Source organism: Chiloscyllium punctatum, chromosome 1, assembly GCF_047496795.1.
Source record: "Chiloscyllium punctatum isolate Juve2018m chromosome 1, sChiPun1.3, whole genome shotgun sequence".
Classification (NCBI taxonomy): domain Eukaryota; kingdom Metazoa; phylum Chordata; class Chondrichthyes; order Orectolobiformes; family Hemiscylliidae; genus Chiloscyllium; species Chiloscyllium punctatum.
This window is the reverse complement of record NC_092739.1, coordinates 58,704,497-58,992,854: the sequence shown is the minus strand read 5'-3', so window position 1 is coordinate 58,992,854 and position 288,358 is coordinate 58,704,497. Positions and strand designations below refer to the sequence as shown.

The following is a 288,358-nucleotide window of genomic DNA, read 5'->3' as shown; positions in this document are numbered from 1 at the left end:
TGATTCACTGCAGCAGCTGATATTCATGTGGAGCAAGAGCTGGATGCCATCCAGGTTTGTGTTGGTAAATATCAAGTAATATTCACACCATGCAAGTGCCGATTTCACTGTCTGTGTGAGCTCCTATGGTGGCATAGGGTCACAAACACTCCACAGTCAGCCCTATTGATAATGACAGGGAGAACGCAGGTTGCATTTTTTTTGACAAACTAAAATATTTACTATCAAATAAAGATTAAAGCCATGTTGAACATAGTCAGACAGCACATGCTCCATTCAAATGCTGCCCCAGAAAATGTTGATGCATTTCCTAGGATTTTGCTCCCATGGAGAACTTTAAACCAAGAGGAATAATGTATTTGGCTATTGCCAAACTCTTTGATGTCACAGTGAATCTAAAAAAGCAAAATAACCAAAAGAGTGAATTTTCACCTTGTGCATTTGTTGGAAAGTAGTGAGTAAAGGGGTTAAATCACATCAGTGATGTCCCCTGTCATTTCCCACAAAATTTCCCCACTCGTCTTTACCAGAGTCTCTGTTGGCTGTCCTAGGCAGACAAGGTCCCAGTTAAAAATTTGAGCTTAGGTGCCTCAGAAGTCATTTCAAACTTCATTATAACTCTCTGCCAATTTTTGGACCTGTCAGCAAAATCTGCTGGGGTTGGGATCTGACAGCTGGAGAAACAAAAAGAAGCTTTATGCTTGAGCTCACTCGAACAAAAGATATTTCATCATCAGCTTTTCTAGGAAAGCTTCCAGTTTCAAGAATGGAAGAAGTGTTTTGCTTTCCAGTCAATTAGTCAGGTTTCTTGGATTATGAAGGGAAAACTCCAGTACCTTTCTTCAGAAAGAGATTGGTCAATAAGAAGAAAGTGGAGCAGCAGCAGCCTTAGAACCAGTCTAGCCGGGTCCATCAACAGTGGATGGGTATGTATAGGGGTTCCAAGGTAAGACTTGCTTTCTTCAACCTATCTGAGGAGGGGTGGAGGGTGAGGCAGTGTTTTGCAGGAAAGTTATATGAACCTCTGCTGCCTCTTGCAACAGGATCTGCTCCCTTTAAGCCAGAGAAGCATACATTCCAGTTGCCCATAAAGATGCCATAGTCCTTACACGTGTACCAGTGTCTGTTGTGAGTCTTTCGCTACCACTTGTTCTATACATACAGTCAGTTAAGCTTAGAGCAGTAATACACCACTCAGCCCCTCAAACTTGTTCAGGTATTCAATGAGACGATGGCTGATCTGATGTTCCTTCTTCCTCCCTAACACTGATAACCTTTCACTCCCTTGGCTTACCAAGTATTGATCCACCATTGTCTTAAAAATATCCAAGGACTCTAAGACCGCCTTTTCAGAAGGAGAGTTTCAAAACCTCATGTACTTTTTTAAGAAAAGAATTCTGTTTGTCTCTGTCATAGGTGGGGGCCCCTTACTTTTTTAACAGTGAGCCCTAGTTCAACATTCTTCCACAAGGGGAAACATCCTTTCCACGTCCATCTGTCAAGATCCCACAGGATCATAAATGTTTAAGTCGTCACCTCTTACTTTTGTAAACTGCAGCAGATACAAGCCGAGCCTGTCCAACCTTTTGTGATAATATAATCCACCCATTCCAGGTATTAGTCCAGGAAGCTAGACTTGTTGTCTGAATTGTCTCCAAGCATTTACATCCTTCATTAATTATGAAGACCAGTGCTGTGTGCATACTGCAAATATATTTTCATAAACACTCTCAATAAATGAATTATAACATCAATGCTTCTGTATTTGATTTTCCCTACTATAAATAGTTGCATTTTATTAGCTTTCCTGATTACCTGCACACTAACTTTTGTGATGTGTGCACTTAGGACACCTGTAGACTACTACATCTCAAAGCTCTGAAATCTGCATGATGAATCTTCAGCATTGCTCATCATAATAAGTGCAAGGTGCAGCATTTTGGAAAGGCAAATCAGAGCAGGACTTATATACTTAACGGTAAGGTCCTGAGGAGTGTTGCTGAACAAAGAAACCTTGGAGTGCAAGTTCATAGTTCCTTGAAAGTAGAGTTGCAGGTGGATAGGATAATGATGAAGACATTTGGTATGCTTTCCTTTATTGGTCAGATCATTGAGTATAGGAGTTGGGAGATCATGTTGCAGCTGTACAGGACATTGGTAAGGCCACTTTTGGAGTACTGCATGCAATTCTGGTCTCCCTGCTATAGGAAGGGTGTTGTGAAACTTGAAAGGGTTCAGAAAAGACTTACAAGGATGTTGCCAGGGTTGGAGGGTGTTGCGCAATGGGGAGAGGCTGAATAGGCTGGGGCTGTTTTCCTTAGCGTGTCAGTGTCTGAGGGGTGACCTTATAGAGATTTTTAAAATCATGAGGGGCATGTATAGGGTAAACTAGACAAGGTATTTTCCCCAGGGTGGGGGAATCCAAAACTAGAGGGTGTAGGTTTAAGTTGAGAGGGGAAAGATATAAAAGGGACTTAAGGGGCAACGTCTTCACACAGGGAGTGGTGCGTGTGTGGAATGAGCTGCCAGAGGAAGTGGTGGAAGCTATTATAATTACAACATTTAAAAGGCATGTGGATGGGTACATGAATAGGAATGGTTTGGAGGGATATGGGTCAAGTGCTAGCAAATGGGACTGGATTAGGCTGGGATATCTGGTCGGCATGGACAAGTTGGACTGAAGGATGTGTTTCCATGCTCTATGACTCTATAATTCCATGTTGTGTGATCTAGCTGGATTCAAGATCACCATGACATAGATTTGCTGCTACCATCCTCCCCTCAGTCTTAACAGGAGCTGCTTTGTCTTGTGTGATAGAGGAAAACCACCAGGCACTCAAACAGGAAGGGACTCTTGTCTCAAAAAAGGTGCAGTTTATTGCATGGTAACAGTTAAATATCTGTTATGTAGGAATGGTAGACATTGTCAGTAAGATCATGAGGGGAAATACAGTTCTCCCACCCATCTTTATGACACCACCATATTGGGAGCTTAATGTACTCTCAGCAGTAATCCCTTCAGAAACAAACTCCTTATATGGTACTGTTCTTGTATCTGTGTCAGGAATTCTGGGCCCAAGCTCCACTCCAGCACTTCATTGGAAAAAGGCAAACTGGCAATCCAGTGCTGTACTGTGGGAATACTTCTCTGCCTTTCAGATGACTCACTAAATTGAGTCATTACTTTGATGGAGATAAAAGGACACATGGCACAATTTTGAATAACAACAAGTGAGTTCTCCCTGTCATCCTGGTTAATCTTTATTCAATCAAAGTCACAGAAGATAGATTATCTGGTCACTTTTGCGTTGCTCTTTGTGTGGATTTGATGAGTGCATATTGACTGCCATATTTCTTATATTACAGTAGAGAGTGCACTTCATTGGCCATAAAGCACTGTGAGATATCCAGTGGGCAGGAAAGAACCATATAAGTGCAAGTTTTTATTTTCTTCTTTTTATTATTTGTTTAGATCAATGTGGTGCAGTGAACATAAATTGTCCTTCAGCATTCAGCGTCAGCAATGTTTGTCAACAGTAAAAGGATTAAATGTCTGATCTCAGAAACAACGCAGGTCTGTGCAAGGTTCACAGAACTGCCATGTTGTTTTTATATTCAATCTACCATGTTCCACTCCTTCAGCCTGGGAGGTATGTGATAGCATGACTTTTAAGAGACAAGAGCTGCCCGTATTGACATTCAGCAAGACCTGGACAACAGTTATGCTTTGATTGATAAATAGCAAGTGCTATTTGTGCCAAACATTGATTATCTTTAAGAAGTGAGAAACTTTACCTCTTGATATTCAATAGGAATACCATGGCTGAACATCCCAATATCAACACTCTCGGTGTTACTATTGACCAGACTTGGAACAAGGCCTTTCACATAAGAACAGTGTCCTATTAGAGTAGGACAGAGGCTAAGAATTCTGCAGCAAAGAGCAAAACTGAACCTACTCTTAGGAAATAGGGCAGAGCAGGTGACTGAGGTGTCAATGGGGGAGCACTATGGGGCCAGCGACCATAATTCGAATTGTTTTAAAATGGTGATGGAAAAGGATAGATCAGATCTAAAAGTTGAAGTTCTAAATTGGCAGAGAGCTGGTTTTGACAGTATTAGGCAAGAACCTTCAAACATTGATTAGGTGAGGGTATTTGCAGGTCTTGACCTTCCAGGATGGCTGGAAAATGGCTTCAAAACTGATATAATGTGAGCTCAGAGACAGTATATTCCTGTTATGGTGAAAGGCAAGGCTGGTAGGTATGGAATGCTAGATGACAAGGGAGATTGAGGTTTTGGTCAAGAAAAAGAAGGAAGCATATATGAGTTATAAACAGCAGAGATCAACTGAATTCTCAGAAGAGTATAAAGGCAGTCAGAATATACTTAAGTAGAAAATCAGGAGGGCAAAAGGGGATATGAGATAGATTTGGCAAATAGTGTTAATGAGAATCCAAAGGCATTTTGGAAATACATTAAGGACAAAAAGTTAACTAGGGAGAGAATAGGATTCTTCCAAGATCAACAGGCAGTGTATGTGTGGAACCGCAGAAGACTAAACGAGTATTTTGCATCAGTGTTTACTGTGGAGAAGGACATGGTAGATACAGAATGAGGGGAAATAGATGGTGACATCTTGAAAAATGTCCATATTACAGAGGAAAAGGTGCTGGATGTGTTAAAATGGATAAGTTCACAGGGCCTGATCAGGTGTAGCCTAGAACTCTGTGGGAAGTTATCAAAGTAATTTCTGGACCCATGCTGAGATATTTGGATTATTGATAGTTACAGGTGAGATATAGGAAAACTTGAGGTTGGCTAACATGGTGTCACTATTTAAGAAAGGTGGTAAAGAAATCCTAGAAAACTATAGACTGGTGAGCCTGAGATTGGTGGTGGGCAAGTTGTTGGAGGGAATCCTGAGGGAGAGGATGTACATGTATTTGGAAAGGCAGAGACTGATTAGGCATAGTCAACATGGCTTTGCACATGGGAAATCATGTCTCACTAACTTGATCAAGATTTTGAAGAAGTAACAAAGAAAATTGATAAGGCAGAGCGGTGGACGTGAACTATATGGACTTCAGTAAGGCGTATAACAAGGTCCCTCATGGAAGACTGGTGAGCAATGTTAGACCTCATGGAATAGAAGGATAACTAGCCATTTGGATACAGAACTGACTCGAAGGCAGAAGGCAAAGAGTGATGGTGGAGGGTTGTTTTCAGACTGGAGGCCTGTGACCAGTGGAGTGCCACAAGGATCAGTGGTGGGTCCACTGCTTTTCGTCATTTATATAAATGATTTGGATGTGAACAAAGGAAGTGCAGTTAGTAAGTTTGTAGATAACACTAAAATTGGAAGTATAGTGGACGGCGAAGAAGGTTACCTCAGATTACAACAGGGTCTTGATCAGATGGGCCAATGGGCTGAGGAATGGCAGATGGAGTTTAATTTAGATAAATGTGAAGTGCAGCATTTTGGAAAGGCAAATCAGGGCATAAGTTGCACACTTAATGGTAAGGCCCTGGGGAGTGTTGCTGAGCAAAGAAACCTTGGACTTCAGGTTCATAGTTCCTTGAAAGTGGAGTCCCAGGTAGATGGGATATTGAAGAAGACATTTAATATGCTTTCCTTTATTGGTCAGAGTTTTGAGTATAGGGGTTAGGAGATCATGTTCTGGCTGTAAAGGACATCGGATAGGCTCCTTTTGGAATATTGCGTGCAATTCTGGTCTCCTTCCTACTGGAAGGATGTTGTGAAACTTGAAAGGGTTCAGAAAAGATTTACAAGGATGTTGCCAGGGTTGGAGGATTTGATCGATAGGGAGATGCTGAATAGGCAGGGGCTGTTTTCCTTGGAGCGTTGGAGGCTGAGGGGTGACCTCATAGAGATTTATATAATCGTGAGAGGCATGGCTAGTTTAAAACAGCAAGGTTTTTCCCCTGCATTCGATGAACAAGAGGGCTTAGGTTTTGGGTGAGAGGGGAGAGGCTTAAAACGGACTTAAGAGGCAACTTTTTCATGCAAAGAGTGTTGTGTGTATGGAATGAGCAGCTAAAGGCAGTGGTGGAGGCTGGTACAATTACAGCATTTAAAAGGCATCTGGATAGGTTTATGAATAGGAAGGGTTTAGAGGGATATGGGCTAAATCCTGGCAAATCAGTCCAAATTAATTTAGGATATCTGGTTGGCATGGACGAGTTGGACGGAAGGGTATGTTTCCATGCTGTACATCTCTATGACTCTTTGACTCGAAGTAACTCACCTCTTGACATACCAAACCCTGTCCACCATCAACAAGGCAGACGTCAGAAATGTGATTGAAAGACTTCTACTTCTCTAGAAGAGTACAGCTCCAAGACAACTCAAGAAGATTGACACTAATGAGGGCAAAGAAGCCAGCTTAATTAGCATCTTTGACGCTAAATATTCACTCTTTCCATTGGTGGTCTATTGTTGCAGAAGTATGTATCATTTACAAGAGGCATTATCGGAATTCTCTTAGGCCCTTTCAACAGAACTTCCCTAATCCACAACCGTCACCATCTAGAAGGACAAGGACAACAAATGCATGGGAACACAACCACTTGCATGTTATTTTTTCCAAAGGACATAGTACCACTGTCACTAGGTCAAAATCCTGGAACTTCCTCCCAAACAACATTGTGGGTGTACCTCTAATCAGATGGACTCCAACTGTACAAGAAGACAACTCAACACCATTGTATCATGATCAGTTAGGATCAGGCAATAAATGCTGGCCTAGCTAGCGATCCCCAGGTCTCTTGCACAAATTAGTAAACAAAGTTGCTCTTCTACTGTTGTTCAGCAATCTAGCCCCCAGATGGGTTTGTAAAATGGTTTGATGCTTGATGTGCATACTGGAGAGGATTGTCCTTGTGCCTGCTGAGGAGGAAGAGGGCATGAACAAGAGTTATTAAAAGAGATGGAAGATGAATATTTATATTTGATAGTCTCGAAAATGTAATTAATGAGCTGCGGTTTACCACTTTCTGACTGATGTCCAGGAAGGGTTGTAAATAACATGCAGCCATCCTACTCAGCCAAGCCAACAGTTGTAGAAGGCTTTGAGTGAACCAGTTCTTTGGATATGGTCTCTGCATGGGCCATTGAACTCAAGAGCAGCCTTCTCTGTCCTAAATTTTCCTGAATTATGATCAGGAATTAAAAGAATCAAATATAAGTGAGGAATACTTACTTTGGTCGCCACATTACCAAAAGGATGTGGACATTTTGGAGAGGGTGCAGAGAAGGCTTACGAAGATGTTGCCTGGTATGGAAGATGCTAGCTATGAAGCAAGGTTGAGTAGGTTAGGATTGTTTTCATGAGAAAAAAAAGAAGATTGAGGGGGGACCTGATTGAGGTTTACAAAATCATGAAGGGTATAGACAGGGTAGATAGAGATAAGCTTTTTCCCAGGGTGAAGGATTCAATACTGAGAGGCCACGCTTTCAAGGTGAGGGGTGAAAAGTTTAAGTGGAATACACGCGGTAAGTACTTTACACAGAGGGTGGTAGGTGTCTGGAATACATTGCCAGCAGAGGTGGTAGAGGCAGGCACGGTAGATTCATTTAAGATGCATCTGGACAGGTGCATAAGTAGGTGGGGAGCAGAGGCATACAGATGCTTAGGAATTGAGCAACAGGTTTAGACAGGAGATTTGGATTGGCTCAGGCTTGGAGGGCCGAAGGGCCTGTTCCTGGGTTGTAAATTTTCTTTGTTTATAACTTTAATGATTGGTTCTTAGCATAAACTTGTTGCCTAGTTCTCAAGACAGATATTTTTTCGGTCCCTGGTTTAACTAAACATCATAACAAATGTTCACAGCAGCCTGCATGATATAAGCAAAATGTATTTCAGTTGAGACAATTATTTTTAATATTGCTGTCTTTGCATCATCAATACCAACCCTTTTATCTGGATTAAAATTATTCTGGTCTATCATTGCTATGTTCCCTCAAAAGTTATGATTGTTCGTCCTGTTGATTTGCAAGATATTGTTCACCAAAATTCAATCACAAAGAATGGTTGCTGAGATGACAGAGGAGTTCTATAGATAAACTACACTGGAACGTGCATTCAGAGAAACAAGTTATCTGCTCCAGCCGAGCAAATATGTCAGAGATAAACTATCCAGAGTACTACTGCAGCTAACTCAACAAGGCATAGGTCAAAGGAATAGCAAACTGGAAATGTGCCAAACAATCCATTTGCCTGTTAGCATTCATAAGGAAGACTTGTACCAAAACACCTCCTCAGCAATTGCCAACAATAAACAGTTGAACCCATGATCAGGTTATTAATGTATCAGTGACAGCTTAGAAAAGTTCTGTTGGAAAATGTCCAAGTTCAAGCCTGTGGATTCACTGTAAGATGTCTGATGATATTGCCATTTTTGTTTTGTGGAGTATGAATTGCTGTACTCTGTCAAAATGATAAGTTATAGTTAATAGACATGCTGTTGAAATCATTTATTCTATGACAATTCCAACCCAGTTCAAATGCATCAGTAATTGAGTTTTCCTGGGAATGTTTATCCATTTCTTTATTTTATAACTCTAGTGAATATTCTAAGCTCACCATCATAACATTTATTAGTAGAAAGCAAGAAAGATGAAAAAATAAATCTAGGGCAAAATATAATCATTATTTTATTTAGTAATTGATCGATAAAATGAAAAACATGATAATTGGCAAACTGCTCCATTTTGGCAATGCGTCTGGCATTTTAAGGACTTTGATTGGAAATTAATAAGCACTTATTTATAATGAGGACTCTACATAATAATCTATGACATCATAATAAGGCATGTGTGAAATGAATTCCTATCCAATAAATAGTTATAATCAACATCAATACATGGATGTACCAAAAAAGCCCTAATATATAAGTTTCAATGTCTTGTGATATTTTGTTGCATTGGTGACCTGATGTTGAATGATTTACAACAATACATTGAATCATCTGGCAGCCACCAAAATTAAAACTATAGGCAAACAGTTTGTGCCTCATTTCTTTTATTTAGCTCACTAGTTACACCAATATAACATTAATTCCAACTCCATACACCATCCAACAAACCCATACTCCCCAACTTCGACAATACTCCTGCTGTTAATGTACAATTATTGGTTAGAAAACAAGTGGGCCCGGAATTAAGCTTGTATGTTTGTGATTTGAAAACAAATATACAATAGACCAAAAAATGCTGTTAAAATGGTGTCAAGGAAAATGGCAAAAAATTAGAATTTGCTGTCTGAGATGTGCAGTATTAGCAATAACCTTCTGAAAGCAGCTTCATTCTGATTTTTCTTTCTTGTTCCTTATTTCTCTTTCTGTCCCTATTTTGTATTTGTTTTCACCAACTCTACCTAACGCTTTATTAGCCAGTATAGTAGCTGTTAACTTCACAGTAATGTTAAATATGTTTTTTTTTATTCCTTCAATGGATGTGGGCATTGCTAACTCGGTCAGGGTTTTCTCATCTATCCATAATTGGTCTGGAGAAGGTGTTGGTGTGCTGCTTTCTTTAAATACCGCAATCTGTTTGGTGTTGGTACACCCACAGGTCTTGTGGTTATAGTCTCTAGATGATGAGTCCAGTTTAGTTCCTGTTCAATGGTTCTGAACCTGAGATGACTAACTTCCCACAACAACAAACATCAATCTTTGTTGAAGATGTGACTTCAGCTCATGAAGACTTCTCCCCCTCAGCAAAACATGAGGCTCCTTGATACCAAACTCAGTCAAGGTGGCCTCGTTATTAAAAGAAGTCACTCTCACCTCATAGCCTGTTGCAAATTTCCTTCTCACATGTCTGGATATTAAAAGGACATAATATTATGAAGATTAAATCAATAAGATTAATTTTAACAAGTAATGTTTGTTGTCCTCATGATGTAATATACCTCATTATATTTGGGGATTCCAATTTTCCCAACATTAATTGGGGTAGTCATAGTGTGAAGGGTTTTGAAGGGACAGGATATGGAGAGCTTTTACATCAATATGTAGAAGGTCCAATGCGGGATGGGGCAGTGCTAGACCGTATTCTAGGGAATTAAGCCAATTGGGTGATTCAGGTGGAAGTGGGAGAGCATTTTTAATGATAGCGACCGCAGCATTACGTAATTTATGTTTGTATGGAAAAGAAAAGGTCTCCAAAAAGCATTTTGGATTAGGGAAAGGCAGATTTTAATAAAATAAGGCAGGATCTGGTCAAAGTAGACTGGGAATATCTACTTGTGGGCAAATCTACAACAGCACAGTGAGGGGAGATCAAAAAGGGACATATTAAAGCAACAAACCCAGAGAGCTCTGAATGTCGAAGAATACTCAGGTCTGGATAAGAAGAAATAAAGAAATTACAAAGGAAATTTGTAACAAATGCAAAAGAAAACAAATCAACAGAGGCCCCAGTGAAGTATAGAAAGAACAGGGAAAACTTCAGAAAGCAATTAGAAGTGCAAAGAGGGAGCATGAAAAACATTAGTGAGTACAATAAGATAGAAACCCAAGATATTCTATTAGTAAATTCAGGGGAAATGAATAACTAGGGAAAGAGTAACGCCCATTAGAGACCAAGGGGCCAATCTGCACATGAAGCGGGAGCATATTGGTAGGGTGTTAACTGCATATCTCACCATTCTCATGATTTGGAGATGTCGGTGTTAGACTGGGGTGTACAACGTTAAAAATCACACAATACCAGGTTATAGTCCAACAGGTTTAATTGGAAACACACTAGCTTTCGGAGCGCTGCTCCTTCAGAGCGCTGCTCTGTACTCAATTCTCATTCATTTGGAGAAGGAGGATGTAGGGAGAGAATTCAGGAAGAGGGATTGTGAGGGTCTTCAAAAGATTAGCATAGGGAGTGACAAGGTACTGGAGGTCTTTGTGGGCTTATAAGTGGACAAATCCCCAGGTCTGAATGAGTTGTATCCCAAGCTGCTGTTGGAATTGAAGAAGGAAATTACAGGGGCTCAGAATCTATTTTTAATTCCTTTCTGTCCACAGGGGAGGTGTCATAGGATTGGAGGACAGCTGATATAGTTCCATATTTGGTAGAATTAAACCAAGGAGTTACAGATCAGTGAGTCTCACATTCGTGATAGGGAAAGCTCATAATTATTAAAACGTTCTTAGATAAGCACATGAAATGTCATAACTTTCCAGGCTATGGACCAAATGCTGGAAATTGGGATTTGTGTGGATTTTGATTAGTCTTGTCAGTGCAGATATGATGGACCAAAGGGCCTCTTTGGTACTTTCTGATTCTCTGATTCTCTGATTCTATGATTCCATGATGTAAGATTAAAGATTATGTTCTACATTTCTTGGGCTCAGGAAAGAGTACCTGAGGCACAGGAACAGCAAATGGTCACAGTTTGGACATGGATCTGGAGCTGATGCATTTCCAACTCATTTGCCCTTTGTGGGAAATCAAAGTTTTGTGAACATTATATACCTTTGTGGTGAGAAAGATTTTTTTCTACTTTTAATGGTAATGATACTGGTTCTCATTTCTCACTCTCAAAAGAAATAAACTGGGTAGATATTGCATGATAAACCTTCACAATTGCTCAGGCTGTGGTATGAACTGTCTAGACTACTGTTAGATGGGGAGATTTTCTGCCAGCATTCTCTTTAGTTTCAGGGTGCTCCTATATATCCTTGCTCCTGAATGTTTTGGTATTACAGGTTCGGTCAATGCTGTTCAAAGTGTGAGAGTGAAAGCGAGATCTTCAAGTGCTTCCTGCAGAAGTTACACACTGCTCCCATTCCTGGTTGTTTGTTGATCACCTATTCTACCAAGGAATGCATTTCGCTTTGATTTTATTATGACCTATTCTATCTCATTAACATATTTATGTGACAAGTTGTTTGACCGGTTCTTCCTGCTCTTTAACTGTGTTCAACATCTCTACATCTCCTGGCAATGATCTATTATTTATGCATTTAAAAATTCCTTTTTAATAACAAAATGCTATTTTGTGCCTGAGGTTTCTTTTCTCCACAGCACTGACACTGCCTCTTAATACTGTTATGAAGTTGAACGCATGAACTGCATCATTAAGGGAAAGAGAATGCTATTTTGAACTGAGAGAGTACAAGCACCTGTGTATATGACTAGGTGACAGTCAAAGAGTGATAACTGATTTTTGGTTGCTGTTTTGACAACCACTCAAATTTAACAAATCAGTTTAAATTATGCCCCAGGATACTAAAAACCAATCGAGTTTGAATTTATTATTTTGCCAACATTGAACCAATGAGACAATCTGATGGGGGGGGGGGAATAAAATGCGCACATTTTGAAAATTGCTCTAAGAGAACAATGACCGCAAAGATACCGCTGGAGAGCTAATTGCCTATCTAACCTCCAGCTCTCAAATAAATTAGAAAACACTCTCTATCAAAGGCACCTTTTTGTGAAAAACATACTCACAGTAAAAAACAGGAAGATGACTCAGGGAGATCAGCAGAAGGAAAATTGAAGACAGTGGAGAAGACACAGACTGTGTGATTTTGCGATTAAGCTAATGTAATTTTACTAAGTGCCTTATTGGAATAGCATATTGTTATATAGTTAGAGTCAGACAGTAAGCAGTTAAGAGAAAGGGGGGCTTAGATTTGTGAATAGTTTTCTTTTAATTTGTTGTGGTTCTGTTCGCCGAGCTGGGAATTTGTCTTGCAAACGTTTCGTCCCCTGTCTAGGTGACATCCTCAGTGCTTGGGAGCCTCCTGTGAAGCGCTTCTGTGCTGTTTCCTCCGGCATTTATAGTGGCCTGTCTCTGCCACTTCCGGTTGTCAGTTCGAGCTGTCCGCTGTAGTGGCCGGTATATTGGGTCCAGGTCGATGTGTTTGTTGATAGAGTTTGTGGATGAGTGCCATGCCTCTAGGAATTCCCTGGCTGTTCTCTGTTTGGCTTGCCCTATAATGGTAGTGTTGTCCCAGTCGAATTCATGTTGCTTGTCGTTAGCAAGGTTATGAGTCCTAGTGGTCGCAGTAGTCTGGCTGTCAGTTCAGAAATGCTCCTGGTAGTGTGGAAATGTATGGTAGTGTGGCTAGTCCTTTGGTTTGCGGCATGTCCTCGTTCCGTTGTCTCTCCCTTAGGCATCTGTTGATGAAATTGCGAGGGTATCCATTTTTGGCGAATACTTTGTATAGGTGTTCCTCTTTCTCTTTTTGTAGTTCTGGTGTGCTGTAGTGTGTTGTGGCCCTTTTGAATAGTGTCCTGATGCAACTTCGTTTGTGTGTGTTGGGTTGGTTGCTTTCATAGTTTAGGACTTGGTCTGTGTGTGTGGCTTTCCTGTAAATTTTTTTATAAATTGTAAATTAAATTTTTTAAATTTACAATTTTGTAAATAGTGGAATTTAGGAGTTCCCTGTCACACATATTTTAACAGATTCCGGGTGTTTGGTTTAGTAAACATAAAAGCTTTGCCTCCACGTCCTATCAGTATCTATTATTTTGTTTGAAGAAAGTATAACAGTACTTGATGTAATTAAGCCAGTGCAACAAGTTAATGTTCAGTCACTTATGTATCAGATGCACTTGTGTTTACATCCATTAGCCTGCAAAAAAGAAAAACTGTACCTTGAGGTTCAAAGAGGATTGATGAGGGCAGAGCGGTGGACGTGATCTGTATGGACTTCAGTCAGGCATTCAACAAGGTTCCTCATGGAAGACTGGTTAGCAAGGTTAGATCTCATGGAATACAGGGAGAACTAGCCATTTGGATACAGAACTGGCTCGAAGGTAGAAGACAGAAGGTGGTGATGGAGGGTTGTTTTTCAGACTGGAGGCCTGTGACCAGTGGAGTGCCGCAAGGATTGGTGCTGGGTGCACTACTTCTTATCATTTATATAAATGATTTGAATGTGAACATAGGATGTATAATTAGAAAGTTTGGAAATGACACCAAAATTGGAAGTGTAGTGGACAGGGAAGAAGGTTACCTTGGATTACAACGGGCTGTTGATGAGATGGGCCAATGGGCTGAGAAGTGGCTGATGGAGTTTAATTCAGATAAATGCAAGGTGCTGCATTTTGGGAAAGCAAATCTTAGCAGGACTTACACACTTAATGGTAAGGTCCTAGGGAATGTTGCTGAACAAAGAGACCTTGGAGTGCAGGTTCATAGCTCCTTGAAAGTGGAGTCGCAGGTAGATAGAATAGTGAAGAAGGCATTTGGTTTGCTTTCTTTTATTGGCCAGAATATTGAGTACAGGAGTTGGGAGGTCATGTTGTGGCTGTACAGGACATTGGTTAGGCCACTGTTGGAATATTGCGTGCAATTCTGGTCTCCTTCCTATCGGAGAGATGTTGTGAAACTTGAAAGGGTTCAGAAAAGATTTACAAGGATGTTGCCAGGGTTAGAGGATTTAAGCTATACGGAGATGTTGAATTAGCTAGGGCTGTTTTCCCTGGAGTGTTGGAGGCTGAGGGGTAACCTTATAGAGGTTTATAAAATCATGAAGGACATAGATAGGATAAATAGACAAAGTCTCTTCGCTGGAGTGGGGGAACCCAGAACTAGACGGCATAGGTTTAGGGTGAGAAGGGTAAGATATAAAAGAGACCTAACAAGCAACCTTTTCATGCAGAAGGTAGTACGTGTATGTAATGAGCTGCCAGAGGAAGTGGTGGAGGCTGGTACAATTTCAATATTTAAAAGGCATATGGATTGGTGTATGAATAGGAAGTGTTTGGAGGGATATGGACCGGGTGCTGACAGGTGGGACTAGATTGGGTTGGGATATCTGGTCGGCATGGATGGGTTGGACTGAAAGGTCTGTTTCCTAATTAGACTCTATGACTTTAATTAGGTGGTAGACTGTGATAGCTTGTTTAAGCAGGTTTAGCAATGGGAAATACATCAGTGTCAAACAAGTGATTGCTCCAGTTTTTAGGAAATGACAGAATGTGACAATAATAGAACTTGTTATAAATTTAAATTACTAACCAAACATAATTTACAAAGTGTGAGCAAGTATATAAATCCATTCATCTCTTAAATTCACCAGTACAACTTAAATCTGTCTGCAATACAAACATCCCTGAAAACATTCAGTTGGTCTTTGTAACTCAAAATGACTCCCCACCCAAATCCAAGGAGGAACAGTCATTCAAATACAAATTTAATCAATGAACTAATAAGTTGAAGATTTCTGTAAAAATAACAATGTTAATAATAGACATTGTTGTTCATGTGTGCATCAGCCAATAATTGAAAGGAGTAGGAAATAGGTTGTAAATTTGAAATTCCAGAATTTACTACTTGATTTATGTCACTCACTCAAATTGTATCTCATCCTTAGACCCCATGTTACTTTATATTACTTAGCGGATTTACACATAAATTCCTCAGTAAGTTCTCTGCAGAAAGTTAGAGTTACAGTTTAACAATCCAAGTATATTTTTAACAACATAATGACCATTAATACTTTACTAATCAACATCGGTGCCTGGAAGTGAACAAAGTAAACTGCAATTTCAATTTTGCATGTACCCAATAGTTATAAATTTTAAAAAAGCTAAATTATTTTCTTTCTTTTCCATCTTTTTCTTCTATCTTCGTCTAATTTTTTTTTTATTTCTCACTGAATCTAATTTGACTCTAATTCACCCATTGTCATTCTCTGCATTTCTTTTATTTCTTATTTAATCCATAAATCTCTTTGGTGCAGCCGATATTATACCTCCTTTATCATTCATTCGGATCCCTGTATCACATTCATTGTAGCAGCTTATAACTTTTTAAAAATTGGTTTCAAGCTTCCATTCCATTGCTAAAAATAATGCCATGACAAGACATCATGTTTTAAAATTTTTATTGTAATATATGGCTAAAAGCAGTAGAACGTTATTTTGTACAAAGCTTATAATTTCACCTGCAAAGTGGGCCATTGCCTGTTCTATTTAACATTCTTTGGACTCTTTTTGGAATGACAGATCTTACAGCTAACAGTTCACTGGTTATCGCAACATACCAACAGTTGCTGTTAGTTTTCTATCGAGACCTGCATCCCAATTTTGCCAGGTTGTAACTTTAAGTGACCAACACTGCTTTCAGTTCTTTTAGAGATTTCTTGAATTGTTTAACAGTAGTAAAGCCTCTTCAAATAATTGGTTATCCACCAGCTGTACCAAGATAAATCTCCTGGAATCCTGAAATGATTACAGGATGTGTCTTGTTGATTAGAAACCATCGCCTTCCTGTATTTAACTGCAGTAAGTCACAAAGCCAATACTGCATCTTCTCTCTACTGAACATATAGAACTGCTGTCTATATTGCTCATTGATTTGTAGGGAGGCCTGTAACCTGATCTCAAAAATGGCTTCCTTCCTCCTCTTTTCCATGACCTGCAAAATACATCGATGTTACTTCCAAATAGAAATGCAGATCCAACTCCCTCTCATCCTAAAAGTAAGGGACTAAGAGGCAAGCATCCACAGTTCTTTGTTTTGGATTAATTTAGAACATTGATTGTCATGTGAGTATGTGATATTGTTGCAATCACTGAAATGTGTTTGAAGGGCAGGCCTGGCAGCTTAACATTCCAGATTACAGAACATTTCAGGCATAATACTTTTAGATTTTAGATTTAGACTTTATTGTCAAGTGTACTCATGACAGTGAAAGGTTTTCAATGTCATCATATAGGGCACCATCTAATGTAGACGTACATAGAAAACTTAAGAACAAGGTAGAAAGAAATAAGGAACAAAGTTAAAAGTTTGTTAGAAATTAAAGGTACTCCTTCTGCGTATCAAGTCAAAAATAAAGAAATAAAGCTAAAAGATCAGCTTTGCAGTCCTTCTTAAGTACTTAGCTGTGGTGGCTTCGCACTTTTGAGCAGGGCTCGATCTCTTCTGCTTTGGCACGCTTTCCCCACTCTGGCTCACTCTCCCCTGCACTCGTCATCACTGCAGATGTCGGAAAAACATCCATCACCACGTTGGGCATGTTTAGAAGAGGAAGTAAAAGAGGTCAAAGAATTGTATTATTAATAAAGGAAACTATCACTGCAACAATGAGGGAGGATGGCCCAGAAGGATCTCCAAATGATGACATCTGGTTAGAGCTTAGAAATAAACAATAGGATGGTTATGTTGCTGGTATTATACAACAGTCCACCCAACATTCAGAGAGAGGTAGAGGAGCAAATATTTAGGAAAAACTCAGAATGGTGTGGGAAATACAGGGATATTGATGGGATTTTAATTTTGCTAAAATTAACTGGGATTGCCTTAGTGTGGAAGGATTAGCTTGTTTGGAATTTTTAAAGTGCATCCAGGAGAGTTTTTTGTGCCAGTACATACATAGCCCTACTCCAGAAGGAGCAAAGTTCGACCTAATAGTAGGGAATGAAGCCATTAAAGTGGTGAAATTTTAAGTGGTCGAGTATTTTGGGAATAGTTATCATAATTCTGTAAGTTTCAAAATCATTATGGAGAAAGATAAGCGTAACACAGAAGTCAAGTGTTTAAACTGGGTGATGGCCAATTTCAATTCTGATAGACAGGATCTGGCAAATACAGACTGGGAAAACCTACTTGCAGGTAAGTCTACTTTGGAAAGTGGGAATCTTTTAAAAGTAGCATAGTGACAATTCAGGACCAGTGTGTTCCTCTAAGGGTGAGGGGTAAGGGCAGCAAATCCAGGGAACCCTGGCTGTCAAGGGATATGAAGTGTTTGATAAAGTAGAAGGAAACATATGCCCAGTACAAAGTAATAAAAAAGCTCTTCAAAAGGTATAGAGAGTGTCAGGGATTGACTAAAAGGGAAAATAGGACGGCATAGAGGGAGTCCTTCACCTCCATCCTGGGCCATAAACACTCCTTCCAGGTGAGACAGAGGTTCACCTGCCTCTCCTCCAACCTAGTTTACTGCATCAGGTGCTCCCAATGTGGTCTTCTCTATATCAGGGAGACCAAACGGAAACTTAGTGAACAGCTCACTAAGCATCTCAGCTGGGCCCACAAGGCCTGACAGGGCCTCCCAATCACTGCCCGTTTCAATTCCCCTTCCCACTCCCTTTCTGATATGACCATCCCTGGCCTCCTTCATTGTCACAACGAAACACACTGCACATTAGAGGAACAACACCTCATCTTCCACCTGGGCAGCCTACGGCCCACAAGGCTCAATAATGAGTTCTCAAATTTCACGTAACCTTCCTTCCCATCCCCGACTCCATTCCCAGTCCCTCCCCATCCTTTCCATTGCTCCCAGCCAGCAACCAGATTCATTCCTCCCATTCATCAACTAGGTCGTATCCTCTACCTGTCTTCACTAATCCCCACTTCATCACCCAGCCCCCACCTCCCCCTTTATCTGCAGCTTCCCCCACACCCACCCCCAAATCCTGAAGAAGGGTTACACCCAAAACTTCTCCATCTCCTGATACTGCCTGACTTGCTGTGTTCTTCCAACATCCTGCCTGCCTATTTTGGATTCTAGCATCTCGAGCTTTTTTTTTGTCTCATGAAATATCTTTGGCACCTAGTATCAGGAAAACTCCAAGGCTTTTTAGCAGTATATTAAGAGTAAGAGGATTAATAGGGAAAGAGTGTGGCCTATTCGAGTTTAAAGGGGCAATCTGTGCATGGAATCATTAGGTATGGGCGATGTTTTAAATGAATACTTCTCATTTGGATTCACAGAGAAAAAAACATATTGTCGCTGAGGAGTTTAGTTGGGGTGGTGAGGTTCTGAAACATATTAAGATTAATAAGGACGAAGTATTACATGTTTGAGCAGGCATTGATATGCACAATTCCCCAGGGCCTGTTGAGATGTATCCTAAACTGCTATGGGAGCCAAGGGAAGAGATTGCTGGGCCCCTAGCGGGGATAATTTGATACTTCACTAGCCACAGGTGAAATGCTAGCTGACTAGAGGATAACTAATGTGGTTCCTTTGTTCCAGAAGGGCAGCAGGGATGGGTCAGCTAATTACAGACCAGCTAGTCTGATGACAGTGGAAGGGAAATATCAGAAAAAATTCTGAGGGACAGGATTAATCAACACTTGGAAAGACAGGTAAAAATCAGGGGCAGTCAGCATGGATTTGTTGGAAAAAGAACCTGTCTGACTAATTTAGAGCCATAGAATCATAGAGCTGTACAGCAAGGGAATAGACTCTTCAGTTCAACTCATCCATGCTGGCCAGATATCCTAAAAAAAATCTCATCCCATTTGCCAGCATTTGGCCCATATCCTGCAAAACCCTTCTTATTCATTTATCCATCCAGATTCCTTTTAAATACTGTAATTGTACCAGCTTCCCACCACTTCCTCTGGCAGCTCATTCCATACACACACCAAATGGGTTTTTGAAAAAGTGACAAAATATATTGATGTGGATAGTGTAGTTGATGTGGTTTACATGGACTTCTGTAAGGTCTTTGACAAGATCCCACATGGAAGACTACAAGAACATAAGAACTAGGAGCAGGATTAGGCCATCTGGCTCTTTGAGGCTGTCCTGCCAGTCAATAAGATCATGGCTGATCTTTTCATGGAGTCAGCTCCACTTACCCACCCTCTCACAGTATTCCTTGATTCCTTTACTGTTCAAAAAAAATGTATCTTAGCTTTAAAAACATCTACTGGAGTAGTGTCAACCACTTCCCTGGGCAGGGAATGTTAAAGATTTATAACCCTTTACATGAAGAAGTTTCTCCTCAATTCAGTCTGAAATCTGCTCCCTCTTGTCCTAGTTTCACCTGCTAGTGGAAACATCCTCTCAATTCCTTTCATAGTTTTGTTTGTTTCCATAAGATGCCCCCTCATTCTTCTAAATTCTAATGAGTATAATCCCAGTCTATTCAGTCTCTCCTAAAAGCCAACCCCCTCAACTCCAGAATTAACCCAATGAACCTCCTCCAGTGCCAGTGAATCCTTTCTCAAGTAAGAAGACTAAAGCTGCACGCAGTACTCCAGATGTAGCCTCACCAACACCCGATACAGCTGCAACACAAGCTCCCTACTTTTCAACTCAATTCCTTTAGCAATGAAGGATAAAATTCCATTTGTCTTCCTAATTTCTTGTTGTACCTGCAGACCAACCCTCTGTGGTTCATACACAAGGACACCCAGGTGCACGCTGCAACTTTTTACCCAAGTAATAATCCTCTTTAGTGTTACTCCAACCAAAATGGATGACTTCACATTTATTAACATTGTATTCCATCTGCCAGACCTTTGCCCACTCAATTATGTATCTAGGTTCCTCTGTGAATTTTCATAGTCCTCTGCATATATTGCTCTGCCACTCCTCTCAGTGTCATCTGCAAACTTTGACAGACTACACATAGTCCCCAACTCCAAATCATTTATACCATCTATGGTTCAAAATGTAAGAGCCCATGGGATCCAAGGTAAGTTGGCAAACTGGATCTAAAATTGGCTGGCAAATAGGAGACAAAGGCTGATGGTGGTGCCATGTATTTGTCATTGGAAGCTTGTTACCAGCAATGCCCCAAGCATTATGTTTTTAATGACTTGGATGGGAATGTAAGAGATATAATTATTAAGTCTGCACATGTCACGAAAATTGGTGGTGTTGATAGCAAGGAGGAAGGTCTCAGGTGATAGTCTGATATTGATTGTTTTGGGCAGAACATTGGCAATGGAATTTAAACTTGATAATTATGAGGTGATGCATTTTGGGAAGCCTATTAAGGGAAGGACATACATAATGAGTGGTTGATCCCTTGGGCATACTGTGGAACAAAGGGTCCTTGATGTACAAGCCCATAGATCTCTGGTAGCGTCAGTACAGGAAGATACTTTGGTGAAGAAAGCATATGGATGCTTGCTTTTGTCAGCCAAAGTACAGAACATGCAGGTACGGAAGTCTTTTTACACCTTTACAAAACATTGTTTAGGCTACAGGTGGAATACTGTATGTAATTCTGGGTGTTACACTATCAGAAGGAAATGATTCCACTGAAGACAGTGCAGAGAAGATTCACCCAGAATGATGTTTGGGATAAGACTCGGTTGTGAGGCAAGACTGGATAGGTTGGGTTTATTTTGCTTTGAACAGAGAAGGCTCAGGGGGATCTGACTGAGGGATACACAATTATGAGAGGCATAGACAGAGTAGATCTGTCTGAGACCAGAAGATCTATGTTTAAGGTAGGGAGTAAATGGTTTAGAGGAGATCTGAGAATATTTTTTCACCCAGAGGGTGGCAGAAGTATGAAATGTTCTGCCTGAAGGATGGTGGAAGCAGGTGACTTTTAAGAAGTATCTGGATGCGAACTTAAAGCGCAAGGGCACAGTAGGTTGTGGAGCAAGTGCAGGGAAATAGGATCTCTGTAGTTTGGTGCTTGTTGGTCAGCAGAGACATAGTGAGCTGAAGGGCCTGTTTCTATGCTGTATGAGTCTTTGATTCTAAGTAAGTGAATAGTTTACAGCCCAGTTGTCTGCATTCCATTACCACAAACATCATTTTGCAACTTTGGGAAATTCAGAGGCCACCCATTGTGAACGCAAAGACTACTGCCATTGTCTCAAATGTAAATATTTTTAACCTTCTTCCAAGTAAAACAATCAAAGCTTCCCTTTATTCTTGTGCAATCAAACCACCTACGCTTGCTGCAACACAGACTTCTGAACAGGTCACTTGATCCTTTTTATTTTACCTTAAATTTGAAGGCATAATCAAAAGCATATTTATCTGATAAGCCTCAAAATTATAACAACTAGATATTTTCAATCTTAAAATGTACCACCACTATTTTATTAAGAGTAATTAGTGAGGGGGGATAAATGTTTACCTTGCTAACAATATTCATACGCTGTGAGTTAAGCTACAAAGCCTGTTGTTCATAATCACATCACTGCTGGCTCACACTTTAAGCAAGATGCCTATAAATAAACCACCTTAGGCGATTGTCTGTGTGGAGTTTGCACATTCTTCCTGTGTCTGCGTGGGTTTCCTCTGAGTACTCCAGTCTCCTCCCACAATCCAAAGATGTGCAGGCCAGGTGAATTGGCCATGCTAAATTGCCCATGCTGTTAGGTGCATTAGTCAGGGGTAAATATAGGGTAGGGGAATGGGTCTGAGTGGGTTACTCTTTGGAAGGTTGTGTGGATTGGTTGGGCCGCAGGGCCTGTTTCCATACTGTTGGTTATCTAATCTAAATGTGTATTGAATGTGCAGAATATATGTAATCAATTGTGTACATGATAAATAACCCTGCCCCAATACTGCCATAAATTATCACCACAATAGACAATTAATTAAAATATTTGATTTTTGTCATTGAATTAAAATGATGAGAAATATTAGTAGGATTGACAGCCACTGTTTCTTGAACAGCCACTCGAACTTTGATGGAATCCTACCTCCATACCAATCTGGGTTTTTGTGGATTTTTCATCAAAATTATAATTAGAGATTATCCCCTCACTTCCAATAAATTCTTAAAGAGATGAAAAAGGATTGATTCTGAACTGGTGACCAGAGGGTACAAATTAACCTACATTAGAAGAATTTTCTTTACATCAGGATATTGAATGCCTTGTCTGAAATAAAAGCAAAATAGGATTCATTGCTACTTTTGCAAGAGAATTAGATATAGTTGAAGAAAAATAATTAAAAGTTTAGGAAGGGGCAACTGAATAGAAATAAGTAGATATCTGTTTATTTTTGTCAGAATTGAAATAAACAAAATAGACTGAATGTTGTAAAATTCCATGATTTCATGAACCTTTCCTTGGCTATTCAAGTTTATAAGTTCACACATAAATCACTTAACTGCCCTTCAGCACTGAAGTGTTATGTCTAGGCAGAAATCAATTTCAGCAGGATATATAATCACAACACTGCAGCAGCTCTTCACAAGCAATGAATCCAATATCTGCACCAACTTCAAGTCCTGAACCTATTTCTCAGGTAAGGTATTAAAACAAATCTCTAATTTTTGCGAGATGCCCCAATCTTTTGAATCCATATTATTCTTCCATACTCATATTTAAACTGTTATGAATGGTAAACCTGTCCCAGTAAACTAGAAAACTCTTCTTCCTTCAATATAATGCAATGCCCTGCATTAGTGAGAGATTTTGATCATGAGTTTCTTCTTGAAGTTTATTAAGTTAATGTTATAGGCATTATTCTTTGAACTTATGATCAATTATACACATTAGCTGCATATGTCCTGCAGAAAGTTGATTTATTTTCATTTATTGCAGGGATGGTGAATATTTCAAAGCTTTAGATCTGAAAATAAAAGAGTCTACCTGACAAGGAGCTACAAGGATTGGAGCCTTTTTCACAATACATTTTCAAACGTGATGAGTAAAACCAAAAAAAGTATCTCTATGACTATCCATTGTTCAGAAATTGTTGTTTATGTTCAGAAGGATCACCAGTGAGTGAGAATCTGCACATCTGTGGTCTAAAGCATTTCATTCTGGCAAGAAATTCTTCAGTATAAATCACTTTTTAAAAATTAGTACACAACTAGGCATTTATAGCTTTCTAGTTAGCCTATTTAGTCTACCAACATCCATTCAACACACTTCTTTACAACAAAAATGAAATGAATACTTTCTTGCAATGGCAGTACTCTCCACAATTAGCAATAATAATAAAGAGAAAGAGAAAAAAACAATTCCTGACACTAAATAACAAGCCATCACCACCATCAATTGTAGCCATTGTTTTTGATAATATTCTCACTTGTAACAATTACAGACTCAGTCACATTTACACCACAGAATAAAACAATTCAGTTTATCCTGTCAGTGCTGATCAACCAAGATCTGACACACTAACCTCATTTTCACCTCTTGGCCCATAGCCTGAACAGTGATGGCACTGGAAGTAAATAGATCTAAATACTGCTTAAATTTACCAGAGTTTCTGAGTCAACCACCCTTTCAAGCAGCGAGTTCCAGACTCCTACGACACTCGAGGTGAAATAAACTCTCCTCAACTCCTACCTCTCAAATCTATGCCGCTTGCTTATTTTCCCCTCTACTAGTGGGAAAAGTGTCTTCCTATTCATCCTAGCTACACCTCTCATAGCTTTAGATACTTCTGTCAGAACCCTCCTCAACTGTCACTCCGCCAAGGACCCTCCAACCCAGGTTTGAACCTGGTAGCTCTCACACAACTTCTCCCATACTCTCACATCCTCTCAATAATGTGCTGACCAGAACTGCACACAATACACTGGTTGTGACCAAACCATATTTTATACAGTTCCTGCTTTTGTTTTCTATGCCTTGGCTATTAAGGTTTTCCATATGCCTTCTTAACCACCTTAACTACTTGCCCTGCTACCTTCAGGGATCTCGGATATGCACACCACGGGTCCCTCTGACATTTAGTACTTTCAAGGGTCCTACCATTCATGGTGTAATCCCTTGGAGAAAGTGAGGACTCTAGATGCTGGAGAGTCAGAGTCAAGAAGGGTGACACTGGAAAAGCACAGCAGGTCAAGCAGTATCCAAGGAGCAGGAGAGTCAAGATGTTGGGCATAAGACCTTCATCAGGAATGTGTGTAATCCCTTGCTTATCAGCCCTTCAGAAATGCAATACCTTACAATTTTCCAGGTTGAATTCCATTTACCACCAATGTGCCTACCTGACTAATTCTTTAATATCCTCCTGTTAATTGTTTTGATCCTCCCCATTAAATACCATCTTGCCAATTTTTATATCATCTGTGTACCCCTTGACCATCATTATGAAGTAACACTGATGTTACTTGACATCTTGGTTTATATTTTAGGTTCGAAATAAAAGTGACAACTTTGAAAAGTGAATGGCTCACTCATGTCTTTTAAGGAAGGAAATCTGCCACCCTTATCAGCTCTGGATGACATGTGATCCTAGCCCATAGCAATGTGGTGATTCTTACCTACTCTCTAAAGTAACTGAGCAAGTCACTCCCTTCAAGGACAATTGCAGATGGGCAACAAATGCTGGTCTTGTCAACAATGTCTAAATAAATAAAGAAATAAATAGAATTTAGAGCAGGAGAACATTTTGATCTTATATTCAAGCAGTTACAAAGTTCGTTTTTTCAGACAAGCTCTGCTTTAAAACTAAGTTACTTCTTACAAAACACGTGTCATTCTGAAATTCCGTTCAGGTAGCCTGTTAAGTGTAAATATTGAAATACACCTTACATTTTCCATTCAGAGAACATTACTGTTCTTTCTTGTACCATCATGAGATTTGAATGATTCCAGAATTTTAATCTCTTCGATTCTAACAAAAGTTCACTCTATATATTAAATACATGTTGTGTGAGAAACAAAAGATGAATATTAATATTAAATTGGTTTCTTTTTATTTGTATCTTTGCTTTCCTGTCCCATTCTGAATCAATGTAGTGGATCAACATACTTTTAAATTGATTAGTGTTTTGAAAACCACTCTTAGCTGATACTTTTTGAATTTCTGGATTTTGTCTTCATGGTATTTTCAACTAGTTCAATCTCCTACATGTTGCCAAGACCTCCTCTGGAGTTTGAAGATATTAATTGTATTTTCGTGACTAAAAAAAAGACGTGTTCTGTGGAATTATTTCACAGGTTGGTATCCCATCAACAAGTCACCACTTATTTATATGTGGAGAGCCCTTGACACTGATCCAGCTCCCACAGAGCCAGCTCCCAGAGTTAACAGAACCCCTGACTCTCCTGTTCTTACCTGCCAGCCAGGGCTCCCTGATTGGACCAGATTAACAGCCCCAATCAGGGAACGCATATTGTCTGAGGTCCACCTGGCTGACCTCATTACAATCACAACACACTGATCAGAGGTCTGTATAATCTGAGCATGGTTTCTCTGATATTTATATAAGAGGATACCAATTTCAGCATTCCATTTTTAATTTTAATCTACAGTGACTGGTATATTGGGTATGCAGTCAACTAAAAATACCAAGTTTATCCTGTTATACCAACATGGAGGTGAAAATTTTATTGAAAATTTTACCATGTGCAGTTTTTGCTCTCTCATTTTTCATTGCTGAAGTTCATTTGCTATTATTCATTTATTCATCATTTCACTTTGATCGTCCCCAAAGGCTGCTTTGTCTGAACCAACATTTACTGTCTTGATCTTATCTACAAATGGCTAATTTGCATCAACCTTCTGAACTCATCAACTTCAATTAGAGACAGTCAGGATCTTATAAAGTTCAATCAAACCAGCCTTTGTTCTTTTAAACTCCAGTGAAAGCAAAAGAGACATGCTCATGATATCATCACTGGATCATAGAATGTTGATCTGATCTCATAATTTTTCTGATGCCAACTTAACTCAGGCCATTGAAGCAGGACATGCTGTTCAAAATATAGCACACTTTGTAACTGAATAACTTAGATCATAAGACCATCAGACATAGGAGCAGATAAATGCTTTGAAGATAAAACCAGTGAAAATTTTCCAAACTCCAGTCTTTTCAATGTTTCCTCATAAAACAATCCACTAATTGAAGGTAGCAATCTTATTAGGCATCTCTTGAACTGTCTTCAACATATTACCATCCTTCTTTAAAGGAGATCAAAACTGCACACAGCATTTGTGTAGCAATGTCCTGAACAACTGAAGCATAACATCCCTACTTTTACGTTCAGTTTGATTCATATTAAAGGGCAGCATTATATAAGCTTTCTTAGCACTTGCTGTACCTGCAAGATCATATTTAGTAACTTATGAGCGAGAGCACCTAGATTGCTTTGGAACTCTGAATTCTGCAGTTGTTAACTATTTATTTTTGTTTCTCTTTATAATTTTTCCTGCCAAAGTGAACAAATACAAATTTTGCCACATTATTACCCAATCTGTCAGATTCTTGACCATTCACTAAACTATCCAAGTCAGTCTGCAACATTGTTGTCATCTTCGCTACATACTTTCCTACCCATCTTCGTGTCATCTGTAAATTTATTCAGAATTGCTTCGATCCCCTCTTCTAAGTCATTGCTAAATTGTAACATGTTTAGACCTGGAACAGATTGCTACAGGAGCCAACTGATCATTTCCTGTCAATCTGAAAAAGACACATTTATGCAAATAATCTGCTTCCAATTAGCCAACTTTATATCTGTGTTACCTTTTCACCACCAGTACTTAGATTGCATATTAATCTTTTAAGTGGGGCTTTTTCAATCCCTTATGGAAATCTATGTTTCAGCTTCTAACACATGCTCAGTGACACCCAGTTGGGTTCCACCAGGGCTGCTCAGCTCCTGATCTCATTACAGCCTTGGTTCAAACATGGACAAAAGAGATGAATTCCAGAGGTGAGGTAAAAGTGACAGCTCTTGACATTGAGGCTGCATTTGATTAAGGAGCCTTAGCAAAATTGGAATCAATGGGAATCAGGGTAAAAAGCTCTCTGTCGTTGGATTCAAAGCTGACACATAGAAAGTTGGTTGCGGAATGATTTGGATGCGAGCATAAGAGGTACAGTTAGTAAGTTTGCAGAGGACACCAGAATTGGAGGTGTAGTGGACAGCGAAGACCATTACCCCAGATTACAATAGGATCTTGACCAGATGGGCCAATGGGCTGAGAAGTGACAGATAGAGATTTAATTCAGATAAATGCAAGGTGCTGCATTTTGGAAAAGCAAATCTTAGCAGGACTTATACACTTAATGGTAAGGTCTTAGGGACTGTTGCTAAACAAAGAGACCTTGGAGAGCAGATTCATAACTCCTTGAAAGTGGAGTCGCAGGTAGATAGGGTAGCTTTCTTTTATTGGTCAGAGTACTGAGTACAGGAGTTGGGAGGTCATGTTGCGGCTGTACAGAACATTGGCTAGGCCACTGTTGGAATATTGCGTGCAATTCTGGTCTCCTTCCTATAGGAAAGATGTTGTGTAACTTGAAAGGGTTCAGAAAAGATTTACAAGGATGTTGCCAGGGTTGGAGGATTTGAGCTAGAGGGAGAGGCTGAATAGGCTGAGGCTGTTTTCCCCGGAGCGTCGGAGGCTGAGGGGTGACCTTATAGAGGTTTACAAAATTATGAGGGGCATGGATAGGGTAAATAGACAAAGTATTTTCCTTGGGGTCAGGGAGTCCAGAACTAGAGGGCATAGGTTTAGGATGAGAGGAAAAAGATATAAAAGAGACCGTAGAGGCAACTTTTTCACACAGAGGGTGGTACGTGAGCTGTCAGGGGAAATGATGGAAGCTGGTACAATTGCAACATTTAAGAGACATTTGGATGGGTATATGAATAGGAAGGGTTTGGAGGGATATGGGCCGGGTGCTGACAGGTGGGACTAGATTGGATTGGGAAATCTGGTCGGCATGGATGGGTTAGACTGAAGGGTATGTTTCCATGCTGTATATCTCTATGACTCTATGGCTGTTGAAGGTCAGTCATCTCAGTTCCAAGACATCTCTGCAGGAGTTCCTCAGGATAGTGCCCTTGGCTCGACAATCTTCAGCTGCTTCATCATTGAATTTGCCTATGTTTTAAGGTCAGAAGTGGGGATAGTCACTGGTGATTGCATAATGTTCAGAACCATTTGCGATTCCTCAGTTACTAAATGTTGCAAGATTTGGTCAATATCCAGGCTTGGCTGAAAAATGACAAGTAATATTTGTGCCACACAAATGCCAGGCAATGAACATGTCTAATAAGATGCAATCTAACCATTACCCTTTGACATTCAATGCAAGTACCATCACTGAATCCTCCACTATCAACATTTTGGCAGGTATCATTGACCAGATATTTAACTGGACTTATCACAGAAACATAGTGGCTACAACAGCATTTCAGAAGGAAGGAATACTGCAGTGAATAACTCACCAATATCTACAGAGCACGAGTCAGGAGTGTATTGGAATACTCCCTATTTGCTTGTAAGGATGAAGTTCCAACAACACTCAAGAAGATTAACACCATCCAGGACAAAGCAACCTGTTTGATTGGCCCTACATCCACAAACATCAATTCTTTATTTACTATTTACTAAGGGTACTATTTACAAAATGCACTATAAGAATTCACCAAAGATCCTTAGACAGCATCTGATAAATCCATGATCACTACCATCTCAGAGGACAAAGGAAGCAGGTACGTAGGATCACCACTACCTACAGGTACCCCTCCAAGCCCCTTACTGTCCTGACTTGGAAATATATTTCCGTTCATTTTCCTTTGCTGGGTGAAAATTCTGGAATTCCCACCCTATGACATTGTGGACTGCAGCAATTCAAGAAGGCAGCTCACCACTACCTTCTCAAAGACAACTAAAGATGGTCAATAAATGCTGACCCAGCATGCAATATCCACATCCTATGAGTGTTTCAAATTAAAGAGTGTTTCTAAATAGCTGCCTCTGATTTTGTGGATGTATTTTAATGGACAGCCACACTGCTGATTATGGTGGCCACTTTGACTCAGCAGGATACTGTTTTTCCCTAAAATTCCATTATTTCTCTTGACCTTATAAATTACAATGAGGTAATGTGGTATTTCAGGATCTCAGAGCCGTTTATTAGAGTTGACTAATATATTCAATGATTATACTCACAGGCACACCTATGTTTGAGTAAATATTAAGCGTTTCTGTTATGATTACTAGCATACTTTAATCAGCATGTCATGCTTCAAATATCTAAAATTTTAAGATGGATTCTGAGACCTCTATATCGTCAAGTCACATGCTATGGCACAATGGTCATATCATGAGCATGTCACTGATATTCCATCCATAAAACATCACACAATGTGGACCATATTTACGATTGGGCTGATTCATGGCAAAGAACATTCAGCTTACAAATGCTATCAGTGGTCATCTGCAAATGAGAGAACCGTTTTTCTCTCTTTTCCCACATCATGTCTGCAATATTTAATTACCATTGCTGAATCTATCATCATCAACATGCTGAGAGTTACTATTTTCAATTCACTTGTGAGGAGACCACCAACATCGTCAAAACACACAATCTCTATCACATAGAAGGACAAGAGCAGAAGACACATGGAGGCACCACTACCTGAAACTTTTGCTTCAAGAAACACATGATCCTGACTTGGAGCTGCATCTTCTCTGTCATTAGGTGGAACATTGGAATTTCCTTCACATACCTTATAGGCTATAGCCATTTAAGATGACAGCTTCTCACTGCATTCTCAAGGGCAATTGAGGATGGATATGAAATATATCCCTGCTAGCAATACTCAATATAGAATTAATTGGTGGGGTGTTTTAAAAGATAGGATATATGGATATTTAGAAAGGTAAAAATTGATTAGGGATAGTTAACTTAGTTTTGTGCAAGGAATGTCATGTCTCAAAAACTTGATTGAGCTTTTTTGAGGAAATTAGCAAAAAGATTGATGAGAGCAGAATAGTAGACATTACTTGGACTTCAGTAAAGTCTTCGACAAGATTCTGTGTGGGAGACTAAGTAGTAAAGTTTGATCACGTAGGATTCAAGGTGACTTACCAATTGGATACATAACTGGCTTAACAGCAGGAGACAGAGTGGGGGTGGAGGGTTGCTTTTCAGACATGTCACCAGTGCTGTTCCACAGGTATTGGTTCTGGGTCGTCTTTTGTTTGTCAATTATATAAATGATTTGGATGAGAATATAGAAAGCACGGTTAATAAGTTTGTGGAAGACACCAAAATTGGTGGCATTATAGACAGTGAAGTAGGCTTTATTAGATTAGATTCCCTACAGTATGGAAACAGGCCCTTCGGCTCAACAAGTCCACAGAGACCCTCTGAAGAATAACTCACCCAGACCCATTTCCCTCTGACTAATGCATCTAACACTATGGGCAATTTAGCATGGCCAACTCACCTGACCTGCACATCTTTGGACTGTGGGAGGAAACTGGAGCACCCGAAGGAAACCCATGCAGACACAGGGAGAATGTGCAAACTCCACACAGACAGTTGCCCGAGGGTGGAATTGAACCCAGGTCCCTGGCACTATGAGGCAGCAGTGCTAATCACTGAGCCACCGTGCCATGCCAAAAATTACAAAGGATGTTGATCAAATGGATCAATGGGCTGAAAAATAGCAGATGGAGTTCAGTCTGGATAAATACGAGGTATTGCATTTCGGCACAACCAATAAAGAGTAGGACTTATGCAATTAATGGTAGGGCCTCGGGTAGTATTGTAGAACAGAGAAATCTAGAGGTGCAGGGACATATTTCTTTGAAGTTTGCATCACAAGTAGACAGGGTGGTTAAAAAGGCAGTTAACACACTTGCCTTCATTGTTCAGTCCTTTGAGTATCGGAGTTGGAAAGTAATGTTGAGGTTGTACATTGGACATTGGTGAGGCCTCTTCTCGATTATGGTGTCCAGTTCTGGTCATCCAGTTATAGGAAGGATATTAGTAAACTGGAGATGCTTCAAAAGATATTTACTAGGATGTTGCTGAGTATGAAAGGTTTTATTATAAAGAAAGGCTGGATAGGCTGGGAATTGTTTCACTGGAGCAGTGAAGGTTAAGAGGCAACTTTATGGAAGTTCATAAAATAATGAGAGGTATAGATAGAGTTAATGGTAGTCGTCTTTTCTCAAGGATGGTGATTTCCAAGACTAGAGGGCACATTTTTAAGATGAGAGGAGAGAGATTTTAAAAAGGCATGAGAGGCAAATATTTTACACAGAGGGTGGTTTTTGTGTGGAATGAACCTCCTGACGAAATGGTAATGTGGGTCCAATTACAATGTTTAAAAGTCATTTGGGTAAGTATGTGAATGGGAAATGTTTGGAGGGATATAGGTCAGGAGCAAGCAGATAAGACTAGCTTAGTTTGCGATTACGTTCGGCATGGACTGGTCAGCACTAAGGATCTTTTTCCATGCTGTATGACTCTATAACTCTATGCCTGTATAAAGGTTAATATAAATCAGTTTGTGATGGAACTTAGGATGTAATTATGACATGATCAGGACAGTCTGAAATGTGACTGAAAGATAAAAGAGTAATCTGTACTTAGAGAAACAAGTTTCTAATTAAGACTACTCTATACATATATAGTGTGAAAATAGATTTGGAATTGCCTACATCCAGGTTATTGGTACAGTAGAGCGCATGAATGTTTACAAACTGAAACTGCACTACAGAAACTGCAACAAATAGACCTAGGCATAAACGACAGACTGGTCTATGGCAAAAGAAGACTTCCATGATTACTCCAAATCCAAAGCACACACATCCCATGAATGAATAACAAAAAAACATAAGACTGTTTAGGTCAGAAAACAGGTTACAATATTACAACCTAACTTTTACCTTGTAGCTTCTTCTGAGTACTAGAGAGCTTGCAATTCTCAAAGCCATCCTTTTGACACTGCCACTGACACTGCTTACAAGTTTGTGAACTTTCTTGTGAAAATCATTATATTTGTAATCTTTGGGGTTCATTGCTTTTTTTTTCTGGATTATTTAATTCCAGTAAAACTCATTTTACATTTACTTTTCCATCACCACGTTCCTTACTGATATCTTAAAAAATCATTGATTTTGACTGCTGACCTTTTGTGCTTCCTTCTGTTCCTCATTGCATTTTGGCTCCTATTCCTGCTTGACATATCCATGTAGCAAATTATCTGAAGGTTGCTGTGTGACTACAACTATATTTGAAATTCGTTGTGGCAAAGTATTAAATATACACTGTAACATGTTATCAACAATTGATGTTGTTAAATTCCTAATATATTCTTTTTACCAATTATTAACTGCAGCAATTTCAGGACATTTTCTTACACATAAATATAAAGGACACCTAAATTCTCCGTGTCATCAAAGTTATTTCAATTTGAGAATTAACACTTCATTGCCATTGAAAACTGTACATTACCTAACTGTTTTTAAATCAATAAGACTGTGATATCTAATTTTGTAATTTGACAAAGTACTGCAAACTTAATTTATAAAAAGTCCTCTAAAGGGGAAATGTAAAACTAATGACAATTTCCATCATTTTTACCTGAAAATGACTTACTTCTGTTGAAACATCCTCCAGTGATGAGATGCGTTGGTTTGAATCTTTTTTGAAAGTAACAAGTCCAACCCTGTCAATTGATGCCTCCAATAGTCGAGACTGTGGTGCTGGAAAAGCACAGCAGGTCAGGCAGCATCCGAGGAGCAGGAGAATCGATATTTTGGGCACAAGCCCTTCATCAGGAAGCCTCATTCCTGATGAAGGGCTTATACCTGAAACATCGATTCTCCTGCTCCTCGGATGCTGCCTGACCTACTGTGCTTTTCAACTCTGATCTCCAGCATCTGCAGTCCCCACTTTCTCCTGATGCCTCCAACATGCCTCCAACCAATAAACTGAAGGTTTAAATCAACTCTTTCAAGAGCTCACTAAATGCATTTCCATTCCAAATTGGATTCGTTTCTAATTATAATCACATTCACAACATACTCTTAGGATCTAAGTATTCATGAGTTTCATGATATCCAGTAATAAATGCCAAATCTCTTCTAATGGATGATACTTAGCAAACAAAAAGCTCATTTAACAGAATGGCAGGCACTGAGCAGAAGATTCTGCATTTCAATTATGGTATATGGCTTTTCTAAGGCTTCATCCTTCTGAGGTGAATAAAACAATTAATGCTTTTAATGCACAAAAAGAAACAAAGTTGGAGGATATATTAGATTAGATTACTTACAGCGTGGGAACAGGCCCTTCGGCCCAACAGGTGCACACCGACGCGCAACCCACCCAGACCCATTCCCCTACATTTTACCCCTGCCCCTTACACTACGGGCAATTTAGCATGGTTAATTCACCAAAACTGCACATTTTTGGACTGTGGGAGGAAACCAGCGCACTTGGATGAAACCCACACAGACACAGGGAGAATGTGCAAACTCCACACAGTCAGTTGCCTGAGTCGGGAATTGAACCTAGGTCTCTGGCGCTGTGAGGTAGTAGTGCTAACCACTGTGCCACCGTGCCACCCGTATAGTGTCATCATAACTTTGGACATCCCTATCTGTTTAATTTGTCCCAATAGATATGTATCGATAAAAGACTATTTTATGCGCATTGTCTATGCCTATTCATCTCTATGCCTATCACAGTTTCACTCGGCAGGACTTAATCAGCTTGATTGAGAACTCAGTAATTGGTGAGAGAAGCAGGAGGGAACCTCTGTCAGCTCCTTTCTAGAGTCAAAACAGAATTAAGTGCCCTTCAGGCATTTAAATTGCAACCATTGGCCTTTCCCCATGGCAGATATCCTAAGCACCAAGAGCTGTCTGCCAAATGGAGGACAGTCGATGTGAGTTAGAGGCTGCCAGCTTTCCATTGCTCACCAGTTCACAGTGCCATATGTCAAGAGTCCCAGAAACAACATGGAAACCCAGGCCAAAGATGAACAAGGGAATAATAATGATTATGGAAGGGGCCTCACTGGGTATTGAGATCAGTTGGTGAAGTAAGAGCTGGCGGCATGCGCAGAAATAGCTTTCAGAAGTTCAGTGGCTTCCCCACGCTTGGGTCCCTAGATTAGGCAAAGGTAATGAAGTTCCCTGACAGGTTTTGTTGGGTGGCTGTTGGGAGGTATGGAAAGGTCATGCCGTTTGCATCAGTCCCTGAGCCACCACTGAACTGCAATGGGTTCAGACAGAATGGGAATCAATTTGTTCAATTAATGAGACTAATTAATATCTTGTAGCCAACTGGAGATTCCTTATCAGCTTCTTTTTTTGGGGAGGTTTTGCTGACACCAGGACACTGATGTTGGGTTTTTCCTTAAATGAATTGGCATCAGGTTCCAATCATAATGGGCTGCTTCAAATCAAACTAATTCATTCAATTTCACAAAGCATTCTTGTTCAATTGAGTAAAAGCTAATCTCAGTCTCATCACAGTTTAGGGCATCACTCTTGATCTGTCAATGCACTGTAACAATTCTGACTATATAGTGAGAATGACATTTTCATTATAATTTTAGTAGCACATGATCCAAGAACACGAGCTGTATGACGGATCATTAACAGTGCATTAGCATCAATTGTGCAGTATTGCCTCACTCTATGAACGTCTGCTGCCAATGCTCAGTTTATTTTAGAACATACCTCACAACTCAGAATATTAGCATTTCTACGAGCTCAAGTTTATATATAGCTTTCAGCAAAATGCATCCCGAAGGAATTAACCTATATTTTAGATAACTTTATACTTCGGTTATTAAAAATTTAATCTCTCATTGGTGTGCCATTGAGAACATGCCAACACATTGTCCACATGGAGAGACTTCAAAATGAATATTAGAAAAATCCCACAATAATTGCTGAATAAAATCTTTCGGAGCTAAACTTGTAACAGTTTTTACTGAATTTTGGTTTTTGACTTAATTGAAATTATTTAGCAAATGAGCTAATGTTAGAATAGTCCCCATTTAAAGCATTTGGAACCGAGAATAAGAACTATCAGCAAGAAGTTATATGTAGGGCAGAACTTATTACACTTTCATCAAGAAGTAGGGAAGAATTTGATGTTCCATTCTTGATAAGTTTAGGGATAAGGGAACTTCAAATCAGAAGAGAAGTTGCAGGACAGATATGCTGGAAACTTACCTGGGTGGGATGGACAGTGTTTTCAACCACTGCCAATTAAGGACCTTACACAGACAAATATTGCTCATTTATGGGCCACTTCTCATGGTCATGGTTGGCTGGGACAGCCTGTGGGAAGTAATGGGGGAGCTGAGATACACATTCCCCTGAACCAACAAATATACAAGTTGGCTGGGAAAAGCAGGTTGATTGTGGAGTGCAAGAAAAGGAATTTGTGGAATGTCTACCTCATGGCTTCTTGGAGCAGCGTGTGCTGGAGCCCACTAGGGAACAGGTAATACTGGATTTAGTGTTGTGCAATGAGACAGACTTGATAGGGGAGCTTAAGTTAAAGGAACTCTTAGGAGTCAGTGATCATAATAGAGGCATGAGGGAAGAGCTGGGTAGAATTGACTGGGAGAAGAGCCAAGCAGGAAAGACAGTGGATCCAGCAATGGCAGGAATTTCTGGGAATAATTCAGGAGACTCATCCCAACGAAAAAAGCAGCATGGTACAGGGAGGATGAGGCAACCATGGTTGACATGGGAAGTCAGGGACAGCATTAAAGCAAAAGCGGAAGCATATGAAATAGTGAAGGACAGTGGGAAACCAGAGGACTGGGAAGCTTACAAAGACTGACAGAGTGCAACAAAAAATAAAACAAGGACGGAGAAGATTAAATATGAGAGTACGGTAGCCAGTAATATAAAGGTAGACTGTAAGAGTTTCTTTTGATTTATAAAGGGCAACGGAGAGGCAAAAGTGGTCTTTGGGCCACTGGAAAGTGATGCAGGAGAAGTAGTAGTGGGGAACAAGGAAATGCCTGAAGAACTGAATAATTACTTTGTGTCAGTGACAGACTCGAATAATATCCCAAGAACTCAAAAGAGCGAATGGCGGAGCTGAGTATGGTGACTATCACCAAGGAGAAGGTGCTAGAAAAACTGAATAGCCTGAAGGTGGAGAAATCACCTGGACCAGATGGGCTACATCCCAGAATTCTAAGGGAGACAGCTGAAGAAATAGTGAAGGTGTTAGTGGTGATCTTTCAGGAATCGCTAGGAGTCGAGGACTGGAAAATCACCAACGTGACATCCCTGTTTAAAAAGGGAGTAAGGCAAAAGATAGAAAATCACTGACTGATTACCAAACCTAGGTCATGGGTAATATCCTGGAATCCATTGTGAAGGGTGAGATTTCGGAATAGTTGGAAGCATTTGGTAAAATAGGGCAAAGTCAGCATGGTTTCAACAAGGGGGGGGGGGTCATGCCTGACAAATTTGCTAGTTTCTTTGAGGAAATAATGAGCAGGTCAGACTAAAGAGAGTCAATGGATGTTATCTACCTGGACTTCAAGAAGGCCTTTGACAAGGTGCCGCACAAGAGGCTACTGAGTAAGATATGAAATGGGCGGCACAGTGGCACAGTGGTTAGCACTGCTGCCTCACAGCGCCAGAGACCCGGGTTCAATTCCTGCCTCAGGCGACTGACTGTGTGGAGCTTGACCATTCTCCCTGCGTCTGCATGGGCTTCCTCCGGGTGCTCTAGTTTCCTCCCACAGTCCAAAGATGTGCAGGTCAGGTGAACTGGCCATGCTAAATTGCCCATTGTGTTAGGTAAAAGGGGTAAATGTAGGGGTATGGGTGGGTTGCGCTTCAGTATGTCGGTGTGGACTTGTTGGGCTGAAGGGCCTGTTTCCACACTGTAATGTAATCTAATCTAGTAAGGGCCCATGGTGTCAGCGGCAAGGTGCTAGCATGAATAGAAATTGGTTATCTAGCAGAAAACAGAGAGTGGGGATAAAAGGGACTTTCTGAGGAGAGCAGCCGGTGACAAGTAGTGTTCTGTAAGGCTCAATGTTGGGACCACACTTTTCACTTTATACATTAACAATCTAGATTAAGGAACTGAGAGAATTCTGGCTAAGTGTGCAGATGATACAAAAACAGGTAGAGGGACTGGTAGCATTGAAGAGGGGGAGGCTGCAGAAGGATTTGGGCAGGTTAGGAGAGTGGGCAAAGAAGTGGCAGATGGAGTACAATGTGGGAAAGTGTGAGGCCATGCAGTTTGGTAGGCAGAATAGAGGCATGGACTATTTTCTAAATGGGAGAAAAGTTCAGAAGTTTGAAGTGCAAGCAGACTTGAGAATTCTCATCCAGGATTCACTCAAGGTAAACTTGCAGGTTGAGTCAATAGTTAGGAAGGCAAATGCAATGATGGCATTTACAGAACTTGAATATAAAAGCAGGGATGTACTTCTGAGGCTCTATCAGGTCTGGTCAGACCACATTTGGAGTATTGTGTGCAATTTTGAGCCCCATATCTCAGGAAAGATATACTGGCTCTGGAGCAGGTTCAGAGGAGGTTCGTGAGAATGGTCCCAGGAATGAAAAGCCGAACATATGAGAACAGATTGAGGGTTCTGGGTTTATACTTGATGGAGTTTAGAAAGATAAGGGGGGATCTAACTGAAACATACAGAACGCTGAATGGCCTGACAGAGTGGATGTTGGGAAGATGTTTTCATCGGCAGGAGAGACTGGGAGCGTAGAGTAAAGAGAAAACCTTTTAGAACTGCAATAAGGAGAAGCATCTTCAGCCAGGGAGTGGTGAATCTATGGAATTCTTTGCCGCAGAAGGCTGTGGAGGCCGGGACATTCAGTATATTTAATATTGAGATAGATAGGTTCTTAACTATCAAGAGGATCAAGGGTTACGGGGAGAAAATGGGAGAATGGCACTGAGAAACATATCACCCATGATTGAATGGCAGAGCAGACTCAATGAGCTGAATGGCCTAATTTCTGCTCTGATATTAGATTAGATTAGATTAGATTAGATTACTTACAGTGTGGAAACAGGCCCTTCGGCCCAACAAGTCCACACCGCCCCGCCGAAGCGTAACCCACCCATACCCTTACATCTACCCCTTACCTAACACTATGGGCAATTTAGCATGGCCAATTCACCTAGCCTGCACATCTTTTTGGACTGTGGGAGGAAACCGGAGCACCCGGAGGAAACCCACGCAGACACGGGGAGAACGTGCAAACTCCACACAGTCAGTCGCCTGAGGCGGGAATTGAACCCGGGTCTCAGGCGCTGTGAGGCAGCAGTGCTAACCACCGTGCCACCGTGCCGCCCACTTATGGTCCTATTGTCTAAACCCTCCCTGTTATCCTTACATTGGCCTCACTTCCATATGTCTGAGTTCCCAATTGATTCTTGGCTCTTGTGGGTATTTTAAAAGAAGCCACTTCTCTAGGTTTCTCAGAAGTTGGAAATGGGATATTAAGTTCTGGGAGTTCCTAACACTGAACACTTTGTGTTGGTCATCCTCATGAAGGCCAGTTCTCCAGCCAACGAGCAAGACCAACTGTACATTGCATTCAGTGTACATTTGGTAAAGTCCTCAAAAATGTAATGCTGCTTTTTAAAATTCATTTATGAGATATGGGCACTGTCCCCATTCAACACAGATAAATATGAAGTATTGCTATTTAGTAGGCAGAACGTTGCTTGGAAGCTGCAGGTCTGGATAAATAACAAATCATTGTCAGATTGCAAACATATTAGTCACTAAAAGTTATGCTACAGATTAACAAGACTAATAAAAAAAGTTTTATTTGTAACGGGATGGAATTGAAAATATTATTCCTGATGAGACTGCTCTTTCAGCACTACATGCCATTACGGTTGCTGTAATGTCAAGTAGGTACAGAAACACTGGAGAGGATGGAAAAGATTTAAAGTTGGAGACAAGAAATGGATGTGTAAAAATATCAAGAAAGTATTGACAGTCTGCATCCCTCTTCTCTTGAAAAAAGGCCGAAGGGTGACTTAATAAAGATTTTTAAAATTATCAAAAATTTTGATGGCATCGGTCCAGAGGGAATGGTTTCTGGTGCGCAGAAGAGCATAACTAGAGATCTTCAATATAAAATAGTCACCAAGGAATCTCACATGGAATTCAGAAAGAAACCTTCACCACCCAAAGGAAGATAACAGTGTTGAACTCACATCTATAGTGAGTGAGCAAAGTGAGTAATACAGACACATTTCAGGGAAAACTGGAACTGCATATTAGGAGAAGGGAATAGAAGGTTAGGATGGTTGATTTAGTTGAGGAATAATGCGCATGAAGATGGTTTCCATTACATCTGTTTATGATTTTTCTGTTTAATTGTATGGGCAGAAAGAATGGGGAGGGAAATCTGTTGACACATGAGCTCTTTAGTAGCCACAAACTGGGAATAACCTGGATAAGTTTAAGACCCATGCTATAAGGTCTCCTGTTGGACCTTGGGCTTTATTATCATCAAACAAGCAACTTGCCAGAAAAAATCACCTCAAAGTTTGGGCTGAAACATTGCTAGCAGCAATCTTCAAATAAGCCCATAAAAGGGAAGAGTGAGAGGAGTGGCTTTGAAGGTGGTAATTGGAAGGGGAATAGCAGTGGCTGGGATTGAGGAGGGTATGATTAGTTGTGGTTTGGGAAGGAGAGATGGTAGGGTTGTTGGAAAGTGCTTGTCTGTACATAATTTAATTGTGGAACTGGAGGAAACACTTCTACCCTTTCCTGCTTTATACTGAGGTAACTTTTAAAACATTTTCCTCTTTAGATACAGCCTGGAATGGTTGTTTTGGGCAATACACGCAAACAGAGGTTTCCTAATAGTGTAAAACTGGCCTCAAACAGGCTTTTACCCCTTACTTGAATACAGAAAGGACCTAAAACTTCTTTCAGGTGCAGATTTTGGTGGCTGTTTTTCATTTTGCTGAAAGCATTATAGTAGCTGATGTATTGCTAGCTCCTAAACTGCACACATTTTCCACCTTGTGGTGGTTTAGGTGATCATTTAGCATTTTGATAAATGGACACAGAGTCTTTAAACTTCAAGGGCAATTGCTGGTGAATCATATCAGTTAGACAAAAAGAAAGTGACTATCAAATGTACAGCCTTCCTCAAGTTTCCTACCATGACTTAATTGAACTACTCTTCTTGGCTCTTAATACAAACAGGAAATGAGGTGCTGTTCAAGAAGGAGTTTACTTTCCCACAAAGGGCTGACTTGAAATCCACATGATCATAAACTTCTAGCTCTTTCTGAGATATGTTCTGAGCTACATAGAAAACACTCAACAGAGCTCTCATAAGGCAGCAGTGCCAACAAAGTAAAATTGGAGGTTCTCACAGGCATGAAATTGAAAGCTATTAAAGAGTGAAAGTGCACAGTGGCTGGTGAAGTCAGACTGCAGAGCTCAAGACTGAAAATGTGATAGAAATCATTCTTCTGCCCTCATGAGGTCTGCTTACTGTCCTGAAGGAAGCATTCCTTCCCTTCAAGCCCAACTGAGAAAAGAAAAGAGGAGTTATTTTACAGAAAATGCCAAAAAAAATACAATCTTTGAGTAACTAGCAGGCAGAGTCCCAAGCATTCCAATGGACTGACAGTAGGGAAAGTGTTTAATGCGAAGGATCAGCCAATAAAAGGAAACTAAAGCAGAAATAATGGTTTTGTGTTGCTAATAAGTGCAAGAGTAGAAAAAGAAATGTGGTAGAAAGTTAGCTCAGTTTTAAAGATTATACAAGAAACTATTTTGTTTTTACACTAGTCCTGATCAATAGGCATCAATTTCATGCGCTGACTGTAAAGCATGTTCTGACATTTTATTGAATAAATATCATGTAACACACCTGGCAGCCCATATTGTCCAATCGTGCCAGGAAAGTAAGTGAAGAAAGAGATTAAATTGTTCTTAGAATTACAAGACCACTGAACTGAACTTTCTGAAAAACATTGGTGCAACTTTCTATGAAGCGGCGTGATCTTTTAATTCAGCTTTGACATCAAACACAGATGGCAGTCGAAGTGACATTACAAGGTAAACAGGTAATGGAAGAAAAAGGAAAAAAATCATCATCTCACAAAACATTCTGCTTCTTCTATAACTAATTGATGGAACATGTGAATAAATGTGGCACCCCATGTGTATGGCAATCATTTATTAATTTTCTTGTTATAAGATCTCACTAGGTATCCTTGATTTCACTGTACATCTATCATTTCTTATTCTCAATGGAACTTTAATATGCTGTTGAAGAACAGAATTAATCACATTGTCTTCAAATAGAACAGTAACTTGCTGTTCTTTTCTTTATCAAAGTGAAGGCATCAATTTTTAAATTAACAAGTAATACACTGGAAATAACTAAATATGGAATATTAATATACAAATTAGATGTGACATTTCTGTCACATTGTAGCTGCAGTGGGCTGTGAGGGTCTGTCGTGCTAATGTTTCCTGGAAAATAGAGGGACTGCAAGCATCCCAAACCAAACAGACTTGAATGGAAGTGGCTGAGGAAGTGAGCAAGGGGTTCAAGTACCTCATGGGAACAGAACAAAACAGTGCTTTCAGATGTCACTCCCCCCATCCACACTGTCCAGCACAGGTCTCCACAGATCAGGCTTCTTGCAGCTCTCCTTATTCCTCTCTCTTAAAGCACTTCTCTCATCCCCATGTGAATAGCACAATACTCAAAGGGATTCTCAATTTTTTTGTCTTCCCATACACATCTGTAGCAATCACTCAACATTATTTCTTTCTCTCCAGGCAATCCATTTCTTATAGTCATAATTCTCTGCTTTATCTTTATGCAGGTGACGAGAGAGTAAACACACAGGAAGGAATCTTACAGGGTTCAGAGGAATGTGTGCCATGGAGAGATTTCTAGACACTATCCCTCCTGGGGTACCACCTTCAGGAACTGAATGACTGCTGATCACACCAATTCAGGCCGGAAGAGGCAGGCCTTGGTGCTCAGCTGCCCTGAAGTAAAAGAGACAGTTAGAGACAGAATGCCCAAGAAAGTATCCAATGCTTTACTCTAGTCCAGAGACGGAGCCAAGCCCTTTATAAAGGTGGCCAATCCGAGACTTCTACTGAGATGTGGTGATATAGCAAGCCCTCAACAGTCAGCGCCTCCATTCTAGGGAGGGGGCCCGATATATAATACACACACACATGCATGCATGCACGCTCATGCTCAAACAAAGATGCATGTGCATGCATGCACACACACATTCTCAAGCGCATACATGCACACATGCTCAAACACATACACGCATACATGCTCAAACACATAAACACACATGTGCATGCATGCACACATGCTCAAACACGTACACGCACACGTGTGTGCATACACATGTACAAATGCATAGACACTTACAGACACACACACATGCATACACGTGCATGCGCATACACACACACACACACATGTTGTCTCATTCAAACACTGAGATTTTATATTTTGGCTATTTTTTCATCTCATCTTCTAAATTTTAATCATCCTGACCTCTGACGATGCCAACACATTAATCCACTTCCAACCCCCTACACTCCATTTCAGATTATCAAATGTCAGGTCTGAGATGAGACCTAACACACAGACAGTTGACTGACAAAAAGGAAATTGGGAGAATTCCATTAAAGTGAATGATCCAACGGTTGAGGGAGAATCTCGAACAGGCCAAACAAGAAAGAGTCTCATTATGAGTCAGTGATGGGTTGACACAGCACTTGTTCCACAAGAAGAGACATATCAATATTTCAAATAGTTAGTTCGAGCAACTGACCAAAGTCATTTGAAAATGATTATAAGGAGACCTCTGAAAAATTGTGGGGATAGTACTGTGGTTGCCGATCATAACATCAAATCAAACAGGTTCCAAGTCTTCGAGCTGGAAAATGTCAACATCATCCAAGAGGGAGTATGATTAGAATATGACAGTACCCTTCTTTATATATGCTGCTGAGAAAGAAGGAAAGCTTGTAGTTACCATTCTGGACAAATGACAGCAGATAATGGTAATAATTATGTGCCCCTATCCCATAGATTCAAGTGAGCATGTCTTGCATTGGTTTTGGACAAATGCCATTCTAAATTGTCCTGTAGAGATCCAGAGCTTTAACACAGACATCACCAGGTTAGCTTGTAGGGGGAAGGGAGAATACTGCATCACAACCTCCCTAAAGCACTGCCAGTACAGAATGGCTGCAATAATATTCTCTACCTAAACAGTCTGGTATTTTTATCCTTAAACTTTCCCAAAAACTTTAATAGGTTATGATCAGTATATATAATCGTCTCAGGCACATTACTGACAATATAAATGTTGAAATGTTGCAATGCCAAATTAAGCTAAAGATCGCTTCTCAAATGTGGAACATAAGCCCCCATGGTAGGCTTATGCGGAAAGTCAGGAGGCATGGGATAGAGGGAAATTTGGCCAATTGGATAGAAAACTGGCTAACCGGTAGAAGTCAGAGAGTGGTGGTAGATGGTAAATATTCAGCATGGAGTCCAGTTACAAGTGGAGTTCCGCAGGGATCAGTTCTGGGTCCTCTGCTGTTTGTAATTTTTATTAATGACTTAGAGGAGGGAGTCGAAGGGTGGGTCAGTAAATTTGCAGATGATACAAAGATAGGTGGAGTTGTGGACAGTGAGGAGGGCTGTTGTCGGCTGCAGAGGGACTTAGATAGGATGCAGAGCTGGGCTGAGGAGTGGCAGATGGAGTTCAACCCTGCCAAGTGTGAGGTTGTCCATTTTGGAAGAACAAATAAGAATGCGGAATACAGGGTTAATGGTAGGGTTCTTGGTCAGGTGGAGGAACAGAGGGATCTTGGGGTCTATGTACATAGATCTTTGAAGGTTGCCACTCAGGTGGATAGAGTTTGTAAGAAGGCCTATGGAGTATTATCGTTCATTAGCAGAGGGATTGAATTCAAGAGTCGTGAGGTGATGTTGCAGCTGTACAGGACTTTGGTTAGGCCACATTTGGAGTACTGTGTGCAGTTCTGGTCGCCTCACTTTAGGAAAGATGTGGAAGCTTTGGAGAGGGTGCAGAGAAGATTTACCAGGATGTTGCCTGGAATGGAGAGTAGGTCGTACGAGGATAGGTTGAGAGTTCTCGGCCTTTTCTCATTGGAACGGCGAAGGATGAGGGGTGACTTGATAGAGGTTTATAAGATGATCAGCGGAATAGATAGAGTAGACAGTCAGAAACTTTTTCCCCGGGTACAACAGAGTGTTACAAGGGGACATAAATTTAAGGTGAAGGGTGGAAGGTATAGGGGAGATGTCAGGGGTGGGTTCTTTACCCAGAGAGTGGTGGGGGCATGGAATGCGCTGCCCGAGGGAGTGGTAGAGTCAGATTCATTGGCGACCTTTAAGCGGCATTTGGATAGGTACATGGATGGGTGCTTAATCTAGGATAGAAGTTCGGCACAACATCGTGGGCCGAAGGGCCTGTTCTGTGCTGTATTGTTCTATGTTCTATGTTCTATGTTCTATGTTCTATTTCTGTTAATGATCATTCACTTTGCTGGAAATATACCCAATGTGTCTTTCTATCTGCTCATTGTCTTCTTGTAAGAGTCCAGCACCAATATCCACATCACTAGCATTGACAGCCATTTTGAATGGCTTTGCATAATTAGGTGTGGCAAATACTGAGGCAGTGGATAACACAGCTTTCAGGCTGTCAAATGCCTTCTGACATTCCTCTATCCACTGAAATTTCCTGCACTTCTTCAACAAGTCAGTCAGTGAGCAACCACACAGCTAATATTCGGTAGGAACTTCAGTCTCAGGAATCGTAGTACTGCCCTCTTCATCAACGGTATGTGAAACTCCCAAATTCACTCTTAGCCAGGTTTTTCTGCAAACCTGCCTCCCAAATTTGATTGAAAATAATTCCAATAAATGCTGCAGATGTTCCTTCCATGTGTAACTAAAAATTACCAGAATGTTGATGAATATCACTATTGGGTAATCCTAAAATGACCTTATTGCCTCATCTTTGAAATGTAGTCGACACATTTTTCATACCAAATGGCATAGCTTTAAACTGGTGCAGTCCATTCAGCATCAGGAAAGCTGAACCTTCTTTCGCTCTTTCAGATAAAGGTCCTTGCTAGCATCCCTTAAGTAAGTTCAACTTTGAAATATAAATTGCGTATCCCACTTTTGCAATACAATCTTCCAAATGTGGAAAAGGATATGAATCAGATTTTGTAACTGGATTGACTATGCGACAGTCCACACATAATCATTGGTACCATCTGGTTTAGACACCATTACCATGTGTGAGCTCCATTCACTGCAACTCACTTTGATTATAATGTATTTGAGCATACGTTCAATCTCTTCTTGAACCTCTGCCAACTTTAGAGGGTTAAGTCTGTAAGGATGTTGTTTAATTGAAACAGCATTTTCTATGTTGATATCATGTGTAATTAGGTTAGTACTTCCCAGCTTATTTTCACATATCTCCCCATTTGATTATAATAACACTTTTAGGTGATTTCAATTTTCCTCTGGGAGGTAACTCAATAATTTATCCAAATTTATGAGAACTTTCTCATTGTCCAATTAAATTAGAAGAATGTCCAATTTCAAGTGATCTGAACTTGGTTCTTCCCTCTTATCATTGCCACATTCTCCTTTTGCATTTCTTCCCTGTCAAAATATGTTTTAAGCATATTCACATGACGTACTCTATGAGATTTCTTTCTATGTGAAATCCTTATCAAATAATTCACTTCACTCAATCTCCTTTTGATTTGATAAGGCCCCCTATAACTTATTTTTATAGGTTCCCCTATCACTGGGTAGCACTAACATTTTATCTCTATTAGCAAAATTGCAAATTTTTGATTTCTTGTCTGCTTCCTGTTTCATCATGTGCTGTGATACCTTTACATACTGTCTAGCCAACTCACCCACTCTAATTAATTGTTCCCTAAAATTTGACACATGGTCCCAATATGTGGTCTCTGAATTCTGACTCACAAATTTCCCCTTAATTAATTTTAGTGGTCCTCTCACCTCATGCCCAAAAACAAAAATAAAACTGACTAAATTTGGTTGATTCATTTGATGCATCCCCAATTGCAAAAAGTAGGAATGGAATTCCTTTATCCCAATCATCTGGATAGTTTTGACTATAAGCCCTGATTTTGGTCTTTAAAATGTAATGCCACCATTCCAATGTTCCCTGCAATTCTAATTGGCAGAAAGTGCATTTGAATTGTTTTATACATAAGCTATCCATAACTTCCTTGAATAATTTTGATTTAAAATTTGACCCTTGATCTGATTGTAATTCTGTGAGTAGTCCATATCTAGTAAATAAAATTTGAGTAACTCTGCCACAATCCTTTAGCCATGATATTGCATAATGGAATGGTTTCTGAAAATCCAGTAGATACATTCTTTGTGGTCAACCAATACTGATTAGCAGGTTTTTTTTTGTTTAAGGTAGGTGTCCTACACAATCAATTAAGACTCTTGTAAAAGGTTCCTCAAATGCTGGAATGGGTATTATGGGGACTAGATTTATCAAGACCTGAGGTTTTCCAATTACCTGACATTTATGACATGTCCAGTAAATATTAACCACATCTTTATGTAGTCCAGGTCAATAAAATATTTTTATATTTTGGCTTGAGTTTTCCTTACTCCCAAATCATCTCATACTGACCTCATGTGCTACCCACAACACTTCCTGTCTATGACCAACCAATAATACAACTCGATGAATTTCTGCCCATTTATCAGCCACCTGAATATGTTGTGCCTTCCATTTCCTCAACAAGACATCATGTTTAAGATAGTAACATTCTAGAATACACTCAGATTCTTTGTCTGTGCACACTTTGGATATAACTGCATCTGTTTTTCACCTTTCTGTTGTAATTCAGCCAATTTCTCTGAACGAAAAATATCAACTTTTTCCTCCACCTGTTCTTGTTTTTTTTCTCAACTATTTGATCAAACATGGTTTGTGATACTTGAACTTCAACTTTCTTCTCATTATTCTTAGATTTCTCCTCCTGTTCCAACTGTAGCTGCTCCTCTTTTTTATTTTACTGAGATGTAGTACAATGTCAGGTCCCTGATGAGTGTGTTTACTTAAAATACAAGAATAACTGAACAAATTGCAACTTTTTCAGAAAGAATAAGCTGCTTCCTATGAACCTTGGAAATGATGAACAATGGAGGTGTAAGTTGCTGTCACACTAAAGCTCTCCATCATCCTTTAGGAGCGCTTGTAATTCAGACATTTTAAACACAGTGCTGCAGCTATGCAATTACAGACTAGGTTCTCCCTGAGGGACATAGGTGACACGATTTGAACTCTTTTTGTTATTTAATCATGGGATCTGTGCATCGCTGACTGGACTAGCATTTATTGCCCATCCATAGTTGCCCTTGAGAAAGTGATGGCGAGCTACCTTCTTGAATTGCTGCAGTCAATGTGTTGTAGCTAGATCAACAATGTCACTAGGAAGCCATTTCCAAATTTTACCAAAGTGACTCTGAAGGAACAGCGATGTATTTCAAAATCAGGAATGGTGAGTGCCTGAATGGGGAACTCCCATGTCTGAGGAAGGGAACTTCTGATATCTGTGAGACAGAGACTGAACCTAAAGAACAGTCAAGAGATTGATAATGTTCCAAGCTATATCTACCCACAAATTGAAATACTCAACTAGCACAAACAACAGCTAATTGTCTGAAGTACCACTGTGTTATGGTGCTATTGTCTCACATAGATTAACTACACATTTAATTTGTTGTTTTTTTGGGGACAATTTCATGTCTTTTCTGTAAATCTTATAACTTGCTATGTTCTGAGGAATAGTCACTCAACCTGAAGCACTAACTCTGATTTCTGTCCCCAGATACTGGAAGCTCTTTTCCAGCAATTTCTATTTTTGCATCTTATAACTTGTTATTTTTGGTTGCCAGTCCTCATCCACTTACGATTATGTCTCATAGAGATATACAGCATGGAAACAGACCCTCTGGTCCAACACGTCTATGCTGACCATATATCCTAAATAAATCTAATCCTATTTGCCGGCATTTGGTCCACATCTCTTTAAACCCTTCCAATTCATGTACCCATCCAGATACCTTTCAAATGCTGTAATTGTATCAGACTTCACCACTTCCTCTGGCAGCTTATTCCATACACACACCACCTTCTATGTGAAAAAGTTGCCCCTTAGGTCCCTTTGAAATCTTTCCCCTCTAACCCTAAACCTATTTCCTCTAATTTTGGACTACCCCACCCTAGAGAAACGATCTTGTCTATTTAGCCTTTCCATGCCCTTCATGATCTTATAAACCTCTATAAGGTCACCCCTCAGCCTCCAATAGTCCATGGAAAATAGTCCCAGCCTATTCAGCCTCTTCCTATAGCTCAACCCGTCCAAACCTGGTACCATTCTTGTAAATCTTTTCTGAATCCTTCTAAGTTTCAGAATATCCTTCACGTAGCAGGGAGACCAGAATTGCAGACAATATTCTAACAGTGGTCTAACCAATGTCCTGTACAGCCACAACATGACCTTCCAATTCCTATGTTCAATGCACTAACCAATAAACACCAAAAATACCAAATGCCTTCTTCACTATCCTATCTAATTGCGACTCTACTTTCAAGGAGCTATGACCCTGCACCCCAAGGTCTCTTTGTTCAGAAACACTCCCCAGGACCCTACCATTAACTGTATAAATCCTGCCTTGATTTGCCTTTCCAAAACGCGGCACCTCACATTTATCTAAATTAAACTCCATTTGCCACTTGTCGGCCCATCTGATCCAGATCCCATTGTACTCTGTCATAACCTTCTTCGCTCTCCACTTCATCCCCAATTTTGGTGTAATCTGCAAACTTACTAACTCTACGTCGTATGTCTCAATAGAGGTTATCATGTCATTCCTTGAATTTGTGTCTGTAATTCATTTTTACCTTTTATTGTCCATCCCTAGTTGCCCTTGAGAAAGTGGTGGTGAGCTATGTTCTTGAACTGCTGCAGTCCATCTGTTGTAGGTGCATCATTGATGTCATAAGGAAGCTAATTTCCAAATTTTACCAAAGTGACAATGTTCTTGTTTAAAAAAAATGCACTTACCTGGGGCCCTTACAGCCCCTTCTACTCAAATTCCCATTTTAATTTTGGCTGGTTTGTTCATGTTTACATGTTTTGACAAATTCCTCACTCTTAGCTTACTTTCTTCCTTTATGTTAATCTTTATACTTGCAAGCCACCTTTATACTTGCATAACAGTTTGAGGACAGTCAGAAAGTCAGTCACCTTCCTCCAGCCATATTGTGTCAGCTGAGTAGGGGCAATTGGAAAGACTATGGCACTCACAAGGGAAAAACAAAAGGAATGAACAAGAGTAATTGTGTGGACTATTGAAAATATTATTGGATAAAATCAGTACGTGATGCTTTTTTATGGTATATTTTGTTTCAAAACTTAGACAAAAGCCTACTGTGCTGGCCTGAGGGAAAGTAGGGTAGTGTCAATCAGTGGTAACATGGGACTACTTTCTTGGGGAACTGAGTCTGATGAAATGGAGCCATGAAATTATAAATGGTTCATCTGGTCTCATTTCTCCTCCTTGTGAGGTGATCATTGAAGGTCTGCTGGCAATGATTATATCTTCAAGATTGCCAGATAATGGAGGTAACAGCAGACAGCAATCAATGATGAGACATGCTACAGTGAGTGTTGAGGAACTTATGAGCAGCCCAGAAAGTCCAATTGCTGTTTAACAACATTGGTGTCTACTTGAAAATGTTCTTGCACACTGGACAGTTGGAGTGGGAAGTGGAAAAATAGTAAGCAGGGCATCAAGTGGCATGCCTTGTCTTCCCACCACTATTCTATTTTGCTAGCAACAGGAAAGGTGCACAGTAGCCTACTCAACTGAAGTTAAAGGCTCTTTCCACACTCAAGTGACTTCTACTAGGAGTTAGGTGGCTCATCTTATGTGGTGATAGTGTCAGACAGAGTCATAGAGTCATACAACAGAGAAATAGATCCTTCAGTCCAATCAATCCATGGTGATCATAATCCCAAACAAAATTAGCCCCACTTGCTTGCATTTTGTCCATAATGCAACAAACCTCTCCTGTATATGTACTTAACCAAATGTCTTTTAAATGTTGTGACTGAACCTGCATCTATCACTTCCTCTGGCAGTTCATTCCACACATGAGCCACACTTTGTGTAAAACACGTTGACCCTCATGTCCTTTTTAAATCTTTCACCTGTTAAAAATATGCCCTAGTTTTCAACTCCCCTACCCTAGGGAAAATACTTTGACTATTCACTCATCCATACCCCTCATGACTTTTTAAAGTCCATCAGGTCACCCCTCAATCTCCAATGCCCCAGTGAAGTAAGTCCCAGCCTATCCAGCCGATATTTATAACTTAGACCTTCCTTTCCCAGCAACATCCTGATAAATCTTTTCTGAACCATCTCTAATTTAATAATATCTTTCCCATAACAGGGTGACCAGAACTCTACATAAGAAGTCAGAGGAGACCTCACCAACATCCTGTACAACCTCAACATGATATCCTCAACTCCTACACTCAGTGGTCCAAACAATGAAGGCAAGCATGCTAAATACCTTCTTAACCACCCTGTGTATGTGTGGTGCAAATTTCAAAGAATTATGTACCTAAACCCTGAGATCTCTGTCCTACAATATTACTTATTAATTGTATAAGTCCGGCCCTTGTTTGTTTTATCAAAGTGCAATTCTTTCCATTTATCAAAATTAAACTCCATCTGTCACATTGAGCTCATTGACCCAAATAATAAGATCTCTTTGTAATCTTAGGTAACCTTCTTCACTGTCCAATACACCACCTACCAATCTTCCTATGTTCTCATCCAAATTATGTATGTAAATGACAAAGAAAAGTGAATCCAGTACCGACCTCTGTGGAACACCGCTGGTCACAGGCATCTAGTCCAAAAAACTACCACCATCTTCTGTCTCCTCCCATCAAGCCAATTTTGTATCCAATTGCCAAGCTTTCCCTGAACTCCATATGAGGTAATTTTATTTATTAGTTTACCATGTCAAAGGCTTCACTAAAGTCTCATGGAAACAGCATTTACTGCTCTGCCCTCATCAATCTTTTTGATTACTTCTAGATACTCCCTGCCAGCCTCCCAGTGGGCTGCAGGTTGTGGGGAACAGAAAGCTCGATTCTGTAGGTTAGCAAGGAGCCTGCCTGAAGCAATGGGTGAACGTGGCCCCAGTGTGGGTCATCAGAAGTGTCCAATGATCTGCTAGCTCTCGAGGTGAAGGCAGCTGTCAAAAGAGAGGCAGGAGCAGCATCTGGCACATAAATCATCACAGCTGAGAAATGGTGCCCCTAAGTTCACTGCCCATCACAGCTGGACTGAGCCTCATCATTGTCCCAAGCAGTGAAACTGTTGCCATTTGCTCAATATCCATTTTTTTTGAGGTAGAGAGAAAATAATCTCATTGAAGAAACTGAGAGGGTGAGTTGTGTTTAGTGAAAACCATTCTCCTCCACTGCCTGCACACAGCATCTCCTTTCTGCTGCATTTACTCCATCTCCCTATTATACCGGAACCCAAGAGGAAATGTAATAATAACCTCTGTTGTTGGATATACATTTTCTGCACAGAAACCTTTAAAGTATATAAAGCTCCTTCCAAAGGTATGGCAGTACCATGTTCAGACTGAAAGAACTCCTCTAACAAATCCAACAGAAAGTCAAGAACACTTCATCAGCAAGTTATAGAATCGTAGAATGCTTATAGCACAGAAGAAGGCCAATGGCCAGTGTCCAGTGGTCAGGACACTTCCATACTTCGGCTGCGTCATTAGTGTCCAGATTCATCAAAGGCAAATTTTCGTAAGGCTGAGTGGGTACTTTCACATCATCATTTCAAACTCTCCTGCCTGCCCCCTCATCCAATGCTAACCCAATTCTTCGACTCATCGTCGCTGGAAATATTTGCCACTGCCACCATAACCTGATGTCTCTGGAGTCAGTGTTGTCTTTAAAATGTCATTGTGTACCCAGGCAAGTGCCCTGGAGCTGCTCTGCATTGTATGTAACATTTGCCACAGACATAGCAGGTAAGGGGAAATCATCACATTGCATTACAGGCTGGGAGCTGGGGGCGGCACGGTGACACAGTGGTTAGCACTGCTGCCTCACAGCGTCAGAGACATGGGTTCAATTCCTGCCTCAGGCAACTGTCTGTGTGGAGTTTGCACATTCTCCCTGTATCTGTGTGGGTTTCCTCTGGGTGCTTTGGTTTCCTCTCACAGTCCAGAAAAATGTGCAGGTTAAGTGAATTGGCAATGCTTAGGTGAAGGGGTAAATAGAGGGGAATGGGTCTGAATGGATTGCTCTTCAGAGTGTCGGTGTGGACTTGTTGGGCCAAAGGGCCTGTTTCCACACTGTAAGTAATCTAATCTAATCTAATCTCTCCCAGTCTGCTTCAAGGTTACCAACCCAAGTCGTTGGCAGTCTCAACCTTTCAGTGCCCAGCAGTGTTGTGCAAATGCTAGTGACTTTCTCTGTTCTACCACAGTAAGTACTACAAGCTTTTCTTTGCTATGTCACACTTTATCTCTGGCACTGAACCCACCTCTTGACAAGGCTCCTACTCCATGATGGTGTTCAAAATCCTCCCTCAATCACTGTTATCAATTCCAATCTCCTTGAAACCCCTGATTGAAGGCTGCCTCCATTAACTTGATCGGCAACTACTCCCTTCAGACTTTGAGACATAGTGTTTGCTTACAGCACAGTTTATTTATTGCAGACACAGCTGGCATATTGTGCAGCTGGGAGACTGACATTGTGCTGTGCTCCACAGCAAATGTTCACCCTCTTGACTACTGAATGCAGGCGTACATGTCTGTCTTTGTGGCTGTGCTAAACTTCAAGGCAACACAGAAATACTGTGAGCCTTTAAAATGCAAATGAAGGGAAAAACACTGAAGTTCATGGCAGTATATTGGTGGGCATGAAGTGAGATTTGGAAAGTAACCAATGTGATAGCATGTGCTCATTCTGAGTTGCAATATTCTCTACAGTATAGTTAAGACAGCAGGTAAACAGCTCTGAGAGGCAGCCTGCTTCTGGCCATGAGCTGAATACCTATTCCTGCAGGCAACGTGTCCTTGGTACACTAATTGCAGCTTTAAACAGCAGAAATGTACGCTAAATAAGAGCATAGCCAAAGATATTTGTAAAAGCTGTCCAAGATGGAGGTCCAAAGGAGCAAGTGGTGAGCTGGACGCACCACGCACCTGATCAGATTCTCATAATTTTTAAGTTAGAGTCGTACAGATGCACAGCATTGAAACAGACCCTGCGGTCCACCTTGTCCATGCCGACCAGATATCCTAACCTGATCTAGTCCCATTTGCTAGCACTTGGCCTCTAAACCCTTCTTATTCATATACCCATCCGAATGCCTTTTAAATGTTACAATTGTACCAGCCTCCACCACTTCCTCTGGCAGCTCAGCCCATACACGTACCAGCCTCTGTGTGAAACCGTTGCCCCTTAGATTCCTTTTAAATCTTGCCCCTCTAAACCTAAACCCATGCCCACTACCTCTGGACTCCCCCACCCCAGGGAAAAAGCTTTGTCTATTTATCCTATCCATGCCCCTCATGATTTTATAAACCTCTATAATGTCACCCCTCAGCTTCCGACGCTCCAGGGAAAACAGCCCCAGCCTGTTCAGCCTCTCCCTGTAGCTCAAATCCTCCAACCCTGGCAACATCCTTGTAAATATTTTCTGATCCCTTTCAAGTTTCACAACATCTTTCTGATAGGAAGGAGACCAGAATTGCGCACAATATTCTAAAAGTGACCTAGCCAATGCCCTCCCAACTCCTGTAATCTGACCAATAAATGAAAGCATACCAATCACCTTCTTCACTATGCTATCTACCTGCAACTCTACTTTCAAGGAGCAATGAACCTTCACTCCAAGGTCTCTTTGTTCAGCAACACTCCCGAGGACCTTACCATTAAGTGTATAAGTACTGCTCTGATCTGCCTTTCTAAAATGCAGCACCTTGCATTTATCTAAATTCACCTCCATCTGCACTCCTCAGCCCATTGGCTCATCTGGTCAAGATCCCATTGTACTCTGAAGTAACCTTCTTCGCTGTCCATTACATCTCCAATTTTGGTGTCACCTGCAAACTTAACTATACCTCCTATGTTCACATCCAAATCAACTTTATAAATGACAAAAAGTAGTGGACCCAGCACCGATCCTTGTGGCACACCACTGATCAGAGGCCTCCAGTCTGAAAAACAACCCTCCACCACCACCATCTGTCTTCTACCTTTGAGCCAGTTCTGTATCCAAATGGCTAGTTCACCCTGTATTCCATTAGATCAATCCTTGCTCACCAGTCTCCCATGGGGAACTTTGTCAAATGCCTTACTGAAGTCCATACAGGTCACGTCCACCATTCAGCCCTCAACAATCCTCCTCGTTACTTCTTCAAAAAAACTCAATCATGTTTGTGAGACATGATTTCCCTCGCACAAAGCCATGTTAACTATCCCTAATCAGTCCTTGTCTTTCCAAATACATGTAAATCCTGTCCCTCAGGATTCCCTCAACAACTTGCCCACCACCGAGTTCTTGACATTCAGTTTTGATCTGGCAGGTTGAAGCATGTTAATAAAGTCAGATTAGGTCGGAATTAGATTGATAGGTCTAATTAATCCTCATTAATAGGTCTCTTGCCAGTCACCAGTGAGAATCTCATCTCAAAATCCTAGATTCTCTGTGTTTTATTTCAGATTTTCAGCATCTGCAGTATTTTGTCTTTACGTCCTGAAATATTATATTTCCAAGGATATTAATTGGTGTGATCCTCACACTAAAAGACATCAAGACTGAATTTCCAACCATTTACTTCATTCTGACTTCCACAACACCATAATCAGAGGATCTCCAGAGTCATGTAATGCATCCCTTCTGTATGCCTGAGATAACTGTATTTTCCAATCTGTGACAGAGAGAATGCAGATTAATCTTTCAGTGTCTACATTAGATAAAAAGAAATATGCAACTTAATCCAGCTTTCAGCTGTTACTAGTATGTACAGCATTTTGAATACATATCCATGTCTTTTTTACACAATCAGACTATCATTATCATATCCTTTATTAGCAATATGGCAGACTGTGCACTCCTATCTCAGAATCAACATATTCAAATTGCTGTCACATTGGACATTTTCCCTATAAAATCAATGCAGCATCGTGGATTCCGAGATCTAAATTACATTTTTTCAAACTGCTACTCTTTTCTTTTCCTTAAAAAAAAATGCTGTGACTTTGTAATAGTCTCTTTCCCCTTGAGATGTCTCTGATAATGCAAACAGTTTAAATCCTGGCTTTCACAGATGGGCCACAGTACAAACAACACAGTGTAGTTCTTCAGGTTTTTACACCACTCAGCATCATTTCATTTCATTGTTCCCTCAGGGTAAGAGATATACATAATACTGCCAGCTTTACTGATTCCACATTGCTGGTTTGGCTGACTTCATGGGCTCATGTTGACTTACGCTGTGGCTGCATTTTTATGCTTTTTTTAAAACTTGGTTTTGGCATGCATTGGCAGGTGTTTATTTATTGTCCATCCCAATATCCTGAGTAGTTCAGAGTAGTCTTGAAACAAGGCAGTGCACTTTATAATGGAGTTTGGTGAAGAATTCTCATGACTGTTGTCCGTGATTGCAACTTAGTCAGTTGTGTAGCTAGAGGACATTCGAGTTAACCATGTCAAGTAAGGCAGGAGCTACATGTAGACCTTTATTAATGAAGGATTTGCATTTTTATCAATAATCTGTAATTTTTCAGAATTATTTCATCTGGTACTAGGCCCCAGAGGGATTTATGCAGGCTGAGAAATTTGATCATAATGGCTTCCAAAGTGCACGTGAACATTAGGAAATTTGTTCGGTACCATTTTGCTCAAGGAATTGATGCAACTGCTCTTAAGATCCTAAGCAGCATGAATTCCAGAGAGGTTATGGTGTGAGTCATGTGCAATGTTGATTTTTCAGCTTTTTCCCTTTCTAATGGATCTGTGAGTGTCCCAACACCCCAATGAGTGCAGTAGTTCAAGAAAGCAGCTGACCATCACATACGCGAGGACCGTTAAGGATGGGCAATATGTGTTGAGCTGGACCGCAATACTCATATCCCAAAAATAAAGAAACCAACAACTCAGATATATCTGAAAGCCATCAGACCTTGCCAGCTATAATTCAATGCATAAGGAAAAACAAAATAACCTTGAGCAGAGCCAAATGGAGAAGTTTCTATCATAGACTGATTTGACATTTGAGAGGAACAAACCTGTATTTTCAGGATGAAATGTGTAGTATAAAGTCAATGCCTCCATCCATCACTGACTTCATAGCAGTATTCACAGCTGGTTGTACAAATCAGGACCATAAGACCATAAGACCATAAGACATAGGAGTGGAAGTAAGGCCATTCGGCCCATCGAGTCCACTCCGCCATTCAATCATGGCTGATGCGCATTTCAGCTCCACTTGCCAGCATTCTCCCCGTAGCCCTTAATTCCTCTAGACAACAAGAACCTATCAATCTCGGCCTTGAAGACATTTAGCGTCCCGGCTTCCACTGCACTCCGTGGCAATGAATTCCACAGGCCCACCACTCTCTGGCTGAAGAAATGTCTCCGCATTTCCGTTCTGAAATGACCCCCTCTAATTCTAAGGCTGTGTCCACGGGTCCTAGTCTCCTCGCCTAACAGAAACAATTTTCTAGCATCCACCTTTTCAAAGCCATGTATTATTTTGTACGTCTCTATTAGATCTCCCCTTAATCTTCTAAACTCCAACGAATACAATCCCAGTATCCTCAGCCGTTCCTCATATGCTAGACCTGTCATTCCAGGGATCATCCGTGTGAATCATCCGGACTTAGCCTAACAGCTCAAATGAGACAATAGCAAGCTGGACTGTTACCTTTTTCTTGGTCTTTTTAAATACTTATCAGTTGAAGTCATTCTGAAAGAATTAATGTTGAAGCAGCATTCAACTTCTCTGAAGCTATTGGTGCCAGTCTGTTTTTTATGGGCGGATAAGAGGCCGTCCATAACAAGGTTTAAATGGAGACTGACCAGACAACAAGGCCCAATATCCCCAGAGTTATCAAAGGTGTGAAAAATCTGATTTAACGAGCAAATTGCACAACTTTGCTGAACCATCAAATTCAATTTATAGTAATCAAGCTGTTTTCAACCAACGGCAGGAAAGAAGCATAAATTTAATTCCTTTTTTTATTAATTCTCATATATGTACAAACAGACTCACAAGCAAACAAAACATAAGCATTTTGGCTGGCAAAGAGAAAATAATGTCTGATAATTGCTGGCACCAGACCTGATCGCAGATGTTAATGAGTTCCTTTCTTCCCAATTTGTTTTGACTTCTTCTGAGTATTTTCTACTGATGCAAGATTTTGGATGCAATGATTTTCAATTTTTCATTCACTGTTTGAGGATTTATCCTTTCTGCACCTTGGAAAGTGTTTTTTTTCCTTTCAATAAGGGAATTTCAAAAGGAAATGGTGAGTGAGAAAAGCCACAGGGAAATGTTTCTGTTATTTCTACACACTGGAGTGAGGCTGAGAGTCAATGAGTCATTGAGATGCACGGCACGAAAACAAACCCATCAGTCCAACTCCTCCATGCCGACCAGATATCCCAATCTAACCTAATCCCATTTGCCAGCACTTGGTTCATACTTCTCTTAACCCTATCTATTCATACACCTGTCCAGCTGCCTTTTAAATGTGGCAATTGTATCAGCCTCCACCACTTCCTCTGGTAGCTCATTCTATATACGCACCACTCTGCATGAAAAAGTTATCCCTTAGGACCCTTGTAAATTTTCCCCTCTCATCCTAAAGCTATGCCCTTAAATGAATTGTCTTTCAGGATAGAATCTACTATTTGTGGTTACTTGCCCAGGAACCAAGCTACTATGATGAGTCTTCCTGAGCCCACAATAACTGGGCACAAGGTGTTCCGGTAACTGATTTTAATGTTAAACTGCAAACACCTTCTTACACAGCTTTCTTCATTTAAAGCTTTTTTTTTCCTTTTATTTTAGCCCCCAGTTTAATAAAAATGTGCAGTGGACAGTCCCCACGTTGTAAATGGGTCCCCTTCTTTAATTCATTCGCAAATCGATTTGTACTCAAGTTGGAACATAATCAGGACAGCACAACGTGATCATTCATAAGTATGAGGAAATGCTTGCATGCTGGATCTTTAAAATTAATATTAATACACTCCTGTAGGGGATCTCATCTGTAAGTACAAGTTTTCATAATTTGGACTTGCATAAATCAACAAACATCAGTATTCACAAGACATGAAGCCTCTGGTTCCTGATAATCTTTGTCAATTGTGCCTAACTCATCAGTATAAGTTGTACCTGTTGTAATCATGTAATAAACTACATTTCATTCTGTAAGTCGAGTATCTAATTTTCTTAGTAGTAGCTCCAAAAGGTTGGCACTTCAGCACTAGTGGTGCACTACCAATATTAGGGCCTTTGTGGTATAAGTGTTGTCCTTAGCTCTAGGCCAGAAGGTTTGTGTACAAGTGGTAGCTGACCCAGGGGTTTGTCTGAACATGTACAAACAGTTGATAAAAATAACAACAAAGATGGTAACCAGGCCTCTTACCCAAGGGATAAGTGGGATCAGTTGTGATTTTATTGAATGGTGAAGCAACATCAATGAGTCAAGTGACATACTCTTGGTACTAATTCCCATATTGACATGTTTACATGTAAGAATGTTAATATAAATTGCTCTGTAAGTGAATATTTTGAGATTATCGATTAAGGAAACCTGTCTTAGATTTTTAAATCATTCATAAGTTGTATGACCATAAAATCCTTCCCAATCCAGCATGGAAATGGTCATTTTGTGTTAAGAAACGACACAAGAATTTAACAGACATTAGAAAGAACCCTCAGTTATTACAATATACTACATAGCAAAAGTCAGAAACCAGATTGATAGCTATAGAGAAGGAATTAATGTTGACATCAACTAATTTTCAGCACTCTCGGAGATGATTCCATTCCCACAGTGATCTTTGATACTTGGTAACGTTAGAAGCTTGGAATCCACTGGCTTCATTGGCTTCACTGCCTTCTGTAACAGTTACAAAGCAAGATTGTGTTCATTGCAAGAGACAGCAAACTGATCAATAAGCTATAGTCAAGCAATCTCAGGTGGAGAATAATCTTGGAGCAATGGCATTTAAAAATAGTTTTGACATAATAGCATTAGAAATCTTGCAATCATTTCAAATGAGGTATATGCAGCATTTCCTGACAAACTCAGTGCTACCTTACTATAATTATGCGAGAAGCGTGCAAAGTAAATGGTTTACAGCATCAAACATTTTCTAACACTAAATGATGAACAATGTGCCATTTTGGTCTCTGCAGATCTAGTTAAAGTGACCATCACATGATCATGTTCAGTTGCACAGGGGACCCCAATAAATGCCATTTAAAGAACAAATAATCTGACTTCCAGGTGATGACTTTGTGATTTATTTCATCTGGTGCAGTGTTAGTGCAGTAATGCGTGAGATAATCACAGTCCTTCTTGGACTCTATCACAGCCTGGAAATGGAACAGCAGCAGAAGGGGGAAGCAATGCTCAGTGGGAGGAAGAGACGAACTGTCTTTTAAAAGCACATACACCACAAAGTCTTTAGGGATAACATCTCCTACCACTATCTCAGAGAGCAGCAGTGTTCTCTCAGAGAGCAGCAGTGAGAGAGAGGAGACTGCATTTCACTGAAGAAGTGGTTAATGAACACACCAACCTGCGATCTCAGGGTAGAGTGAGGATCACATTGACAGCAGCCATTAAGAATACTGTGACCCTAAATTTCTATGTTCCAACGGAGAACAGGCTACAGAAGCAGCATCTCCCTGCTCACCATCCATCACTACATCAGAGAAGTCACAGATCCAATAGAAGGAAAGGGTTTACATTATCAAAAACTAGGGAGACAACAGTGTCATGGTACCATCATTGCATGAATAATCAGAGGCTAGTGCTTTGGGACTTGAGTTCAAATCTCACCATTTTAAATCAATTAAAGGCTGGTGTCAGCAATACTGACCATGAAACTGTTAGCAATTATCATTAAAATGAATCTGGTTTACTAACATCCTTCAAAGAAGGAATTCTGTCGGCTTTATTCAGGCCGGCCTACATATGACTCTGGACCCACAGAATGTGGTTGACTCTTAACTAGTCTCCAAATTGACTCAGCCAGTCAATCGGTTTGAGGGCAATTAGGGGCAAGTAACAGTAATTGACCTTGGCAATGATGCCCACATCCAAGGAAGAATAAAGAGAGAAAGAGTCTTTCTTTGAGCAAGTCTCAAATTTTGTGGAGCCTGCTTTACCGTCTAGAATCCTGTTGCTGTCCCTTTCCTTGGGACTTTCTGACCTATCTCACAAAAAGGAAAAAGGAGAGATGGAAAACAGAAGGATCTCAAACCCCATAATTTGAAATGGGTTATTCAGCAACAGACACTCAGATTCTATTCCAACTGAGATCTTGTCCCGGCCTCACAGCTGCTCCACACCTTACAATCCGATTTGCGTATAATTTGGTAATGGATGATTGGACCTTTCAATGTGTGCGATCTTTCTCACTCTAAGATAATGAAGTGTCTCAGTGTGTGTTTTTTTATCTTAAAAATAACAAACTATTATTCATAAGCTTCAGTGCCAAGGAGAGTGCTGCTGATATGAGCCCTGCAGGTGCTTTTCTCAATCTATTCCCACAGCCTGTTCTTAAAATACATTGGGAAAAAAGACAGTTCCTGAGACTGATGAGTAAAATTAATAAAAACATAGCTTTCATTCTTTAATGATGATTAATTACTTGTTCTTCAATTAAAGTATAATTAAAATGCTTCCTCTAATACTGTTGTTGGGTGGTACTGATAGTTCAGTTTGTCAGTGTTCTGGGAACATAAATGTATCAATGCAAAAGAGAAAAGCCTCATTCCAGTGGCACACTAGCAAAGCATGTAACTTTGTAAGATGTCTCTAAGAACACTAGATTAAACAAATCTTAAACTAAAATTCAAAACCCAAAATTACCAAGGTCCTCAGATCTTTGTTGATCTGAACAGGCATAATAGTCACAATGGCCTCTCTCTGAGCTGTCAATATCAATGAGGCTGGGAGCTAAAAGTTGTCCTTATTTTGTGTATTTCTAACTCCAGCTCTGTCCAGTGCTGAATTTTGATATTGTTTAACTGTTTGTCTGTCATTTACCCCTTTCATTCTTTTCTATCTTTGAATAAGAATGTCCTTAGTTTTGGAGAGATTAGAGAGTTGGTTGCTTGGTAAATCTGTTGACACAGGCCTTCTGAGGATAAATTATGCTAGGGATGATAATCGTTTCTCCATTGATGTTGCACGAACATGTAGCAATGCAATGTAAAATTTTATGTTGTTGCTCAGTACTTTGTGGCACACCGCTGGTCACAATCTGAAAAACAATCCTCCACCTCCACTCTCTGCCTTCTACCTTCCAGCTGGTTCTATATCCAAATAGCAAGTCCTCCCTCAATTCTGTGTGATCTAACCTTGCTAACCAGTCTACCATGAGGAACCTTGTCGAACACCTTACTGAAATCCAATTAGATCACATCCATCATTCTGCCCTCATCAATCCTCTTTGTTATTTCTTCAACAAATCCAATCAAGTCGGGAGCTATGATTTCCGACACACAAAGCCATGTTGACTATCCTTGATCAGTTCTTGCCTTTCCAAATGCCGGTTCATCAGGATTCATTCCAATTACTTGCCCACCACAAATATCAGGCTCACTGATCTATAGATCCCTGGTTTTTCCTTACCACCTTTCTCAAATCGTGGCACTATGTTAGCTAACCTCCAGGTTTCCGGTACCTCACTTGTGGCTATTGATGATACAAATATCTCAGCATGAGGCCCAGCAATCACTTCCCTAGCTTCCCATGGAGTTCAAGGACACACCTGATTAAGTCCTGGGGATTTATCCACATTTATGCATTTTAAGATGCCCTACACCTCCTCAGTATTATGGACATTTTTCAAGATATCACTATTTATTTCCCAAAGGTCTATATCTTCCATATGCAAAGGTCAGAGGGTGGTGGTGGAGGCCTGTGACAGTGGTGTGCCACAAGGATCGGTGCTTGGTTCACTGGTTTTTGACATTTATGTAAATAATTTGGATGTGATTGTAAGAGGTATAGTTAGCAAATTTGCGGATGACACCAAAATTGGAGGTATAGTGAACAGCAAAGAAGGTTACCTCAGAGTACAATAGAATCTTGATCAGATGGGCCAATGGGCCAAGGAATGGCAGGTGCAGTTTAACTTAGATAAATACAAGGTGCTGCGTTTTTGAAAAGTAAACTATGGCAGGTACATTTAATACACTTATACACCTAATGGTAAGGTCTTGGGCAATGTTGCTGAACAAAAAGACCTTTGTTCATAGTTCCTTGAAAATAGGGTCACAGGTAGATAGAATAGTGAAGAAGGCATTTGGTATGCTCATCTTTATTGGTCAGTGCACTGAGTAAAGAGTCGGGAGGTCATGTTGTGGCTGTACAGAACGTTGGTTAGGCTACTTTTGGAATACTGTGTGCAATGCTGGTCTCTCTGCTATAGGAAAGATGTTACGAAACTTGAAAGGGTTCAGAAAAATTTAGAAGGATGTTGCAACAGTTGGACAAGTTGAGCTATAGGGAGAGGCTCAATAGGCTGGAGCTACTTTCTCTGGAGCGTCAGATGCTGAGGGTGACCTTATAGGCGTTTATAAAATTGTGAGGACATGGTTAGGATAAATAAAGTCTTTTCCTGAGGTGGGGGAGTCCAGAACTAGAGGACATAGGTTTAATGTGAGGAGGGAACAGATATAAAAGGGTCCTAAGGGGCAACTTTTTCATGCAGAGGGTGGTGTATGTGTGGAATGAGCTGCCAGAGGAAGTGGTGGAGACTGGTACAATTACAACGTTTAAAAGGAACCTGGATGAGTATATAAAGAGGAAGGGTTTAGAGGATATGGACCACATGCTAGCAAATCGGAATAAATTAGGTTAGGTTATCTGATCAACATGGCTAAGTTAGGCCGAAGAGTCTGTTTCCTTACTGCATCTCTATGACTCTATGACTGTACTTGCTGATCATTGATTTGATGTAATATACTTTATGCTCTGCACAACATTTGAATGTGGATTGCAGAGTGACAATGTGCTAGGGATCCCTTCTCATTTAATATGTATCTTGAACAGTTTGGCAGTGAATTGTAATCAGATCCAAGGTAGCGAATAAACTGAAGAGATCAGTCATCGTGACAGTGATGGTGCAGTTTTGGCATGGTTATTTCATCCAGTGCTAGAAATGTGTAGCAACAAGAACCTGTATTCATCCAGGAATAACATTGCAAGATGCAAGCAAAATTAATGGCAAACCAAAAATGAAGGAATTTGTCATTAGAAATTTGATTAGAAAGCTTGGCTTTATGGATTATGCCCTTGTTCATTTTCAAGAATGATACACAGGATTTTTTTTTCAATTTTTTTATTCTGTCATGGGATTTGGCATCACTAGCAACATCAGAATTTGTTATTCATCCCAATTTGTCCTTGAATTGATTGGCATGCTATCTCAGAGCAAAGCTAAACATTTTCCACATTGCTGTGAGTTTGGAGTCTCATCTGAGCAAACATAGTAAGGATGACAGATTTACTTTCCTAAAGCACAGGAATCAAATGGATTTTTGTGACAATCACTGAAAGCTGTCAAGGTCACTATGACTGAGACTAGTCTTAAAAGATGTAAAGGTGGTGATTAGTTGGAAGTGGACTTACTCTTCAGCCCTCTGATTACAGAGCCTCTTCTGCATCCATCTATTTATGTTTTCATTATTGACTGTACGTCCGACAATCTGGGCCCACTCTTTGGAATTCCCTGACAAAACAAAATTTAGCTCATGCTTCATTATTAATGCCTTCCACATAGAGTCATACAGCACAGAAACAGAACATTTGGTCCAACTAGTTCATGCTGAACATAGTCCCAAACAAAGTAGTCCCACCTGCCTCTCCTGGCCCTTTTCTCTACAAACCTTTCATATTCATATACCTACGGGAGAAAGTGAGGACTGCAGATGCTGGAGATCAGAGCTGAAAATGTGTTGCTTGAAAAGTGCAGCAGGTCAGGCAGCATCCAAGGAGCAGGAGAATCGACGTTTCGGGCATCAGCACTTCTTCAGGAATGAGGAAAGTGTGTCCAGCAGGCTAAGATAAAAGGTAGGGAGTTTCCTCATTTCCCCTCCCCCCATCTTGTCTCAGTCAGATCCCTCGAACTCAGCACCGCCTTCCTAACCTGCAATCTTCTTCCTCTCCGCCCCCACCCCACTCCAGCCTATCACCCTCACCTTGACCTCCTTCCACCTATCGCATTTCCAACACCCCTCCCCAAGTCCCTCCTCCCTGCCTTTTATCTTAGCCTGCTTGGCACACTTTCCTCATTCCTGAAGAAGGGCTTATGCCCGAAACGTCGATTCTCCTGCTCCTTTGACGCTGCCTGACCTGCTGCGCTTTTCCAGCAACACATTTTCGGCACTTTCATATACCTATCCAAATGTCTTTTAAACGTTGTAATTGTACCCACATTCACCACCTCCTCAGGAAGTTCATTCCATGCGTGAACCACCTTCTGTGTAAAAACATTGCCTCTCATGTTTTTTTAGCACCTCTCTCCTCTCATTTTAAAATGTGCCCTCAGTCTTGAAATTCACCATCCTAGGGAAAAGATAACTACCATTAACTCTACCTATACTGTAACTATTTTATAAACTGCTAGAAATTCTTTCTTCAACCTCTTACACTCTATTGAAAAATGTCCCTACCTTTCTTTATAACTCAAGCTTTCCATACAGCAACATCCTGGTAAATATCTTCTGAATCCTCTCTAGATTAATAATATCCTTCCTATAACTGGGCAACCAAAACTGGACACAGTATTCCAGAAGAAGCCTCACCAATTTCCTATACAACCTCAACATGACTTCCAAACTTCTATACTCAAAAGACTGAACAATGAAGGAAAGCATGCTAAATGCCTTTTTAAGCATCCTGTCTATATATGGTGCAAACCTCAAAGAAATATGTCCCTGCACCACAAATCTCTGATCTCTAACACTTCCCAAGGCCCTAACATTAATTGCCTAAGCTCTAGCCTTTGTTTGTTGCACCAAAATGAAAAACCTCATATTTAACCAGATTGAACTCTATCTGCTATTTTCAGCCCATTGACCCATTTGATCAAATCCCTTTTGTAGTTTTAGAAAACCTTCTTCACTGTCGACTAACTACTAATTTTGGTGTCATCCGCAAACTTACTAACCATGCCTTCTATATTCTCATCCAAATCATTTATATAATTGACAAACAAAAAAGGACCCAGAACCGATCCCCGTGGAACACTGCTGCTGACATGTCTCCAGTCCGAAAAGCAACCTTCACCACCACTCTGTCTCCTGCCGTTAAACGAACTGAAATCACAAACTGAAGTTAATGATCTGGCCCCATTTCTTTATGTCAAAGAATTGCACATGCACATTATTACATGAAATCTGCTCTTTAAACCATATGGTTCACTTCCTCTGTAGGCTGATGTCCAAATGTGCAGTGAGAATACAGGGAGGTCAATCAACAATTCCTGGAGGGTTGTTGTTCAGAATTAAAGATGAAATGCACATTTTCGAGTTGAAATGTGCTTCTTCTGATGTGAATAAGGTGACACGGGGAAAGAAAAGTAGGGCTGTTTCGTTCAGGATTCTGCTTTGAAATCATGGAGATGTTTCAAAGGATTCCACTTGACCAAAGATCACTTCTAACATACCTGGGTAGAAATATCATCACATTAGATACATTGATATGGAAACCCTGTATTGAATTTATTTCCAATCTTGTGACCCATTTTAGAGCTTTGCTAGTTTTCCTGCATGTAGACTACAGGTGCAGAGAGAATGTGCTATACATTAACTTCATCCTGGTGTAATGGTTGTCAAGGAAGTAGGAAGTCCTCAGGTTCAATCTGTTGGATGATATACCGTGTTCGTTATGTAGGACAATAACAGCACTGCAATTCCTTGTCACACCTTTAGGCTGGAAAGCACATAGGTGTGACAGAACTGAGTTCACCTGCAATCCACAAAATGCCAAACACCCTAAAATATTCATGGCTGTGCTCACAGAACACAAATTACAATTTAGGAACTGCATCAACCATATTCCAAAGCTGTTACTGTATTAGAATCAAAAGCAACTATAATACAAAATCTGAAGTGAGGAAATATAATTCATGCATTTGTTTTTTGTAGTCTTTGATGAATTTTTGGTAATGTATATTCTTAATGCATATAATTTTAGAATTCATTTTAAGTATTAGACATGTAAATAATATTTAACTACTTGCTCAAAAAGATATTTATTTCAAGTTCATTTTCATCTATTTTTAATGGTAAAGGCAATTACCTCATGCTGAATAATTATTGTAATCAAAAGTGCAATCAAGAAACACAAATTAATAACTCTGAAAATGACTGTAAGCACAATTCTATAAGTAATGATCAATTGTAAATATTGTAATTGTTATGATGTGTGTTTACCACAGTAATCATTGCTCGCCATCTCCAAAAGAAGTTGTGTAGAATTTGATGGAGTCAACAGGAACAAGGAAGTATAAACCTTTCTCCCTTTTATAATGTTTGCATGTTATGAAGCAATAAGAAATCAAGTTATTAGAGCGATATGGGGAAAGAGAGACCTTTTTAATTTATACATGGGATCTGGACCAGTCTTTATTGACTATCACTTGTTACTCTTGACAAAGTGGTTGTGAGCTACTTTCTTTAACTGCTGCAGTTCATGTACTTTGTGTAGACCCACAAAGCCATTAGAGAGGGAGATCCAGGATTTGAATCCAGCAACACGAAAAGGACAATGCTATATTTCCAAGTCAGAATGGTCAATGGCTTAGAGGGGAACTTGCAACTATTAGCTGCCCTTGTCATTCTTTACAGAAGTGATTGGGGATTTGGAAGGTGCTGTCTAAGGAGCCCTGGTGAATTTCTGTAGCGTATCTTCCAGAAGGGATATGCTGCTCCTGAACATCAATGATAGATGGAGTGATTGTTTTTGTCCAATCACTCAGATTGCCTTATTTAGGATGGTGTCACACTAATTGGGTTTTGCACGAACTTCACCAGTCCAGGAGTAGAGGTTATACCATCAGACTCCTGACTTGTGCCTTGTCGATGATGGTCAAGATTTGGAGAATTACTAAGTGAGGTATGTACTACAAGATTCTTTGGTTTTGATATTCTCCTACAACCACAGCATTTATTTGGCTAGTCTTGTTCGCTTTCTGATTAATGATGACCTCCAGAGTGTTAGTAGTTGGGAATTTACCATTGAATGCCAAAGGCAATGGTTAGATTTTCTCTTGTTGGAGATTGCCTTTGCCAGACACTTATGTGGTGCATCGTTACCTGCTATTTGCCAGCTCAAGTCTAGGTTTGTCCAGATCTTGCTGCATTTGAACATGGACTGCTTTAGTATCTGAGGAGTCATGAATGGTGCTCAACACTGCAATCATTCATTGTGCTATGAAATGTTAATACAATAATTATGGTTATGATTGCATTATTTATGTGTACCACCAGGCCTGTTTCACAAAGTCCACTCCATATAAAATATAGCAAAGTGGGTCTTTGTTGTGTTTTAAAATCACTCATTTATTATTGGCTATCCCTCAATTCGATGATGATATTTAGTGAGAGTGATGAGTTTCTACTCATGGGTTTAGACATGAGTAGAACAGGCTAACTCTCAACTGATATATCGTTGGACACATGGGGTAGGATGTCCCACAAGGTAGTGGATTTGGAATACAAGAGTTGGTTCTTTTTGCCACAGCACTAACTTATCAGAAAGATGCTGTGACTCAAAGCATGATGCAACTTGAAATGTTGTTGCCAGTTAGAATGATTCCTCCAAGGCAATAATGTTAAAGCTGCTGCAAAGAGTAATAGCTTTGCCCTCCCATGGAACATTGACTGGTTGAGAGATGAGAGTTCAGGAGCTGGTCTGGGGGATGCTTGATGATCATCCCAACTTGGTGTCCTGTCTATTCAAGTGATTTTGCAGCAGCTTTGCCTGAGATCCTGCGGACCTGACTTCAAAAAAGACCATCAATGGTTGATGGTCCTCCCATTGAATCCAGAAAAGGAAGTGGGAAAGGTTTGCTAAGGAATTCAATTCCTCGGGTCAGACCCCAAGGATATGGCTGCAGTTCTTGCAAAGCTATAGTGACGTCACATGGAGAGTCATAGTGAACATACCTTCACGTGATTCCACCAATTGGTCATGCTGTCAGTTTATCACATACATCCCCACCTTCTACCCAGCAGCAAAAGGACACCTACCTAATATTCAGATTATCCTTGCATCTCACACTTACCTCTTATATCTTGCTTTGTAAGGTCAGATCCTAGAATATACACAAGTAATGAAAAAAAACAGTATAATACCATAATTCTGGCAGTAGAAAGTATAAGGCAACCTGAAACTTTTACTACAAATAATACTATATGTCTTGAAAAGAGAGGATGACAATCTTAACAATTAAAGTCAACGCAAGCGCTAATACAAGAGCTAAACAAGCCTCTATCAAAAGTGCCCAGATGTCTTGAGTTTCTGGGATTTTCTAAGGTCAAATTGAATTGTGATCAGCCAAAATGAACATCAGCTCATGTTCCCAATAACACTTCAGGAGGCTTGCAATCACTTGTCCTCTGACACATACTGAATAAGATCACTGTTCCAGAGGGTCTCCCTGATCTTGTTTTGTTTTCTTTTAACCCCTTCACAAAAGTAACCAAAATACATCCCACTGAAATCCAAACTCAAAACATGGTATTTACATAAATGTCATACAAACAGGTTTTCTTGAAGGTGTATAATTACTAAGTTATGTTGTCACATGTGCCTACGTACAACTGTCCATATTTGTTTGGGATTTATGTTATCTTTAGAGAAAGAGGACATGGTGCTTTGCCTGATTATCCATATACCACCATACCTGAGAAGCCACTATATGCCTGCAGACCTTGAGGAGATATGCTCATGATATCATTGCTGTATCATAGCATGTGATCTGTTGGTAGAAATACCTTCTAGAATCTTAACACAGGTCATATGAAGAATGACATGTTGATGGAAGCATGCTATTCCTTGAATGGAATCTTCCCAGCTCTTGAATAACGTGGCTATGGTGAGATATTTTGGTAAATTACGTGAGAACTTAAGCAATGCCTATCTTGACATTGAGATCAAAATTCTGCACTTTCCAACCACGTCCTAGATACCTAGACAATATGTTTGCTCATAAGTGGCGAGAGGCTTATTTACATGGACGATAGTGCTTTATCATCTTTGTTATTATTTAACCCCACATCATTAATATTATAGGGTGGTAGCATGACTGTGAGTGAAGGAAGGTGTTGCATGCAATATTGAAAGTGGTGGAGCATGAGCCTGATTGGAAGGTGGGGTGGAGGGCCTTATTTCCCTCTCCAATGCCATCATACTTTAGTTTCTCTCATTTCTCCCCACCTTTCCATCACTGTTGTGGTTATTGCACTGTCCCAAAGAGCTATGGTTATAAATTGTTCTTTTAATTAGAAAGGCCTGATAGGTAAGGCAGATATACTTAGGACATGGTTGAAAACATGGGGCTGGGATATCATAATTAATCTAGAAATGTGGCTGAGGGATGGACAGAACTGGCAGCTTAATGTTCCAAGTTATAGATGCTACAGGAAGGATAAAAGAGGAGGAAAAGAGGAGGGGCAGTGGCGGTTTTGGTTGGAGATAATATTACAGCTGTTTTTCGGGAGGACATTCCTGGGAGATTGTGCATTGAAGTTATATGGGTGAAACTGAGAAATAAGAAAGGGATGATTATCTTGTTGGGATTGTACTATAGGTGCCTCAATAATCAGTGAGAACTGGAGAATCAAACATGTAAGGAGATCTCAGATATCCATAAAAATAATATGGTTGTAATGGTAGGAGATTTCAACTTTCCAAACATAGACTGGAACCATCATAGTGTTAAGGGCTTGGATGTGGAGAATTTGTTAAGTCTATACAAGGAAACCTTCTTATTCATTAGGATGTAATTATGAGAGAAGGAGCAATACTTGGCCTCCTCTTGGGAAATAAGGCAAGGCAAGTGACTGGGGTGTCAGTGGGGGAGCACTTTGGGGCAAGTGAATATAATTCTATTGGTTTTAAAATAGTTATGAAAAAGGATAGAACTGATCAAAAATTAAATGTTCTAAATTGAATTAAGGCCAATTTTAATGATATTAGACAGGAGCTTTCAAAAGTTGACTGCGAGAGGCTATTCTCAAGTGAGGGAAAGTTGAGAGGCCTTTAAAAATTAGATAATGGGAGTTCAGAGACAGTGAAGTTAGAGTGAAGGGCAGGCTAGTAAATGTAGGGAATTCTGGACAACTATACAAATTGAGACTCTGGCCAAGAAAAGGAAAGAGGCATATTGTCAGATACAGACATCTGAGATGGAATCAATCCTGAGCGGTGTACAAGGGCAGTAAAGTCATAGAGTTATACCAAAGATGATATCATATCATATCAAAGTTGAGAGGGTGCAGAGAAGATTTGCAAGGACGTTGACAGAACCAGAGGGTTTGATAAAAAGGGAGAGGTTGAATTGGTTGGGGTAAATGTCCCTTCGAGTGTCAGTCATGGATGCGGGTACAATTACAGCATTTAAGAGGTATCTGGATGGGTATATGAATAGGAAGGGTTTAGAGGGATATGGGCCACGTGCTGGCAATTGGAACTATATGAGATTGGGATGTCTGGTTGGCATGGAAGAGTTGGACTGATGGGTCTATTTCCATGCTGTATATCTCAATGAGTCTATGACAAGTGATTTGGTGGTGATTAAAAAATAGAAGTAGAACTGAAAATAATTGGGGGATGGAAACCGGTAAGCACTTTGGGCACTGTGGTCCAGTTGACATTTTCTCCAAGTCTGCTCCACACAATTAGGTGGCTTTGCTTATAGATCGCATGAGATCTTAAAATAGGAAACAATGAGTCGGAGCTGTAAAAATGAACAGTGAAAAATGACTCAATACCTAATTCTTGCCACCTTGATCTCCACTAATATATTGCAAAGCAGTCTTTTGGAGAGGAGCATTTCAGTATAGAAAACCGCCCACTTAATCAGAATTGCCAACTCAAAGCTCAGGTAAAAAGCTTATAACCTGCAAGATTGAAGTAAAGAGTTGATACAGTCTGCATAAGGCAAAATGTGGAGAACCCACCAGCAATTTTCAAATTCTCTACTAAAAAGTACACATTTCTTTTAGATTAATTTCTCTGACCTTTAAGTAGAAAAAAGTCATGACTGAATTAAAAATTTCACATGGAGTCACACAAAGAGGTTCAGAGCTGGGGGCGGAAGTGTTATATTAACATGCTCACCTCATAAAGCAATGATTAAAACAAAACTAGGTCATGGTTCCCCCAGTGACTGGATGCATTTATCTGGAATGCAACTATGTCTTTTACACCAGGAATGTCTTTAAAAAAACTCTGTTCTGATTTTAAAAAAACGCGAGTGCTTCTGAAATGAGTTCCTTTGAACTCAACTGAGAATTCCCATCAACCAGGATTGCTCGGGCCCTTCAAAATATTTAATCCATCTCAACCCTTTCATCTCAGCTTTCTCCTTCCTTCAGAATGAGGATAGGATTCCCCTTGTCTACACATTAAACTTATTAATGTCTGTAGTCTTTGTGACTCCATCCACAAACACATTTACAGTGTTTCAAAGTAACTGTTACCTCTGTGACATCTTAATCTCCTCAATCATCATTCCCAATCCCAATCCACCTTTCCACACAAAAGCAAGAGATGTGGCTTGTCCATTCATCCTTATTGCCATCCAAAGCGTCAAATTCTCTTTCCAAATGTGAGTTTCTTATCCACCTTTCCGTTTAGTATACTGTGACTGCTGTTCACAGTGTGATCTCCTCGACATCGGAGAGTGTAAACACCTACTGAGCAACCACTTTGCAAACCATATCTGTTCAGCATGCAGGGATAACCCTGAGCTTCCAGTTGCTTATTATTTTGATCCTTTATCTTCCTTCTATACTGATGGTTCTGTCTGTGGACTGCTGTAGCCATCCTGGTGAGGCCTGACACAAGCCTGAGGAATAACACCACTTTCAGGAGACCACCAACAACCCAATATCAAAGGAAAGTCATGCAGCATGCCCAGTGGCACTGACCTCCACAATTATTATTTGAATCGAATGATTTATTGTCACAGGCTTATAAAAAAATAGAGTGAAAAGTGTTCATTGTCACCATGTTGCGGCGCCATTTTGGATTACTGAATAGATTTAAAGGTATTACTAAAGTAGAGTTCATCTTTCTCTCCCCTTCTTGTTTTTCCTTCACTGTTCTCCTTAGCATCAGCCAGGGTCTCTGTAAAGGGCTCTAGATATCGGTTACAGGCTTCCGCTGCGGTCCCTCCCACAGCTGCCACGTACCAGCTGAAGCCAATGGCCAATTATCATATGGCTGGAGCGCCAAATGATGCGCGTTAGAACAATACCACCGTACCTCAGTTGCAATGCTGCTCCACTGTACCCTCCACTGACACTGCTGCTCATTCAGGCGCTAGGCCTAACTGTGGACCAGATGCCTCAGCTCAGCTGGAGAGTCCAAGCTACGGGCTTCAGCCTGGAGCCTGCTCCTCACTCGCCGGCAGATGCCAGACTGGGGTGGAGCCATGATTGCCTTATCTTGACATCTGTGCCACTGCCACTGCCACCAGATGCTTCCTCCTTTACCATTCACTCAGCCTCAGCTGTTGCCACTCTTCGGGCCCATGTGCCATCTTAGTCCAAATGTTACCTTGAAGCCAACTTCACACTCTGCATAATTTCTCACAGACCTTATCTTTTCTCTCTTGCTTCTTTATTTCATCTCTGTGTTTCGTCTTGACTTGTTCCCCGGGTGACATTTCCACCTCAGAAACATCAACTCCCCCTGATTCTGGCTTTTCTGTGTTTTCACTGCAGCAGAGTGAAAACATGGAGATCATTTTACGCAGCAAGTTCTGAGGATCTGGAACAATCTGAATGGCAGCTGGGTACAGATTCAGCAGTTATTCTCAAGAGAGATTTGGAATTCAATTTTTTAAGGAAGGATTTGGAGGTCTCTGGGGAAATGGTAGGGGATTTGGGACAGAATTGCAGCATTTCCAGAGGGAGAGAGCATACTCCAATGGACTAAAAGGCCACCAGCCTCGATGCTCTGTGATACTGCACACTACAATATTCATTGTGAATGATGAAGCTTATGCCAGGGCAGTAGAGAGTAAAGTGCTTGAGAGGTGAGTCATGGCTCACGTCAACTCTACCCAATCAAACTGCCTTAATGCTTTGTAATCCGCCTACTGCTGCAACAGGCCCACTGCAGATGCAAGCTCCCAGGCCCTACAGTCATCCCTGGAAGGTCTGGATAACAAGGATACCTTGATCAGGCTCCAACTTATTTACTACAGTACCGCCTTCACCATCATAATTCCAAACAAACTCATCTCTAGGCCCTAAGAGCTACATCTTGGCTCCCCCTTTCATAACTGGACCCTCAACTTCCTGACCCATGGACCACAGTGGTAAGAATAGAGTTTAATACCTCCTCCGCCATAATCCTCAACACCGGTGACTTGCAAGGCTCCATACTCAGCCTCCTGCCGTACTCCTTATACACACATGATTGTGTGTCCAAATTCCACCAGACCTTCATTTACAAGTTTGCTGATGACACCACTGTTGTAAGTCAGATCTGAAATAATGATGAGACAGAATACGGGAAGGAGATTGAGTGCTTAGTGGCATGCTGTAAAGTCAACAATCTCTCCATCAACATCAGTAAAATGAAGGAGCTGGTCATTGACTTCAGGAAGTGGAGTGGAGAGGACCACCCCTGTCTGCATCAATGGTGCTGAGGTGGAGATGGTCAAGTGTGTCAAGTTCCTGGAAGTGACAATCACCAACAATCTGTCCTTATCTACCCGCGTCAACGCAATAGTCAACAAAGCACAATAATGTATGCTTCTCAGGAGGCTAAGGAAATTCTGCATGTCCACAATGGCTCTTATCAATTTCTATAGATGCTCTATAGAAAACATCCGATCTGGATGCATCACAACTTGGTACGGCAACTGCTCTTCCCAAAACCACAAGAAACTACAGAGAGTCATGAACAGAGCCCAGTTCATCACACACACCAGCCTTCCATCCATTACTGACTCAAAAAAGCAACCAACATAATCAAAGACTCCCCCACCCCCACTTCTGTAGGGCAGAAGACATAAAAATTGAAAAGTGTGGCACTGGAAATATATAATAAAAGTTTGAATATACGGATTGACAGATTCAAGTACAGCTTTGTTCCTGCTATCAGACTTTTGAACGGACCTGTCAAATGTTAATTCTGATCTCCCTCTCTCTGTAACTTCTCTGTGGTTATAACATTGTATTCTGAACTCTGTTCTGCTACCCTGATGTACTTTCTATAGTATGATCTGCCTGTGTCACACGCAAAACCACACATTTCACTGTAACTCAATCAATCAACACCTTAACTTCTAACTCTTTATTCTGTAACCTTCTGGACCTATCATTGTGTTCAGCAGCTTTAGTTGATTACCTCTGCTTTTGTCTTGTTTCCTGTGAGATTTTTTTTCTTTTTTTTTGCTTTGTTAGGTTGAACTTGCCTTGTTCCTTTAACTCTTTATCTTGTTAATGTTAAATGTAGATGCCTGCTCTGCAGCCATTCTTACCTCACATGGCATAACTTTCATTTCTTCCCTGTACCCTTTATTTCTCTCTTTGCCTTTTGCATCATGAAATATTTTGATATTTTATCTGCCCAGCCTCCACCTCATTGCTGATTTTATTTGCTTTCTTCTCACACCACCCACAATCCCCTTTGATAGCATACAAACTCTTACAGATCTGTCTTCCTTTGCTACTGATGAGAGGCCGCTTGACCTGAAGCACCTTTCTACCTGTCTGCAGAAACTGTCTGACCTGCTGAGATTTTTCAGCATTTTTGTTTTTATTTCAGATTTCCAGAATCTGCAGCGTTATACTTTTATATTGGGAGCATTCCAGACCTGTGATGAGCTCACTCAATCCAGACAGGACAGCATTGGGGTAGGGGTGAGGGTGAGGTTTTTATAATTTATCTCCCTGAGTGTGAGCTGGACAATGGAAAATCAACCATATCCAATGCTCCAATCTGCTTTCAGTTGCCTGTTGTGCAAGTAATAATACACAGATGCCAGGTTAAGGCAAAATAATATTTTTCAGTGAGCTTCCCATAGCTGGATAGCTATTGAAGTTCACTGTCACAGTTGAAGATTACCAACTTGCCAATCAATGCTCATGGGACTGGACACAAGAGTAGGCCATTATTTCAGTTCTGAGGTCTCATATTGATCTGGGGCTTTGCAACATGCTGTCAACTATCATAAAAAAGGAATTAAAGTGTGCGATGCATAATATTTCTATCTTAGACATCAAAGACTTTATTATAAACTTTGCTGCATTGCTTGCTGTTACTACAATGCATATTTTACTGTTAACATGAACAGTGAAAATGCAGATTTCTGTCTAATAAATACCAAAATGAGTCGACTAGCAAAGAAGTGGAGCATTCTGGCTTGTGGTCAGCATGTTTCAGGCATTTAACAAAATAAGTTTGAAACTTCATTTCAGGCATTCTGCAAATTTGTGAAGTTAAATGTAATCACATACATGTTTCTAAGAACTACCAAATGGCCTATAAATCTCAGTCTAGGGCACCTGTCTAATTTCAGAGTAATTCTCCCACCTTGCTAAAATGTTAGGTTACAAACAAGATGAAATCAGAAGTTTGATTCAATTCATCTTTCCTCCAGTCAAGTGATTTAAATATCCACCATTCAGTGAGTGGTCAAGAAAACCAACTTCAATTCCTGGCATGTTCTCAACCAACAAAATATATAAGTTAAAGGGAACAATTGGCAGATACTACATTGGACAGTAAGTAAATTAATTTTGCTGGTACAGTGGCAGTACCCCTACTCTGGACCAGGAGACTTGGGTTCAAGTCACACTTGCGCCAAACGTGTATCTGTGCATAAGGTAATTAGGAAAATAGCTACACACTTCTCCTGAGACCTTTATGTATAGCTAAATAAAACTTGGATGAAACAGATTAACTAGCATTAACATATATAAACAAAGACCATTACATAATCAATGTGGGGTCTTCTACATGTTTGCCTTAACTTAAGACCATAAGACCATAAGACATAGGAGTGGAAGTAAGGCCATTCGGCCCATCGAGTCCACTCCGCCATTCAATCATGGCTGATGCGCATTTCAGCTCCACTTGCCAGCATTCTCCCCGTAGCCCTTAATTCCTCTAGACAACAAGAACCTATCAATCTCGGCCTTGAAGACATTTAGCGTCCCGGCTTCCACTGCACTCCGTGGCAATGAATTCCACAGGCCCACCACTCTCTGGCTGAAGAAATGTCTCCGCATTTCCGTTCTGAAATGACCCCCTCTAATTCTAAGGCTGTGTCCACGGGTCCTAGTCTCCTCGCCTAACAGAAACAATTTTCTAGCATCCACCTTTTCAAAGCCATGTATTATTTTGTACGTCTCTATTAGATCTCCCCTTAATCTTCTAAACTCCAACGAATACAATCCCAGTATCCTCAGCCGTTCCTCATATGCTAGACCTGTCATTCCAGGGATCATCCGTGTGAATCTCCGCTGGACACGTTCCAGTGCCAGTATGTCCTTCCTGAGGTGTGGGGACCAAAACTGGACACAGTACTCCAAATGGGGCCTAACCAGAGCTTTATAAAGTCTTAGTAGTACATCTCTGCTTTTATATTCCAACCCTCTTGAGATAAGAGACAACATTGCATTCGCTTTCTTAATCACAGACTCAACCTGCATGTTTACCTTTAGAGAATCCTCGACTAGCACTCCCAGATCCCTTTGTGCTTTGGCTTTATTAAGTTTCTCACCATTTAGAAAGTAGTCCATTCCTATATTCTTTTTGCCAAAGTGCAAGACCTCGCACTTGCTCACGTTAAATTCCATCAGCCATTTCCTGGACCACTCTCCCAACCTGTCTAGATCCTTCTGTAGCCTCCCCACTTCCTCAGTACTACCTGCCTGTCTACCTAACTTTGTATCATCGGCAAACTTCGCTAGAATGCCCCCGGTTCCCTCATCCAAATCATTAATATATAATGCGAACAGCTGTGGCCCCAGCACCGAACCCTGCGGGACACCGCTCGTCACCGGCTGCCATTCTGAAAAAGAACCTTTTATCCCAACTCTCTGCCTTCTGTTAGATAGCCAATCCTCAATCCATCCCAGCAGCTCACCTCGAACACCATGGGCCCTCACCTTGCTCAGCAGTCTCCCGTGTGGCACCTTATCAAAGGCCTTTTGAAAGTCCAGATAGACCACATCCACTGGGTTCCCCTGGTCTAACCTACTTGTTACCTCTTCAAAAAATTCCAACAGGTTTGTCAGGCATGACCTCCCTTTACTAAATCCATGTTGACTTGTTCTAATCAGACTCTGCTCTTCCAAGAATTTAGAAACCTCATCCTTAATGATGGATTCTAGAATTTTACCAACAACCGAGGTTAAGCTGATTGGCCTATAATTTTCCATCTTTTGCCTTGATCCTTTCTTGAACAAGGGGGTTACTACAGCCATCTTCCAATCGTCCGGGACCTTTCCTGACTCCAGTGACTCTTGAAAGATCTCAACCAATGCCTCTGCTATTTCCTCAGCAACCTCTCTCAGAACTCTAGGGTGTATCCCATCGGGGCCAGGAGATTTATCAATTTTAAGACTTTTTAACTTTTCTAGCACTATCTCTTTCGTAATGGCAACCATACTCAACTCAGCCCCGTGACACCCTTTAATTTTTGGGATATTACTCCTGTCTTCCACTGTGAAAACTGACGCAAAATACTTGTTAAGTTCTCCTGCTATTTCCTTATCTCCCATCACTAGGCTCCCTGCATCAGTTTGAAGTGGCCCAATGTCTACTTTTGCCTGTCGTTTGTTTCTTATGTACTGAAAGAAACTTTTACTATTATTTCTAATATTACTGGCTAGCCTACCTTCATATTTGATCCTCTCATTTCTTATTACACTCTTTGTTATCCTCTGTTGGCTTTTGTATCCTTCCCAATCTTCTGATTTCCCACTGTTCTTAGCCACTTTATAGGATCTCTCTTTTTCTTTAATACATTTCCTGACTTCCTTTGTCAGCCAAGGTTGTCTAATCCCTCCCCGGTTAATCTTTCTTTTCTTGGGAATGAACCTCTGTACAGTGTCCTCAATTATACCTACAAACTCCTGCCATTTTTGCTCTAGTGTCTTCCCGGTTAGCCTCTGCTTCCAGTCTATTTTAGTCAGTTCCTCTCTCATGCCCTCATAATTACCTTTATTCAACTGTAACACCATTACATCAGATTTCGCCTTCTCCCTTTCAAACTCCAGACTGAACTCTACCATATTATGGTCGCTACTTCCTAAGGGTTCCCTTACTTTAAGATCTTTTATAGAGTCTGGTTCATTGCAAAGCACTAGGTCCAGAATAGCCTGCTCTCTTGTGGGCTCCATGACTAGCTGTTCCAAAAAGCCATCCTGTAAGCATTCCATGAATTCCCTTTCTTTAGATCCACTAGCAACATTATTTACCCAGTCCACCTGCATATTGAAGTCACCCATGATCAATGTAACCTTGCCTTTCTGACATGGTAAACTTGGTAAAACTTGGTAAACACAGCTTATGTTATGGTTATTCCTCTAAGGGGACATGATTTGGTAATACAAAGAAACGTAAAGAAAGATGATGGAATTCTTTCAGTATCTATTTGCATTACAAGGATATTAATCTTGTTTTCTCAATCACATTCTTTTATAATTTCTAGATTTATTACTCTGGATCAACATTAACGGGTTCTATAACAAGAATGTTGCATGTCAATGCTAATGATCTTGTATTAATTGGTCATATTATTGTAACTGTAATTTAGTAGCATGTTTCAGTTACATTTATTTTCAGTCTTTTTCAAGTCATAATGATATTTCTTATCAAATTTACTCTGGGTGTTCTGATGATTGCATGCAGTTACCCATTCTTTGGTCCAACTTTGTAAGAAATTCTGTCACAGGAGGTACTATTCAACCATTTCTTATACAAGATAGCAAATTTCTCAGCTTCCTTTTCAAGACGCTTCTCTTCATTGCCTTTCTGAAATACAGGTGAGGTTATAATCAGAGGCTGTATAAATTGTTATTGTTCAAACGGAAGACGGAAGAAGTGATCGACCTTAAAAAGATTATACGTTTGTGAAGTTTTGTAAATAAAGGAAACTTAATGTTTCATATTCAAATTCTAGTCTTGAGTAGACTGCAACTCAGTTGCCACCTCAGGGTGTCCTCCATAGTTTTGATCATAGTTGGCCTCCATAGTTTTGATCAAAAGATAGTCTAAACACACATTAAAAAGTGGGAAACCTACTGGTACAATAACAAGGAAGGAAGTTCTGTAAGACCTGCTCTCAGTTTTGAGTTTCTGACGCATACATTTAGCTAATGTAATGAATACAGAAGGAGGTTTACCTGTATTTTTAAATTATATTTTCCTCAGACTTACCCCCCCTCTGGGAGGGTATTAAGTCTTTTCGCAGTGAACCCCCCCACCCCCGCTTTTATTATTTCCAGAAAGGAGAGACAAAACTTAGAGAAGTCTGTCAGAACTCATGCGTGCAAATCATGACAAGGCCCAGAAAGTTGTATATGTACAAGTTGATAACAGGAGATCAAGAGTAGCAGCGAACAATGCAACCAAATCAAAAATGCCTTCTTAACAAATTTTATTAATGGCTTGAAAAATAAGCATCAAAGAGCTAAGAAGGAAGAAAAATTGCAATATGACAAAGAAACCTGTGACAGAAATGAAACTGAAATGTAAAGCTCAACACTTTAAAAATCTCCACTAGTATTACATAACCCAAAAGACTCAGGCATCACATTTATAATTGGTCACTCTGGACTGGAAAGCTTGATTGACAGTTAATAACAGTCATCACATCATTAAAGAAGTACTTACATTATTAGGTATTAGAATGTATATTCGGTGGTGAGGTAATGGGAAATTAATGTGCAAATGCAGCAACTTCATGGAGATTGCAGACAGTTATGGGTGATTTGTTATTTTCATGGAGCTAAAGGCAGAGTGACACAAATTGACGAGCAATTCACAAGGAATCCCTTCCTGACCACAAGTTGCTGGGATATTTGCTTTACTATCTGTAGCAAGATTTTCAGTAAATTCTGCTTGAATCAAAACAGTTCAATAAAACTTTTCATCAAAAGGATGGTGCCTTCACCAGCGCAGCATGCCCTGAGTAATACCAACTTAGACTCAGTGAATCAGAGACAAGGGTGCCACCAACTCCATGGTCCAACAATATTCAAAGTTCTTACCTCTCAAATGCTTCATTTTAGGTCTGACATTTAACAGCACACACCTTGGGGTTCAACCTTTACACATCCTTTTCTATATCCAAATTGTCAATCCCTTTCAGTTTTTCATATACCTCAAATAGACCTCATCTCATTCTTCTAAACTCCAGAGAGAATAGAACTAAACCATTCAATCTCTCCCCATAAGGCAAACTCCCCCCAGTCTGGAATTATTCAGGTGACCCTCCTCTGAACTGCCTCTAATGCAACTTCATCCTTCCTCAAGTAAGGTGACTAAAACTGTACAAATACTCCAGCTGCGGTCTCACTAATGCCATATACAGTTGCAGCAACAATTCCCTACTTCTTTAGTCTATTCTTTTAGCAATAAATGCCAAAATTCCTTTGCATTCTTTATTAGCTGCTGTACTAGATTTCTGCATTCATGTACAAGGACACCCAAATCCCTTTGCACTGAAGCAGTCTGAAAAAGAATCTGAGTCAAATTGCATTTTTGTCTCTAGTCACTTGGTTGTGCAAAAATTGAGAATTGCTGAAAAGTGAGATAAATTGAAACTTTTCATAATCCAGTAATCAGGGCAGAATTGCGAGAATATCAATGTTGAAAGGAAGAATAAGTTTTACCACGTGTGAAAAAGATATCAATTATCTGGCAAGTAAATTCAAAGTAAATGAGTCACTTCTTATTGGTCAAGGGTCAACACCTTGCCCCTCAGCAATTTATTTACTTACTTCAGAAAGGAACCATTCAATGAGATGGTGTACAGAAAGAAGACTTCACAGAGAAAGGGATAGGCAGGTGTTACAGTCTTGGTCAAGTAACATTTAGAGAAATCCAAACACAGTCAATAATAGGAAGAGCAAAGCCATAAAATTGCAGAGTTTAACAAAACACAACTTTGATTGTCTTTGTTTAAAAAAAGCAAGAAGTCCCTTGGCAATGAGGATGACTTCCTTATACTTAGGAGTTGCAAGCTCTGATGTTACTACTTATTGCAAAACAAAATCTGCATACTTGACTACAGGTCGAGCAGTGGTGCTTCATGAGGAATGTGAGTGAGATGCTCAGGTTATTGCATGCTCCTTCAACTGTTAGTGTCTGGCCTCTACCGTTGCCAATTGGAAAAGCTTGAAATGGTTAAGAGCTTAAATGCTTCTCTTCCAATTTGTATGGTCTTAGGCAACAAATTTCCTTGAATTGCTGGGATATTGCACTCTGTCAGATAGGCTTTGAAAACCTCCTTATAAGCATTTCCTCTGCCCTCCTATTAACCAGCTGCCATGATGAAACGTGGAGTAAAGGGCTCATTTTGGGAGACCATGGCCCACCTAATACAGCCATTTGGCCATCAGCATCACCTCGATGTAGTGGACTTGAGCCTGAGAGGACATTAATACTGCATTCACCTATCCTGTTGGTGGATTTGAGGAATTTTGTTGAGGCATTGCTGGTTGTATTTCTCTAAGAATTTGAGGATTGTGCTGTACATTGTTCATATCTCTGATTCACATCAAGAAGTATAGGCATATCATGAATATTTGGGGCCCAAGTAATAATAATTTTGTTATCCCTTGCAATATTGCCTATCATCCAGAAAAAGACACATTTATCCCTGTTCTGTTTTCTGCCTGTCAACCAATTCCCAAACCAAGCTAATGTACTATATCCAATTCCCATGTGATTTAGTTTTGCCCAACTCTTATTTGAGACCCTATCCTAGACCTTGGAGTGCAGGTTCATAGTTCCTTGAAAGTAGAGTCAGAGATAGATAGGATAATGAAGAAGGCATTTCTCAGTCTGTTCTTTTTTTTAATTCTGCAATTAAATTATCAGATGCTGGTGACTTAGAGTCATAGAGATGTACAGCGCGGAAACAGACCCTTCGGTCCAACTTGTCCATGCCGACCAGAAATACCAACCCAACCGTCCCACCTGCCAGCACACGGCCCATATCCCTCCAAACCCTTCCTACTCATATACCCTTCCAGATACCTTTTCAATGTTGCAATTGTATTGGCCACCACCACTTCCTCTGGCAGCTCATTCCATACACCCTCTGCTTGAACAAGTTGCCCTTTAGATCCCTTTTAGGAGAAGGGAAATATTTTAAAAAGACCTGAGGGGCAACCCTTTCATGCAGAGGATGGTGTGCTTGTGGAATGAACTGCCTGAAGAAGTGATGGAGGCTCATACATTTACAATATTTAAAACCCATCTGGATGAGTATATAATGAGGAAGAGTTTAAAAGGATATGGGCCAAATGCTAGCAAATAGGATTAGATTAATTTAGGATATTTGGTCAACATGGACACGTTGGACCGAAAGATCTGTTTCTTGCGCTGTACATCGCTATGACTCTAAAAGCCTTCTGAAAATCAAAATACACCATATCACTTCTTTATCTATTCTACCTGTTACATATCAAAAAACTTTAGTCGACTTGTTGAGCATGATTTGCCTTTGAGAAACACATGTTGGCATGGTTCAGTTGAATTCATGTGTTACAAGAGTTCTGTTATCACAAATTTTATAACACACACAAGCGTTTTCTTGATGTTAGGCTAAATGGTTCATAATTATATGTTTTTTCTCTCCCCCACCTTTCTAAGCAATTGTGTTATATTTGTCACCCTCCAATTTGTATGAACTGCTCTAATGTCTGAAGACTTTTGAAAGATGACAACAAACATCCAATATACCCTGGCCATTTCATTTTTTATCTCTGAGATTAGATTATCAGATGCTGGCGACTTGTTAGGCCTTAACTCTATCAATGACCCAAGTACTATTTTCTTCCTTCAATTTATTCCTATTACTAGACTTTTGGTTCCCGAACATTTCTGGGACAATATTTGTGATGTTGTTTGTAAAGACGGAAACAACTTATGTTTTCAATCCTTCTAGCCTTTCCTTACAATTAGGGTTACAATTTTCCCATCTTCTGTCTAGAAGGGATTTACAGTCATTTTCATTAATCCTATTCTCCTCACATATACATAGAAGTACTCCAAAATCTACATCAATACTGAGATAATTAAATGGCAGAGCTGACTAAAACATAAATGTTTAGAAAAATCATCAGATCAAGATTGACCAGAAGGAGTGTTTATTGAAGGACAGGAAACAGGATGAGAAGGTGGCCTGTGCCTATTAACAAGTCACCACCATTGGTTTCCATCGATCCCAAACTTGCTGAATCCGATTCAACCAGACATGAACTCCAATTCACTGAAAATTGATGATAATTTTGCACATTGAATGCTTATTGTCAGCTTCCATGCTCCACTTTACACCAAACATCAGCTTCAATGACAGCCATCTGCAGAAATAAACTGTAGTACATTGTGAGCAGGGAATAAAAGAAGGAAATATTAATGAAAGACAAGTCCAGCAGCATTATTCTTTTCATGTAAAAACAGAGGCCTTAAATTTAATCATGAAGTAAGGAAAAGTAAAAAAAGAGACTGTAAAATATAGAACAATAAACAAAAATAATTCACATTTCAACAAGAAACACAGGAATGTGTTGAATTACTTTCCTGCACTCCAGCGACATTAGGATCAAATGTCATTTCCCAATTGCTTTCTGTCTTCTTGAGTCTTCTTTGTCATTCAACATGATCATGGTTGATCCTATTACTCCACATTCCTGCCTGCCCCTCTTATCTCTCACTCCTAATCATATTATTATATGTTCCTTGAAATGGTTAAGAGCTTAAATGCGTCTCTTCCAATTTGTGTGGTCTTAGGCAACAAATTTCCTTGAATTGCTGGGATATTGCACTCTGTCAGATAGTCTTTGAAAACCTCCTTATAAGCATTTCCTCTGCCCTCCTATTAACCAGCTGCCATGATAAAACATGGAGTAAAGGGCTCATTTTGGAACTGTCATTCAAGGAACATAAGGGATTGAATGGCCTCCTTCTGTTCCACAAACACCTTTGGTTTGATAGGTTATCCTGAGTACCTGCTGATGTTCAGAAACTATTTGATTTTCAGTCTGCAAGAGACACTGACAACAGAATGATACTGTTAAATTGCACACTGCTTGCCATCTGTTTATTCTATGACAGGACATTATAATTGTCTGATTTAGTCAAGTCATAATTCACACCAATGAAACAAAAAGCAATAAATTTATATTTTGCAAGTCACTCGCTGTTGAAGCAATTAAAACTAATCCCACTGACCCATACTCCCATCCTTATTGACAATTACTTTCAATTAGCACATAAGTTGTAATTAATAGTCCACTTATTTTATGTAATTAAGCAGAGATGTATGTGATAGCATGATAGAAATCAAATAATAATACAACTGGTGATGATGTTCTGGCAGATACCAGTAAATGTAATTGAACAAAATACACCATGCTGACAACATAGGCTTACACCGCAGATGGAAAGAGTTTGCATTTATAAAGTTTTGTTCACATCTTTACATCTGAGGACATCACAAACACCTTGCAGGTATGTTTGAAGCATTGCTACTGGAATAACATAGGTGAACCTGGTAACTGCTTTGCACTCAATGAGGTGAAACAGGTTTACAAGAGAGAGAGGCTGTCTTTTCTTCTGAACATTAGTGGGTGACAAGCTAGCTGTTACGAGAAGTTGCAAATCACGTGAATTTGAACAGCATTTTCTTCAGGATCTGGATGCAGTACGCACACAAAAGAAACACTCACATCCCCAGACAAAAACAGTCAAAGCTGTGAATAATGCAAGATCAGAATTTGTTGGTGAAGCTCAGCAGGTTTGGCAGCATCTGTGGGAAGAAAGCAGTGTCAACAATTTAAGGACAGTTCTGAAGAAAAGTCAGTGGATTTGAAACATTACCTTTGCTTTGTCTCCACAGATGCTGGCAGAGCAGCTGAATTCTTGAGCAATTTTTTAAAAATTTTGTTTCAGATCTCCAGTATGCGCAGTTCTTTGTTTTACTTTTGTGGCTAATACATTCTAGTCTGACTCATCTTTATAGATACTTCAAAATGGAGCTAGATCACAACAGTAAGTTGTGTTACTATTATACTATTTTTCAGTATAACTTTAATTTTCACCATTTTTCCCCTAGGTCTTTTTACACATGTCAGCTTTTTCTGTGCAGCCCATCAGGGACCTTATTTTTACCCTCTGGACAATCAATGTTTCCTTTTCCACTTTTATTATCATATTTAAATCTAAAATAGAGTTTACCACACATTATTTTCTGCTTCTACCCAAATGTTCAAAAGCTGCTTCTTCTCTCAAAGTTGCTTCTAAGTCTCGATCGTACACTAATCCTCGTCCCACCTTCCTCTTTCATGTTCCAGGAAACAGCTTCACACAAGGCAAGGGATCAAAGCATTTGGCCACAACAGATTTTTACCCAATAAGCAATAAGCACAGGGGCAAGTGTCGCCACTTAGGGACCTTCATACCACTGCCATAACAGGAAGACACATATCATCCAGCATGAAGCAAGCAGCCTGGTGTCTCAGGAGGATTTGTTGGCACTTTCCCTCCCTCAGCTCTTTGCCTGCCAACTCTTTCAGTCCCATATACACTAACCTCCTGGGATTGACAACCTGGTGTGGCACTACACTAATAGGGAGCTGGAAAACACTTTCAATAAATACTACATCCTAACCCATTGATCCTCTAGAACATAGAACACAAAACAGGACAGTCCCTTCGGCCCTCAATGTCATGCCAGCCTTTTATCCTATTCTAAGATCAGACTAACCTACAATACCCTTCATTGCACTACATTCCAGATGCATATCCAAGAGTCGCTTAAATATACCTCATGTATCTGACCCTACTACCAGTGCTGGCAGTGCATTCCACACACCCACCACGCTCTGTGCAAAGAACTTACCACTGACATCTCCCCTATACCTTCCTCCAATCACTTTAAGATTATATCCCCTCATAATAGACATTTCCACCATGGCTATCCACTCCATCTATGGATACACCTCTCTGAAGTTACCTCTTATCGCTCTGATTATAAAAGCCCTAGCTCCCGCAACCTTAGACATACCCTCCAGTCCAGGCAGCATCCTGGTAAATCTCTTTTGCACTGTCTCTAAAGCTCCACATTCTTCTTATAATGAGGTGACCAGAACAGAACACAATGTTCCAAGTGTGATCTAAACAGGGTTCTATAGAGCTGCAGCATAACCTCACATCTCAAACTCAATCCCCCTGCTAATGAAAGTTAACACACCGTACGCCTTCTTAAAAAGACTTGGGTAAAAAAGGAGGATGTGAGGACTGCAGATACTGGAGATCAGAGTCAAAAAGTATGGTGCTGGAAAAACACAGCTGGTCAAGCAGCATCCAAGGAGCAGGAGAATTGACATTTTGAGCATGAGCTCTTCATCAGGAATGAGGTGGTGGCCCAAGGAGTCTGGAAGTTAAATAGATCGGGGGAGGGTGTGCTGGTGGGAAGGTAGCTTGGAATGCGATAGGTAGATGAAGGTTGGGTAAAGGTGCTTTGTTGGAGAGGAGAGTGAAACATCTCAGTGGGAAGGAAGTTGGGCAGAGTTCAAGAAGATGGTGTTGAAGCTGGAAGGTTGAATCTGGGATATGGTGGGGGCAGACGAAATGAGAAAAATGGTGAAATCGATATTGATCCCATGTGGTTGAAGGGTCCAAAGGCGGAAGATGAGGCATTCATCCTCCAGGTGTCGGGTGGCTAGAGTTTGGCAGTGGATGAGACCCAGGACTTGCATGTCCTTGGCGGAGTGGGAGGGGGAGTTAAAGTGGTCAGCCACAGAGTGGTTGGGTTGTTAAATGCGTGTGTCCCAGAGATGTTCTCTGAAATGTTCTGCATGTCAGCATCCTGTCTCCCCAATGTAGAGGAGACCACATCAAGAGTAATGGATGCAGATGATGGCGTGTCTGGAAGTTAAGGTAAATCTCTGTTGGATGTGGAAGGATCCTTTAGGGCCTTGGACGGAGGTGAGGGGGGTGGCATTGGCATAGGTTTTGTAATTCCTGCAGTAGCAGGGGCAGGTTTTGGGAGTGGAGGATGGGTTGAACAGTTCATCAACTTCACTAACACCTTCCATCCTGGTCTCAGCTTCACCTGGACCATCTTGGACACAACCTTCAATTCCTGGACATCTTAATCTCCATTTCCAGTGACCAATTCAATATGAACATCTAAATCAAATGCAGTGACTTCCACAGCTACCTGGACTATACCTCCTCCTGCAAAAATGCTATCCCTTATTCCCAATTCATCCACCTCCACCACATCTGCTCCCAGGAGGACAAATTCCACCATAGAAAATCCCAGAAGGCCTCCTTCTTCAAAGACCACAATTTCCCCTCCCACGTGGTCAACAATGCCCTCCAGTGCATCTCCTCCACTTCCCGCACCTCTTCGCTTGAACCTTACCTCTCCAATTGCAACAAGGACAGAACCTCCCTTGTCCTCACCTTCCACCTCACCATCCTCCACATACATCACATCATCCTCCGCCATTTCCCCCACCTGCAACCAGAACCCACCACCAAGGATTTATTTTCCTCCCCACCCCTATTTGCATTCCAGAGGGACCACTCCCTCCGTAATTCTCTGGTTATGAGGAAAGATACCAGTTCAATGAGAATTCCTAGAAGTATGGCATTCCAACCGGAACTCTATCAACAAACACATTGACTTGGATCCCATTTACCACCCCCTGAGAAAATGAACAGGAAATGACATCACCAGAGAAAACGACATTACAAACTCAAGGAAACCTAAACACATAAATAAAAAGTGGGCCATACCACCAGTGCTTCACCGGAGGCTCATTGATGATGTTACCTAGTATGGCGCCGAAACGTCTGAAAACAAACCTTCCAGCTCAGCGAGCTAACTTGCATGCACAAACTATGGTTTTCCAAATAATCATAAATCCTCTCTCTCAGAATCCTCTCCAATACTTTGCCCACCACTGATAAAAGACTGACTGGTCTATAAATCCCAGGATTATCCCAATTCCCTTTCTTGAAAAAGAGAATAACATTTGCCACCACTCCACCCCCCACCCCCACCCCCACCCCCAATCATCTGGCACTACTCCAGTGGCAGTGAGGACACAAAGATCATCACCAAAGGTGCAGCAATCTCTTCCCTCACTTCCCGTCGAAACCTTGGGTATATCCCGATTGGTCCAGGGGATTTATCTCCCCTTATATTTTTCAAAGTTTTCAGCATATCCTTCTTCCTAACATCAGCCTGTTCTAGCATATCAATCTGTTTCATGTTATCTTCAGAAATGGCAAGGTCCCTCTCAGTAGTGAACACTGAAGGAAAGTATTCATTAAGGACCTCTCTTATTTCCTCCGATTCCAGGCGCAAGTTCCCTTTATTTTTGAGCTATATGAGAAGAATTAGATGCCAATGCTTGGCAAAGTGAAAACTATTATTGTAATGATCGTGTTCTGGTACTCATTCATTCTGCCAATCAGTAGCAAAGGAATACAGACAATGGCTCACAAGTTAACATCCGCCTTATAGGGAACATTCATCAAAGGATAGGTCAGAGATGATCCAGGGGTTAAGCTTCAAACCTTATTCATTTGGGAATGGTGTTTAGCAAGGAAACTAAAAAAGGTGAGTGGAGAAGGTGTGGGAACACTGTTGGTGCTGCGTAAGCCCACAGCCCTGGTGGTCTTCGAGAGAGTGTGGAGGGAGGTGGGCCATTCAAACATCATGAACAGAGAAGTGAGGGATATTTGCATCTTGTGGGTACTTTCAGGAGTTGGGAGCATCTTGAAACAGGTAAATCCCCAGGACCTGATCAAGTGTACCTTAGAACTCTGTGGGAAGCTAGAGAAGTGATTGTTGGGCCTCTTGCTGAGATATTTGTATCATCGATAGTCACAGGTGAGGTGCCGGAAGACTGGAGGTTGGCTAATGTGGTGCCACTGTTTAAGAAGGGTGGTAAGGACAAACCAGAGAAGTATAGACCAGTGAGCCTGACATTGATGGTGTGCAAGTTGTTGGAGAGAATCCTGAGGAATAGGATGTACATGTATTTGGAAAGGCAAGGACTGATTATGGATAGTCAACATGGCTTTGTGCGTGGGAAATCATGTCTCACAAACTTGATTGAGTTTTTTGAGGAAGTAACAAAGATGATTGATAAGGGTAGAGTGGTAGATGTGATCTATATGGACTCAGTAAGGCATTCAACAAGGTTCCCCATGGGAGACTGATTGGCAAGGTTAGGTCTCACGGAATACAGAGAGAACTAGCCATTTGGATACAGAACTGGCTCAAAGGTAGGAGACAGAGGGTGCTGGTGGAGGGTTGTTTCTCAGACTGGAGGCCTGTGACCAGTGGAGTGCCACAAGGATCGGTGCTGGGTCCTCTACTTTTTGTCATTTACATAAATGATTTGGATGCGAGCATAAGAGCTACAGTTAGTAAGTTTGCAAACGACACCAAAATTGGAGGTGAAGTGGACAGCGAAGATGGTTACCTCAGATTACAACAGGATCTTGATCAGGTGGGCCAATGGGCTGAGAAGTGGCAGATAGAGTTTAATTCAGATAAATGCGAGGTGCTACATTTTGGGAAAGCAAATCTTAGCAGGACTTATACATTTAATGTTAAGGTCCTAGGGAGTGTTGCTGAACAAAAAAGACCTTGGCGTGCGGGTTCATAGTTCCTTGAAAGTGGAGTCGCAGGTAGATAGGATAGCGAAGAAGGCATTTGGTATGCTCTCCTTTATTGGTCAGAGTATTGAGTACATGAGTTGGGAGGTCATGTTGCGGCTGCACAGGAAATTGTTTCGGCCACTGTTGGAATATTGCATGCAATTCTGGTCTCCTTCCTGTTGGAAAGACGTTGTGAAACTTGAAAAGGTTCAGTAAAGATTTACAAGGATTTTGCCAGGGTTGGAGATGTTGAGCCATAGGGAGAGGCTGAACAGGTGGGGGCTGTTTTCCCTGCAACATTGGAGGCTGAGGGGCGACCTTATAGAGGTTTACAAAATTATGAGGGGCATGGATAGGATAAATAGGCAAAGTCATTTCCCTGGGTTCGGGGAGTCCAGAACTAGAGGGCATAGTTTAGGGTGAGAAGGGAAAGATATAAAAGAGACCTAAGGGGCAAAGTTTTCATGCAGAGGGTGGCACGTGTATGGAATGAGCTGCCAGAAGAAATGGTGGAGGCTGCAAAATTTAAGAGGCATTTGGATGGGTAAATGAATAGGAAGGATTTGGAGGGATATGGGCCGGGGCTGGCAGGTGGGACTAGATTGGGTTGGGATGTTTGTTGGCATGGATGGGTTGGACCGAAGGGTCTGTTTCCATGCTGTACATCTCTATGACTCTATGACTCTATAACAGTTGGCCACAGAAATAAGTATAGGGCAGTAATCAGTGTCCAGGCTCTCAGAAGCTCTGTGCGGTGGTAACAACAGTCAGCAATGGCCAGTGAGATCAGGAATGGATCTCCTGTCCCTCCCTTCTCTGGGCAGTCATCAGAACTAGTCACCTGGAAGGACCAATGATTAGGGAGCTGGGTGAATCCAGGATCTCCCACTTCACATTCTTTCTTATCTTTATCTTTGCAAGAATTGTTTAGATTGATTTCCCAAGTGCATCATAGTAGTGAATATGCATAAATAACTGGTGAAGATCCAATTGGAGTTCTGGGTTCTATTGTAGCATCACACTTGAGGATCACCAAGTGCTGAGGGTGTAGGGTCAGCAAAAAATAATTAGAATGATACCAGGTATGAACAACGTACTTACTCAGAGTAACTAAAAAAAACTGAAATTGTTCTCCTTCAAGCAGAAAATGTTCAGGAGAAATTTAATAGAGGCTTGGAGTAAATTTAAAAATAAAATTTCACTGGCAGCAGAGCCAAGATCACAGATTTAAAGTAATTAATCAAAGAACCAATGGTTGGAGGAGAGAAATATTTTAATGGATGGGATAAACAATGTCTAGAAGGATGATGGAAGGTGATTCAATAGTAATTTTCAAAATGGATTGGAATATCTGTTGAAATTTCAGAGCTTTCATTAAAGAACTTGTAAAGGAAAGAAGCTCAATATCCTTCTCTTTGTTTGGAGAGCTGTTTCAAAGAGTCACAACATTCAGGATGAGTTGAATGGTATTTGTATGTTCTGTACAATTCTTATTGCTAGGGAAAATCAGTCTTGAGAGTGTGTCTCAAGTAGGTGTAAAGTCTTTTTGTTGCATATGTAATAGACCTTCTGATTATCCTTTCCCAAAGTTAACAACTTCAAGTTCCTATGTTGAAGCAAAAGGAATATGGGAACAGGAGTAGGCCATTCAGCCCATTGAGCCTGCCTTGCCAATCAATGCGATCATGACTGATCGAACAAACAATTACTTTTACTCATCCTATCCCCATAAGCTTACATGCTACTGATAATAAGAAACCTATCAATCTCTTGTTTAAACATATTCAAAGACTGAGTTTCCACAGTTCTCTGTAGTAGAGACTCCCAACGATATGCAACCCACTGAGTAAAGTAATTTCTCCTCATCTCCGACCTAAGTTGTGTATCACAGAGCATGGAAACAGACCATTCAGAGCTGAAAATGTGTTGTTGGAAAAGTGCAGCAGGTCAGGCAGCATCCAAGGAACAGGAGAATCGACGTTTCAGGCATCAGCCCTTCTTCAGGAACAGACCATTCAGGCCAACTTATGCATGGTAACCAGATATTCTACATTAATCTAGTCCCATTTGCCAGCATTTGGCCCATATACTTCTAAACCCTTCCTATTCATATACCCATCCAGATGCCTTTTAACTGTTGCATTTATACCAGCCTCCACCACTTCCTCTGACAATTCATTCCATACACGCACCACCCTCTGTGTGAAAATGTTGCCCCTTAGGTCCCTTTTAAGTCTTTCTCCTCTCACTTCTAGTTTTGGACTGCCCTACCCAGGAAAAGACCTTAGCTAGTCACCCTATCAATGTCCCTGATGATCTTATAAACCTCTATGAGGTCACCCCCTCAGCCTCCAATGCTCCAGGGAAAATAGTCCCAGCCTCTCCTTATAGGTCAAACGCTGCAACCCTGGCAACATCAGTGCAAATTTTTCTGAACCCTTTCAAGTTTTCCAATATCTTTCCTAAAGTAGGGCGAGAATGCAATATTCCAAAAGTGGCCTAACCAATGTCCTGTACAGCCACAAGGTGACCACCAAAATCCTAAACTCAATGTACTGACCAATAAAGGCAGGCTTACCAAATACTTTCTTCACTATCCTCAACCTGTAACTCCGCTTTCAAGGGACTATCAACCTGCACTCCAACAGCTTAATAATATCCTTCCTTTAACTGGGCGATCAGAACTGGACACAGTATTCCAGATGAGGTCTCACCAATGTCCTGACTTCCCAACTCCTATACTCAAAGGACTGAGCAATGAAGGGAGTGTGCCCAACGCCTTTTTAACCACCCTGTTTATATGTGATGCAAACTTCAAAGAATTATTTACCTATATCCCTAGGTCCCTCTGTTCTACAACGTTACCCAAGGCCCTACCATTAATTTTATAAACCCTACCCTTTGTTTGTAGTACCAAAATGCAACACTTCACATTTATCCAGATTGAACTCCATCGGCCAATTTTCAGCCCATTGACCCGTTTGATCAAGATCCATTTGTAATCTTAGAAAACCTTTAGATTAGATTAGATTAGATTACTTACAGTGTGGAAACAGGCCCTTTGGCCCAACAAGTCCACACCAACACGCAACCCACCCAGACCCATTCCCCTACATTTACCTCTTCACCTAACACTACAGACAATTTAGCATGGCCAATTCACCTAACCAGCACATTTTTGGATTGTGGGAGGAAACCGGAGCACCCAGAGGAAACCCACGCGGACACAGGGAGAACGTGCAAACTCTACACAGACAGTGGCCCGAGGCAGAAATTGAACCCAGGTCTCTGGCGCTGTGAGGCAGCAGTGCTAACCACTGTGCCACCGTGCCACCCTTCTTCACTGACTACAATGCCACCAAATTTGGTGTCATCCGCAAACTTACAAATGATGTTTTCCAAATTCTCATCCAAATCACTTATAAAAATGACAAACAAAAGAGGAACCTGAACTGATTCCTGTGGAACACTGCTGGTCACAGGCCTCCAGTCCAAAAAGTAACCCTCCACCATTACTCTCTCTCTCGCTCCTGCCATTAAGCCAGTATATATCCAATTGACAAGCGCACCCTGAATCCCATGTGACCTAACTTCACTAATTAGTCTATCATGCTGAACCTTGTCAAAGGCTTTACTAAATCCAAATAAACAATGTCTTTTGCTCTGCCATCTTCAATCTTTTTGATAACTTACTCAAAAACCTCAATCAAGTTTTTAATACACAATTTTCCTGACACAAAACCATGCTGACTATCTTTAATCAATTTTTGCCTCTATAAATATCCATAAATCCTATCTTTTATAATCACCTCAACAATTTACTCACAACTGAAGTGAGACTCACAGGTCTATAGTTCCTTGGTTCCTCCTTACAGCCTTTCTTAAACACAGGTGCAACATTAACTACCCTCAAGTTGTCAGGCTCCTCACCCATAGTTATAAATTATGCAAATATTTCTGCAAGGAATTTTCATCAGGCTCATTTCTGGGTGGGGAACATGGCAGAGCAAACAGCATTATGGAGTCAAGACTCCAAACTATGTGTGACATCTGGCTTTTGTGACAAAAACACAGTCCTGCCCCCTTCCTGTCAACAGATGCAGCTCCTCACAGTCAACATTTACCCAAACATTCCTGATATGCACTTCCAGCTATTGCAACAGCAAAGACCATAAGAATTTGGATCAGAATTGGCCTTTCAGCCTAACAAGTCTGCTCTGCCATTCGAACATTGCTGATATATTTCACAGGCCCACTCTTCTGCCTTCTCCCAGTAACCTTTGATCATTTACTAATCATGAACATATCTATCTCTGTCTTAAATACACTAATTGAACTGGCCTCAACAGCATACTGCAGCATTGTGTTCCACAGAGTCACCACTCTCTGGCTGAAGAATCTCCTCCTCACCTCAAAGTTAAAAATCATACAATGCAAGGTTATGGTCGAACAGGTTTATTTGGAAGCACTAGTTTTTGGAGCTCTGCTCCTTCATCAGGTGGTTGTCACCTGATGAAGGAACATTGCTCTGAAAGCTTGTGCTTCCAAATAAACCTGTTGGACTATAACCTGGTATTGTGTGATTTTTAACTTTGTACATCCTAGTCCAACACTGGCACCTCCAAATCATAACCTCCTCAGTTCAGTTCAAAAGGCTGGACTCTCGGATCCTAATCTGATGAAAACATCTACTCGCATGTTCACTGTATCCATGCCTGTCAGTATTCTGTATGTTTCCATGAGATTTTCCCCTCATTCTTCTAAACTCCATTGATAATTGACCTCAATCCTCAACCATTCCTCATATGTCAAGCCCTTCATCCCTGGGATCATTCTCGTTAACCTTCTTTGTGCTTTCTCCAACATAAGCACATCCTTCCTTAAATAGGGTTCCAAACTGTTCTCAAATTTCTAAATGTGGTCTGATTAGAGCCTCATGCAGTCTCAGCAGTACATTCCTACTCTTCTATTCTAGCTCTCTTGAAATGAGAGTTTCCTAAATAGACTAAATAGACTAGATTGGGTTGGGATATCTGGTCGGCATGGATGGGTTGGACCGAAGGGCCTGTTTCCATGCTGTACATCTCTACGACTCTATGACTCTATCTCTTTATTCAGCAACACCCCCTCGGACTTTACCATTAAGTGTATAAATCCTGCCCTGATTTGCCGTACTGAAATGCAACACCTCACTCCCTGGGTCTAGACTCCCCACCCATCTTAATTGCATCTGCCCGATCTATCTCTTTAAATACTTAGTAAGTTTCAGTGAGATCACTTTGCATTTCTTGAAGCTCTCAAGAATAGAGGTGCAGGTCCCAGTCTTTCTTCACAGGACAGGCCTGCCATCCCTTGAACAAGTCTGGTGAAGCTTTGTTGTGCTCCCTGTATCCTCATTGTATTTTGCCTGAGGTAAGACCCCAAAATGACACATAATACTCTCTGTCCTTTTTAACCACTACTGCAGTACTCCTATCCTCTTGAAATAAAGGCTAACATTCTATGAGCCTTCCTAACAGCTTATTTTACCCACGAATTTGCCTTTAGCGATTTATTGGTAAGGGCACATCAATCTCTTTGTAAATCTATACTCACCAACACTTTACTATTTAAGATGTACTCTGCAAATCTGGTTCTGCTACCAAAGTGGATAATCTCACATTTTTCTGCATTATATTCCATCTGCCATGTTCCCACCTGTTCATTAAGCTTGCCTGAAACTGATATCTATCTTTCTCATAACATACAATCCTACTCAACTTTGTATTGTCCACAAATTTGGAAATTCACATTCGGTCTCAATCTCCTATTGATATACATTGTTAACAGCAGGCATTCAGGTACTGATCCTTATGGTATTCCACCAATCACAATCTGTCAATGTGTGAATGACTCATTTATTCCCAATCTTTGTTCTCTGTCTGTTAGCCAATCATGAATCCATTCCAGTGCATTTTCTCATATCTTGTGCGCTTTAATTTTTTTAACCAGTGAAAATAAAAGTTTAATAAAACTTAGGTTAGATCATATTCCATGCAAGTAATGTAGTTTAGGATTAATGTTGCATGAGATCAGACATCTTAGCGGAACAAGCAGAGCACAGAGGAGAAGGGGTTAAAATAAATGATGTGGAGGTAGATTGGAGTGGACGAAGTTAAAAAGCACATGACACCAGGTTATAATCCAACAGATTTATTTGGAAGCACTAGCTTTTGGAGCGCTGCTCCTTCATCAGGTGGTTGTGGAGAGTAAGACAATAAGACAAAGTTTATAGCAAAAGATTACAGTGTCATGCAACTGAAATGATAAATTGAACAAACCTGGATTAGTGTTAAGTCTTCCATCTTTTAAAATGGGTTGTAGGTTTCAGTTCATTAATATGTAATTCCTGGAACTTCTTTTAAGTCACCTTCTCAAGATAACTTAAGGTTTTGTAACAAAAGGTGACATCTCAGCTCAGACAATGCATTAAAGGTGTGAGGTTAGAGTCTGTCTGTATCCCAATCTTGAGTCAGACTGGTTCTATTTACAAAGTGGAAATTGGAAAATATTACATGTATTGGTTGACTGCATTGACTGCCTGCAGATTGTGCATTTTTTGAGCAAAATAGATTGTATCTGCCAATATAATGCTGCAAGTACAAATCATCCCATTGACTTATATGTGTGTGTGTGTGCATGAGAGAGAGAGAGATCCAGAGTGAATGTGTGCATGTGAGTGTGTGCATGTGAGTGTGAGTGCATATGAGAGTGTGTTTATGTATGAAAGCTTGGTAAAGTATGTGTGTGAGTGTGACGGAGTATAAGCCTGTGAAAAGATGTGTGTGTGGGTGTGAGTGTGGGAGGTGTATGCGTGTGGGTATGAGAGAGATGGACTGTATGAGAAAGGGCCTGCATGAGTGTGCGTCTGTGTGTGCGTGTTTGTGTGTGAGATAGAGAGAGACAGTGAATAGTGCAGTAGGGTCGCCTGTAGTTTGATATGAGCCCAAGGTCCCGGTTGAGGCCATCCTCATGGGTACCAAACTTGGTTATCAGCTTCTGCTCGACCACTCTACGTCGTTGCATATCCTGAAGTCTGCCTTGGAAGATCGGAGGCTGAATGTCCCGAACCGCTGAAGTGTTCCCCAACTGGGAGGGACACGTGCAACAATCACCAGACGGGGGGATCCAATTGAAACTTGCAGAATACTGAATGGCCTGGACAGGTTGGTGTTGGGAAGATGTTTTCATTAGCAGGAGAGACTAGGACCCGAGGGCACAGCGTTAGAGTAACGGGAAAACGTTTAGAACGGAGATAAGGAAAAACTTCTTCAGCCAGACAGTGGTGAATCTATGGAATTCATTGCTGCAGAAGGCTGTGGAGGCTGGGAGATTCAATATACTTAAGACTGAGATAGATAGGTTCTTGAGTATCAAGGGGTTCAAGGGTTACGGGGAGAAAGTGGGAGATTAGGGTTGAGAAATCAGATTCTGGATTAGTGGTGCTAGAAGAGCACAGCAGTTCAAGCAGCATCCAAGGAGCAGCGAAACTGACGTTTCGGGCAAAAGCTCTTCATCAGGAATAAAGGCAGTGAGCCTGAAGCGTGGAGAGATAAGCTAGAGGAGGGTGGGGGTCGGGAGAAAGTAGCATAGAGTACAATGGGTGAGTGGGGGAGGGGATGAAGGTGTTAGGTCTGGGAGGAGAAGGTGAAGTGGATAGGTGGAAAAGGAGATAGGCAGATAGGATAAGCCCGGACAAGTCATGGGGACAGTGCTGAGCTGGAAGTTTGGAACTAGGGTGAGGTGGGGGAAGGGGAAATGAGGAAACTGTTGAAGTCCACATTGATGCCCTGGGGTTGAAGTGTTCCGCGGCGGAAGATGAGGCGTTCTTCCTCCAGGCGTCTGGTGGTGAGGGAGCGGTGGTAAAGGAGGCCCAGGACCTCCATGTCCTCGGCAGAGTGGGAGGGGGAGTTGAAATGTTGGGCCATGGGGCGGTGTGGTTGATTGGTGTGGGTGTCCCGGAGATGTTCCCTAAAGCGCTCTGCTAGGAGGCGCCCAGTCCCCCCAATGTAGAGGAGACCACATCGGGAGCAACGGATACAATAAATGATATTAGTGGATGTGTAAGTAAAACTTTGATGGATTTGGAAGGCTCCTTTAGGGCCTTGGATAGAGTTGAGGGAGGAGGTGTGGGTGCAGGTTTTACAGTTCCTGCGGTGGCAGGGGAAAGTGCCACCAACAGGGATATATTTCCCTCCCCACCCCTTTCCGCCACCCCACCACCAGGGATACATTTCCCTCCCCACCCCTTTCCGCCACCCCACCACGACGGATATATTTCCCTCCCCACCCCTTTCCGCCTTCCGCAAAGACCATTCCCTCCGTGACTACCTGGTCAGGTCCACGCCCCCCAAAAACCCACCCTCCCATCCTGGCACTTTCCCCTGCCACCGCAGGAACTGTAAAACCTGTGCCCACACTTCCTTCCTCACCTCCATCCAAGGCCCTAAAGGAGCCTTCCACATCGATCAAAGTTTTACTTGCACATCCACTCATATCATTTATTGTATCCGTTGCTCCCGATGTGGTCTCCTCTAAATTGGGGAGACTGGGCGCCTCCTAGCAGAGCGCTTTAGGGAACATCTCCGGGACACCCGCACCAATCAACCACACCGCCCCGTGGCCCAACATTTCAATTCCCCCTCCCACTCTGCCGAGGACATGGAGGTCCTGGGCCTCCTTCACCGCCGCTCCCTCACCACCAGACGCCTGGAGGAAAAACGCCTCATCTTCCGCCTCGGAACACTTCAACCCCAGGGCATCAATGTGGACTTCAACAGTTTCCTCATTTCCCCTTCCCCCACCTCACCCTAGTTCCAAACTTCCAGCTCAGCACTGTCTCCTTGACTTGTCCGGACTTGTCCTTTCTGCCTATCTCCTTTTCCACCTATCCACTCCACCTTCTCCTCCCAGACCTATCACCTTCATCCCCTCCCCCACTCACCCATTGTACTCTATGCTACTTTCTCCCCACCCCCACCCTCCTTTAGCTTATCTCTCCACGCTTCAGGCTCACTGCCTTTATTCCTGATGAAGAGCTTTTGCCCAAAACATCGATTTTGCTGCTCCTTGGCTGCTGCCTGAACTGCTGTGCTCTTCCAGCACCACTAATCCAGAATCTGGTTTCCAGCATCTGCAGTCATTGTTTTTACCTTGAGAAACTTATCAGCCATGATTGAATGGTGGAGCAGACTTGATGGGCTGAATGGCCTAATTCCTGCTTCTATGTCTGATGGTCTTATGTTCCAAATTCGAGTTAATTGTAAAGTAATTCAAGTCAGATACACTTCCAAATGTGGTCAGACTTGGATAATCTTACGGTAGTCACTGATCACTGCACACAAATTCACCAAATCCAGCCCAGGCAGTACACAGAACTAAATGAATATAGGAGTACAAGGTAACTATAGTTGCAAAAATGAGAATGTCTGGTTGTAACGATTCCTTCAGCAAAGTGTTGAAATAATAGGACAGGGGCACATTTGACTAGTTAGTTTAGGAAAGCAAGGACAAGTTGCGCCACAGGGTCTGTTTCCATGCTGCATGACTCTCTGACTCAATGACTCTGAAAGCAATCACTCTGAATGAAACACAAGCCTGAGTAACTGCACAGTGAATGGCAGCATTACTGTGAGCCATGCCCCTCAGGCACAGAGTTGGACATGGAGGACATCAGATAAATATTCACAAAATTCTTTAGTCTCAATTACTTTCTGCATGCAGTCAAAATTAAAGGATATGCATTCAATGTTTAGATTTAGGTTCTAAGCCCCTTTGGGGTGATTTTCAAATAAATCTTAATTACAATGCATGTGAACAACAAAACTGTTCCATTCGAGATAACAAACAATTCACATTAAAATAATTGTGAGTTTATGTGATACAGTAGACGGATTGAGCATTTTGAAGATTATTTTGTCATTCCACTACCCCAGCATAGTGGGGAACACTCATCATCAGTACAAACGTAAGGCAACGTGCATATTTCTGATGCATATTTATGAGCTAGTCAGGCTTTATTCCAATTCCCATCCTCTGAGAGAGACGTTGAAACGGAGCTCTCAGCCTCTCTGATGAAGTAAATCTCACCTTATACTAAGAAGGACAGAGGATTTCTTCCCCATTTTCTTCCAATAAAATCCCTTAACCAGCGTCACCAGAATAAATTATCTAAACTTTATCACATTGCTGTTTGTGGAAACTTGATATCTGCAGATTGGTTACCACACAACGTATATTGCAGCAATGATGACACTTAAAAAGAACTGTCACAACGGCAAAGAGCTTTGGGATGCCCTGATGTCATGAAAGGTGCTACAGCAATTTAAAACTTCCTTTCTTTGATAATATTTTCCCTAAAAAAGTTGCCCTTGATAAAATATTACTTTAGGTTGATTTGTGATATCTCATTGAGAACCTTTCATGCATTTTCTCACCAATGTCAGCGTAAAGAGAAAAGATAAATTTACGAACAAAACTCAAATAACTGCAGGAGCTGAAACCACTCTGCAGTTTCAGCAGGACCCATATAGTAAGCAGGTAAGGTAAAGTTCTGAATGAAATCTGTTTTTCAAAACTGAGCTGATCTGATGAGCATTTCTAAATATATAATCATGTCTAACACAACAATGAAATTCATTTCAGTAGTTTTAGTGCCAAGAACAATGACAGGTTTTGAATTGTATTTTATTGACAGGTCTCTTCCAATTAATATCTACTTTTGTACTTGGTTTGTAGGAGGATAATTAAATGTATGTTACTCTAGAAAACTCTTTACAGAGAAATGCTTTGAATTCTTTCTTTGAAGGAATATAATTAATATTGTTTCACTTATGTTAAAAACAAAGCTACAGATTGCTCATTTCTTTCTGAGAGTTTTCAGTATTCTTTCATGGAATACGCATGTCACTAGCTAGGCGAGCATCTCTTGTCCATTTCTCATAGGCCTTGAATGGAAGAGCTTGCTGTGCCATTTCAGGGATGAATTATGAGTGAACCACACTGCCATGAGTCTGCAATCACATGTAGACTGGACAAGAAGAGGCTGGCACCTCCTTTCCTTACAGAACATTAGTAAATCCATTTTTTAAAAATGACCAATTATTTCAAGATTACCATTAGACCAGCTTTTCTTTCAAGATTTATTAATTGATTTAAAATTCCATCAATTCCATTCCTACAGAATGTGCTGGGGATGTGAGTTCAAATTCTATTATGTGATAACTATGAATCAATTGTTGGAAAAAACCCCACTGGTTCACAAATGCACTTAATGAAAGGAAATGTGCTATCATAACAGTCCCTGCACGCTTGTGACTCCAGACCCACAGCAATGTGATTGACACACGACTGCATTCTGAAATGGATGAATGAACCATTCAGCTTTTACCAACTGCTTCAAAGGAGTGAAACTGGACAGACCACCTGGTATCAGATTTGGTACGGGAAATCTAGCACTGTCAACCTTGCAAAATACACCTTCCCGATAGCTGGGGCTAGTGCCAAAATTAGGAGACAGATGGGGCAAGCAACAGTCTGATATAACCTACTCATAGGTTTATACTTAATAGACGTTGTCAGAGACAACATCATGATCATCCCTTGGTATGTCCTTATCACCCAAGTCCTGTCACACTGTCAGGACAGTTCCAACAGTAAAGGTGCTTTACAGTCAGGATAGAGTGGCCAAGGAGTTCTCAACATTGACTCCAGACCCCATGAAGTCTCATGGCATCAAGGTAAACATGGGTAAGGAAAGCTGCTCTGTGTACCATCCTCCATATTGAACAGCTCTTGAAGGAAGCACTGAGGGTGGCAAGGGCACAGAATGCACTCTGGGTGGTGTGGAAGGAAATGACCAACCAGCTGATAGTACATTTTTTTATTCATCTTGTTTATTACTTACAATGCAAGGGAGTTTCAGCTGGGCTGGGTCAGAGGTTGCCCTTGCCTGGAGAGACTGCCTTTTGGTGGTGGCTGTCATATTCTTATACACAAACTGCATCAGTCATATATCAGCTCCTTCTTATTGACCATTTTCATATTGATTTTCAAGCCTCAGCACACAATTGACCAATCACATTCCACATTGGTTACACCTTGCTTAAGATGAGGACACTTGCCTTAGAAAACTGCCATAGAAGTTAAATGTGGTTTACAGCGTCCTCTTTGCTTAAACTAGGATGAGTTGTGGTTTGTCTACATTATCAGTTTAACTACACACATCTTTACTGGAACAAGGTGTGGTCAGTGCTGCATCACACATATCCTGCTTTGTACTGGTTTAATTGCCTTTGTTATTAATTAAACCCCTTCCAAAGTGGGAGACCTCAATGTTCACCACCAAGAGTGGCTCAGCATCAACCTTACTGCTGCAGATGCATCTATCCATGACAGAACTGGTAACCTTGACCACCACACAGTGTTTGTAGAGGCATCTTCACATTGAGAATACCATTCAGTGTGTTGTGTAGGACTATCACCATAATATATAGGATAGAGTTCAAATGGATCTACCAACTCAATGGAGAAGCAGGCCCCACAAATAACCCTATCTTTAATGGCAGGGAAGCCAAGTACCTCAGTGCCAAACAAAAGGACTGTAGCATTTATAAGTATTTCCAGCCATGCCCCAACATGACAGGTGTCAGTCATCAGCCAATTCAATTCATTTCATCTGTTATCAAGAAAAAGCTGGAGGAAGAGGATACTGAAAACCTATGGGCCCTGATGCCATTCCAGCAACAGTACTGAAGCTTTATGCTCCAGTTCCTGCTGCACCCCTAACCAAGCTGTTCCAGTACAGACAATGTAGAAAATTAGACATGTACATCCTGTACTTAAAAAGCAGGGCAAATCCAATACAGCCAGTTAGCACTTCATCAGCTATTGTTGATCATCAGTAAAGTGCTGGAAGGTATCATCAATAATGCTTTCAAGCAGCTTTTCCTCAGCAATAACCTACTCAGTGACTCCCAGTTTGAGTTCTGCCAGGGTCACTCAGCTCCTCGCCTCATTACAGCCTTGGTTCAAACATGGACAAAAAAGCTGATTTCCAGAGGGGAGGTGAGATTGATTGCCTTTGACATCAAGGCTACATTCGACCAAATGTGGAATTAAAGAGCTCTACCAAAATTTAGAACCAACATGATTCCAAGGGCAAACGCTCCGCTGCTTCGAGTCATACCTGGCACACAGGAAGATGACTGTTGCAGGCTGTTGGAGGTTGATCATATTAGCTCCACCACAGGACTTCCTCAATATAATGTCCTCGGCCCAACTATCTTTAACTGCTTCCCTTCGTCATAATGTCAAATGTGGGGGTGTTTGTCAATGATTGCACAATTTTAGCACCATTTGTGACTTCTGAGATACTGAAGTCGTCATGTCCAGATGCAGCAAGACCTGGATATTATCCAGATTTGGACTGAAACCTGGCAAATATCACAGTTGACAGACAATAACCATTTCCAGCAAGACAGAATCTAACGTTGGTTCCTTGATGTTCAACTGCATTAACATCATCGAATCCTCCACCATCAACATCCTGTGGATTAATATTGACCAGAAACTCAACTGGACCAATCACATAAATACTCTGTCTAAGAATGTAGGGCAGAGGTTAGGAATCCTTCAATGAATAAATTACTTCTTGACTCTCCAAAGCCTGTCCACCATGTATAACACACAAATCAGGAGTGTAATGGAATAATCTCCACTTAACTGGATGATTACAGCTCCAACAACACTCAAGGAGCTTGACACCATCCAGGATAGCTAGAGAAGCATCAAATATATGGGAACATAACCAACTGAAAGTTTTGATGCAAGCTACCCACCATCCTGACTTGGAAATACATCGCTGTTCTTTCAGTGTCATTTGGTCAAAACCCTGGAACTTTCCCAAAATGCTTTGTTGGTGTTCCTGCTCTGAATGGACTGCAGCAGTTCAGAAAAATAGCTCACCACCATTTTCTCAGAGCAACTAGAGACAGGTATTATATGCTGGCCCAGCCAGAGATGCCCATATGTTGGAATTTTTAAAAATTGCAAATGCTGGAAATCTGAGGTGAAAATATTGGAAGTAATCAAAAGATTAGGCCACATCTCTGGGAAGACAAAATGTCCAAAGAGGTGCAAGTTAGATGGATTAGCCATGTTAAATTGTCCATAGCATCCAGCGATGTACAAGCTAGGTGGTTTAGCCATTGTAGGCGTAGCGTTACAGGGAGAGGATAGGGGTGTGATTCTGGAGAGAAAGCATTTTGTAGGCACAGCTCGCACTTAACGGGCTGAATGCCCTTTTCTGCACTGTAGGCACTTGATGTTTCTATGAGATAAACAAAATTAATGTTTTCTCAATCCAGTGGAGATGATGGTAAAGGTTTATGAAACATGACGTGCACATACCAAAGGATCTGATTTGTTTTATTATTGTTGCACATACCCAGGTACAATGAAAAGCTTTGTTTTGCATGCAGTACAGCAGATCATAGCATAAAAAGCGCATAAGGTTAATAGAACAACGCAAGGAATATAATGTTACAGCTGCAGAGAAGGTTCACAAAGAGTGAATCCCATATTAGATTTCAAATTCGCCTTGTCGATTCAGAAGTCTAATAACAGTGCGAAAGAAACTGTTCTTGGATCTGTTAGTCTGTGTGTTTAAGCTTTTGTATCTTCTGCCTGATGGGATAGGTTGGAAGTGAATATAACTGGGATGGGAGGGGTCTTTGATTATGTTGGCTGACTTTCTGATGCAACTAGAAGTGTAAATGGAGTCCATGGATGGGAGATTGGATTGCATGATGGACTAGGCTGTGTTCATCACTCTCTGTAGTCAGTTGGACTAGGATACTGCCCTGAGGAACTCCTTACTACATTATTAAATATATTTTCAGAATATGGTGCAATGATTTATTAGACAGTCCAAACTGGCAGTGGTGGATGTCAAATATATTATACTTCATTCTCATCGAACATTATCAGTAAATAGTCATATATCAAAAACATATTATTGTCTCATCAATCTTTGTATGAGATTGGTACAGTTATGTAAAAGAAAAGAATAACATAATCTTGCATCAGGGTGGCAGCACAGTTTTAGAAAACATGATTAAATCGATTAAACATCCAAAAGAAAAAAAAGAAATCTATCAAGACTCAAAAGGTACAAGTCTGTCTGAATTCTGCACACCATATCTTTGTTCTGGTAGCACTTAAAGTCCCAGGAACATTGCTCAAATCTAGGAACACTTCATTAGTAGCAGTCCATCTGCTGCAAGATTTAAGCAGGATTAGAGATGAGAAAGTATATTGCAGGTAGTCTCACTTTGAGCAGAATGTCTACTGACAGGAGAATTCATTACTGCTGATGCTGAATATTGTAGATGGGCTGAGAAGTAACAGCCTGTAACAGTTACTAAAAGTGTGCAAAATGGTTTCTTTCCTTTACTTTCATTTTTCTGCAATCTGTCACCAGGTTCTTGCCCACCCTAACTATTTTGTGAAGAGAACTGAGAGTTAGAAACCTGGGTGTCGGGGACAAGTGAGCACTAAATAAAATGAGGAGGGTTTTTAGCAAGTCCAAAGTGAGCAATTCAGCTGCAGCCCTAGAGGCTTACAGGAAGTGCAGGAGGGAACTTAAGAAAGCAATCAGAAGAGTGAAAAGGGGCATGAGAAAAGACATGAGAACAGCATTAGGGAGAATCCATAGATATTTTATAAATAAATAGAAGGGAAGACGTTAACCAGAGGAAGAGTAGGGCCTGTTAGTGACCAAGGGAACACTGTGTGGGAGGCTGCAGGATACTGGAAGGGTGTTGAATGAATACTACGCTTTGGTCTTCACTCTGGATTCCAGGCTGTTGTGGGAGGCGAGGCATAAATTTGCAGGGGCGCTGGCACACATTTTTTAATTCCTCTCAGGCCACGGAGCAAGTGCCAGAGGATTGGAGGACAAAACAAATATGGTTCCACTTTTTAAGAAGGATGAAAGAGATGAACCAGGAAATTACAAACTGACCAGTGGTGGGGAATCTATTGGAGAACATTCTGAAGGAGCAAACCAATACCCACTTGGAAAGGCATGGGCTAATTAGGGATGATCAGCATATTTGTTAAAATGTTTTGAATATGTGATTAAATGTATGAATCAGGGAAGTTCAGTTAATGTAATTTATATGGATTTTAGCAAAGCTTTTGACAGGGTCCCACATGGGAGACAGATTGAGAAGGTTAAAGCACATGGAACTGAGTGAAACTTGGTGAGGTGAATCAGGAACTAGCTTAGTTAGAGGGCACAAAGGGTAGTGGTAGAAGACCATTTGAATGACTGCAGGATCATATCTGCGATTGTTATTATTTCGTATAAACATGAAGAAAAAAGATAAAATTATAGGAAGAATGTTACGCAAATTTGCAGGTGGCATTAAGAATGGTAGAGTGTTTCATAGCAAAGAAGATGGTTGTAGGTTACAGGGAGATATAGATGGGTTGGTAAGATGGGCAGACAAATGGCAGATGGTATTTAACCCTGACAAGTGCGAGGTGATGCACTTTGGAAGAAGAAACAAGATGAGGGAGTATTTAATGAATGGCAGGACACTGGGTCACTGAGAGGAACAGAGAGATCTTGGGGTAATTATTCATAGATCCCTGAAGCAGACAGAGCATGCAAATAGGATAATTAAGAAGGCTTTTGGGACATTCGTTTTCATCGATCATGGCATAAAGTGTAAGGGCAGGGAGATCATGTTGGAGTTGTACAGAGCATTGTTTGGCCACAGTTGGAGTACTGTGTGCAGTTCTGGTCACCTCACCACAGGAAGGGTGTGATAGCACTAAGAGGGCATACAGAGGAAGTTCACCAGAATGTTGTCTTGGATAGAGTAATTGAGCTATAAGGATAGAATATACAGACCTGGTTTGTTTTCTTTGGAGCAGAGAAAACTGAGGAGGGGGGGAACACCCTTGCACTCACGCAGTAACCTATGACAAGTTAAGGGAGTACTTATTGTACTGTAATTCAGAGCCAATAATGCTCATTAACCTTGGGGGGAATAAAACATAGCTGGCAAAAGCTCTAGGTAACATTAACAATTCTGCAAAATTCCGAAAAAATGACAACATTCAATTAATCCTGATCAACATCCTTACCTTTCTCCTTGGAAAGTCCTTATCATCCTTACTTCCCCTTTTCATTTACCCCAATTGCTCTATGGCATTCAAGGATTATGCAGCACTCTCTAACTAGACTGTACTCCAATGAACCCTAGACCTTTACAAGCACAAGGCCCTACTCTTGAAAAATCATTTTAAGGACTTTGATGGGCCCAGTGGAAAGTGGTGCTGCATTGTACATATGCTCAGTCACAGTTAGGGGATTGTGTATTGGAGTTATCAATCATGGTTACAAATGAAAACCACTCTCTCCCTGCAGCCATTCTTGTAAGGAATACAACCTTTTGAATGAAGCAGGAACATGAGAGTTGTGAAAGGATATAGGAATCATGGAAGCTTTCAGGGTACCTGCTGCAGCCTCCTAAGATGTTGTCATGGTAACCAAAGGTGAGTTGGATGTTGACAGAATGGAAAGTTTCCTCCTAGTGAAAAGTGCCTTCATTATGACTAGGCTCTCACATTTAATACAAAGCTACTGGCATTCTCCAGCAATGGCACCATTCTATCAGGAAGTGCTGGGACATCTTCATTTAGCAACAGCACTGTGCCTTTCACAACTGAAGGATATTCCTTCAAAGAAGAATGACTGAGCCAGCTCTTAACATTCTCTGCATCATAAGTGGACTTTTATTTTCTTGAAACTCTGCATTCAGGGATTGTTCAATATCTGCTGGAGATTTCTGGTGGTCCTGGGTTTCCTTATGATGTCCTGTAGCAGCCCACTGTTCTATGTTCACAGAGATAGGAACGGTTGCTGAGCCTGGATCCATTGGATCGTTCCAATGAGCCAATGGCAGGAATGTCAGAAACACAGTAACTCCCTTGCAATGTGATCAGTCAGCAGTCACAGCACACACATACACACATCAATTTGTCATCATCCCTCATACGCTGGGACAAGGAAATATCTGACAAGGAAGCAAAGGGATGCCTCAACATAAACCTTTAACATAGTAGAGATAATCAAGGTGGACACTTATCCTTCTCCCCTACCACTACCCCTCATATTACAAAGAAAGGCAGCATTGTATTTAAGAGTGTGTGGTGAAGTACTCACAGTTCAATGTGAGAGGAAAGAAGCTCCAACATCTTATGCAGCTTCTGAGATCTTGGAATGTGTTTGAGAGTTATGGAAAGAAGGTGATGATATATATCCTGTGATCGCTGCTGCTTTACAGAGATTACTAAGTTTAATTTGTAATGATCAATGCCATAGTCAAATTTGCTTGTGTTCAGGATTTATATTCAATGCAGTTGATTACTGTGTGTGGATTCCATGTAGAATTCTATGATTACCAATATTATAACCTGTATTGTGTAAGTACCTCATGAACACAATTGTTCATTGAAAGTCCTCATATCACTCCCAAGTGGAAGATAAATACTGACTTTACCTATTCCATTTACTCCAAATATGGCAGTAGCCACTGTTCACTTCCATTGTTTATTTGTGATTCTGACAACAACAGAAGGAACACAGGAAGCACTTCACAGAGTGAGTTGTAGGTACTGCCTATCAATCATAGTGACCCCGTGAACCTTTATATTTTTTTCTGCCTTGCACTGCATGTCAATCCCATTAGGATGGAGGCTACTCATATTCCCACCCAACTCTTTGATTTAACTTTTCAGCTTCTCACTTTATCCCTGAGTCCCTGATCTGCAGTTCAGTGAAAACAAACATTGTTGTGCACTGTCCCCTCATCAATGTCAGTGTAGTAGTGACTGTTGATAGCTACCCTTCCCATAGTACCTCCAGGACTGATTGTAACCCACCACCAGAATGACTTAAAGTGACAACCCAGACCAATGACTGACCAGTCCTCTATATGTGCTGCTTTTGACTAAATGCGCAGAACCCCCCCAACTAACTGGAGTCCCACTTGACTGAACTAAGGATTTTTCCACTAAGTCTTTGAGACATGATACATTTGATTGAAGCACAAGCAGTGTGTTTGCAGTGTAAGCTACAGATATAGTTGTGACATTGATGCAGCACAATGCTGCCCAGCAACATGTCCGCCCCCTAGATTGATCATTGCTCGTGCCTAGTTGATTGCTAATAAACAAGACGAGCTGCCTGGAGTTTTCTCTGAATGAAAGGATAATTCTGTACAAAGCTACTGTTTGCCTTAAAGTCTACATGAGTCTCATGCACAAAAAGGCATAGCAATGTAGACGTGCTGTGAGTCTCCAAGTAGGTGCCAAGTGAGTAAGCTTAAGAAAGTAAGCCAAGGGCATTGAAATGTCTCATGCTGAGAAGTCCAATGGTTGTCCCTGTGTGCAAAGTGCCCTTGCAGCAGCATTGTAATGTAAGGTACCACTGCACTCTAAAGTGCAGCATAGAAGTGCTAAACTGTATTACACATGAGTCAAAGACATGATAACACTGTCTACCATGCAGAATCTTATCATTGGCTTTACGAAAGGCAAAGTTATCAACATCTATTGTTCCATCCTCATCAATCTTCTTGGTTACTTCCTCAAAAGACTCAATCAAATTTGTGAGACACGATTCACTTCGCAAAAAAAGAAATGTGCTGACGATCCCTATTCTTTCCTCACTTCTCCAAATGAATATAAATGCTGTCATTCAGAATCACCTCCAACAGCTTACCTACCACCAAAGTTAGACTCAGTGAAAAATATGATATTCTTGAAATCAAGAAAAATATGATATTCTTGAAATCAAGAAAAAAAGGTGCAATTTTCTGCATACTATTTCAATGGTTCAGTTACAAAGTACGTAAGCTTTGCCAATGTTCGTGTACAGAGGTGCAGGTGGTTGCTGCCAATGGAGTGTACCCTGAGGTACAGGAGAATATTGGCCAACATGGCATGCTGCAGAAGACACTGGCAAACTTTAGCCTCCAGATAATTGCTCCAATTTTTATGTTAGGAATGGTGGCATTTAGTTTCTCTCTGCCAACGGGGGATATAACTACCTGCAGATGCGTGAGATTAGGTGAGTTTGAAATCCAAACAGAAATTGCTGGAGGAAATAAAGCAGTTCTGAAAATGGGTTACTGGATCCAGAATGTTTATTCTGCTTTCTCTCCACAGATGCTGCCAGACCATTGAATTTCACCAATAATTTGTTTCAGATTTCCAGCGTCTGCAGTTCTTTGATTTTTTTTAGGTGGCAATAAGACATTAATGCATCCCAATAAGCCCTTTGTCAATGACGAGTGAAACATTCACTGAGCCATTGAAATAGTAAGCAGAAAATTGTACGTTTTTCTTGATATCAAGAGTGTCATATTCTTCATTGCGTCTAACTTCGGTGGTGGGTAAGTTGTTGAAGGTGATTCTGAATGATAGGATTTATGTGCATTTGGAGAGGTAAAGAAAGAATAGGAATCATCAGCATGGTTTTGTTCAAAGAAAATCATGTCTCACAAACTTGATTTAGTTTTTGGGGAAAGTAACTAAGAAGATTGATGAGGGTGGAGCAGTAGACATTGGTTACTTCGATTTTAGTAAAGCCATTGATACGATTCTGCAAATACGACTAATTAGCAAAGTTAGATAACATGGCATTCAGAGTGAGCTTACCAATTTGATACAAAATTGGCTTAACAGCACAAGAGAGAGAATGGTGATAGAAGGTTGTTTTTTGGACTGGAGGCCTGTGACCAGTGGTGTTCCACAGGGACTGTGGAACACAGTCTTTTTGTCATTTATATAAATGCTTTAAGTGAGAATATAGAAGGCATGAGTAGTAAGTTTGCGGATGACACCAAAATTAATAGTATAGTGGACAGTGAAGAAGGTTATATAAGATTACAAAGAGATCTTAATGCATTTGCTCAATGGGCTGAGAAGTGACAGATGAAGTTTAATTTGGATAAATGCAAGGCATTGCACTTTGCTAACACAGATAGGGTGGGACTTATACAATTAATGGAAAGACCCTTTGTAGTATTGTAGAAGAGAGATGGAGCGGTTCAAGGAATTTCATTCTTTGAAATTTGCATCCCATGCAGACTGGGTGGCTAATAAGGCATTTAGCATGCTTGCCTTTTTTCCTCAGACCTTTGAGTATAGGAGTTGGAATGTCATTTTGTGGTTGTACATGATGTTGATGAGGCCTCCTCTGGAATGTTGTGTCCAGTTCTGGTTACCCTGTTATAGGAAGGATATTTTTAAGCTGGAGATGATTCAGAAAAGTTACCAGGATGTTGCCAGGAATGGAGGGTTTGAGTTGTAAGGAGAGGCTGGATAGGCTGGGACCCTTTTTCACTCCAGTTTAGGAGATTGAGGAATGACCTTACAAAGGTTTATAAAATCATGAGTGAGATAGTAAGGTGAATGGCAGGTGTCTTTTCTGCAGAGTGATGGATTTCAAGAGTCTGTGGCATATTTTTTTAGGATAAGAGGAAAAAGATTTAAAAAGGACATGAGGAGTAATTTGTTTTAACATAGAGAGTGGTTCATGTGCGGAATGAATGTCTAGAGGAAGTGGTGAATGTGAGTATAGTTACAACATTTAAACGTACATGCATAGGAAAGGTTTGGAGGGATATGTGCCAAGTGCAGGCGAGGTGGAACTAGTTTAGTTTGGGATTAGTTTGGCATGGACTGGCATGGAAGGGTCTGTTTCCGTGCTGTATGGCTCAATGACTCATCCTGTATTTTCCCAACTGCATTGCCAATGTCCATTTCATTCAGTGGCAATGAGAAAATTCCACCAAGTATTAGTTCTGCATTTTTGCCATGTAAAATAACTTGCTTCTTCAAAGGTAAAACTTTAGTTGCAAAAAAATGGGAACTTTCATGATGCTATGTCCATGTACCTTTAAAGAGGCATATCTTAAATTTCTGTCATCATTTCACCACTTGAAATTATGTAACACATTAGTTCGATGACTTGCTAGCAGACTGATAAAACAGTGATAGAGATCAGAAATACTGTAATTAGCTGCCAATGGAGCCAGAGATTCCACACCCCAAAATAGTTGCTGAAAGACAACTGCTCAGCCAATATGAACCTTGAATAGAGATATCTCTTCAATACATAGAAAATATTCTGACCCACTTGCCTAGCTACCTTAGTAGGGTCCATCTCTTCCAGTTGGACGTCCACTCAGAATCTCTGTCAGTATCTGATATGATCTCAATTCCTTGGGACAGATGCAAATGGACAGGATTCCCAGAGAAATCTTTTCTTTGGCCACCTCCAGGTCAATTGAAGCTGATGTCCCTCAACAGTCAGATCTAGAGTCACAACTTAAATTGAGGTCAATTTTAAAGGTGCAATCCAGTTGGGAAAATTCAGTTCCACATTTCAAGCATATGTCTTTTTATCAATTGGACATGGTTATAACTGTCGCAGATTTTAATTGAAAAAAACATAGGCAGACCAGAAAAGAACAAACAAATGCAGGAAAGCATGATGGTGAATTCAGCGGCTAAAATCCGATACCAGACTGTGAAATACCCATGGAGCCTCTGATAAACAAATATAGCAATGCTCTGAGGATAGAGTATGGATGCACTAGATCAGGAGTTGCTGCTTTTAGGTTGTCAGAAACTAATGTACGACCAGCACAGAATGAGGTTCAACCTGCCCAATCCCATCGCAGCTGGTTCAGAAGCCAAAATAGTTAGTGGAAGTGTCGGTAGCTGCCCACTTTCTCAGAGGATTATGGAAATATCCAACTGCTCTGGAGGGGCTAGCTAACTCCAACAATTCCAGGTGCTCAGCAGCATAGCATGCACTGGCAGATATGTCTGATTCCTGAAGAATTAACCGTTGTGCACCTAGCGACATTCATAGATTCAGGTGCAAAGCTTTGCTAGATGCGCAAGCCTGTTTTGTTCATTCAAACAGCATTCCCATTGAATGTCGAAATCTATACTGAAAACAACAAATGTTGGAGATCACAGCTGATCAGACAGCATCCATGGAAAGAACAAGCTAATGTTTCGAGTTGAGATGACTCTTTATCAGAGCTATGGAGGGGACGGCATTTATGCTATAGTTTGAGGGAGGGGTGGGGGTAGTCGGTGTAGGGGGCTGGTAGAGAAAAGATGTTGATAGTTCAGATTAAGTGATTGGAATATGAGAATAGCAGAACAATGGTGTATCTCCTACCAATGTTTAAATCTGACTGTGCATGTTTCGCAGATAAGTTGCACACTTTTTATGCCTTTGGTGAATTGACCTGTACACTTTACTAATGCTTATCCATGAACAGGTTTAAATGAATAGAACTTAAGGATGCTTGTGATCTTTATTTTACTCAGAGAGCAGTGAGAGTTTTTCAAATTAGTTTGTGACCGACATTGTGCAGCCAAAAAATAGCCTTAGTACTTTCCTTGAGGAGCTTTAAGCTGTTCAAACATTTCTTCTTTGTATTGCTTCGGCAACTTTCTCTGCTTCTGTTGTTTTGCATTGGGAGGTGTATAAAATTTCTCCTTTGCATTTTCTACTCTATGCTATCCCTTTGAATCTGCACATCCTATCCATTCATGGCAACAAAGATGAGCTTGATTCACACTTAGAAATACACATTTAATTCCTTTGGACTAATTTTCCACCAAGTGACATGTTGCAAGTTGGACAGTGTAACTCCTGCACTGTCAATTTTCACAACTGAAAGCTTCAAAAATAATTTCCACCATTCACTTTCTTCAGCTAATGAAGGATATGTTGCCTATATATGTGTGTGGCTGAAAATGTGTTGCTGGAAAAGCGCAGAACGTCAGGCAGCATCCAAGGAACAGGAGAATCGACGTTTCGAGCATGAGCCCTTCTCCAGCATCTGCAGTCCTCACTTTCTCCTATTAGATCAGCCATGAGTTTGCTTGCAGGCTTGAGGGGCCAAATGTCCTCTCCCACTGCAACTCCCAGGTCATTTCCTCTGCCCTGAAGCTCTTCAACCATGTCCTGAAACAGACTCGCTACTACAGCACATTTGCTTCCTCAGTGCCTGCCTTCATAACCAACTCATCTCACACAGACTCCGGACCACCTTTAAACCAGCAGAGTTCAGAACCGAACAGGGCAAACAGTACAGACTACAGATTCAAAAACACCAGCAACAGTTCTCCTTCAGGATCCTCCGCTCCACGCTCGCAGCAATGCGCCGGCACCTAACCTCTCTACAGTCAGCTCTGCCTCAGCTGAGGGCCACACTCTCTCAGAATTGCAAAGGACCCACTCTGTACTCCATCCTCAGGAGAATTCATACTCTCAACAAACAGGATTTCAACTGCATCTCAAACATCAAAAACTGTAAGTACAACAAACTTTCATCTCCCCACCTCCATAACCAGTGCTCCTCAAACATTCCAGAAGATTCCCCTGGCCTCTAGAACTGCTCGGATGCCATTAGCCACGTGGCTTGTGCAGCCACCATCTCCACACTGATCAATGATGTCACTTCCGCCCCCATCATGGCCGCTTCCGCAGCCACTTCCGCCCCTCACAATTCCTCATGTACCACACGTGACATCACTTCCACCTCTCACATCATTGCTGATGTCACACACTCAGTGACGTCTGCCCCCCCCACTGTCATGTTTGCCACCACTTCTTCCCCCACCAACACCACTCACCTGCATTCTGCTGTCACGCCCCCCCACAGATCCCACTGCCACCATCCCCGCCCCGCAGAACCCTGAGGGGAACACCACCCCTGCTGATGACTCCACCCCCATTCTCCCCACCACCACACACACACACCAATTTCCAGCTCTGTCCCACTCCCAGCTCCACACCCACACCAGATCCCAGCTCCCGGCCCTGCTGAGTTTTCACCATTCCCCCAGACCTCCCCCTCACTGAGGATGAACGATCTGTCCTCAGCAAAGGACTCACCTTCATCCCCCTCCGTCCACGCATCAATGAATTTAATACACGCCGTGACATCGAACAATTCTTCCGTCGCCTCCGCCTCCGAGCTTACTTTCACAATCAGGATTCCCGCCCACCTTCCGAGGACCCCTTTGCCCACCTCCAACACACTGCATCCACCTGAACACCCCATGCTGGCCTATTGTCCGCCCTCGACCTCTTCATTTCCATTGCTGACGGGACATTAACCACCTCAACCTGTCTACCCCCCTCCCCCACTCCAACCTCTCACCCTCACAACGCACAGCCCTCCAATCCCTCTGCTCTAATCCTAACCTCACCATCAAGCCAGCAGATAAAGGGGGTGCAGTGGTAGTCTAGTGCACTGGCCTCTACACCGCTAAAGCCAAACGCCAACTCGAGGATATCTCTTCCTACTGCTTCCTCGACCATGACCCGACCCCCCCATCACCAAACCATCATCTCCCAGACCATACAGAACCTCATCACCTCAGGAGATCTCCCACCCACAGCTTCTAACCTCATAGTCCGGAACCCTGCACTGCCCGGTTCTACCTCCTTCCCAAGATCCACAAGCCTGAACACCCTGGCCGACCCATTGTCTCAGCAAGCTCCTGCCCCACCGAACTCATTTCTACCTACTTCGATACTGTCCTATCCCCCCTAGTCCAGGATCTCCCCACATACGTTCGAGACACCACCCACGCCCTCCACCTCCTTCAAGACTTCCATTTCCCCGGCCCCCAACGCCTCATCTTCACCATAGATATCCAATCCCTCTACACCTCCGTCCACCATGACCAGGGCCTCTAAGCCCTCAGTTTCTTCCTCCCCAGATGTCCCCAACAGTACCCTTCCACTGACACTCTCATTCGTCTGGCCGAACTGGTCCTCACCCTTAACAATTTCTCCTTTGAATCCTCCCACTTCCTCCAAACCAAAGGGGTAGCCATGGGCACCCATATGGGCCCCAGCTATGCCTGTCTCTTTGTTGGCTATGTAGAACAGTCCATCTTCCATAATTACACTGGCACCACTCCCCACCCCTTCCTCCGCTACATTGATGACTGCATTGGCGCCACCTCGTGCTCCCGCGAGGAGGTTGAGCAATTCGTCAACTTCACCAACACATTCCACCATGACCTTAAATTTACCTGTCCCATCTCTGACACCTCCCTCTCTTTTCTGGACCTCTCCATCTCCATTAATGATGACCGACTTGACACTGACATTTTTTACAAACCCACCGACTCCCACAGCTACCTGGATTACACCTCTTCCCACCCTACCTCCTGCAAAAATCCCATCCTGTATTCCCAATTCCCCCGCCTCCGCCGTATCTGCTCCCAGGAGGACCAGTTCCACCACAGAACACACCAGATGGCCTCCCTCTTTAGAGACCGCAATTTCCCTTCCCACGTGGTTAAAGATGTCCTCCAACACATCTTGTCCACATCCCCCACCTCACCCTCAGACCCCACCCCTCCAACTGTAACAAAGACAGAATGCCCCTGGTGCTCACCTTCCACCCTACCCACGACCTATCACCTTTATCCCCTCCCCCACTCACCTATTGTACTCTCTGCCACTTTCTCCCCACCCCCACCCTCCTCTCATTTATCTCTCCACCCTTCAGGCTCTCTGCCTGCATTCCTGATGAAGGGCTTTTGTCCGAAACATCGATTTTCCTGCTCCTCGGATGCTGCCTGAACTGCTGTGCTTTTCCAGCACCACTCTAATCTAGACTCTGGTTTCCAGCATCAACAGTCAGTGTTTTTACCACTGAGGGGCCAGATGGCCTACTCCCGCTCCCCTTTCTTATGTTCTCATTTGACAATTGACCGGAGGTTAGAAAATAAGGCAGTTCCAGTCAGGAATGGATCATTGGTACAGTACACCTTCCCATCACACACCAGCTCCAGTACTGATGAACTATCTCATAGTAAATGATGCTCTGGGAAGAGTAAACACAATAAAGTAATTTCATCTGGAGAGTAATGTTGTTAAGACTGAAACTAGGACTTAAATTTAGGTTATTATAGCTATATAGCTGCGGTAGATTGGAAAATTATATTAACTGACAGCAAGGTAGTTAATCAATGGGAACTATTTGGAAAAAATAATGAATGGATATTCAATAGAATAATAAAATGTCTCCTGGGCCAGTGAGACAACTGTGAGTAACCAGAATAGTCTAGAACACAATTAGATAAAAATATTATGCTTATAATGTTGATTAAAATAAAGTGAGGATTGCGACTTTTTGTTAAAACTGTACAAAGGATGAAGGAGGTAATAAAAAGGAGGATTGGATAAAAACATGAAATTAAAATAGTAATACAGTCCAAATTTACAGATTGCAAGAATATTTACAAAAGCATGAAAGGAATGGTTTATCAAATATAAAATAGGTCTCTGTAGGTAACAGCTTGAGAAATTAAAATGATTAAGGAAAGGGTGAAGATAATATATAAGTTTTCTGTCTGACATTATGCAGAATGCATAAATAACATATCATATCATGGAAATGCAGGTGATAAGCATCTCCAATAGCTTTAATATTGCTCAATCCCCAACCATCAACATCCTAGAACTTACAATTGACAACTATCTAAATTGGACCATCTATACAAATACAGTGGCTACAAAAACAGGTCAAAGACCAGGTATTCTAAAGCAAGTGACTCACCTCTTGGCTCACTAAACATGTTTCAACATCTTCAAAGTACAATTCAGGAGCGTGATGGAAGGGTTGTCATTTGCCTGGGAGAGTGCAGTTTCATCATGACTTCAGAAGCTTAACACCTCCAGGAAAAGGCAGCCTGCTTGATCAGCACCCTATCCATCACGTCAAACTCCTGGTGTACCCTCTACAAGATGTACTGCAGCAATTCAGCAAGACTCACTCACGGCAAGATTTTATCTTCCAAACTTATGACCTCTACCACCTGGAGGAGCAAGGGCAGTAGTCATGCGGGACTTTCTCTGAGATTCTTTTCAAATCATGCATCATTCTGACTGCAAAATTATTGCCATTCCTTTACTGTTGCTGTGTTAAAATCCTGAAAATGTTTCCTTGTGGCATTCTAGTTGTACCTCACCACAAAGGCTACAGCAATGCATAGGCAGTTCATCACCACCTTCTCAAGGGCACTTAACAATAGGCACTAACGGCTCACCCTTTTGATGAATCTCACATTCTAACTGATGATAATTTGTAAAACATGGAAGGTGAAAAGTCTAATAATAGTGAGAAACTGAAAGTAATCATATCAGTCAGAAAAAAAGTACTTCTAGTAAAATTGAGATAAAGAGTTCATGCATTGGTTTTGATCTGCCAGAACCATCAAGTTTCTGGCATGGTCCTATGTTGGATATTGATAGATAAGAAGGCCATTATACAAGAAATAAAGGAAAGAAAAGTATAAAGTTCAGTTGTCCTGACATCAATATAAGAAAAATGTTAGAATCTATTACTGTGGTCACAAGGAACTTGTTAAATTTATAAAATCTTTAGGCAGATGAAATATCATTTAATAAAAGGAAAATAGTGTTTGCAACACCATGAAAGTTATTTGAGGCTGTAGCAAAGAGCGTAGATATTGAGTAACAACAAGATATTTAGATTTTCAGATGACATTCAATACGGCACCATATGACAAGTTGTGAGGCAAGAGTTGCTCTCAAAGGATTGGTGGTAATACATTAACATGGATTGAGTTAATGGATAGAAAACAGAGTGTAGAAATAAATGGGACATATTCAGGATGCTAAGTACAACGAGTAGAGTGCCAGAGGATCTGAGATGTGCCTGCATTATTTAGAATCTACAGATGTTGGGGCTCAATGTAATAGATCCAATTTTGCTGACAACACTGATGCACTATGTGGTTTCCTTTATGTTACCCCATGTAAGTTCATGAAGACGAGGTATTCTTTGAGCTGGGTAACATGAAGTTTATTGACAACACAAACTACTTACAGTATCACAGACTTTAATTGATAGTCTGTATTCTGTACTTACTGATGTTATTGAATATCACATACACATGATTGATTGACATCATTTACACAGTGAGAGAGCGAGAGCAAATATGAAGCAGATATCTTAATGCTGGAATGGTCACATGTTGTGATGTTATATCACTATCTTTAAGGTACAGGCTGTCTGATTTGGAATCTATGCTGTAATACAAAGTTAAGTGGGAAAGATACCTGAAAGGAGATGGTAAAGAGGCTGGAGAGGGAAAGAGACTTCTGAAATAATGAACAAGAAGGTAGTAGATGAAGTACCATATCAGGAAGTATGGAATTATCCACTTTGGTGGGAAGAATAGGAAAACAAATAAATCATGAGATTCAAGGAGATTTGTTTGCCCTTGTACATAAGTTGCAAATAGTGAACGGACATATAAAGCAGCAGCTAAGAGGATGCATGTTATTGCAAGGGGGTTGCAGTGCAGCAGGAAGAAAGTCTAACTACAATCATTTGGTGCTTTAGTGAGATGGTATCTGGAGTATTGTGTACAGTTTAATCTCCTTAACGAAGGAGCTCCATTAGAAAAAAATTCAAACTACTGACTCATGAAAAACAGTAACTTGGAAAGATGAAAAAAGAGCACCATGAATGTATTGATGGTGGCCTCTGCCTTTGTGAAGATGGTTCAAGACTTTCTTGCACTTGTTTAATGCATTCACTAAGTTGATGATTCTGAATACATGAGACTTCATTTTAGGCTTTCCCACATTTCCTTTCGATAATGGGGTTAATGTTGAGTGGCAGCTGTTGGGTCGTCACTGAGCCAGAGTGGGCACAATTTAATTAGGTGCTTGGCAGTGCTATCAAAACTTTCTCATTGAACTGCAAAGCCCAGTGGCTTCAAATGTTCAGTCTGTTTGTATAACTGCATTATCTGAGTTTCCCAGATGTACACTACTAAAGATTGTCAACATCAGAGGAAGAAATTTGTCTTTAGTAAAAACAGGCGATGAAATATCTTCTGACAATAAAAGATACAAAAAAGGAACCTAGCAGACGAATGGCTCTCCAAAATATGTGTAGCAGTCAGAAAGCACAAAATTATATCATTGTACAGAAAAAAGGATGTTTTACCAGGCAGCTAGAAAATAACACATGGGAACCTTTGAATGCCACTTAATCTTCTTCTTTTGAATGATGGAGTACTTCAATCTTGATAAGAGAAGAATGACTCATTGAGAGTTCTGAGAAGAGGAATCAGCTTTTTATCTACAGCAACACTAAATGAAGATAGAACATGAACTGTAGAATAGATGAAATAACATGAACCAGATGATATGAATCTCCATTCTGAAACTCTGGGAATGATGATGCCTGAAGCAAATCCTGCTGAAGAGCAAAGCAAGAACAAGGCCCAATTTCACAAGGAAAGAAGAAGCTTGACTAATCTCATGATTACTCAAAATTTAATCTATGACTTTGACACAACTGGAGTTGCTAGTGTGGTCCATAATGATAATCATTCAAGTAACAAATGAGGGCTCAGACATGCTAATGTGACTGAAAACAAACATTATAGACCCACTGCATAACGTTGTAAGAGGCTATTATTTCTGTCATTACAGTTTATTCAGAATTTCCTTTACAAACAGGAACATGGGTGACAATCCTAATTCATTAATATTCGCATGAATGGTAACTTTGTGCCAGATGTCAGGTGAAGTTGGTATGCAGACGTAATTTGGCTCCACTGAATGCAAACTTTCTCTTCATAAAACTCAGCCTCATTTTTCTGATCAACACAATTTCATCAGAATTAAACAAAGATAAAAATGTGGGAGATTTTGACAGTGGAAAGAGGAAGAGAAAAGGAGAACGAAAGGGGAGGTCTGTGATAGAATGAGAGCAGAAGAGTTAAGTGTCAAAGCTCTTCATGAAACAAAAGTCAAAGGTAATGGGGAAAGTAAAGAAGCAAAAGATACGTCCAAATGAGGTGTAAACCACAGCATATTAGCCATCCACGTGCAAATGAAAGAAATAAGAAAAATAGTCAACCAGCAAAACAGAAACAAAAACCTATATTAGGCTCCAAGACTAAAAGGATGCTTCATGTTTGGCTTCCTCTCTAACAATCTTCCCAGAAAAATTGTACCTTTTTCAATCAGGGACAATTATTCCTGCGTGTATTACCCATGGAGATGTCTCGATCAGTTCTAACTTGCCTATTTTGAAGTGAAACTAAAGTATAGATCTGGTTTTGCTACACTGATGAAAAGTCATCAACATGAAGGATTAATGCTGAGCTGAATTGCTCCATTTCTTTGCAAAGCATTGCTTCAAATAAAATTCATGATGTCCATGAATCAGTTATGGCCCATGGCAACTTTTCTCCACATTCTTTTTCTCTTCATCTCGTTAATAATGCAAGCACCTCTTTGGTTTCTATCCTATGATTCCAAGCAGCAGGAGAAGCAGCCCTGTCGGGACTGTGTGATGTTCATGTCATTGGGAATACGTTTTAAGCCCAGCAGTGCACCACTTTAAATGCCACAAGCCAGGAAATACCCTTCACAACAAAGCCCTGCACCATTATCCCAAATTAAATGACCCAGTCAGGCAATTTAGTTCTTGCTTCTCTGATAGCTATCTTGCCACGTTGGAAAACAGAGTGTTGAATTGGGCAGCAGTACAGAATCTGCCTGACTGGCAAACTCTAATATACTAGGCAAAGGTGGGTACTGCAGATACTGGAGATTAGAGTCAAGATTAGATTGGTTCTGGAAAAATACAGCAGGTCAGGCAGCATCCGAAGAGCAGGAAAATCGATGTTTTGGGCAGAAGCCCTTCATCAGGAAATTTCCTGATGAAGGACTTTTACCCGAAATATAAATTTTCCTGCTCCTCAGATGCTGCCTGACCTGCTGTGTTTTTCTAGCACTACTCTAATCTAAACTCTAATGCACCCAGAGACCCTGTACTGAGTAGTGGCCCAGGACAGTGCATTATCCTGAGTGAAACTTAATGCAAAGCAGTACAGGAAAAAAAAGAAATATTTTATGCTCTGTTGGGATATTCTCTCAGTCACCTCACACACACTGCATTTTTGGCACTACACTCTACTTCTCTCTTACCAAGGTGTTTAGACCACAAGTCTTATTATTGCACGTTACTACAAACCCTTCATGTTATTTGTGTTTGCTAATCACTCGCTGGGGATATCTGACCATTTATCCTGTCTCTGCATCTCTAAATCCTCTACCAATCTCAGTTCCTTCCATTGTTTCATTGCTAGAAAGATTGTACCACTGCACCCCTCCACCTTCGACATTGATCTACCTGAATTCCGAGATATTGCCCACGTCCTATAGGACTGATTATGGCCAACCTCTTGGACAGAAATTGGATGAGCCTCTTGACTGACTTGTGGTAACACTGAACTGACAGCAATTTCTATTGACTCTGGTAAGGACTGGTCCCTTTTGCTTTTCAGACATGGTCACCTGATTGAAGCACACCCAGCCTGTTTGCCATGTAAGTTGTTATAAGTTTTCTGAGTTCAGGAGTGGAGGAGCCTCAGCCCTTGACCTTGTCCAACAGGTATGAGCTCCTTGCTCCCTGTACAGATGAGGGAAAGGACTGTGGACAGGATGAGTCGGCTGACCACAGCACCATGGTACAGAAGGCCATTCAAGAGGAGGGAGCAAAAAGACAAGTAATTGTTATAGGGCATTCTATAATTAGGAGGACAGATAGTATCCTTTCTGAGTTGGATCAGGAGTCCCACATGGTGTGTTGCCTGCCTGGTGCCAGGGCACAGGACATCTCAGACCGGCTTGAAAGGATATTGGAGCGGGAGGGGGAGGATCCAGTTGTTGTGGTCCACATCGGGACTAACAACATAGGCAAAGCTAGGGTGGAGGACCTGTTTGGGGATTATCAAGCACTAGGAAGGAAATTGAAGTACAGTTTCTCAGGGGTCATAATCTCCGGACTACTGCCTGAGCCACGTGCCAATTGGCATAGGGATAAGAAAGTTAGGGAAGTAAACACGTCGCTAAGGGATTGGTGTGGGAAAGAGGGATTCCATTTCATGGGCATTGACATCAGTTTTTGAACCGGGAAGATCTGTACCATTGGGATGGTCTCCACCTGAATCAATCTGGAACTAGTGCTCTGGCAAAATGCGAGATAAATTGGGTGGTCAGTAGGACTTTAAACTTGTGAGTCGGGGGGAAGGAAAAGAGAGAGTGACAGGGAGTATAGAGTTAAATGGAAAGATAAGCAGCAGGATAGCATGTGTGCAGGTGGGTTTAAGCTCAAGGCAGACTAGAAATGCAGCAAAAAGGAAGGATAACTTATGACATCTTATGATTTCCAATATCTGTAATAATGATATGAAAGTTAGCATTAAGGCACTTTACCTGAATGTGCATATTATTTGTAACAAAGTCAATGAATTAATGGCACAAATCATTGTGAATGATTATGATGTGGTAGACATCACAGAGATATAGTTGCAGGGAGATCAGGACTGACAGTTAAACATCTAAGGATTTAAAAATTATCGAATAGACAAGGAGTTGGGCAGAGGGGGCGGGGTTGCCTTCTTGGATAAGAATAAAATTAAATCTAAAACTGAATGACACAGGATCAGATGATGTGGAGTCTGTGGGTTGAGGAACCACAAAGGCATAAAAAAAACTTAATGCAAGTTATGTATAGACTTCCTAACAGTGGTCAGGACAAGGGGTGCAAGATGTACCAAGATATAGATAGGGCATGTCAGAAAGGCAAGGTCACAGTGATCATGGGGACTTCAATGTGTAGGTGGACTGGGTAAATAATGTTGCCGGTGGATCCAAAGAAAGGGAATTCATGGAATGCTTACGGGATGGCTTTTACAAACAGCTTGTGATGGAGCGCAAAAGAGAGCAGTCTATTCTGGACTTAATGCTACATAATGAGCTAGACTTTATAAAAGATCTTAAAGTAAGGGAACACTTAGGAGGCAGTGATCACAATATGGTTGAGTTCAGTCTGCAGTTTGAAAGAGAGAAGGCAAAATTGGATGTAATGGTGTCACAGTTAAATAAAGGGGCATGAGAGAGGAACTGATGAAAATCAACTGGAAGCAAAGCCTAGTGGGGAAGACAATAGAGCAACAATGGCAGGAGTTTCTGGGTGTAATTGAGGACACAGCACAGAGGTTCATCCCAAAGAAAAGATAGATTATCCAGGGGAGGGGGTGGGGTGGGGATTACACAGCCATGACTGACAGTCAGGAAATGTATCAAAGAAAAAGAAAAAGCCTATAAAGTGGTCAAAAGCACTGGGAACTCAGAGGATTGGGAAGACTACAAAAACAGAGGACAACAAAGAGAGAAATAAGGATGGAGGTGCTCAAATTTGAGTGTAGGCTAGCCAGTAATATTAGAAATGATAGTAAAAGTTTCTTTCAATGCATAAGAAACAAATAAGAGGCAAAAGTAGACATTGGGCTGCTCCACATTGATGCTGGAAGGCTAGTGATGGGAGATAAGGAAATGGCTGAAGAACTTAATAAGTACTTTGGGTCAGTCTTCACAGTGTAAGACATGAGTAATATCCCAACAGTTAAGGAGAGTCAAGGAGAAGAGTTGTATATGGTAGCCATTATAAAAGAGGAAGTGCTAGAAAAGCTAAAAGGTCTAAAAATTGATAAATCTCCTGGCCCCGATGGGCTACATCCTAGAGTTCTGAGGGTGGTGGCTGAGGAAATAGCAGAGGCATTGGTTGTGATCTTTCAAAAGTCACTGGAGTCAGGGAAAGTCCCAGATGATTAGAAAATCACTATTGTAACCCCCTTGTTCAAAAAAGGATCAAGACAAAAGATGGAAAATTGTAAGTCGATTAGCCTAACCTCACTTATTGGTGAAATTCCAGAATCCATCATTAAGGATGAGATTTCTAAATTCTTGGAAGTGCAGGGTCAGATTAGAACAAGTCAGCATGGATTTAGTAAGGGGAGGTTGCGCCTGACAAACCTGTTAGAATTCTTTGAAAAATTAACAAGTAGGTTAGACCAGGGAAATCCAGTGGATGTTACCTATATAGACTTCCAAAAGTGCTTTGATAAGGTGCCTCATGGGAGGCTACTGAGTAAGGTAAGGGCCCATGGTGTTCGAAGTGAGCTACTGGCATGGATTGAGGATTAGCTATCTGACAGAAGGCAGAGAGTTTGGATAAAAGATTCTTTTTTAGAATGGTAGCCAGTGACAAGTGGTGTCCCATAGGGTTCAGTGTTGGAGGCTGCAGCTGCAGCTGTTCACTTTATATATTAGATTACCTACAGTGTGGAAACAGGCCCTTTGGCCCAATAAGTCCACATCGACCCTCTGAAGAGCAACTCACCCAGACCCATTCCCCAACATTTACCCCTTCACCTAACACTACAGGTAATTTAGCATGGCCAATTCACCTAACATGCACATTTTTGGACTGTGGGAGGAAACCAGGGCACCTGGAGGAAACCCAAGCAGACACGGGGAGAATGTGCAAAGTCCACACAGACAGTCACCTGAGGCTGGAATTGAACCCAGGTTTCTGGTGCTGTGAGGCAGCATTGCTAACCACTGTGCCACCGTGCCGCCCAAAATGATCTGGACAAAGAGATTGGGGGCATTCTGGTGAAGTTCGTCGATGATACGAAGTTAGGTGGACAGGCAAGTAGTACTGAGGGGGTGGGGAGGCTGCAGAAATATTTAGCCAGTTTAGGAGTGTGGTCCAGGAAATGGCTGATGAAATTCAATGTGAGCAAATGTGAGGTCTTTCACTTTGGAGAAAAGAATACACGCATGGACTATCTTCTAAACAGTGAGAAAATTCATAAAACCGAAGTACAAACGGATCTGGGAGTGCTCGTCCAGGATTCTCTCCTGGAATTTGGAGGTTAAAGGTTGAATCCATGATTAAACAAACAAATGCAATGTTCTCATTTATCTCAAGAGCGTTGAAATATAAAAGCAACGATGTGCTTCTGAGACATTATAAAGCTCTAGTTAGGCCCCATTTGGAATACCGTGTCCAAATTTGTGCTCTGAACCTCAGTAAGGTAATATTGGCACTGGGCCATGCCCAGTAGAGATTCACATGGATGAAGCCTGGAATGGTAGGCCTAACATACGATGAACGGCTGAGGATCCTGCAATTGTATTCATTAGAGTTTAGAAGGTTGAGGGGATACCTAATAAAAACTTACAAGATAATGCATGATTTAGGATGGATGCTGATAAGTTGTTTCCATTAGGCAGGAAAACTAGGACCCGTGGGCACAGCCTTAGAATTAGAGGGGAGGGCGAAACTTCGATTTTCCAGTTCCTCGGAAGCTGCCTGACCTGCAGCACTCTAAACAAGACTCGGGCTTCCAGCAGTCCTCATTTTTACCTTTTACTTAGAATTGGAGGGGGTCAATTTAGAACGGAAATGAGAAGACATTTCTTCAGCCACAGAGTGGTGGGCCTGTGGAATTCATTGCCATGGAGCACAGTGGAGGCCAGGATGTTAAATGTCTCAAGACAGAGATTGAAAAATTCTTGATCTTGCATGGAATTAAAGGCTACAGGGAGAGTGTGGGTAAGTAGAGTTTGAATGCCCATCAGCCATGATTGAATGGCAGAGTGGACTCGATGGGCTAAATGGCCTTACTTCCATTCCTATGTCTTACAGTCTTAAAGTATGGCACTGACATACCACAGTGCCATACAACAATGTGTCCATCCCTTTAACTCCAAACCATGACAAGCTTCCTGCACCTTCCTCTGCACTGGAAAGCAGTGAAAACCTCAAAGGCTGTCACTCCCCAATTCAGTGCCAAGTGATTGCTAAGAAGTGAAGCTAAAAGCCATATGACACATCTCGTGGGATGCATAAGATGTGTGTGTCTCCCTGAGCATAAAGGGACCTGACAGAAGCATACAGAATCCCAGAGCTATTACAATAGAGAAGAAGGCTGTATGGCCCATTGTGCCTGCAATAGTTCATTAAGTAAGCATCGTTATCTCGTATCAATCTCACACATCTTCTCTATACCCTTTCATATTTCTCCTACCATAATAATCACCAAATGCCCTCAAGCCGTGCAAGACATAGGCATACTTGAGTTTCACTGTGGGGTCCTGAAGGGCTGAAGTGTTGTATGAGTTAGTCCAAAAGTAGACATGATGACGTGGTAGAGCTGATGATTTGGTGGTGCTCACTTGTGTGTTGGAAGCTTAAATTAAAATGTGTCCCCCAGTATGCAGGGATGCAGTGGTGAAGACAGAGTTTGAGGAAGATTTAAGAAACAGGTGGTCAGCTGCTGCTGCCAGGTTACAGTTCTGACTTTCATATCAGGATTTGACACTATCTACTTTCCCACAGAAGCAGAGCAGAATTGGGAGCCGCGCAGAATTTATGAGAGGTGGGCTAATAATGAGATGAAAATGCATGGAAAAAATGTAATTGCCAATTGTGAATGAGACTCTGATCATACTACTCACATCTCAGGGGAAAACCAAAAATGTTTCTCTTTGATGCCAGCATTTTGATATATTCGTATTTATTTTCATTGGTAGTTGGTAGACTTTTTTCATAATTGCCCACACCAATTAAGGGAGCAGAACACATTCTGTATATTTCCCTTCATAGACATTGGAATGTTTACAAAATGTCTGTCTTTTGTACTTCAGATACTCATCATCTTCATAATTTTGCTTTAGTGAAACAAAAACTCATTAAGTCTTCAGTTTGTTGATATGGTTTTTTTACTGATAGAGGAAATGACAGTTAAAGTTGTCAGAAGTGATATTACTTATAATTTGGTTATGGAGAGAGTTACATGTGAGAAGTGAAGCTCTCCACTAGTGATTGTAATTGGTGTCAGGTGGTTCATTCATTTATGAGTGAGCTAATTAATTTTGTAGGACTCTAGTGTACAGAGTTCATTTGACGAATACTGGTTGACCATGAAATGTAATTTGACTGAAAGGCCCAGGCTAGCATTTGCTTTGGTTAGTTGTTTTTTATTACTTTACGGTATATGGGTGCCACTGACAAGGTCAGCATTCATTGCACATCCCTAATTACTCCTGAACTGCGTGGCTTGCTGGACTATTTCAAAGGGCGTGTCAATCATAGTGCTGTGGTCTGCGATCACATGTAGGCCAGAGATGGTAAAGGTGGCAGAATTTCTTCTCTAAAAGGTGTTCAGAAACGAGATGTGATTTTATGGTAATCAATGATATTTTCATGGTCACCATCACAGAGATTAGCTTGACATTCCTAATTTATTATTTACCTTTAAATGTTACCAGCTACCATGGTAAAATTTCAACCCATACCCTCAGAGCGTTAGTCCAGGCTCTTGACTAATCGAGTGACATTGCAAACAGGCCTCTGTTCCCACCATGCAATCCTAAGCAGGCCTCGGAATAAGATTGTAAGTGAATTTTGATGAAGGAGAATAGGGTTTATTATTAGATTCATACAGCACAGAAAAGGTCCTTGGGCCCATCGAGTCTGCACCAACCTAACTACCACTAAAGGTGCGCTTATCCAAATTTCCTGCACTTACTCTATATCCTTAAACACTACTGGATGTGAAGAGCTCATTCAAATATTTTTTGAAGTTTGCAAGGTTTCTGGCCTCCACTACCTTCCCTGGCAGTGCATTTTGGATTTCCCATCACCTGCTGAGTGAAAAAGATTTTCTCAAATCTCCTCTGAATCTCTTGCCCTTTCCCCTAAAACATGTCCCCACATGACTGACCTTTTAGCAAAGGAGAACAGCTGTTGTCTACTCACTCTGTCCATGCTCCTTGTAACCTTATACAACTCAATTCTGATCTCTGTTCCAGAAAAAAAACGATCCAAGCCCATCTAGTCTCTCCTTATAGCTCAATTGCTCCAGCCCAAGGAACACCCTGGTGAACCTCCTCTGTTTCACCTAGTACTATCACATGCTTCCTGCAGTGAGGTGACCAGAACTGCATACAGTACTCCAGTTGCCATCTGTATAATGCCAACAATACCTCCGTGCCCTTATACTTTATGTCATGATCAATGAAAGCAAGTTTCCCATATGCATTCTTAACTATCCTATTCATGTACTCTGACGATTTCAAAGATCTGTGAATGATTACTTCTAAGCTACCCAGTGTCCTGCCATTCATTAAGTACTCCCTCATCTTGTTTCTTCTTATGAAGTGCATCACCTTGCACTTGTCAGGGTTAAACACCATCAGCCGCTGGTCTGCCCATCTGACCAACCCATCTATATCTTCCTGTAACCTACAACCATCATCTTCGCTATTAACCACTCTTCCAATCTTGGTGTCAACTGCAAATTTGTTTAACATTCTCCCCACATTTTCATCTATATAATTTATATATATAACAAATAATAAGGGTCCCAGTACTGATCCTTATGATACACTGCTGAATGCCATTCTCCAGTCACTCAAATAGCCTTCTACCACTACCTTTTGTGTTCTAATACTAAGCCACTTTCTCTCAATTCCATGTGCTTTAACCTTCGCAATGAATCTTCCACATGGCACCTTGTCAAAAGCTTTGCTAAAATCCATATGAATTACATCAACTGAACTTCTCTCAACCACACACTTGATCACATTTTCAAAAAAATCGAACAAATTTGTATCAGCATGACTTCCCTCTGACAAAGCGATACTGACTGTTCCTAATTAACCAATTCCTTTCCAAGTGGGTATTAATTTCCTCCTCCAGAATTTTCTCCAATAGTTTTCCTACCATTGATGTGAGACTTATCAGTTTGTAATTACTTGGTTCATCTCTACGACCTCTCTGAAAAGGTACAACCACATTAATCATCCTCCAGTCTTCTACATAGAACCTAGAACATAGAATGTTACAGTTCAGAACAGGCCCTTCAGCCCTCGATGTTGCACCGACCTGTAAAAATAATCTGATGCCCATCTTACCTACACCATTCCATTGTTATCCATATGTATGTCCAACACCCATTTAAATGACCTTAATGTGGGCGAGTCTACTACTGTTGCAGGCAGGCTGTTCCATGCCCTACCACTCTCTGAGTGAAAAAGCTATCCCTAATATCTGTCCTATATCTATCACCCCTCAATTTATAGCTATGTCCCCTCATGTTAGCCTTCACCATCCGAGGAAAAAGGCTCTCACCATCCACCCTATCCAACTCTCTGATTATCTTATGCATCTCAATTAAGTCATCTCTCAACCTTCTTCTCTCCAACAAAAACAGCCTCAGTTCCTTTAGCCTTTCCTCGTAAGACCTTCCTTCCATACCAGGCAACATTCTAGTAAATCTCTTCTGAACTCTCTCCAAAGCTTCTACATCCTTCCTATAATGTGGTGACCAGAACTGCACGCAATAATCCAGGTACGGCCTTATCAGTGTCTTATACAGCTGAAGCATGACCTCATGGCTCTGAAACTCAATCCCTTGACCAATAATTGCCAACACACTGTATGCCTTCTTAACAACCCTATCAACCTGGGTGGCAACTTTCAGGGATTTATGCACTTGGACACTGAGATCTCTCTGTTCATTTTACCATTAACCCAGTACCCTGCATTCCAGTTACTTCTTGTGAAGTGAACTATCTCACACTTTTCCACATTAAACTCCAATTGTCACTTCTCAGCCCAGCTCTGCATCTGATCTATGTTCCTCTGTAACCCACAACATTCTTCAGTATTGCCTACAACTCTTCCTACCTTAGTGTCATCCACAAATGTACTAACCCATCCTTCAAAGTCCACATCCAGATCATTTATAAAAATGACAAACTGCAGTGGCCGCAAAACAGATCCTTGCAGCACACCACTGGTAACTGAGCTCCAGATTGAACATTTCCCATCAACCACCACCCTCTATCTTCTTTCAGCTCGCCAATTTCTGAACCAAACCGTTAAATCACCTTCAATCCCGAAACTCCGTATTTTGTGCACTACCGTGCACTGAAGTCCATATACACCACATCAACTGCTTTACCTTCATTCATCTGTTTTGTCACCTCGCAAAGAACTTAATAAGTCAGTGAGGCATGACCTACCCTTCACAAAATCATGTTGACTCTCCTTAATCAAATTATTTCTTTCCCGATGATTATAAATCCTAACTCTTGTAAACTTTTCCAACACCTTACTCACAAGTAAGGCTCACTGGCCTATAATTATCAGGGTTCTTCTGACTCCCCTACTTAAACAAGGGAATAACACTTTCTATCCTCCAGTCTTCTGGCACTAATCCTGTTGACTATGATTACATAAAGATCAAAGCCAAAGGCTGTGCAATCACCTCCCTGATTTCCCCGAGAAACTGAGGATAAATCCCATCCAGCTCAGGGGTCTTATCTATTTTCAGATCTTCCAAAATTGTTAAAACCTCCTCTTTGTCAACCTCAATTCCATTTAATCTTGTAGCCTGTACCTCTGTATTCTCACTAAAGTTGCCCTTTTCCATTGTGAATACGGATGAAAAATATTCATTAAGCACTTCCCTATGTCCTCAGATTCTAAACACAATTTTCCACTACTACCCTTGATTGGCCTTAACCTTACTCTAGTTTTTAGATCAGAGTGGTGCTGGAAAAGCACAGCAGTTCAGGTAGCATCTGAAGAGCAGGAACCCTTCATCAGGAATACAGGCAGAGAGCCTGAAGGGTGGAGAGATAAATGAGAGGAGGGTGGGGGTGGGGAAAAAGTAGCATAGAGTACAATAGGTGAGTGGGGGAGGGGATGAAGGTGATAGGTCAGGGGGGAGGGGGGTGAAGTGGATAGGTGGAAAAGAAGATAGGCAGGTAGGACAAGTCATGGGGACAGTGCTAAGCTGGAAGTTTGGAACTGGGGTGAAGTGGGGGATGGGGAAATGAGGAAACTGTTGAAGTCCACATTGATGCCCTGGGGTTGAAGTGTTCCGCGGCGGAAGATGAGGCATTCTTCTTCCAGGCATCTGGTGGTGAGAGACCAGCGGTGAAGGAGGCTCAGGACCTCCATGTCCTCAGCTGAGTGGGAGGGAGGGTTGAAATGTTGGGTCACAGGGCGGTGTGGTTGATTGGTGTGGGTGTCCCAGAGATGTTCCCTAAAGTGCTCTGTGAGAAGGCGTCCAGTCTCCCCAATGTAGAGGAGACCGCATCGGGAGCAACGGATGCAATAAATGATATTAGTGGATGTGCAGATAAAACTTTGATGGATGTGGAAGGCTCCTTTAGGGCCCTGGATGGAGGTGATGGAGGCGGTGTGGGCACAGGTTTTGCAATTCCTGCGGTGGAAGGGGAAGGTGCCAGGATGGGAGGGTGGGGTGTAAGGGGGCGTGGACCTGACCAGGCAGTCATGGAGGGAACAGTCCTTGAGGAAGGTGGAAAGGGGTTGGGAGGGAAATATATCCCTGGTGGTGGGGTCCATTTGAAGGTGGCGGAAATGTCGGTGGATGATTTGGTTTATGCAAAGGCTGGTAGGGTGGAAGGTGAGCACCAGGGTTGGAGGGGTGGGGTCTGAGGGTGGAGTTGCGGGATGTGGACAAGATGCGTTGGAGGGCATCTTTAACCAAATGGGAAGGGAAATTGCGGTCTCTAAAGAAGGGGTCCATCTGGTGTGTTCTGGGGTGGAACTGGTCCTCCTGAGAGCAGATACAGTGGAGGCAGAGGAATTGGGAATACGGGATGGCATTTTTGCAGGACGTAGGGTGGGAAGAGGTGTAATCCAGGTAGCTGTGGGAGTCAGTGGGTTTGTAAAAAATGTCAGTGTCATATCGGTCATTATTAAAGGAGATGGAGAGGTCCAGGAAGGGGAGGGAGGTGTCAGAGATGGTCCAGGTAAATTTAAGGTCAGGGTGGAATGTGTTGGTGAAGTGGATGAATTGCTCAACCTCCTCGCGGGAGCACGAGGTGGCGCCAATGCAGTCATCAATGTAGCGGAGGAAGAGGTGGGGAGTGGTGCTGGTGTAATTATGGAAGATGGACTGTTCTACGTAGCCAACAAAGAGACAGGCATAGCTGGGGGCCCATACGGGTGTCCATGGCTACCCCTTTGGTCTGGAGGAAGTGGGAGGATTCGAAAGAGAAATTGTTAAGGGTGAGGACCAGTTCGGCCAGACGAATGAGAGTGTCGGTGGAAGGTTACTGTTGGGGTGTCGGTTTACCTAACGTTACTCTAGTCATTCATTTATTCCTGATATACTTTAGGGTTTTCCTTGATCCTATCCACAACAATTTCTCATGTCCCTTGGCTGGCTCTTTTTAGCCCTCCCTTGAGATCTTTTCTGGCTAACATATAAGTCTCAAGCCCCCTAAATTAGCCTTCATCCTCACATAAGCCTTCTTCTTCCTCTTGACAAGAGCTTCAACTTCTTTAGTAAACCATGGCTTCCTCTCTCAACAACTACCTCCCTGCCTGATAAGTATATTCTTATCAAGGACCCACAGTAGCTGTTATTTGAATGAGCTCCACATTTCAAGTGTGTCCATGCCCTGCAGTTTCCTTCCCCATCCTATGCATCCTAAATCTTGCCTAATTGCATCATAATTGCCTTTCCCCCAGTTATACCTCTATCCTTGTGGTATATACCTATCCCTGCCCATTGCTATTGCAAACATAACCGAATTGTGGTCACTATAACCAAAGTGCTGATCTACCTCCAAACCTAAAACCTGACCGGGCTCATTCCCCAGTATCAAATCCAATACGGCATCGCCCCTTGTTGGCCTGTTTACATACTGTGTCATAAAACCCTCCTGCACACATGAACAAAAACTGCCCCATCTAAACGACTTGAACTATAGTATTCCCAGTCGATATTGGGGAAGTTAAAGGCCCCATAACAACTACATACTACCTTCCTGAATCCTGACTACTGAAATTATGAGCAGTAGTCTAACCATCACTGCTGGATCACAATCATTTGTCTCATTTAGAAATTTACCTTCGGTATGACTTTCTCATTAGGATCTATCAAACGGCAAGTTGTCATTTACACAAATGCTGAGGGAAGCAATGAAATGTACATATCTCTGACAAGCTGAAGTATTGAGCATCTTAACAGTTTCTAGATTAATCTGGCCTGCTAATCCACAACATGCAATTAACAAAGTCTATGCATTAATTCACAGAATTTTCAACAGCTCATTGGATTATAAATGTTTTCATATATTGTCATGGTCATTTGAACAGAGTCATGAAAATCTGGCTGCATCCATCAATGTGAAAATGGAGCCAGTAAGTTGTTTGTATCATTCAGCTACACAGTTAGCAGTTGCACATCATATCGATTTGACACAAACCTGCAATTTATTGTTTGCTCACATCAGGGAAACAGCGGCGCAAATGCATTCTAAATGCTGCTATAATTAAATAAAAATAGTGTTTTTAGTCATAGCGAGCCTTTTAAGTACCCTGAGAGGTTTTCTGTTGATGGATAGAAAAGAATTGAAAACATATTGACACTTTAAGTGGTGAATTATTTGACTAATTTATTGCAGTGCAGATAAATGTTTCTTCCAACAAATGGATTTACAATTTGCTTCAGCTCAATCAATTCCCCAACCAGATCCAGCTAATGTTGAGATTAAAGAAGTCCACAGTCTTCTCCAAAGAGCCCGTGAAATATTAGTCATGAATAATTTCTTGGAGCAAAGAGCTATTCTAGCACTGTGCTCTTCCTTAAGATTAATTTATCCCTCCATTTGTATATATTAAAAGGGGAAATATAAATTGTAGACACTTTGTCAGAAAATAATTGGTATCACCTTTTTATAAAATTGACTAATGCAGTGTTTTTTCTACTAACAGCAGGCTTGGTAGAAATAATTTTTTCACAAGAACAACCTTGCAGTTTAACAAATGAAGATAATCCATTTTAGACTGTTCCTAAAATGAGTCCTGGACATTAACTTTTCGGCAAACTGATCAAACGTCAGCAGTCATGGAACAATTAACAAGCTTAACACACTTCCTCTCCACAATGAAAGGTCTGGGAATTTGTTTTTTTCTCCACATAGGGTGTCAGATCTGCTGAGTTCTTCGCAGCATTTTCTGCTTTCGTCTCTTCTTCCCAACACAAATGGATATTTATTGATGCTCTAACAGCATCCACCAAATATGTCAACCATGAAATATTTTATGTAGTCATTTTCTCAGCTGTATATATTTAGTTGATGAGATTAAAATGTGAAATATTTTATCAGATTACTCAAGGTGTATTATATACTTGCAGTGCCTGGGCTAATTGCACATTAAAGAAATTCCACAGGATGAATCCAAAGAACAAGCTGCAGTGGTTATTTGTGTATGGTCAACCCCACATGATAACATAAAACATTTCTTATGATTTGATTATTTTCTGTAAGAATAATAAGGTTTATATTTGCCAACATTCTTAGTGATTGGATTAGATTCCTAAAGGATAGACATACAGATAATTGTGATGTTAACACAGCCTGTACTTTGTGCACTTGTGCCTCTGTGCTGTAATGTAGGTAGGCCCATCAGGGCAATCCCTGCAAATTAGCAGAGCTTTAGATGAGAGAAATGACAATTTAACACAGAAGTCCTGACAAATGGAAAATCTGCAGGATCTGCTGATTCCAACATCAATTTCTCAATAGTTCTTTGGAATAATCAGCATGTGATCCAGGCACTCACATTTGTAACAAAAACAGAAATTGCTGCAAAAAATTCAGTCGGTCTGGTAGCATCTTTGGAGAGAAAGCAGAGCTACTGTTTCTGGTCCAGTGACCTTCTTCAAGCTTGTAAAGCTAGCTTCTGGAAGTTTTCCACACAAAATAAGGTGGCTTAGTTATTCTTGACTGTCAGAGGTAATGTCACACTTTCCTGTTTTATCTGTTTTTTTCCACGAATGGTTCCATTTTCCTGATTTCTTCTTCAAACCATTTTAAGATCTTCTTTAATTAGTACAAAGAGCATAAAGAAAGCTGACCTCATTCTCAAATGATGGAAAGCAGCTGCCTGCTAAAAAGATGGTCCCTGTAGGTTTTAAGATATTGTGCCCTGTACACCAAACTAAAAAAAACCCAATTTGTTTTGAAGTTCAGCCCTTTTCTTTGCAGAATCCTCTCCTTTTCCCTGCTACCTGCCTGTCTGCCTCTCCCTGGCCTCTGCAGTGTCCCCATCTTTCCCCCCTCCCTTCCTGTTCCCAGACAGAGAGGAGACTGATCTCAGTCCATGCTCATTCCCTGACTCTGGTGCCCCATTTCCAGTAAAGACTTCCTCCTCTCCCACTTTCCTCTGCCTGGACTCCTTCATCCCTCCTGCTCGCCTTCCATCCACCAAGTCAGGATTCATTTCCTCTGGCTCTGGAGATGACTCTGCTTTTAGGCCTGCCAGACCACTCAGAACCACCTCTCTGTGCTAAATCCTTCAACTTTTTCACAGATCTTCTCCCTGATTTCTACGCCCATATCATCTCTCTCAAAAGTGATCGTTGACCCAAGGCATTCATTTTGACCCTACCACATCATCATGGTTTCACATGCAAATGACCATGTGGACCTTAATGGGTTCTACTCTTCCCTTCTTTATCCTTTTACCCTTAACATACCCATAAAGTAAATTAGGATTTTCTTTTATTTTATCTGTCAATATCCTTTCACATCTTTTTTTCGCTCTCCTAACCCCTCTTTTAAGTGCCCTCTTTCACATTATATACTCCTGTCAGACTTCTGCTGTTTCGAACCATCAGTATCTGTCATAAACCTCTCTTTTAATTTTAATCCAATGCTCTCTATCCATTGACATCCAGGGTTCACAGCACTTGATGGTCCCACCCTTTACCTGTATTGGAACAAGTTGAATTTGTACTCTCCCTATTTCCTTCTTGAATGCATCCTGTTGTCCTGAAACAGTATTTGCTCCCATACCACTCTGGCTAAATTATATTTAATCTTAGCCAAAAACATGTTGCTGGAAAAGCGCAGCAGGCCAGGCAGCATCCCAAGAGCAGGAGAATCGACACTTCAGGCACGAGCCCTTCCTCAGGAAGGGCTCGTGCCTGAAGTGTCAATCCTCCTGCTCTTGGGATGGTGCCTGGCCTGCTGCGCTTTTCCAGCGACACGTTTTCAGCTCTGATCTCCAGCATCTGCAGTCCTCACTTTTTCCTATATTTAATCTTACTCCTGTTGAGAACTTTGATTTAAGACCCATCTTTGTCCTTTTCTATAATAATCTTGAATCTAATGGAAAAATGATAACTGTCTCTGGACTGCTCCCCCATTGATATTTGAACCACTTGTCCAGCTTTATTACATAAAATTAAGTCCAGGACCACCCACTTTCTTGTAGGACCTTCTACATATTGGCTTAAAAAGCTGCCCTGGGTATATTTTAAAAATTCCAGTCTCTCTAAGCCTTTCACACAGTAACTACCCCAGTTAATGTTAGGAAATTGAAATCCCCTATCATCTCTACCCTATAACTTTTACACTTCCCTGAAAATCACCTACATATCTACTTATCTGATTTCTCTCAGACTGCTTGGGGCAGAAGTGAGTCAGAAATGTTTTAAGAACTTCTGTAGCTCATTGACAATCACTGAAACATTTGTGTTAGAAAGTATTGGATTCAAGTACCACTCCCTTATCAAAGTACAAAGATGTAATTAGACACTGTAGAACTGAGGGAGTGCTGAACTGTCAGAGGTACTGCCTTTATGTGAGATGTTAAATCAAGGTCCAAGCCCATAGTTTTGAAATGAAGTAGGATAATTATCCACTATGTGTCCTGGTCAATATTTTCCCTTCAGACAACACCCCAAAAAGTAGATGAACTGGTCATGCTCACATTTTATGGGATCTTGCTGGGCAGAAATTGACAAATTATATTCACCACCTTTACCTGATTGGTACATCTGGCTACATTGTAATAGTGACTATGATTCACAAGGACTTCATTGGCTGACAAATGCTTTGGGGCATTCAGCAGTTGTAAAAGGCAATAAGGAAATGTATGAATGTCTCAAAATATATACATTATATATAGATATGAGGAAGAACTGTTGTACACAGTGAGTGGTGATTGTCTGTAGGTCATTACCACGTTGGTGATGGAAAAGAGATGATGAATGATTCAAAAGGGACTTGAATGAAGACATAATGAAAATGAACCTATTGGATTCCAGGGATAAAACAAGGGAATGGACCCACTAGATTAGTCATAGAGAGCCAACATAGACTTATAGAACATAACAGCGCAGTACAGGCCCTTCGGCACTCAACTCAATAAGTCATTTTTTTTTTTCCCTTCACTAGATTAACTGTGAGAAACTCGATGTGTGATATGTACGTAAAAAAACTAAAATACAGCCAAATGTACAAACGAGATAAGGATAATGAATGTAATTAGTAAAACAGCAATAGACTTAATTTCTCACCAAGGATAGTCCTTGACCCAGAAGCACTAATAGTAAGGAAAGGTTTTCATTACTTTGAAATGTTTGAGAGATCTGTAAATGTTTAAAATATTAAACAGAACTTATAAGTGTTTGCATCATTTGTAATGAGATCAGTTATACTTTCTGGATAATAAATATCATTCAAGGGTGACCTTATAGACGTCTATAAAATTATGAGATGCATAGATAAGGTAGCTAGCCAACAATATTTCCCCATGTTGGGAAGTTTAAAACTAGAGGGCACAAGTTTAAGGTGAGAGGGGAGAGGTACATAAGAGTCTAGATCAGTGGTGGGGAACATACAGCCTTAAGGCTACATGCGGCCTTCAAGGCCATTGTATGTGGCCTTTTGAATGAATCCAAATTTTGCAGAACAAGTCTTTTATTTTTTATTAATATGTTTCTTCGTCCTTTATTATTTTTATTTTAATCTTAAAATGAATGTATTTAAAATACCAGAGATTAAAAAAAATTCAACGAAATAATCCTCATAGGCTGACCACCACAATTAAAAAATTGATAAGTCATAAGGGCTATTTTGACACCTGCTATGCTCATGATTTAGTTATAATGTGACTCTAGAATGTACGTTATCTTCCCCACCTGACTGGCGACACTACTGCCCGAGGCTGATTGGCGAGAGCCTGGGGGTATCCAGTGCGCCAGTGTTTATCAACTTATGACAACAGTGCGTGTGGCTTTCCATTTGAAGTGAAATTTGAGAATAGTTACACATTCTAACTGTATCAACATTTATATAATTGAAGTTTCTTGGATGCAGCCTTATTAGATTACAACTAACATAATGCAGCCTTCCAACATGAAAAGGTTCCCCACTTCTGGTCTAGATGGACAGTTTTTTTTCATACAGAGGGTGGTGAGTGTCTGGGGTGGGTTGCCAGAAGCAGTTGTGGAAGTGAGTACAATTTTGTAATTTAGACAGCTTACATAGATGTGATAGGTATGGAGGGATATGGACCAAATGAAAGAAAATGGGACTGGTTTAATTGTGAAAAATGTGTGGCATGGGCAAGTTGGGCCTAAGAGGCTGTTTCCATGCTGTCGATCTCTATGACTTTATGACCGATCTATGAGAAGATAAGAACTAGGAGCAGGAATTGGCAATTGAGCCCCTTGAGTCTGTTCTGCCATTTGATACAACCATGGCTGATCTCAACTTGGTCTCAACTCCACTTTCCTGCCCACTGTCCATAGCCCTTCCATCCATTACTAATTGAAAAGCTGGCTAACTCCTCCTTAATTTCCCAGTATTCACCACACTCAGGGGTAGTGAATTCTACAATTATCATTACGTCTACATTATTACCTTCACGTATGTTTCATATGTGGCATGTGTCTTCTGATCTGGAAACAGTACTAAGAGGAAACAGGCCCTTCGGCTCAACAAGTCCACACCGCCCCGCCGAAGCGTAACCCACCCATACCCCTACATCTACATCTACCCCTTACCTAACACTACGGACAATTTAACATGGCCAATTCACCTGACCTGCACATCTTTGGACTGTGGGAGGAAACCGGAGCACCCGGAGGAAACCCACGCAGACACGGGGAGAATGTGCAAACTCCACACAGATAGTCGCCTGAGTCGGGAATTGAACCCAGGTCTCTGGCGCTGTGAGGCAGCAGTGCTAACCACTGTGCCACCGTGGAGTCTGTGTGGCAGACAGAAAAAGGAAAGGGAAGATCAGCCTTTCTTTAGCTCTGTGCTACAGTGACCATTGGGTTTAAGACTTGTGAAAGTTCAGAAGAGGAACTGATGGAATTTTGTTTATGTGAAAGCTGCTTCCTGTGAGGAATTTCCTCCAGCCTTGAAGGAAACAAAACTCGGGCACACCATTGCACATTGGAACTGTATTGGCACTCCTTCATCGTGGGTTGAAGAGTGAATTACCTTGAATATTTTTCCTAACAGCACAATGAATGTACGTACATTTCATGAACTGCATTTACCATCATCTCCTCCAAAGCAATGTGGGATGGGCAATGCATTCTAGCCTATCCAGTAACAACTTTTGAATGTACTATCTTTACCATAAGCCATCATAGTATATGAGGCTGCCTGCACTACTACTCACAACACGGTATGTTTGCTGACATCATCCCCTTTTAGTGTCGGGACCTCCAGGACATACTTAATCTGGGGCAGAAGAGAAAAATCATTTGCTAGTCTGGTGAGAAGAAGCTCTTGTTTTGAACAAGATGCAATTTATTGCATGTTTGCAACTACATGAAAGAAACACTGATTTAATAAGTGTTGCTACAGATACTCCATCAAGAACCTAAACTGTTCACCTACTAGGTTTATATAATATCATCCTAATGGGTGGTGTTCAAGGGACTATTCAATATTAACCCTTTCAGTCACTTATACCTATATGCAACACCCATATCCTGTGAAAGAATTCTGAAAAGCTGAACTTCAAAGGAACTTAATTGATTGTAAAACCTTTTGGGATGTCTTGGGAATGTGGAAGTTGCTAGAGAAATGCAAGTTCTTTCTTAGATCCTCTTTTATCATTTCTGTTAACTTTATTTTTCTAACAAATGTAACATAGAATTCTACATCAATTATCTAACAGCATCTAATCTGCTTTGTTTTATATTCACGCTAGTTATGGTACATCTCCCATTTTTATACATTGGCTGACCCATAAGGATGAACTTTGATCTTACAGGAACATCAATATTTAACCATTTGAAAGCTTGACATTTTCACAAAGATTATTCAGAGGCATTGCAACCAGTCATTGCAGTACACAATGCTGCTTTGATTCATCCTGTCCTCATGTGAAATCACTTTCAGAAAAGGGTTATTGGATAATAAATGAAATCCCATTCCTATCTGGGGAACTGCATGACCAATAGTATTCCCACAGCTACCATAGCTGAGATGGAGACAGATTGTAGATTGGAACAAAAGGGATTCCTTTCTGTATGCAGTGCATTTACCCACTGAATCATCCTTCATGCCCTTATAATTGTTTCTGAAAAGAGATGAACACACTCGCATCAATCATAGGAAGTGGAAGCTCTCCAAGGACATCCCGTGGTTTATGTCACCTATCTATTCTACTATTAATTGATGGAAGAAGATCCCTGCAAGTGGGAATATTACAAAAATAAATTTTTCAGTTTGAAAGCTATCTGGAACATCTCAGAGTAAAGAACTCAGCACACGCAGTGCTGGTCCTTGGGGATTACTTCTTTAAATAGATATTCTGGTTTGCATTGTGCCACTGGTGATACTACCATGCAACGTCACATATCCATATGCTGTTGCTATTCCTAATCAAAAATGAACGGTCACACACAGTCAGAGAAGAGACTGAAAAGGATACATAGATGCATGTGAGTTGTTCTGCATGTGCATTAGACCTGGATTTGTTCTTGTATAACATGTTCCACATTCTAATTTGGCTTTGAGACCCCCTATTCACATTACAATTCACAGCAAGGTGGCTCTGATAAAAGTTATGAGGCTGCCAAAATCAAAGTAGTAAGATGTGCATCATGATATACATGTTACGCTCTAAAACCCAATAGGTAGTAATAACTTACACCAATACAGAGCCATTTTCTTATCAGATTAAAACCATTGTGATGCAAAACTGATACGTTCTTTAACACTTGGAAGGAAGCTTGGTGCAATGAGTTTCACACTGATTTTACTCTAGTTTTTTATGTGTACACTATTGCATTTATTCTATTCTCAAGTTCTTTTCGTTTAAAATAGAGTCAATAATGACACAAAGCAGCAGCGAGTATAGATATTTGAGATATTCAAGAACATCAGCAAGGGTATAGGAAACCTTGCCATAGAGAGCTATAGGACAGAGTTCCTGTGTATACTTAAGGCTGAGATAGATAGGTTCTGGAACAATAGGGGAATCAAGAGTTATGGGGAAAATTCAGGAAAGTAGAATTGAGGAATGTCAGGTCAGCCATCTCAGAGCAGTCTGGATGGTTGGACAGCCTACTCCTGTTCCTATTTCTATGGTCTTATTTGTCAACACAGAAAGAGACACAGGAATCACTTAAGATTTTTGGATAAGACCCAAAAACTCCACTTGAGTCGTGTGGAAATGGCAGGGAATATTTAAAATCTGACTTGGACTCTCTGTCAGAATCTAATATATTGATACTTCAGGTGTTTCAACAGAAATTCTTCCATATGTCCACTCAACTCACAATTCCTTATACTTAGCTTTTCTCCCACCAGTTCATTTATTTTCTTTTTAGCTTCTCCATTCAACTGCAGCTTTTACAAGGAAGGCAGTAAGTGAGCTTGAACAAGAAACAATAAAGAGGATGATTCTGGATTCATGTAGATGCTGGCTGCTGGTGGGCAGGGTGATCATCTCTCCCAAATATTGCCTACTGGGCACCAATTAAGCTCAGCAGTAAACCACAGTATAACAAAATAGGTGAACTGATAATGTTAAGTCCTGGACACAGTTACAAGTGGTCACTGGGTAGCTATGCCAACATTGTCAATGGAGGGTTGCAAGCCTGGTGAGCTAAACAAGTAAATCTCCTCTTGTATGACGTGTTCAATGGTCCCATGTCCATTCTGTCATTATTTACTTTCTTTTTATTTTCGGTGTCATTTGAAAGCAGCTTATTTTTGTTCTCTGTGATACATATTTTAATCTCGATGATTGTTTTCATAATATGATTGTGGAAACAGGTGCAACAGTTTGATCTTTGCCATTATTGTCTGAGCATGTCACTAGAATATTAAATTCAGTATAGATGGAACCACACAGGTTGTCATGGTAATTTGAAATGTTAATTATCTACACAAGAGAAACTCACTGTTGAGACAGACCAACATCAGATCAAGTTTTTGTGCAAATTTCGCTAGGTTTGAAATGATATGAAGCTCTTAGGAGTTCAGTCAGTTGCAATTGTGAGTCAATTGACAAATGTCATAGCTACCAATAATGACCATTTTCATGCAATACATGTTGAGCCAACTTCCTTTTGTTTATTAAAGAATGATTCCTTTCTGTCTTGCTCTCTTTCAGTTTCTCCAATGAAGCAATAGTGACTGAGTCCTCGTGGCCAGCAATGCAAACCAGAATCACCCCAAGTTTTGAGTAGCTTAAAGTCAAAGTGTATTTAACTTTATGGTACCTTTGTTAGTTTCTTGAAGATCAGATACATAGGAAATTAAGCCATATCATTGTAAAAATTCATTTCATCTATATATTTTATTGAAAACAAACCAGTTTTTGTTTGGTCATTACTTATGTGGAATGTCCAATAAATGGTTCTGTACTATGATCCATGGATCATGTTACCATACCTGAATGACCTATCTTAGCTCATCCTGAGATCCCCAGTGTCACAGATGTCAGCCTTCAGCCATTTTGATTCATTCTACATGACATGATATGTAAACATTCAGGCTATAATACTGAAAATTGTTCTCAAGATCTAGCGGCATCCCTACTAAGCTATTTAAGCACAGTTACCAAATTTGCATCTTCCTGAAAATGTGGAGAGTTGCCCAGACATATCCAAAAACAAGATGAATCCAACCTGTCCAATTACCTCTCCACCATATCTTGATCACTATCAAAGTAATGGAAGGTGTTCACAAAAATTTTATAAAAGAGCACTTACGCAGCAAAACACTGTCCATCACTGTTCAGTTTTGTTCTGCCAGGATATTGAACTGCTGACCTTATTATAGATTTGGTCCAAACATGAACAGAAGAGCTAAATTCTAACGGTGAAGTAACAATGACAGCCCTTGATATCAAGACCGCACTTGACCAAATGTGCTTTCAAGGACACAAAAGCAAAACTGAAGTTAGTAGGGATCAGGAAAACTCTTTGCTGGTTGAAGTCAAATCTGGCACATCAGGAGATGGTTGTAGTTGTTGGAGATAATCACTTCACCAACAGGACATCTCTGCAAGAGGTCCTCAGGGTAGTGTCCTAGGTTCAACTTTCTTCAGCTGCTTCATTAAGGATCTTCCCTTCATCACATGGTCACAATTGGGTATAGTCATTGATAATTGCACAGTGTTCAGCACCATTTGCAACTCCTCTAGATACTGAAGTGATCCATGTTCAAATGCATCAAGATCTGTACAATATCCAGGCTTGGGCTGACAAGTTGCAATTAGATTCATGCCTCATACATGCCAGGAAATGACCATCCCTTGATGTTCACTGGTGTTACCATAATTGAATCTCCAGCGATCAAAATCCTGTGGTTACCATGAAACAGGAACAGAACTGGAATCTCTATATGAATATAGTGGCTACAAGAGCTGGTCAGAATCTTGGAATATTGTGGTGAGTAACTTACCTCCTTATATCCCAAACGTTGTCCACTATCAACAAGGCATAAGCAAGGAACTTGATGGAATACTCCCCATTTGCCTGGATAAGTACAGCTCTAACAACACTCAAGAAGCTGAACACCATCCAGGCCCATGTAGCCAGCTTGATTGGCACAACATCCATAAACATACAGCCACTTGATCACTGAAGCTCATAGCCGCAGTGTGCATTATCTCCAAGACCTCATTGCAGATAAAAAAAAGAAGATCCTTAGATAGAACCGTACAAACCTACAACCACTTCAATGTAGAAGGACAAGAACAGCAGATAATGGAAACACCAACACCTGCAAGTTCCCCTCCAACACGCTCACCATCCGATCTTGAAAATATTTCATAATTCCTTCACTATCTTTGGGTCAAAATCCTGGAATTCTCTCCTTAAGGGCATTGTTGATTTACCTACAGCACATGGACTGAAGTGTTTCAAGAAATCAGATCTCCACCATCTTCTCAAGGGCAACTAGGGATAGGCAATGCATATTGACCAGAGTCTGCCCACATCCCAAGAGTGAATTTAAAAAAAACATCCCTTCACAATGAAGTCAGAAGTGGGGATTTTCAGTGATGATTGTACTGCACCATTCATGATATCATCTATCCCTTTGCGTAGTAAGAACTGAACAACATTCAGACTCAGTTTCGTAAGTAGCATGCAACATTCATGCCATGCAAAGACCAGGGAATGACGAGTTCTAACTGGGGAAAATGTACAAAGCCCCATCCCCCCCACCCCCACCGCACCCCCCCCCCCATAATATTCACAGAATTATCAGATGTATTTAGTGGAAATAATGGGGTCTCACCCATAACTGCAGAATTAGCAAGAGCACCACATTATATACATTTGAGAAGGTCTGCTGTATTAAATAGCAATCAAGTACTTAACTAGACACAATAAGCCCTTGCCTGGTACCAAGAGCCAAAGATTTCAGAAGTCTTGCATGCTAAGACCTGCTGGCCACTAATTAACTCATTACTAATTAAAAATCCAACTATCTCGTTGTTAAATAGATCCAGTGTCCTGTCATTGACCGCACTCTGGAGTGATGAATTCTACAGATTTATGACCCTTTAAGTGAAGTAATTTTACCTCATCTCTGTTTTAAATCAGCTTCCCTTCATCTCAAAACAATGACATCTTATTCTAGATTTCCCCACAAGCAGAAACACTCCCTGTACACCTACTTTGTCAGACCCTCTTATAACATTACATATTCTTCAATTAAATCATCTCTAATTCTTCTAAACTCTGGCAGGTTTTTGGCCTAACTGCTTAATCGCTCATCAAGTGAAGTCTTTCATATCTGGAACTAATCTAGTGAGCCTTCTCTGATCTGTCTCCAATGCAAGTGAATCTATACTCAAGAAAAGGGACCAAACTGTATGTAGTACTCAGGATGCATTCTCAACAAAAACTTGGACAGTTGCAACAGCACATCCCTACTTTTCTATTCCAGTTCTTTAGTAATAAATGCGGATGCTGGAGATCTGAAACAAAGATAGAAATTGCTGGAGAAATTCAACTGGTATAAATCAACTAGGTGACAGTGGGTACTGCAGATGCTGGAGATTAGAGTCAAGATTAGAGTGGTACTGGAAAATCACAGCAGGTCAGGCAGCATCCGAGGAGCAGTTCCTGATGAAGGGCTTTGGCCTGAAACATCGATTTTCCTGCTCCTCAGATGCTGCCTGACCTTCTGTGTTTTTCTAGCACTACTCTAATCTTGACTGAAATTCAGCTGGTGTGGCAACATTTTGGGAAGAAAGCCGAGTTAGCATGCAGGACTTCTGAAAGCAGAACCAATCTAATGAAGGGTCACTGGACACGAAAAAATTAACTGTGCCTTCTTCCCTCAGATGCTGCCAGACCTGCTGATTTTCTCCATAGGTTGTAAATAGTTAGTGTCTGAGATCCAAACAATGTGACGCTCCAATAATTACAGCATCCCAGCCAAAAAAAAAGAAGGCCAATTTATCCTGACTGGCTTCTGAAGCTGCCAAACTGTCTGAAGACATGTCACTGGTCTTGAAACCTTAACTCAGCTTTCTCTCCACAGATGCTGCCATGCCTGCTGAGCTTCTCCAGTCATTTCAGATACTCCGTAAGTGCAGTTCTTTGTTTTATTTTACCTCTATTCAACATAATGTATGACACCAACACCATGGGATCTTTCCTTGTGCATTATATTTTTGTGTGGCACCTTATCAAATGCCTTCTGGAAGTCCAGGAATGCCCCATATCTCCAGGAGTACCATTTGCAATTAGGGCAGTGGATTGGAACTCAGTGAGCCCTTTCTTCCTGTTCCGAAGACTTACAATCAGGGTATTAAATATCTGAGAGTGAAAGATCCTCTCCAAATCTGCAAGTGAACATGCTTGAGTTTCTTTTTTGAGCTCTCTGTATGGTGAATCTTCTGCCTGCTGCTAATTAAATACCAGCCGTAATGAGGTCCCTAGGTTGAACGTTCATTTCCAGCTGAGGGCTTTAGTTAATGGCAGAACATGAAAGTCATCAATTGTCCTTCCTGTCATGGACTTAACTAGAACGATGACAGGATTCCCATCTGCCATCTTCCTGCCCATGTTCAATGCCCCTCACCACCAAACCTGCCCAAATTCTATCCACTGTAACTGCATTCCCCATTGTTAACATCCTGTTATTGATCAGAAACAGACCTGGACCTAGACCTGTGACCACAAGAGCTAGTCGGAAGTTAGGAATTCTGCAGAACATAACTCACCTTCTGACTCTCAAAAGCCTGTCCATGAGACACACAAAAATGTGATTCTCTGGTTTGCATTGTTTTGCTCTCAGTAAAGCTGAGTTAGTAACACCTACATTAACATCCACTCTTCCACCATATCACTTCTCTGCTTCCATTCGCACAGAATTTGCTCTGGGGTACTTTTACCATTCCTGCTCCTCCACCTCTCCAATATAAAACCCATCACATTTCCAGCCCACGTCTGTTCTGAAGAAGAGTAATACTAGACTCCATGTGTTAGCTATGTTTCTCTCTCCACACATGTTATCAGGCTTGTTGAGTTTCTCCAGTATTTTCAGTTTTTTATTTCAGTGGTGAATTGGAATTTTCTCCACTTTCCTGGGTAAAAATAGCTTCATTTAAGAAGATTAACACCATCTGGAAAAAAAAAACAACTGACCTGACCCACCACCTTAAACATTCACTCCCTCCACTATGTAGGCATGATGTGGAAGGGCTGCTGTTGGATTGCGGTGCAAAAAGTCAGAAGTCACACAACACCAAGTTATAGTCCAACAGGTTTATTTAAAATCACAAGCTTTCGGAGCACTGCTCCTTTGCCTGGTGAAGTGTAAGAGGAAGGAGCAGCGCTCTGAAAGCTTGTGATTTCAAATAAAGCTGTTGGACTATAACCTGATGTTGTGCGACTCCTGACTCTGTCCACCAATGTGCACAAAGTGGCAGCAGCATGTTTTACACACAAAGGTGCACTGCAGCAACTTTCCAGGACTCCTTTAACAACATCTTCCAAACACACAATTTCGACTATCCAGAAGGAAAGGTCAGCAGATGTTTGGGAATACCACCACCTGTACTATCCCAATTAAGACACATACCATGCTGCCTTAGAACTGTAACACCATGCCTTCATTAACACTGAGTCAAAATCTTGGAATTCCATGTCTAACAACACTGTGGGTGTACCTAGATCTGCAATGAGTCAAGAAAGGTGGTTTATCACCACTTTCCAAAGGGCACTTGGGAGAAGCCACGCCAGCAATACTCACATCCCATGACAGATTAAAAGAATGAAAATTAAACAGTCACATTTCAGATCATAGATTTGAAAGGTTTATTAACAGGAATGACTCCTGGCACTGAAAATCTGGAGTAAAAAACTAAGAATTAAGGCTACGGTAGTTTGTTAATATAGTCGGTATCAATTGTCTTCCTTGTTCAGAATGAGATTTGTTTACGAGCCGGTCCTGTGATATTTATTATACAAATTGCATCGCAGACAATTCAGTGGAAAATATGTTATCCTGTTCTACCTTGCTCTATAAATTGTATTTTTTTTTAATCTCACAATTGCAGAGACACTATTCAGTTAATATTATTGACTGCAATCAGCTTCATCTAGAATTCAAAATATTATCATTCAAATAATAATTAATAAGACTATATCAATTCTCGCCATTTTAGTTTACAAGCATAAATTCCTGCTGTTTTTCATTGTTTGCTCCTTAGCTTCTGCCAAGGTTTTAATTTGCTACATCGAGAGATTTTGTTCAAAGACTTTACTCTTAATTGATGTTGCTATGATACTCGACAGCCTCCTACTTATTGTTGATAAGAAGCAGAACAATTTGAGGGCTGGCACAATTTGAATACCTACATAAATGAACATTTGAGGGGGAGGTGGGAAACTGCACAATATGGACAATTACTAATCAGTTGTATGTTTTACACCCCATTGAATTTTCCCTCTGACTGAATTTCAAAGAAAAGAATATCAAGCAGAGTATAACAAGGAGTGTGGTAAAGTAAATGTTGATTCTTAAAAGCAGAGAAAGAAGAAATTAGGAATCTGGAGGAATGTGGAAATTGAACAAATATTGTGTCTGTCTTCATATAGAAGGCCCAAATTAAAGAATGAGACATGCTGCCAAAGCTGCTCACTTTGCACACATCATTCCTCACTGACCACAGGGGAGATTGCAGATGACTAGAGGACAGTCAACGTAGATCCACATTTCAAAAAGGGTTGTGGAGATAAACCAGTGTTTTATAGACCAGTCAGTCTCACATCAGTGACAGCCTTCTACCACCACATACCTCTTCTGCCACTGAGCCAATTTTGGATTCAACTTAAAGCAGGCTGTTGATTCACCATGATGTATTTTGTGCAGTTGACCAAGACCAATTTCACTGCTGCATGATTTTGAAAGGGAAACAAGTGGCAGCATCTGAAATGATCCATTGGAGGGAAAGCATCAGTATAGTGAGTTTGCATTGTATTAAAATTCCCCCTTTGTAGAGCTTCAGCAGATGATTCAAAGTGTGCGCAGTCTCATTATGTGCCAAACATTTCTTTTCATTATTCTTTCATATCAATTTTGCAGCTGTCAGATCTGGCTTATGTTGAATACAAATGAAAAATTTAAGATAAAGGTTTCGATTACAATCCTATTCAAATATGTTCGTTATTTTCAGGATTATCTCAGTGAGAGTTGCTAAAGCTTGAAATCTAAAAACTAAGATTAAAGGCTTATGTGTAACACCAATTGAATGACTATCTAACTAGACCAAATGTAATGTGAGTACAAAGAATATCAAAGATAATATGAGAAATAACGGTTACAATCATACAGCTATTCTGATTTTGCATTGACCTTTTGGGATAGACCAACCCATTTAGTGGCTTTATGGATGACAACTGACATTGCTGTGGTAGTACTGCTGCCTCGCAACACCAGGGAGCTGGGTTTAAGTCTAACCCTAGATAAGCATCTGTGTGGAGTTTGCACCTTCTCCTCTGCCTGTATGGTTTCCTCTGGGTGCTCCTGCTTCCTCCAAAGATGTGCAGGTTAGGTGGACTGGCCATGCTAAATGGTCCATAGTGTCCAGGGATATGCAAGTTCAGTGGATTAGCCAACGTCGATTTCGAAGCTCCTTGGATGCTGCCTGAACTGCTGTGCTCTTCCAGCACCACAAATCCAGAAAATAGCCATGTAAAATGCAAGGTTACACAGATAGGGTATGGATGGGATGCTCTTCGGAGGGTCAGTGCAGAGTCAATTGGCCTCTATCTGTACTGTAGGGATTCTAGGATGTGAGGTCTGGAAGAGGATGAAATTATAAGGAATACACATTTAAGTATGAGTTGTACCAGAATTGTAATATCACAATCTAGCTGTAGTGAATGCAGTGAAGAACTGTTCGGGATGGAATTGTCAGTTGAGGATTTCACTCTGATGTGAGATGACTGACCAAACTGTCACCAGTTCTGCATTCAAGTATGTACTTTTTTTTATTTAAGGTGAATGACCTTTCTTTTGATGACCTATTGAACCCGACTGAGCTGGTATAGTTCTGCCTGCATCCTAGCTGCCCTATTTCAGTACTAAATTCTAAAATAGATATCAAGCCTTCTACATGCCCATGCATAGTTCAAGCACAAACCCGACAAGGCTAGACTGGGCTTGACACTGTGATACAGAATGTGGACATGCACACTGAATTTCTAAAGCATGAATTTTATACCTGCCATCTGGAAACAGTGCAAAATAATTTTGTCATCATATAATGAGGCATGGGTAGGGTATGATGCATCCTAAGACAGAGGCTTACACCAGATATTCTGATCAGAGCCAGGCACTGTATCTAACCCTGACTGTACTGAAAATTACACACTTACCTTTATGTCGCTTATGCTGGAGATTCCTGAATGTGGGACCTCCTGTTACAAAACTATTGAAGGATCCATTAAGGTAACAGTGCAGAGGATCTTTGGAGAAACCATGTCCTCTTTTGCAGCAGTCATTTTGCTGCATTTTTTTGATTTCAATGTCCAGCAGTGCAACCAGCTAAATTGACAGCTGAGGTAAAGTTGGAAGGTCATTAATGGGTTACGGTGCCAAATGGATGAGGGACAGTAGGGGAAGCAGAAAGTTTGGGAACTAATTGAGTGAGGTGAATGGGGTGTTAGGTGGTTGAGGTGGGCATTGTGCCAAAAGGGTGAGGTAAGTAGGGTGCCAGATAAGTAAATACAGGTATTTCTGGCGTTACACATGTATCGTTAACAAAACTTTACTCTAATGTGATTGACGAATATCAGCCGCTGTTTGGATTGCGTGAACTTTCGACTGCACAATTATGGAGATTTTATATAGCAATCTTCTACAGCATGAATTTCTCCAGCAAATTTCTATAGCATGGGGTTTCACGGGAAAGGAACCATCACATTATACTACTGTAGATGCTTAGACTGTGCCACGGGATGAGTGATGGGTTGTTGTTAGATTTGGTTGTAGCGCATGGGTTTTGTTGGGAAGCGTCAGGACTGGTGGTAGGAGAAGTCCATATTGGGTCTGATGGAGATGCTGGAAGATATTGGGATTCGGTCTGGTAGTGCTACAGAAGTTGTGAGGTCTGGACAAGTTGTGATTGGGATACAATGGAATGGGATAGATCTAGGGATAGAGGAGGCTGTTGGATTGTGTCAAGCCTATGTGGGAACAGTTCATTTAGGAGTGAGGGTATTGAGTGCAGCAGGTGGGGAATATGGTGGCTGTGAGGGGCATTGGACAGGCGAGAGGGGAGGGATGGTCAGGCTGGCAGGAGTGAGTGGTGTTGAATTTGAGATGGGTGTTATGTCTAGCCAGGTTGACAGGAAGGGAATCAGATTAGCTGGAAGTCAAGAGACGGACATGTGTGTCAGCGGTCAGTAGCCTCTGTGATGGATGGATGGACCATTCAGTTAATAGTTTCCCAAGATTTAGGGAAGGTTTTATAGTCCTTCTCTATTTTATCGGTATCTATTAAGCTTAACCTACCACTGAGGGCTGTGGAAGCTCAATATTTCAGGATTTTTAAGGGAGAGATTGATATATTTCTGATTACAAATGATGTGATGAATGGATTATGGGGATGGGATGAATAAAAAGCTTTGATCAGCCATGATCATTTTGAATGAGGGACTGGCTTGACAGGCTGAGAGGCCTAATCATGCTCCCATGTTCCTTAAATCAATTGAAAACATCTGAAATTTCTGACTTTGAGGGGCATTTCCAGAGTGTTCTTGATGGAGATGGTTTGTCTATTTGAATTTTCAATTGCCCTGACAATTCCCATGAATTTGATTTGATTTAATTTATTATTGTCACATGTATCAAGATACAGTGAAACATATTGTTTTGTGTGATAACCAGACAAATCATGTCTTACATAAGTACATCAGGGTAATCAAATGGAACACATGATATAGTGTTACAGCTACAAAGAAAGATCAACTATAATATATGAAAGGTCCATTCATTAGTCCAACAACAGCAGGGAAGAAGCTGTATTTGAATCTGCTAATATGTGTATCTTCTACCAGATGGAAGAGGGTGGGAGACAATATAACTGGGGTGGAATGGGTCTTTGTCTGCTTTCTGATGCGGCAGAAGGTGTAGGTAGAATCAATGGAAGGATGGCTGTTTTTCGTGATGTACTGGGCTGCATTCACAATTCTATGTAATTTCTTGTTTTCCTAGGCAGAGAGTTGCCTAGCTGTGATGCACCCAGATAGATGTTTTCTATGATGCATCTATCAAAATTGATAAGAGTCTTTGTAGATATGCCGAATTTCCTTAGCCCTTCTGAGTATGTCTGAGTCTGTCACATCAGGGATTCCGTTTGGTCCTGACTAACAAATCCAATCTACATTGCCCCAAAGATTATCTGCCATTAGAATATCTGGGCTACTGCATCTTTTTCATCTTTATTTCAAAGCATTGACATCAGAACATTCAAAACAATGGTTTTATTACTACTTCTGGGACTTCATTCATTTGTAACTGGAATGTGGCTCATTGAGTTGAGGCACCTTGGGCCTCTTACAAGGAGCTGAAATTAGTGGATCTTTAGATGATGGATCATGATATCGGGAAAGATTATAAATACCTGTGTAACTACTGTATGCTAAAATCAGTAAGGTGGTTTATTTATGGTGGAAATAAAGGCCATAATAATACCCTGGAATTGTTTTGTACATGACAAGGATTTAATTTAAAGAATAATGAAAGATCTGAAATGAATTACCAAACTTAGATAGCAGTTGAACTCTTAATATTTTACATTTGTCACAATGTAAAGGTTTTGGATAATTTGAATTGATAAATTAATAATTAGTAGATCGTAATTGCAATGTTATGTATTGAAAATGAATAATTTCATTGTTTGACATTTTATACAGCTATGTGGATAATGATTAATGTGGGGAATGTGAAATTTTAAAACAATATATAAACCTTATTTTGCTTACCTTCAGCAGCTAAGAACATTAATTGACTTTAATGAGATGAACATTTCCTAATAAACATGCATTTTGTAATTAGTTGCAAAATATGTGTGATCAAGTAAGCGAAAAGACAACTTAGAATTTTCCCTTACATATTTACAGTATTTGCATTGAAATATGTGTTAACGTTAATGCATTTTGTGAAATTAAATTAGTTTAGTTTCATTACAGCCATTGTCAGAATTTCAATGTTATTTTGTATTTTCAAGTACATATTTGGTAACAGTAACTTCCAAAATGGTTAAGAGATATGATAATATATTGTTGATACAACAAGAGACAGAGATGAAATGAAAATTCCAATACTGCACAATAGAATGGAAATGGTATTTCACTCCACATCTCAATTAGCAGTTCACAACCATTATGAACAAAATTTCAGTATCAGTTAAAAAACTAACTACACTGGAGGAAAAGGAGAAGCTAGAGTCTGTGAAAAATATTTATCACAAGTATGATGCACTTAATTTAAAATGCACGCAGCATTCCCTGTAAAATAATAAAAATTTAGGAAGATAAGCAAAACTAACTGCAAGGTCTGGTACATTTGCTGAAGTCGAGATCCATAAAAAGCTTCTAAGTCAGTTCAACATTCAATGATCTTGCTTGGCTAAATTTTATAAGTGCAGGAATTTGATGTAAAACTAATCATCCAAAGAGTTGTTATTTTGCCATTAATTCCAGTGCAGTTACACCATGCATTTATGCCACATGTACTGAAGTCAATTCTGTTTCATCTGTTGTCACTGCCTGCGTGTTGTTCTGCACAGCTCATGCTTTTTCTGGTGGTGTGCCTGCATCATATTGAATTCTATTTGGCTGAATGTTTGATTTGTGTGCTTGGGTAAACATTCTTTATAAGACTAACAAAATGTGGTGATATTTAGCAAACCTCCTCCTCAATGAGTATTTTTGCTCAGTATTTATGAGCCATTCACCTTTAAACTTTCTCAGAGCAGAAAAACAACTGAATTGCAATCATACAATGGAGACCAGCGCCTGTGATACTCGATGCCCTGTGTCCCTGGACAGTCATATGACAAATTACTGCAGCCCTTGCCTCCAAGAGTTCAATAAGCTCATGTTGTCTTGAGATTGCAAACTATTTACAGCTGAAATGCTCAGCATCCATCATCTGCACAGAATCAGCCCCTGCTGTTCTGGATGGCATTTACGTTTTGAAGGGATATGTGACTGAAACATCATGCTTGTAGAGTTCCTGCATCATTGAGCAACAATTCAGAATTTTCATTTCAGCAAAATAGCCATCCTGGAAAATCGAATGGATAATTTCCCAACTTTGCATTCCCAGTTGGGCGAGTAAATGATTCAGAGCACATGGTAGACATTTCAGCATCCGGTGTCTCTGATTTCCTTAAGAATTAAGATAATCAAAAGTCAAGCACACTTGAATTTCCAATAAATGCCATCCACTGACTTATTCCTCAACTGGAATGAAATCCTAAACTTATCACTAATTGTTTGACCAAGTTAACTACATGCAAGACTATTTACATCCCAGAACAGACTGATCTTCAATAAATTAATTGCTTAGCATTTGAGATGATTAATTAGATGGTGTATTATCAGACTGGCCACTAATTGATTCATTAAATTATCAAAATCGCTGAAAGTAAGTATTAATGAAATTACACTTTTTTAAAAAGTTATTTTTCTGCATAAACTCTTTACAAAACATCTCCAAGTTTTTGTGTAAGTTACTGAACCATTAATCATTATGGGTTTTAGAATTAACCAGTAAATTAAATGGATGGCATTAATAACTAATTAACAGTGCATTTTGTTGATAAACTAATTGAGCTCTGATGGATGAATGTATTTAATGTAACTGTTCATATTTTGATTCACTGTCATATTTTCTCCTGCAAAACGTACTCATCACGGCCATGTGCATTGCTGCAACTGCCACCAGGAATGATTTTTATTCGTGATATTGGATGCAACATGCTGTTCCAGCAAAATAGAACTCTGTTTAATATGTTTGACTTTCACTTTAAGCTTTGAATATGACTCTCAGAAACAAGTTCATTTTCAAGTAATGCGGAAAACATATCCTTGACTAATGCTTTGAAATGAGCTCTAAAGTTTCCTGAACAGCTATTAAAAACACAATTTCCCTTGCACTAGTATTCCCATTGATAGGTGCCACACATTAAATATTAATTATTTGCATACTGGATTGTGCCATACCAAGTACAAGAGGAGCACATCGGTTTTTGACTACAAATGTTGGTTCAGCTAATTCATTTAACTTTCTCTGGCAGGTGAGGAGTAAACATTCATACAACTTTTTTGATAAAACTGTTTAGTAAAAGCGAACACCATTTCCTGTAGTGGGCCATCACTGGATTTCAAAGAGCAATTCATTATCTAAAGGTCTTTGAGAAATCTCACTTGGAATGGTGTGGTGTCATTGCTAATGTGATTATTGGGCCAAACCTTACAGTCCTCAGAGTGGGATATGGGCATTAACAGTTATTTGCTACTAGCTAGACTGTATCATCAGTTTTGTCACAAGATGTCAAATTTCACAGAACTGGATCATGAGTGTGGAAGTGCCTGAAGCTGTCCTGCTTAAGCTTCTCTTGTACGTAGTTGAAATTGTTTCTAAAGTTGTTGTTTTTTCACTAACATGTTTGCAAACTCTGTTCTATCAAGAACACCTAAACATCACATTCCTGATGTTTCGACAGTGACACTACGTGAATCACTTTGTAAAGTTCCCCAGTGGTGTTGTGCAAGGTGCAAAGGAGCATTCAGCCAGGCAGAAAATACTCAGGGCATGTTATTAAAAAAGGCAAAATGACTATCCCCCAATTGAATGACCGGAAGCACAGTAAATCAAATAAAATGCCAATCACTCAGAAAAGATTCAGCAAATGTCTTTCAAAATAAGCCAATCGACAAATCACTGAAGAATTTCACAATGGCCAATTACTGGTATGTAGAAGGATGAAAAACAATCATCATTTTCCAAACCTTTCAACCGTGAGGGAAATCTCGATCAAACCCCACTCAGGATTGGCTGTTATTACCACTTCAACCACTACTACACCACTAGGGTGCAGGTATTCTTCCAATAGATACTGCACTTCACTATAAAGGGAGACAAATCATTGAGCATTGAGAGCATTATTATGTAGCTTTGCACTTTCCTGATTCACCCATTGTAGAGGAAATTGAAGTTAATTCATTGCACTTTGAATCAGTTTTCATTGAAGAACCTTCATTGTATGTTGTCACTGACCAAAAACTGAACTGGCCCCACCATGTGAATGCAGTGGGTACAAGAATAGGTCAGAGGCTAGGAATTCTGCAGTGAATAAATCACCTTCTGACTCCACAAAGCCTGTCCATCAGCTATAACACAGAAGTGGAGAGAGTAACAGAGCATTCAACTCTTGGCTAAATAAGTGCACCTCAAAAAACACTCAAGAAGCTTGACATCATCCATGACAAGGAGCACAAATGATTGGCACTACCTTTACTCCCCTCCATCACTGGTGCTCAGTAGCAGCAGTGAGTACTATCCACAAGATGCACAGCAGAAATTCACCAAGACTCCTTCGGAAACATCTTCCAAACCCACAACCATTACTACCTAGAAGGACAGAGCAGCAGATATACCTGAACACCATCTGCAAGTTCCCCTTCAAGCCACTCACCATTGTGACTTGGAAAATTATCACCATTCCTTCACTTTTACTGGGTCAATATCCTGGAATGCCATCCCTTGTGGATCCACCTACAGCACATAGACTTCAGTAGCTCAAGAGAGCAGTGCACCACCGACTTACAAGGGATACTAGGGATCGGCAATGAACGCTAGCCCAGCCAGTGATGCACATGTACCATGGATGAATAATAAAACAAAACAGTGGGTGGAAATTTATTGTCAAAATGCCAATAGCAACCACTGATGTTCAGATGGTTAGGTTGTGGGAGTGAATTTGCACATCAGTCAAGTAAGAGGCAGCCATAGGGAGTCCCATCCCATGAAGGACATTAATGTACCTCTCAGACCAACCAGTCCAGTCAGAGACCCAATGGGTCTGCAGCCTCAAGAACATCATGGACACAAATGGCCATTGCTGAGGCTGAAAGGACTTGGAAAAGCTGCTTCCCTACTGAGGCATGCTCGCTGGTAAATGAAGTTTTTCTTCACCTGCCAAGGCTGGGCAGCAGTCAACAGAAATCAGAAGGCTGCTCTCAGAGGCCATTGGAGGTGCCAGAGAGTTCCTCCATCGGCTGTGATCTCTCATGAGAGGCCTCTTCAATGTAACTGTTGGACTCACCACACAATAGCATTCAGTTCCAAGGTCTGTAAACACCCAGTAGCCTGGTGAATGCTCGCCAATAAACTTATCCATTACCTTAATTAATTCACAAACTGCCATTCCCACCACTGGTATAAGCCATTGGTCAGGGAACAAATTCCCTGCAGTGCTGTTGCAGGGGCAATCATTATTGCAGACCATCTTGTTGAGTGAGGCTGTCTGTATCATTGTTACCACTTGTAGGTTTGCTGCCCCCAGTCTGTTTTAGATTAGGTCTGCAGGGCTTGCTTGGCTTGGTATGGTAGAGGAAAACCACTTGGTCATCTCACAAGAACAGGCTCATGTATGAAAGAAGTTGTATTTACTGCAGGTTAACAAATTTGCACAAGTTAGTTTAATGTGACATTGTTACAGAGATGAATAATAGCTTTTATTCCATTGAGATCTTAAGCTGTTCCCCCGCCAGATCTGATGGTATCATAATGTGTGGTGCTGAGGTACAACACAGTAACAACCCTTTCAAACTTCTACATGCATTGATAATAAACCCACCACCACCATCTACCACAACTCCCACTTGCTTGTCTCCAGACACGTAGGAAGATTGAGAATTAATATGTACTTCAGAGGACAAATATCATAAAAGTGTGATCACTGTAAATGAGACATGGCCTTATTTTTCAAAATCATCAACATCAATTTTTGGATATTTCAAAAGGATTTCACAAATTAAAATTCAGCATTGTTTTAACTTGTATCAATACAGTTGTTTTGTTCAGAAAGTAATCCATTTTGAGTTAACAATTTGGACAATGGTTAACAACAGGCATTGAAATGTAATAGTAAATTAGCATTTGTGGTAAATATATATATTTGCTTAGCAATTACTTTTAAAATATTATGCACTGTACAGCATTGTAACGTACAAAAGATGGATGCAGTGAGTTTAATTTAATATTTCATCACACTATTCTTTTGCTTTTTCCTTTGGCTTTCCAGAATTAGTTTTTTTTCCCCAAATGCCAAATACAGTAACTACTGTAACAAATCTTGCTTCTGAGAAAGGTTAACAGAAGTAATGAATTGTTCCTAGGGCGTGAATTTCTTAATTTACACCATGTAAAACATGACAACAAAATACAATAAGATTGTTCAGTCTGTGTTTGATGCAGCAACTGCTGAACACCCATTGACCCACGTACTCTGGCAATCTGCAATGAACCACAGCATATTACAAAACAACTTTCCATGTGAAAATTAAAAGATAATTGGAAATGAAACAGATGACCTATAAAAAATTAAACTAAAGAAAGTCCTTTGGCATCTTCCTATTAGGTCACCAATGCTGTAAACTGTATTGGGATTATTAATAATAAAATAATGCTGGTTTTAAAATTCACTCTGTTGTTTTAGCATGCTTCAAATGTATTTCCAATAACTTGGGAAACTTGTTTGATGGGAAATGTAATCAATTCCTTGCATACATTAAACCTTGCAGCAACATATCTCTTTGTGTTAAAAAAAACTGACAGCATGATCAAGAATGTCCTTGAAGGTGATATTCCTCCACCACAAACAAATTTTCTGCACATTCCCAGTAAAGGTCTGACAGCAAAGCAGGGACAAGGAAATTGCTGTCCCATCTTTTTGCCAACTTTGGTTCTCATTTGAAGGCAGACACGGCGAATTTAATATTGCAGATTATAGAACAAAATAGGTAATAGTGAATCAGCAGCCTGTGTTACACCCTAACTCACTTTGACCTCCAGTGGAGGAAAATGATTTAAGTTGCAGAATAAGCTCTCGAGGAATACCTTGGATATTCCAAGTATATAGCGAATGGACTGGGCAATAATGCAGCCCCAAATATGATATGTCAGTATGATAAAATACATAATCCCATGTGGTGAGTTTTTCATCTCAGTCAGGTTGTCAGGAACAGAGAAGTGTCAAACCAGATCTGTCAGTGTAAGATGAAGAGAAAACTAGAGTGTGAGCTTCAACAGATCTTCCTCTTGCTTTTTCCAACAATTAAGTACAGAGCAGCCAACCCAAGGGACTTGTCAAATTATTTCTGCCTTTATATTGGGCCTACGTTAATTATGCTGTATGAACTGGTATCTACCCTGTTGTATAAATGTAGAGAGAGATTGTGGTGTAGCCAATCACTGTGCAGGCCAAGGTACCATGGCTCAGAAGGCTGTACAAATAGGGGAGGTACAGAGTAGGAAAGCAAGATTGAGAAGGAATTATATAACCAGAGGCTTCAACAACTTCCTCCACAGCAGGAAATGAGAGTTATGAAAGATGTGTTGCCTGCCTGCTGGTGGGGGAAGTGATATTGCCAGACCTTTGAAGAGGAAATTGGAAAGCCAGGTAGAAGATTTCATTGCTGTTGTCCATATTATAATGGGTGAAATAGAAATAAATTAGGAGAATGGAGACTTACCAAGAGAATGAACTACACAACTATGAGTTAAAGCTGCTGACAGAACAGAAAGATTAATTAGGCAAAGTATGGGAGGGATGTCAAAGAAATCATACAGCTTAAATGGAAATGGCTTAGGTAAGGAGAACATTGGACAAGCTAATCTAAGGAAGGGAATAAACCAGCAGGAATGTTAAAATATAGATAAAATTAAGGTGAAAGGATCAAATCGAGCTGTTTGCATGTGTTCCTGTAATAAAGCAATATATTACAAGGGACCAGGTAGAGTGGAGAGGCTTGACATTCACTCTAGTTATGGAGCATCAGGAAGCTCAAGTGCTAGAGCTAGCTCAGGGGCAGCTCTGAGCTTTGGAAATGCCTCCTTGAGGCTTGAAGGGACATGGAGCAATATCTTATGGATGCAACTGGCATCTCAGCCGCCTGTTAAGAATCTGTTTAGAGCCTTACTTCTTTCTGGGAATGCTCACCACTCCTTTTATGATTCACCTGGATGTTGCCTGGGATGGAGCAGTTCAGCTGTGAACAGAGGATGGATAAGCTCCAGTTGTTTTCTTTGGAGCAGAGAAGGTTAAGGGGGTAATTGATAGAGGAGTGCAAGATTATGAGGAGTATGGACAGCTATTCTCCTTAATCAAAGGGTCAAGAACAAGGGGTTCACTACAAAGTGAAAGGTAGTAGGTTTAGAGTGGATCTGAGGAAAATAGTTTTTCACTCAGAGGGTGGTGGGCATCTGCAAGGTACTGTCTTTGAGGGTAGTTGAGGTGGGTAACCTCCCAAACGTTTAAACAGAGCATGGGGGAGCACTCCGAAATGTCATAACATTCAAGACAATGGGCATAATGTAGGAAAGAGTGATTAGTGGGGGTGCTCGTGTATTTTTGGCAATACAGGCTCAATGGACTGAAGGACCTCTTCTTTACTCAATGATTCTGTGATCCTATGATCTTTATCCACTCAAAGACTTAACAGATCAGCAGCTGGCATGCCTCAGATGAAGGATCCTGGGGGATAAGTCTCAGTCACCAAGAGCTCCTTGCCAATCAATCAATTGTATTAAATGGCATCATCAGTGGGGTGCCAGTAACAGATGCCAGTACAACACCTGTCCATAGTTTAGGATTGTCATTGAATCCTATGTAGGAGATGAGTGATGGAGGGATGTAGGTCAACAGGGAGGCTTATCAGAAGTAATGACAACAGAATTATTCTCAGCAAGCTCCACTTTCCAGGTGCCAGGTCAAACACTGAGAGCATTTGGACCAGTAGCCCACCCCACTCTACAAACCTACAGGCAATTCCATGTGAGTTAGTTTGTCATGTTTCTGATGTGGCAAAACTTTTACCCACTGCAGCAGAATGAGGCACTTGCCTTGGCATTAACTGGACTACTAAAGGATTTCAGATGGCACTGGGTCAGGTAGACCTCCATGGACAAGGTCTTAATCAGGGTGAAAGCAGAAAGGTGACAGGGCTCCATGTTATTAAATTCCATTTTGTCCCCAAATGTCATCATGAAAAGATGATGACATTTGGGAAAAAGCATCAAGAAAGTCCGAGGGTGAGAATGGAAGTGGAGTTAGTAACCTGAAATATTGTGATGCCTGAAGAGATTGATGTCTGGAACTTTTGAATAGACAATAGACAATAGACAATAGGTGCAGGAGTAGGCCATTCGGCTCTTCGAGCCAGCACCACCATTCATTATGATCATGGCTGATCATCCTCAATCAATATCCTGTTCCTGCCTTATCCCCAAAACCCTTGATTCCACTATCCTTAAGAGGTCTATCCAACTTTTTCTTGAAAGTATCCAGAGACGTGGCCTCCACTGCCTTCTGGGCCAGAGCATTCCATACACCCACCACTCTCTTGGTGAAGAAGTTTCTCCTCCACTCTGTTCTAAGTGGCCTACCCCTTATTCTTAAACAGTGTCCTCTGGTTCGGGACTCACCCATCAACAGAAAAATGCTTCCTGCCTCCAGAGTGTCCAATCCTTTAATAATCTTATACGTCTCAATCAGATCCCCTCTCAGCCTTCTAAACTCAAACATGTACAAGCCCAGTCGCTCCAATCTTTCAGTCATAGTCCCACCATTCCGGGAATTGACCTCGTGAACCTATGCTGCACTTCCTCGATAGCCAGAATGTCTTTCCTCAAATTTGGAGACCAAAACTGTGCACAATATTCCAGGTACACTCTCACCAGGATCTTGTACAGCTGCAGAAGGACCTCTTTGCTTCTGTACTCAATTCCTCTTGTTATGAAGGCCAGCACACTATTAGCTTTCTTCACTGCCTGCAGTACCTGCATGCTTGTTTTCATTGACTGATGTACAAGAACACCTAGATCTCGTTGTACTGCCCCTTTACCTAACTTTACTCCATTTAGGTAGTAATCTGCCTTCCTATTCTTGCCACACATTTATCCACATTAAATTGCATCTGCCATGCATCCGTCCATTCACCTAGCCTGTCCAGGTCACCCTGTATTCTCCTAACATCCTCCTCACATTTCACCCTGCCACCCAGCTTGGTATCATCAGCAAATTTGCTAATATTACTTTTAATACCTTCATGTATATCATTAATGTACATTGTAAAAAGCTGCAATTCCAGCACTAATCCTTGCGGCAAAGGCAGCATGACAACTGGGTGCAGATCTACAAGATGCATTTCCGATAGCCAGAAACTTGGTGGCCAGAAGTTGTTCTGTTGAGGGATCTAGCTGTCTGGGCCATCGGTGTCTTGATGGCTATATTCAGGCAATCAGTAACCATCTGGTTCTGAACAAATTAATTGATGACAACAAAGCCAATGTCTCTGTGTCCGTCATGACATGTCTGCTTCAAGCTGGCTGCCCATAAAGTGAAAGAAAGCATCCATGATCTTCCTCAGGGAGTGGTGAGCTGATGACTGCAAAATGTCATTCAGGTCTGCAAACTGATCCTTGGAACAACCCAGAATACATAAAAATTCATGACAATGATGAACATGATGACTGCCAGAAATGCTGTGAGGGCTGTGAGGCATCAGATCATTATACACTATTGCACAAATCCCTGAGTCTAACTGCCTGCACAGCTTCAAATTAAGCTTAATTGAAGGTGGCTTACTGAGATAAAGTGACTTGAGGTTGGGAATATACCGTGTTGCTCTTCATTGCAATGCGCTTGATTTTATTTTGGAGATTAAGTGACCATCTTAGATAAATAAAGCAGTTAAAAGTACTATCTGTATTGAGCTGTTTACAGTCTTGCATTCACTCACCGCACCAACAGCAAACCTGCAAATTCTATTGAACAGCCGTTGAAACTTGTACCAGCCATAAGTTCAAGATGTCCAATCGAACATTAGTCAAGATTATTGACATATATTACTTCAGTGAGGCACTTTACTTATGTTAACATATTCTAATAAATGTCAGTGAAAATACATCACATGCTGCTGGCAATAGAAACACATATTAGAATGGAGAAGATATAATAGATTGCACCACAATAAAATAGAACTGTGAAATCATATCAAGCAACATAAAATTCATAATTATTTCTGATAGGATTAAGCCTAGTCTATGCATTCCAAAGTAGTGAGCTGACATATTCTGCTGAATGGTAATAAGTTGTTTTTGCAAACTTGAGGAATGCCATAATCCATTAGAAAATATGGATAAACAGCTTCAAAAACATGTTAAGCAAGAAGCCTAAAGGCAATTTCCAATTCTCTGGAGAGTACTCAAGTCCCTCAATTATGAACAGAAGACAATTGATTGGTCAGAGAATTCTATAAGCAAAGCTATTCAAATTGGTCTCAAGGGAAGATGTTGATTCGCTAGAAGCTTTACAGTGTCGGCAGTTTAACATAATATTTACCTCAATCAGCATGTCAATATTGGCTTTTCTCTAAAGTACACATGCGGTCATTTGGAAATTCTGCAGCTATAATTGAATTCTAGATGGTATTTTATGCCTGCTAAGCATTTGTTGCAATTGTCATTAATTTTTTTTTATGCTGCATCAGTGATTTGTGTCATAACTTGCATAAGCTAAGTTGTCTTCTCAGTAAACAGCGATGATACATATAAGATGAGGGTCATGAAGATAGATAATAAAAATATTTCCACGTTAGCAGAGAAAGTTTTGATCAAGTGAGGGTGAAATGGGTTTTTGGCAGTCAAGGCAATGACTAGGACTGGTGTTATAGGAACGTAAGGCTTAGGAAGAGGTGCAGATCATTTAGCCCTTGGAGACTGCTCAAGCATTCAAAAAACACTCATGGCTAATCTGCCTGTGTTCACTGCCTCACTTTGCTGTCTGCCCACCATATCCCTGTACTCCTTCATTTATCAAAAGTCCATTTAACTGTACCTTGAATAACTTCAATGATTCAACCTTCATTACCTTCTGGGGACATGACTGTGGTATACTAGCATTATTAAAGAAAAGCAAAATCTCATTTTCTTCAACTATGTCCCTTTTATTTTCATCTTCTGCACAAGTAGAGACAATCCTCTTGGTATCTGTTCTGTCAAATTCCCATACAATATTTTCCAAAAGATCACCTCTCATTCTACTAAACTCTAATAGATATAGAACCAACTTGTTCTACCTTTTGTCATAAGTGTTCTATTCTGGGAATGAATTAAGTGAGCCTTCCCTGAACTGTATCTAATGAAACTATATCCTTTCATAGATGTGGTCTCACCAAGATCCTGTGTGGTGACTGTAAAAATGCTCTACCTTCATATTGCATTGCACTTGAAATAAACACAAATATTCCTCTTGACATTCTATTCATGCTGTATCTGCATGCTAACAATTTGTGATTTATGAATTATGTCAGCCAGATCGTTCTGCACCACCTTGATTTACCATTGCTTTCCATTTAAATAATATACCATCTTTCTATTGTGTCTGTCAAAGTGGACAAGTACACATATTCTCACATTACACCCCAACTACCAAATTTCTTCCCCAATCAAATAACATGTCTGTATCACTTAGCATTAAAATTAAGTACTGTGCATGCTGGAAATCTGAAACAAACACAGAAAATTCTGGAGAATCTCAACAGGTCTGACAATATCCGTAGAGCATGAAACAAAGTTAACGTTTCGAATCTAGTACAATTCTTTAGAGTTTTTCCAGCATTCTCTGTGTTTATATCCCTTTGCAGACTTTTTATCTGTTTTTGACAATTTACTTTCAAATCCATCTCAGTGTCATTGGCAAGTCCTACTAATATACTTCCAATTCCTTCATAGTGAAAAGGTTTTCTAAGATTTCAAAGCGATCTTTAGCAAATGGGTCAATGGGCTGAAAAATGGCAGATGAAGTTCAATATGGATAAATGGAAGGAAATGCATTTTGGTACAACAAACAAAGGGTAGGGCTTATCAAGTTAATGGCAGGGCCTTGAGTGGTGTTGTAGACCTAGGGGTTCAGGTACATAATTCTTTGAAGTTTGCATGTACTTGTCCATTTTGACAGGAAGAATAGAAAGATAAGGGTGGTTAAAAAGATGTTTGGCATGCTTGCCTTCATTGTTCAATTATCTGAATAAAGGAGTTGAGAAGTCATGTTAAGGTTGTACAGGACTTTGGTGAGGCCTCTTCGGGAATACTATGTCCAGTTCTGGTCAACCAATCATAAGAAGGACATTATTGAACTGTGGAGGTTTCAGAAGACACTTACTAGGATGTTGCCGGGAATGGAAGGTTTGAATTATAAAGAGAGACTGAATAGGCTGGGACTTTTTTCACTGGAGCGAAGGAGGTTGAGACCTGATAGAAGTTTATAAAATAATGAAGGGAAGAGATAGAGTTAATGATAGTTGTCTTTTCCATTGGATAGGGGATTTCAAGACTAGGAGGTACATTTTTAAGGTGAGAAGAGAGGGATTTAGAAAAAGACATGAAGGCCAAATGTTTTGCAGTGAGAGTGGTTTGTGTGTGGAGTGAACCTCCTGAGGAAATGGTGGACGTGGATACAATTACAACCTATAAACAGCATTTGGATAGAAAAGGTTTGGAGGGCCAGGAGCAGGCAGGTGAGACTAGATACGTTTGGGATTATGTTCAGCATGGGCCGGTTGGTCTGAAGGGTCTGTTTCCATGCTGTATGGTTCTATGACTCTAAGTTACTGATTTAGATTTTACTTACTTGAAGCCCAAAACTGAATGCTGTGACTCTCCACCAATTACAGTTTTCTAATCCGCAAAAGACCCATTTATCCCTAATGTCTACCTCTTGTTAGCTAACAAATGATTATCCATGCTATTACATTATCTCCTAGACCATGTGCTCTTATGTGTGGTAATATTTGATGTGGCATGTTATCAAATGCCTTTTTGAAAAATCAGAATAGATTGTATGAGAGAATTTAACCCACCCTTGAAATCCAGACTTCTTCTCTTCAGAATTTTGACCACATTCTTTTTTGCACCCATAGTACCTGTGTTACACGTTAGTCTTTTCTTTGTTTTAATCATTAATGGAAGTGAGTGTATTTTTAAGAGGCAGAGGGTGAGTTGCATGGTAGTAGATTAAATATCCTCTTCTCCCCCTCTGTTCTTGTTAAAGTTGAGCGTGTTTCATTAAATAGTGATTTTTCTATCACTGATAAAAGAAGTGGTGTGAAGTGCTTTTACCTTGATTAGCAATCAGTCAGGAAAATTTGTCCTCCCATTGGGATTGTATACACTCCTACATTTTGTGACAAGCTTGCGGAACATTGGACAGGATCATCGGAGCACTCTTCCCAGTTAGGTCATGGCAAATATTTAGGGGCGCACTGTCAGGATCTTTTGAACTAAGATAATGTCGGATTGAGTGTGGAGTTAGTGTGAACAGTAATGAATCAATGGACAGACGGTGGGTTTCTCACATTAAAATAAGATGATATTAGAAAAAGCCAAAACCACCTTGCAGTTGAGACAGGGCATCTTTGATAAATTACAGAAAGTAACAAGAGTCAGGCTACTTTCCTATTTACAAACTAATGTATCATCTCTGCACAGCAGATATATTTATATATATATATATATAAAATGTACAATTCACAAAAACAGTGTTGACAAGGGGGGTGGTAAAGTTTCAATTTAGCAACTCCACCATTGTTTCTTTCTTAACCGAGAGATCCACCAGTGCTGTGATATAGATGAGCTTCAATGTTGAAGACCTAATTGCTTGCTCTGGAAATGTAACAATGACCCTGAAGTAGTTGATATTTATTCATTGCCTCAGAGCAGAAGGCCAATGAACATTTGAGCAGCTGACTGTAAACATACTTCTTGTTGAGATAGTGAAAAGTGCTCTTTCAAACAAAGTGTGGAAATGGATTATATACATTTCACCAGCGATACCAGGGAGACTGTGTGCCATTAAAGAAGATCATCAGAAAATGATCATTGTAGAATCCCTACAGTGTGGAAATAGGTCCTTTGAACCAACAAGTCCACACCGACCCTCCAAAGAGTAACCCACCCAAACCAACTCCCCCATCCCATTATCCTGTGTTTACCCTGACTAATGCAGCTAATCTACACATTCCTGGACACTATGAGCAATTTAACATGGCCAATTCACCCAATCTGCAAATCTTTAAATTGTGGGAGGAACCCAGAGCACCTGGAGGAAACTCACTTAGACATGGGGAGAATGTTTAAAACCACACAGACATTAAGCCAAGGCTGGAACCAAAACTGGGTGCCTGGTGCTGTGAGGCAACAGTGCTAACCACTAACCACCCAATATATCAGTGTTATGGCAGTTGACTTTTATGTGTAATTTTGGCAACTAGTCAACAATTAATTTCTGACCAGTTATGTGAATAAAATCTCAATTTCAGAAATTAGAGAACACCTGCTCTTGGAAGATGATGATTGGAAAAAAAAAGCTATACCATTGGCTTAAATCAAAGCAGTTACAAAGCCACACACCCTCAAGCTCAGGTTGACCCACCTGAGGATTATGAGTAAGGGAACTTCAGTAGTCGCATTAACACACATCCCATCACAGGCAGGCACCTTCTAAACTGCCCAAATGCTGGAAGTACTCATTGATTCATGATGCAAGTTCCACCTTTGGGAAAAATTATAACTTCTGTGTACAACGGGATCTTGATCAAATGGGCCAATGGACCGAGGAATGCCAGATAAAGTTTAATTTAAATAAATGTGAGGTGCTGCATTTTGGAAAGGCAAATCAGGGCAGGACTTATACACTTAATGGTAAAGTCCTGGAGAATGTTGTTGAACAAAGAGAACTTTGAGTGCAGGTTCATAGTTCCTTGCAAATGGAGTGGCAGGTAGATAGGATAGTGAAGAAGACATTTAATATGTTTGCCTTTACTGGGCATTGAGTAGAGGAGTTGGGATGTCATGGTGCAGCAGTACTGGACATTGGTTAGGCCACTTTTGGAATGCTGCAAGCAATTCTGGATTCCCTCCTATCGGAAGGTTGTTGTGAAACTTGAAAGAGTTCAGAAAAGATTCCCAAGGATGTTGCCAGGTTGAAGGGTTTGTGCTATAGGGAGAGGCTGATTTCTCTGCAGTATTGGAAGCTGGGGGACGGTTATGTAGAGGTTTATAAAATCATGAGGGGCATGGATAGGATAAATGGACAAGGTCCTTTCCCCAGGATGGGGGAGTCCAAAAACTACAGGCCACAGATTTGAGATAAGAGAAGAAAGATTTGAAAGGATCCAAGGGGTAGCTTTTTCATGCAGAGGGTGATGCGTGTTTGGAATGAGCTGCCAGAGGAAATGGTGGAGGCTGGTACAAGTACAACATTTAAATGGCATCTGGATGGGTATATAAATAGGAAGGATTTAGAGGGGTATTGGCCAAATGTTGGCAAATGGGATTAGATTAATTTAGGATATCTGGTCAGCATGGACAAGTTGCATCAAAAGGTCTGTTTCCATGCAGTACAACTCTTTGACTCTATGATTTCACTCACAAGAGAAACTATTTCATTAATTGTGTGAAACAAAGAGAATGACTTCATTAGTTCAGCACACAGAGCAATCTTGTGCTGAGAATAAGGTACAGCATTTTTTCATGAATGGTAAAGTACAAGGTCATTTTAAGGTTTGCTCAGTCAGCATCTCAGTGTTGCTTCTTATCAATGTTAACTCAAAAGTACATTTTTTTTTGCAATTTTCTCTCACTTCTGTGACAAACACTCTTCAAGTTTATGACAATTAAATTATTCTGGTTGTGGGAACAATCTCAGTTCTACTACCTTACAAGAATGTCGCATTTTCATTCTAAAGAAGGCTGGCAGATGTTTCATTTAGGTAAACATTTTTGCTAAGATTGGATTCAAATTTGAGGCCCAAACCAGAGCACGCATTAATGTGATCAATGGCACAGATTATGCACAATGGTATCCTTCCTTATTTACCACATTTCAGCAACTTAAGAAGTGCTCTCATGTTCCTCACATTGACATCAATTCCACGGATTGCATGAAATTTGAGTTGGTCGCTTGTGTCGCCAGTACTAATGAAGCATTATAAGAACTGAAATAACTGAAGCAGATAATTTCATTGAGTGAATTGTCTCGTTGCAGTAGCTTTCCAATCTAGTAATTTCCCAACACAAAAATAGTGAATTTGGATTATTGTTACATCAATCTATTCAACGAAGCAATATTTACTGACAAATATTCACTTCCTACAATCCAAGGACCATGACTCCACAGATTTCACAAAGTTTGACAACTATCTTCAAGTAACTAACAGAGCAAAGCCAATATCGTTCAGATTTTGTTAATGACAAAACTGTTTCAATACCACAGCATGCTACATGGGCTAAGTCAGGACCTAATGCATTCCAGAAGATCATTTTGTCAGTCTTGCCAGACTTTGAAGGGGTAATCAATCTACTTGATGATGTTTCTGTCCATAGAAAGAAGAAAGCAGAAGGCGATTGGAGGTTATCTGCAATGTTCAGTCAAAACCCAACAACAAACAAACACTTGCAATGCCTGAGATTGACTTTTAAGGATTCAAGGTGACAAGAGCTGAAGTAAAGCCTATACACAGAAGGTCTGTGTTGATGTCTCAATGGTTCCTAAGGTTTACCATGACCTCTCTGAGCAGATTGATGGGAAAATATCTACACACAAGCAATATCAAGGTAATTTATGTGCCTCTGACACTTTCTAATATGAAACAGTTGACACTGATCCTCAATATTAACCATTTTTATTCCAAGTTCATTCCTAAGTATGCAAAACTCATTGAGCCAGGTCAATTTTCTTCAAAAGTGTGTACATTGGAAACAGATAATTTCATATCAAACAGCATGTAACATGTTAAAAGGGAAAACAACATCCTCACCAGTCCTCACACATTTCAACTCACATGAAAACAAATGTCACAACGACTGTAACAGGAAATGTGATTGGAGCTGTGTTCTCACATTACATTGAAGATAGGAAACAAGCCATCGCTGATGTTTTATGCCCAATAACAGAAAGTGAACACAAATATTTTATGCAAGAGTGGGAAGCCTAAGAGAGGACCTAAGCTTCGGAGCATTGACAAACTAATTTCTATGTTAGAAACTCATTTTTCACTTGAATTAGAATAATTGCAATTGCTGACATACTAATTTTAAAGCACATATTCATTGTTTATTCTGTCATAATATTTTTCTAGTTGCAGCAAATTAGGTTTGTTTCTCACTTTTGTCCCTATTATGGCTCTCCCCTTCATGTCAGTCTCATTCTTTTTCATGTTCAGTTGTGTCACTTGATGTAGCTGTAACATTTAGTTGCATGTGGCATTGTTGTGTCCTGCTGATCCTGTTGAAATATATTTAATCATGTTGGGGGTACCTTTGCATTTACTGGGAAAAAGCAATTACAATCTTACTTGATTGAAAACTGTATCTATGTAAAAAAGATACAAAACATTGTACTGATACAATGCGATCCAGAGACAGTGCTGTAAGATGAGAAATAGCCTTTAGTTTTAGTGCAGGATACTTCCTTGTATATTAAAATGATATATAATTCACCTCGCTGGAATATTTAGGTCTATTTTAATAAAATTGATTTTAGTTGTACTAACGTTATCTATGGGTCTGGGTGTGATTTACAGAGTATACTATCAGATTGTTTGAAATTTACAACATAACTAAAATTAATTGGATCCCTATTTCCATTATTTGATTATATTGCTGTGTTGTTCCACTAGCACAAGAGATTTATTGCTGTGATAATCTTGGTGTTGTGTTTAGTATTTTGATTTTAACAGTCAAGTAATGATTTACATTATGATCTGTGCCGATTACTTGACAATCCAAATAAAGCTCGTCATGTTCTGCAAGGGAACTCAGCTGATTTTACATTAATAACTAATTCAGAACAAATATATAATATTACATTAAAATATTTGTGAGAACAAGTCCATGCAAGAGAGTTAAGTCATGGGAAAAGTAATTTTCTTATTGGGGGAGGAACATTACCACTTAAGTTTTTCATTTGCAACATTGAGTTTTTCTATGTCCCAACACCAAGGATCATTGATGGCCACTCTCTTGTGGATTGACATTTAAGACAGATCCATTCAATTACTGATGACAGCAAAGTATATATGGCTTGGAAGGTACAATGGGAATATCTGAGGCTCTGTGTGACAGGTGTTCCAATGGTGGAATAGGCCTGATGTGCTCTCTGAGCCCTGCAAAAGAAAGTTAACTCTGGCCATGCAGGAGGATATTTTTCACTACTGGCACATCAGTAGACCTCAGACAACTGTGGCTATTGATGATAAGGTGGTGTAGAGTGGGCTGGGGAATAGTATGAAGAGACCTCATTTCTTTCACACACACACACACACACTCACGTCTATTGACAGCACCAATTCATGACTAAGTAACTTCCCTTGCCAGTTTTTAGCACAGAGGGGGAAATGCATCATAGAACCCCCCTCCCTGTCATCCCTACAATAACTCAAAATCTTCTAAAATGTACTCTTTCCACCTCCAAAACTGCTTCCATACAGATAATAAGCTTTTACGCAGCAGGAGCTGTCCAACGATTTCTCAAAAATCTGAATACTTGTTCCTTGGAGGTTAAATTGGATATGAAGTGAAAATGGGTGTGAGGGTTGAAGTGCATGATGAATCTATTCATTGCATTCAATCCCTGCTGTCTACTGTCTTATAGGTATGCTGCCTTCAGCTAGCTCTTCTCGCTTTCTTCACTGGCTGCACACATTAAGAAACAAACTGATGAACCCTGTCCAATACATCAGAATACATGTCAACAAATACTCCCTTTGCTCTGTTCCTTTTAACTGCACAGATTTTTTTTATAAAGCATAGATCCAGATATTTTAAAAATGTTAAAGTCTCATCCTTGCAAGAGTTTTTCTATTGACAGGTAATTTTCCATTCTCCTATTAACAAAGAAAACAAGAAAGGTGCCAATGTAAATGAAAGAACAAAAGTAACATTTCAAACTGATAATAACATTTGATTTTAAATGGCAGAATGATTAAATTTAAATTATTAAATACCAGAGCCTTCAAAGTAGATTCTATAGAATGATTATGTAGAGCTAGAAAGAAAATTTAATTTGTTTTGAATTATCAGAATGATCTTCTTACCACTCTGGGAAATTAAAAATAACTTCATTTATAGTTATCTTTACATTTCACTTTGTCTTGCTAATTACACTGCAAATCAATAAAGTATCGATATTGATTGCTTCATCAGATGTGATAGATACAATGCTGGATCATAAACGTTTATCGTTAGCACACACACCGTAAGATATTCACCAGAAATTGTAAGAACAACATCTAGTCTTGTTCTTTGTTCATATGGGTAAAGCCACTGTCTCATTAGACAGAGATAACCGTGATGGTTTAAACTGAGGGTCACCATGCCTCAGATGAGGAGAGATTTTGAGAAGGAGAGTAACCTAAACCTATACAAAAATTGAACACGTGCTGTTGATATTACTGTACATTGCAAACAGACCATTCAGCACATCAAGAAGAAGGAACTCGAGAAACTTAATACCATCACCAGCAGTAACCAAGCCTCCCCTGGCATCACAGTTGAAAACAGTACTAACACAGGAAAATTGATCATTAACTTATCAGATCACATCCTTCAACCAAAATAGACCCACTGGTCTTGCGGCAGACGTGGAGGAATTGGTCAGACAAATGAGACTCCAGGATTCCTTCCAAGATGTCAGCAGTGAGCCCAATGAGACAACTGATGAACTGGAACAGTCATGGGAGACATCCGTAGTGGAGCGCCAAAGACAGAGTCGGTTTGGAACCTCTTCGAAGGGCTACTGCCCTTGGCTTGACATGTACGCTCAAACTGTCAGGAAGTGAGTAAATGCCAAATTCATCAGCTGTACCCACAAGGTAGAGCAAAACGTGCATTTAATCACAGTGCAACGCCATCCATGCTCTCAAAACCAATTGCAACTTTGTCATCAAACCAAAAGACAAAGGAGGAGCCATTGTAATTCAGAATAGAATGGACAACTGCAAGGAAGTGTACTGACAACTGAACAAACAGGAACATTTTAGGCAACTACTGGCCAATCTGACCAAAGAGCACATCGGTGAGCTAAGCAGATTGATGAAGTCTTTTGATCCAGATCTTCAGAGTAACCCACACACTCTTGTCCCATGTACTTCTTTAAAAGGAGACTTCTGCTGCCTTCTGAAAATACACAAAGCCAACATGCCTATACGTCCCATCATATTAGGCAAGGGAACCAGTGTGAGAACTTCTCTGGCTATGTTGAGGGCATCTTGAAACCCATTCTACAAGGAACCTCCAGCTTTGGTTGTGACACTACAGACTTCTTACAGAAACTCAGCACCCATGGACCAGTCGAACCAGGAACATTCCTCATCACAAGTGAGTGTTTCAGCAATCTACACCAGCATCCCCCACGATGACAGCATCACTGCAACAGGCTCAGTACTCAACACCAACAACTGCCAATCTCCAGGCACCATCCAACAACTCATCTGCTTTATTCTTGACCACACCATTTTCAGCTTTAACAACCAGTTCTTCTTCTAGACACGCAGAACAGCTATAGGGACCAAATTTGCATCCCAATATGCCAACATTTTTATGTGCAAGTTTGAACAAGACTTCTTTGCTGCACAAGACCTCCAACCAAAACTATACACCAAGTATACTGAAAACATTTTCTTCCTCTGGACCCATGGTGAGGAGTCACTGAAACAACTGCACAGTGATATCAGCAAGTTTCATCGCACCATCAGACTCACCATGGACTACTATTTAGTATCTGTCTCATTCTTGGACACATGCATCTCCAGCAAGGGTGGGCACCTCAGCACCTACTATACCGCAAACTCACAGGATCTGTTCAGGTGAGGAGGAACACGACGGACACCAGAAGGTGCTCAAGGATGCCCTCATAAGAACAGAGTACGATGCTCAACTCATCAACCGCCAATTCCGATGTGCCAAAGCAAGAAACCATAATGACCTCCTCAGGAGACAGACACAGGATGCAACCGATAGGGTACCTTTTGTTGTCCAGTACTTCCTGGGAGTGGAGAAACTATGCCATGTCCTTCACAGCCTAAAACACAATATCGATGAGGATGAGTGCCTCACCAAGACCTTCCGCACGCCTCCACTTCTCACCTTTAAACAACCACCAAACCTTAAACAGACCATTGTTCACAGCAAACTGCCCAGCCTTCAGGACAACACTGACCACAAGACCATAACAGCCCTGTCATGGGAACCACTGCAAGACGTGTCAGAATGTTGTTTAAAAATGTGTTGCTGGAAAAGCGCAGCAGGTCAGGCAGCATCAAAGGAAAAGGAGAATGTGAAGTCTTTCTCCTTCTCCTTCTTCTTTGATGTCTCCTTCTCCTTTGATGCTGCCTGACCTGCTGCGCTTTTCCAGCAACACATTTTTAAGCTCTGATCTCCAGCATCTGAGTCCTCACTTTCTCCTAGTGTCAGAATGTTGCCATGGATACCAGCATATACGTGGGGACACTACCACCATGTACACAATAGGTACTCATGTGACTCAGTCAATATTGTCTCTCTCATGAGCTGCAGGCAAGGATGCCCTGAGGCATGGTACAAGACGCTGTGACAATGGATGAATGGACACCACCCGATAATAACCAGACAGGGATACAGGGATGATCCCTCCCAGTTGGGAAACAATTTAGCAGTTAAGGATATTCGGATCTTTGGATGACCATTTTCGAAGAAGTACTTTGGGATACGCAACAATGCAAAGTGGCCAAGCAGAGATTGATAGCCAAATTCAATACCCATAGAGATGGCCTCAAACAGGACCTTGGGTTCATGTCACAATACAGGTGACCGCACTACACCATATGGTCTCTCACACACACTCACACACAAGCACACATAAACGCACACTGTTACACATGATCATGCTGACACACTCATGCAGACCCTCTTTCATACACTTGCTCTCTCAGACCCACACCCCCACACACACTCGTACTCACACCCTCTCACAGGGCATATACTCGGTCACACTCGCGCACACTCTCATATGCGCACACAGACACTCACACACTCTCTCCCAAAGACACACACAAACACACACACACACACACACTCACACACACACACATATATAAGTCTATGGGGTGGATTTGCATTTGCAGGTTTGTACTTGCAGGTACATTCTGTTTTGTTCAAAAAGCACACAATTTGTACACAATCAGACCATGTGACATTTTATAAATTCCTGCTTTGGAAATAGAACCAGACTGACTCAAGATTGGGATACAGACAGACTTTAACCTCACACTTTTAATACATTGTCTGAGCTAGATGTCACTTTTTTTTTAGAAAAGCTGAAGTTATTTCGGGAATGTGACTTCAAAGAAGTTCTGGGATTTACACATTAATGAATCAAAACCTGCAGCCCATTCTAAGTGATTAAGATTTACCAGCAATCTAGGTTTGTTCAATACATCACATCAGTTGTTTGACACTTTGACTTTTTACTATAAATTCTATGTCCTATGATCCTGCCCCACTAGCAACCTGATGAAGGAGCAGTGTTCCGAAAGCTTGTACTTCCAAATAAATCTGTTGGACAATAGTCTGATGTTGTGTGATTTTTAACATTTGATTTTAATTCAGGAGCTACTTTTCATAGATGTGGGATTGCACTTGGCACACAATAATATTAAATATAACATTGTGAATTTTCTTTAATCTTTCTGTAAATTTTGTAATCATCATGATAGCGATATCAGTTTCACGTGGAATGTTTACTTAACAACTGACTAAATCTTGAGATATTCTGGAAGAATTTAGTTTATATGCAAGTGCAAAACAATGCATGAGCAGTGATTTTACAATTGGGCCAATTTTACTTTCTTGTTAAATATACCTCCACTTGGTAGAAATGTTATCAGAATCACCGAAAATCAAATTTGACACTTCATTTATGCTATGGTCGTATGGGTTAGATTAGATTCTCTACAGTGTGGAAACAGGCCCTTCAGCCCAACACCGCCTCTCTGAAAAGAAACCCACTCCCCTACCCTTTATTTACCCCTGACTAACGCACCTAACATTTTGGGCAATTTAGCATAGCCAATTCACCTCACCTGCACATCTTTGAATTGTGGGAGGAAACTAGAGCACCCAGAGGCAACCCACACAGACACAGGGAGAATGTACAAACTCCACACAAACAGGCGGGAATCGGACCCAGGACCCTGGCGCTGTGAGGCAGCAGTGCTAACCACTGAGCCACCGTGCGATGCAATCGCATTTGGCAATGGATGTCTAGCCTACCAGCTGGAGAACTTCAGTGCCATCCAGTTTGCTTCAGTTTGTGAAGGGCCACCTGAATTGAGGGCCTATCAGACACTGGCCAGCAACCAATCTAAATGCCTTTATTTACCTTCAGACTTGTCAACTGAGGGCCATTGCATTTCGCCAGCTGAGTTAGCTATGACTAAATGGAATATATCACTAAATCAGAAGTTGTATATTTGAGACCCAGTCATGTGTTTTAAGTTCATAGTCCATGCTGACACTTCAGTACTGTATTCAGTGAATGCTGCACTATCAGAGGTATTATCCTTCAAGATGACATATTGAACTAAGGTCTTATTTGCCTTCTTCGTAATAATTATTTTTAGATTAGGTTACTTACAGTGTGGAAACAGGCCCTTCGGCCCAACAAGTCCACACCGCCCCGCCGAAGCGCAACCCACCCATACCCCTTACCCCTTACCTAACACTACGGACAATTTAGCATGGCCAATTCACCTGACCTGCACATCTTTGGACTGTGGGAGGAAACCGGAGCACCCGGAGGAAACCCACGCAGACACGGCCTGATAAAAAAGCATGGGATCAATTTGAAAAAGAGGAAGAGAGTTCTCTCCTCTGTTAGCCAGCAGTTACCCTTCAACCAGCACCACTACAGCAGAAGATTGTTGCAATGCTGTTTGGGAGATATATAAATTGTTGCAATGTATAAAATGTGACAACCAATGACAACGCTCCAAAAATACATGGATGGTTAACTGTGACTACATTAAAATGCACAAGTGTTTGCCATGATCTGCCATAGTCATGTGGCCTCTGTCATGTGGCACACACTGCAGGCAGGTAGGAGAAAGTGAGGACCGCAGATGCTGGAGAATCAGTCGAAAAGGATGGCGTTGGAAAAGCACAGCAGGTCAAGCAGCATCTGAGGAGGAAGAAAGTCGATGTTTCAGGGCTTATGCCCGAAAGGTCGACTCTCCTGCTACTTGGAAGTTGCCTGACCAGGGGTGCTTTACCAGTGTCACCCTCTTTGACACAATGTAGGCAGACATTTTGTCTTCACTTCAATCTAGTCCTGGTGTTGATCACATAATTGTGTCGTAAACTGAAAGCATCGAGTCAGAAGAAGCAATGAGGTTGAGTCTCCAATGTTGAAATAAAAAGAGTTGAGCTGCACTGAGAAAAGATCACAATAAAAACCCTGCTTAAGAGAAAATCACTGCACACTTTTGCCAACTAACTCCTATTCAAGGTACTAGGAACATGAGGTAGAACTGAGAATTCTCTCAAGAACAGTGACTAAATTATGCAACAGCAACAGATTTGTCAAGCAAACCAGAACAAGTAGAAGTCGCTACACTTTTATCACTGTTGGGTAGAGACGATTTCAAACTATATTCCACCTTGAGTCTCTCTGAAGAGCAGGAAAAAAAACACACAGCAGAAATTTGAAAAACTTTGAAGACACATTTTGAGCCCCAAGTGAATGTAACGTGTGAATGGTACATATTCAATGCTAGAGAACAAAGTGAAAAAGAATCCATTGATCCATCATTAACGCAGTTTGCAGAAAATTTGAGAATTTTCACAAATAAAAGATGAACTAATTAAAAATAGTAAGAGATCCTTCCAGGACAGCATGATTGCTGAGAGAAGTGAATCTGACTCTTGAAGATATTATAGACATGTGCTGAAGATCTGAGCTTGTAGATAAAGTTTATTTGGGAATACAGACGAGTTTGTCCACAATGTAGAGAAACAGCCTGTCCACTGTGTTGATAAATAGCCTACATCTGACATGTGTAACAATGTGAACAAAACAGCTCAACTTTCAGAAGAGCAAACAGAAAACTTAAGCCCAAAGCAACAACAGGAAAGATATAAGAAAGAGATTGGTAAACTTGAAAGGATTCATAAAAGATTTACAAGGATGTGCAAGGCTGGGGCTATTTTCCCTAGTATGTCAAAGGCTGAGGGACAACCTTATAGGAGTTTATAAAATCACGAGGGGCATGGATAACGTCAATAGACAATGTCTTTGCCCCAGGGTGGGGAGGATCCTAAACTAGAGGGCATAGGTTTAAGGTAAGAGGGGAAAGATATAAAAGAGACCTAAAGGGCAACGTTTTCATGCAGAGGGTAGTGTGTGCATGTAATGAGCTGCCAGAGGAAGTGGTGGAGGCTGGTACAATTACAACATTTAAAAGGCATCTGGATGTGTATATGAATAGGAAGGGTTTAGAGGGATGTGGGCCAAGTTCTGGCGAAGGGACTAGATTAATTCAGGATATCTGGTCAGCATGAATGAATGTGACTGAAGAGTCTGTTTCCATGCTGTACATCTCTGTGACTCAATGACTCTAAGTAACAAATATTGTGCAATTCAAAGAAAAACAAAACAAAAAGCCTGTCCACAGCGGAATAAATTGTTTTAACTGCAAAAAACTATATCTTTTGCATACAAGTGTTTAATTGGGAACTAGAAAACCAAGCTTATAAAGGTGATAAAGGTAATGAATACAAAGATGTCAGACAATGATTCAGATGAATCAAGAGTTGTTAATGAAGAGGTGTCCAGTGAAGATTCAGATTATTTAATCTACATCCTAGAGCAGGTTGAGAATCTCAAATCTAAAGGAGAAAAATGTTTGCAACTATTATGATGAAGAAGGTAGAACAAATGAATAAAAATTGCTGTTTAAACACTTGAGCTTTCCAGCTGTGGATAACGTTACAATAGATGGGAAATGAAAAAGGAACTTGAAGTTGAGGGTCTGTGATGGAATGGTGCTCACTCCAAGAAGACAAATCCCTCTGACAGCCCAATGCTGCCTTAAGTCTGAGGATGTGGAATGCCAGAACTTTGAGCTGGAGTTGCCCTGCATAGTTTCTGAATTTGCCCAAGAAAGGGTGGACAGTGGTAAATTGGTAAACATCAAACTAAACCAATCATCTCAACAAGAACAGTTCAAAAAATCAAACTAGTGATCTAAGTGCTCTAGCAGAGAGTTACATGGAGAGAATCTTATCAGACCCTGAGTGACATGGGGCTGTGGCAAGATATATGGCAGAATTGGATGACATGTGATACCCGTTTTGAAGTCAGTTTGCTTAGCTTAAGCGGCATGGCCTGATACCTGCCAGGCAGCGGCGAGGTCCTATTTGATGCTCACGGTTTCTTGTTCAACAGCTTGGCACCAGACCAACCCATCATGTGTTATGACCATACCAAACTCACCACTTGCTCCAAGTGACTTCCATGTTGGACAGGAGGCATCAATATTTCAGGATATCATTGGTACCAGCTATTCACAATCCACATCCACAGATACTGGCATTCAGCATTTGCCAACTTCTCATGGCACATTGGTGATCCAGTCGCACCTTGGGCTGCACTGGAAATGATCATGTCAACCTGCAGCAAAGACACTCTACACTCAGTTCATTGACTGGACCAAGTTGCAGGGCTCAGCACTTTGCTTGCTGCCATAACTTCACTCACTCTGAGCCTGCCTGGATGCTCACAGCATCCTCACCTTGCCTATCCATCACCTCATCCAACAGGAGTTCCAAGTCCATGCCAACAAAATGGCCATCAATTTACCACTGTCCACCCTTTCTTGGGCAAATTCAGAAACTATGCAGGGCAACTCCAGCTCAAAGTTCTTGGCCAGATGCACAATAAGCCTTTTAAAGATGGCACAGGTGCCATCACTGCCACTCATTTACAGGATCTCTGGTGAGTGGCAGGTTGCTCCAGGAACATCAAATGGTAAGATGCAGTGGAAATCAGAAGTAATACTCACCAAAAGGGCTGCAGTGCCAATTCAGGAAGTGAGTTTCGTAAGGTGGCAGTGGGAAAAATCACTTGGTCCCATGGCGAAAATTGCTCAACAAGACTCAACACAACTCACTCTTGGCCAAAACAAAAGGTAAGACGGCGCCAAGAGTTTTTCCACAGGCCGCATCATTTGATGAACAAACATAGATATAATGCCAGGCAGAGAGAATCTGAATGCAAGAACACAAAGGAATCAGCATACTGAAGCCGCAAAATGAAAAGATTGCCTTGTCAGACACAGTTATTACACTTAAAGGGAAGAGGTGCCTTACAGAACAGTGTAAATCAGCAGAGTAGGCTGAGAAGATTTTGAGAGTGAACCAGAGAGCATCTCATTCCAGCTAGCAGACGTTGGAGGGAAAAAACAGCATCTCATATAGGAACCATCACAGGATAAATCCACGTTAAAATTCATTGTTTGTATAAATAAATGGACAGATGTGGGATAAGCTAGAATAACAAACAGTTGCTAAAGCATGACAACAATAAGGTTTTTATCAGGTTACTTGAATAACTCAAAATATACATGAGTATGCATACTTTTTTTTTCTTTTCCTTTTGTAGCAGAAGAATGATCTGGATTGGACTGAGTGTTGGGATTAAAATGCAATTATGTAGAAATGTCTGCATGAATCTGCCGTAATCAGGTGACCTCCACAATAAAAGACACAATGTAGGCAGACATTCTGACTTCGATATAGCAGTGTGTTAAAAGCAGCTATTTTGTACGCCTGAAAGAAACTGCTTGGAAGCTTCCTAAAGGAATGAAAACTACTGAGAAATTTAAGCACTTTTTGTCTGTGTTTCTTCTTTAGCCAGCTAGAACTGTAGAGGCAGGATTATTAGTTAGAATCATAGATTCCCTACTGTGTGGAAACAAGTCCTTCGACCCAACAAGTCCACACTGACCCTCCAAAGAGTAACCCTCCCAGACCCTTTCCGCTACCCTACATTTACCCCTGACTAATACACCTAAACCTACACATCCTTGAACACTATTTAGCATGGCCTATTCACCTACCTGCACATCTTTGGTTTGTAGGAGGAAACTGGAGCACCTGGAGGACACCCACGCAGACACAGGGCGAATGTGCAAACTCAATCAGTCACAAATAGACTGCCACCCAAGGCTGGAATATTACCCAGGTCCCTGGTGCTGTAAGGCAGCAGTGCTAACCACTGAGCCATCATGTTACCTGGATGATTTGGGGAGCTGGCATTTGGGAACTCATTTGAATGATTAAGTTATCTGAAAATGGTTCAGTTCTGAACCACATGTGTTTGGCCAATACTCTGCCCATAATGTTAGCATTGCTTATAAAAACTGGGGACATCAGCATTGCACAGGTGAGCCCAGCTTTTTACTGCATTTGAAACGGATTTTGTTCTTACGATCTTTGAAGCATTTTCAAATTGCAATTTTGGCAAGCAAAACATTTTGTACATTTCTACTGAGCTTATAAGTTCATGATTTCAATCCACTGTTTCTGCCTTTTGCTATGGCCATGATTTCACTTCATTATGCTTAGATTTGTCAAAAGTCTTACTGCAAAATGACATCTGAGAAGGCTGGGCTCGATTGAGTAAAAGTTAGATAATGCTCAGTTTGGCAGTGTGAACTGGTTACACAGATCCACGCAAAGCTAGGAGTTAGATCTCATTTATAAATACCTATCATGTTACTGACTTTTAATGTATACCCCTCATCAGTGGATCAGGACATCAACTTTATTGCTTGAGGATGACAGCATTTCTTGACTCGCTGCTGGGAGGTTAAGGTTATTGGGAGCAACGCACACAAGGCCTGCAGGGTTTTCGGCCTGCTGTAGATTAGGAGAAACATTTCTACTTCTAATGGCTCCAAACTCAGGTTAGAATGTTTTACAAAACATGCAACTTGCTGGTAACCTCCAGTGGTCTCTTTCAGGGCCACTTGTTGGTCTACATTTGAACACAGGTACACCCAACCACAGCAATAATGCTCAATGATTCTAGTGGAGGTGGGAAATCATACATCTTCTGCTTTTAACTTTTTTCAGTTGCTCGCATTACCCCCTCAATGGGATGGTGACCCACACCACACTTTTGGATTTTCATTGCCTTATGACTGAAATTTGGAGTTTATGGCAATATCGTTCTTTGCAGTCATACTTGCAAACAATAGGTGATGGTTTAGACTAAGTAAATATGCATTAATTTAAAGAATATTCTAAACATGATAACCTGGCCGGATTATGTTACTAGCAACCAATTTATTTCATTCACTACACAAATGTCTTTCATACATAAGGAGCCTAGGCAAATGAAGTACAGAGTGCAATCAAAATTTGCTATGGCTTTGACACTTTACATGTAGCAGTGCTTTTCCACACAGGACTGATTTCACAGCATTGCAAAATCAAATCTTCTAGGTCAACCTTTCAGTGTTTTGTATCAGCTGAAAGAGACGCCGTTGCTTTCAGTACAATACTAGCGAAAAAGGTACTCAAGTGCACAATGTATTATGCAGTGGCCTGTTGCTTTTTACAAGCTAGAAAGAAAGTGCCCTTAAAAGCATCATCACCTCTCTGATCATAAGGATTAGCTTAGGCAGTGTATGCAGTGCATTTATCTATTCTGTCAACTCCTCACATCTCTTCACCTTTTTTTGAAAATTGCGCTGTTTTGCTACAAGGCCATGAGATATTTTTAATTTGTGTTATTTAATGGTTTTAAAGTAAAGGTAATTTATTTTGGAAACTTCTGGTGCATGCATAATCATAAAAAAAATCTAAACTTGCTTTTCAATCATCAAAGCAAATATGCCAACCATTTTTTTCTTATCACGTGTAAATTATTTCACTCTGACACTACTTTCTGAACTGCAAAAATCTTATTTAATGCCTGCAGTTATTCATTGCAGTAAGGCAATTGATCTTGATATGAATACAGCTTGGAGTAGCATTAAAGAAATAAACAGAGCATCCTGAACCAGCATCACAGAAATTCAGGTCTAAGCTGACAGTAGTTAAGAGGACAAGGTTATTGCTTTGGCAGCAAGTGACAAGGTGAATGTTGAAAGTCCCAATGAATGAAGATTAGTATTCTGACATTCATGTCTACCTGCAAATTGTTACAAGCTTATATAAATGATGAATATGATTCAGTGTCCTCGTAATAGGGATTGTGACAAACTGTAAATAAGCAGGAATAATTTATAGCGTTTTAAGTTACTTGCACACCTTTTCAGCAGAAATTGTATATCTTTACTGATAATTCCCCAGCTGGCTAATATAATTATCAGGAAAAATATCTTTCAACTTATCTCTATAGGTCTTTGGTTCAACTGGCAAAGCTCCTCACTTTTGAGTCAAAATATTCAATTCCCACCCCCCCCCCCCCACCCCCACCCCCAGGATTTCAGCACCAAATTCAAGGTTGAAAGTCCAAATAGTTATTTCAAGAAATGCTACACTGTCAGAGGTGCTGTTTTTTAGATTTTTTTAGACTATGCCCGTTGCCACTGACATTTATAAAATATTAGATGCACTATTTAAAAAAGATGAAGGATATTGTCCACAGTGTCTAGGCCAACGCTTACCATCTAATGAACAGGACGGCTGCATTTACTCCGTTGCAACAGTGACAATACTTCATTGGCTGGGAAGCAATTTGAAATGTCATTTGGTGATGGAAGTTGCAGAGCAAACCTTTTAGAGCGATAACTAAATGAAGAAGATGAAAAGCAAGCTAACCACCAAACAAACAGGCAGAAAACTCACTCCGAATAAATATTAGTAACACTAATAGTGAGCAAACAAATATTTCTCAAGGAATCTGCAATCTTGCCTTAAAAAAAAATTAATCAGTTGTGATTTCACCTTTTGCAGCCAAAGAGTTCCATTTGTGGCCATGGGAATACTGCAAGGAAGTGGGACTAACATAAGTAATAGTTTATGTTTGGCTGTACTGGCTTAGTGGGCCAAAAGGTCTATTCTTTATTGCAGATTCTATGATTGCATGGTACCAGTTCCATTTATAGGAGACATTTGAAGGGAACCTTTGTTACCAATATTCTAGGCAGAATTTGCCTGATGTAAAATACAGAGAGTAACTTTGCTTCACCCTTTTATTTCCCAGATTAATCTGCGGATAGAAGCCTAAAGATAGTGCTAGCCACTATCATTGTACTGTTATGTTCACAGCTCTGTAAAATGTGAACACTTACCTATATCTCTAGCCATAAAATGAGCTGGCCTGCAGGTGAGCCTCTCTTAGGGTGTTTTAAGTTGCAATCATTGAGAAGAAAGAGAAAATATCCTTCTGCAGCCTGCTATAACCATATTGACTATTATATCCTCGGTAAAATGACAGATTTGGATGAGCTACACCGAGAATTCCTATAACTTTTTCTTTAGTGCTTGCTCTTGAAATAGTGGCAATACTGTGAAGGCTGCAATGATTGTTTATCCCTAGCAGCTATGAAAAGTTGTTAGTGGATCTCTTTCTTCAACTGTTGCAGTCTTTGTCATGACAGTGCTCTCACAATAGTTTTATGTGCAGAATTCCAGGATTTTTTTGCCCTAGTGTCGGTGAGAGAATGATGACAAAGGTCTAAATCAACATGGTATTTAAATTGAAAAGGACGTGGAGCTAACCATATTTCTATGGTGTTGTGAACATTATTCTTCCTAAAAGGAGAGATTAAAAGAAAAGGAAGTGTTGTAAAAGTAACTTGGTGATTTAATAACCTATCACTGTGAACTACACCTGTCCTATAATCCTCTGAGGGAACTGTATTCTTTCAATTCTTGTATCTTGCATATCCTCAATTTTAATCCCTCCATTATCGGTGACTGTGTCCTTAGCTGCTGGAGACAGTAGCTCTGAGTCACCAAACTGACCCTCTTTGCCTTTCGACCTATCTTTCTTCATTTAAGATGCTCCTTAAGCTTAGCACTTTTCCCAAACTGTAAATCATCTGGCCTAATCTGTCCTTTTATGTGCCTCAGTATTAAACTTTGTTTGATAATGTCTCTGTTAAGAAGCTTTCAGACATTTTATTACCTGTTTAATGAGTACATGTTGTCATTGCTGTTGATGACTACAAGCTATGAATCAGACATACCATCATGTCAATATGTCAGAGGTAGAGACTGCTGAATCCAGAACAGTAGTGATTATGTTCCAGTATCAGTAATCCACGGCTTTAGACTCATGATCCAGAAACTTGAGCTGGGGAATTTAAATTTAGTTAATTAAATAGATTTGAAGAAAGAAAACGATATCAGTAATGGTGACAATTAGATTACCAGATTTCCTAAAAGTGACCAGATAATCACCAATGTCCTTCCAACAGGAAGTCTGATATCCTAATCCAGTCTGACCTATAGGTAGCATGCCACTTAATTTCCAAAAAGGAGGCTCACCACTTGGCTTTCTTATAAACATATGAATGTTGAGCAGGAGTAGGCTTCTCAACTTCTCAACTGTTTGAGTCTGCAATAACAATAACATTCCATCTACTTATGGCTGATCTGATTACTCCACATCTTCTCAAGGGCAGTTATGGACAGGCAGTAAATGCTGGCTTTGCCAACAAGAGCCAAACCTGCTAGTGGTTATCAAAAAAAAATGTGAACTGCTCTGTCCTGGATTATGTTTAGCAGCTTGTGTGTTATTATGTCTATATTCACTATCAGACATGTAGTGAATTTCCATCACACTCTTGAATCTTTTTGGTGTTGGAAGGATTTTCAAGGAGCTAATCCACTTGTGACTGAGTGTTGACTGTTGTTTTTGACATCACACTGTAACATCCAATTAAACTTTGGGTCACTGATAAGTTCCAAAATGCTTCTGTTGTTAACTTTGCATTAATGATTCTAATGAACGTCAAGGGTATGAAAATGGTTGCACTGTCACATGGGTGTTGTTTGCCATTTCTCAGGTCCCTGTCAATACATGGGCAAGATCCCACTGCAGGCTGACATAATTGCGAGGTATTAAGGGCAGAAGTAATCGCTCTGGAATTGTCAATGGTCACCTTATTTCTGATGTCATGATTGACAAAGATTGAATAAGATTGGTTTCGACAATCTTAACTTGAGTGCCAAATATAAATCAAGCTACTACAATCTCTAGTTTTATTTTATCAAGATATGGTTTCACTAATTACTGTAACCTTGTTAGTACATCCTCAAACTCAGACATTGAACTGTTCCTTTGAGGTCTCAGAGTTGATTAAACTAAATGGAGAATGTTAAAGACTTTAGCCTAGAAATTCAGATGCCAACTAATCGCAGCATGCATCCAAAAACACTGCCACCAAAGAGCTGATTCACTCAAATCGACAATAAATCTGAAGCTACTGGCAACCACTCACGCTGTTTGCCTTAAACCAGCAGGATTTACTTGCTGTCCTTAGCCAGTAGACCACATAGCCACACTGACTGACAAGCTACTTTTAGGGCCATTCCTCATGCCTCAGCTTGTTGGTCATGTATAACTTCCTGTGGTCTTTGATATGATATGAGAGCATGTGACCCGATATAATCCACCTTACCCTGGGATTGCTTGAAGCATGAAACACTGCTACGCTTTGTCATCTATTAACTTAGTTTATGTCCAGACAGGTAGGGATTTGAGGAACACAATATTTGTGCTTCACAGTTAACTGTAATAGGTATCTGTTGGATTATTCAACATCAAGATTCATTTTGAGTTTCTTATGGTACGGGAGATAGTATAAGCATTGTCGCATCAGGAATTTCAACCCACTCAAGACAAACAATCACATCAGTCCCACAACTGAGCTTTGAATGTGTGCAGCTCCATTGCACAAGGATTAAGAATTGGTTCAAGCAAAATTCAATTTCTTGGCCTGTCTATGTAATGTTCCATTCCTATCTCCATTACTTCTCTTCTATACACATCAACAAGATTTTGTCCAGTTAATGTCAGTCAGAATTTACCATCTATCATTCCTACTCTTCGGTTATCATTCAAACTACCTTCACAATAGATTCAATGTGAAAATGTACTTACCTCTTTCTTCACCATTTTAGTGATTAAAAACGAATTTTTATCAACCTGGTCCTCAAAAGCAACTCTGCGTGTTTTAATGCGACCATCTCACGTATAGCTTGAACCAATTATTTCCTGTCTCTAACACAAAACAGATTTAACTGAATTCCAGTCTCACAACTTGTCTTAGGGAATCCTTCCTAAAGAAGGGGCTTACTGGCTGATCTTGTGACAGAGCCTTTAGGGAATGTGAATGCTATATCTTTGCAATTGAGGAACAGTAAATTACAGCCCACTGTGAATTTTCTTCTGCCAAACGTACCCTGCAGTTTTTTAAAGAAAAAGGCCTGACTCCTAATAAATAATTCATTCACTGGAAGATGTTATTTCACCAGTGTTTGTTGACCTTGCCTATATAACAAGTGAATAAAAATGTAATTAATAATGATGTTCGGTGTCAAAGAAAGGCGAGAATGACTTTGATTAACAAGGAGAATGAATAATTGCCCTTATGCAGGCTGACAGGGAAGAATGCAGTGTTATAGTACAAATATTTTAATCCCTTATCTGCCTCTCTACAAGGGTGGTTTCTGCAAACATTTGCTGACATCTCTCTTGCGACAGGGTGGCCTCATTTTTTATAATTTATCTCAGAGATGAGAGAGTGAAAAAAATGTAGATTGTTAATCCACTTCCTGAGGAAAGTGATTGCATTCCTGAATGAATAGTGATTTTTTGTCCAAAATCTCAACCTTGATATTTTTCTGATTTACTTTTTAAAATATAAAACAGTAGTGATTCAATGCTACTGTTTTCACTGATAGTCAGATTTTAAAGCTACTCCTACTTTAGCAAATATTAGCTAAAGATAAACAAAATTGACAATTTGCAGAATTACACATAATCTCAACGGTTTGTACATTTGTCCTGTGTGAAGATGGTATAGGTAGTTTCCTGATAAGTAGAAGATCTCAAGTTGCCAAACCATAATTTGCCAATCAACGGTTTCTGTGTCACTTCCCACTAACAACAATAGCTTGAGCACATAACATTTCAACTTGTACTCAAAAAGAATATCAAATACAAAATGCCAGATATTGAGAGATCAGATCCTCTACAGACTTGAGCCTTTATGTTCCAGCCAACCGCAGTCTCCTGGTAGTGGAAGACTAAAAATTCACAAATCAGAACTGGATGGGGCAGAGGGTAGTCAGGAAAACTGATGCCTGATATGGTGAAAGGCAACCTGAAATATCCTGTTATACTCCCATGGAGCCACCAACTCCTCTTCATGGTTTGTTTTCAACCGTGTTTGATTATGCTTCTCTGATCACAAATGCCTGTACATTGCTTGATTGCTGAAACCTGTAGGTAGAATGAGAATGAGAAAGTCATGTGTCTAACTTTACACACTCACACATACACACACACACACACACACACACACGCACACACACACACACACACACATGCACCCACACACACATGCAGAACATTCTAAAGAAGATGTTTTAAGGATCATTGGATAGCAGTCATTACTTGGTATAAATGATTGTAGAATGCACAACAAATGCTCCATTCATTTATATTTGAAAATTGCAATAAAGAGATCAGGCATAAGGATCAACTTTCATTTTACTGGCTGGGAGGAAACTGGTCCAGAGGATCAGTTATCCATGATGCATCCTGCCCATTGGTCGTGACTTGAATGGGAATTAAATGAGGGTGGATTATGTCACAAGCGATTGATCCATGATTACTAGTTTTTTACCTGACTTTGAAAATGAGAATATATTTTGACCTACCCATTGCCTTCTTTCAATTGCATCATCAAATGACAGGATACGTAGTGGAGAGCTAAAAGGTCTTGCATTTACATATTGTCTTTCATGATCTTAATACACGATATTTTTCAATCACTGAAGTGCTTTTTGAAGTGTAGCTACCATTGCCATGTAAGTAACTTGCCATGTAAGTAAGTATCAATTGATACATTAGCAGCAATGTGGTCAGATCAAATGCTATTATTGTGCTGTTAGTTGAGGGATTTATTTTGGCCAAGACATCAAGGAAACCTTCCAGCTCTTCTTCAAACAAATCCTTTCCAACTAGCTGAAAGAACAGACGGGACCTTGGTTTAACTTAGCAGCTGAAAGAGAACACCTTCAACATTGAAACACTCCCTCAGTTACTGTACATGGTTGTCAATCTGGATTGTATGACTGCATTGATAGAGTTCAGACTGAATCCATTTGTTGGGATTTGGATGCTATACTAAACTCTGCAGTAAGAAAGGTTTGTTGGGGAATAACCTTATGAGCAAAAATGAAAAAAAACACATTCAAATGTGGACAAACATGAGAGTTTGGACAATTGGATTAACGTGTAACATTTCAGTAATTGAAGCAAGGCACAGTATATAATTCAACAAGTGTTAGTTTGTCTTTCCATGGATCCTGGGATTTGTAATCTTGGTTCCTTGAATGTGATCTCTTGACTCACAGCATGCTTAAGGCTTTAACTCCGTCAGTTTAACTCTCTTTGCAGTTTAAAGCAGCAAATCTAATGTCCCAATATATCTCACCTGTAATGCTGAAGCTATTTGCTGACTGGTTCTTCATCTCTCCCTCTCTACAGCTCTGGCTAAGTGCTCTCTGCTCCCTAACAATGATATTTTTCTTTCATTTTCATTGAAAATAGTTACCATTGGCCCTAATAGAGAAATTTAATGCTAATCTAGTACCTATACTTGGATTTCTTATGAATATATGAATGATGAGCAGGAGTAGGCTCTCAACTTTTCAAGTCTGTAATAACATTCAATCTGCTTATGGTTATTCTAAATACTCCACATTCCCACATAATGATCATCTTCCCCTGCTTCCCCCCCCCCCCAAATGTTTCACAAGAATCTGTTGCCTTAAATAGCTCTGCATCCATTGTGTTTTCAGAAAGAGCTTTCCAAAACTTTCAATCTTCTGTGCAAAGAAAAAAATCTCCCTCTCCCTGTTTCAAATGGAAACACCTTATCTTTGAATATGATCCCCTCGTACTGAAATCACTCTCAAGAAGAAACAGCCTCCCAACCTGCCCCTATCAAGAACCTGTCAGATTCTAATATAATTTCAGTCAATTATTCTCTTCCACTTCGAGATTCCAGTGATTACAAGCCCAGCCTACCTAACCTTTTCTCTTAAGAGAATATACCCATTCTAGGTATAAGTTCGGTAAATCTTTTCTGAATTGCTTCCAATGAATTTACATCATTCCTTAAGTAAGAAAAAGAATACAATGCACAATACTCCATGTGTGGCCATGCCAATTCCACGTACAGCTGAGGCATTACATCCAGTTTTTACACTTGAATCCCCTTTCAATAAATGATAACATTCTCTTTGTTTCTCTAATTACCTTTGTGATTCATACATCAGGACATTGAGATCCTTTTACATCTCAGCACTCAGCAATCTCTCTCCACTTAGATAATATGTTTCTCTTTATTTTTCCTGTCAAACTGGACAATTTCACCCTTTCCTACATTATGCTTCATTTGCCAGATCTTTACACAATCAGTTAACTCATGAATGTCCTGTTGTAGCCTTCCTATATCCTTACTTACTTTCCTAACAGTCATTAGCAAATTATGGTGTGTGTTTGCCTCCAATAGTGTATTTTACCTAATGTGACATTGCCCATGTTAATTCCTGTCGCATAAGAAACTGGACCTGGACATTGTACTATTGAAGAATCCAGCAAGTGTTTTTTTTAGTGAAGGTAAGTGCGGGTGGACAGTTCTCTGAACATGGAGTCACAGGTAGACAGGGCAGTAAAGAAGGCTTTTGATACACTGGCCTTCATCAGTAAAGCCATTGAGTATAGAAGTTGAGAAGTTATATTGCAGTTGTACAGGACATTGGTAAGGCTACACTTGAAGCATTGTGTTCAGTTTTTGGTCACCTTGCTACAGGAAGGATGTTATTAAATGGAAAGAGTGCAGAAGAAACTTACAAGGATGTTGACAGGACTCAATGGTCTGAGATATAGGGAGAGATTGGGCAAGCTAGGACTTTTTTCTTTAGAGCATAGGAGACTTGGGGGGGGGGATTTTGTAGAAATGTATAAGATCATGAGAGGTATAGACAAGGGTGAATGCACTCAGTCTTTTTCCAAGGATTGGGGAATTGAGGGCCACAGGGCATCAGTTTAAGGTTCAAGGGGAAAGAATAAAAAGGAGCCTAAGGAGCAACTTTTTTCCCACATAAGATAGGATTTCTGTGGAATGAGCTGCCAGCAGAAGTGGTTTAGGCAGGTACATTAACAACATTTAAAAGGTATTTGGACAAATACATGGATAGGAAAGGTTGAGAAGGATATGGGCCAAGTGCAGAGAAATGGGGTTAGCATGGATGGATATTTTGGTCAGCATGGCCTGTCTCTGTGCTTTAGGACTCTATTACTCCAAAATGAAATATTATATACAAATATTACATTTCTCAAATTCATAAATGTCTGGGCTAATATTGGGTTATTGAGATATAACAAAGTGGCATGCTTCCAGTTAGATGTCCTGCTTCAAGAGGTTCAAGGCAGGGTGGAATATGACATATTTATACCCTCAGGTCACATGTTGTAAGTAGTATGATAAAGATGTCTTTTAAAGATATAAGGCCATTCTGACCAAGAGATTTCATGAAATGCCATTTTCTCCAAAGATATAAATTTATCAAACAACTGTGTGTCTTGTCAATTTGATAATTATATGAACAGGTAGAACAGGGTTTCCAAAAATAATGTTCCGAACTTCAAGGGTGATCATATAAGTATTTGAACAGGCACATGTTGTTCTCTTTTTTGACAATTCAATTGTCTGGTTGCTAGCTGCTGGCACACATCATCACTGCATGATCATCATCAGAGTGTTCTTCCTCACTCACTTCATGTATGATCGGTATGCCGTGTATTGGGTTGAGCTGGATTCCAGTCCTTCACAATTATTAGGAATAACTTTGGGTGACCTTGGCTGATTACATACTTTAGAAAACTTTGCTGGTATCCAAGTATTTGTATTTCTGCCCAGTGCATAGTCAGAATCATTTTCTATCAGCTTCAACATTGTTTATCTCTTTCACACTCCTCTATCTTTGAAAAATAGTGTTTTATATCTCAGAATTGTTAGACAATTGGTTGCTGAGCAAGGTCATTTGCACTTGACTTCAGAGTTTAAACTTAACCTTTCTTCATTGGTGTTGAACGAAAATGCAGCAAGATAATGCAAAATTTTGCTCTGTTGCTCAAAACCTGATGCTCACTGATTTGATAGGCCATACCAAACTTTCTGCCAAAGAGTTTAAGTATGGATAGTAGAGTGATGATGTGATCTGCAGGGAACCTACAGAGAGATGGCAACATTATAGACTGGTTACTGGATGTCGACTGGGTCAGTAGTGTCATTAAGGGCAGAGAGAGGCAAACATTCCCAGGTTATGATCAACAGCATAAAGGGAAATTCTGAAATTGTACATGAGTACATCAATAGTAAAAGGGTGGTAAAAGGAGGAGTAGGGCCAACCTGAGACAAAAAATGGGGTTTACACACAGAGGAGGGCTAAGGTGGTAAATGAATACTTTGCATCTGTCTTTCCTAAGGAGGTAGATGTTATCCAAGTCATAATCACAGAGAAGGAAGCCCAGCCACAAGAATGGTTCAAAATTGATAGGAAGCAAGTGTTGGATGGATAATTAATATTTAAAATTGTCGAGGCACTGGGAGTAGTTGACAAGCGTCCAGCAATATTGAAGGAAGTGAGAATGGGAATTGAGGAGGTGCTTTCAATCACAGTCTTTCAGTCTTCTTTAAACCTGGAGAAGGTACCAGAGGATTGGAGAATTGCAGACATTACACCAATTTACAAAGCAAAAATTATAAGCCCAGAAATTAAAAACCAGTCAGTTTCACTTCAGTGGTGGAGAAGCTTTAAGAAACGTATATTTGTGATAGAATTAGTAGTCACATGAAAAAAAGTTGGTTGTTTTGGATAAATCAGCACAGATTAATACAAGGGAAACTTGCTGGAATTATTTTGGACAGGTAACAATAAGGGTCAGTGAAGGTTATACTGTTGATGTGGTGTACATGGACTTTCATTGATATTTGACACACTACCTCACAACAGAGTAAAGGTATATCCCACAGCCTAAAAGGGATGTGGATACAAAGTTGGCTGAGTATCGGTAATCTTTATTTAACATGGTTTTGCCATAATAATATTTTATTTTAGTCCCCATCATTCCAATATTACATGCCTGACCCACAATAATGTGATTCTTAGTAGAGTGCCAGAAGAGCAGAGGAATAACTATGTGTCTGAGCTCAGCATTCCAGGACAAGTTCCTGTTCATTCAGATTGTTTTGGATATTGCCTGCAATAATTCAGGCTTAGTACGTTTTTAAAATCTGTCCCCAAAGATAGTCAGATTTCCAGTTCCAAAACAGCAGAAGAACAGTTTGAAGATTCTCCAATCTTCAACTTCCAGAGCTACCACTGAGTCGGATGAATATCAAACAGCTTTCCCCCTCCAGATGAGCAATATTGAAAGTAAGGCAAGAAATCTGAGAAGATATTTGGCTGAATCTTATCTTGCTGAAGTCCAAGTGGTGAGGAGTTTTTTACAGGGATTTCTCCCAGCAGGCTGATCAACTTCTCTCAGAGTATTGATCAAAGTTGCCTCATTAGCCACCTACTCCAATGCTATGGTATCCTTCACATCTTCTTCTGATCCCATCTTACCATGAGCCATTCCCAGGACAACTCACCATTCAGTGGATATCCCGGAATTCACCAGCATCCCTTGTGACTGTGCCCCCTTTGAAAGTTTGCTGCCCTCCGGCGAAGCACTGTGAGCCTGAACTGCCATGGCTGGTTCCTGACATTTGCCCCAGACCGAGAGGAAATGGTTGCCCTTGCACTGGGCAGACTCTGGAAGTCATATTGGATAGGGTAGAGGGGACAATTATCCTCTTTCTTTCAGAGCAAGAGTGAAGGTCATGACACCAGATCTACCAATCTGTCCTGATGTTGGCACCCAGGTTAAAGCAATCGCAGCTATCTAGATGATTGCCCAGGAAGGTAATCCCTTATTCTGAAGGCCATGTGCCACCATCTTCTCTCTGAAACCTCACACTGACTTTATCTCTGCTGCTGTACCCACCTCTCACCACTCTCACTATTGCCTGCAAGATCCCTCCTCGGTCTCTCCCAATTCAATCTTGAACAGCACCATCTCTGCCTGCCCTCTAAGGCCCCTCCTTTGTGGCTTAGGATACCTCTCCACCAGCAGTAAAAGCAAAAGCAGTGTCATTTCCATCTCCCTCAATACCTCCCTCTCCCTCCTGTAGGTTAGAAAGAGTCAAGAGGGCTGCGAGGCTGCCTGATGTTGAGCTCCTCAGCTCTCAGATTCTGAGTCTGACCAGCCCAAACTGGGTTTACAAGAAGATGATTTTCAACCTCTCACTGACACTCATCTCCGTTATAACCAGACCCCGCTACAGATTCACTTCATGGAAGTTGCAAACAGTTTCTTGCTGTCAGATGGATGGTGAAACAGTTTCCCAGAGTGAAGCAGATATGATTGATGAAAAGCATGGGGGTGAAGGTCACTATGTGGATAACTTCCTTGCAAATTGGTGGCAGAAGTCAAAGCATTTAATTAAATTAACCATTTCAAAGTTCCATGGACTGGCATCAGAGGCTGCTCTCAACTTAGAATGCCAGCAATCCTGAACAAAGACTATCCCACTTGACTTGAATTGCTGACAAGCTTCCTTACTTTGTGCCTGTAGCTCTAGCTTCATGGGATAAGTGCAAAAAAGCAATTCAAGGCAAGGCAGAAATGCAGCGAACATCGAGCTGAGACCCAGAGCAAACCTGCTAGACAATCAGCTTCACCCAGTCTGTGAGCTGGGATTGTGTTCATAAGTACAAAGTGTCCTTGCACCAGATTTCTGATTACATGATCTTCCCTCTATACAGTCATGCTGACACTGCTTGAGCATATTATGTGTTTCTAAACACTCTGCTATTGCAATCTGTATAATATTCTCTCACATTTTCCTAATAATAAGGTAACTAGACTACAGTTGCCTGTTTTGTCTTCTTTCCTTTGTAAATAATGGCATTATATTGGCAATTTTCCAGTCCTCTGTAACTTTTCCAGAATCTCAGGATTCTTGGAGGATTCCTACCAATGCGTCCACCATTTCTGGAGCTCCTTCTTTTAATATCCAAGGATGTATACCATCAGTTGGATTATTCGGAGATGCCGGTGTTGGACTGGGGTGTACAAAGTTAAAAATCACACAACACCAGGTTATAATCCAACAGGTTTAATTGGAAGCACACTTGCTTTCGGAGTGACGCTCCTTCATCAGGTGATCCTTCATCAGGTCCTGATGAAGGGCTTTTGCCCGAAACATCGATTTTGAAGCTCCTTGGATGCTGCCTGAACTGCTGTGCTCTTCCAGCACCACTAATCCAGAACCTGGTTTCCAGCATCTGCAGTCATTGTTTTTACCTCATGCATTCTTGTTATGACCCATGGACTATGTTTTTAAATATCTGCCATTGTTCCTCAACTGTCTTTGCCACTAAATCCCTTTCCCAAACCACTTCAGATACTTCTGCTCTCATTCCTTATTTAAATTTTACTTTGTTGTTCCTGGCTCAGGCTTCGCTCTCTCAAATTGAATGCCAAATTCAACTCTGGAAATCCTTTTCTCTGTGATCAGTGGTAAGGCCACTTTTGGAATACTGTGTTCAATTCTGGTCTCCCTGGTACAGGAAGGACATTGTGAAACTTGAAAGAGTTCATAAAAGATCTTCAAAGATGTTGCCAGGGTTAGAATGTTTGAGGTGTAAGGAGAGGCTGAATAGGCTGGGGCTATTTTCCCTGGAGTATTGGAGCCGAAGGGGTGACCTTATAGAGGCTTATAAAGTCAAAGATAGAGATGTCCAAAACCAAGGGGTACAAAATTAAGGTGAGAGGGGAAAGATTTAAAAGGGATGTAAGGGGCAACATTTTCACGCAGAGGGTCGTGCGTGTATGGAACGAGCTGCCAGAAGAGGTGGTAAAGGCTGGTACAATTACAACAGTTAAAGGCTTTTGGATGGGCATGTGAATAGGAAAGGTTTAGAGGGATATGGGCCAAATGCTGACAAGGGGGACTAGATTAATTTAGGATATCTGGTGGACATGGACGAGTTGTAACGAAGGATCTGTTTTCATGCCGGACAGCTTTATGACTCTATGACTATGACTATTTATTAAGCCTGCCTGAATTAAATATATTAAACATCAGCAGATTGAGAATAGCCTGATTCCTGGTGGATTGACAATCTATTGTTCCAGAAAACTGCCACAAATACAATCTTTGGCATGACTTTTGTCCGAGACAAGGAGAATTATTTTTTACTCAGAGGAAAATGAACATTTGGAATTTTGTACAAAGAATGTTGTGGTAGATCAGACATTGATTATGTTTAAGGTAGAAATTACTAGATTTAGGATTACAAGTGGTATACAGGGTCATGGGGATGGAGTGGATAAAATGCACTGAAGTGTTCGAAAAGTCATCATCGTAATGAATGTTGACCCAGGCCCAATGGGCTGAATGGCTAACTCCTGCTCCTATATTCCTATAATGGATCCAGTTCTTCAGCAAATCTCTCAGCAGAGGTACATTGTTGTCAAAGTTGATAATATGTAGCAAGAGTCGAGAGTGTGTTGCTGGAAAAGCACAGCACAGGTCAGGCAGCATCCAAGGAGCAGGTGAATCGATGTTTTGGGCATAAGCCCTTCAAGATAAATGTTTTTAAAAAGAGAGACAACTTTTGAGATTTTTTTATCCTATGGCTTTGGGATTTGTTTAATATCCTTGATTTTTCCTGGATTGGGATGGTCTCCAGGAATGGAATAAATGGTGCCAAATATTGTTTCTGGCTGATGTTGACATTATGTATCATGCTGTTAAACATCAGTCCTTGCACTGTTATCTTCAGAATGCCAGGCTTATGGTCATGCCCTGCCTTTGTTTGGCCCATGATGGCATCTGTACCAACTCAAGCAGGGACTAATTCAATAATCCTATCTATGCGCTGTTGGAATAGGTTTTGACCAAAAAATAGCCCAAATAGATTAGATTTTGTTTTACATTAGATTCCCTACAGTGTGGAAACAGGCCCTTTGGTCCAACAAGACCACCCCGACCCTCCGAAGAGTAACCCACCCAGACCCATTTCCCTCTGACCAGTGCACCTAACACTACGGGCAATTTAGCATGGCCAATTCACCTGACCTGTACATCTTTGGACTGTGGGAGGAAACCGGAGCACCCGGAGGAAACCCACGCAGACACGGGGACAATGTACAAACTCCATACAGACAATTGCCCAGTAACCATTGTAAACATTCCTGGGGAAATGACTGATATAATTGTCACAAGTTCCTTGATTATTCCGCTAAATGGACAGACTTTTTTTTATTAAGCTTGGGAAAGAATTGTGTTGCAGAAAATTTATGATTTAATTCTTCAAATGTTGATATTTTGTATGGATACCTTTTAAATGAAGTATGGTGTTTTCTTGGATATAGGTGTATGATTCCCATTTTCTTATACATGTTACCTTGTGCGGTGGTAAACCTTCAGATTAAACCTGTTTCCCTCATCTTGTTCAGTTCCACTGAAAGATTCTACTGAACGTCCACATTGCACTTCCTCGGGGATCAATAAATGAATTGTCTCCTAATGAAAAAATATGTCCCAACTATAGCCTCAGTTGACCTCTGTATTTTGCAACTTAAAACGGCATCACAGTATTTGACAGTTAAAAAAACCATCAACTCAAAGGTTTCTCCACAACATGCCAATAATATATAAAAGAAACAATTCAATATCTTAAACCTTAGTAATAACACGATGAAATGAAGTCCAGCACATTCTCTTCTCACTCGGAGGTGAAGATGCTGCTATGAGCTACAGCTGACAACATCAGTGACAGAGATTTCGAAATTAACTGCTGGGGATAATAGTGGATGAATGCTCAGCATGTTCTCATGACATTCCTTTGTCCTCTATTTATATGGAAATGTTAAAAACCATATAAAATAATGTGTTTACCTCTCCATTTAAATATCAGGCAGTGTAAAATTATAAGACTGCATAAGATACTACTCTAGCAGTGTGGCAAACAGCTATTTCCAGATTTTAATTATAATTAGATTTTGTTTTACATTTATCCAGTTTGTCATCCTAATGCTTTAATTCCCACTCTGCTTGGAGGTTGACATTTTTGGTCTTGATTTCTCTGGTTTGCTGTCTTTCTTTGCATCCCAACAGTTTACATTTCTTACTGTGCCCAGGTGGCTCTCAGTAAATGCTGATCTCATACCATTAAGCTGCAAGAGATTATATCAGTTTGAATTCTGTAGGTCTATCGTTATAAGATTAATTTTTCAACAAAACAAAATGTTTAAAAACAAAGTACTTGAAATGATTAATCAATTACATTATAGTTTGGTTGTACATCTGGATAATTTATATTCTATATTAGACAAAAGTTATTCACAAATGAGAATGATAAACTGATCCATAATATTCCAAACCATTTGATGACACACTGAGACAACAGCAGTTTGCGCAGTAAATCAGTCATCTGTTCCAAGTGAGTATTATTAGTCAGAAGCAAGTTGCTGCAAAGGTACCAATCAAGCTTATTACGTAGGCTGAGGGAGGGACATTTTCTAACAGGACGGGCTCTATTGCATTTCTGATCACATCAGTAGCTTCTACAGATGTCATCTCTCTGTTCAGCTTCAAGCTGTTATTTAAGAATGAGATTATTCATTGAGCCCAGCAAGAGGAAAAGAGCTCCCAACGTAGAACAGAAGTAAGCAATCAGCCCATTGGGTCTGCAGCAATGTTCAATGAGATCATGGCTGATCTGTAATCCTTAACTCCACTTTACTGCCTTTTCCAAAAAACCCATGATTCCTTGACTAATCAAAAATCTGTCTAACTCAGTCTTCAATATGCTTAACAACTCTGTCTCAGGGCTAAAGAATTCCACAGATTCGTTATTAAAATAACTCCGCAGAAGCTGGTATCCTATCACCAAATCACTGTTTGTTTCCATATGGAGAATCCTTGACACTAATCCAGCTCCCTCAGAGCCAGCTCTCAGAGTGAAGAGTATGTCTGACATTTTTATTTTTCCTTTTTAACCCCGCCCCCCCCACACTACTGCCTAACTGAGGTAGTGCTTATTTTCCCCAGCACCCATGTTGTGTGTGTGCAGGTGTGAGATACAGTGAAAGACACAAGGTGCACAAATCTTTATTCAATTTCCACCACCAGGAAGAAAAGAAAACACCCGAGTGGCCAGTGACATGCAATGCTCTTCACATCAAACGGCAATGCTGCGTGATCTAACAGTGAAAGGGAGGGCAGCATTTTTTTGTTTGTTTTTTTTACATACTACCCTTTTTGTTTAATTTAGCCTCCACACTACCTGTCAGCCCAGGCTCCCTGATTGGACCAGATTAACAGCCCCAATCAGGGAATGCATATTCTATGAGGTCCACCTGGCTGACCTCGTTACAATCATTACATCCTTCCCCCTCTGAGTCTGAGGACACAGGCTAGTTTTTTTTGCTGTAGCTCCTTCTGGGGCATTTTAGCATCAGGTCAGATTCCTCCCACTCTGTCTCTGGTACGGGTGGTGTATAACACACAGTAGCTCACATCTTGCATTCAGAGAATCTTGGAAGAAATTCATTTTCTTCTTCAGGTGTCAAAGGTGTTGAGGCGGGGCCATTTGCCATGTCCATCTCAGATTCCGGGGTCCCTTCAATGCTTAAGGGAGAGATATAATCCATGGGTTCTGGATCAATCGGAAAGGTAATTCAGGAGCAGGGCACATATTGTAACCGTGTTGTTTGTGAGTTTGAAGCTGTCATATGGTCTACATGCTTTTTCAGGATCATTGCACCTTCCTGAACCTTATACAGGACCTGATCTTGTGTCAAATCCATGCAAGACTATTCCCATGCCCAAACTTCATCCCCTGATATAAGCTGTCTCTCTCACTTAGCAGAGTCTTGTGTCCAGCATTGGTGTTTCTGAGGCCATTTCATGCTCCCCCTCCTCCCCCCAGGTTCAGGAAGATCAGATTTAACCTGATGCAGAGTCTTCTCCCCATTAGCAACTCTGCTGGAGCTATCCCTGTAGTTGCATGAGGGGGTGCTCCTATAATCAAAGAGGAATCGGGTCAGTTTGGTAACTAGTGAAGTTGTAGGCTTTTTTTTTAAGCCTGCCTTCAAAGTTTGGACTGCTCTTTCCGTGAGATCATTGGATGATGGATGGTATGGAGCAGTCTTCATATGTTGAATGCCATTTGACTTCAGGAAATACTCAAATTCCCCACTGGCAAATGAAGGCCCATTGTCTATGAACAACACCTCCGGGTGACCATGTATTGCAAAAGATGCATTCATTTTTTCTATCATTGTCCCCATAGTGGACAAATAAATTCAATACATCCAGCTGCTTTGATTGAGCATCCGCAATTATTGTGAACATTGAGCCCATGAAAGGACCTGCATAGTCATCGTGTAATAAAGTCCAGGTTTACCTGGCCATTCCAATGGATGTGAGGAGGTGGCTGGCAATAATTTTGGTCCTTGTTGGCACTCTGGAACTGCCCCACCAATGCAGCCAAGTCAGCATTCAATCCTGGCCACCATCTTCATTTTGTAAACTCCTTGATGATCCTGGTGGAGTTTGGTCAGTATCTGGTGACAACCTTTGCTCAGGACATAATAATATGTCATCCTCTTCTGTGACCTGGTCTCTCCAGGTCCAAAAAGGTTTCAGTTCTGGTTGTCACGGCCCTTTGGATTCCCACATCGCCACCAACTGTTTGAGTTTTGCCAGGACCAAAATCTGTCTGCATCCAAAGTCTGATATTGTCAGCTGTGACTGGAACTGTGTACATAAAATTTAAAAAACATTACGGACTCTTCCAGTGGCATTACCATCGCTGGTGTACTTGCCAGTTGCGGCAGTTCAATGGATCCATGTTTGCTACTTGGCCTCCCAGATGGTGTTCCTACACATTTAAAATGAGAGCCCAACACTGAATTTGGCCGAAGCTACAGGCGGCAGTGCCTTGTCCTCTTTAAGTAGACCTTGCAGAGGTTTGTGGTCCATTATTGTTGCACATTGACCTTTGTGAAGGTATTGGTGGATCTTTCTGACTCCAAATATTATCATCAAACATTCCTTCTTGATCTAGGCATACTTACACTCTGCATTATCCAAAGTTCTAGATTCATACACTGTTAGGTGTTTCTCTCCATTTGGCTACCTATGCGCTAATACTACCCTGATGCCATACAGGGAAACATCCAATGTCAATACCAGATCTCGCTTGGTAAAATAATGTTCTAACAGCATAGAGGATGAAAGCTGTTTCTTCACTACCCTGAAAGCTGAGGCGTGGTTACGTGGCCATTTCCAAGGCTGACCCTTCTTTAAGAGATGGTGTAAAAGTACCGGGATGTGCCAGGTTATATATGAACTTTCCATAATAGTTGACTAGTCCAGAGAAAGACCTAAGCTCCAGTACAGATGTGGGAGCTCTTTGATCACCCTCATGTTTTCTCCCAAAGGGAGTAACCAAAAGCGCCCCATCTGTATGTTAGCTATAGGTGCTAGGGTGGACGACATCTGAAATTAACCTAAAAGATTGTAGAAATGGCTGCTCAGTAACCACTCAATGTCACCCTTGTTAGAAACAACAACACAGCAATCAGTTGTTAGAAAGTATTTATTTAGTTTCATTTCCATGCATTGTAATCTTATTATCCAAGCAATATGCAAATTTGAGTAAGGATAAGAAGATAAAGGGAATTAAAATGTGGTTGAAGGATAAAGTGAGAAAGAGGGTATCCATGAAACACTGGCACCACTGCTTTCTTTGCACCCTGAAAATCCATCTCATTGAAGTAAGCCTTTGTTTATTTCTCTTCATGTGACTCACAAAGGCTTGGTAATGGTATCCAAACCTGAAGAAGCTTAGATTCTTTATCTAGGTCAAAGGAAGCACGAACATAGAACATTGAAATCTGATGGAGGTGACAGGGGTTTCAGTCATTGCCTAGAAATTGGTTAAATAACTCAGTAAGGACGTAGTGAGAGAAATCCACCCTAAATCCACAGCAGACTAGAGTTTAGCCAAATTATCCAAAACCACAGTGCTCACAAAGCTCAATGAAAATAGTAGATTTTGGCAATTTCCAAATAAGCAATCTGGATGTTGGGAATATTTTGGTTAATCAGATTACTATTTGGAATTTTAGATCAAATGTTTTTTTTAACACCAGAAATCCACTGAGAATAGAATTCTCTATTTAGATAGTCTCAACAGGCCTCCTTTTGATTTTCCTTGATTTCCCTCAATTTTCCTGGTTTACAGCAAAATAGTATTCCTCTCCTTGTTCCGTTTTGTCTGATTAAAGAACATCTGAATTTTAATATAATGCAGTAGCGTACAAGGTCAAGCAATGTTATAATCTGAATAGCAAAACATATATTTTAACAGTTCTTGACTATCAGACTGGAGATTACCTGCCCTATTCAAAAAAATTGTCTGCAATGTCAGAGATAATGTGAAAGAATGTCATTTAATATTACAGACTATTGTATAATGTTGCTGAAAACATAATCTTTTTTTCCTGCGGCAGCTGGATTTGGATATGTATGGAAACTGCTGATGATGCTATGTCCTGACCCACTTCCAGGATCCCAGTAGAATGCACCAACCTATACAGAATGTTCTTTCATCTGTAAGTGCCATAGAGCTGCAAAGTTTCAATTCTGAACTAGGTGGACAAAAGTTTATTGGATTGCACTCGATCTGATGAATATCAGGCTTCATTGTTGTTTGGCCTCTTGGTATTTTTGCAAGATTTCTTCTCTCGATGGTATTCTTTCTCTGGTAGCCAGCAGATATTGTACAACTAAAGTAGAACACAGCTTATTAACAATGAACATTTGGGGACAAGTATGTCATTAGATCTGTGATGTTAGCTATTGGCACTGTTCCCTGCTTGTACTGCTTGCTTCAGCTCATCCAACCACAAGTGCTGTCACATCAATGCTGTTTCTGCATTTATCTCATCACTCCAAATATAGATCTGATGGTGCTCAATTTAAGTTCTGTCACAAAACTTATTTGAGCAATGCTTTTACCATATTGTTATAAAATTTACCATATTGTTATAAAATTTACCATATTGTTTCTTAAATTGATATCGGCAATATATTTAAGATAAAATTAAGATTTTAAAATATAGAATCCTACGCAATAACACACTCGAAATATGTCTCTCAACACTTTTAATTCCAACATTAAATTGCCCAAGATTTTGTTTTGCTTTGTCTTTAAATTATATCTCATTCCCATTTTGTCTCAGTTTATTGGGATAGGAATTGAAAGCGCTATGCTCATTTCCAGGAGTAAAGTATATGCAGTGGGTTTGTTTGTAAACAACCTGCTCTATATTGGTTCCTAGGCAAATTTATGATTCTCATTTCAAAACGTCTTGGTGAATAGTGCAAACAGATACTTAAACATGTTAGAGAAGTATGTCTTTTGACATTATTGGGTGCCATAATTAGGCTGACCCCACCAGAATTCTTTGGAATTATTTCACCTCTATCGTCCAAAAATCAAATTGTCTGTCGTCCACTCAACCCCTTCCCAGATTGCACCTGAGGAGCACTGTCATTTGCCTAAATTTCAATCCTGGTAAAAGGAAAGCTGCCTTTGGATGTGCATCCAGTACAGCCAACTTGTTTGAGATATTTCATGAGACCCTAGACTCAAGGTCCCTTTATTTAGGTACATGCTGCGCAGGGTCATCTCTATCCCATTTTCTCCTGCATATGTTTGAAGACATTCTTTGGCCAACATTTCTCCCCAGACTTTCTTCAGAGATAGTATTGAGTTACATTTCTTCTTGTTCCCCTCTTCTCTTTTACATCTTAGTCACAATCAGGAACTTGCCACATAACAAATTCTAAATGTGAATCGGGATGTTACAAGTCCATGAATTATTTCACGTGTTGCTGTTATTTTCTATGATATATTTTTGAATGACATTGATAGGCAATTAAATCTCTGATATGAATGCCTTCTATTTTCATCAGGTGCTATTGCTGGTGTATGTCATCGAACCTCACACTTGAAGATTGTTTAGACACCATTTCAGGTAAAAACAATTTTTCTGCTTTTAGAAACTTATCAAATTGTCCCACAGAGGGCTGAGGAAGGATGGTGATAGGAATGGGCTCGAAATCAATTTTTACAAGAAAATAATTTAATTTGTCTGAGTTTCATCTCCATTCCTTTCGACCAATTTTGACTTCCTTGACACCAATAAACAAGAGAGGAATGTGTTATTTCAAAAGAATTTTGATGTATTTCAAAAGTGAAGAATACAAATGCATTATGAAATCTGTCAATTTTTTTAATGTCATTTCCAGGGAGACCTTTTTTTGTTCATTTTTGAGTTGAGGGCATCAGTAACAAAGGAGAATTCATGCCCAGCCTTTGCTGGTTTGAGGGCATTATAAGCCAACCACATCGCATAGAAATGTTAAAATGGATGTGTCAAACTGAGGATCAATGGCAAATCCATCTCAGAGAGTTACTTGTGCCCCAGTTGAATTTTTATAACAATTTGACAGCTTTTGTGTTGATTTGTTTTGGTACCAATCTACGAATTATCAGATGGAATTGCATAATTTTCCATTGGTAAAAATTGAACTCAGACAAACTATCATAAGACTTTTGAAATAAAATAGATGAACACATACTTTAAGTAATTGAGAGACAGCTTTTACAGGAATGCAATATTACTGAAGGCATTTTTTACATTGCAGTATATTTTTCTTTTAACTTTAACTTCTACTAAAGAAGGTTTACAGGTTTTGTTTCCTGGGGCGCTGGTGCCAATCCTGCTGAAAGTGGAACCTGTACCTCTGAGACTGACTTCGCCTGAACCATGCTAGGACCAGTGGTCTCCTGAGTCATATAAATAGGGAGGCAGAGAGAGCTTTCAACTATTTAAAGGAGGTGAGGAGTTGAGTTTGGGAGATGTGAAATAAAGGAGACAAAGCAAGAGAGCAATGAAGCTACAAGGAAAATGTTGGTTAAGGCATGTTAGGAAGGGAAAGACTGCACAAACACCGAGTGCAATTGTAAAGGCTGAGATCACAAAAATAATACTAAAAAAGACAGACTTAGAAGCTTTACATCAGGATGCATATAGCATTTGTAGAAAACAAAACTAATAGAACTAAATTCGTATGATCTGACAATGGTTACAGAGACATGAATCAAGGGAATTAATAATGGGGAACATAGAAATGGCAAATGAATTAAGCAGACATATTGCAACCTGTCTTCACTCTAGAGGATACAGTTCACATCCCAGAAATAATTGTGAACCAGGAGATGAAAAGGAGATAGGAGCTTCAAAAACCAAAATCACCAAGGAAATAATGCAGAGTGAATAATTAGAACTGAAAGTCGACATGGCTCCCCCCAGGCCCTGATGAACTTAATTATCTCATCTTATAGGAATTAACTACTTAAATAGTAGATGCACTTATTTTAGCTTTCTAAAATTCACTGGATCTTGGCAAAGTCAATTCACATTGGAAAATTGTGATGGTGATTCCTCTATTCAAGAATAGAGACATTCAGAAAACAAGAAACCACAGGCCAGTTGTGTAACATCCATTGTTGGTAAAATGCTGGAATCTGTATTGAAGGTTACAGCAAGGCAGTTTGGAAATCTCAATGTAATCAGGCAGATTCAATTTGGTTTTGTCAAAGGAAAATCATATTTCATTTACTTATTGAAGTTTTTTTGAAGAACTAACAAGCAATAGAGATAAAGGCTTAGATTTCCTGAATAAAACCATATCCTGCCTCCCCAACACCTGCCCATCATCTATAAGGCTCAAATCAGGATGAATACTGTCCACTTATATAGATTTGTACAGCTCCAATGATTTTTGAGAAGCTAGTCACCATGTAGGTTAAAGCAGCCTGCTTCATTGGCACCCTATTTCCACCTTTAATATTCCCTTCCTTCATCATTGCTGTAAAATGGCAGTCATGTGTACTGACCGGGGTTTAAATGCAATCTGAACCAATATACCTCTAGCATGTCTTAACCATATAAACTAGACCATGAGATATACACAGTGGGAGTAGCAAACTTATGAGCACTTTAAGACAGTATTAAAAGCAAACTGCTGTCTTATGAGCACAGAACATGGTATAAGAAGTGAAGCTGGGATTGAATATTGAACATCTGTCAAAGAAATACCCAGCCTTTGACAGAGAAATGCAGGGATGTTCAGAGCAGTGAAAGTTTCCACAAGCAACTAACGTAAAACTAGAAAAGAACAAAAAACGGGGACAGCTGAGAAACTGGGTAAGCAATAATGGCTGCAACAGTTCATTTCCAACTCCATTCAAAATGCAAGGTGATGTGAAGCAGAACTGGCAGTCTTTCTATGCACAATGACAATGTTTTAAGACTCACACAACACCAGGTTGTAGTCCAAAAGGTTTATTTGGAAGTACAAGCTTTCAGAGAGCTGCTCCCTCATTAGGAAACTCGCTACCTGATGAAAGAACAGCACTCTGAAAGCTTGTGCTTCCAAATAAACCTGTTGGACTATAACCTGGTGTTGTGTGATTTTTAACTTTGTCCAACACCGGCTCCTCGACATCAATGTTTTAAGAGCAAGCAGATCTGCTCAACACAGCTAAGATTAGATTCCCTACAGTATGGAAACAGGCCCTTCGGCCCAACAAGTCCATACCAACCCTCCAAAGTCCACCCAGACCCTTTCCCCATATTCACCCTTGACTATGAGCAATTTACATGACCAATTCACCTAACCTGCACGTCTTTGGGCTGTGGAAGGAAACAGATTCTTCATTAGTAATGGGTTGAGTGATTATGGGGAGTGGACAGGAACATGGAATTCAGGCTGAAATGAGATTTGCTAGGATTGTGTTTAATGACAGAGCAGGCTCATGGGGCTGAATTGCTGACTCCTGCTCACAGTTTTTATGTTGTGACTGTTGAAATGATGATTGCGGAAGGAGAACATTAGGGCAACATGAAGTGTCAGACAGAACCTGGTGTATAATGCAATATTCACAGACCTGTACAAGATGGCTCAACACAGCAGTCCAAAAACAAAGCTCTTCAAAGTAAGATTGAGGCTACATGGTAGCATAATTCTTGAATATAATAACCACCTTGCTCAAATCAAGCAAACGACCTAATAAAATGCAACTTTCCAAGTGTTGCAAGTGATGACAATGCATGGATAGCCTGGAAACATCAAGAACACACCCATTGTTATAAGAACATATTATAATGACATAAGTCAATAAATCATAGGAGCAGAGGTAGGCAATTCAGACCATCAAGTCTGATCCACCATTCAATGAGATCATGGCTGATCTGATAACCCTCAAGTCCACTTCCTTGTCTTTTCCTTATAAACATTGATTCCCTTAACTGATTAAAAATCCATCAATCTCTGCCTTGTATGTACTTAATGACCCAACCACAACAGACTATGTGGCAAAAAATTCTAAAGATTCACCTCTCTCTGAGAGATGAAAGTCCTCCTCATCTCTGTCTTAAATGAGTGAGCTGTCATTCAGAGACTATGCCTCTGGTCCAAGATTTTCCCAACAAGGAGAAACAACCTTTCTACACTTACCTTGTCAGGTTCTCAAAGAATATTGTATACTTCAAGAAGGCCACCTCCCATTCTTCGTTATTCCAATAACAGCAAGCCCAATTTACCCAAACCCTCCTTAATAGACAAACTCTCCATTAGTAATGAATCTTCTCTGGATTGCCTCTCATACCAGTATATCTTTCCTTTGATTTATTTATGTTTGGTTTGATGTATTTATTGTCATATATATTTTGTTACAAAACATAGTGAAAAGTTTTGTGTAGTGTTGCCATTCTCCAGGGCCATCTTGAAACATAAAGCTAAACCAAAACATAGAATATAATAGCAGAAAATTGAAGAAGTAAGGAAAAGTATTCAACTTGCCAATCCTTCTTCAGTGCTCTGCCATGGGCTGTGGCCTTGGTGGCCAGAGACAAGACCCCTTCACTGTGCCACTGCCACTGGAACACACTTTGGCACCAACTCACTTTCACCAATTACCCACGCCACTCTGAGTCTTCAATGATGACATTGCCATTGCAGATGGCACAAATGCTAATGGGTACCACACAGTCCAAACCTGACTCTGCCATCGCCGTGAGTCTGTATCAGGCCAACCTCACTGATGCAGCAGCTGCTGATGTAGTCTGATCTCGCACTGGGCCCAAACTCACCTCCATCGATGTCTCTCTGACACACACTGCCAGGACCCCAAACTCACCTCCATCACTGTCTCTCTGACACAGACACTGCCAGGACTCCAAACTCACCTCTCTCTGACATAGACACTGTCAGGACCCCAAACTCACCTCGATCGCTGTCTCTCTGACACAGACACTGCCAGGACCCCAAACTCACCTCCATCACTGCCTCGTGCCTCACTGACACAGATGCTGCCAGGATCTCAAACTCACCTCCATCACTGTCTCTCTGACACAGACACTGCCAGAACCCCAAAAACTCACGCCTATCGCTGTCTCTCTGACACAGACACTGCCAGGACCCCAACCTCATCTCCTTCACTGTCTCTCTGACACAGACACTGCCAGAACCCCAAACTCACCTCCATCGCTGCTTTTCTGACACAGACACTGTCAGGACCCGAAAGTCACCTCCATCACTGTCGTTCTCACACAGATGCTGCCAGGACCCCAAACTCACCTCCATCACTGCCTCACTGATACAGATGCTGCCAGGACCCCAAACTCACCTGCATCACTGTCTCTTTGACATAGACACTGCCAGGACCCCAGACTAACCTCCATTGCTGTCCCTCTGGCATAGACACTGCCAGGATCCCAAATTCACCTCCATCGCTGTCTCTCTGACAAAGACACTGCCAGGACCCCAAATGCACCTCTATCACTGCCTCTCTGATACAAACACTGCCAGGACCCCAAACTCACCTCTATCACTGTCTCTCTGACATAGACGATGGCAGGTTCCCAACCTCACCTCTATCACCAGCACAAGTCCACACTGCTGGGCACACCCGCTGTTACGATGTCTGTGTTTTTCCCAGGAGGTCGATAAAATATGATAAAAAATGTGAAAAAGAGAGAAAAGTGAAAAGGAATGAAAGGAAAAACCAAGGGGGCAGATGAGGCCTACTCCACCACCTCCTTACCAAGTGCCAATGAGGGGACCAAAACAGTTCACAGTATCCCAGCTGTGGTCTGACTAGTGCCTTGTACTGTTTTAGCAAAAACTCCCTCCTTTCATTGAATTCCCTTTGAAATAAAGACAAACATCCCTTTTGCCTTCCCTATAACCCAGTGCACTTAAATTCTAGCTTTTTGTGATTCTTAAACGAGGACTCCCACATCCATCTGTTCTGCAACTTTCTCCATTTAAATGACATTCAGCTCCTCTAATCATCATGTCAGTCCTGTACATCCTTTGATATCCGCTGGGTTTATTGGACCACCATTTTCTTTATCAGCCTTATACTCTATCCATTTCCTTTGGAATGCCTCCTCGTGCTTTAACATGGATTTATCTAAAAGTATCTGCTCCCAGTCCACTCTGACCAAATCATATTTGATCTAATTAAAATCAGCCTTCCTTCAGTTTAGAAATTCGGTTTCAGGCCCATCCTTGTCCTTTTCCATAACAATCTTGAATCTAACAGAGTTATTAATGCTGTCTGCAAAATGCTTCTCTATTGATATTTCAAACACTTGCCCAGCTACATTTCCAAAAAAATTCATCCAGGACCAGTCCTCCTTTTGTAGGGCCTTATTGATACCAGCTCCAAAAGCTCTCCGAGGTGGATTTTAAGAATTGTGTTCCCCCTAACCTTTTCACTGTATGACTAGCCCAGTTAATGTTAGAGAAGTTGAAATCCCCAACTATCACTATCCTTTCACTTTCACACTTGTTATGGAGTGTGGAAGAGGTCATTTGGCCTATTGAGTCTGCACAGACAGAAAAAGAAAGTCCTATCATCTATCTACACCAATCCCAATTTCCAGCACTTGGCCCATAGCATTGAATGTTAAAACATTTAAACGCTCATCAAAGTATTTTTTAAGGGTTGTGAGGTTTCTAGTCTCTACTGTTGTCCCACGCAATGCATTTCAGATTCTAACACCCACTGAGTTTAAAAAAACGCTTCAAATACTTCCAAACCTTCTGCCCTTCAGCTTCAAATAATGCCCCCTTGTTACTGACCCTTCAACTCAGCTGATTCCTCTCCACTTTGTCCCTCAATCTCATTCACCTCAATCAGGACCCCTCTTAACTTTCCCTGCTCCAAAGAAAATAAGGTTAGCTTATCCAGTCTCTCTTCATAGCTACAGCACCCCATCTCAAGGAAAATCCTCGTGAATCTCCTCTCCACCTCGCTGTAGCAGGGTAACCAGAGCAGCATAAGTTAAACCTCTTGGGGAATGTGAACAGATTCCGGGAGATAGCTGCAGCCTGGTGAAACTGACAGACATATGACAATTCAGTGAAACGCCCAGAAACGGGAAGCAGTCCACTCTGCTGAAAGTCTGAGCAGAGATATTGTAAGCTTTTCTGTTTCTTTTCCCCATTTCTTTGAACCTATGTCTTTCCCATGCCTTCACCAGCAGGAACAGTTGCTTCATATCTATTCTGGACAGACCCCTCATGATTTAGAAAACTTCAATCAAATCCCATCACCAAGGGAACAGTCCTAACTTCTCCAAATTCATTAGTCTTGGAAATATATCAAAAATCCAGAAGATTTAAACAACGCTACATCACTCAAAAATACATAATCTTTTGGTCAGAATACAAATAATGAAAGTGGGTGGCACGGTGGTTAGCACTGCTGCCTCACAGCACCAGGGTCCCAGGTTCCATTCCAGCCTCAGGTGACTGTCTGTGTGGAGTTTGCACATTCTCCCCATGTCTGCATGGGTTTCCTCTGGGTGCTCCAGTTTCCTCCCACAGTCCAAAAGATGTGCAGGTTAGGTGAATTGGCCATGCTACATTGCCCGTAGTGTTTGTTGAAGGGGTAAATGTAGGGGAATGGGTCTGGGTGGATTGCTCTTTGGCTGGTCGGTGTGCACTTGTTGGCCCGAAGGGCCTGTTTCCACACTGTAAGTAATCTAATCTAAAAAAACGTTTAACTATTTACCAACCATTTTCCCCAGGAGGAACCAAAACATGTATACATGTTTAAATTAGTTAAAATAATGTGATTATTTTTAAAGAAAACTTGAACTGCAATCTCATAATGTATAGAAACAGCTCAACCCAACCAGTAAAAAAATTACTTTCACACTTCTCTAAACCTTGCCTGCACAGTTGCTCTTCTATTTCTGTTGGACTGTTAGGGGACTGGGAGAACACTTCCAGGAATATGATTCCTCCAGTTTGTTTTTCATTAATGTCATTTTGAAACCTACTGTATGTTAATCTCTACTTTTGCTTAAAGTTCATAAATACGTCTATGTCATCAGCCCTCCAATCCATCATGGGCTGCTGTTATGTGTGGAGTGCTATGACGGCAATGTGTTTCATTTCAATGGAATTCATTCAGTCCTTTTTCCTGTTCTCTTATTTAATTCATTTAAATGTTTGAATATTACTCACAAACTTCTGTTGTCACCATGTTATGTCTTGTTGTTCCCAGAGATTTGTAATAATAATAATTTTAAATTCAAGTTTTGGAACTTCATTCAATGTATTTCTCACATTACATTAATTGCTACAGACTGATTTTTTTTTGACACTCCTGTTTATTATTTTTTTCTGTTTTCCCCCACAGTTAGGCGGTCGTGCTTATTTTTCCCCAGCACCCGTGTTGTGCGTGTGCAGGTGTGAGACACAGTGAGAGACACAAGGTGCACGAAGCTTTCTTCAGTTTCCACCACCAGGAAGAAAGGAAACACCCGAGTGGCCAGTGACAAGCAGTGTCCTTCACATCGAAGGGCAATGCTGTGTGATCAAACAGTGAAGGAGAGGGCTGGATGGGGGAAATGATGCACTCCACTCCCTGCTGCGCCCACCTCTCCCTGAACAACTCCAGGGTGTTGGTGGATACCGCGTGCTCCTTTTCCAGACATACCCAGGCTCTAAAATAACCGCGGAAAATGGGCAGGCAGTCGGCCCTAACAGCCCCCTCCATGGCTCACTGCCTGGACCTGTTTATGGCCAGTTTGGCCAGGCCCAGGAGCAGACCCACGAGGAGGTCTTCAGACCTACCCTCCCTCCTCCGTACCGGGTGCCCAAAGATCAGGAGCGTGAGACTGAAGTGCAGCCAGAAACAGAGGAGAAGGTTTTTGAGAAAATCAAAAAGGGAGTGCAAACGCCCACACCCAATATACACATGGTCCACGGATTCCACAGAGCCACAGAACAAGCAGTTGGGCTGGGAGTCCGTGAACCACCGCAACCTGCGGTTGCAAGGGACTGCTGCATGCAGCACCCTCCACCCCAGATCCCCGAGAGAAAGGGAGACGACTCCTGCGTAGAGAGCCCTCCACTGGGGATCTCCGCCGCCCGGTGGCAAATGGGCACGCCAAGGCGTTTCCGGACAGTGGATGAGGGAGAAGAGGTGAACGGTGCGCAGCAGCAGTCGATACGGGGCCCGCCTTTTTGCGTCCTTAAAAGGGACAAAACTAAAATTCCGGAGGTGGCTCAGGTTGTGGGGCACAGGCTCCCGTGGGAAGTACGGGGCCTTGGGGCCAATGTGAAATTCCGTCCGGGCCAGGGTGAGCGCGGACGGGATCCCACCGCACACCTGAGCGTCCTCCAACTGGTGCACTACGTCGGGTCCGAGCACCGCCGTTTTAAGGCATCGGATGGCGGTGGCCACGTACCAGACGTCTACCGCTGCCCTGCTAGCTATGTCCTGCGGCAGCATCCAGCCCAGGCCTCCGGCACCCAGCACGTCCCCGACCCTGGTCGCCCTCGCCGCCACGGCCCTCCCCTCTGACAGCCACTCGAACCCGCGAGTACGGAGGTGCGGATTCCTGAGCAATGGCTCCCTGACGACAGCCACTACTCCAGCCGGAGGGTAGGCATGACGCGATTCGACCATGTTCCAGACAGTGATCAGGTCCTGGTAAAAGACAGGCAGCGTCCTGAGGGCGACCTCCAAACCGTCACGGTCGACGAATAGGAGCTGCGTGTCGTAGTTGAGGTTACGCACCTGGCAGAAAAAATGCGTCGCCAGGGCGCACCACCTAGGAGGAGGCTCGAGGTAAAGGTATCGCCGCAAGGTCTGAAGGCGGAACGTCGCGACCTGGGTGCGAACGCACACCAGCGACTGACCGCCCTCCTCAATAGGGAGGCTCAGAACCTGCGCAGCGACCCAGTGCATCTTTTTGTCCCAGAAGAAGTCGACCAATGTTCTCTGGATGTCAGCAACAAAACCAGGAGGCGGGACCAAAGTGACCAGCCAGTACCACAGCATGGCGGCCACCAGCTGGTTTATGACCAGCACTCGACTCCTGTAAGATAGCACTCGGAGCAGTCCTGTCCAGCGGCCTAGGCGAGCCGAGACTTTGGCCTCCAGCTCCTGCCAGTTGGCCGGCCAGGATTCCTCAGCTGGGCTGAGGTAGACCTCCAGGTAGAGGAGATGGGTGGTCCCCCGTAACTCCTCCGGCAGAGAGTCCACCTGCCATGGACCGACCAGTAGTCCAGAACATTTGGCCCAGTTGATCCTGGCAGAAGACGCTGCCGAGTACACGGCCTAGCACTTGCCTATCCTCCCCAGGTCAGCTGGGTTGGTGAAACTGAGGAGCACGTCATCAGCATAGGCCGAGAGGACCACCCCCATGCCTGCGCCGTGCAGAACCAGCCCCGACAACCTCCTCCGCAAGAGGCGTAGGAAAGGCTCCATGCACAGGGAATACAGCTGGCCGGACAGGGGGCAGCCTTGACGTACTCCTCTCCCGAAGCGAAGGGACGCCATCAGGGACCCATTAACTTTAACCAGACACTCTGCGGTGGCACACAAGAGTCGGATCACAGACTGATATATTATTGGTTTGATTCACATTATCAGTAATTACTCACTAAAGAGTTCAACCTGGAAATTCCATGTCAGTGGTCATGGCTTCTTTGGGGCTTTCTGCGGCTGATGAGCCTTATCCTAAAGCCAATCTCCCACTAAGCATTTGGCTGGTGTTTCCAGAAGGTGGAAGTCATCCATGGTCTTTAAATCATTGACATTCCTTTTGTAATCTAAAAAAAATTGCCCATAGTGTTAGGTAAGGGGTAAATGTAGGGGTATGGGTGGGTTGCGCTTCGGCGGGTCGGTGTGGACTTGTTGGGCCGAAGGGCCTGTTTCCACACTGTAATGTAATCTAAAAAAAAATCTAATCTAAAAAAAAATCTAATCGAATCTAATCTAACCCTTTCTCTGGTTTCTTTTCCTTACATCCTCTTGCCAGCCAGTGTTCTCAAATAATTGTCTTCTTTCACACAGGAGTTTTTTCAAAGTCAGTTATTTTGGAACAAGCATCTCCCACGTGTTGACCTCTATATTTTGTTTCCTGAGGGAAGCCATTAGGGAGTCTTTGAAATGCTTCCTATACCCTCCTGTTGTCCAACTGTCTTTCTTGAACTGGGTGGAGATGATTTGTTTTGGCAGTTGGAGCTCTGGAATGCTAAATACATGGCCAGTGCAGTGGAATTGGTTTCAGATGAACACGCCCTCGATGCCATGACCCATTATTGGTTGCTTCAGGGGTGCTAATATTAGTATGCCAGTTCACCCAGTTGATGCAGAGAACCTGGTTGATGGCATTTTTCAAGGGTCCTGAGGTAGTGTCTACATGTAGCCCACATTTTGCGGCCATATAGAAGAACCAGACATTTCTTTGTATCAGTACAAATCTTATGGTTGTCAAAGACTCTCATCCTTAGGCATCCAAAGATAGCAGTCACAAATTGGAAATGATGTTGAAAATCTCTTCATCAATGTCAGTCTTCAATGAGAGGTAGCTTCCCAGTTAAGAGAAATTTACCACTTTTGGGAGGATCTCATGATCGATCTTAATGGAAGGATGGACCAGAACTTGCCCTTGGATGGTTTGGGAAAAGATTTGAGCCTTCTTGAATTGAGGCTGAGACCAAATCTTCAATATGCTTCCATAAAGGCATAAAAAAATGCCTGAACATTCTTTTCCCAGAGAGCAGAGACGTGTTGTCATCCACATACTCAAGTTCCACAACTGAGGTCAATGTCGTTTTCCTCTTGGATTTCAACTGGTGATGTTGAAAAGTTTCCTATCTATCCTGCAGACATTGTCCACACCACTGGGAATCTTGCTCTTGACGAGATTAAGAATTGTGGTGATGAAAATGGAGAAAACGGCGCAGGCAATAACATCTTGACCTCAAAAGATTCTGTTATGTTGCCATCAGTGAAGACCATCAACAAAATCTTGTCATGGAGGAGATGAAGGATGTTGATGAGTTTCTCTGGATAGCCTGCCTTTGACAGCATCTTCCATAAATGCTTCCCGAATGAGTCAAAAGCCACTGTTGCGTTGATGAAGGCTACGTAAAGTGGTTGGTGTTGTTCTTGGCATTTGTCTTTGAGTTGCCAGGCAGTGAAAATCATATCTTTAGTTCTATGATTTGATTAGAATCCACACTGGCTTTCAGGAAGGATTCCTCAGAGAAAGAGCAGATACCTGCAGGTACTGTGCTATAAGAATATGTGATGTGGCATTCTAGATAACTATGATAACTAACATGAACATATTATTCCAACATGAAAGTGGATTAATGGTGGAACAAAATATGTATTAACAATTTGTATTTTATCACCATTGTAACGGGCTAAAAACTATCGGCCGGCTGTGATTCAATACACTGAGGAAAGGTAGATCAATCCATGTCCCTGTCTTGCATGTAGATAGATGGAGGCCTCCTGTCAAGGTCGATATCTTGATTCTTAATAGAGGAATATGTCATTTACGGTTCAGCTAAGTGTCATTTCCAGCAAATGACAGGAGATGCCAAATCCATCTAAGTGTTGGAAATTATTTTAATATTGGTCTATTAGATTGTCAATTGCTGCTGTCTAACTGTCATTATCTAAATGGGAAATACTAGTAATAATTCTACTCTCAACCATCATGGCAATGCTCTCTCCAAATCTGATGGATAAAAATTGTACCAGAAAATCTCTCCTGCTGGTGTTTGGGACTTTAAAGAGTTTAGTAATTGTTTAATTTTGGAGGTTTTTAAAAAAACGTACTTGTTGTTTATCCCAGCCTGGATAAAGCGAAAGAGAGACAGTGAAGGGGTAGCGGGGAGAAAGAAAGGAGGATAGTTATGACGAGAGTATTTCCTTACCAGACCCTCATTCACTATACTGCTGTACAGATTGGATACTTGTCTTTCATCTAACTCTTTTTTTTTAACATGATATGTTATTTATTCATCCACAATTTAAAATATTTTCTTGTATGAAAACTAATTTGAAATACTGTTGAGAAATCAAATCTGTGACTGCTGCTCTCATTCTGCTGACAGGTCTCACTTGCTTCAGTTCTGTTCTCATCATTTAACTGAAGCAAAAAGAATGATAATAATTTTCAGCCTAAATCGGATGATTGCCAGCATGCTATTTTCTCCTGGAGTAGCCCTGAATACCCTCACAGCTCACACCAATGGTAAAGGACGGTTGCAGAAATTCAAGCGAATAGACCACTCAGGAACCTCTTGAAATATTTAAACCAATTTTTGATTTGTTCTTCTCATAAAGCAGCAGAAGTAATTCTAAGAAGGATGAGAGCGAAGAAAGTGAACACAGGCTGTTTAGAGAACGAGGCTGGGAAATAATAACGAAGAGCCAGGAAATGGCAGAGAAGTTGAACAAATGTTTTTCAGTTTGGCAACTGGTGGAGTGTCACAGGGATGCCACAATTGTTTACAATATGTATTACTGACTTGGGTGTGCAAAGTGAATCCAACCAGATTTTCAAATGACGCAAAAATAGTTAGGAAGGTAAATGATGAAGGTGAGACAAAGAGTATGTACAGGGAAAGAGACCAGTTAAGTAAATGGACGAAAACCTGGCAGATGGAACATAATGTGGGAAATTGTGAGGTTATGCACTTTGGCAGGAAGAATAGAGGAACTAAACATTATTTAAATATGGAAAGGCTGCAGAAAGCTTCAGCTCAAGGATTTGGGAGTCGTTGAGCATATTTTTATTTTAAAAAATGCTAATATCCAAATTGAGCATGTAATTGGGAAAACAAATGGCAATGCAATACAAGAATAAGGAATTCTTGCTAAAACGATACAAGACATCAATATTCCCTCTGAGCTTCATGGCTGCGCACACGCCAACTACTCTTGTGCTCTATCCACAGAGATTAACATTGGCTCACTGATCATGGCATTGACATCTGGCTCTGGAAGTCACTGCTGTGCACAGATCCCTGAGAGCCATGCAGCTGGAAGGTAAATTAGAGGGAATGATGCAAGGCACTGGTTGGATCACAGTTGGAATACTGTGAACAGTTTTGGTGTCCTTATTTAAAGAAAGATGTAATGGTTTTGGTCCTATCCCGACTCCATCCTCACCCCTTGTTTCAGACACTTCCCACTACATCCACAACACTAACCATACCCTCCACCTCTTCAGTAACTTCCAGTTCCCTGGCACCCAGCACTTTATCTTCACTACAGATGTGCAATCCTTATACACGTCCACAGTGTATAACGGACGTTATACACATATACTTCTATTCTGTGTAATATATTCAGTACTGCTCTTACTGCAACCCTCAAATTCACTTTGTCCATCGCGGACTCCCCTTTCTCAACCTCTCCATTTCCATCTCCGGCAACAGTCTCTAGACGGGTATTTACTATAAACCCACAGACTCTCACAACTATCTGGATTACACCTTCTCCCACCCAGTATCCTTCAAGGACCCCACCTGGTTTTCCAATTCTGCTGCCTCTGCTTGGATGAGGAGACATTCCACTCCCAAGCATCCCAGATGTCCACCTATTTTGAACAACGTGCTTATCCCCCTTCTCTCATCCAGGCAACCCTCCACCACACTTCCTCCATTCCCCATTTCACTGCTCTAAAACCTCCCTCCAAACACAATAAAGACAGAGTACACCTTGTCCTCACCTGTCACCCCATTAGTATCCGCATCCAATGTATCATTCTTAACATTTCTGCCAATTCCAACTAAACCCTATCACCAAGAACATCTTCCCCTTCCCAACCCTCCCTGCCTTCCGCAAGGACCGTTCCCTTCACTAATCCTTGGTTCGCGCCACTCTCCCCACCAACCTCCCTGAACCTCCAGGTAGCTTCCCCTGCAGCCGTAAAAGGTGCAAAACCTGCTGACACACCATCCCTGTCACTTCCATTCAGTGTCCCAAACAGTCCTTCCAGGTGAGACAGAGGTTCACCTGTCTCTCCTCCAACCTAGTTTACTGCATCAGGTGCTCCCAATGTGGTTTTCTCTACATCGGAGAGACCAAACATAACTTAGGGAATGGTTCACCAAGCATCTCAGCTGGGCCCACATGAGCTAACCAGACCTCCCAGACACCACCTATTTCAATTCCCTTTCCCATTCCCTTTCCGACATGACCACCCTTGGCCTCCTGCATTGCTGCAATGAATCAGACTGCAAATTGGAAACACCGCCTCATCTTCCGTCTGGGCAGCCTACAACCCGGAGGACTCAACATGGAGTTCTCCAATTTCAAATAACCTTCCCTTCCCATCCTTTGAATCCCATTCCAGCCCCTCCCCTAAACCATTCCTCTGACTGACCCTTCCTTCCAGCTACCATCTGGATTCACGCCTCCCACTGACCAATCAGCTCGTACTCTCTACATGTCTTCACCTATCCCCACCTCACCACCCTGCCCATGTCATCCCCTTTATCTGCACCTCCCCCTACACCCACCCCCAATCCTGAAGAAAGGTGACACCAGAAACATTGACTTCTCCACCTCCTGATGTTGCCTGGCATGTTGTGTTCTTCCAGCCTTCTGCCTGTCTATAAGGGCATTGGAGGCAGTCCAAGGAAGGTCTCTGAGGTTGACCCTGGTTATGGAGGGTCAACTAACTCTGCAGAGGCCAGTATTCTGTCACCTAGTCACCCTTTATTTACACGTGGCAAGTCCTTAACACTGATCCAGCTGCCTCAGAGCCAGCTCTCAGAGTGAACAGAACCTCTGGTACTCATGCTTAAATCTATTAGCTGGGGGTTCCTGACTGGCATGGATTAACAGCTCCAAACAGGGAACTCATAGACTACGAAGTCCACCTCACTGACGTCATTACAATCATTACAGAGGGACTATCTTATAAGGTGAGATTGAGTAGATTTGGTCTATACTGACTGGAATTTAGAAGAATGAGAGGTGACCATAATGAAATACATAAGATTCTAAGGGGACTTGACAGGATTGATGCAGAAAGGTTATTTCCCGTTGTCAGAAAGCCTAGGACCAGAGGACATCATATCAGAATGGGGGTCACACATTTTATACAGAGATGGGGAGAAAGTTCTTCTCTCAGAAGATTGTGAATCTGTGGAGTTCTTTACTGCAGATGACAGTTGGAGATTGTTCATTAAAGTATATTCAAGGCTAAAGTAGATGGGTCTTTAATCAATAAGGTTCTTGACTCACCAGAAGTGTACACAGTCTTCCTATGTCCACCTTGTTAAGACAGTAAGGATCTTAATAACTTCAATCGAGTTACCCTTTGGACTTCTGAACTCCAGTGAAAACAAAACCAGACTGTTCAATCTTTCTTCTAAAGATAATCCATTTATTCTGGGTATCACTCCAGTAAACATCCTCTGAACCATCTCCAATGCATATACACTTCGAAGTAAGATTAAAACTGCACACTATACTCGAGTTGTGGCCTCATCAATGCTCTGTGCAACTGAAGCATAGAATTCTTACTTTCATATTAATTCCTCTCATAAACCACCTCATTAACCTTCTCAATCATTTGTTGTGCCTGCAAACTAACATCTGACTCATTCACTGGAAAATCAAGATCCTTCTGTACTTCAGATTTCTGCAGTTATTTGTGGTTTAAATAATACGCTACATTCTTATTCTTCCTACCAAAGTGAACAACCTTGCATTTTCCCATGTTATGTTCCACCTGTCACATTTTTGCCTCACTCACTCAACTTATCTCTATGAGTTTGCATTCTTATTATACTATCATCACAACATCATTTTGTTTTCCTGCCTAACTTGGTACATCTACAAATTTAGCCACTTGAATTTGGTTCCCTCTTTTTAAAGAAAAATTGGTATAATTGTAAATATTGAGGCTAGCTCAAATTCCTGTGTGACCCTAATCTTCATGTTCTGTAAATTGGACAAAGACCCAGTTGTGGATTCTCTCTGTTTTCTGTTAGCCAGCCAATCTTCAATCCATGCTTCTACATTTTCTCTGTACCAAATAAAAACATAAGAGACTGGGAATGCTGTAAATCAGAGACAAAAATAGAAATTGCTGGAAAAGCTCAGCAGGTCTGGCAACACCTATGAAGAGAAATCAGAGTTAGTGTTCAGGTCCAGTGATCATTTCTCAGAATTGATGGTAGTTAGGAAAATGTCAGCTTATACATGGAAGATAGGGTGGGGACTGGAGGTAAGGAGGAAATTATAGGTGGCAGTAGAGCCTAAAGAGGGAGAAGAACAATTGGACAGACAAGCTATCTGGTGAGCAGGGTGAGTAGCTATTAATGGGAACCGTTAGTGGCTAACAATAGGTTTTGTGTAATGACCAATTATGTTATAAACAAGGCCAGGTATGTGGGGAGATGTGGGAGGGACATGGGAGAGCTCAAAACATTGATTTTCCTGCTCCTCGGATGCTGCCTGACCTGCTGTGCTTTTCTAGCAACACTCTGATCTAAAATAAAGTTATTGAACTCAATATTGAGTCTGGAAGGTGACAGGATCTTCAACTGGAAAATGAGGTGGTATCCTTCCAACTTGCACTGAGCTTTGCTGGAGCACTGCAGCAAGCCTGAGACACAGATGTTGGCCAGGGAACAAGGTGGGGTATTAAAGTGGCAAGCAACTGGAAGTTCAGGATTTTTTAGCGGGCAGAATGCTGGTATTCTGTGGAACGGTCACCCAGTCTATGCTTTGTTTCCCCAATATAGTGGAGACCACATTGTGAGCAGTGAATGCAGTCGACTAAATTGTGTGAAGTTCAGGTAAAGTGCTGCTTCACCTGGAAGGAGTGTTTGAGCCCTTGGATACTGAGGGAGAGGAAGTAACTGGGTAGGTAGTACACCTTCTGCCGTTGCAAGGGGAACATGCCCGTGCGGCTGTGGGGGATGTGTAGGGAGTGATGGAGGAGTGGACCAGGGTGTCCTAGAGGGAATGGCCCCTGCAAAAGGTGGACGTGGGAGGGGAGGGGAATATGTGTCTGGTGGTGGTATCTCACTGGAGGTGGTGGAAATAGCAGCTAATGATCCTCTGGATGTGGATACTGATGGGATGTTAGGTAAGGACAAGGGACACCCTATCGCTGTTGTGAGAGGGAGGTGAGGGGGTGAGGGTGGAAGTTCAGGAGCTGGGTTGGACCTGGTTGAGGGCCCTGTCAACAACAGTGCTGGGGGATCCTCAGTTGAGGAAGAAGGTGGACGTTTCAGAGGCTACCTTATCAAAGTTGGCCTCGAATGGACAACTGCAACATAGGACGGAGGAACTAGAAGAACAGAATGGAGTCTTTACAGTAAGTTGAGTGTGAGGATGTATAGGAGACAGTGAGGCCTGCACATGTTAGATTCAGAGAGTGTGTTTCTGGAAGAGCACAGCAGGTTAGGCAGCATCCAAGGAGCAGGAAAATTGGCATTTCAGACCAGCACCCTTCATCAGGAACCTGATGACGGGCTCCAGGCCAAAACGTCAACTTTCCTGCTCCTTAGATGTTGCCTGACCTGCTGCGCTTTTCCAGTAACACACTTTCAACTGTGAGGATGTATAGTACAGGTATCTGTGGGAGTCAGTAGGTTTATCATGGATATTGGTGACCAGCCAATCTCCAGAAATAGAAACAGAGAAGTTAAAGGAGGGGAGGATTCAGAGATGGGCTAAGTGAAGGTGAGAGTGGGATGGATTTTGAAAGCAAAATTGAAAAACTTTTCCAAGTCAACTCCAAAGATATCATTGATATACCGGCGAAAGAGTTGTGGGTGGGAGCCAGAGTAGGATTGGAACAAGGAATGTTCCATATACTCACAAAGCGACAGGCATTTCTGGGGTCCATGTGAGGACCCATGGTTATCCCTCTGACCTGAAGAACATCAGAGAAGTTTTTTAAAAAAAATTATTCAGGGTGAGGATGAGATCAGCTAGGCAGGGGAGACAAGATGCAACAGCTTAGAGATAGTCATGACCCTTCGGAACCTTCCTCCCCTCCCCTTCCCTCTGACTCCATCCCATCCCCCAACCCTACCTCCTGCCGGATATTTACATCCATGCTGACCTTCTGCTCTCTGATGCAGCAAAGGCCTCAGCCTTACTGTGGTCCACCTCTGATTCCTCCCGTCCTTTCCTCGACATATCTGTTTCAATTTCTGGGGATAGATTGGCCACCAATATCTACTATAAACCCACCAACTCACACAGCTATTATGACTATACATCTTTGCATGCTGGATCCCGTAAAGACTCTATTCTATTCTCACATTCCTCCATCTCCATTGCATCTGTTCCAATATGTCAACTTCATTAAGGGAGCCTCCAAAATGTTCACCTTTTTCTTCAACCAAGGATTCCCCAATGCCATAACTGACAGGACTCTTTGCCAGATCTGACCCATCTCCCACACTTCTACTCTCACCCCCTCTCTTCCCTCCCACAACAGCAATACGGTCTCCCTTGTTCTCACCTACCATCCCACTAGCATCCACACCCATAGGACCATTAGCCACCATTTCCTCCACCTCCAGTGAGATGCAACACATATTCCCCTCCCCTCCCTTGTCACCCTTCCATAGGAACCGTTCCTTCCAGGACACCTTGGTCCACTGCTCTTTCATACCCAACAGCTGCCCACAGCTTCACAGCACCTTCCCTTGCAGCCCCCAAAGGTGTACCACTTTCCCCTTTACTTCCTCCCTCAGTTTCTAAGGACCCAAACACACCTTTCAGATGAAGCAGCACTTTACCTGCACTTCACACAATGTAGTCTACTGCATTCACTGCTCACAATGTGGTCACCTCTGCATTGGGTAAACAAAGCATAAACTGGGTGACCTCTTTGCAGAAACTTACATTCTGTCCACTAAAATGGCCCTGAACTTCCAGCTGTCTGCCACTTCAACACGCCACCATGTTCTCTGGCCAACATTACTGTCTCAGCCTTGCTGCAGTGCTCCAGCGAAGTTCAGCACATGCTGGAAGGATAGCACCTCATTTTCCATTTGGGGGACACTGCAGCCTTCCACACTCAATATTGAGTTCAATAACTTCAGGGCTTGAGCTCTCCCATGCCCTTACCCCAGCTCGCCAGACACCAGGCCTTGTTGTCATGGAGACTGCTACCCATTGTCAGCCACTAACAGTTCCCATGAACAGCTATTCACCCTCTTAGCCAAATCAGTATTGAATCCTTTGACTATCCAACTGCTCTTCTCTCTCTCTTTGGGCTTTATTCCCAAATATTGTTTATGTCTTGCCCCAACCCCTCACGAGCAGTCGTCTGCATATAAACCAACATTTTTCCCAGCTACATCAGTTCTGAGGAAGGGTCACTCGACCCGACATTTTAACTCTGCTTTCTCTCCACAGATGCTGCCAGACATGCTGAGTTTTTCCAGCAATTTCTATTTTTATCCCCTTACTGGTGTTCCTGCAATGTGTAATAATCTTTAATGTGGAATATTACATAATGCCTTTTGAAATCCAATTGTAGTACGTGTGCTCATTCTCCTTCACACATAGAACATGTTACTCCTTCAAAGAATTCCAACAACTTGTTTAAACAAGATTTTCCCTGCATAAAACCATATAGACTCTTCCTGATTACCTTGAGGTTTTCCAAATATCTAGTTATAATCCAATTAATAATTGATTCTGACACCTTCCAATGACATGCATCAAGCTTCCTGGCCTATAATTTCTTGCTTTCTGCTTTTCCATTCTTCTTAAATAGAAGGATAATATTCACAACTTTCCAGTCTAACTGAACTTTTCCAGAATTTAATCAATTTTGAAAATTAAAGCTATTGCATATATTATCTCATGAGTCAAATCTTTAAAGACTGTGAAATGAAGTTAATCAGGATCCAGAGATTTATCAACTCACAACCCCATTAATTTGCTCTGAATTGCTTCCTATTGATTATAAAAGGAAGTTGAGCACTTCCTCTACATAGTTTGGAAGAGATCCAAACTTTGGGAGGCCTTTATCTAATATGCACTTCCTTTGAAAACAAAAGCAAAATGCTGAAATTTTCCTTAACATCTACAGCATTGGTCTTAAATAAGGTTGTGAATACACGGCAAGATCAATGCTGATTACATTAAACAATTTCTATGTTTACTCTGCTTTGCTTCCGATCAGAACACTTAGACCAATGTGGTTTTAATCTGCTTTGGCCACAGTGCAGTGAGTAATCAACCTTTTCATTTTCAACAAAAAAATTTATTCCTTTGCCAAAGTGACAATGAAATGCAATGCAGTACAGTATGTAAACACCCAGTACCAACTGATGACCTGTCAGATTCTGCAGTATATGATGCATGATTTATGTTGTACAATGCTCCAACAAGCACTGATTGTTGTAATGAAGTGTACCTTACACTCGTTGTGAAAATATGGGATACTATTCTGCTGGCTGCATTGATTTACATTAAAACAGGAGCTGTGAGTGAACAGGCTGCATGAACTGATAGATTATTACTTGTTTACACAATAAAATATGTCTGCCACCCTATTAATTGTCACTTCATTACATGTAAAACTGCCCTTTGAAAAACCTCACTTCATACAAATTTCCATATTAATATATTTAAACAGAAGAGTCAACCAAACTATCAGTCATAGCACATTTGAAGGCTCATGTCAATGGAAAATTTAATTCTAAGTTTGTTACCAATGTTTTTGAGTTAGCAGATGTATCTGTCGTGCCTGATTTAGTTGACTTCTTATAAAAAGATGTCAGTGGCTAGCTGTTTAGACTCTAATTTATGCACATGTATTCATTTTTCAATGCCGTTTTCTCCCCTTTCTTCATTACAAATTGTTGATTTACATCACAACAACTGCACAATCTGTGCAGATTGCAACAAAAAATTGGACCGGATAGCATTTATAACTGAGAAAATGGAACTGTATGGAAAGGGACAAGGTATAAACTGAAACCTCTAATACTTTTACTGTTTTCAATCAGTGTGTTTGTTTGGAAAAGTAGATATATGTATTTCTGAGCCCCATTTAGTGAGTCATCAGTTTAATGTAAACAGCAGCAGGCTTTCATGGGTTTCAGCATAAAGATTGTTTATTCACTTACTCACCCTATGAATATCTATATGCTATATCACAGACACCACACACTCAATGAAGATAGTGATAGTGACAGTTCACTTCTGAAAAATGTTAAACCCAAAAAAATTAGCAGCTCACATGTTTGATTGTGGGAGGAAATCAGTTAGTCCAGGGCCTGAAAACTGGAGTGTTTTTTCCACTAATGAATTTTAGTTCTAATAGGGCCAAAATAGCTGAAGTCAGAAATCCAGATTTTTGCAAATTTCCATCAATGTAATTAATGTTCAGAAGATTTTGCCATTAAGTAGATGTTGCTTCTGTAACAGGAAGTCAAACTTCCTCACAGATGGATGGTAGTTTAATAATCAGGCTGGAAGTTCTGATAGACTTTGCAACGTCTTGGTTCTTAAAAGATGTTACAGCTCTTGCATCTGTAGTTTTTGGAATTTTCTACAAATTCCCTGCTTTTTCTTGGATCTTTACATGAAAACATAGGTGATACTTAAGGCTTTAAGAGGCGTATTTTGTCCTTTCTTTATGAAGTGAGGTTTGGAACCATAGGTGCCAAGCTGTCTCCTCCAAGCTCATAAGAAGCTTGTGAAGCTTTGAGTTCTTTTGGAAAACATTGCAACAATAGGGGCAGCATGAACAGGTGGAGTCAGGCGGCCACAGAACCAGGGTTTTAATTTAGCTTTTAGTAGTTGTTGGGGTTTTGAAACTTGATGTGGAAGCTGTGATTCCTCTTTCTGTTACAGCGAAAAAGCTTGGGTTCTCTTTCAGCTGCCAGAGTCACATGTGGGACAATTTGTTTTATTGTCTTTGCCATTGCCAAGGTTATGGAATGTTATTATATCGGAATAGTTGTTGTTTAGTAGTTAAATAATTGGTTATCCTGTTAAGTTTTCCAACAGAGTCTAAGTGAGACCAATTTGTCTTTCTTTTGGTTGTATTTTAATTGTAGAGTAAGAATGAAGTGTATTTTGGTTTAAAGCTGATTAGTGTAACCCATTGGATTACATCTGGAACACAGCACCTTATACTTGCCTTTAAACAGGAAAACGTTAGAGTGTAGGCTACCTCCTTGATATATTTGAAGGGGTTTGGTCTGGTCCTTAACACTTGTTATCTGTAGCTGGTTTTGTTCATATGACCAATACTGGTATTGTCTAACTAAATGGGTTGGAAGTCCAAAGACATCACTAGGAGATGTGAGGCATATTTTTTATACTTATTTTGCAGATAGCTGATCTATTCGGTTCTCTTTTGTAAGACATTGATCTTGAAAGTGAGAAACCTAGAAGTGTATTAATTCTGTGTTTGGGGACAAAACTATAAATAGCAAAAGTTGAACATTCCCAAGGATGTATTATTTGGGCATACTCATTCTATGGGAATTCTCTCACTCCCATATGGCTTCACGAGGAGATCTTTGGATGCTGTATTGGATAAGCAAAGGTCACTTGATTCTTGGCAGGAATCTTAGCAGATCATCAGTGTCTGGGCCCTTCAGGAATTTCTCTGTGTGCAGAGGGTTTGCATTTAAAGTTATGAATAGGAAATGAATTCACTGGACATGATACCTCAGAAAATGTACATTAACATAAGCATGCAACACCTTGAAGTAGTTTCAGTGTAAGAGAGAAACTATGGGACATAATATAGGTAGTCAAAAGGCAGATTTCAAGGCGACCTTTGAAGATTGGGAGTGAGGTTAAAAAATTATAAAGCTTAGCAAGAGGTTTCAAAATGTAGAGATGAAATTTATGAAGATTCTTCGAAGGAGGCCAAAGTTGGGAAAATGCGAAGAAGTAAATTTGAAGTTCATCCATACAGTGATTTGGAAACAAGAATGAGGATTTTCAAGTCCAAGTTGAAGGTTTGGAAAGATAATCAAAGACAAGAGAAGTAGGGCTGAATGTCTGGGGGGGGGTGGGGGTGGGGGCGTGGGGAGGAGGGGGGGTGGGGGTGGGGGTTCAGCTTCTCATCGGTAAAGCTTTGGAGAAAGGGATACAGGAAACATTAATAAACAATGTAAAAGCTGTATTGTGTAAAACAGATACCATGACCTTTGACATCTCAGCTACATTGCTTTGGAACTGTTTTTAGCTGTTGATACAACTAAGTGACTTGCATTGCCTTTTCAGAATCAAGCACATTGCTGTGGGTGTGGAATCACACGTAGACCACACTAGATATGGACAACAGTTTTCCTTCCCTAAAGGATATTAGTAAACCAGATGGTTTTCTTAAATAAAACTTGACAATGATTTCATAGCCATCATTACATTTTTCATTCTAACAATTAAAAATTCAAATTCCTCCATCTGTCATGGTGGAATTCAAACCCAGGTCCCCAAATATGACCTGTGGGGATGGAGGGGTGGGGGAAGTGGTTATTTCTGTGGATTACATGATCACCATCACTTTCAATTCCTTCAGTATTACAGGGTCAGAATCGTGGTATTCCTTCCCAAACAGCATTGTTGGTCTACTTACACCAAATGGACCGCAGTGGTTCAAGAAAGATACTCAAGGATACTCACATCCCATGAATGAATTTAAAGAAAAATATTTCCACCAGTTCTAACAATCTTAGGTAGGATGTAAATGACCAAGGTTTATTTATTCAGGTGATTGTATCATGGCGTACCCATTTTCTACTGGTTTCTTAGAACGCTATGAACCATAATAACCCACTTAATTAATAACTTCATGTGTTATATAGTGTTGGGATAATAGATTGCTTTCAAACACCGTCATTATAACAGATACACAGAAAGCAAGTCCTTAATTGTATAATTTGAAATCGTTTCTGATTCATATGTGGCTTTGATCATGTTCAAAGTTAATGTGATATCTAACATTATGAGCAGGAATGACATAATACATTTTCTGAGGCAATTTTAATTGCATTTTCTGTAAACGTCATGTGCCAGACTATAGACAGGAGGTGGAAGACCTGGACAAATTGTACACTAAGAACAACCTAGCTCTCAATGCCAGCAAAACCAAGGAACTCATTATTGACTTTTGGCGGGATGTTACTCATGCCCCCCCTACACATTAACAGCACAGCGGTGGAACGAGTGGAGAGTGTCAAGCTCCTGGGAGAGGTCATCCACAACAGGCTTTCTTGGATTCTTCATGTTCTTGCATTGGTTACAATGGCCCAATGTCTCTTCTCCCTCAAGCAGCTGAGGAAATTTGACATGATAGTGAATACCCTTGCCAACCTTTATAGGTGCGCCATTGAGAGCTTTATGTCTGGATGTATCACAACCTGGTATGGCAACTGTACCATTCAAGATCGGAGACGGTTAGAGAGAGTGATGAACTTGGCCTGGCCAATCAACAAAGGCCAACCTCCCATCTACAGAATCCATCTACCAGGCCCGCTGTCAAGGTAAGGCCGCCAGCATTCTCAAAGATCCATCCCACCCTGGAAATGCTTTTCTACAACCTCTACCATCGGGGAGAAGGTACAGAAACCTGAACACACGCACCAGCCGGTTTCAAAACAGTTTCTACCCTACTGTTGTTAGAATACTGAATGGACTGACAAACTCTTAACATTCGCCTGTACCTGTGTTTTTGCTTTTGCTGCTGTTTACCTATTATTTACTTATCTATGCTACTTAACTCTGTGATCTGCCTGTATTGCTTGCAAGACAAAGCTTTTCACTGCGCCTCGGTACACGTGATAATAAATTCAATTCAATCATACCTGACAGAGTTAACAACATCATAAAGTATGCTTCACCTATTGGGATAGAAGGCTCTGCTCCATGGAAGAGCTAAGGTAAAAAGGCGTAGCCATGGGCACACGTATGGGCCCCAGCTATGCCTGTCTCTTTGTTGGCTATGTAGAACAGTTGATCTTCAGTAATTACACCGGCACCACTCCCCACCTCTTCCTCCGCTACATTGATGACTGCATTGGCACCACCTCGTGCTCCCGCGAGGAGGTTGAGGAATTCATCAACTTCACCAACACATTCCACCCTGACCTTAAATTCACCTGGACTATCTCTGACACCTCGCTCCCCTTCCTGGACCTCTCCATCTCCATTAGTGACGACCGACTTGACACTGACATTTTTTACAAACCCACCGACTCCCATAGCTATCTGGATTACACCTCTTCCCACCCTATCTCTTGCAAAAATGCCATCCCGTATTCCCAATTTCTCCGCCTCCGCCATATCTGCTCCCAGGAGGACCAGTTCCACCATAGAACACACCAGATGGCCTCCTTCTTTAGAGACTGCAATTTCCCTTCCCACGTGGTTAAAGATGCCCTCCAACGCATCTCGTCCACATCCCGCACCTCTGCCCTCAGACCCCACCCCTCCAACCGTAACAAGGACAGAACGCCCCTGGTGCTCACCTTCTACCCTACAAACATTCGCATAAACCAAATCATCCGCCAACATTTCCGCCACCTCCAAACAGACCCCACCACCAGGGATATATTTCCCTCCCCACCCCTTTCCGCCTTCCGCAAAGACCGTTCCCTCTGTGACTACCTGGTCAGGTCCACACCCCCCTATGACCCACCCTCCCATTCTGACACTTTCCCCTGCCACCGCAGGAACTGTAAAACCTGTGCCCACACCTCCTCCCTCACCTCTATCCAAGGCCCTAAAGGAGCCTTCCACATCCATCAAAGTTTCACCTGCACATCCTCTAATATCATTTATTGTATCCGTTGCTCCTGATGTGGTCTCCTCTACATTGGGGAGACTGGGCGCCTCCTAGCAGAGCGCTTTAGGCAACATCTCCGAGACACCCGCACCAATCAACCAAACCGCCCCGTGGCCCAAAATTTCAACTCCCCCTCCCACTCTGCCGGGGACATGGAGGTCGTGGGCCTCCTTCACCGCCGCTCCCTCACCACCAGACGCCTGGAGGAAGAACGCCTCATCTTCTGCCTCGGAACACTTCAACCCCAGGGCATCAATGTGGACTTCAACAGCTTCCTCATTTCCCCTTCCCCCACCTCATCCTAGTTTCAAACTTCTAGCTCAGTAACTGTCTCCTTAACTTGTCCGGACTTGTCCGACCTGCCTATCTTCCTTTCCACCTATCCACTCCACCCTCTCCTCCTTGACCTATCACCTTCATCTCCTCCCCCACTCACCTATTGTACTCTATGCTACTTTCTCCCCACCCTCACCCTCCTCTAGCTTATCTCTCTACGCTTCAGGCTCACTGCCTTTATTCCTGATGAAGGGCTTTTGCCCGAAACGTCGATTTCGCTGCTCGTTGGATGCTGCCTGAACTGCTGTGCTCTTCCATCACCACTAATCCAGTCCATGGAAGAGCTAACCTATTTTCAAAATAGCCAAGTAAATAGTAATCCTAAATTTATCCTGAGCTCTTGTATCTCAAGTGCGGGATAATAAGTTATGAAGTATTATGTAATAAATGTGCTCTGTTTATCAAGTCAAAGCCTTCTATTTTATGTGGGCATCTAACTGCCCTGCAACACCATTAGAAAAATAAACCAGGGTCTGTTAAAACTCCTAAAGAAAGAAAGAGGGCAAACGTCCCCACTGCCTCGAGCATCATGGGAAGGTTGGGGGAATGGGAACAGGAGTAGGCCAATCAGCCCATCGAGCCAGCTCCACCTTTTAATGACCATGGCTGGTCAAACATTTCAATGCCATTAACCTGTGCTATCACCATAACCATGTATCCCATTGCGAATCAGAAATCTAGCAATACATACCTTAAATATACTCAAAGACTAAGCCCCACAAACCACCTGGTTAGAGAATTCCAAAAAGACTCAACTCACTGAATAAAATTATTTCTCCTTATCTCAGACCTAAGAGCATCTTGCTTATTTTAATTTGTGCCCCTGGTACCAAACTTCCAACCAAGGTAAACGTCTTGGCTGCATTTACCTTTAAGTATTTTGTGAGTTTCAATGAGGTTACTTCCTATTCTTCAAAATTTTGGAGAATACAGACCCAGCTTACTCAATCTCTCTTCATAGGATAATGCACTATCCTGTGAACATGTCTACTGGACATTTGTTGAACTGTCTCTCTATGAAAACAAGATATTTCCTGAGATAAGGAGATCATAATTGCCTACGTACAGTCTAACCAAACTCCCAAATAATTTAAGCAAGTCTTCACTGTGCTTATCCTCAAATCCTCTTGCAATAGAAGTTAACACTTCATTAGCCTTCCTAATAGCTTGCTGCACCCGCCTGTTAATAGCATACAGTGACTTATCAACAAAGACACCTTGCTCCCTTTATAAATCAAACTTTCCAAATCCTCACCATTTAAGAAATACTCTGCACATCTTGTCCCCACCCTCCCCCCAGCAAAATGGAAAACCTTACAGTTTTCCACATTATACTCTACCTTTCGTGTTCTTGTCCATTCACTAAGCTGGTCCAAATCCCCCCCAGCGCCAGTTTCCATCTCTCAGATATCCATTGAAGGACTGGGGCATGCTCAGTAGGAGCTGTCCTCCCAAATGAATGAAGGAATGAATGAATAAATGGATTAGCTTTCTTTTCACAAGTACTCAAATGAGTAAAGATAAAACTTTATACATCAATGCTTACAGCACCATCTAAGGTCCAAAGGGAACCAGGTACAGTTTCATCAGCTTTGAGATTTTTAAAAATAAAGAAATAAAATACCCAGTGTTGCAGAAATAAACGCTCAGAACAGCAGTCTTCCAACCCAAGGCATAAGTGAGGACTGCAGATGCTAGAGATCAGAATCTAGATTGCAGTGGTGCTGGAAAAGCACAGCAGGTCAGGTAGCATCCGTGGAGCAGGAAAATTGATGTTTCAGGCAAAAACCTTTCATTCCTGATGAAGGGATTTTGCCCGAAATGTCGATTTTCCTGCTCCTCAGATGCTGTCTTCCAACCCAAACCATGCTGGTACCCAGCCTCCAGCCTGCACCGGGCCTCAGCTCCAGACTGCGCCAGCTTCATCCTGAGGATCATGAGGCTGCGAGATCACTGTGGTATTGCCTCAAGACCAGTGAGAATGCTGAGGTCATGTCAGGCAGGGAGGCTGTCACAGGAGACTGCTACAACAGACTGGGAGTCAACCAGGGCCGCGAAAGAAGAAGACAAAAACATAAAGCGATGGAGAAAAGAGAAGCAAAAGAAGAAGAACAGGCAGACTGGACAACCTCTAGCTGAAGTATCCAACGCTGTCTCCATCTTGGATGGGGGAAGTGGGAATAAGGAAGCAATGTTTCGACAGAGTCTTTGTGAACATCTACTGTAAGCAGTAAATCTGGAATAGAAACTCCCCGTCCCCAAGTCTGCCCCAAAAAGGAAAATAGCTATAGGCCTTAGGCCCAAGTTCCAGCCACCATCTTTATTGGGGGCAAATATCTTTCTGACAGTAATGTGGCGTTGATCATGGTCATCGCAATGTTTGGTTATTAATGGCCAACACTTTCTAAGGGGCAGTCTGTTGAACCCCAGGATAAATAGAAAGATCAACTGGGTTTGGAGTTAATTTGGCTGAGAGAATGAGGCAACGTTTTGGACTGTTTCTCACAGCAGGGCAATGAGCTCCGAGGGAGCGTGGAGAGGTGAAATTCCCATTGTACACTTCCAAGCCTTGAATGGCAGTGCACTTCTTCGAAAAGGAAGAATGAAACACAACCCTAGATGGTGAGTCCAGTCTTTAGAATATTTCTTCATAGTAGAAATATATTTATTCTGAGTATTAAGAAATAACCCCTTTGAAGTCTTCCATTGCATCTCTATTGATCTAACTCCTAGTCTCGTATGCAGTTCACTTCAGCCAGCTCAGCTTACATGTCCAGTAAATTAACCTTATTGAGGTTTAAAATACTAGATCCAATTTTCTCCCAGTTCAAAATGAATGTTGTGGCTGTTCAATCATGTTGTGGCTGCTGTTGCCTAGTGTGCTTTAACTCAGAGGTCTTTAACTAATTCTGACACATTACAAAATGCCAAGTCTAATAAAACCTGCTCTCGTCAATTCCAAAACATGCTTCTTGAACAATCTACCTCAAAAGTATTCCATGAGCTCTCCATCCTGGTTACAATTGCCAATGTGATTTTTCTATTTCAAATAGAGATTAAAGTCAAGCTTTTTTTAATCATTGAGACACTGTGGGCTTCATTGGGTGGGCTAGCATTTATTCCCGATTCCTAGCTGACTTGTAGAAGTTGATGCCTTTTTGAAATGCTGCAACTTATTTGCTGTAGGTGCACCCACAATACTGTCAGGAAGCAAGTTCCAGGATAATGACCCAGTAACAGAAAGATATTTCCAAGTCGGATTGGTGCTTGAAGGTGGCAGTGTCCCAATGTATCTTCTGTCCTTCTCCTTTGGAAAGGATGGTAGTGTCATCCCCAATAATCCCATCACAAGCACTTTGTGTACATTTTCTCCCAAAATATGGCCACCCAAAATAGGGACCTGAACCAAGGTCAATCTTTAACCATCATACAAAGGCAGGGTCATGTCAGTCGGCTCGTAATCCAGAACGCCCCAGGTTGATGCTTCTTTTTTGGGGTGGGTGCAGGTGTGGGGACCATGGGTTCCAATCCCACCATGGCAGATAGTGAAATGTGAATTTAGTAAAATCCATTTTCACTTCATCCATTTACATTGGATCTCCACAGACAGAATAAGGCTGCCTCTACACATGAAAATCATTTATGGTTCAAAAATATATTTCCTTGATTTTTCAATGGTGCAGTCATATATTTTTGATGACACATGCATGTCCCTATGCTACTCATTTTCCAATAGGCTTTTTTTTTAAACTTGTGGTTTTCTCTTAAATTTATGCTCCCTTTAAATCTAAATAATGCTGTTATACCTGAACTAGTTATGCTTGTCATAGGATGATGACTGTTCAAACGTTAGCTCCTGACTGCTGAGTATATATTAATTTTCATGACATTACAGTCACTATGCAAATGTAAACTGCTGTTGCTTAAGTAGGATTTGAATATTTTGAATGGCACATGAATGCTTCCTTATTAATTAGCTACCAATTTCTGGAACATATTGTAAATGTGCTAAAGCCTCTTCATGTTTCTAAAGCAAGTGATTTTTCCATTACACACTTATTTAAAGTTTATTTGCATTTCCTATTAATCTTCAACAAAACCATAGTTAATTTTTTTTTAAAAATGGTTTGTGCAATGTAACAGAAATGAAGGACAATTAATTTAAAACCTTCAGGATAACAGATTAAGCAAAATTGCTTACCTGGGTCAGATTGCGTCTTTTTTTGGCTCTATTAAAGTTCGCACATTACCAAATGGTCCAAATCTGCCGTGAGCCCATACATAATAGACTCAGCATAGTCTCATTTCACAAAAACAGAGGTAAATTAGTTCTGTTTTGTTTTCCATAGATATTTATTTGCAAATCTGACAGGACTGCTATATCTGGTATAACCGATATAACATTAATACACAATTTGAATAGTGTCTCTCAAATGTTCATCACCTTTTCTATTAGTTAACATAAACTTCAAAAAGCGATAGAAGTGGTTCTAATATCTTTGGTAAATGCTAATACATATGCTTAGAAATTTATTGCAACAGAATGACTGAACAAAATTGTTTACCCTTAATGCTAACATCTCTAAGTGCAGGCCCTTTTCTTATGATTTTTGCTTCCCACAAATTTGTGACGTTTCTCCCATGATTCCCATGGATGGAGAGATTTAGTGCTACACACAAATTCCAGGAATATCACTGTATCACAAGTCAGTTAAACCATGCCAAATTGTGCAGCAATATGGGCAACTTTATGCATTGCCAAGTGAGTGAACCTTTTTCAGGAATTCTTAAACATATTTCATGTGATAGCATTTATCTGTTTATATTCTTTGAGCATTGTGACAAATTTTCTAGCTTGATGCAAGTATGTTACTCGATTTTCTGTGGTATTACTTTGCATTATTAGCATAATTTACCTTATCAAGTATCAACCCTGAAATCTCTGGAAGAAAAATATTGCAGCTGTTGGAAAGCAGATATAAATAAAAGAAATACAAAAACATTCTGCCAATCAGGCAACATTTTTAAGAAGAGGAAGATAGGATGCAAGTTTCAGGCAAATATTTCCTCACATGTTTTTCTCAATTTAATATGCAGTTTAATGTGGCAATGGGCCCAGCTTGATACCAGTAGACCAAAACACATGTTCCATGAAAGACTGCCAGAACTTCTCTTCCTCTTACACATTTCCCTTCGGCAATGCATGCAATGCCGTCCAATCAAGTATTAAAGACAAATGTTAGAAGAACTTATGGGTTTTTTCAAGTCCTTGTAAACCTTCTGTACCTGCTTATAGCTCAATTAAATAGTTGGATACCACTATTTTGGCTAATTAACAGTGTAACAATTAGAAAGTGAGCTCAGTATGAGCTCTCCCCTGGGAACCACGATTCGAATAAGAACATCGCTGCAACAAACTTACATAGGACACTGGTTAGACCTCAACTGGAGCATTGCGTAGCATTCTGGGTGCCGCACTAGAAAAAGAATGTGAGTGCATTGAAGAGAGTACAGCAATAGTTTATGACTCACCTCTGTTATGAGGAAAAACATAAAAGGTTCAGACTGCTTCCTTGCAGAAATGCAACCAGTAAAGAGATGTGATAGAAGTTTTCAAAATCATGAGGAGTCTGGACAGATTGAATAGGGAGAAACTGGTCTAGTTTATAAAATAATTGAGAACTAGATGACATGCTTTAAAACATTTTATACGAGAAGCAAATGCAAGGTAAGGAAAATTTATGGCAAATCTTGAAGGTCTGGAATACCGAGCCTGGAATGGTTTTGGAGGCTGGTTCACTTGAAACCCTAAAGAAGATGCAGCATGATTATTTACATGGAAACAATGTGCAGGCATAAAAGCAGAAGATTGGGAACAAGTTTAAAGGCTCAGACAGACGGTGCAGATATGATGGGCCAAATGACCTCCTTCCGCACTGTCACAATTTTGTGAATTGAAATTTCTCCGAAGTGGTGCCAAAAAAGGTATTGATAAGCTGCAGTGTCAATACAGCTCAGTTGGCAACATCTGGACTTCGAAACTAGTAGTTTCTGAAGCAGAAATTCTGCAAGGTTTGCATCAGTCTCCTGTTGGAGATAAGGTCAAAAACTAACAATGTTCAAAGGAAAACATCAACCCTCTCTGCAATTTAAGTCCTTTTGGGTTGTTACCCCAGTCCTGAAGTTCCCATAAATTGGAACCATATCAATCTTTGAGCTGCACATATACTTCTCTAATTCTACTTATCCTCGACCAATTCGCACATGGCTCAGGTAGTAATTCAGTAACTGCTACCTTTGTGGTACTGCTTTATAATTTTGCCTTGAACAGCTCATAATCCCTCAGGAGGACCTCTTCCCTAGCCCCACCTGCATCATTGGCACCTACATAGACATGGCAACTGGACACTTCATTTCCCACTCCAAGGATCTTTTCAGCCCAGAAGAGATGTCTAAACCTTGCCACCAGGATGGCAACACAACCTTAGGGTCTGCCTTTGATACAGAGGAAGACCTTTCAAGTTTGCCCTTTTAACTCTATCTTTTCTGTCTTTACTCTTGCACCCTTTCTACTCTCAATTTCCTTGCTACACCCTTTCCTTATTGCTTTGTCGAGTCCATTCCTCTCCCCCCATTCATCTTCCATCTTCTCTCTGCCCAACAACTTTGTTCCTCTCGCCTTCTACTTCTGCTTTACTCATTGGTCTATTTTCATCCTATCTGCTCTTTTCATTTCTGTTATTCATGTCACAGTCCAATCATCTATCTGCCCTTTGATCTTGCTTGACATGACAATAGCTTAATGGTATTAACTCCCTTGCTGAGCATTACGGTTGATTAACCACCATTAAGATCAAATGTACATTTATATATGATGTTGAGGAACACAAATATTGTTGTTTTAATCAGTGTGAACTGTAGCAGAGTTTAATTTGTTAAAGATTTAAAGATTACTTGCACCAGGAATAAATTGGAATTGTTGGCTTTCAATATAAATTGCATGTCCTAAGTTATAGTAATCCCTATAGAAAGTTCCATCCCTAGAACCATCAATAATCAAGCAGTGCCACTACGAAAGGAAAATGTTAATAACCAGAAAAAAACAACATTGCGTAGAGTGATGAAGAAAAGTGATTGTAGTGGATGAAAACACAAAATTATATTTCTATCTGCTGCATGATAATATTCTACTCAGGTGCCCATATTAAAACTCAAAGCATTTTCTTTCAAGCCAAAGACTATAAACTTTATTAGGACAAAGTTTTTAAATTTCTTCATAAATCATATAAACATCAGTGTAACTCTTGTATCCAGACTAGCTATGTATCAAACATGTTAAAAAAAATTTAAAAAACACATGATAGTCATGATTAATTATAACTTCCTTGTTCTTATAAGTGATTAATTTTCATCAACTCTCAACGGTGGATAAAAGAATTTGAGTATCCACAAAAATAAATGTTATTGAGTGGATTGTCAAAATTACCAGTCCTAATGAACATTGCAAGGTGAGAATTTCAGCAAGAAGGGTTGCTATTAATACGATAATGAATGAAAGCAGCAGTTTCCAAATTAAGATTCAGTCTAAAATACAGAGAAAATTTGACCCTGGAACATGACCTTACTTTTGATGACAATTAAAATGCATAGCTTGAAAATATGACTTTGGTATTCCTAATTTTCCAAGATATGCTCCTTAAGAGTGCCAGTCATGCCTGAGATCATCAAACCACACAACTGCTCCTTTCATCCCTTTATGTTTATTAATAAACTGGTATGTTCATGAAAACTCATGGAGACATACTGAGAATATATCAATTTCTCTTGAATTTAGTCAAAGAGTGTGGTGCTGGAAAAGCACAGCAGGTCAGGGAGCATCCGAGGAGCAAGAGAATCAAAGTTTCAGGCATAAGCCCATCAGGAATCAGGCTTGTGGGACAAGGGGGCTGAGAGATAAATGGGAGGGGGGCTTCAGGCTGGGGGGGAAGACAGTTGGGAATGCGTAGGTAGATTAAGACAGGGGTGAAGGTGAAAGGTCGGAGAGGAGGGTGGAGAAGCTAAGTGGGAAGGAAGGAAGATGGACAGGTAGGACCAAAGCGAAAGTCATGGAGAAGATGGAAGGCATGGGTGGTGTCCCGAACATAGGTGGGGAGTTCCTGGACGAAGGAGGACAGGACAGTGGCAAGGTATGCAGAGATAAGTTCGGTGGGGCAGGAACAGGCTGAGACGATGGGTTGGCCAGGGCAGTCAGGTTTGTTGATTTTAGGTAGGAGATAGAACCAGATGGTGTGGGGTTCCCAGACTAAGGTTTGAGGCTGGTGGTGAGCGATCCCCTGAGAAGATGAGGTTGTGGATGGTCTGGGAGATGATGGTTTGGTGATGGGAAATGAAGTCATGGTTAAGGGGGCAGTAGGAGGAGGTGTCTGTGAGTTGTGGCCTGGCTTCAGCAGTGTAGAATTTGGTGCATCCAAAATACCACTGCCCACCCCCCCCCCCTGTCTGCTGGTTTGATGGTGAGGTTGGGATGGAGGGAGTGGTGGGCTGCGCGTTTGCGAGGGTGAGAGGTTGGAGTCGGGGAGGGAGTCATTGTCCCGGTGGCAGTTAGAGATGAAGAGATTGAGACTGGGTAACAGACCGGCATGGGGTGTCCAGATGGATGAAGTTGTTGGAGGCAGGAAAAGGGTCCTCAGAGGGTGGGTGGGAGTCCACCAGTTCTGCCACCTACAACCAGACCCCACCACAAGAGATATATTTCCCTCCCACCCCCCCCAATCGGAGTTTCAGAGAGACCGTTTCCTTTGCGACTCCTATGTCCGGTCCACATCCCCCACCAACCCATCCTCCACTCCTGGCACCTTCCCCTGCCACCATAAGAATTGCAAAACCTGTGCCCACACCAGTCCCTTCACCTCTGTCCAAGGCCCCAAAGGATATTTCCACATCTGACAGAAATGTACTTGCACTTCCACACACATTACCCACAGTGTCTGTGGCACCCAATGCGGTCTCCTCTACATTGGGGAGACAAGAAACAAACTTGCGGATTATTTCAGAGAATATCTCTGGGACATCCACTTTGACCAACCATACTGCCCTGTAGCTGAACATTTTAACTCCCTCTCCCACTTTGCCAAGTACATATAGATTCTGGGCCTCTTCCATCGCCAAACCTTAACCACCTGACGCCTGGAGAAAGAATGCCTCATCTTCTGCCTTAGGATCCTCCAACCACATAGGATCAATGTGGATTTCACCAGTTTCCCCATCTCCACTCTCCCCACCTTATCCCAGTCCCAACCTTCCACCTAGGCACTGCCCTCTTGAACGGTCTGACCTGTCCACTTTCCTTCCTTCCCATCTATCTTTTCCACCTTCCTCTACGACCTATCACCTTTCTCTCCCCCACCTTCATCTACCTATTGCATTCTCAGCTACCTTCCCCCCACCACTCCCCCCACCACCCCCCCACCCCACCCCCCCCACCCCACACCCTTGTCTCTCAGCCCCGGCCCATAAACCTGATTCGCGATGAAGGGCCTTTGCCCGAAACGTCGATCTTCCTGCTCCTCGGGTGCTGCCTGACCTGCTGTGCTTTTTCAGCACCACACTCTTCGACTCTCATCTCCAGCAGCTGCAGTCCTCACTTTGTCTAAAATTTAGAAAATTAATGGGTGATTGAAGTCTTCAAGATATTAATAGGAAACCACAGGGTAGATAAAGAGAAGTATTTTCACAGGTTTGGTAAGGGGGCATAGTCTGAGAATTGTCTGGGTCTCTAGATTGTTAAGGAGCAAAGATGGCCTTTAGGAGAGTGATGTGCTCTTCCTATTGGATGTAGGAGGTTAAGGACAGTTTCCGTATTACTGGTGATTATGTCTGCAGTTAGTGTGTTTGGTTGTGAAGCTTATTGGATCACATGGATCGGTTGAAGCAATTGTTAGAGACAGTGAGCAACTTACAGAAGCTAATGGGTGCGATGGTGAAAGGGTGAAAACCCGCAGATACAGTCAGGTAGATGGATTAACTCCAGGAAAGGTAGGAGAGGTAGACAGATAGTGTAGGATTCTCCTGTGGCTATCCCCATTTCAAACAAGTATATTGTTTAGGATAATGAAGGGGGCGATGGACTCTCAGGGGCACTGACAGCCCATTTTCTGGTACCAAGACTGACCTGTAGCAAGGTGTATGCCAGGTTCCAAGTGATCAATGTGCTAGGGGAGTCTCTTGTCAGAGGGACAGATAGACATTTCTGTGGCCAACAGCGAGAAATCAGAATGTTGTGTTGGTTCCCTGGTGCCAGGATAAGGGTATCTTGGAGAGGGTGCAGGATGTTCTCAAGGGATGAAGGCCCAGCAGGAGGTCATTGTACACATTGGAACCAATGACATAGGAAAGGAAAGGATGAAACTCTGAGGAGAGAATATAGGAAGTTACATAGGAATTTAAAAAGGAGTTCCTCGAGTGTAGTAGTATCTGGATTACTCCCAGTGCCACGAGCTAGTGGGGTAGGAATAGGAGGATAGACCAGATGAATACATGGCTGAGGAGCTGGTACAGTGGAAAAGGATTCACAATTTTAGATGATTGGAATCTCTTCTGGGGTAGAAGTCACCTGCATAGCAAGGATGAATTGCACCTGAATGGGAAAGGGATTAACATACTGATGGGTAGATTTGCTAGAGCTGCTCAGGAGGATTTAAAATAGCAAGATGATGGGAGGTGGAGGCGGGGGAGGTGGGGGTGGGTGTTGTGGGACCCAGGAAGATAGTGAGGAAAGAGATCAATCTGACACTGGTACAGTTGGGAAAAGGAGCAAGTCATACAGTCAAGGAAGGCAGGATGAAAGCAGAGAATGGGATATGAGTAATAAATTAAACTGCATTATTTCAATACAAAAGGCCTAACAGGGGAGGCAAATGAACTCAGGGCGTGGTTAGAAACATGGGATTGGGATATGATAGCAATTACAGAGACGTGACTCAGGCATGGGAAGGACTGGCAGCTTAATGTTCCAGTGTACAGGTGCTATAGGACGGATAGAGAGGGCCTGCAATAGAGGAGGGGGACTGGCATTTTTGATAAGGGATAGCATTACCAAGTTTTTTGGTTGGAACAGAGAAATAAGAAAGGGATGATCACCTTATTGGGATTGTTGGATAGAACCGCAATAGTCAGCGGGAAATTAAAAAATGAATTTGTAAGGAGATCTCAGCTATCTGTAAGAATAAAAGGGTGGTTCTGGTAGGGAATTTTAACTTTCCAAACATAGACTGGACTGCCATAGTGTTAATGGTTTAGATGGAGAGGAATTTGTTAAGTGTGTACAAGAAAATTTTCTGTGTCAGTATGTGGATGTACCTACTAGTGAAGCTGCAAACATTGACCTACTGTTGGGAAATAAGGCAGGGCAAGTGACTGAGGTGTCACTTGGGGAGCATTTTGGTGTCAGCAACCATAATTCTATTAGTTTTAAAATAGTGATGGAAAAGGACAGACAGATCTAAAAGTTGAAGTTCCAAATTGGAGGAAGGCGAATTAGATTCCCTACAGGGAAATCCAACAAGAACACGTTAACTATCTGAAGAGTAACCCACCCAGACCCATATAAACCCCTGAGAATATAAGTAATTTGGCATGGCCAATTCACCTAACCTGCAACATCTTTCGATTATGGGAGGCAACCCAAACAGACATGGGGAGAATGTGCAAACTCCACACAAACAGTCACCCGAAACTGGAATTGAAATGGTGCTGTGAGGCAGTAGTGCTAACCACTGAGCCACTATACCACCCCTAATTTTGACAGTATTAGGTCAGAACTTTCAAGAGAAAGTGAGGACTTGATTAGGGGCAGATGCTCACAGGTAAAGGGACAGCTGGAAAATGGGAAGACCTCAAAAATGAGATAATGACAGTCCAGAGACAGTATATTCCTGTTAGGGTGAAAGGGAAGGCTGAGTCATGTAGGGATTGCTGGAGGACTAAAGGAATTGAGGCCTTGGTTAAGATTAGATCCCCTACAGTGTGGAAACAGGCCCTTCAACCCAAACCGATCCTCTGAAGAGTAACCCTCTGACTAATGCGCCATTTAGCATGGCCAATTCACCTGACCTGCACATCTTTGGACTGTGGGAGGAAGCCACGCAAACACAGGGAGAATGTGCAAACTCCCCACAGACAGCCACCTGAGGCTGCAATCGAACCTGGAATCCTGGTGCTGCGAGGCAATGCTAACCACTGAGCCACCGTGTCACCCCTCCATTAAGGAAAAGAAAGAAGTATATGTCAGGTATAGACAATCTTTAGAACAGTATAAAGGCAGCAGGAGTATATTTAAGAGGGAATTCAGGAGAGCAAAAAAGGGGATATGAGACAGGTTTGGCAAATAGAGATAAGGAGAACCAAAAGGGATTTTATAAATACATTAAGGAAAATAGGGTAACTAGGGAGAGAATAGTGCCCCTCAAAGATCAGCAAGGCAATCTATGTGTGAAACAGCAGGAGATGGGGGAGATACTAAGCAACTGTCTTGCATCAGTGGAAAAGAATACAGGAGATACAGAAGGTGGAGAAAAATAGCAATATCTTGAGGAGGTGGCTTTGGATGGCTTAAAATGCATGAAGATGAATAAATCCCCAGGACCTGATGAGGTGTACCCTCGAACCCTGTGGGAAACTAGGGAAGTGATTGATGGACTCCTTGCTGAGATATACGTATCATCGATAGCTGACAACAAGGTGCCAGAAGACTGGAAATTGGTTATCGTGGTGCCGATGTTTAAAAAAGGGTGGTAATGAAAAGCCAGCAAACTTTCGACCAGTGAGTCTGACATCAGAGGTAGGCAAGTTGTTGAAATGAATCCTAAGGGACAGGATTTACATGTATTTGAAAAGGCAAGGACTGATTAGGGATAGTCAACATGGCTTTGAGAAATCACACCTCACTAATTTGATTGAGTTTTTTGAAGGAGTAAGGAAGATGATTGATGAGGGCAGAGCGATGGACATGATCTATGTGGACTTCAATCAGGCATTTGACAAGGTTCCTCATTGTAGACCTGTTAACAAGGTTAAATCATATGGAATACAGGGAGAACTAGAACTGGCTCAAAGGTAGAAGACAGAGGGTGATGGTGGAAGGTTGCTTTTCAGACTGGAGGCCTGTGACCAGTGGAGTGCCACAAGGATCGGTGCTGAGTCCACTACTTTTCATCATGTATATAAATGATGAGGATGTGAACATAGGAGCTGGGTTTAGGTTTGCAGATGACACCAAAATTGGAGGTGTAGTGGATAGCGAAGAAGGTTACCACAGAGTACAATGAGATCTTAATCCGATGGGCCAGTGGGCTGAGGAGTGGCAGATGGATTTTAATTTAAATAAATGAGAGGTTCTGCATTTTGGAAAGACAAATCAGGGCAGGAGTTATACACTTAATGGTAAGGTCTTGAGGAGTGTTACTGAACACAGAGACCTTGGACTGCAGTTCTTTGAAAGTGGAGTCCCAGGTAGAAAGGATAGTGAGGAAGGTGTTTGGTATGCTTTCCTTTAATGGTCAGTGCATTCAATATAGGAGTTGGGAAGTCATGTTGCGGCTGTACACTTTTGGAATACTGTGTGCAATTCTGGTCTCCCTGCTATAAGAAGAATACTTTAAAACTTAGAAGAATTCAGAAAAGATTTGCAAGGATTTTGTCAGAATGGGAGGATTTGAACTAGAGGGAGAGGCTGTATACACTGGGGCTATTTTCCCTGGATCATTGGAGGTTAAGGGGTGACCTTACAGAAGTTTATAAAATCATGAGGGACATGCATAGTGCAAATAGACAAAGTCTTTTCCCTGGGGTGGGTGAGTGTAGAACTAGAGGGCATAGTTTTAAGGTGAGAGGGGAAAAATTTAAAAGGGATCTATGGGTCAATTTTTTCACACTGAGGGTGGTGCGTGTATGGAATGAGCTGCCAGAGGAAGTGCCCGAAGTTGGTACGATTAAAACATTTAAAAGGTATCTGGATGGGTATACGAATAGGAAGGATTTAGAGGGATATGGGCCAAATGATGGCAAATGGGACTAGATTAATTTAGGATATCTGGTCAGCATGGATGAGTTGATCCAAAGGGTCTGTTCCCATGTCGTACAGCTCTATGACTCGATGACTCTCATTAGGGTCAGACCTTTGAGGAGGCATGTTAGGAAGCAGCTCTACACACAGACTGGTGGTTGTTTGGCTCTCTGTTCCATAAATGGCAGAGGATGAAGGACCAGTTATTAACTTTAAATTGGAGATTTTTTTTTGTTGTTGATCAAGATATTTAGGATATGGGCCAAAAACAACTGCATGGATTTAGGTGACAGATCAGCCACGGTCTCACTGTATGATGGAACAGGTTTGAATGGCCTACTCCTGTTCCTATGGCCCAATAGCTCACCAGACTCTTGTGTATATTGCCAGAATATATGCATTTCATATTTGTGTTTCTCATGAATGTAATATAATTATTGAGGTTTAGGTTACTGAAGCACAGACATTGATATCTGTAATTTACTTACGCAATTATCCAACACAAAACGTGGGAATGGATCAACATCTGACATCAAACAGCTCACTATTCAGGTGCCTGATGGCTTTGATGGATAGCCCTGCTCAGATAAATTCTGCCTGTTGGGCATCCTGTGCCCAATTTTATCATAAAATTTAAACTTCAAGGTGAAACCTTATTGGGGTTGGATTGGTGTGGCCAGGAATTGGGTGGCGAGTGCAGTGTTGAGATCATCTCACTCTATCTTTGCTGTTTTACATAGCATCATGGGAAGATTCTCAATAGGCACTAAAGAGTTGCCATTTGGTGGTCATTGTTGCTTGTTAATACCTTGTTAACAGCCCAACTCACCTCATTAATGTGCAGTATCCTGTTTTCCCAAACTCACCAGACAGGCTCAATGTTGGGAAAACTTGACAAAGATACCAGAGGAAGCATCGACAAGGCTCAACTCTCCACTTGCTCCAAACAATGTCCAGGTGGGACATCAGAGACTTACGTCTCAGAGCACAATCTCTGGACACCAGACCACACACACACACCACACACACACACACACTATATCCACAGATATTGGCAGGCAGTATGTGTCAGACTTGATGAACTCTCATGTTGCTGTTCCAATACACTTTCAGGAACCCTGTCATTCTTTAGTACTGTGTATCGTAATGCATCAGCAGTGATAATTGGAATACTGAAACAAGAACATGGTGTGTTCAGAGACATGGACTCACCTCATGGACTGGACAAGGATGCATTTCCGGGCATTTCACACATTGTCAATCACTCACCCTACTTTAATGCTCAAAAGTACCTTCCTTGCATTGCCACTGACTCTGAGCAGATCCCATAGGAAAGGGATTTCATGCACCACAGAGTCAGTAAGGTGCACAGTCAGTGTGCAAGCGACCTCAGTAAAGTGAGGCAAAGACCAAATGATTGTCCCCTTGGGGATTCAGTTTGAAGTGGGAATTTTGGTTCAAAGTGAGAATTTGGGTAAAAGGGAGACGGAGATGCTTTAACCAAGGTTTAATGAAAGAAGTAAACTTTCCAGAACAAACGGTGAGGACAAGTGGCTGAATGCTGTTATGAACCACAGCGTGATGTGCTCAAGGGAAAGAAGCCTGATTGATGAGGAGGATTGGTGAATATTTTTACATTCAAAGTAAGGTCTTCAGTTTGTGTTTCAGTCTCCAGTGTTGTCTTATTTTTTCTTAAAAATAGCTGATTAGGTATGAGATTGATGCTGGTGTTTTATTTATGTTAAACTAAAATATCACCACAGTAAAGAGAAGAGAATCTAAAGTAATTAGTTTCTAAATTAATTCAAATCTGATAGTAATGGGTGGTGTGTTGCTGCTACAGCATGTGGAAGCTACTGGACACCATGGTGATCCAGAACAAACTCATATGTAGTACGTGCTTACAGTTTGAGGAACTTCAGATCTGAGTTGAGCTGGAATCCAAATTGCACACACATTGTACCACATCCAGGAAAAGAGAATTTACCTGGATATTTTTCTACCGGGGATAGTCACACTATTCAGCTCAGGTGATTGAAAATTGATCATGTTCAGGGATAGTGTGGGTGATTGCAGATGAGCCTGGTATGAGGACCTAGAGGCTTACTAATGAGGACCCCCTGCAAATGTCCAACAGTTATGAGGTTCATGCAAGCTGTGCACATGAGAGCAGAGATTGCAGGGGAGATCAGCAAGCTGACCACAGCACCTTGGTTCAGGGAGTCAGTCAGGTAGGGAGAAGAACTAGAAATGAGGATAGCATAATTAGGAGGTACAAGACTGTTCTCTGCAGCAGTGAATAGGAGTCCTGAAGGCTGTGCTACCTTCCTGGTGCCAGGGTTCAGGACATCTCCTCAGGGCTGGAGAAGAGTTTGGAGAGGGAGGGGCTGGAGAAGAGTTTGGAGAGGGAGGGGAGGGATCCAGCTGTCATCATTCACATTGGTACCAGCGACATCAGTCGGACTGTAAAAGGAGTTGTTGCTGAAAGTTTCTGAACAATTAGGAGGTAAATTAAGAAGCACAAATTCCAAGATAATCTTTGGGTAACCAATTGAGCAATCAACAAGCAGGCATGGGAAAAATAAATTCTAGGAGTTAAATATATGGCTCGAAGATCAGTGTGGACGGAATGGGTTTCAGTGCGTGGGACACTGGCCCCAAGACTGAGGTAGAAACAGGCCATTACAGTGGGACAGACACCACTTGAACTGCACTAGGCAGGATGCCCTTTAATTTTCTTCCCAGCTGCACAGCCTCTGAGGTCCATGCACAGCAGTGATTTCGGAATCCGAAGTCAACGCCGCAATCAGCGCATAGACACTGATCATCAGGCGTGAAACCTTGGAGAGGCTGCTCACACTTGCAGCCGTGCACCGAGGGGAAATGTTCATCCTGGGATCAGTGTCTGGTGAACTGAATAACTAAAGCTGCAGAGAGAGCTTTACACGAAATAGAAGGGGAGTCTTTGGGAGAGCAGAAATATCGGCAGACAAAGCAAGAGGATCGACAGGGCAGCTGTTTGGAATAATGAGACCTAAAGGGGGACAAGGAGGGAAAAAGGACACAAACATAGAAAAGCAACAAACAAATAGGGTCAAAGGGGTTAAAAGGTAAAATAAATGGCCCTTTACTTGAATATGCACATTATTCAGAAAAAAAGAAACAGATTAATAATACAAATGAACAGTAATGACCTGTTAGCCTTTACAAGCAGATCGAAACTGAAAAATAAACAGAGCTGAAGAGTGTGGTGCTGGAAAAGCACAGCCTTTCAGGCAGCATCCTAGGAGCAGGAAGATCGATGTTTCAGGCCAAAGCCCTTCATCAGGAATGAGGTTTCAGGCCCAAGGGGGCTGAGGTGTAAATGGGAGGGGAGTAGGGCTGGTGGGAAGGTAGCTGGGAATGTGATAAATAGATGAAGGTGATAGGTCAGAGAGGAGGGTGGAGCGGATAGGAGGGAAGGAAGATGGACAGGGAGGACAGGTCAAGAGGGTGATGCCGAGTTGGAAGATTGGATCTGGGATAAGGTGGGGGAAGGGGAGACTGGTAAAATCCACATTGCTCCCATGTGGCTGGAGAGTCCCAAGGTGAAGGCTAAGGCATTCTTCCTCCAGGTATTATGTGACAATGGTTTGGCGGTGGAAGAAGCCTAGGACTTACATGTCCTTGGCAGAGTGGGAGGGGGAGTTAAAGTGTTCGGCCGTAGGACAGTGGAGTTGTTTAGTGTGTGTGTCCCAGAGATGGTGTCTGAAGCATTCAGCAAGTTGGCATCCTGTCTCCCAATTATTTAGGAGACCACATCGAGAACAACAAACATGGTAGATGGCATGTGTGGAAGTGCAGGTACATTTCTGTCAGATGTGGAAGGATCCTCTGGGGCCTTGAACAGAGGTAAGGGGGGAGGTGTGGCTGCAGGTTTTGCAATTCTTGCAGTGGCAGGAGAAGGTGCCGGGAGGGCAGAGTGGGTTGGTGATTTGTTGGGGGGGGTGGGAGGGTGGACGTGGACCTGACAAGGGAGTCGCAGAGGGAATGGTCTCTACAGGATGCAGATAGGGGTGGGGAGCAAAATAAATCCCTGGTGGCGGGGTCCATTTGTAGGCGGCAGAAATGGTGATGGATGAGGTTGGCGTGGTGGGAGGTGAGGACAGGAGTGTGGGGGTGGTTCTCTCCTTGTTGCAATTGGAGGGGTAGGGTTCAAGGGCACAGGTGCGGGAAGTGGAGGAGATGTGCTGGAGGGCATCATTGACCATGTGGTAGGGGAAATTGCTGTCTTTGAAGAAGGAGGCCATCTGTTGAATTCTATGGTGAAATTGGTCCTCCTGGGAGCAGATGTGGTGGTGACAGAGGAATTGGGAATAAGCAATAGCGTTTTTACAGGAGGTAAGATGGGAGGAAGTGTCATCCAGGTAGCTGTGGGAATCCGGGGTTTGTAGTCGATGTCTGTGTTAAGTCAGTCGGCGGATGGAGAGGTCCAGGAAGGGGAGAGAAGTGTCTGAGATGGTCCAGGTGAATTAGAGGACAGAGTGGAACATGTTCGTGAAATTGATGAACTGTTCAACCTCCTCGTGGGAGCACAAGGTAATGCCAATACAATCATCAATGTAACAGAGAAGAATGTGGGGAATGCTGTTGGTGTAGCTGCAGAAGATGGACTGTTCCACATACCCAATGATGAGCCAGGCATAACTGGGACCCATGAATATCCCTTTTGTCTGGATGAAGTGGGAGGATTGGAAGAAAAAATTGTTGAGGGTGAGAATCAGTTCAATCAATTGAATGAGTGTGTCAGTGGATGGGTACTGGTTGGGTCAGCAAGAGAGGAAGAGATGGAGAGCTTGGAGGCCTTCGTCTTGGTGGATAGGTGTGTACAGGGACTGGATGTCCATGGTGAAGATGAGGCATTGGGTGCCAGGGAAACGAAAGTCATGGAGGTGGTGGAGGGTGTGGGTGGTATTCTGAATGTACGTGGGGAGATCCTGGACCAAGGAAGATAGGACGGTGTCAAGATATACAGAGATAAATTCGGTGGGGCACGAGTAGGCTGAGCTGATGGGTTGGCCGGGGAAGTCAGGTTTGTTGATGTTGGGGTAGAATCGGACAGTGCAGAGTTCTCAGGGGATGAGGTTGGAGGCTGGTAGTGGGAGAATACCCTGAGGTGATGAGTTTGTGCATGGTCTGAGAGATGATGGTTTGGTGATGGGACGTGAAGTCATGGTCGACGGGGCTATAGGAGATCGTGTCTTTGAGTTGGCAGTTGGCTTCAGCGATGTAGAGGTTGGTGCGCCAAACTACTACTGCAACCCCCCCCCCACCTTGACTGTGGGTTTGATGGTGAGGTTGGGGTTGGAGCAGAGTGAGTGGAGGGCTGCGCGTTGCGAGGATGAGAGGTTGGAGTGGGGGAGGAGGGGTAGACAAGTTGACACTGTGCCAAGGATATGTTAGTCATGGGCCTCTTCCATTGCCAAATTCTGGCCACTGACCCCTGGAAGAGGAACACCTCATCTTCTGCCTTGGGACCCACCAACCACATGGATTCAATGATGTTTTCACCAATTTCCCCTTCTCCCCTCCCCCCACCTTATCCCAGATCTAAAATTCTAACTCTGCACCACCTTCCTGAGCTGTGCTCTCTGTCCATCTTCCTTCCCATCTATCCTCTCCACCCTCCTCTCCAACCTATCATCTTCACTCCCACTGTCATCTAACCATCACATTCCCAGCTACCTTCCCCCCAGCCCAACCCTCCTCCCATTTATCTCTCAGCCTCCTTGGGCCACCCCTCATTCCTGATGAAGAGCTTATGCTCAAAACGTCGACTGTCCTGCTCCTCGAATGCTGCCTGACCTGCTGTGCTTTTCCAGCACCACACTCTTTGACTCTGATCTCCAGTATCTGCAGTCCTCTCTTTCTCCTCCCTGAAAAATAAACATTCAGGACTTTTCAAAAGAACAGGCAGGAAAGAAAGTGTGGTGGGGTAACATTGTTTGAACTGAATGAAGTAGAATAACAAGAAATAATCTTGGATCCGCAGATGTACTATCTATATGGGTGAAGGTAAGAAACAGAAAGGGAAAGAAGACACTGGAAGGAATAATCTTTTGGCCCGTCAAAAGAAGCTTCATGGTGGGACAGAATAAAGCAGGAGATAATGAAGGCATCTTACAAAGTCAGTACATTTGTCATGAGTCACATTAATCTGCGTGTAAATTGAGCTGGTCAGAGGAAGCCACAATGAAGAATTCATACGGTATATTCAGTTTCCTGAACTTAAGTTCGGGTAATTGCAATGTATTGAGGGAAGAACTAGCTGGAGTGAACTGGGAAAGCAGTTTCGCAGCAAAAAAAAGGCTGAGAGAAAATATCAGATATTTAGAAAAATAGCTCATGGTTTACAACATGGATGTATTCTAGTGAAGAAGGAATATTCTTAGAAGGGGTAGAGCAACCATGATTAACTAAGGAAGTTACAGACAGCATAATATTGAAAGAAAAAATGTACAACGTGGTAAAGGTAAGAGGTAAACCAGAGGATTGGGAGAAAAACCAACGGCCAAAAAAAGTAATAAAGAAGGGAAGATAAAAAGTTGAGGGTAAACTTACAAGTAATATGAGCATGGACAGGGTCAACATAGGGCTCTCAGAGAATGAGGCTTGGGAAATAATAATGGGGAAATGGCAAAGGAGTTGTATCAGTTTCCACAGTAGATGACATGACTAGCATTCCAGAAATACTCAATAATCCAGGGGCAAAAGGAAGAGAGGAAAAAACATAATAATAATCACTAGAGAAAATGTGCTCGGGGTATTAATGGGGTGAAAAGCCAACATCTCCCCTTGGTCTGATTGATGCATCCTGGGATGTTAGAACAGCTAGCTACAGAGCTAACGGATACACTAATCTTCGAAGTTTGCTTAGATTCTGAAACATTCCCAGAGGTTTGGAAAATAGCCAAAGTAACACTTATTTAAAAAGTGAAGGAGACAAAGCAGGTAACTATCAGCCAGTTAGAATAACATCTGTTCCTGGGATAATAATAGAATCTATTATAAGGGATATAGTAGCAGAGGTTTTAGAAATATATGATATAATCGTGCAGAATCAGCATGGCTTTATGAAATCATGTCTGACAAAATTATTAGAATTATTTGAGGAGGTAAAAAGCAGGATGGATATAGGGGAGGTAGTGAATATAATACAGTTGAATTTTTAGACAGTGTTACTAGGTACCACACATTGTACTGCTTAACAAAATAAGAGTCCGTGGTGTCAGAAGTAGAATATCAGTATGGATTGAGAATTTGCTAAATAGTAGAATATTAGAGGAACTTGGGGTAAGGGAGCACTTTCGGGATGTAGAGATCAGTGCTCCAGCCACCATTATTTACAATAACTGGCGTAAGGAAATTGATGCACTCTAGCCAGCTTTGCAGATGAGGGAAGGTCGGTGGGAAGGTACATGGTGAAGTTGTTACAGAGAATCTCCACCGGGATATTGACAGATGAAGTGACTGTGCAACATTTTGGCTGATGGAATATAATGTAGAAAAATATGCAGTTATCCACTTTGACAGCAAGCATAGAGGAGCTGATTATTATTTAAATGGAGAATGACTGCAGAAAACTACACCACATTGGGATTTAAGGATCCTTGTGCGTTAATTGCAAAAAGCCAGTATTCAAATTCAGCGAGTAACAGGGAAGGCATGTCAAATTATGGTTTTGTTTCAAGGGGAATGACTCATAAAAATATAGAGGTTTTGCAAAAATTGTACAAGGTATAATTAGATTATACCTTGAATGCTGTGAACAATTTGTTGCCTTTTACCTAAAGAAAGATAGACTGGCATTGGAGGCAGGACAAGGGAGTTCACTTTGGTGATCCCAGGTATGGATTTAGTGTCTTATAAGGAGAGGTTGGGTGTGCTGCACCTGTACTCATTCGAGTTTAGAACAATGAGAGATTACCTTATTGAAATAGGTAGAAGATTCTTAAGGTAGATATGAAAAGATTATTTCCCCTTGTGGAAGGGTGTGGGACTAAAGTTACAGGCAGAAAACAAGGAACTGGAGTTGTGGCTAATCAGATCAGCCATGACCCCAATAAATGGGGAAGCAGACTAGATGGGCTGAATAGCATACTTGTGCTCCCACATCTTATGGTCTTAAGACCTTGTCTTTTTGAGCTTTGCCCCTTTAGCCAGAGATATTAGACTCAAAATAGTTCGGCTTTGCTGTGCTGTTTAATGTAGACAAAAAGCCAGGAAGCTTATTGTAACTGCCAACCGACCTTTTCTCAGGGAATCCCAGAACACCATGTCAAGGGCAGCCTCTCATACCTGTTCAGGTCTTGGTCAGAGCCGTTCGAGTCAGCATTCTCTCCTTATGAGAGGTAAGGAGCTAAATGACGGGTAGCATACAACCCATCTCGAGTCTTACAAGACAGATTGTGGGCTGTTATCCTTATGGAATGAAAAAGAGGCAGATATTAGGGAGGAAGGAAATGGATCGCTGAGCTATCACTGTTGGTCGAGGTAGGGAGGTGTCCCGAGCGAGTGAGAAGGCAGCTCAGAGGGAATGCAGAGTTACTGACACTGGGGGTTGGGAGCAGTGACACTAATGCAAAGCATGACACCGATTTCCATCTGTCTGCCATGTCTGGGGCAAATAATCAGAACTGCGACATTTCAGACTTATGGTGCAGACTGGCATTTAGAGATGGAATGGGTGCATGGGATCCTGGTGAATTCTGGGATACCTGGTGAGAGTAGCAAGTTACCCTGAGAATAGGATGTGGTAAGATGAGATGGAAATCAGATGAGAGAGATGCCGCACTGTTAAGGAAGATAATTATTGAGCCATGTTTGCTAAATTATAGAAAATCTGCTAGTCTTCATCGTAAAAAAACCCTCCAAAAATCTCATCACAACCTGGACCTAGCCAAAAAAACTTTAGATTCAGCCCATGGTACCAGGTTCTAGAAAGAAGAATTGATATTAATACTTATTCAACTGTAACCAAATTTTCACATAACACTTCCTCCTTGTTCTGAATTAAAAGTTAAAATACAAAATTTGCCAACACATAAGCGAGGCAGCATTTGTGATAGAAGGTAACACAAATATTTTTGGCAAATAATAATCTGTCAGACTATTTCTCAATTTTATACTTTTGCAATGTCTGTCCAGCTGGATATCAGAAAAGCAGTACACATAATGAAATAGTGGAAATGGATAAGGGTAGGATAGATTGGTTCTACAGGTCGGCACAACATTGAGGGCTGAAGGGCCTGTACTGCACTGTAATATTCTATGTTCAATAATCTACCAGGGACCACTGGAAATTTGTTTAATACTTTAAGTTTCATTTTTAAATTTTTTTTTCCTTAATTGAAGCAATTTCCCTCTAAAGTAACAATTTATTTATCACTGAAAAGCTTTAAATCGTACTGATTGCTTTGTTTGATTGTATTGATGCCACGTTACATTGCACCTCATAATGGAATACTATAATTCACTGAATCTTGGTTGGAGTTGCTTTAGATACAAATTGCAAAGACTTCCCAAATCTGGATTTGCAAATAATTCAAGTGTTTCCTATCTTTCAGTTTGAACTCTTTTCGACATTAGGTCAATTGTCCTGTTGTCCCCAATTCATTATATTGCCATTTTTTTTTCCTTGATTGCATTTGTTTCCTGTATTTATCTTTCATTGTTTCCCAACTCTTTGTTTCCACATATTCCCAGTCAGCTGAGGGTAAGATTGTGTCAGCCCTAGGCTTCTGTACAAACAGCAATATATTGCAAAAGTAATCACAACACATAACCTTTTGTGCAGCGTAATCATCCTTTATTTTCATTCCCCTCCCAGTGGGATATTTTCCTATCATGAGCTTTCTTATTTATCAGCTCGGCCAGACTAAGCGCTAATTTTAAATAAGAAAGGAAAGACAGCAATGCCGAAAATTGTAAATATAGAAGAAGAGTTCAGAACAGCTGGAAATACATTTCAGCACAGCCAGCATCAAAAGCAGAAGCGCTGTTTAATATTTTAGGCGGGAACTCTAAGCAGAAATTACTCGTTCTTGCAAACTGTTGATGGCTCGGCCGAAAATGTTCACTCTCTCCTGCAAATCCCGGGTACACCTGAAACACCTATTGTCATTTCAGTAATGATGTTGTTCAATAATATTGAACAATATTGCTAAATCTGTTCGCATTAAGAAAAGAACTAATGGCTTGGATTTCCCACCGTTGTAAAGCTGACCTAGGCAAAGGGTGCCAGGCAGAACAGATTTTTATTCCAGCATGCCAGGCTTTCTTGGGAGGTGGGCCAAGCAATCCCGGAATATGAGCAGAGGCTAGTCTTTTGTTCGCTCAGCAAATCTTGGTTAAATTGGCAACTTTTAATGTTTAATTCATTTGTCACAGAGAAAGGGATCCAAAGGAAAGGGATACTTTATAAATCCGCCTTGTTGCAATCAAGTGAGGGTCATCCCTCCTCGCATTGGGGTGGATTAGTTGCGTGTCCCATTTGGAAACACAACAAATTTGGGAACTTTTATCTCTTACCCCTTGATCTTTCCCCATAGCATGTCATATTCCCACTACCAACCATACTCGCCCCATGCCAAATTAATGCCAACTGATGCCAAATGATTGCATCCCTACTTATCACATTTTTCCCTTCCTCTCTGCATCAATTCTTCTCGTACCACCATAGGTAAACCTCAGAGTCCATGCTGACATGGCATTAACTGTTGCTGGTGATATCTTTAAAAATACCTTTTCAATGCATTGAAATTCCTCCAAAGAATCTGTTATGAAAGCAAACATCTCAATTAAGTAGATTATGTTTTGCAAAAAACAATCATCTCTATTCTAAAATCACACGGACACATCCAACAAAATGGTAAAAAGAAGGACTGCAGATGCTGGAAACCAGAGTCTAGATCAGAGTGGTGCTGGAAAAGCACAGCAGGTCAGGCAGCATCCGAGGAGCAGGAAAATCGATGTTTCAGGCAAAAGCCCTTCATCAGGAATAGAAGCAGGGTGCCTGCAAAGTGGAGAGATAAATGAGAAGGGGGGTGAGGGTGGGGAGAAAGTAGCATAGAGTACAATAGGTGAATGGGGGTGGGGATGGAGGTGATAGGTCAGAGAGGAGGGTGGAATGGATAGATGGAAAGGAAGATAGGCAGGTAGGACAGGTCATGAGGGTGGTGCTGAGCTGGAACAAAATGCTCACTTGTGAATGGTGAAGTTTTGAAAATGATAGACTGAAAAATCAGTCTCGTAGCGAAATTGCATTAGTGGCTTATGTCAACAGGCACACTCATATTCTAGAGTCAGAAGGTGTGATGTTGGAAAAGCACAGCAGGTCAGGCAACATCTGAGAAGCAGGAGAATCGGCATTTCAGGCATAAGTCTTCCCTGATGAAAGGCTTATGCCCAAAAGGTCAACTCTGCTGCTCCTCGGATGCTGCCCACCCTGCTGCTTTTCAACTTTTTGACTCAAACAGCTTTGACAGTACTTTCACAGCTTGACAATTCCAAAGGGTATCTTATCTCTCCGAAACTGTAGCCAACCTTCTCTAAACAGTATCTTATCTCCACCAATGGGTGGTTTATCTTCCTTAAAGGGTTTTTGGAATGGATCCAAACGGGTAACCTACCTTTCCAAACAAATCTACCAGTTCATATTTACTCTTACCTGATCTAATCTTCATAAGTTAAGTTTTCGACTCGAAACAAATTCATTGTAGGAGTGGAGACAGCCGCTTTCATAAGGAGCACATCTATAAATCCCAAGATTCCATTCCTGTCCCTGTGTGATGAAGAAATGTCACACTCAAAGAGGCTCTGGAGAATTGTCTCTTGAGGGTATCACAGGAGGCTGGAATGTATGCAACTCCGAATTCCCAGCTCTCCCAATTAAAAATGTGATGACCCACCAATAAAACGGACTGGCCTGTAGCCCACAGTAAGCTCAGAGAGATACTAATCCACTGAGAGTGAGACTTCACTCCCACCTGGGGAGGAAGTGCTGCCTGAAGAGAGTTACCAGACAATCTGATTGTCCAGCAGCACTCCAAGATCAAATAATGGTCATGAATGGGACTGCAGGCCGTCCCCGAACAGTTCAAAATGACTGGATGAATTATCTACAGATGTCCCTTCACTGGACACTGTTGTCATAATTTGTAAACAGCTCTGTTAGTGGGTTTTTTAAAAAAAGATATCAATCAGGTGTATTAATATTACTGGCTCTGGGTGTGCTGTTCTGACGATAGGTGGTAATGAGAAATGAACACCTCTCTTGTCAACTTTCCCAATTGGTCAGACCAATGGATGTGGTTTTCTTGAACACAAGGTGATACCTTTCTCCAATTATTGTAAGCAGTAAGAAGTCCCTCAGAAAGGTTTTTCTGAGCTAATCAAAGGGCAGGTTTATCAGCACATACCCTGAGAAAAATAACAAGGACATGGCATCAAACATACGACTTCATGTAGTTGATTGGATACTCAGTCACCCACTCAGTAAACCTACACATTCACTCCCTCACTCGATCTCTCCCTCACTCCATCATTCAATCACTCTGTTAATCCATCATGCCCTCACACCATCATGCCATCACTCCACCATTCCTTCACTCTCTCATTCCATCATTTCTTCAGTCTATCACTCGTTCACTCTCTCTCTCATTCCATCACTCCCTCACTCTCTCACCATCACTCCATCATTCCCTTGCTTCGTCGTACCAACACTCCATCGTTCCCTCATTCCCTCACTCCATCACTCCTTCAGTCCATTAATCCATCACAGTATTACTCCCTCCCTCACTCACTCCCCAACTCCATCACTCTCTGACTGTCTCAGTCCATCACTCCATCAATCCCTCACACCCTCACTCCCTCACTCCATCACTTCTTCACTCCATCACTCCATCGTGCACTCACTCCATCACACCATCACTCCATTACTACATCACTCCTTCACTCCATCACTCCCACACTCCCTTACTCCATCACTCCGTCAGTCCCTCACTCCCTCACTCTATCACTTCCTCACTCCCTCACTCCATCACACCGTCACACTATCACATCCTCACTCCCACATCCCTCACTCCATCACTCACTCATTCCCACACTCCATCACTCCCTCACTTTCTCACTCCCTCATTCCATCATTCACTCACGCACTCATTCCATCACTCCCTCACTCCATCACTCCCTCATTTCATCACTGCTTCATGCCATCACTCATTCACTACCTCATTCCATCACTCACTCACGCACTCATTGCATCACAACCCTCGCTCCATCACTCACTTATGCACTCATTCCATCACACCCTCACAGGCTCACTCCCTCAATCACACTCTCCATCTCTCCCTCACTCTATCATTCCATCAATCCCTCACTCCATCACTCCCTCAAATCCTCACTCAAATAATCCCTCACACCATCACTCCCTCACTCCATCACTCCCTTGCTCCCTCAATCACTCAATCCTTCCCTCCCTCACCCCATCACTCCCTCACTCCATCATTCTGTCACTCACTCCCTCAATCATTCATTCCCTCACTCCATCTCCCCTCACTCCATTGTTCCCTTATTCCATCACTCTATCACTTCCTCACTCCCACATGCCTTCACTCCCTCACTCACTCCAACACTCCTCACTCCATCACTCCCTCCCTCACTCCACACTCACTCACTCCATCACTCCCTCACACCCTCTATCACTCACTAAATCAATCTTTCACCCCATTACTCCATCAGTCCATCACTCCATCACAGCATCACTCCCTCCCTCACTCACTCCCCAACTCCATCACTCTCTGACTGTCTCAGTCCATCCCTCCATCAATCCCTCACACCCTCACTCACTCACTCCATCATTCCATCACTTCTTCACTCCATCACTCCATCACTCCATCACAACATCACTCCATCTCTCCCACACTCCCTTACTCCATCAGTCCATCAGTCCATCACTCCATCCCTCCCTCACTCCATCACGTCCTCACTCTTAACTTCCTCACTCCCTCACTCCATCACACCATCACATCCTCACTCCCTCATCCCTCACTCCATCACTCACTCATCCCCACATTCCATCATTCCCTCAGTAAATTACTCCATCACTCCGTCACTCGATCACACCCTCACTCAATCACCCCCTCATTCCATCACTCCCTCACTCCATCACTCCCTCACACCCTCACTCCCTCACTCCACACTCACCCCCTGTCCCTCATTCTATCACTGCATCACTTCCTCAATCCCTCGCTTTATCACACTCTCACTCCCTCAGTCTCGAACTCAATCACTTCCTCAGTCCCTCACTCCATCAATACATCACTCCTTCAATCACCCACTCCCTCACTCCATCACTCACTCAGTCATTCACTCCCTCACACCCTCACTCCATCACTCCACCACTCCCTCATTCCTTCAGTGAATCACTCCATCTCTCCATCACTCGGTCATTTCCTCACAACATCACTCCCACACTCCATCATTCTCTCAGTCCATCACTCCACCACTACCTCACTTCATCGCTACCTCACTCGATCACTCCTCACTCTATCATTCCATCATCAATAGAATGAGGTTGTTGGGGGGGCGTGGACCTGACCAGGTAGTCACGGAGGGAATGGTCTTTGTGGAAAGGGGTGGGGAGTGAAATATATCCCTGGTGGTGGGGTCCGTTTGGAGGTGGCAGAAATGTCAGCAGATGCGAAGGTTGGTAGGGTGAAAAGTGAGGATGGGGGGGTGGGGGGTTCTGACCTTGTTAGGGTTGGAAGAATGGGGTTCGAGGGCGGAGGTGCGGGACATGGATGAGATGGGTTGGAGGGCATCATTAACAAAGTGGGAAGAGAAATTGCGGTCTTTAAAGAAGGAGGCCATCTGGTGTGTTCTGTGGTGGAACTGGTCCTCCTGGGAGCAGATATGGCGGAGGCGGAAGAATTGGGAATATGGGATGGCATTTTTGCAGGAGTTAGGATGGGAAGAGGTATAATCCAGGTAGCTGTAGAAGTCGATGGGTTTGTAAAAAATGTCAGTGTCAAGTCGGTCGTCATTGATGGAGATGGAGAGGTCCAGGAAGGGGAGGGAGGTGTCAGAGATAGTCCAGGTAAATTTAAAGTTGGGGTGGAATGTGTTGGTGAAGTTGATTAACTGCTCAACCTCCTCATGGAAGCACGAGGTGGCGCCGACTTGGCATAGCTGGGGCCCATACAGGTGCCCATGGCTTCCCCTTTGGTCTGGAGGAAGTGGGAGGATGCAGTCGCCAATGTAGTGGAGGAAGAGGTGGGGAGTGATGCCAGTGTAATTATGTAAGATGGACTGTTCTACACAGCTGACAAAGAGACCGGCATAGTGGGTGCCCATGGCTACCCCTTTGGTCTGGAGGAAGTGGGAGGATTTGAAGGAGAAATTGTTAAGGGTGAGGACCAGTTCAGCCAAACTAATGAGAGTGTCAGTGGATGTCGGGAGAGGAAGAAACGGAGGGCTTGGAGGCCCTAGTCATGGCGGATGGAGGTGTCGAGGGATTGGTTGTCCATGGTGAAGATAAGGCGTTGGGGGCCAGGGAAACTGAAGTCTTGGAGGAGATGGAGGGCATGGATGGTGTCTCGAATGTATGTGGGGGATTCCTGGACGAGGGGGATAGGACAATATCGAGGTAGATGGAGATGAGTTTGGTGGGGCAGGAGCAGGCTGAGACAATGGGTCGGCCAGGGTGGTCAGGCTTGTGGATCTTGGGAAGGAGGTAAAATCAGGTGGTGCAGGGTTCCCAGACAATGAGGTTGGAAGCTGTGGGTGGGAGATCTCCTGAGTTGATGAGGTTGTGTATGGTCTAGGAGATGATGGTTTGGTGATGGGGAGTGAGGGCATGGTCAAGGGGGCAGTAAGAGGAGGTGTATTCAACTTGGCGCCTTGGCTTCAGTGGTGTAGATGTCAGTGTGCCAAACCACCACTGCATCCCCCTTGTCCGCTGGTTTGATGGCGAGTTTGGGGTTGGAGCAGAGGGAGTGGAGGGCAGCACATTGTGAGGGTGAGAGGTTGGAGTGGGGGAGGGGGGTAGACAGGTTGAGGCGGTTAATTTCTCGGCGGCACCTGGAAATGAAGAGATTGAGGACGGGTAACAGACCAGCACGGGGTGTCCAAGTGGATGCAGTGTATTGGAGACGTGTGAAGGGGTCCTTGGAAGGTGGGCGGGAGTAATGATTGAAAAAGTAAACTCGGAGGTGGAGGCAGCAGAAGAAGTGTTCAACGTCATGCCGTGTATTAAATTCATTAATGCGTGGGCGGAGGGGGATAAAGGGAAGGCCTTTGCTGAGGACTGAACATCATCCTCAGTGAGGGGATGGTTGCTCTTCTCAGTGGAAAGACCTTTCCACTTTCTATCATTATCGCTTTTCCTTTAAATCTGCCCAAGATTGGCAATAGACAACCAAATGTTATGCCTTTCCCGAGTTCTACACAAGATATACTGCATCCAGTACAATTGGCAATCTGTGTAGGTGAGTCAGTGGTGCAGTGTGAGACCATCTTATCCATTTATATATAAAATTAAGGATTGTAGAATTAGGCAGAGAAAGCTGATTCCATTCAATTCAAGTGCTTGGGGTTATTAGGAGACCTGTCCAAGTCAAAAAGGTATTTGCTTTGTTAATTCAGATTTGAAGAATTTATTTCTTATCACTGCAGTGATGATCTCTGGTTTTCCTGCATAACAGTACTCACTGAATTTCCAATGTGTGAGAGAGGTTTTGTATGCTTTAACAGCTCAGAGCAAATCATCCACCTGTTTTTGTTTTAAAATCAATGGAATGAGAACTGGATGTGTTGAATAATGGTGAGGTTTTCTGTCGAAGGGAATCTCAACATGAACCACCTTGAGATGCTTTGATATGATAAAATATTATAGCGGTCATTTTCTGCCTTTGCACTGTGAGCACAAAGTAACAATCATTGGAATACTGTGCTCAGAGGCAGCACATCCATTACACAGCCTGTCGATTTTCCATCCATTAATTTCAATGGACAGATAATTGGCCATCTGCGTAAGAGCTGTGCCCGACGTTCCGATAACTGCTCTTGGCGTACGTTGCTGTATGCTGAAAGGGATGGCAACATTGTCCAGAATATTTATTTAGAAACAGCAGAAATCACCACAAAGCTTTGATTAATGGGAATTGCAACTGCCATGTTCAATTGGTGGAAATAACTTCACACTCCTTGTATTGACCCTGGGGTTTGTATCAAATGTAACTAACCACATTTCCAGCTGTTCTATCTTAGCATTTACCTTCAAAATTAGGATATCTGAATACCTACAATGCGTGAGCCCCAGGTGATGCTTTTAGCAAAAGATGTAAGTTCATTAGTTGGTATTTTGCATAGGAACAGTGATGGAATTATACTATTCTAAAATGAGTTTTAAGAAGCATAATAAATCAATAAATTGATATTTTATGGAAGATGAGAGCCACCTAAGTTAGGGCACAAAAACAGTTATTCAGTATTTGACATTTAGGCTCATAAAAGTTTAAGGGAACTCTGCAAGCAAGTAAGTTAAGAATAGATACCAATTTCAAGCAGATAGGGCATAGAGGTGCTGAATGTACAACATAGATGCCAAGTTTGGGATTCTTTGATTGGAATGGAGAAACTCATAAAATGAGTCCTTATCTTCTCATAGTCAGGACAGTGAGTATCAGTGATATGAAGAAGCTGCGCTGAATTTTTATTCCCACAGGTAGACAGAAAATTCACACTGTTGGTACATATATTGCTAGATGCTACTATCCTCCCTGGAGCCACTTTATCAGAAGCACAATAGGGATTGGAAAGACTACTTATACACAAGTGATGAGTAGCTAACTTAGGTAGATTAACTGGCTTTAATTACAAAGGCCTTTTTATAGAGATTGACAGGAATTTTCCCATCAGCCTGCATGCCTTCATCCCCTCAATCTGTGTTGAGAACTAGAATGAAAACAGAATACTGAACTGGAGGTGCCGGTGTTGGTCTAGGGTGACAACCAACTGATGATGGAGCAGTGCACCGAAAGCCAGTGCTTCCAAATAAACCTGTTGGACTATAACCTGATGTTGTGTGATTTTTAGCTAAGAGAATACTGAAGGAACTCAGGAAGTCTGGCAGTACCTATGGGGAGAAAAACAGAGATGACATTTTAAGTCTGGTGTGATTCTGTTCTGAAGAAGATTTATCCGAGACTGAAAATGTGTTTCTCTCTCCACGAATGCTGCCATACTTGCTGAGCTTCTCCAGCAATCTGTGTTTGTTTCAGATTTCCAGCATCCACAATATTTCACTGTGTATTGGGAACCAGGCCAGCTGCCCAGCGATGACCTGGTGACAGGCCAGGGATCCAGCGCTCCAAACAGGCTTTAAGGCCTATCCTGCCTGTTTGATCTCAGTGGTTGCCATGTGAACAGAATTCCCTTCCACAATGGTGGCCATGTTGCTAGGCCATTTTTAAATGTGCAGAGAGGCCACCTCACAATGAAAATGCCCTTTCTCTCCTTTCTGAACTTTAGGTTTTATCACCTTCTGAGTTGGAAGGCCTCCTAAATAACATTTCATTTTTGAGAAACCATTCACCATCCTTAATTGGATGGCAAACCTCGCTCTTTCCGCTAATTGGTCCGTTCAGGAATATCACTGTCATGTGGTTTCTTTCCCCTCATTGCACGGTGGTAACAAATCATTCAATCCCAGCATTAAGGCCTGTCATGGTTACTTCTAATAATCTACCACAGAATGTTTGTATACTGTACGTGTATTCAAGCACATGCAGGTAGAGTGTAATGAAGGGATAACACAAATAATTTTGATGAGTACATGAAAAGGAAAAAGCAGTATCTCTTCTGCAATTTTTTACAACACAGTAATCTCATTATCCAAATTCCAATGTTGTTCCATTAAAAATCAGAAGCTGATGTGTATTCTAAGTCATAGTTTAATGTTGCTAAGCCTCCTTCTTCACCCAGTCAAGGATCATTTAGTCTGGTTATTATCCTGACCCTTATCAGTGTCCCTTCCCCTCCCTAAACCTCTTGACAAGGTCTCTCTGGAATGTTTTGTTAGCAGTAATTGCTGTTTACATATCCCTGCTGAAGCATCCTACAATAAACCAGTGCTGGGAAGGGGCCCATAAGGAACACACTGCTCATGGCTAATGTCAATTAGTCTGACTAATGAGCCAATTGGCACCCAATACCCTTGATTTCACCAAGAATGAAATGAGAATCATGCAGCCTTCCTGTGATGTCTGAAGGTTGCCTAACAAACCAGTTTGGATTTGCCAACTGCCTGCCAGCAAGATCCTCATTGTTAGACATTCTGCTTGATCTGAAAACCATGCCCAGCCTTCTGCTCTGAGCTGCTTCCACTGTTTCTGCAATCTCCATTCTGCACCTGTGACCTTTCCCTTGCTCAGCTTTGTCCAAGAATCCGTGTGAAGTCCTTGGAGCAGCATCCCTGCTCCCAGTGGGCCTGCCAGCAATGAGGTGTACCTTTGCCCTGAATTTGCCAGGAGTTCGCGGCTGGTAGCACTTTTATCGATGGAGTTGAATCCCAGAGAAGGTCTGACCTTGGTTCAAGGGAATAGCACTTCGTTTGATTGAACTTTCACCACAAATCTGATTGGGTAGGGTATGGTCGAGTGGTATTTTCACTGGATTATTAATCCGAAAAGTCAGCTGATATTTTCGGGACCTATGTTCGAATGCCACCACAACAGATGGTGGAATTTGGATTCAATAAAAAAATCCAGAAGTAAGAGACAACTGAGAACTATGAAATCAGTGTCAATGATGGCAAGGAAACCTCCTGCTGATTACAATGTATCAGCCTCCCTTGGCTGAGAAATCAATACTCCTCTATGTCGAGCACATTTGGAGGAAACACTGAGGGTGGCTACGATGCAAAATGTACTTGAGGAAGGGACTTCAATGTTACACTGATTTCAGGTACCAGTTTTCAACCAATTCAATTCTCTTTATTTGGTATGAAGGAACGATTGGAGTCAATAAATCCTGCAGATACTATGGACCCTGACAACCTCCCAGCAATAGTACTGAAGACTTGTTCTCCAGAACTTGCCACTCCCCTAGCCAAGCTGTTCCAGTACAGTTATAACACTGGCATCTACCCGGCAATGTGAACAATTGACCAGGTATGTCCTGTACACAAAAAGCAGGGCAAATTTAATTCAGCCAAATATCATCCCATCAGTCTACTCTTGATCATTAGTAGAGTGATAGAAGTTGTCATCAGCAGTGCTATCAAGCAATGACCTGCACAGTGATGCCCAGTTTGGGTTCCACCAGGGCCACTCATTACAGCCTTGGCTCAAGCATGGCCAGTGGAATTCCAGTGCAGGTGAGAGCCATGGACATCAAAGCTACACTCAGCCAAGTGTGGCATCCCAGATATAACTTCCTTTACCACATTAGCTGAAGGATTATCCATGTGCATCAGATTTGAAAGAAAGAAGATAGATTTAACCCCTTTCATTTCAGATGGAAAATTTGTATACTCTATTTAATGATATTAAATTTGTTTGAAATTTTATTACAGTTTCTGAAAACAAATTTTAGTGCTGCAATGTATTTTGTAGGTGTCTCATAGAATAAATTGTTTGCAAGAGCGCAGAGAAAAATAAAATATATTTTACAGTTTTGCTAAGTAGATGCAAGCTAACTGCATATTAACATCAACATTTTCTCACATTTTTGTGACACTAATGTTAATTTGGGATTACCAAAAGGTTATTTGTGATCAGTGATGAGAGATTTGGCCACAGTTCAATGATGAGCATTTAATACCACTATCTAAGAGGTTTGAAATCCTATTAAGTATTGCAAGACATCAAGCCATTTAATTTGAATTCATTTCTTCTGTAATACGAAAGCCTTATTTTTCGCATCTTCAATGCAGTGTCATGGTAAGGCCACTGTTAGCCCTCTGATCTATAGAGGCTGGAAAGTCAAATCTTCTACCATTTCATGGAGTCATAGGATCTTCCAGAATATAAACTAGAGCTTGAAACTTCACAGTCATCAGTTCTGCCCATTTTTCTGTGAAAAATACAGATTAGTGGCCTCAATTATTAATTTCTCCATGATTCCTTATTTTAGCATCCAAACTGTAAAGGAACTTCCAGTTTCACCAGGATTCATTGCCAGTTCCTGAAGACAGATTATAAATTATCAGGAGAATAATCTTTGTCAGAACTGAAGGCTTAATTACATCCAAGCATTTTAGCAAGGCTGGAGAATAGGAAAAAAACACAGTAGGTGGAGGATGAGGGCGAGATGAGAGGATACACCAAGTGGACAGAAGGGTAAACTGTAAACAGCTTGATGGAAATCTGCTAAGTGAAATAAGGATTATCAATAAGATGGATGAACTTCGGATCATTCGGGAGGCAGAGAGTGTTATTGAGAGGAGTTACAGGGAGGTAGTCACTCCTCAGGTACAAGAAAAAGGCAAATGGGTTACAGTCAGGGGACGGAAGGGGAACCGGCAGGCACTGCAGGGATCCCCTGTGACCATTTCCCTCAATAACAAGTATACCGTTTTGGATACTGTGTAGGGGGGACGACTTACCAGGGGAAAGCAGTGGGGCACAGGGCGCTGGCACAGAGTCTGCCCCTGCTGCTCAGAAGGGAAGGGGGAAGAGGAGCAGAGTAGTAGTCATTGGGGACTCCATAGTTAGGGGGACAGATAGGAGGTTCTGTGGGGATGCGAGACTCACGGTTGGTGTGTTGTCTCCCAGGTGCCAGGGTTCGTGTTGTCTCTGATCGTGTTTTTGGGATTATTAAGGGGGAGGGGGAGCAGCCCCAAGTCGTGGTCCACATAGGCACCAAAGACATAGGTAGGAAGAGAGATGGGGATTTAAGGCAGAAATTCAGGGAGCTAGGATGGAAGCCTAGAGCAAGGATGAACAGAGTTGTTGTCTCTGGTTTGTTGCCTGTGCCACGTGCTAGTGAGGCAAGGAATAGGGAGAGAGAGGAGTTGAACACGTGGCTACAAGGATGGTGCAGGAGGGAGGGTTTTGGATTCTTGGATAATTGGGGCTCTTTCTGGGGTAGGTGGGACCTCTACAAGCATGACGGTCTTCATCTGAACCAGAGGGGTACCAATATCCTGGGGGGGGAAATTTGCTAAGGTTATTGGGGTGGGTTTAAACTAATCCAGCAGGGGGATGAGAACCAAAATTGTAGTTTGAGTATAGAAAAGGTTGAGAGTAGGGAGATCCAAAATCAAGTTTCAGGGATGCAAGATGGTACCGGCAAGCAAGAAGTTGTTTGAAGTGTGTCTACTTCAACGCTAGGAGCATCCGGAATAAGGTGGGCGAACTTGCAGCATAGGTTGGGACCTGGCACTTCGATGTTGTGGCCATTTTGGAGACATGGATAGAGCAGGGACAGGAATGTTTGTTGCAGGTTCCAGGATTTAGATGTTTCAGTAAGAACAGAGAAGATGGTAAAAGGGGGTGGGGGTGGCATTGCTGGTCAAGGACAGTATTACAGTTGCAGAAAGGATGTTTGGGGACTCGTTAACTGAGGTGGTATGGGCTGAAGTTAGAAACAGGAAAGAACACCCTGTTGGGAGTTTTCTATAGGCCTCCGAATAGTTCCAGAGATGTAAAGGAAAGGATAGCAAAGATGATTCTCGATAGGAGTGAGAGAGACAGGGTAGTTGTCATAGGGGACTTCAACTTTCCAAATATTGACTGGGAATACGAGTGCTATAGATGGGTCAGTTTTTGTCCAGTGTGTGCAGGAGGGCTTCTTGACACAGTACATAGACAGGCCAACAAGGGGCGAAACCACTTTAGATTTAGTACTGGGTAATGAGCCTGGCCAGGTGTTAGATTTGGAAGTAGGTGAGCACTTTGGTGATAGTGATCATAATTCTGTCAGGTTTACTTTAGTGATAGAAATGGATGGGTGTATACCATTGGGCAAGAGTTACAGCTGGGGGAAAGGCAATTACGATGCAAGTAGGCAAGATTTAGGAAGCATAGGATGGGGAAGGAAACTGCAGGGGATGGGCACATTAGAAATGTGGAGCTTATTCAAGGAAAAGCTACTGTGTTTCCTAGATAAGTATGTACCGGTCAGGCAGGGAGGAAGCTGTAGAGTGCAGGAGCCGTGGTTTACGAAGAAAGTGGAATCTCTGGTCACGAGGAAGAAGAAGACTTATGTTAGGATGAGATGTGAAGGCTCAGTTAGGGTGCTTGAGGGTTACAAGGTAGCCAGGATAGACCTAAAGAGAGAGCTCAGAAAAGCCAAAGCCAGGAGGAGACATGAGAAGTTGTTGGTGGGTAGGATCAGGGTAAACCCTAAGGCTTTCTATAGGAATTTAAGGAATAAAAGAATGACCAGAGTAAGATTAGGGCCAATCAAAGATAGTAGTGGGAAGTTGTGTGTGGAGTCAGAGGATATGGGGGAAGAACTTAATGAATATTTTTTGACAGTATTCACTGTAGAAAACGACAATGTTGTCAAGGAGAATACTGAGATACAGGCTACTAGACTAGGTGGGATTGAGGTTCACAACGAAGAGGTATTAGAAATCCTGCAGAGTGTGAAAATAGATAAGTCCCCTGGGCCAGATGGGATTTATCCTAGGATCCTCTGGGAAGTCAGGGAAGAGATTGCTGAGCCTTTGGCATTGATCTTTAAATCATCATTGTCTACAGGAATAGTGCCAGAAGACTGGAGGATAGCAAATGTGGTTCCTCTGTTCAAGAAGGGGAGTGGAGACAATCCTGGTAATTATAGACCAATGAGCCTTACTTCAGTTGTTGGTAAAGTGTTGGAAAAGGTTATAAGAGATAGGTTTCATAATCATCTGGAAAAGAATAATTTGATTAGGGATAGTCAGCATGGTTTTGTGAAGGGTAGGTCGTGCCTCACAAACCTTATTGAGTTCTTTGAGAAGGTGACCAAACAGATAGATGAGAGTTAACCGGTTGATGTGGTGTATATGGATTTCAGCAAGGCGTTCAATAAGGTTCCCCACAGTAGGCTATTGTACAAAATGCTGAGGAATGGGATTGTGGGAGATATAGCAGTTTGGATCAGTAATTGGCTTGCTAAAAGAAGACAGAGGGTGGTGGTTGATGGGAAATGTTCATCCTGGAGTCCAGTTACCAGTGGTGTACCACAAGGGTTGGTGTTGGGAGCACTGCTTTTCGTCATTTTTATAAATGACCTGGATGAGGGTGTAGAAGGGTGGGTTAGTAAATTTGCAGATGACACTAAGGTCGGTGGAGTTGTGAATAGTGACGAAGGATGTTGTAGGTTACAGAGAGACATAGATAAGCTGCAGAGCTTGGGCTGAAAGGTGGCAAATGGAGTTTAATGTGGACAAGTGTGAGGTGATTCATTTTGGTCGGAGTAACCGGAATGCAAAGTACTGGGCTAATGGTAAGATTCTTGGTAGTGTAGATGAGCAGAGATCTTGGTGTTCATATACACAGATCCTTGAAAGTTGCCACTCAGGTTGACAGGGTTGTTAAGAAGCATACAGTGTTTTACCTTTTATTAATAGAGGGATCGAGTTCTGGAACCATGAGGTTATGCTACAGCTGTACAAAACTCTGGTGCGGCCGCACTTGGAGTATTGTGTACATTTCTGGTCACCGCATTATAAGAAGGATGTGAAAGCTTTGGAAAGGGTGCAGAGGAGATTTGCTAGGACGTTGCCTGGTATGGAGGGAAGGTCTTATGAGGAAAGGCTGAAGGACTTGAGGCTGTTTTCGTTAGAGAGAAGACGGTTGAGAGGTGACTTAATAGAGACATATAAGATAATCAGAGGGTTAGATAGGGTGGATAGGGAGAGCCTTTTTCCAAGAATGGTGACGATGAGCACGAGGGGGCATAGCTTTAAATTGAGGGGTGATGGATATAGGACAGATGTCAGAGGTAGTTTCTTTACTCAGAGAGTAGTAAGGGTATGGAATGCCTGCCTGCAACAGTAATAGATTCGCCAACTTTAAGTACATTTAAGTCGTCATTGGACAAGCATATGGATGTACATGGAATAGTGTAGGTTAGATGGGCTTCAGATTGGTATGACAGGTCGACGCAACATCGAGGGCCGAAGGGCCTGTACTGCGCTGTAATGTTCTATGTTCTATAAAGTGTTAAAAGGACGAAAGAATGAGCAAATAAGGAAGGATGAGAATACACAAAAGAAGTCAATGAAGACAAAAGTGAGAGAAAGTTGAAAACAGTAAAGAAATGGAAGCCATTATAATTGAAGAGAATAATGAAATTAAAACAGAAAGCACAATCAAAAGCTGTCAGCCCAGATTATCTGACAAGATTTTCTGACCCAAGATACAAGTCAAGACCCCCAAACACACTGATTGCTTGTGAATTGTACAAGAGCCTTGAGCCTCCAGTTGGCAAGGCTCCTGTTGCCTGGACTCTCTGAAATTGGTGTGTGCAAATGTACTAATTCAAATAACTTACTCAGGAAATGTCAAACGGAAAAATCCTCCTTGACCCTTTGGGTAATGATATAACTGACTGCCTTCTACCACCCTATATCCCTTTCCTGCCCCCTTTACACTCCAACTCGATTCCCTCATCCCCCAACTCCCCTCTGAACCCCAAGTCACATCTGTTTTACCCACTGATTCCCAACCTTCCAATGGTCTATCTGAACTTTTGACAGCTTCCTGAACACCCAACACACAAACTATATCCTGAACACCAATTTTCCCTGATTCCCAACCCCGCTCCCTGCAAACCCTTGACTCACCACTGGCCTACACACTTCCCATTAAACAGCCAACTCTGCCCCCTAACCATGATTGACTAACAACTGTCTGCCAGTGGCCTTCTACCTCCCGCTGTAGCTCTGTGTGGGACAGCTTTTTCTGTTGGTAGAAGGCTTTACTAGCTGTTCTCTGGACCTTGGTGACCAAGGCCCACAGTCAGTGTCCTGCCCAGGTGCAGATTCACTCTCCTTGGAAGGAACTTCTGCAAGATTTGTCATCACCGACTGGGTGGGTCCTGAGGGGAAGCTGATGTCATCATCCTCGGAAAAAGGCTTTCACTGTATACCCTATCTAATCCTCTGATCATCTCATATGTCCCTGAACCATGAGACCATCCTCTGAATGAGGCTGAGCTGGTGCCTTGGGATGTTTCTCCCTGGCCAGCCTGAGGCATGCCCCCAACTCTAATTTAAACGGAGAACCCTCCCCTCCCCACTGAGGTGCGAGCCTATGAGCTGGTGCAAGAACTCACTGGAAACCTTGCTTTTGCACCCTCTGGGGGTTTGTGGCTTCCTCCTCAGAAGTGGGCTTGGAGCTGAGGGTCTCCTGTGATGGCTCCTACTTCGAGATGTTGTCTAGTTCCTGCTGGCACCCGTGTAAGTGTAGAGTGGAAACTAATTGAGTAAGAGGCAGAACATTGGTGCAGGTTAAGAATGAGCTAGTGTTGTTGGTAATGGGAGAGTAGCATACTGATGTTTACTGGATTAGTCACCCATCAGTTCTTCCTTTCCCAACATCGAAGGATAAGTATTTTCCCTTCATACGGAAGAGGGGGTTCATGTCTGAAGAAGAATCAAATTGGACTCAAAACATTAACTCCATTTCTCTCTTCACTCATGCTTCCAGACCAGTTGAGTTTCTCCAGCATTTCCTGATAGATCAGAGCTTATAGCACCTGCAATTTTTGCTTTTATTTGAAAAATGCACTTGAGTTTAAAACTGGACTGGAAATGTAACAACACTGCTATCTAAATGACAATGTGGAGAATTCCCCAGACATTGTCCAATACACAAAACAGCAGGATTACTCAAACGCAGAGAATTACCACTCTCTCGGTTAATCTTTGATTATCAGTGAAGGCTTGGAAGATGTGTCATCAACAGCACTTGCTTAGCAACAGCCTGCAAAAAATTGCTCCATTTGGGTTCTGACAGGACACTGAGCTGCTGACCTCATTACGGCCTTGGTTCAAACATGGACAAAAGAGCTGAATTCCAGAGGTAAAGTGAGAGACTTTTACATCAAGGCCATGTTTGGCCAGGTATGACTTCAAGGAGCCTTAGCAAAACTGGAATCAAAGGAAATCAGGGAAAAACTCTCCACAGGTTGGAGTTATATCTGGCACATAGGAAGGTAGACATGGAGGTCAGCCTCCAGGACCCCTCTGCAGGAGTTCCTCACGGTAGTGTCCTGGGCCCAATCATCTCCAGCTGTTTCATCAATGACCTTCCTTCCATGATAGGGTCAGAAGTGGGGATGTTTACACAATGTTGGGGGAATAGTCGATGTTTTCATGCAGGGAGGCCTAGACAACATCCAGTTTCGGGCTGACAAGTGGCAAGTAACCCTCCTGCCATGCAATGTCTACCTCCAACACGAGAAAACCCAACTATCATCTCGAGATATTCAGTGGTATTTACCATTGCTGAATTCACATTATAAATATCTCAGGGATTTCTGTTGAACAGAAACTGAACTGAACTAAATATATTAAAAAAGTGGCAACTACAGAAGGTCAGAGGCACAGATTCATGTAACAATAAATTCACCTCCTGATGCCCCAAAGCCGTATTTGAGGGAAGGCAATGGTGTTGCGACAGTGTTACTGAACTAGAAATCCAGAACCAAAAGCTAATGTTCTGGAGGCATGGGTTCCAATTGCAGCATGGTGGATAATACAGAATTGAAATTAAAAAGCTGCACAAATGGCAACCATGTAATCATTGTAAAAAGCTCCCATAAATGTGGATGTTTAAAAGAATAAAACAGCTATAGTTGAGAGCGTGGTGCTGGAAAAGCACAGGAGGTCAAGCAGCATCCAAGAAGCATGAAAATTCCCTTCAGGAATGATGAAGGGCTTTTGCCCAAAACATCGATTCTCCTGCTCCTCGGATGCTGCCTGACCTGCTGTGCTTTTCCAACACCACACTCTCAACTCTGATCTCCAGCATCTGCAGTCCTCACTTTCTCCTAACACAGCTATAGACCTTGTGCAGCAGATGGTGTGGATTGAACCAAATATTTGATGAAGCTCCAACCTGTGAGTGAATATTTTGAACTTATACAAATCACACAATATAATACAGGGTTTCGTTTGGGGAAAAGAAGGGTGGTCAGCAATAATTATGAATTTAGCACATTGTTAAAAGCCCAGTCACATATCATGCAACAATGTGTAAGATCTTCACATTTTGCAGTGATATTAATGGTTTAAAAGGGCATGTTGTTTGTTCACTGATTTCTATTTGATTGCCTGGAGTCTGCAGCAGTGGATGCAGGAGTGTACCCTATGGGGGAAATATGTCAACTACTGCCGGACTTCTGCCTTTGGCAGCTACCATTCAGATGGTAGTTTCAGAGTAGTAATGACTTTGAGTACTGACTGTTCTGTTGGTAGGCTAACATCCAGGACAATCTCCACCATGAGCCGAAATTCGAGTAAATAACTTGGGAGGAAAAGGCATAAAATATTGGCCCATGTGGAATGAGAATTTAGAGACTTAAGAGGTGACATGAAGTGGACAAGTGCTGCAACTTTGTGAGCTGTATCAGAAGAACAGACACCCATGTGAATGGTGGACGAGTGAACAAAGGTGTTACTGAGGAACTAGTCCCTCCAGTAGCCAAACAGCAGAGGCAAAATGGTAGAAGTCTGCTTGGAGTGGTGAAAACAATGGAAGTTAATCCTGTAAATGTGAAGGCTGGTAATAAATTAAGAATTACATCATATGGCCTCATTTGAACAATCATTCATTTGTTGACAGTGTAGCAACAGAAGGTCCTGTGGGTGAACAACAGAGTTAATTGACCATATGTAGACACAAAGGATTTTAAAAGAAGACATCATATCTAGGACCCTACAATGTTATATTCCAGTTCCATGCAATCTGACTTTACGATAAGGTGGCCTTCTTTTACACATGTACAGTATAATTCCCTTTACTGTAAATCTTCCTCAAAGTTCGTTGATGGTACGTCTTCTTACGATTAGCATTTAACAATGAATACTTAACACTTTATCAACCTCCCCAATCCCACCAGTCTCTTTTGCCTGAGGCATGAATCTTCAATAGTTTTCTCAGCTCTTTCGGAGGATAGAAAAGACAAATGTGCTCATGTATCCTTTCCTTGGAAGCCACTTGAAAAGAATGCGCAGAAACTGAAATTCCCCATTTCTTTTCCTTCTGCTTTACTCTCTGAGCTGGAACTGAAACTAATGAGATAAAAACAAGAATGAAGAGTGTTCTAAAGACAACAATAAGGTGGGAAATGAAGACTTTGCCTTTACTTCCAGGATAAGTATTTCCTGTGAGTACGGGTTTCAGCTTGACACCTCATACAGTCACAGAGGTATAGAGATGTACTGCGCAGAAACAGACCCTTCCTGCCTACCAGATATTCCGCCCTAATCTAGTCCCTTTTGCCAGCACTTGGCCCATATCCATCCAAACCCTTCCTATTCAGATACTGATCCAGATGCCTTTTAAATGTTGTAATTGTACCAGAGTCCACCACTTCCTCTGGCAGCTAATTCCATACACGCACCATCCTCTGCGTGAAAACATTGGCCCTGAGGTCCCTCTTATGTCTTTGTTCTCTCACCCTAAACCTATGCCCTCTAGTTCTGGACTACCCCATCCCAAGGGAAAGACCTTGTCTATTTACCCAAACCATGGCTCTCATGATTTGATAAACCCCTATAAGGTCACCCCTCAGCCTCTGCTCCAGGGAAAACAGCCCCAGCCTATTCAACCTCTCCCTATAGCTCAAACCCTCCAACCCTGGCAACATCCTTGTAAATCTTCTCTACTGTGAATTGAGGCTGCACCATCATCATCAATAGAATATTTTGTGGGACCAGGATCCATAGAATATGCCTGTGATATATTTTGGTTTGCAGAGTCATCTGAAAGGTTAGTTTCATTATGTGGGTGATCTCTCTCATTAACAAGGACTTACCTTTCCATGATAATCATCTGCTAAGTTGAGCAAAGATATTTCTTTTCTCCCTCAATATGTTTCTTTTGAAACTTGGCATCATCACACATTAACTGTGGCAGGAAAGTTTTAGCCATTATTCACTCGTCGAGTCATGGAGTCATCCAGCATGGAAACAGACCCTTCAGTCCAACTAGTCCATGCCAACCGTAATCCCAAACTAATCCCACCTGCCTGCACTTGGCCCATGTCCCTCCAAACATTTTTTTATTCCTGTACTTATTCAGATCGCTTGTAAATATTCTAATTGTACCTATATCCACCACTTCCTCTGGAAATTCATTCCATACACAAACCACTCTCTGTGTTAAAAAAAAGCCCCTCCTGTCTTTTTTTATATTTTTCTCCTCTCATCTTAAAAACATTATCTTAGTCTTGAAATCCTCCATCCTCGGGAAAAAGACACCTGATATTAATCTTACCTGTACACCTCATGATTTTATAAATCTCTATAACGTCACCTCTCAACCTTCTGCGCTCCAGTGAGAACAATTCCAGCCTATCCAGCCTCTTCTTGTAAGTTAAACCCTCCAATCCCAGTAACACCCTAGTCAATCTTTTTTGAACCCTCTTCAGCTTAATAATATCTTTCCTCTAACAAGGCGACCAGAACTGGACACATTTCAAAGCGCTCTCTGTGTTCTGCACATCTCCATATCAGAGACTTTTACTTCTATCAATATTTCTCTTTGTTACATCAGTTGCAGAAGGACATTATCTGGCTGTGTACAAATTGTTTTTTGAATATCTTCTGGAAGGTTTGCTTTGCAGTCTGTGATGTGTGTCTGCTACTCTCTGGATTTGGAAATCAGTAGTCTCTGTGAGCTAGTTAAACTGTACCAAACCTTGCTAAGCTTTAATCTCAACTTTAAGATTTGCTAAAGCATGCTGTAGGATCTCTAGTTTGGTCCTGTCGGTATTAGCTACAAATTTCTCGAGGGTTTACCTGGTTTACTGACTGGAGAACACTGCACCCTACAGCTGCCATTTCTATAGGTTGATAGGTTCTGCACACTGAGTTTGAGGCATGAAATCAGTTGCTCACTGGCCCCTGCATTCAATGCGTTTCTGTTCAGGTATTTCCTCCACATCTGGATATGGATTGTGAGCTATGTTGGCCTCATAGTGTACCCTTAGCACTGTACTGCCTGGGCTTCACAATGAGCCCTTATTGCTGCCTGCCTTCAGTTCCATTAGTCAGGTCACTGGCAACACCAATCAGCAAACTGAAATTGAGTGAAAATTGTGAGTGGATGCTTTATTGAGCGTAACTATATCCAGGGGATGGTAAGAGAGGAAATTTTATGCAGAGCCATACAGACCCAAGCTTCAGTTGTATGTGACCTGTCATTACCAGGATGTTGCCGAGGCTGGAGAGTCTCAGTTATGAAAAGAGACTGGACAGATTGGGGTTATTGGCGTTAGAGTAGAGGAGATTGAGAAGGGATATGACTGAGATCTATAATATTACGAGGGGCATAGACAGGTAGCAACCTTTCGTTGACTGAGGGGCGTACATTTAAAATGTGGTGAAGAACATTTAGAGGAGATGCAAGGAGAAATGTTTTTATGCTCAGGGTGGTGAGAATTTGGAACTCATTGCCTGTGAAGGTGGCAGAGGCAGAAACTCTCATTACATTTTAGAAATATTTAGATTTACACTTACTGAGGCATGCAAGGTGATGGGCCAAGAGCTAGAATTGGGATTGGAATAGTTAAGTGGTTGTTTTAGACCAGTGCACACACAATGGACCAAACTGTAGACCTCTCAGAATCTCTGACTAAGCTCTTTCCACATGCTCAGTAGCCATTCTTAGAATAAAGGCTCTACAATACATATACAATGTGCATCTATCCTCAAACTGAATGAATGTTTTGATGGTTAGGTAAAAAGTAAGCATTTAGTATAACTATGTTGTCTTCCAACTCTGCCACTCTAACCAAGATATTCAACTACCAGAAAAGTCAAGCCAACATTGTCTCTGTAAAGGATCATAAGCCACCGTTTCCATCATCTTCAGCAGGATACCACCACCAGGCACATACTCCCCATCCCCCTCTGGTCAGCCTTGTGCAGTGACCATTCCCTCTGAGTCACTCTGGTCCACTCTTGCTTCCCACCCTCCCATCACCCCCCCCATCCCCCCACACTCCCACAGCACCTTCCCCTCCAATCACGGAAGGCGTAACAACTTCCCCTATACTTCCTCCCTCCTCACTATCCAAGGCTCCAGACATAGCTTCCAGGTGAAGCAGCGATTTATCTGCATTTCACTCAATACGGTCTACTGTATTCACATCTTACAATATGGTCTCCTCGACATTGGGAAGATGAAACACAGACCGGGTGACCACTTTGCAGAACACCTGCATGCTGTCTGCAAAACTGACCCTGAGCTTCCAATCGCCTGCCACTCCATCACACCCTTTGTTCCCTTGCCAACATATCTGCCTCAGACATGCTATGGTCTTCCAGTGAAGTTCATCACAAGCTGTAAAAACTGCACCTCGATTTTCACTGAGGATCCCTGCAGCTTTCAGGATTCACATCATGGTCAATAATTTTACTCCCACAACACCTTCCTCCATGCCTTTTACCCACTCCGACATCTCTAGCCCTGGTAATGACAGGATACTTTGAGTACAACAACCCATTTTCACTACTTATTATCACCATTGTCTGCTTTTCTTTCTCATTGGCTTTCTATCAGTCAAAACTTTGTCTACCTAACAGTTATTCTCTCTGTCTGGGCTCTAGCAGCACTCACTCACAACCACCACCAGTCTTTTACCCACTAACAGCCCTCCCCACCCCCAATCACTCTTTCATAACTAATTCTTTTGGTACAGTGGTAGTGTTCCTACCTCTGAGCTAGAAACTATGGATTCAAGTCCAGAGAAATGTTGATTAGATGTTGATTAGAGAAATGTTGATTAGACTACTTACAGTGCAGAAACAGGCCCTTCGGCCCAACAATCCACACCGACCCGCCAAAGCACAACCCACCCATAACCTAACACTACGGGCAATTTAGCATGGCCAATTCACCTAACCTGCACATCTTTGGACTGTGGGAGGAAACCGGAGCACCCGGAGGAAACCTACGCAGACACGAGGAGAATGTGCAAACTCCACACAGTCAGTTGCCTGAGGCGGGAATTGAACCTGGGTCTCAGGCGCTGTGAGGCAGCAGTGCTAACCACTGTGCCACCGTGCTGCCCACCGCTATAATATATCTGAATAGATTGATTAAGAATGCTATCTTTCTGCTTTAACAAGAAGTCCCTGAGGGTGGTATAGAACATTCCAAATTCAATGACAATAAGCATTAATATTAGAGACTGGATTCTGGTTACTTTCTCTTTATATTCAACAAGCTGAAGGGATGACAAAACTACTCGGGGCATTATTTTGGGAAGACATTCTTGAAACACCTGCTCTCTCATTCCACATGTTACATCAGCTCACTGATGCACTAAATCAGAAAAGAATCTGCAGATGGATGGCCATGTCTGTTTCTAATGTCGGAACAGGTGAAGTGTCCAAACCACAGTGACTTGCTTAATCTCTCCTGCAGTCACTGAATTGAAGTTTTCATCATTTTTGAAATTGTTCAACTTCCTTTCCTAGTGGACCTAAGCTGACTTTATGTTTAAAAAAATCCCAGAGGCCTGTAACTGGCATCAGCTGCGACAGACTCTCTGTAAGTAATTTGCTTCTGTATTTGGAAAACAAAAGCAGTGGTTTCGTAAAGATAATGCATCAAACACATCTTGATGTTGCATTTGGAAGAGAACAGAGACATTGTAGTGATTTTATGCACCAATTATTATGTTCAGTTCACTTCCGTTCCATTTTTGACTGAAACACACTGTGTGAGAAACATGCACAAGGTCAGTCATGCTGTGATATTTCTGAACAAATGAACAAGCCTGCTTCCCTGAGTGGTATCATCGAGATTCTTCAAAGTTCAGGTCAAACTCTTGGAGATGGTGAGCCTTTACCAATTAAACCATTGTTCTCAGACTTAAGGACTGAAATAGAAAAGAAAATCCCTGTAAAAACAGCATTTTAGACTTTTGTTCTTTCCCTCTCTAGTTTTGTGTGTGTCACAGCAGCATGACTTAGTTAATGCCCAATAATGGCTGTGTTAGGAGTAGAGGAGAGAAACTTAAATGTTTGATTTTCAGACTAGGAGCACACCCCAGTTCAAAAAAACACCTCTTTATTGAAGCTGACCTTCTCCAATTTGCTACACGCGTCCACAGCTGCAACTCCCCAACTCCTTCCATATCCTGACCCCCCACAATCACCAGAATGCCACCCCAACCTAACACAATTCCACATCCTCGGCCCAAGACCTAATAACATCTTCATCCATTGATATGGACACCCATTCCCCCCCACCACCACCCAACTCCACCACTCCATTGGCCCCAATTTTTCTCTCTCTCACACACACACACACTCAACCTATTGCAAGCACTCAAACAGTTACCTGGCACCTTAACAGGTTGCCACCACTTCCATCTGGCACCCTACTTACTTAACTTACCCACCTGACACCCTAACCCACAAACCAACAGCCACCTTCACTCCACACCTATGTTACAGCAGCTCAGAGAGTCTGTGCTGCTGGTCATTTAAATTTCAGTACAGAGCATACTGCCTGCTGCAAAAGCATGTGCAGTTTGACTCACCCTAACTATCCTGCACTGGGTGGGGTGGTGGGCGGGGAAGGTAGGGTGGTTAGTGTTGACTTCAGTTTTGCTCTGCAATTCTCAAGGAGCCAGTATTGATATTCCCAACTAGAAATGTGGAACTCAGTATTAAAGCTAAAAGAAAGGAGCAAGATATCCAGATCAATTTGAATTTGTGGTCATAGATCCCAGGATATCACAAAGACATCATGAAAGATGATTAAAAATGAGTAAAGCGATAACATTGGGCAAGTCACAGTCTATGCAGAGCCAGTCCAAAGGGGAACTTAATTCAGGTCACCGAGACTGCAGGTGATCCTTTATAAGAGCTGTGATAAACACGAGAATCATTTATTTGAACTGTGATGGGTGGAAATGATTCAGTAAAAATTTGATTAAAGCAGGAACATATTATTAAAGTCACAATCAGCAGGATTAATGCAGCAGAGATGCATAAAGAAATGTGCCAATCCTTCCTTTTACCCTGTCATTTTAGGCAAACAAAAAGGGTGAGAGTCATTACTTTGCCACAAAGTGCAGGGTCGCCTTCAGTATGGCAGCAAACAACAGAAAATAACTGTTATTACCACAAAACTCAATTTTTCTTGAGTAAGCCAAATAGATAATAAAATGATGAAGACAGGGCATCAAAAGTAATATTGCCAGAAGACATGTCCAACATGGGACCAAGTTGAACAAATTGGACAGCTTGGAGAAAACCATTTCTAACATGTAAGGCTGAATTTTCCCAATTTTTTGACAGTGTTTTCTTTCAAGTATGATTCATGTCATCCAGTCCATCAACTTCTCTCAAGTAATGAGCCACTCTTCTTCTCATTAATTAAGCAATCGGCAACTTCAGTGTCTATCTTGTGGATTATTGCAGCAGGAGAGGTAGAAGTGTTCACCACCACTTGGATTTTGCAAAGTTCACAACCTACTTCAGCCACAGCTCCACTGCAGCTGCTCCAGTGCTTTAAAACAAGAAAGTGGCCTTCCCACTCTACTACTCCACTGTTATTGACAAGGACATGACTCAGAGGAGAAAAATCACATCTCCCTTTGCTGACAAGTACCTTGGGGTGCTGGTAGCTAGGCTGGAGGAGAGGTAGGCCACCAAAGAAAGCCATGCTGCTATCGAGGACAGAGACAGTAACATGGATCAAAACAGTGTCCTGGGTTAAAAGAAACATACAGCAGTGCAGGAAGAAGGAGTATAATCTTCTGTAATTTGCAAGTGTGAATGCTATATTTTCTCTCCACTACTGCACACTGTCAGGACCATTACTGAGTCTAACTCTGCCACTGCAGACATTTCTCACTAAGGCTCATGGTCTGCGTCTTTCACTATTGCATACAGCAAGTATGCTGAACTGCTCTCATCGCTTAAACCTCCAAACCTTCAGAGCCATCTGTGTTTCTTACTCAATCAATGGGACCAGCTCATTACAACTCCTTTCTCTGCCATTTCTGTCACACTCAACTCTATTAGAGTTATAGAGATATAGAGTATGAAAACAGACCCTTTGGTCCAACTTGCCCACGGTGACCAAATTTCACTAACTAAACTAGTCCCACTTGCCTGCGTCTGGCCCATATCCCTCTAAACCTTTCTTATTCATGTGCTTATCCAAATGTCTTTTAAAGCTGTAATTGTACCTACATCTATTACTTCCTCTGGAAGTTCATCCAACATACAAACCAACCTCAATGTGAAAAAGTTGTTCCTCAGGTCCCTTTGAAATCTTTTTCCTCTCACCTTAAAAATATGCATCCTAGTTTGAACTCCCCCACCCTAAGGAAAAGTGCTTTGCTATTCACCTTATCTATACCCCTCATGCTTTTATAAACTTCAATGAACTCACCCCTCAGCCTTCTACGCTGCATTGAACAAGTCCCAGCCGATCCAGCCTCTCCCTATAACTCAAAACCTCCAGCAACATCCTGATAAATCTTTTCTAAGCCCTCTCCAATTTAATAATACCCCTCCTATAGCAGGGTGACAAGAATTGAACTCAGTACTGCAAAAAAAGCCTCATTAACATCCTGTACAACTTCAACATGAGATCCCAACTCAATGGTCTGAGCAATGAAGCATGCTAAACTCTTTCTTAACCACCTGTCTACCTGTGACACTGCTTTCAAAGAGTGATATACCTAAACCTCTAGTTCTCTCTATTTGACAACACTACCCAGGGCCCTACCATTAACTGAAAAGTCCCGCCCTGGTTTCCAAAATGCAGTACTTCACATTTATCTCAATTAAACTCCATTTGCCACTCCTCAGCCCACTGGCCCAATTGATCAAGATCCTTTTGTCTTATTACAGGAAAGAAACATGTCTCACAAATGAGTAGGGAGAGTGAAGACCAGTGGCAAGATAGCAGATATATGACACCTCATCTTATTTAAGGAGAAAATGCTTGATTTCTCTCGAGAAGAGGGTGACTACTCAAGCAGGAGTAGGGAGACATCGAAGAGCAACCAACCTGATGAGCTTCATTGCGCTGTGTTGTGCTGCTCTCCAACTGCCAGCAGTGTTAACTCATTCTTAGAATACACAAGCTTTTAAACGATTGGAACAATTAGTTCTCTCCCCGCTCTTTTGCAGCACACAGGGAGCTACCTCCCAGGAGACGCTAGCATCAGAGACCTTCAACTCCTGTTCATTTCTAAGGAGAAAGTCACTCATCCTTCAGGGATCACTGGCAAGGCTGTCCCTTTGACCTCCTCCAGCTCAATGCTTGTCACTTTGGCGGGTTCCCTACTGAGATTGGATTCAGAATTACATTCTGGTGAACATATCACTGTCTTGTCTTTCCTGTTGGTTGAGGAATAAACCCAGATCTCATACTCTCAGGGGACAGCCAGATATCAGGCAGTTCCTCAGCGCCGACAGAAGATGACCTCATGGTCATACCCACTCATGGCTTTCTGAAATGCACAAATTGGTACAGGGAGCAGCAGCTTCGTTACGAGCAGTTGACCAACTGGATCAAAAGGTGGTCCATTTGTCAATGTTATCAGTACCTTTCTTGTTCCATTGTGCATGCACCTGCCTGTTTCCATAGACAGCCCAGTTGGTGCCCTATACACCTAGTCTGGTACACTCAGTGTCTGTCTGGTGAATATGCACACAACACTGCACTCCATCTCTGGAGCCAAAGGGCAAGACAGGCAGCAGATGAGAGGCCTTGACCTTTCTCCAAATGAAGCCTCTGCTCAATAAGATAGGGTGGCATCAGCAGGCAGTTGCAGAGAAAGAGCAGCCATATTCATAAACACCAAGACACTCCAAAGATGGCCGACTCCTCGCCCTCCCCCATCTAGACACTCGGGAGGTGCCTCCAGATTGTTTCTAATCTGCTGCCTAACATGAGAGATTTCACTGCCCAATATTCAGATAGCATCTTAAATATCAGATCATATCAGATATTAAGGCCTTAAAGACTACCTAACTTTCACATCATATGATGTTTGTGTCCTGTCTCACCACTGCCTTTTCCTTAGATATCCTTAGTTTGTGCCTGTCTTGGGTATTACAAGTGCTGTTGGAAATGGCAGCGAGATCTGTACATTCATGATGTGCTCATTCTCCCCCATCTCCTTGGGGGATGGCGATCTCTGTCTCTCTCTGTGAAGGCTGTGCGGCAGCCTGCTCTTGCTGGGTTTCCTGACAACACTGTAATGTCTCACTCCTTCAGAGCTGTCTTCAGCTGTGCAGCAAGGTCACAAGGAACCCACCAACTGTGAAGCTCATGTCAGGTTACATGAGCTGGTAATTTGGACAATGTCATAAACAGAAAAATGCAACAGTCACAGTACTCCTGATCACTCACATCCATGTTATGCCCTCACAAAATATGGCATGAAGCCTTCTCCAGGAGTACAGTGAATGCCTCAATAAGGAGCTCTAGGCTATGTCATCTTGTCCAGATATATGTTGCTGACCCAAAGTGTTAATGTTAAACTAGTCAAGTGAAAATTTGACATTAATTGATCATCGTGGCACCCTCTTCCAAAAAAGGCTGCCCTTGAACATCAGAAATTGCAAACCCAGATGAGACTTTAAAGTTATTGTCTCATTAGATTGGCTTATTTGTGGGCTTTTATTTCTACATATCTTCATCCTTCGTGTTATGAAGATGTGGGTGTAGTGTACCTTTAAGAAGCTAGCAGAACTACCTGACAGCACCATGTGTTCTGAACAAGATACAATGTAACCTTTTGGTCAGTAGTTAGTGTAGTTGATTTCCTCGAGACAAAAGCAAATCTGAATTCAGCCAATCAGTTTAAATTATACCCAGAAAAAATAATAACCTCCAATCAAGTTTGAATTTAGTATATTGACAATATTAAAAACCAATGAAACAATCCAATGCTTTGGGAGTATAAGACCAGGGAAGATTGAACAGTTGGGTGAGAACTGCTAAAAAACCAACAAATGTAGGCTGCTAGTGAAAGCTCTCTGAGAGGTAAATGTCTAGAGAAGGAGTTTGTACAGCGAAAAACATCGACACTGACTTGGAGAGCAAATCTCCAAAGAGAAGATCCTACAGCTGTCTGGTTTTGAAATTTGACTTTTGGTAAATCTTACATGGGGTTTTTATTGGTCTAGCATTATAGAAGGGAAAATAAAAGATAGGTTAGAGGAAGGAGTTGTAGATAGTTGTTAGTTTATTATTCTCTGTTATACTTTAAGAAATAAAGTTGGTAATTTTTGCTTTAAATAGTTCTGACCTTTTGACAGTTTCACAGTTTACTGTATGAGATAAATCTTTTCTGTGTTGCTGGTTTAAATTAAGTAGGAGGGTGTACCCCATGTCGTAACATTTGGGTTTTCTCTGGATATCAGTAAAGCAACAATGGATTATATACAATGTTTTTATCAAAGTATACTACAAAAAACTACATACTCACACAATGCTGACAATCATAAGCGAACCCTTTTATGTAGATTTGGCTGAAGATCAGCCTGGGACAGGTGACTAGCCTCTGCTTTCCTCAGGTTTAGCTGTTGATCAGATGACCTCCTACTCACCAAGCTTACTCACTGTGGTATGAGGTGAGCTGTTGTTACCCTCTTCTCATTCAAAGAAACTGCATATTCCAAACATTTATGTTGTCCAGCCTCCAGCAAATGATCAATATGACCATCGGCAAAAATCACAAAAAGGTGTCATGTTTTCCCCATTACTTAGATCACTTAACTCATTAGGACTTCTTTGTGTTTTTCTGGAAAGAGACTTATCTCTTGCTTTCAATGAATTTAGACTCAGCTTTAGCTTAGTCACACTTTATGTCATCCAATCAATCACATGACATTTACGCATCACAATTTCAACATAATTACAATTCAGCTGATAAATATCCACAACTGATTCACTCTGTCTGTTGAAAACAAGTCTTCAGTTTTTTGCAGAGTTACTGTGACAGTTCAGTCCATAACTGCAGAGTTACAGTACTTGATATAAACAAACCCACACATTCCTTCAACAAAACAGAAACACTTTTGTCAAGTTTGTAAAGCGGGCAGCCAAAGAATATGAGTTCCCTGATTGGGGCTGTTAATCTGGTTCAATCAGGGAGCCCTGACTGCCAGATAAGAACTGAAGTGTCATAGGTTCTGTTCATTTGAGAACTGACTCTGAGGGAGCTGGATCAGTGTCAAGGATTCTCCATGTAAAAACAAAGGGTGACTTTGTGACGAGACGCTGGCTTCTTTGGCATTATTTCAACATTAAAATTATTTACCTGCCTAATCATTTGGTCTTCATCAGGCTTCATCAGTTTTCTTCTCATTTAATTTAATTTTACTTCATCTCAGCTAATTCAAAAAACTTTAGGTGAGCACCTACATATTTGGTATGAAAAGGAATGCAAATGTTTTATGATTGCTTGAAGCTAGAATTTCTCATGTTCATTCTTGCAAAAGGTATGACATAGGAATGAACTGCAACTTGATGGCAGTTGGGTGGCATTAGCAAATCAGTGAATGCATGCTTAATACATTTGTCTCTATCAGAGCTTCAGATTCAACAAATCCCAAAGAGAAAGACAGTAACTTATTCCACTCACTAAGCATGTACTGGCTGCTGCTTTGTGCTCCTGTTAATGTGCAATTAGATTTTGTGTACCGATGGCAAGCTTACAACGTTATGTTCTGGTGAGCAATGTTCCCTCTAAGCTATGTGGCTCCATGTGTGAACAGCCACTCCATTGTTCCATGTACAGTGATTGGCATCAGCATGCTGATCGTAGCATTGCTTTCCAATTCTGGAAACTGCTGCTGAGCATGGCCCTCAGAGGCCTGCACAGCCAGTAAGATACTTAGAGGGAACACTGTTTGTGACTGACTTGTATTTTCCACTAGAGTTGCCAGAGATTCTTAACCCATCCTTCATGTTGTCTTTTACATTTAGTCCCAGTTACGCAGAAAAACTTTC

The 288,358-nt window shown here is 41.5% G+C and overlaps 1 long non-coding RNA gene across 1 annotated transcript; it reads right to left on the bottom strand.

Annotated features, from left to right (window-relative positions):
• Window positions 1-57,883: 57,883 nt before the first annotated feature.
• On the bottom strand, window positions 57,884-189,375 carry LOC140482291 (uncharacterized). The gene is made up of 3 exons (XR_011961698.1): window positions 189,278-189,375; window positions 64,470-64,569; window positions 57,884-59,717 (listed from the first exon to the last, which is right to left on the bottom strand). It is a non-coding gene; the product is annotated as an uncharacterized lncRNA (long non-coding RNA).
• Window positions 189,376-288,358: the final 98,983 nt, after the last annotated feature.